Raw genomic sequence first — 288,358 nt, forward strand, 5'->3', positions numbered from 1 at the left:
TGAAAAACGCAGTTGTTCCACGTAAAAACGCAGGAGTGGCTGGAGAAACGGGGGAGTGGCTGGCCGAACGCAGGGCGTGTTTGTGACGTCAAATCAGGAACTAAACGGACTGAGGTGATCACAATCTAGGAGTAGGTCTGGAGCTACTCAGAAACTGCAAAGAATTATTTAGTAGCAGATTTGCTAATCTTTCGTTCGCTATTCTGCTAAGCTAAAATACACTTCCAGGGGGCGGCGGCCTAGCGTGTGCAATGCTGCTAAAAGCAGCTAGCGGGCGAACAACTCGGAATGAGAGCCTATGTATGATGCATCTGCCTAATTTCCAGGGAGTGCCCATTACTCAATTGTTATGAGGGAAGTGCCGTATGGCAGAAATTCCCGCAGTGACAAGGTGAAGACATATGGCTTTTAGATACTAGTGTTTTGTTTAAAAAAAAAAAAAGAGTGAACATTGGTCATGTACAGTAAGTAATATTCGTTATACATAATGATAGTTGCTACATGCTGAATGTATATAACATCATTGCCACATTGCAGGTAAACGTTACATTTATTGTAATTAATTGTTTCTGCCTATAAATCTACACATTTGTCAGACTGTAAAGTGTCTGTAATGCATAACATCCAAATACACACATTGCTACTGTTTCTGCTACATTGTGTCTGTTCTGTTATTAGGATACAACTCTTACCCTTTCCGGGTATGGCTCCTCACTCTTTTATTAAAACCAGCCGCAGGACAACAAGATGTATACTATTGAAAGAGGAGTACACCACTGTGCAGACTCCATGTTGCTGCTTCTCCAGGGAAGCATCATTCCTTGAAACAAGATGGCCACTGAGAGTACTACTGAGCATGTGCGGGAGCCATCTTGAGACTGTGGGGGAGATGTACTAAGCAGTGTAAAGAGTGGAGAAGTGACCAGGGGAGAAGTTACCCATGGCAATCAATCAGCATTGAAGTAACATTTATAATTTGCATAATGTATAATTATACAGAGCAGCTGATTGGTTGCCATGGGCAACTTCTCCACTGGCTCACTTTTCCACTCTTTTCACTACTTAGTACATCTCCCCTGTGAGAAGTGCGATTACCTTAACCCCAGTGAGAAGTGCGATTACCTGCTGTTTTAACCGCTGTTCCAGCATTCTGCAATGCTATCCAATACCTACAAGCACTCACCGGCTGGTGAGCTGTATGACACCCTGCTCCATTTACCAGTGTGTATAACAGTGAGTACAGCTGTACTTGTTTTATCCTCAGTAAAACCACTTCACTGGTTAAGTGACTGGGCTGTTTATACTGTAGTTGTAAGGCATCTGCTGGTGTGTACAGAAACTCTGCTACATCCTCATGCCTGTACACACATATTTCCAACATACACTGTACTACTCAACACAGCCCTCCACCAGGTAATTCTCTGAACATAATGGGGTATATGCAATAGCGGGCGAATTGGCAAAAAAGGCGAATTCCGGGCCGTTTTCGCCTCCAAAAATCAATTCGCCTATGCAGTGCAGTCATTTTTCGCAAAAAAACGGCCCGTCAAAATTCGCCTTTTCTCAATTCGCCTTTTTCCGAATTCGCCTTTTCTGCAATGGTACAGATGCTGCAATTCGCCTCCAGCATATTCAATTCAAGTTTGGAAATTCGCCTGCAGTGCTTTTAGACAGCAAATTCGCGATTTTCACTCCGCCACACTTTGGAGGGTGAAAACAATTAAAAAAAATTTAAACATGGTTTTTTTTGTGTTTTTTTTTTTGGGAATAGCAGATCTATTTATATTAGAAGGGATTTGGTTTTTTTTTTTTTTTTTTTTGGGGGAGGCACAAATATTATTTTTATATTTTTTAAAATATTATTTTTTTTTTTTTTTTTTTTTTATTGCTGGAACGGTAAAATCAGAAAAAAAAATGGCGTGGGGTCCCCCCTCCAAAGCATAACCAGCCTCGGGCTCATTGAGCTGGTCCTGGTTCTAAAAATGCGGGGAAAAAATTGACAGGGGATCCCCCGTATTTTTAAAACCAGCACCGGGCTCTGCGCCTGGTGCTGGTGCCAAAAATACGGGGGACAAAAAGAGTAGGGGTCCCCCGTATTTTTAACACCAGCATCGGGCTCCACTAGCTGGACAGATAATGCCACAGCCGGGGGTCACTTTTATGCCGTGCCCTGCGGCCGTGGCATCAAATATCCAACTAGTCACCCCTGGCCGGGGTACCCTGGGGGAGTGGGGACCCCTTCAATCAAGGGGTCCCCCCCCCCCAGCCACCCAAGGGCCAGGGGTGAAGCCCGAGGCTGTCCCCCCCCATCCAATGGGCTGCGGATGGGGGGGCTGATAGCCTTTGTGTTAAAAAAAAAAGATATTGTTTTTTCCATTAGTACTACAAGTCCCAGCAAGCCTCCCCTGCAAGCTGGTACTTGGAGAACCACATGTACCAGCATGCGGGAGAAAAACGGGCCCGCTGGTACCTGTAGTTCTAATGGAAATAAAAAACCCAAATAAAAACAGGACACAGACACCGTCGACAGTAAAACTTTATTACACACTGCCGACACACACATACTTACCTATGTTCACACGCCGACATCGGTCCTCTTCTCCCTGTAGAATCCACGGATACCTGAAAAGCAAAGTTCAATATACTCACCTTAACCAGGGTCCAGAGATAAATCCACGTACTTGGCAAAAAAATAAAACGCATTTACCCGCACCAAAAACGGACTGAAAGGGGTCCCATGCTGACACATGGGACACCTTTCCACGAATAAGACCTGTCAGTGAAAGCTGTCACTGACAGGTCTCTAAGCCAATCAGGAAGCGCAACTTCGTTGCTCTCACCTGATTGGCTGATCGCTGTGACAGCGCATCGCACAGCTCACTCCATTATATTCAATGGTGGGAACTTAGCGGCTAGCGGTGAGGTCACCCGCCGGTCAGCGGCTGACCGGCGGGTGACCCCACCGCTAGCCGCTAAGTTCCCACCATTGAAAGTAATGGAGCGGCTTTGCGAGGCGCTGTCAGAGTACAGACGGCGTCCAGCCAATCAGGTGAGCGCCACGGCAGTAGCGCTTCCTGATTGGCTGAAGGGACATCAGTGACAGGAGTCACGTGATGTCCCGGCATTCGGGGAAAGGATTCTAATGTGAAAACATTGGACCCCTTTCATTAGTCCGGTGGAGCGGGTGTTCGGTTTGTTTTTTTACAAAGTACGTGGATTTACCTCTGGACCTCTGGACGCTGGAAGGTGAGTATAATTTTTTGACAGGTACCCTCGGATCGTCGGAGATCGTTGCAGTCGGCGTGTCAACACAGGTAAGTATGTGTGTGTCGGTGTATGAAATAAAGTTTTACTATCAAGGTGTGTGTGTCCTGTTTTTATTTGGGTATTTTTTCCCCAGTAGTACTACAGGTACCAGCGGGCCCGTTTTTCTCCCGCATGCTGGTACTTGTGGTTCTCCAAGTACCAGCTTGCGGGGGAGGCTTGCTGGGACTTGTAGTACTAATGGAAAAAACAATATCTTTTTTTTTATCACAAAGGCTATCAGCCCCCCCATCCGCAGCCCATTGGATGGGGGGGGGACAGCCTCGGGCTTCACCCTTGGCCCTTGGGTGGCTGGGGGGGGGGGACCCCTTGATTGAAGGGGTCCCCACTCCCCCAGGGTACCCCGGCCAGGGGTGACTAGTTGGATATTTGATGCCACGGCCGCAGGGCACGGCATAAAAGTGACCCCCGGCTGTGGCATTATCTGTCCAGCTAGTGGAGCCCGATGCTGGTGTTAAAAATACGGGGGACCCCTACTCGTTTTGTCCCCCGTATTTTTGGCACCAGCATCAGGCGCAGAGCCCGGTGCTGGTTTTAAAAATACGGGGGATCCCTGCCCGATTTTTCCCCTGCATTTTTAGAACCAGGACCAGCTCGATGAGCCCGAGGCTGGTTATGCTTTGGAGGGGGGACCCCACGCCATTTTTTTTTCGGGTTTTTCCCCGTTTTTTCCCGTTTTTAAAAATCGCGGCAAAATCCGCCAAATCGGCCGATTTTCGCCCGCGACTCTGGCGAATCCGTTTTTCATTGCATATGGTGAATTCCGGAAGCCACCTTCCGGAATTCACCTGGCGAATTTGGTCGAATTGAAAAAACGGCGATAATTGCCGCGATTTCGCCCGCTATTGCATATACCCCATTGACTCCAAAGAAAAACACCTGAGCTTCAGCGTTTATTCAACAGTACTTCAGTTGTAAGTGAAATGTGAAATTATATATTGTGAAGTAACACCTACAATAATTCATATAAACCATCAGAATTTTGGAGGATACTTTCAAATATTTATGTTTACATATTGCAAAGTAATTTAAGAACAAAAATTAAATTGTTGAATGATTCAACACACATTTCATCATGCACCATATGCAGTATTTTTAAACCAAACCAAAGGTTAATGTACTTAAAAAGTAATTTGCATTTGTGAATAAATTAAATGTATTTTAAGTTTTTTCCACACCTGTTTCCCTTTTTCTATCTAGGCATGCCTCTATGTGGCCTGAGCACTGGGGAATGCTTAAGCTCACTGATTACAAATGTGGGGCTAGGCTCTGGGGCCATGGGGACCATTCAGCTGAGCAGGATCCTATGGTGCTGTGCCAACCCATTCTCTCTAAATAGTAGTAATACGCCTACTGGTCCTCAATCTCCTGGAGGCTTGTACTGGTGTTTTCTGAGAAAGACTGCAGTCAATTATTTTCTGCGGATGAACCGAGGGGGTCATTCCGAGTTGTTCACTCGCTAGCAGTTTTTAGCAGCCGCGCAAACGCTATGCTGCCTCCCACTGGGAGTGTATTTTAGCTTAGCAGAAGTGCGAACGAAAGGATCGCAGAGCGACTACAAAATAATTTTGTGCAGTTTCACAGTAGCTTCAATCCTACTCAGCGCTTGCGATCACTTCAGGCTATTCAGTTCCTGTTTTGACGTCACGAACACGCCCTGCGTTCGCCCAGCCATGCCTGCAGTTTTCCTGGCACGCCTGCGTTTTTTCGAGCACTCCCTGAAAACGGTCAGTTGACCCTCTTCCTGTCAATCACTCTGCGGCCAGCAGTGCGACTGAAAAGCTTTGCTAGACCTTGTGTGAAACCACATTGTTCGTTGTAATAGTACAACGTGCATGTGCATTGCGCCGCATACGCATGCGCAGAAGTGCCAATTTTTTGCCTGATCGCTGCGCAGCTAACGAAAGCAGCTAGCGATCAACTCGCATATTTCCAACTTCAAAACATACCAAACTACCTTGTTTCCATGCTACAGCCCAGTCTGGATGGAAACTCTCAGCCACAGGAACTTTTGGGAACCCTTTTTTTGCTTTGTAAGGTATCCCACAATGACACGAGTTGTGACAATGATATCTCTAGACGTGGCTCACAACATATTTCCGGTAGTAGATCTTTTTGTAATAATGACAAGATAGCAAACATGATTCAATTGATCCAATTTCTACTTAGCGACACCTAGCACTAATCTAACATAGACCATCTGTCTGTTAGATTGGCCAACTTCTCCCGTATCAATCGCCACATGAAACACAAGCTTTAAAACTCTAAGAGAGACATGTAAATGTCACCTTGTTGGCCTTCAAGAAACATGTAAAACAAACATACACAGTCCCACTTCTAAGAGAATTTACAGCTGATTCTCTCACTGCTGTTCATAACTAGTCATGATCAGCACAGAACTCACTGGAGCCTGGGTGCCGTGGAAGTGACATAGAGTTATTTAAAAAACAGAACACATGGTATGCCTAAAAATTATTACACTTCCCGTTATCTCACACAATAAGTATTAATTCTCCATTTCTGCTACCCCTTTAATGTTGTTTGAAAAGCTGCTAACTTCTAATTAGAAGCCCCCAGTTCTCCCTACAAAACTACAGTTATACCTTATGTCATTTCCAGTTATCATTACGCAAAAAGTAACATGTAGTACAGATGTGTAGCCTTGCTTATTTTATTTACGGTACTTGGAACGCAAACAGGAAGTCCTTTGTCCGTGGTGGAACCATGCGCCGTTATTGAGGCTTTTACCACGTTCCACCGCGGACTAAGGACTTTCTGTTTGCAATCCAAATACCTAAAATAACGGGTCGGAATTTCTGGTAATCTGGAACGGTGCAGTGTGATGTACAGGGACGCGCTGTAACCTTGGTAACCAATGACACACTCATCAGGAGGTTCCTTAAAGGCCAGCAAAGCACCAGGGGTCTGGAGTAAACACATAAAAAGGCATGGAAACCGGAACCAATAGGGACTGGATATAACAGCAGGACAACCTATTGATGAACATTTGCATATCCAGGAATCTGTCCTACAGAGTTGATAAAACCAATTGTAATGGATTAGCTTTTTCTACGTTTTTTATTAATATTATTGGAATTATAGTAATTGCAGTAAGTATATCTTATATGTTTATATAGGATATACTTTGGGTATGAATTATATGTTGGTCTAATGTCAATAGCAGTAGGTTGATTTCTATTGGAAGTCTTATTACATGACCATAATTTTGGGGTATAAATATCTGATGTGGTTTGTGAGACTGTACACACTGGGGAAGGAAGCATATTCTGAAACGCGTTGGTAATTTGGGGAATTAAAGACCCCCAGGTTTGAATCCAACTAAATTTTATACCATTGATGGAGTTGCCTTTTTAAAATCTGTTTGCACCCATTTGAATATTATTTATCTCATTGCAATTGGAGTGGAGAAGGATGTACCTTAGTCCTCATGGTATTGTTAGGATCTCCTGCTCTGTGCTGCCACGTCGCCATGGCAACCGGGAGGCAAGTGTTAGCGTAGTAACCTGAGCGCAGCTGATACTCCGGTCCGGGTTTTTACTGTGTAGTGGTTACAGGCTCTGTGCGCGGCAGGGAATCCGGGACTGGTTTTGTGCTCACAGTCTGTGAGGTCTGAGTGGGGCGTGGACAGCACCTGCTATATAAACCATCCTCTCAGGCTAGGCAAATGCTGCTGAATCTTTGTTTGTTAGTCAGTTCCAGAGAGTTAGCTAGTACTGTGTGACTTTGTATTTACTTGTTGCTTACTGCGAATAGGCCTTGGGATTCGGTACTTCATTCTGCCAATCCGGACCTAGCAGTAAGACTGGAGTCAGTTGTTTGACCTGCTGGGGTTCTTTTGCTATTCTGTGAACCCAGCAGGTTTGCGGCTGTACTCTCAGACCTGCTTGCTTAATCCTCCCTCACGGTGCAGGGCATCCAGGTGTCAGTTTAGTGGCAGTAAGCTGAACCTGTGCCCTGCAAGTGGGGGTTAGGATTGTGGATACTCTCCTTGTGTCTATATTTCTATCTCTGACCAAGGAGTTTATTCCCACACCCGTTGATAACCCTTTGGGGTTTTTTCTGTTGCTCTTAGCAACATCATTTCAGGTGCTCCACATGTTAAATCACTACACATCGCTTCATTGTCCACTCTATTCCATCTGAGTATTCCTGACACTAGGGAGACACCCAATTCCTGAGCCTTTGGGCTTCTCATTTCACTTTGTGTTTATTAGTTATTCCATCACCTCCTGTGTATGTTATGTTATACTGTCTGTGAGTTCGTTTGCTTCGCTTCCCTCTCTGTTCATACACCGGTATACTCCTGTTAGCACTGGTGTGCGTAACATATTTAGCAGCCCTACTCCTGTTGAAATTTTGCGGGAATATGGAGCATACCCCTCAAAATACTTTGCAACAGGTGGTCGATCAGGTGCAGGTCCTGACTCGACAATTTAATGAGATGTCCATTAAAATGAACACCCCGCAGGCCGCTAGCGGAGCTCCCGCAGCAGCAGCGGCAAGTTCAGGGGTTAAGGAGCCGAAAGTAAATCTCCCGGATCGTTTTTCTGGAGATCACTCGCAGTTCTTTTGTTTCAAGGAGAGCTGTAAGCTATATTTCAGGCTTAGGCCCCAGTCTTCTGGGTCGGAGATTCAGCGGGTGGGCATGGTGATTTCCTTGCTACAAGGAGACCCACAGGTCTGGGCATATGGGTTACAGCCTGACTGTCCGTCGCTTAAAAGTGTTGATGCTTTTTTTACGGCACTGGGCATTTTGTATGATGACCCTGACAAGATGGCTTCAGCCGAGGCTCAGATTACGGTTCTTAAGCAAGGGCGACGGCCAGCTGAGGTTTATAGTATGGAGTTTCGGAGGTTGGCTCATGATACCCAGTGGAATGACCCAGCCCTGAGAAACCAGTACCGAAGGAGCCTTTCTGACCAGATAAAGGACCAACTGGTACAATATCCCTCGCCTGATAGCTTAGATCAGCTCATGCAGTTATCCATCCGGGTGGATAGACGGCTGAGAGAGCGTAGGCTTGAAAGGGAGACCGCAGTTTCCTTTTTTCCCAAGGGAACCTCAGACTCTGAGGAATATTCCGAGGAGCCTATGCAGATTGGGGCTACCCGCCTCTCCTCGCGTGAGAAGACGCGGAGGAGACAGCAGGGTTTGTGTTTGTACTGTGGGAATAAAGGTCATGTTGTAGTATCATGCCCAGAAAAACCGGAAAACTTCAGGGCCTGAGGGTGATGGGAAATATCCTGTCAGGCCAGAAGTCAGAATTTCCTAAAAAGACTTTTCTCATTCCGGTGACTTTGGAGATCTTCGGTCAAACTGTCAAGACTGAGGCCTTTGTTGACAGTGGGGCTGATGGGGTTTTCATGGACCGTCAATTCGCCCTGGAACACTCTGTTCCCTCAGTACCTTTGGCATCAGAGATTGAGATCTGTGGATTAAACGGGGAACCATTGTCCCAGGGTAAAATTACCTCCTGCACCAGCCAAATTCCTTTGTTTATTGGAGCCACACACTCTGAAAAATTGTCTTTTTATGTGACTGTCTGTTCTTTTGCCCCATTGGTTTTGGGGTTACCCTGGTTAAGGGCCCATAACCCTCAATTTGACTGGGTCTCTGGGGAGATTCTTAGTTGGGGTAGTGATTGTTTCAGGAGTTGCTTGAGCCTTCCAGTCAGGCTCTCGCAGCTAAGTTTGCCAGGATTGCCAGGATGTTATGCAGATTTTGCGGATGTGTTCTCCAAAAAAGTTGCGGAGGTACTACCTCCCCATCGCCCCTATGACTGTGCCATTGATTTGTTGCCGGATGCTAAGCTTCCCAAGAGCAGGTTGTACTCCCTGTCACGTCCTGAGACTCAGGCTATGGCAGAGTACATTCAGGAGAACTTGGCTAAGGGATTTATCAGACCCTCACAGTCCCCAGTTGGGTCGGGGTTCTTTTTCGTGGGTAAAAAGGACGGTTCGTTGCGACCCTGCATCGACTTCAGGGAATTGAACCGTATCACGATTAAAAACTCGTACCCACTGCCTCTCATTTCGGTTTTGTTTGACCAGCTTCGTACTGCCACCATTTTTTCTAAGATTGACCTACGCGGTGCTTACAATCTAATCCGAATAAGAGAGGGGGATGAATGGAAGACTGCCTTTAATACCCACTCAGGGCATTATGAATATTTGGTGATGCCTTTTGGGCTCTCTAATGCCCCGGCAGTCTTCCAGGAATTCATGAACGATGTGCTCAGGGAATATTTGGATAGATTTTTAGTTGTTTATCTAGATGACATCCTAATCTTCTCTCATTCCCTGGAGGAACATCGGAAGCATGTACGCTTAGTCCTCCAGAAACTCAGAGACCACCAGCTTGGGGCGAAGCTGGAGAAGTGCGAGTTTGAAGTCCAGCAAATCGCATTTCTAGGGTATATTATCTCCTCAGAAGGTTTCCAAATGGAGGGTTCTAAGGTGCAGGCAGTCCTGGATTGGGTGCAGCCCACTAGTTTGAAGGCGCTTCAGCGTTTTCTGGGCTTTGCAAATTTTTATAGACGGTTTATCGCTGGATTTTCGTCTATAGTGGCCCCCTTGGTGGCACTCACTAAGAAAGGGGCGGATGTTGCTCACTGGTCTTGTGAGGCCAAAGCGGCCTTTGCCCGTCTCAAAAGGGCATTTGTCTCGGCCAAGGTGCAGCGACACCCAGATCCAGAGCGTCCTTTTGTGGTAGAAGTGGATGCCTCTGAGATAGGTATTGGGGCAGTGCTCTCTCAGATGGGGGTGTCTGATAATCGCCTTCATCCCTGTGCTTACTTTTCCCGTAAATTTTCGTCTGCCGAGATGAATTATGATGTGGGTAACCGGGAATTGTTGGCTATAAAGGATGCACTCGGGGAGTGGAGACACTGGCTTGAGGGGGCTAAGTTTGTGGTCTCAATTCTCACCGACCATAAGAATTTGGCATATTTAGAGTCAGCGAAGCGGCTCAATGCCAGGCAGGCACGATGGGCTTTGTTTTTTGCTCGCTTTAATTTTTTGATAACATATCGCCCTGGGTCAAAAAACATCAAGGCTGATGCGCTCTCGCGGAGTTTTGCTCCAGTTCAAGAGACCACCGAGGAGCCATTGCCCATTGTGTCCCCATCATGTATTAAAGTGGGCATTACCCAGGACCTCTTGTCATTAGTCCTTAGAGCACAGGAGCAGGCTCCTCCAGACCTTCCGGTAGGTCTCTTGTTTGTGCCTCCTAGGTTAAGACAGCGAGTGTTCCTGGAATTCCATGCCAAGAGGTCGGCAGGGCATCCGGGTATTGCCAGAACTCGGGAGTTGCTGTCTAGGGCGGTGTGGTGGCCCTCGGTGGCTAGGGATGTGGATCAGTGGGTTCGGGCATGTGACGTTTGTGCCCAAAATAAAACTCCTAGAGGGGTTCCTGTCGGCCCATTACATCCACTCTCTATTCCATCTAAGCCATGGACCCACATTTCCATGATTTTGTGGTGGACTTGCCCAAATCCTCGGGGATGACAGCCATTTGGGTTGTCGTTGACAGGTTTTCGAAGATGGCGCATTTCGTTCCACTGGTTGGGTTGCCATCGGCCAGACACCTGTCTGAGTTATTTATGCAGCATGTTGTGCGCCTCCACGGGTTGCCACTTGATGTGGTCTCTGACCGTGGATCCCAGTTTGTGGCCAAATTCTGGAGGGCATTTTGTTCTGATCTCCAGATTTCTGTGAGCTTGTCGTCAGGCTACCATCCACAGTCTAATGGGCAGACTGAGAGGGTGAACCAGTCCTTGGAGCAGTTCCTCAGGTGTTATGTCTCCAAGTGTTATACTGACTGGGTTGCTCATCTGTCCATGGCGGAGTTTGCCTATAACAACGCGGCTCACTCTGCTACAGGGATCTCTCCCTTCCTTTGTGTGTATGGGCATCATCCTAAGGCCAATTCTTTTGACCCCCTGGATTCCACGTCTGATGGTTCCTCTGTTGTTTCGGTCCTTAGGGGTATTTGGAGGAAAGTGAAGAAAGCCCTTGTGTTTGTGTCATTAGTGACCAAAAGGGTTTTTGATAAGCGGAGAAGACCCTGCAGCTTCAAATTAGGAGACTTCGTCTGGTTGTCCACCAAGAATTTGAAGTTGAGCCAGCCATCTCATAAGTTTGGCCCCCGGTTCATCGGCCCTTATAAGATCACCAGGGTTATCAATCCGGTGGCATTTCAGTTAGATCTGCCCCATTCATTGGGTATCAATAAAACATTTCATTGTTCCCTTTTAAAACTGGCGGTTAGTAATCCTTCTTCCAGTGGAAGACCTTCTCCTCTTCTGATACGGGGTCAGAGGGAGTTTGTGGTTGAAAGGGTTCTTGACTCCAAGATGGTTCGGGGTTGGCTGTCATTTTTGGTGCACTGGAAGGGGTATGGCCCGGAGGAGCGGTCGTGGGTGCGCAGTTGTGATCTTCATGCCCCCAGACTGATACGCTCTTTCTTCTCGCAGTTCCCCGATAAACCCGGTGGTATGGGTTCTTTGACCCCTCGTCAGAGGGGGGGTACTGTTAGGATCTCCTGCTCTGTGCTGCCACGTCGCCATGGCAACCGGGAGGCAAGTGTTAGCGAAGTAACCTGAGCGCAGCTGATACTCCGGTCCGGGTTTTTACTGTGTAGTGGTTACAGGCTCTGTGCACGGCAGGGAATCCGGCGCTGGTTTTGTGCTCAGTCTGTGAGGTCTGAGTGGGGCGTGGACAGCATCTGCTATATAAACCATCCTCTCAGGCTAGGCAAATGCTGCTGAATCTTTGTTTTTAGTCAGTTCCAGAGAGTTAGCTAGTACTGTGTGACTTTGTATTTACTTGTTGCTTACTGCGAATAGGCCTTGGGATTTGGTACTTCATTCTGCCAATCCGGACCTAGCAGTAAGACTGGAGTCAGTTGTTTGACCTGCTGGGGTTCTTTTGCTATTCTGTGAACCCAGCAGGTTTGCGGCTGTACTCTCAGACCTGCTTGCTTAATCCTCCCTCACGGTGCAGGGCATCCAGGTGTCAGTATAGTGGCAGTAAGCTGAACCTGTGCCCTGCAAGTGGGGGTTAGGATTGTGGATACTCTCCTTGTGTCTATATTTCTATCTCTGACCAAGGAGTTTATTCCCACACCCATTGGTAACCCTTTGGGGTTTTTTCTGTTGCTCTTAGCAACATCATTTCAGGTGCTCCACATGTTAAATCACTACACATCACTTCATTGTCCACTCTATTCCATCTGAGTATTCCTGACACTAGGGAGACACCCAATTCCTGAGCCTTTGGGCTTCTCCGTTCACTTTGTGTTTATTAGTTATTCCATCACCTCCTGTGTATGTTATGTTATACTGTCTGTGAGTTCGTTTGCTTCGCTTCCCTCTCTGTTCATACACCGGTATACTCCTGTTAGCACTGGTGTGCGTAACAGGTATATAGTGGAACAAACCATAATCAGACTCTGGGGAGTTGGATATATTTTTAATGTGACTGTTTTAATTGTTTTTATTCGTTTGGACTGCTTGTACAAATAAATATATTTTTTTGGAATTAATGTGTGGAGACTCTTAGAATACTTGCCACTACTCTGAGGGATTCATACTAGAGAAATATTTTGAGGAACGTAGCAGTTGAAATCTTGGTGAGTGTCACTCCTATAGGAATACAGAGGTCCATAGTGGGAAAACACTAAAAAGATACCTTTATTTGAATGCAGCTCACTAAATCTTGGGTGAGTCCAAAGTGTTCTCCATACACAAAGAGAAAAAATTGTGTGGATGTGAATGAATAACAGAACATTTCTTGTCATTTTTTTAAATTTCATAAGAACTTTAGGACAACAATGTGGATGCACCTAGAATGACAAAAAAATAGTTCTGTCTGAGACTAACAGCACTTGTGGACCACTCTTATGTGTATTATATGTGATTTTCAAGATTTGGTGCACTTGTGAGTTGGGACTGAGCTACAGTTAGAGGGCGCAAGTTACCTTTTTTGTGTCTTATTTTCCCACAGCCTTTGCATGGGGAAGCGTATTTAAATAGTATTGTGGTGGTACTTGCACAACGATATTTCCAGGATGGCATTGACAATTTAAAACAATTGTTTAAATATATTTTTATATGTAAATACTTTTTTTGAGATTTTTTAATTATTTTAAACATCTTTTATAGAAAAACGTATTTGCATTTTTTTATTGAAAAGTAAAACTGAGAGCCCAAAGTGGCTAATGCATGCACATCTGCAAAGCATTACATTAACTCTTACTGCCCTGGTGCAGTGTTGACATTGTAGCTATTAATTTTTTTTAAAAAGCAACAGACAAGAAAAGAGGGGGTGATTCAGGGCTAATCGTAGATGTGCTAAGATTAGCACATCTACGAGCAGATTATCTGACATGCGTGGGGACGCCCAGGACAGGGCTATTCCACCCCGCGTGTCAGGCATAACCCTAACCCCCCCCCCCCCCCCACACACACACACACACACACACACACACAGGTGCGAAAGCATTGCACAACAGTGATACTTTCAAATCCACCGAGTAGCTCCCTGCCTGCGCAGCCTAGCTATGCTGGCAGGCGGCTACCTGCCATGTTTTGGGTTGCAGTGGCTGCATGCAGGGCGGGCGCCACCATTAGGCAGCTATAGGCAGCTGCCTATGGGCGTCGGCAACTGGAGGGCGGCACCGCACATGGCAGATGAAAGCATTATTTATTATTCATTTAGCTGTGCTCACTGCTGCTGCTCCTCCTCTTCCTTATTAAAGAAGGAGCAGGGATGCCGCGGTCACCCAACAATCAGCCGACCCGACACTAACAGCGCGAGTGGCAGCGTACGTGCTGGTGATAAGCCGGCTCTTGCTCTGTTACTCCCCAAGTCGTCCGCCCGCAATGGCACCCAACATATTCCCCCTGCACCACAACAGCACCCTCGTGTAGACGCCCCCCCGCGATCACCCCCCCACACACACACTCACTATCCTTAATGATCACCCCTCCCCTATCTGAGTGGGCCACCCACCACCGATCTGATCCGCGGTACAGTCAGAGCTTCTGGCTCCCCAGAGTCCCCACTAACCATGCGATGGGCTGCAGCTGCCAGTGCTGAGCAACAGACCTGCTGTACAATAGTAAGTTAAGCTTCTTGCAGCCTGTGACTGGCTGGGTGCGCAAGTGGCAGGGAAGGAGGTGGGATCCCTGTCAGTGTCTTGAGTTATGTGTTCAAACTTCAGAGGAGAGTCATAGAGGATAGTGCAGGCTCTCTCCAGTTGTGTGCATGTGTCTTCACAGCCTGTCATTGCTGTCAGCAAAAGTAAGACAGGCTCAGGCTGTATTATTATTATTATTTTTTCTATTACCAATTTGGAATTTGCGCTCTGGGTTATTATGTATATATGCATATGTGTGTGTATACACTGTGTGTATATATATATATATATATATATATATATATATATTCAGCATGAAGCCTGGCACTCCCCAAGCATAACTATTAGCTGCAGCCGGTGCCTTCATAGAAATGTGGATATATATTGCAAAGATGCGGCACTCCAGGCTTAAATAATTTACCACCAACAAGTTCTTACTTATCCAGCTGGATAAGTAAGAACTTGTTGGTGGTAAATTATTTAAGCCTGGAGTGCCGCATCTTTGCAATATATATATATATATATATATATATTTATATTATATCTAGATCTTTCTATCTAGCTATATATATATATATGTATGTGTGTCTATCTATCTATCTATCTATGGATATATATATCTATCTATCTATCTATCTGAAAGAGTAGTAGAATCATCTTCGCCTCCTGCACCTGTGTCTATGGGCCTAATTCAGACCTGATCGCTCCTCTGCGAATCTGCAGAGGTTTGCGATCGGATAGTCGCTGCCCAGAGTGACAATCAGCCCCATGCAAGTCTCCGTACGCCATGCAAAAAGCTTTGCAAACGCCAGTCAGCTGCAAATCCGTTCGCAACTCACTCACCATCAAATGATTTTTCCGGTCTGTGCAGTGTGTACAGCCGAGGACTCACTCCTACAGTGCGATACAAACAGGCTGATCGTGACCGGAGCTGACGTCACACACCCTCCCTGAAAACGCTTGGGAACACCTGCGTTTTTTCTGACACTCCCACAGGATGGTCAGTTGCCACCCACAAACGCCAGCTTCCTGTCAATCAGACATGCGTGCGCTCTACGTCCCATACCCATACGCAGTTGTTCAATAATTGTACGCTGTGCGATTTTGCACAACAGTGCTCGGGTCTGAATTAGGCCCCATATACCTGCAGAGCTGCTTGTTCCCCTCCTCCGTCGGGACCAGTGATTAGTAGATGGCGCTGTGCTATTGGCACTGGGGGCTGAGACGTCATGACATCTCATCCCCCAAGAAGGAGACAACGTGCTGGACTTGGGATACTGGAGCTGGATTCTGAATCTGCCTGCTGGGACCCGTAAGCCAGCGGGTGAGGGGGAGAAAATCATTAAATATATTTTATAGTGTGGGGGTGAGAGCTTCATTTAAATTGCTGTATAAAGAGAGGGGGGAAATATTTAAAGGGTGGGGGAGATTATTGAATCTGTACATCACAGTGGGGCCAATTCAATTGATTTTCCCCACAGCTAACACCAGGGGGCGCAAAACAGAGTAATTAAATTGTTGCTCCATTTAGACGCCCAGGAGCCGCAGCACTAAAAAAATTCCTCGCAGCCTCCTGAGGTGCGAGAAAAAATGTTTGGAAACTCAGCACTTTGGGTGTACAAACGTTGAGTTTGGACGCCCAAATCAGGGAGTTTAGACGGGTTTAGCTGTTCTAGGCGACTAAACCTGGTCTGTTTGGGTGCGACACATGAATTGTGACAATTGTTTGGGCGTCTAAAAAGTCCAATTTAAATGGGATTTTTAGACGACCAAAACAATTGAATCGGCCCCTAAGAGTCTGCACACTATATTTTGTGAGATTAATTATTGCAAGAGAGATAAGTGTTCATGAGACCCAAGCAGTAGTAACCAGTGGCCAACTAATCTTTCTCATCGCCCTGTTATATATTTAGGATCACTAATGGCCTATAGGGCATTTCCTCTCCTGTCACAATCCAGGGATGTTTATAGATTGCGCCTTACTCAGAATTATGTCCATTTTCATATATTCAGCATTGTGGGGCATTCACTTACATGCTGTCAATATTGTATGTTGGGCACAGTGATGCTCTCCGTTTTGTCTGGTGTTTACTTAACTGCTTCTCGTATTGTCTGACGGTCACTAAAATGCTCTCCGAATTGTCTGGCGGTCACTACAATGTTCATATTGTCTAGCTGTCACTAAAATGATCTCCGTATTGTCTGGGGGTAACTAAAATGCTCTGCGTATTGTTTGACGGTCACTAAAATGCTCTCCGTATTGTCTGGCGGTCATTAAAATGCTCTTGGTACTACATGGTGGTCTTGTAGACAGTGTAATTGTTATTTATGTACTTTTTATAGTGTTATTGTTTTTATATTTATGTTGTTCTTAAATCCAAAAATTAATATAATATTTAAAGAAGTCAGTTATGTATGTGAGTGGCTGGGCAGAGGGTATTGGGGGGAGCAGGGGCGGTATTGGGTAGCTCTGCCTAGGGTGTCTTGAAACCTTGCACCGGCCCTGGACCCATGTAACTGTTTGCTCTTGGTTACATGCATGTTCTATGTGTGCAGCTGGTGTGTTCTATGTATGTTCTGTTTGGGAACTATGTTACTGTGTCTCTTGGCTTACATGCATGCATACTGAGAGACACAAGTAGCGGTAGGCTGAGAGATGAAGGGGGGAGGGGGTGCAGCTGAGGATGCAGGGGGGAGATGATGGTGTGGCTGAGAGATGTAGGGGGGAGATGATGGTGTGGCTTAGAGATGCGGGAGAGATGGTGTGGTAGAGAGACGCAGGGGAGAGATGGTGTGGTAGAGAGACGCAGGGGAGAGATGGTGTGGTAGAGAGATGCAGGGAAGAGATGGTGTGGTAGAGAGATGCCGGGGATAGATGGTGTGGTAGAGAGACACAGGGGAGAGATGGTGTGGTAGAGAGACACAGGGGAGAGATGATGTGGTAGAGAGACGCAGTGGGGAGATGGTGTGGTAGAGAGACGCAGGGGAGAGATGATGTGGTAGAGAGACGCAGGGGAGAGATGGTGTGGCTATTAATAAGTATAAGGGGTAAGCTATGTGGGTTTTATTATAGTGTAATGGGTTAATGCTGTATGGTTGGATTAATATTTTTTATTAAGGTTAGGAACTCTTACGTTAGATTACATAGAGCAGATTGAGCGTTATGGAAAATAAATGTAATTAATAATGTGGGGGTATGGTGGGTATGAGGGAGTTAATGATTATTATTGGCTAATTATGTTGAATGAGGTTGTTGCTGAAAAAGTTAAAGAATTTTTAGGAAGGTTAGTTAATGATGAGGTAAGATTTTCAATGATCACAAAAATGCTCTCCGTACTGTCTGGCGGTCATAAAAATGCTCTCCGTACTGTCTGACGGTCATAAAAAATGCTCTCCGTACTGTCTGACGGTCATAAAAATGCTCTCCGTACTGTCTAGCGGTCATAAAAATGCTCTTCGTACTGTCTAGCAGTCATAAAAATGCTCTCCGTACTGTCTGACGGTCATGAAAATGCTCTCCATATTGTCTGGCTGTCACAAAAATGCTCGCCCGTATTGCCTGGTGGTCAAAATAATGCTCTTAGTATTGTGGTACAGACGCTTAAATGCTGTTAATATTGTATGGCTGTCACAGTAAGGTCTTATTATCTGATGGTCACTAAAATTCTCTTCATATTGCCTGGTGGTCCCAAAAATGATCTCCTTATTGTGCCGTGGTAACAAAAATGCTCTTAGTATTGAGGGCAGCCACTAAAAGGCAGTCAGTGTTTTATGGCGGTAAAATAAATGTTCTCCGTAATGTCTCGTGTTCACTTAAATTGACTCCTTATTGTCTGGCATTAACTTATATGCTCTTTGTGTTGTCTGGTGGTTACTAAAATGCTCTTAGCATTACAGTACATGGTGGTCCTGCATTGTAATACATATTATAGTATTATTATATTTTTATGTTGTTCATAAATCTAAAAATTAATATAATAATATTTTAAGTAGTCAATTATGTATGTGAGTGACTGGGCGGGGGAGAGGGGGGTATTTTTGGGGGGAGCAGGGGCGGTATTTTGTAGCTTTGCCTAGGGTGTCTAGAAACCTAGCACCGGCCCTGGCTGCATGTGACGTCACCAGCCACCGCAGCTCGCCCCAGCAACGGTCCGGACACGCCTGTGTTGATTGGACCATGCCTAGACAACACACGTTCTAACGCCGTTGGCACACCTCTTCCAGCCCCGCGAACGCCTCTGCCTGCCAATCAGAGGCAGTCGCACCAGTGAAATGCTTTTGTGTACTCCCCAAAGGGCTTCAGAGTACGATTACTGCCGTTGCAGCGATCGCCTCTGACTTAGGCCCAGAGTTCATTTTCTAATTTACTGAAGTGGCTAGATATGTGGGATGAACACTTAAATAAATATGGCAATAACAGGGAACAATTTGGGATTATTTTTTTTAATTTAAACTTTTCTAGCACTCGAGAAAAGGCAGACAATACAGTTTTCACCCTGAAATACATTCACAAAAAAACTTTTTAGTTGTTATACAGATGGAGCCACGCTAATCGTGGCTCCATCTGTGCCTGGGCATGCCCGTCTGGTTCTTGCCTACCACTGCGTCCAGGGTGTGCGCACGTCCGTGACGTGCTTGTGCCCCATTCACTTGAATGGGAGCATCTCAGTGCGCTCCTAGCGTGACTAGGCGGACGGATCGCCTTGTCACGCCGGGAGCGCTCATCTGCGACGGAGCCGCCTCAGATGAGAGCAGCTCCATCTGTAGCTACACTATAAAATGGTTAAAGGTAGGCACCATCTATGCCCTCCATAGAGATAGCCACACCCACAGCACAGGCCATACCCTCTGCATAGACTACACCCCCACAGCACCGATCACACCCCCACATTAGTCACTCTTCTGCAGCACTTATCACACACCCTGCAGCCGCACTCAATAGGTCCTTCATAAATTTCAGCTTCAGGCCCAGGTGGACATTAAACTGCATATGGAGGTCTGCATATGGGCACACACAAGCTTTAGTTTTGTACTTGGCCCAATAAAACTAAAGTGATGTGGGATTCTCATACTCTGATTAATCAGGGTATAGTCACTCTGATAAGAATGACAGTCACTGAACCTGTCATTCATTACAGTGGGTACGTGGAGCAGTCTAGAATCTGTTGACGATCTTTTTTTTCTAGTGGATTGCAATCCAGAACTTTCTCCCCAACGGTACTAATAAAATAATAAAGTGGAGAAGGACGGCTGTGTCTTTAGGTATATTTTCACAGTGTGAGTGGGATTTTCTGTCTATAGGAGGTCATTCCGAGTTGTTCGCTCGGTAAAAATCTTCGCATCGCAGCGATTTTCCGCTTAATGCGCATGCGCAATGTCCGCAGTGCGACTGCGCCAAGTAAATTTTCTATGCAGTTAGGAATTTTACTCACGGCTTTTTCATCGTTCTGGCGATCGTAATGTGATTGACAGGAAATGGGTGTTACTGGGCGGAAACAGGCCGTTTTATGGGCGTGTGGGAAAAACGCTACCGTTTCCTGAAAAAACGCAGGAGTGGCCGGAGAAACGGGGGAGTGTCTGGGCGAACGCTGGGTGTGTTTGTGACGTCAAACCAGGAACGACAAGCACTGAAATGATCGCAGATGCCGAGTAAGGTTGAAGTTACTCAGAAACTGCTACGAGGTGTGTAATCGCAATATTGCGATTACTTCGTTCGCAATTTTAAGATGCTAAGATTCACTCCCAGTAGGCGGCGGCTTAGCATGAGCAAATCTGCTAAAATCCGCTTGCGAGCGAACAACTCGGAATGACCTCCATAATTTTTATCTGGTGAACCTCAGGTCACAGTGTGCCTGAATGCTAGGGCATTCTGGCACTTGTGGTTATTCAAGTGTCAGTAAGCCAGTATACTGGAGCTTGTTGTACTACCAACTCCAGCATGCCCAACACTGTAATGGTAGTCTGAATATCATACTTGCCTACTTTTGAAAAAGCATTTCAGGGAGATTGTGAAAGTAACGTCTGTCAGAGCTAATGTATACTTCTACATGTCATAAAAATGACTAATGAGTCAAAGTTAGTAAGATCTACTATTTGAAGAAAAGACACTGATATTTTATCAGGATTTGTTTGTGTATTGTGTTTTGCAAGAGGTTCCATATACTGTAAGTGGCCATGAGAAACCTTTTTTAAAATGCATGTAGCCATAGGGATCATTGTGCCTTATAACTAGAGATGAGTGGGTTCAGATTTATTTGGTTCTTTGCGCCAGAATTATCGCCATTTCTTATTTTCTGGATTTTTCTTATTGGCTAACCAAAACACGTGACGTTTGATAGCCAATAAGTAGATTCGGGTAGATCCAAGTAAAACCAAGTAAAACCGAGTAAAACCGAACCCGCTCAACTCTACTTATAACCAATGCAGGGAAATGGCACTGCTAAGCCCATTTGAATGTATGTATCTCTGATTTCTCTTTTTCCCCTAAGAATGTAACAGCTGCATAATGGGGGTAAGGCAGTGGTTCTGAAACTGTGTGCTATGGCTCCTTGGGGTGCCACAGGACATTTGCAGGGATGCCCTGAGTTGGAGGTCCAGGACCAATGCAAACTATTTATTGTCAATAGCAAATCTTGTTCCTCACCACACCATTGAACCTAAGGATGACATATAAACATAATTTACTTAATGTCATTTTTTTTCTAAATTTCTCCATAAGAAACTTTTGGCCTAGGGGTGCTGTGAAAAAATTCTGATACTCAGTGGCACCGTGATTCAAAGAAGTTTGGGAACCACTAGGGTAAGGTACAATCAGGGAGATAGATGGACTATTTAGGGGGACAGGGAGATTGCTGCTATTTCAGGGAGTCTCCTGCAGAATATAGGAGGGTAAGCAACTATGCTGAATATGCTGGTTCACCAAATTCTAATATTATTTGTAGCTCTTTTTTATCAACATTAAAACAACACTCACAATCTATTGGTGTTGGAAACAGCCCTAAATACAATGTAGACACTACAGTAGTTCTATCTAAGACATTTTCTACATTACAACTATTTGTAATTGGATTCATAGATTTCTTCTCTGTGTACTGTAATTATTTGTACACAAGTACAGTATATTATGATGAATACACTAGCCAGGACTCAGTGTTCCTTCCAGGTATTTCACAGTAGTTTCTTCGTATGAGGAATGTGGGCTTTGCAAATAGCATGGAACAGCTGAGTATTTACTTTGCATAAAACAAAATCTTTTCTGAGAGGTTAAATATGGATCACATCACATTGTCTCTAGGAGAGATTTATTATTTCATTGTGTTCAACAGAACTAGCCACAGTGAAAGGGACATTTTCTGAAATTATTTATATTTCCTCCAAGTGTGGTGTTTATACATTGTGGGTCTTCTGTAGAGGTATATGCATTCGCTACCTAAACATAAGGAAATTGTGCATTTACATGCCTATGCCCTGTGAGAAGCATCTCAAGATGCTTTACTACTGCACATCACTACAGTATCATTTGTGCCAGGCAGTGGTGCCAAGAGGGGGGAGGAGCTGGTACTAATTACATGGGTCTGGGCTTCTCGGATGCATCCCCTGCCCCCCTTACATGTTACATGTCAGCAGCCGCAGCCTCAGCCTCTCTCTCCAGCCCAGCACATGCCTGGACCAACTGGGTTGCAGTTGGTCCAGGGAGGCTGCAGCCGCTAAGCAGGTCCAGCAACAGAAGTCTTGGGGCCCCATACAATGATATCTCTGGGGGACCCCTACACCCTCAACTCCCCCCCCCCCTCGATATGTACTATATATATAAATATATGTTTGTGTTGGAAATTAATTATCTTTTAATTAATTTGTGGGCGGCTCGAAGTGCATGCAGCCAGACCCGGCCCTAACCAATTTGATGCTCTATTTATTTATTATTTATTTATTAACAGTTTCTTATATAGCGCAGCAAATTCCGTTGCGCTTTACAATTTGAAATAACAATAACAAACTGGGTGATAACAGTCATATAGGTAGGAAGGCCCTGCTCACAAGCTTACAATCTATAGGGAAATAGCACCTTTCCTTGTGTACATATGCCTATCTATTGCATAGAATGAGAAGACATGTGAGGATATGTGTGGACTGTACAGAGTGGATGCAATTTGATAGGAAGGTTTATGAAAGTTATGTGGGCGGTTCTGGAATTGGATACGCTTGCCTAAAGAGGTGAGTTTTCAGGGAACGCTTGAAGGTTTGAAGACTAGAGGAGAGTCTTATTGTGCGTGGTAGGGCATTCTACAGAGTGGGTGCAGCCCGATGAAAGTCCTGAAGTCGTGAGTGGGAGCGAGTAATGAGTGTGGATGAGAGACGCAGGTCTTGTGAAGAGCGAAGAGGTCGGGTTGGGAGATATTTTGTGATAAGCGAAGTGATGTACGTTGGTATAGTTTGGTTAATGGCCTTGTGTGTGAGTAAAAGTATTTTATATTGAATGCGGTAGAGAACAGGTAACCAATGGAGGGACTGACAGAGTGGATCTGCAGACGATGAACGTCTAGCGAGGAAGATAAGCCTCGCCGCTGCATTCAGAATGGATTGTAGTGGTGAGAGCCTCGTTTTGGGAAGACCAGTTAGGAGACTATTGCAATAATCAATGCGGGAGATAATGAGAGCGTGGATTAGAGTTTTAGCAGTGTCTTGTGTAAGGTATGGTCGTATTTTGGATATGTTTTTTAGATGCATGTAACATGATCTTGAGACAGATTGAATGTGGGGAACAAAGGACCGATCAGAGTCAAGGATGACACCTAGGCAGCGAGCTTGTGAAGTAGGATAGATAGTCAAGTTTTCAACAGTGATAGAGATATCAGGTTGGTACCTACTATTGGCCGGTGGAAATATAATTAACTCTATCTTTGAAATATTCAGTTTGAGGTGGCGAGATGTCATCCAGGATGAAATGGCAGAAAGGCATTCAGTGACACGGTCCAGTACAGATAGGGACAAATCAGGGGAGGATAGGTAGATTTGAGTATCATCTGCGTACAGATGATACTGAAAACCAAAAGAGCTGATTAGTTTACCAAGAGATGAGGTATAGATAGAGAAAAGCAGAGGACCCAAGACTGAGCCTTGCGGTACTCCAACTGAAAGAGGTAGCGAAGAGAAGGTAGATTCAGAGAAGCGAACACTGAAGGAGCGATTAGATAGGTACGATAGGAACCAAGAAAGGGCTGTGTCTTTAAGACCTAGGGATTGTAGTGTCTGTATGAGGAGAGAGTGGTCTACAGTGTCAAATGCAGCAGATAGATCTAGAAGAATAAGTAGTGAGTAGTGGCCTTTAGACTTCGTAGTGACCAAATCATTAACCACTTTAGTCAGTGCTGTCTCTGTGGAATGTTGGGAACGGAAGCCTGACTGAAGTGGGTCCAACAAAGTGTATGAGTTAAGAAAGTGTGTGAGTTGAGTGTAGGCAAGTCTCTCAAGTAGCTTAGAGAGACAATGGAGCTTAGAGATAGGGCGGTAGTTTGAGAGAGCATTAGGGTCAGAATTTTGTTTTTTTTAAATGGGAGTAATCACTGCATGCTTGAAGAGTGAAGGAAAAATACCAGTAGAGAGAGAGAGATTACAGATGTTAGTTAAGGTAGGGATGAGCACCAGAGACAGAGCGTTACTTATTTGTGAGGGTAAAGGATCAAGAGGAGAGGTAGTAGAGAAGCAGGATGAGAAAAGTGATGATACTTCATCTTCATTTGTGGGATCAAATGAAGAAAGAGTGCCAGAGGGTTCAGGTAAAGAATGGAGCAGGTCACTGGCTGCCAAAGTGCATACCATTTCATCTCAGATCTTATCAATCTTCTCCTTTAAGTAGGAAGCAAGATCCTGTGCCTTGATAGTGGCTGGTGGGGTAGGTGCGGGAGGATTCAGAAGTGATTTAAATGTATTAAAGAGTCGTTTGGGGTTAGAGGCTTGAGCAGAGATAAGAGTTTGGAAATATGTTTGTTTGGCAGTGTCCAGGGCATTTTTATAAGAATGGTAGACAGTCATACATGTGAGGAAGTCACTTGAAATACGAGATTTACGCCACTGACGTTCAAGTTTTCGTGTGAGTTTTTGTAGTTGTCTTGTTAATTTGGAGTGCCATGGTTGACATCTAGGCCTACGTGAAGTGTGATGGGTAGCTGGAGCCACTTCATCAAGGGCTAGTTAAGGAGTCTCATTAAGGTGTGATACAGCCATCTCAGGAGAGGTGAATGCAGAAATAGGTGAAAGCAGTTGTTGGAGTGAAGTGGAAAGTTCTTGAAGATTAATTGTGTTAATATTTCTGCGGGTTTGAGGAAGATTGGAGGACTTCAGCAACACAGGGTTTGAGTTAACAGAGGAGAGCATGCAGGTGATAAGGTTGTGATCTGAGAGGGGGAAAGGAGTGTTAGTGAGTTCAGAGATGGAGCATAGTCTGGTGAATACTAGATCAAGGCAGTGGCCCGCCTGATGAGTAGAGGAGTCAGTCCATTGGGAGAGGCCAAGAGAGGAGGTTAGAGAGAATAGTTTGGAGGCGTGTGCAGCATATTTTGGACAATCAATAGCAATATTGAAATCACCCATGATAATGGTGGAGATGTCAGAGGATAGGAAGTGAGGGAGCCAGGCAGAAAAATCTTCCAAAAATTGTTTTGGATGCCCCGGTGGGCGGTAGATAGCTGCAACACACAGAGAGAAAGGAGAGTAAACCCTAATGGAATGTACTTCAAATTATGTAAATGTGAGTGATGGAACCTGTGGTAGAACAGTGTATGCAAAAGATTGGGAAAGTAAAAGTCCAACTCCTCCTCCTTTATGGTTATCGGGTCTGGAGGTGTGTGTAAAGTGGAGACCACCATGTGCCAGTGCTGCAGGGGAGGCTGTGTCAGATTGTGTGAGCCAGGTTTCTGTTATAGCCAGCAGATTGATGTTGTTGGATATGAAGAGGTCATGGATGGATGTAAATTTGTTACAAACAGAGCATGCATTCCATAAGGCACATTTTAGTGATCTGGAGGGTGATGGAAGACATGTGATGTTTATGAGGTTAGCTGGATTTCTATGTTGCTGTGAATCAGGTGAATGTGAGCGATGCAAGTGGCTGGGTCCTGGATTTGGTGAAATGTCACCAGCTATCAGAAGCAGAAGAGAGGGATAAATGTGGGTGTCAGAGGTTTTTGAAAGTTTTTATTATGGTGAGAGGTTGTAGATGTTATTGTCAATGAGTATAGGGAAGTAAAAAGCTCATGAGTGCTAATAAGAGGGGAGTGTAGGATTGAGGGGGCAAAATGTACAGAGGGCTGAGTTGCTGGGAGACTGAATGATGCAATGGTCTTTATGAATACTCCATGAAGAGCAATACAGAAAATCAATTTGTGGAACATAGTTAGTTTGAGATTAAACCAGTGTTATCTAGGCTGAGAGTGTAAGGTTTCACTTGTTCAAGTTAAAAGTTCAGGTGCCTATTTACTGGTGTTGTAACGCTGTATGTTAGCTGTGCATGATAGAGCAAAGTGAGAAACAGGTATGTACAATCACGTGTAAATCACAATGTAAATGGTTATATACAAAATTGGTTGCATTTTGTTCTTAGAGGTCATGAGGATTGTAGTTGGTAAAATATAATCATACGCTGAAATGCACAGATGATTGGGAATGAAAGGAAGGGAGGATGTTTTTCTGTTTTGTCGGTGGGATATTTCCGTCTGTTTTCGTCCTGGTAAGTCCTGGGTAAGTCTATATTGTAATATTTTCTTAACCCTTTTAAACAGCCCTTCTAATAAAGCCCTGTTCAGCCAGCTGTTGTTCAGCCAAGCATCTTTCCTTATGAATGGTATCCATGTGTGTCTAGTAATTGCAATCAAGGCCTAACATCCCACCCCCGTTTACAGAGCATGCCATAAAACTCAACTAAAACAAACACTAAGATAGCAGTTACCAACTATTTCAAAGCTGCAATAAAGTTTCATCCTAGAATACAATATAGCTTATAATATACAAATTGACAATGTAGATTACCTAGCATAATAACAATATCACTGCTGCATGTATATTCTGAGCAGATCCAAAATGCAAATGAGCGTAGATTACCTAGTATAATAACAATATCACTGCTGCATGTATATTCTGAGCAGATCCAACATGCAAATGAGCGTAGATTACCTAGTATAATAACAATATCACTGCTGCATGTATATTCTGAGCAGATCCAAAAATGCTCTAGGCAAGATTTTGGCTGGTGCCCGCTAGCACCGCCACTAGTTCCACCTCTGACCCAGCACCCCTCTCCCAGCACAGCATCCATCACCCAGCAGCACAGATCAACATCCAGAAACACCCATCACCCCTCACCCATAGCAATCCTCATTTTATTGCCCTGCTCTAGCAAGAGCATGGGTGCCCCACCCTCAAGAGAGAGAGGGCGTGGCACAGATGTGCACCCCAAAAAGGATGTGTTCTTGCTGCGAAGGGGCATGGCCGTACAATAGCATTGTCAATTAAAATTATGCTACACAATAGTGCACCCTTGTTCACCTTATATCACACGATAGTGTCTCTTATTGACATGCCATCACACAGTAGTGTCACTTATTCACATTACACCATACCGTATTGCTCATCATTCACATTACACCACACTGTGCTGTGCAGTTGAAGGGGGGGGAGAGAGAGAGAAAGAAGGGGGAAGGAGAGAGAAAGAAAGAAAGAAAGGTGGGGGAGAGAGATGTGTGTGTGTGAGAGAGAGAGAGAGAGAGAGAGAGAGACAAAGAAAGAAAAAGATGGGAGGGAAGGAGTGTGGTAAGAGAGAGGGAGAGTGGGTTGAGAGAGAAGGGGAGAGAAAGAGAGAAAGAAAAAGAGGTCACAGAGGGAGAGAAAAAAAGAGAGCAGGGGGGAGAGAGAGAGATAAAGAGAAAGAAAAGTGAGAGACAGGGAAGGAGGGTTGAGAGAAAGAAAGAGGGGGAGAAAGAAAAAAAGAAAGAGAGGTGTGAGAGAGGGATGAGAGAATAAGAGAGAGGCTAAGAAAGCTACGTGAGAGAAAGGGAAAGCGAGAGAAAGACAGGGAAAGAGAGAGAGAGAGGTTGTGTGTGAGAGATAGTGGGGGAGAGAGAAGCAGAGAGGTGGGAGGGAGTGAAAAAAGTGTGAGAGGGGTGAGGAGGATGGTTGAGACAGGCACCAGTGTACCTTTTAATTCCCCCCCCCCCCCTCCCGCCTGTACAAGAGGAACTGTGCCCTTTGCTACGTCCCCCTACCCCAGTACATGCATCACTGTCTCCCTACACCACTCCTTCAGTATAGGCAGCAGCAGTGACGTGCGGTGAGGTCAGGGCCTGGGGAGGCACTGCAGCTAAACTCGCCCCCCCCCCCCCCCAAAAAAAAAAAAAAAAAAAGTGCAGTCCCCCCACACTACTAAAACCAGCACCAGGCAGAACCAGCCAGGGGGGATAATGCCATAGCAGGGGAGACACTCAGTGTGGGGTCCCCCTGCCATGCCATTAAACACCCCCCAAACCAGTCAGCCCAGGGCTGGAATTCCTCGGAAAGTGGGGTCCCCAAAAAATCAAAATGGGGTCCCCCCTCCTGAGCAACAACCAGCACTGGGCTGATAGCCCAGTGCTATGCCCCGCACCCCTGGTGGCGGTGGGTGCGGGGTTCATTGTATGTTCTGTTCTTTACAGGTGGCCTACAGATCCCAGCAAGCCTGCCCCAGCATGCTGTCACTTGGAGAACCACAAGTGCCAGCATGCCCGAACATATAGGGCCCGCTGGCACCTGTAGTCCACCTGCAAAGAATAGTAATATTGTTCTTTACAGGTGGCCTACAGGTCCCAGCAAGCCTGCCCCAGCATGCTGGCACTTGGAGAACCACAAGTGCCAGCATGCCCGGACATAAAGGGCCCGCTGGCACCTGTAGTCCACCTGTAAAGAAAATATTTAAAAAAAAAACACAACACATTCTTTAAAAAATCCTTTATTAAACTGGGTCTTCACCTGGGGGCAGCGGCCTTTAAGCTCTTTTGCATGGCCGCCGCCTTCCCAGGGCTTCCGGCGTCTTCACCTGGGAGGGCGCCACCTCCCCAGGGCTTCTGTGGTCTTCCTCCGGCGTCTTCACCTGGTCGGCGGCGGCTGCTAAGCTCTTTTGCATAGCCGCCGCCCATCCAGGACTTCCACGACGTCTTCACCTGGGAGGCGGCGGCCTTTAAGCTCTTTTGCATGGCCGCCGCCTTCCCAGGACTTCCAGCATCTTCACCTGGTGGGCGGCGGCTGCTAAGCTCTTTTGCATAGCCGCCGCCCATCCAGGACTTCCACGGCGTCTTCAGGAGCTCTTCTCCGCTCCTCCTCCGCCGTCGGACTGACAGCCGCTGCCTCGCGCTGACTTATATAAGTCAGCGGGAGGGGGCGGGGCGATGACGCGGCGAGCCATGATTGGCTCGCGGCGGCCATCTTGAATTTCAAAAATGACGCTGAGGCGCCATTTTTGAAATGGGTACCGCTTCCGCTGCCAAAACTCTGCTACTGCCGCCCGCCTCTCCGCATCCCGTACCTCCGCATCCCGTACCTCCGCCGCCCGGCCCGCCGCTTCCCGTACCTCCGCCGCCGCACCTCCGCAGGTAACGATGCCGCCCCATACAGTGATTGACAGCGGATCCAGTGACGGATCCGCTGGCCAATCACTGTGGCCTCACTCACAGGGACGTGCTTTCATAGGTTGGTGCCGCTTTCCCATGTTATTTCAATGGGCTTTTCCAGCCCATTGCTAGGGCCCGCCTGTGCCCGCCCCCCGCTCCCCATACTTTTCCTAATCACTACGGGAGGCACCACGATCGGTGCCTCCCAAAGTGATTTTAATATATATAATGATAGGTAAAATAATAAAGAAGATACTTATGTGTCATAAGTATCTTCTTTGTATTATTTTACTCATTAATGACAGGGGAGGCACTGCCTCCCCTGCCTCCCCTGACTGCACGTCCCTGGGCAGCAGAGCAGACCAGGTTTGGAACCAGTTTTGAAGTTTGAGGAATACCATACATCCTCTTAGTGTATCAGCCAGCCATCAATCTATATAGAAGGGTGTGTGAGAGTGTGCAGGCAGAACTGCGTACCTCCATCAGCAGCGGGTCTCACCGTAATCAGTGTCAGAATCAGCAGCAGACCAGGTCCTCCCCTTCCAGTGTTCGCGCCCGGGCCGGCCACCAAAGCGTGACATTGAGCCCCGGCAACAGCATCATCATATGCGAGGAGGTGCGGAGGGGGAGAAAGCATAAGGGGAGGAGCTGGACCAGCCACAGCATACTGTAATGAGTCAATTTGACTTATCAGTACTGCTGACAATGCCACTTGCCTGCCGCTTCATCACACCGCACCTCCGCCACATATCTCCACTGGATCCAGCAGGGCCTGGCAGCTGTGTTTCTGCCCTGCATGCTGCATGGATCACACAGCATTCTTACACGGTGCCTAAACATTTTTGTGTGCCCCTGCTGCTCGGGGCACCATACGGGTGTCCCCTTTGACCCCCCCCCCCCCTGTCGCCGGTCCTGCTGCTAAGTGCAGCAGTGTCCTCTGGCTGGAAGGGTGGGTGAGCGATCACACTGATTGTGCCCCCTCCCAGGATCTGACCCTGGCTGAAGGACACATGATGCTCCCCATACTTTTCCTAATCACTACGGGAGGCACCACGATCGGTGCCTCCCAAAGTGATTTTAATATATATAATGATAGGTAAAATAATAAAGAAGATACTTATGTGTCATAAGTATCTTCTTTGTATTATTTTACTCATTAATGACAGGGGAGGCACTGCCTCCCCTGCCTCCCCTGACTGCACGTCCCTGGGCAGCAGAGCAGACCAGGTTTGGAACCAGTTTTGAAGTTTGAGGAATACCATACATCCTCTTAGTGTATCAGCCAGCCATCAATCTATATAGAAGGGTGTGTGAGAGTGTGCAGGCAGAACTGCGTACCTCCATCAGCAGCGGGTCTCACCGTAATCAGTGTCAGAATCAGCAGCAGACCAGGTCCTCCCCTTCCAGTGTTCGCGCCCGGGCCGGCCACCAAAGCGTGACATTGAGCCCCGGCAACAGCATCATCATATGCGAGGAGGTGCGGAGGGGGAGAAAGCATAAGGGGAGGAGCTGGACCAGCCACAGCATACTGTAATGAGTCAATTTGACTTATCAGTACTGCTGACAATGCCACTTGCCTGCCGCTTCATCACACCGCACCTCCGCCACATATCTCCACTGGATCCAGCAGGGCCTGGCAGCTGTGTTTCTGCCCTGCATGCTGCATGGATCACACAGCATTCTTACACGGTGCCTAAACATTTTTGTGTGCCCCTGCTGCTCGAGGCACCATACGGGTGTCCCCTTTGACCCCCCCCCCCTGTCGCCGGTCCTGCCGCTAAGTGCAGCAGTGTCCTCTGGCTGGAAGGGTGGGTGAGCGATCACACTGATTGTGCCCCCTCCCAGGATCTGACCCTGGCTGAAGGACACATGATGCTCCCCACTGCAGATCGGTGTCGTCTCACGGTGCATAAGTGTTTCCAAACCTCCGTGATTAGTTCACATTCACACCCCCTTTCATTACTGGTGGCCAGGAATCCTTTCTACAGTCCTGGTGCCAGGTGTGCACCTGTAATAACAAGCCTATGTACGCACCTCATAGACAAAGTATAGATATGTGGCTTGTCAGAGCAGTAAAAGCAAAACTTACAAGTACACAGTACAGTATATGCACACAATATGGTAATGTAATGATGTGCCATATACACAAAAGAGAATAGTGTATTGAAATTGTTGCTAAAGTCCAAGTGGTTCTTATCTGCTGTCAAATTCTATGTAATTCTATGCAATAACAAAAGTTGCATTTTCCACATAAAACATAACTAAGGGCCTAATTCATTAAGGATTGCAATTGCAAAACTGCTCACAACATACCACCTCCTCCTTGCATTTGTGATGTGATCACATATCAGATGAGCATCGCGACCATCGGTTGCAATATTCATCTATGACGGCAGGCTTAGTAAGCTTCAGCCTCATCTTCAACCTTTCAACCTCATCTTTATGAATTTTCAAAATCAATTAAAATCGATTCTTTTTTATTTTCTAAAATCCTTAAAAAATCCCTCATTTACGAAAAATTGATTTTGCATTCATCCAACTTTACTTCAGCGCCTTTGCTAGTTGAATTGCAGTGATCATAATTCTTAGTATTGAGCATATAATCCCAAAAAAATGAATGTTCATCTCATTCTAAAAAAATTAATCATAAGAATGCAGGTAAAATATACTTTTCATTAGAGATGAGCGGGTTCGGATTTACTCGGTTCTTAATGCCAGAACTATAGCAAGTTCTTCTTTTCTGTTTTTTTCTTATTGGCTAACCAAAACACGTGACGTCCGTAAGCCAATAAGGAGGTTCGGGTAAATCCGAGTAAATCCGAGTAAAACCGAACCCGCTCATCTCTACTTTTCATATGTACATAATGACATTACTATTGCAGTGCTCACATTACATGATTACATAGAGAATACGGAGATAAGAGAGATCTGCTCACTAGAGCATACAATTTAGGAGGAAGGGTGGAAACAAAGAGGTAGAGTGTAGTAGATTGGGTGATTAGGAGAAAGGGTAGTAGGCCTGTCCTGTAAGAGGAAATCATATTTGCTTCTCTGAAGGGGTTGGGCTGTGATGTCGGTATTCGGGGTGTGGTCTGCGCTCCCTTCAATAAATATATAGTGTTGTATAGTGACGTATGGAACTATCGTTCTAAAGATACCTTTATGTGCGGATTCCTGTACACTGACATGTGAGTTGGGTATGCTTTGATTTGGAAATTAACAATACCTTTATGTGCACATTTGCAACCTTTTCTAAGTGAGTTCTTCAGTACGCTATCCAATCAGTTCATTTTCTTGGTGGCGATATCCTATCCAATTGAGTCTTTTCAGAAAGAAAGAAAATACACCAGGGTTCTTTTTCTAGACACTGTTTTTGAGAACTTTATTTTACTTTATAACAGTACTACACATTGCATCTTTGTATGTCTTTTTTTCCCTACATGTAACTCTGCTTATGGTGGATCGGTGTGAAATACCTCCAATCAAAATCCCGACGGTCGAAATCCCGACAGTAATTGACAGATGGTCAAAATCCCGACAAGGTCAAAATCCCGACATGGACAAAATCACAACATTTAAAATACCGACAAGGTCAAAATACCGACATGTAAAATGCCGACAGGTCAAAATACCGACATGTGGTTTTCATTGTTTTGTGTATGTCGACATAGGTCGAGATGGACACCATATAAGTGTACCGCGTCCCCTCGCATTGCACGCTGTGCTCGCCATGCTTCAGGCACGGGGCCTCGCTGCGCTCGGCACACTATTATATTCCCCCCTCCAGGTCCACTGGGATGGTAAAGTATGAAAAAGTTGGTTTCAATTAAAAAAATCATGAAAAAGTATGTCGGCATTTTGACCTGTGGGCATTTTACATGTTGGTATTTTGACCTTGTCAGTATTTTGTCCATGTCGGGATTTTGACCGTCGGGATTTTGATTGGGGGTAAATTGACTGCATCCCGCTTATGGACATTGGACTTTTGTGTGGGAACTTTACGCTTGGAGCATATTCTTTAGAAGAGAAGAGCATATGATGTATTCACCTTTTTATTAGTTAAGATTTATCTTCTGTGTCGCCTTTGATCTGCCCTCTATTGTTATATATTGTTGTTTTCTCTTTTATCTGTTTGGGCAGGTAATTAAGTGGGAAGGGTGGGCTGACTCTTTTTGTGCCAAAAGTTGCAATGTTTTGACTTATTCCATTATTTTAAAGGGGATACTTTGTAAAAAATACTGTCTAAGCTTCTATTTGACAACTGTAACTTTTGTATCTTTTAAAATGATATAACGATAGGAATAATAAACCTTGTATCTATAAGGATAAATTTTCATGTAATGTTAGCCATATGTGTAGTAATTTTAGACGTCTGTGGTTTTTCTGATTTGTTTATGTTTAGATTCTATGAAGTATACTGTATGTTTTATTTGAAAAGGCGTTTTTCAATTGTTTTGACTGTTAACATGCTCAAACCCCCCCTTCTAAGATAAACTTCACAGTATTATATTACTGTACCTAGGGTTCGGAAATGGTCTCCCATTTTCTACTTGCTAGTCCCAACCTGCTTAGTTTCCAAATTCGGGATGGGGTTGGGTGTCCATTGGGTGGTATGACAGTAATATTTTGTGAGTTTGCTGATAATGGGGGGAGGGCGGTCATAATAATAAACCTAAGGTCTGTCAGTGTCCGGGGTCTTACCTGGACGCCGGGGCCGTGGGGTCTGTTGTGCGGGCGGCTGGTGGGCAGCGGCGGAGGAGGGCTGCTGCGGCGGGTCCGCTCACGGTGGCAGGATGCTGCTGCAATGGATCTCACTGAATGCAGTTGCTGGGAGGCCAGGGACAAGGGAGTGTCTAAGCACTAGCAAGAATGTCCGCCTTACAGGGAGCCGCCATGTTGGTGACCAATTCTGAGCAATGGTGCAGGCTTCCTGTTGTATCCAGCCAATCCAGGGAGATCTCTCCTTATAAAAAGAGGCTGGTTTATAACAGGGGCGCCAGTGCTTCATATTACAGTACCACCAAGGTGAAGGTGTAGGTGCTATAGCTCTGTGCTCCCAGTATTCCTTACGTGTCCTGGTTACTCCCTGACTCTGCTCTGCCGTCATTTATTTGTTTCCGCAGCCCTGCCATTTCTAACCTACTGCCGCTTGTGAGAGCGCTCCTGGGAACCCCGACCCAGTAAAGGTCTCAGGTCACGGACAGTCCCCGTGCTCTTCAGCCTCGTCTTTCAAACCACAGTCCACAAGTCCGCAGTTCAGCCTCGTCTTTCAAACCACAGTCAAGTCCACAGTTCAGTCTCGTATTTCAAACCACAGTCCACAAGTACGCAGTTCAGCCTCGTCTTTCAAGCCACAGTTCACCAGTCCGCAGTTCTTTATCCTCAGCCTCGTCATTCTAACCACAGTCCACAAGTTCGCAGTTCAGCCTCGTCTTTCAAGCCACAGTTCACCAGTCCGCAGTTCTTTATCCTCAGCCTCGTCATTCGAGCCACAGTCCACAAGTCTGCAGTTCAGCCTCGTCTTTCAGAGCCACAACCTACTAGTCCGCAGTTCTTTGTCTTCAGTCTTGTTATCTGTTAAACTACTACTACCCGCCTCCTAGTCCTGCCTACATTCTCCATTGCTCTCGTGTCTCATGAGAAGGAACTATATCCAGCCCCCTCCCTCATCTTCCTCATCCGCAGGCAATCACTTCCTCGGGCAAATCTCAGTTGCCGGATCCTCAAACTCAGCCAAGCGTGACAGTAAGCACTGGCCAAATGGATCCGACGGGTGATCAGGATTCAGGAGATGATTCCACGGCGGATATATTGTCACGCTTGAGTAAGCAGGAGGCCACCCAATCTCAAATCGTGCGGTTCATGCAGGATATGTCCAATCGCCTCTCTCTGTGTAGCCATGGCGGCACCCCAAGTTTCTACCGCCGCTCCCACAATAGCGCCTCCTGCTTCAATTTCTCCTGTGCCAGTTCCACTTCCTCACTTGCATTTGCCATAACCAGTAAATTCTATGGAAATCCGAAACAATGTCGCGGATTTCTCAACCAGTGCGATAATCAGTTTGAGTTGCAGTCAGCTAATTTCCCATCAGCACGAACCAAGATAGCCTACATAAGTTCTTTTCTTACTGGGCAAGCGTTGGAATGGGCTTCACTGTTGTGGGAGAGAGTGGATCCTACCCGAGTTTGTAGCCACGTTTCGCAAAATCGTCGATGAGCCAGGCAGGACATCGGACGCTTCATTGGAGATCCTGAGCCTGCATCAGGGCACGCGTACTGTCAGTCAGTACGTGATCCAATTCTGCACCCTCTCCTCAGAACTAAACTGGAATGAAGAAGCCCTCATTGCAGCTTTCTGGAACGGTCTCTCCAATAAGATCAAGGATGACCTGGTGACTCAGGACGTACTAGACAAGTTGGATAAGCTAATTTCCTTGTGTAATAAATCAGATCTGAGGTACAGAGAATGCTGTCTGGAGATAGTGCGGTCGGATCGTTCCAAGCCTCGAGTCATCCCGCCACCTCGACCGCCATCTCCAACTACAGAGGAACCTAAGCAAATCAATCGTTCCCATCTCTCCAATGAAGAGTGCCAGAGACAGCGACAAAGGAACTTATGCATGTATTGCGGCGCTTCCGATCATTTTGTTAAATCCTGCAAGCAACGTCCGGGAAACGCCCGCTCCTAGCTTATGCCGGAGAGGTTAAGTTAGGAGAGTCCCCAGAATTACTTACCAAGAAAGAGTCTGTTTTGTTAACTCACCTGGACCTTCCTTCTTCCTTCTTTCTCATCCCTGCACTACTTGACTCCGGAGCCGCTGAAAGCTTCATTACATCAGCTACGGTTAAATGATCTGGAATACAAACGGTCCATTTGGATCGTACTATTTCTGTTACTGCGGTGGATGGTAGTCATATTCCTGAGGGGATTATTTCCTTTCGTAATGTACCCCTCAAACTGAAGGTCGGAGCTCTTCATTCGGAAAACATCTCTTTCCTTGTAATTCCTAAAGTCTCTCATGAACTGTTCCTAGGAATCCTGTGGTTGCTAAGACACAATCATCGCATAGATTGGCAAACTATGGATGTGCTCTCATGGGGGAAAAGTTGTTTCCAGAGTTGTCTGTCCATGGTGAAACCCCTCTGTTCCTCCAGTCACTCCAGCCTTCCTATGGAATACCAGGCCTTCCGGGATGTCTTCAGTAAACACCTTGCCTCCGCATCGAACTTGGGACTGCCGCATTGATCTGGTACCAGGCAAAACTTCACCCCGGGGTCGAACTTACCCCCTCTCACTCCCTGAGACACAAGCAATGTCTGAGTATATCCGGGAGAATTTGGATAAGGGTTTCATCTGGACTTCCACCTCTCCGGCTGGGGCAGGTTTCTTTTTCGTCAAGAAGAAGGATGGGGGTCTGCGGCCCTGTATTGACTATAGAGGTCTCAATGAGATAACATGTCCTGGTTACTCCCTGGCTCTGCTCTGCCGTCATTTATTTTTTGCCGCAGCCCTGCCGTTTCTAACCTACCGCCGCTTGTGAGAGCGCTCCTGGGAACCCCGACCCCAAAAGGAAGCTGTTTAGCTCAAAGTCGATGTTTAGACCCTTTGGGGTCAGAGTTTGCAGGTTATATATCCATTTTGTCTCTTCCTTTGACATTATTCTAATATAGTCTCCTCATCTTCAGGGGATTTTTACTTTTTTTATCGCCAAGAAATTAAAAAGTCTCAGATCGTGTTTGTGCGTTGTTTGGAAATGATCTGAGATGCTATGAGTTTCCACTTCTTTCTCAATATTTCTTAGGTTTTCATTAATTCTTGTTTTTAGACTTCTTACAGTCCGTCCTATGTATTGAAGACCGCATGGGCAGGATAGCAGGTAAATAACACCTTTAGTGTCACAGGTAATTTTCTCTTTTATTTTGTAAGTCTTCTTAGTTGAATTGGATGTGAAGTTGGTCACTGGTTTCGTGCTTCTTAGTTTATTTATCTTGCAAGCTTTACATCTCTTGCAGTAATAAAATCCAGAGGTAGTGTCATCCAACCACGTTTTACTTTATTTGGAGGTTGTCGGTAAGAAGCTGGAGACTAATTAATTCCTAATGTTCGCCATTTTCCTATAAATTATCTTGGGATGTTCTTTTATATATTCTTTTATTTCTTTATCTCGCCTAAGGATTGGCCAGTTCTTCCTGATGATTTTTTCAGAAATTCGATGTTGACTGTTGTAGTTGTTAATCAGGGTTACTTCTTAGTTTTCTTCTATTTCTTTTTCTTTGTACTTCAGGAGGTCTTCCCTTTTTATTTATTTTGTTGACTCTAGAGCCTTTTCGACTGTGTTTTTACTGTAGTCTCTATCAAGGAATTTCTCTTTTAATGTTGTTTGTTCCTCAAAGGTTATGTTTTTTGAACAATTCCTTTTAAATCTTTTGAACTGACCTCCTGGGATTCCCTTTAGCCAGTTACCATGATGGTTGCTTAATGCTGGTATAAAGTTGTTGCAATCTATGGGTTTTATGCACTGTATGTCTTGGTGTGTAGTTCCCCATTATCAATATAACTCGCAAGGTCCAGGAAATTACTCTCTTCCTTATTTTGAGTTTCTGTAAATTCAAGGTTCAAGCTGTTAGTGTTGATGTAGTTTGTAAATTCTGTTAGTTTGTTTGATGTTCCATTCCAGATGACTATAATATCATCGCTATATCGTCTTCATACCACTATGTACTCTAGTTGAGGGTTGTTTTTCCAGATGAAGTTCTCTTCCCACTGTGTCATAAACAGGTTCGCGCAGCTAGGGGCAAATTTAGTACCCATAGCTGTTCCACAAACCTGTCTATAGTGGATAATGGGGGTAATTCAAACCTGATCGCTGCTGTGCATTTTTGTACAGCAGGCTATCAGGCACAAACTGCGCATGCATATGCACCACAATGTACAGATGCGTTGCATGGTTACAAAGCGGATAACCGCTCAGCAATGGGTTTGTGCAATGGATCCATTTGCACGGACGATCACAAGGAGATTGACAGGAAGAAGGCATTTGTGGGTGTCAACTGACCATTTTCAATGTCTGGAAAAATGCAGATGTGTCCATGCGTTAGCAGGGAGGGTTCCTGACATAATTTCCTGTCCTGGGCAGGCTGATGTGATCGCAGCGGCTGAGTAAGTCCTGGCTGCGCAGAGACTGCACAAAATCTGTTTGTACAGCTCTGCTAGACATGCGTTCACACACTGGCACAGCTAAAATACCCTCCCGCTGTAGGCGGCAACTATTTGATCGCAGCAGTGCAAAAATCGCTTGCTAGCGATCAGGTCTGAATTAGGCCCATTATTATACCGGAAAATATTGTGGCTCAAGATGAATTGTATGCCCTTTACCACAAAACTAATTTGTTCATCTGGCAAATCTGATTGTCTCTCTAGGACCTGTGTTATGGCTTTGCATCCTTCATGATGATCTATGCACATGTACAGTGCCTTGACGTCATATGTTACTAACCTGTAATTATCATTCCATTCCATCTCATCCAAGTGTTTTAGGATTTGGGTGGTATCCTTTAAATAACTTTTTTGCTGTGACACTATTGGTTGTAAGGTTTTGTCTATGTATTCTGATAAGTGGGTGGTTAGTGAACCAATACCAGACACTATAGGTCTTCCTGGAGGGTTTTCGATAGCCTTATGGATTTTGGGTAGAAAATAGAACACAGGTGTCCCTGTATTTGTTTGTTGTAAGAACATTTTTTACTTTTTATTGAGAATCCCCTTTGAGGCTCCTTCTTTCGTTAAAAGATTATATTTTTTCTTATAAGTTTCAATCGGATTGGACAGGAGTTTTTCGTATGTTCCTTCATCGGCCAGGAGTCTGAGTGCTTCTTGGTGGTATTTATCCTTATCTAGAATTACAATTCCTCCTCCTTTGTCCGCCGGTTTGACTACTATTTTCTTATTTTCTTTGAGCTCCTTCTGACCTTTCCTTTCATCGCTTATAAGGTTGAGTATCCCTTTATTTTTGGATGCATTGAAATTGAGGTTTTCAATGTCTAATTCTACTGATTTCTGAAATGCTTCAAGAAACGGTCCTTTGATATGTTTGGGGTATAATAGTGATTTGTCCTTTAGATTAGTGTGTTTGTAGTCATCTGAAGTTGGTTCGCTAGTGATTTCTTCCCCTGTTGTCTTTCGGATGCTTTAAAATAAACTTTAGCTGCAAACTTTCAAACAATCCATTTTAATTCCAAGTTGTGAGGCAACAAAACATGAAAAAAGCAAAGGGGGTGAATACTTTAGCAAGGCACTGTAAATGTCTAATGACTTTTCTTCTTCTTTGTGGATTTTTCTGCACTTCTTTTTCTTGGTTTCTGTTTTTGTTTTTCCTCCTCTGGTTCCTCTCCTGATGATTCTGTGTCCAGGCATTTTCTTTTTGATAGACCTGTCTGTGTTTGTGTGTCCGGTAGAAATTCTTCCTCCTGTATTAATTCTATAAAAGTATTCAGATTGTTTTCTGGATCATCTTTATCTTCACTACGTTTTGTATCGGTCTCCTGTCGTGAGAGACTGTCCATAATTTCCGAAGATTTTTGCTCCTCCTGTCTTATTGCTTCAGTCATCCCTTTTCTGTAATTTTCTCTTATTTTGTCATAGTTTGGCTCTTCTGTCTAGCTAAACTGTGTCTTATTGTATGGTTGATAGATTCTTCCTTCTGCTGTATTCCTTGGTTTCTGTTTGATCAGTGGTGGTCTGTTGTTGCCAGCTGTGTTTCTATAGTGTTCATAATGTCTTTGTGGATTGTTCCACTGATGTTCATATTTTGATGTTCTTAAGCTTTTTGTTTGTGAGGTTTGATTGTGGTTGTACAAAAAAAGTTAGAAAAGTTACAGTTGCCAAATAGAAGCTTAGACAGTATTTTTACAAAGTATCCCGTTTAAAATAATCTCTAGCTTTCCTCAATACTCGTACTCCACTTTACTCATTTTATTTTCTCAGTTTTTCTCTTCTGCAAACACTATATTCTTATTGCATCTTATGACATCTCATTATAGATAACAAGAAGACTAATTACATACACCATAAATATCTATATATACCTTATTTTACTAATTTCATTTTTCAGTAATCTCTTTTATAAGCATTATATTCTACTTCATATTAAAAGCGAAAACTCCAACAGAATTTTTTTTATTCTGATGTCTTAAACCAAAGAGAACACTTAAATAAAACGTCATGATTGATAAAAGACAAGAAATACGTGATTGACAGCTACAATAACGAATCAGAGCACCAACAAGCCAAAACCAATCAAAATAAATGGAGCACTATATGAAGATACTAGGACACACATCACAGAATAGTCCCTGATGAAACACGGCATTGCAAAGATGAGTGAAACGCATTGGTCCTCACCGCCCTCCCCCCCACCCACCGCCTCAGACCTGGAAACTGTGATCCTCTGGAAGATGCCGGCATATGCTTCATGGAGGTCCGAAAACACAGGCGCCTGTGTAACACCGTCGCTTCTGCACTACCATACTACACTGTATCCAGCTTACGATACTACCACACATAGCCGCAGCACTACTTTAACTATGAACTGAGACTTTGCATTCTTCTTAGATGATGGTTATACCATACAATGGACTCCGGACATATTAAAAACTGTATACATTAATGAACACTTGTTCCTAGAGAGGATTTGATCCTCCACTTTTACCTTTTTTACTTTTATAACTGTGATGTCGGTACTGACATCATTAGGGATAGATTCAATGGTTGCTGGGCTTCCGACATCAAATACTGGGTTCTATTCATGAAGCAGTGAAAAGTGTGGCTAAGTTGCCAATGACAACTGCTACCTATAATGTTATAGAATGCACTTTATAAATGTTACCTCAACACTGATTGGTTGCCATGGGCACCTTCTCCACTGGCTCACTTTTCCACTCTTTTCACTGCTTCATGATTAGACCCCCAAGTGATACAATACGCAGTAGTATGCAAAGCTTCACGCATGCATACATTACCTGAGCTGTAGACACCACTTTCAGGTGTCTGCGGCTGTACAAATGCAGCCAGCCATTAGATGGGCATCAGAATGCTGCATCAATGGCTGGTAACCATCAAATACCCGCAATTCAATGGGAAAAGTACTTCCATAGAATTGGGAACATCGATGGTTGCTAACCATTAGCTTGTGATGTCCATCACTGTCACGTTTTCTTTGTGCGCTCCGGAATGCTTTGTGATCATTCTGGAGGCAGAGCACCAAAGACTTTACTAGACTTTTTATATTATTTACCTGCATACTACTTATCAGCAGGAAATGCTTCATCACACTTTTGTGCTTTCTGATGTAGTGATCAGAGCTTAATAGTCACTTAGAGCAAACAATTACAAGTAATTGAGTAGAAAAACTGGTACTACTGTAGGGTTACTATCACCTGATACATTTCATGCACCCTGTTATTGGTAATTATTACCTGCAGAGATAGGAGTTCGGCAATTTGCCAACATTCCAGCAGGTGCCGTCAATCTGTTACATCTGTACTTCCTCAATCATTATGCCAGCTTCTCAACTGGTGGCTCTTGCACACTTGTACTTCAGTAACTTGGTTCTTGATTAATTGCCTATTTATTCCTAGCCGTATATATTTCCTGCCCCGGTCTGAACTGTTCTACCTGTATGTACATCTTGATACAAAATTACTGTTATTTTATTGTTGCCTTTGTGACCCCTTGCATGTGTTCTGTGATCCACTATATTTATTATACTTTTTGCATATCCACAATGATGTTTTGCAAATTTCTTGTCTTACTATAGGACCTAATTCAGTTGCAGTTTTGCAAATGATGGGTGTTGCCCAGAACAGAGCAAGGCTGTTCAGCATGCTAATTGCCACACAGCGATGCCATCGCAATGCGGTTGTGATTGCATAGCAGACCCGAAAAAATAAGGGTAGTCCCCTGCATGCGCAGTCTGGCTACAAATGCAGTCAGACCGCCGTCATCTTACCTGTCGCATCGCCAGTATATGAGGTCACGTGGCTGCCCCGAAAATGGTCCAGACTTGCCCATATTTTTCGCTGCCATGATGCCAGAATGCTGTGTTGCTGACCCCAACAACCCAGCCAATGCTTCTGCCTGTCAATCAGCCAGGGGTGTTCTCATCACTGCTATGCGATCCCATTGCAGGGCCAGCGCACATGCAGAATGTGTCCTGACACTGGTCCGAAAAATGTCAAAATGCAATCGCATCGCTGATGCGATCACTACTGAATAAGACACCTAATAACTAGTTCCACTACCCAACGGAGAAAAGGATTCTTCGCAGTAAGAGCAGTAAGGATTTGGAATTCTGTGCCAGAGAAGGTAGTAATGGTGGACTCAATCAATAAGTTTAAAAATGGATTAGATAAATTACTAGTGGAAAAAAATATCCAGGGATACAGCATTTAATTAATATTTAAAAAAAAAAAATGTAATGTATAGTAGGTTGAACTCGATGGACATGTCTTTTTTCAACCTCAACAACTATGTAACTATGTAACTACATTTCCTGATGGCTTCTTTCACGGAAACATGACTACGAGAAGATTCTGAAATAGTTTCTAATGCCTTTGTCTTATACGAAGCAAGCAATGAATTATTAAACATTATTTCCATAACTATGATGAAATGAAGAAAATGTAGCCTCCTTAAATACAAATAAACCACTTGTGTAAACAGATGTTATTTGAAACTAATAAAATAATTATTTACTGTCTTAGGACCAATTTAAAAATGGTATTATATTGACACTTAGAACAGTATTGTTGGAAATCCATATTCCAAACTCATTTTTTTTATGTGCAGAGGACTGAATATGTTGTATTGACTAGTGTGATTCATTCTACAATTATTCTTTTAAGTAGAATAAAATGACATTTACTGTATGCTGCCATTTGGGTTTCACAGCAATTAAAATAGATTTAACATTCTTTTTTCAGTCATTTAATGCTACACACTGCAAATGTTCTAAAGAAAATGGCTGTATCATACAAGGGCTTGTGAAAGAATTGTGTAGGATTTAATTTTGCACGCATTTTGTCATCTGACAAGAACATTTAAAATGAATTTAGAGGTTTTATTTAATACATCTTTATTTCAGTATTAAATTATCTATTGAATTTATTCTTTCATAATTATATAGCGATCTCGAACATTTCATTCAACTTCGTCTGCACTGAGCAAGCAATTTGCCTATTTTTTAAATATAACAGATGTAGTTTTTTTTTATTCTGCATTTTCATACAGAACCTTTAGAAATGTGTATTACCAAGATTTGGAAGTGCAGGGCTTAACACTCAGAACAATGGTAAAAAAGCATATTGTGCCCTCTTGTGGTCTGTGGTTGAAGGCAAATTATACAGGGTGAGAAAATTAACTTTGGTTTGGCACTGACAGACTGATTGACTGCAGCTACACTTGGAATACAGATCAGTCTGAATCTGCATGGTGGAATTTCTGTATTACTGGGAAATACATATGATGTATACTAGCTGCTAAACATAGGCTATAATTATCAGATTAGATTAATCACAATTTTAATTGAGACTGCATAATTAATTACATTAGACATTGTTCCCATAATCATCTTCTCTGTTGCAACTGTATTTAGGCACTTGAGATATGGCTCAAACACAGAAATTATATCAACACAATGGAGAGCATGTCTAAAAACAATTGTATAGAACAATACTGTTCAAAAAAACGGTTAGCATAAAAGAAATGGGCAGGAATGTCCTCTAGTACTGTGTGGAGTTTGTATATTCTCCCCAAGCTTGCGTGGGTTTCCTCTGGGTGCTCCGGTTTCCTCCCACAATCTAAAAATATACTGGTAGGTTAACTGGCTCCCAACAAAGTAAACCCTAGCGTGAATGTGTGTGCGTGTGTACCTGTGGTAGGGAACATAGATTGTAAACTGCACTGGGGCAGGGACTGATAAGAATGGCCAATTATTCTCTGTAAAGTGCTGTGGAATATGTGTGCGCTATGTAAATCACTGGTCATAAATAATAAATAAATAAATATAGTACTTTAAAAAAAAAAAAGACTGTTTGAACTTCATCTATCTATATAAATAAAAGGCAAATACCACTGACTCATCACAAAATCAAGAAATACATTGGGAATATACCCCTGGTGTCCCCCAGCACACTGAGCTGTACGTGTACCAAGACATGAAAGACTATATAATAGAAATCCAGAGGTCTTAGTTACATACAGTTTGCAAACGTATGATAAGCCACCAGGCCCCGACAAGGCTCCTCTGATGCTGGTGGTTCCTAACTCTAGGTCTGGGCCTTGGGTACAGAACCCCACACGTGGGTCGTAAAGTATGAAAAAGTTCAAAAACTAAAATAAAAAATTTAAAAATTCATGTTGACCTTTTCCCATGTCGACCTAGTACATGTCGGCCTATTGACCATGTCAACCTATTGGCCATGTCGACTTAATGCATGTGGACCAATGGTGGTCGACCTAATGACTGTCGACCTAAGTGCTGTCGTCCTAATGACCGTATCCCGGTGGGACATGTCATAAGGGGCCCTTATATCAGAAATTACTGTAAATAGACGAACTCCCTATTCTGCCGATGACTGGCTTAGGTGATCGGCTAAATCCAACATGTTGAACAATCTACTCAAAAATGATCTGAATCGGTAAGTCAGAGATTTTTTACATGTATTATTTTGCCGAACCTCCGAAAAACTGCTGATCATTAGAGTCTGCTAATCGGTAGATTGAATCGTCATCAAGGAATCAGGAGTTCACCTGATAGATGTATGGGTTACATTACAGGAAGCTGATTTTTGTTTCCTGGGCACCGCTATGTGGAGTCTACAAAAGAGGACTCAACATAAGAGATATCCAAAAGGTAAGTTATGGTATGGGGGGAGGGGAGTATATTTTGTTAGGCAAAATTAAGAATAAGGATATTAATTATTTAATGAGGTTAATTGGTATTAAGGTTTATTATTTTCATGAGACTGAGGGATGTAATTAGGAGTTTAATGCTGTCTACATTATATGGCAGTTACTTATGCTGTTTGTAGCATATGCCAGTCGCTAATGCTGTGCGTAGTATATGGAAGTCGGTAATGCTGTCTATATTATATGATGTCCATTAATGGTCTATGTGGTATATGATGGTCACTAATGCTGTATGCAGTGTAGGGCAGTCACTAATGTTGACTGTATGATGTGGTAGTCAATAATGTTGTTTGTAGTATATGGTGGTCACCAATGCTGTGTGTAGTATATGGTGGTCACTAATGCTGTCTGTATTATAATGCAGTACCTAATGCTGTTTGTAGGATATAGTGGTCACCAGTGGCAACTCCAGAGGTGAGGCTGCTGTGCAGTCCAAAATTCAAATAGGGGAGCCACACCGACAGCCAGTGAGACCGGCCAGTGATGTTTGCCAACGTTTGGAGTGGCAGTTGATTATTATTATTATTATCCTTTATTTATATGGCGCCACAAGGGTTCTGCAGCGCCCAATTACAGAGTACATAATCAAACAGGAAAACAGATAACAGTATAGGACAAGTACAGGGTAAATACACATAGTTACATCAGCAGATGACAATGGAATAAGTATCAGGTGGCAGAAGACTGCTGGATGTGGTACAGTTGAAGATTATTAAAGTAAGGCAAAGGATGAGCACATGAGGGAAGAGGGCCCTTCGCGTGAGAGCTTACAATCTAAAGGGGAGGGGTAGACAGACAGGGGTGACACAGATGGGGTACATAGAGAATGTGGAACAGAGGGTTAGGATGAGATTTGTCTGGGTTTGGTGAAGAAGTGGGTCTTGAGAGCCCGTTTGAGGTTTTGTAGAGAGGTGGAGAGTCTGAGGGGGAGAGGTAGGGAATTCCAGAGAAGCGGTGCGGCACGTGAAAAATCTTGGAGGTAGGAGTGGGAGGAAGTAATCCGTAGGCAGGAGAGTCGTCGTGCATTAGCAGAGCGAAGAGGACGGGTGGGAGTGTAAAGGGGCATAAGATCAGAGATGTAGATGGGAGAGGAGTGGGTGAGGGCTCTGTAAGCGAGTGTGAGAAGCTTGAAATGGATCCTGAAAGGGAAGGGGAGCCAGTTAAGGTCTAGTAGGAGAGGAGATGTAGACGTAGTGCGTTTGGTGAGGAAAATGAGCCGGCCAGCAGCATTGAGGATAGATTGGAGTGAAGAGAGGTGTTTGTCAGGAATGCCAGTCAGGAGGAGATTACAGTAGTCCAGTCTGGAGATGACCAGTGAGTGGATAAGAGTCTTAGTAGCATCCTGGGTCAGAAAGGGTCTGATCCTGGAAATATTTTTTAGATGAAAACGGCAAGTTTGTGAGAGGTGCTGAATGTGTGGTTTGAAGGAGAGGGAGGAGTCAAGGATTACTCCATGACAGCGCACTTGGGGGCTAGAGGAGATAGTAGTGCCATCAATAGATAATGAGATTGTAGGAGGTGAGGTTATGCGGGAGGGAGGGAAGATGATCAGCTCGGTCTTTGACATGTTAAGTTTAAGAAAGCGCTGGGACATCGAGGAAGAGGTAGCAGAGAGACAGTTGGGGATACGAGTGAGGAGAGCAGGGGAGAGGTCTGGAGAGGAAAGATAGATTTGGGTGTCATCAGCATAGAGATGATATTGGAAACCAAAAGAACTAATGAGCTTACCTAGTGAGGATTTATAGAGAGAGAAGAGGACCAAGGGCAGAAACTTGGGGTACACCTACAGTTAGTGGAAGTGAGGGGGAGGTGGAGTCATGAGAGGAGACAGAGAATGAACGGTCAGAGAGGTAGGAAAACAACCAAGAGAGGGCAGTGTCACGCAGACCAATGGAGTGAAGGATTTGCAGTAGGAGAGTATGGTCCACAGTGTCAAAAGCAGCAGAGAGATCAAGTAGAATAAGTATAGAGTAGTGTCCCTTAGATTTAGCAGCATTGAGGTCATTGCATACTTTTGTAAGGGCAGTTTCAGTGGAGTGGAGAGGACGGAAGCCAGACTGGAATGGGTCAAGTAGTGAGTGTGAGGAAGGAAAGGAAATAAGGCGGTTGTAGTCAATATACGCTCAAGGAGTTTGGAGTCAAAAGAGAGGAGAGAGATGGGTCGGTAGTTGGAGAGAGTGTTTGGATCAAGGGTAGGTTTTTTAAGAATAGGAGAGATGACTGCATGCTTGAAGGCAGAGGGGACAGTGCCTGATGAGAGGGAGAGATTGAGAAGGTGGGAAAGATGGGAACAAGCTGAAAGGGAGAGGTAGCGGAGGAGGCTGGAGGGGATAGGGTCAAGTGGGGAGGTGCTGAGGGGACAGGAACGAATGAGGGCCATGACTTCCTCTCCAGATGCATGGTAGAAAGATGTCAGAGTTGGTAAGAGGGATGGGGAGGGGTGGTAAGGGATGGGAGAAAGCTGGTTACTGATGGTCTGGTGTGATGTGGTGTCCTTACGTATGGAGTCAATTTTGGATGTGAAGTAAGTGGCAAAGTCAAGAGCAGAGAGTGAGGAAGGGAGACGAGGTGGAGGTGGGCAGAGGAGTGAGTTGAGAGTGGCAAAGAGGCGCCGGGGGTTGGAAGACTGGGAGGAGATGAGGTTCTTGAAGTATGACTGTTTAGCAAGAGAAAGGGCAGCGCTGAAGGATGAGAGCATAAGTTTGAAATGGAGGAAGTCTGCCTTAGAGCGTGATTTCCTCCAGTGACGCTCAGCAGTTCGTGAGCACGTTTGCAGATATCTGGTGCATTTGGTGTGCCAGGGTTGAGGTGTGAGGGTGAATAGTGGTTGGTGGAGCAACCGAGTCAAGAGCAGAAGTGAGGGATGCATTGTATATGGAAGTGGCTTGTTCAGGGCATGAGAGAGAGAGAATAGGAGAGAGAAGTGAGTCAAACAGGGAGGAAAGGAATGTGGTGTCAATAGCCTCAATGTTACGCTTAGTGATGGTAGCCTTGGAAGGTAGAGATCGGGAAGTCGAGAGAGATAGGTTAAAGGAAAGCAGGTGGTGGTCAGAGAGGGGAAATGGGGAATTGGAAAAATCAGAAATATCACAGCGATGAGTGAAGACCAGATCCAGTGAGCTCCCATTCACATGGGAGGGTGAGGAGGTCCACTGGGAGAGACCAAGTGAAGAGGTGAGGTTAAGGAGTTTAGAGGCAGGGGATTGTGTGGGGATGTCAATAGGGATGTTGAAATCACCTAGGATAATGGAGGGGATGTCAGAGGAGAGGAAGTGAGCAAGCCAAGTTGACGATGAATTTGGAAGCAGCGCCAGGGGGGGCGGTAAATGACAGCTACTCTAAGATGGACTGGTTGGAAGAAGCGTATAGTATGGACCTCAAATGTAGAGAATGTAAGGGATGGTTCTGGTGGTATGAGTTGGTAGGAGTAACTAGAAGGTAAAAGGACCCCAACACCACCCCCATGGCGACTCCCAGGTCGTGGTGTGTGTGTGAATGCGAGGCCCCCAGCAGAGAGAGCAGCAGGAGAGGTAGTGTCAGAGGGCGTAATCCAAGTTTCAGTAATGGGTAGTAGGTGTAGGGAGTTGGAAATGAAAAGGTCATGAGTGGGAACCAGTTTGTTACAAACAGATCTGGCATTCCAGAGGGCACAGGATAGGGGGTATGAGTTTGTGGGAGAGATGTGAATGATATTATCTGGGTTGCTGTAGCGATGAGGAGAGATTAACTTTGAGGGCAGGGATGATGAGAGAGTAGTGATGGTGTGGGTGTCTGAGCTAGGAGGGGAAACTGCAGGAGGTGGGCTGGGAGGGAGGTCAGTGTGATGTGGATGGGGGTGTGGGGAGGTGACATGGAAGGGAGGGATGGAGCAGGGTTGAGTTGTGGGGTAGCAGGACCATGGGGTAGACGTGAGTGAAAGTGGGGTTACAGCAAAGGAGGGGAAAGAATACAGAGAGATGGAGGGGAGACAGAGGAGAGGAGGGAGCAGGAGGTGTAGGAGACTAGGGGGGAAGGATAAAGACACATGATTAGGTAGACACTGAGTGATGTGGGGAGTATAAGAAAGCCCTGGCATAGTGTTTAGTAGGTAAATAGATTGAGGGAAAGTGGAAGTAGGAGTGGAGGCTGTAAGGGATTCAGAGCCGAAGAATTGCAGAAATGCAGATGAGAAAAGCAGTGTCGGCTCAATGGGTGTAGATTTAGTATGAAATGAATCAGAAGTGTAGATAAAGTTGGTGTTGAAATGTATTTGGACCGTAAGAAATGAAAAGAATTGTGAGGTTTAAGAAGCAATGGTAATTCTGTATGATGTTTTAAGTGTTTGAAGGTAAGTTTGCATTGGTGCAGCTGTGCATTAAAACCAAAATTACAATAATACAGATACAAGCATTTGTTGGTGAAATGGATGGTTTATGAAATGTCCAAGTAAGGTAGTTCTGTGCTATTTAATCAGATGCAACAATCAGGAGGTGAGTGATCTGAAGAGTGAGTGACTCACATTTGTTATTAGTTCCTCTGTTTTCTTTGTTGTGTTAGATTGGTGTGCTTCTGTATTCCTTCTTTTTCACTTCGATTGAACGCTGATGGAACGTTGCTGTTATGTGTCAATTTTATCACGCTTTGATAAAAAATGCACGCTTCGAAAATAAATGCACAGCCAAACGGCTTTGCACAGCCTACACCATTGAACTTAAGTAGAGGACTACTACAAGTGAAACCAATAATTGAAATCTGTAGCCACACCCCACCCCCTCAAATGCCAGCCAATAAATTACCTTAAAAAAACAACCAGGCATTCCACAAACATTAAACTGGGTCTCTATATCATTCAGAGCTAAAAAAAAAAAATACTTCAGAATCACATACTATGCAATAAAGTTTCAATTTGCATTACCTAGCAGAGTTAGCTTTGCATATACAGATATAGTGCAGCAAAATATGTTGGTGGTTGTAGTCAATTCTAGTTACCTAGCAGTGTTAGCTTTGCATATACAGATATAGTGCAGCAAGATATGTTGGTGGTTGTAGTCAATTCTAGTTACCTGTAGGTGACAAGAAGAGAAGAAACGTCAATTCACAATCGATATCAGCTGAAGAAAAATTAACGCTGATGGAAAGCTGCTGTTATGTGTCAATTTTATCACGCTTTGATAAAAATGTGGCTCCCCTATTTGAATTTTGGACTGCTCTGAAGCCACCACTGGTGGTCAATAATGCTGTCTGTAGTATATGGCAGTTACTGATGATGTCTGTATTATATGGTGGTCATATAAATAGGGGTTGACTAATATACACTCATATGATTATGGGGACGAGGGTTGCAGGCACTGTGATGAGTCCTTTACCCCTGTCAATATATACAAACACTAATAAGCAATTCCTCAGGCAAGATATTCAGCACACTGTAGTAGTGCCTGTTCAACCCTGCATAGTAACCTTGAAAGAGAACAGAGATAAATGCATACAATTTGTTGAGATTGACCTTAAATGAGAAATCATGTTGTCACCCAATTGCATTTCTAACAGCTCAAATTCTCAATTAATCAGGTATGAAGTTAATACGCAAAAGTAATTTAAACTCTGTAAAATATACTGATCCTAGCACAGAGATAAAAATGTCTAGAACAGTGTTGTAGATTTATTAGAAAAATCTCAGACTGTATGAATAATGATGTCACCTTGTTACAATAAAAAAAAGAAAAAGTGAAGGTGAAAAAATAGGTGTGGTTATGAAATTACATAAAGAGCACTTCTGCTGTCACAGCAAGAATATGGGAATTCAGACCTTAATATCAGAGACTTCGTTGGGAGTACTGTATGATCAGAGCTGGATGAGGAGATAAGGGATAACTGTAGACTATGTGGAAGGAAATGTTAACCTACTTCTGACCTGAAAATGGGTGCTGTCAGTGTTGGCGGCTCCTTCAGAGCAGAAGATGCGCATTTCGCCTGTACAGGCTTAGGGGGTCATTCTGACCCGTTCGCACGCAGCGGTTCTTCGCTGCAGTGCGAGCGGGTTGGGACTGCAGCTGCGCGGCACCCGCAATACGACACCGCCAGTGCAGAAAGTGATCGTAGCGGCGAATGCAAGAAGAATGACAGGCGGTAGGCGTTTCGGGGCGTCAACTGACCATTTTCAAGGAGTGGTGAGGCGAACGCAGGCGGATCAAGGCGTTTGGAGGGCGGATGTATGACGTCAATCCTGGGACCTTCGTCGCTGGATCCGTCGCACAGGGTAAGTAGGTCTGACCCTGGTCTTGTTTTGCATGAAACTTTTTTAGCATAGCAGGGCTGCGCAAGCAATCACAGCCCTGCTATGCTAAAATACACTCCCCCATAGGCGGCGTCTAGTTGATCGCACGAGCAGCAAAAAGTTGCTACGTGCGATCAACTCAGAATGACCACCTAGATCACGTCTCCTTCTTGTAACGTTTAGAGTAAATAAGCTCTTATTGAAACAAAAATGTTGTAACACTTCTGTGTGTTTACTTATTTAAACAATACTAGTACAATAGCGTCTTAGTACATTGGCATCTTAGGGACCAATGGGGGAAAAGTAAGTTTCCTAATTTTACCAGGGCAACCTCTTCATGTTTTATGGGACCACCATCAAAGGTCCCATACCAGTTCTGACCATGCTGGTGTTGGTTCCCACTATAACAAGGGCATTATTGCACATGTTGCACCATTGTTTTATTGGAAACCAGACAAAGCTGGCTACTGACTGAAGGAAAGCATTTGGGTTCAAACCATGCCCTTAAATGATCTGATCTAACCCCTTTTTTGAGAGGCATGGCCATATTAAGATGTGCAAATGCAGAATGTTGGGAATTGTGTACGATGTTGGAGGTGGATAACGTGATTGAACCCTGTTTTCCAAAACCGACCACAGGGGCTCTATGATATTATGGTCCGGTGACTGGGGGGAGGGGGAAGGGGTGCAGGGAAGATGATGCACCTTGTCTGCATGCTCTTTAAACCGTTATTGGATGACCACAGGTATGAAATGGTGCCTGATCATCTTGGTACCAGGGGTCACCCACCGAAAACAATGTCGGCACCATGGGACCTGGTTGGACAAAATGTCCACATAGTCCTTGGCAGTGACTGAACCATGCATGGTGATAATGGAGCTGGCAGAATACCATGATATGGCTGCCCAAATCATCACCGACCCTTCACCATTCTTCACTATTGGCACCAGACAGTCCTGATCATACACTTGGCTCTGTGTTCTCCACATGTAAACTCAACCTGAGGTTGGAACATGGTAAAGGATGATTCATCCAACCAATTGCTCAGCAATTGATGATTTATAAATGTTACACCACTCTCTCCGCTTCTTGGCATTTCCCTCCTCACTGTTCTTGTAGACATGGGATGTGGAACACAGACAGGGGCGTATGTTCATCCCAGTCGCCTAGAGGCAAGTTAGAGTTTGGTGCCCCCCCCCCTTTAAAAAAAATGAAAACAAATATGGTGTGTGTGTGTGTGTGTGTGTGTGTGTGTGTGTGTGTGTGTGTGTGTCTGTTAGTGTGTGTATAAACATACACAAGTTACATAATTATATAGATAGCGCTCTCAGCCAGTCTACAGGGACCAGAGCCTGCAGTGAATTGGCAGGGCTCCAGCTATGCTGAAATTCAGCCATATGCATGCAGAATCATCGGTCACCGGCGGGTCTCATCTCACAGTCCAGCAGCAGTGGCGGGTGCAGCATCACTTGCTGCAGTGCGGAACAGTACCAGACAGGAGCTGTCCTGTCCCCTATTGCAGGTGAAAACAGGGCTTCTGGAACAGAGCTGATAACCAGCAGCAGCAGTGGGTGCACCACAGAGCTCCATTGGAAGAGCAGCAATCACACTTGGATCCCACTGTGAACCACACAGGTGCTGCTGTACATGCAGGTGCCCCTTCTCATTGCCTCCGAGAGTTCCACCCCTGGCTGATGATGTTTTTCCGGAAACTGTATATGCCGTTATTACCTTTGATACAGCTGTACTCATCTCCAGGCTGGTATTGGGAAAATCAGGGGGACACAGAGCGTGACACCCCCCAATTTTTCCATTACCAACACTAGGCTTGACTAGCCAGGGCTAGTGGAACCATATAAGGGAGACCCACAGTATGGGACACCACCATCATTCTCCTAGCCTTAGGCTAATTGGTACAGGGCTGGTTTTCCCTGGGGAAGAGGACCACCAAAAATAAACGTATGAGAGCCCATTCTCCACAATCCATTCAATAGCACTATGGCTCTTATATGTACCTCTGGTGGTGGTGGGTATGGAGGTTAATATTGCTATTTCAAGATGAACTGCTTGCCAAAACAAGGGTGCCAGGGCATAATGGCACTTGGACAACTACAAGTGCCAGCATGTCTGGACATCAAGGGCCCACTGCTACCTGTGTTCTGCCTGTAGCAAAAAATATTAGAATAAAGACAGGCCTTAAACACTGTAGAAAAAATATTTTACCAAACAAGCACTGCTCCACACATCCCTCATTTACTAATTTATTATACACTAAATCCAACCATGTAGCATCTTGGGAACTGACAAAAAAAAGAAAAAAAACTTTTATGGATGTCGCTACTTGTCCCTTTTGGGACACCGCTGCTACTGAGAGGTCACTTGTGGACACTCTCTGTAACAATGAATAGGGTCGCACTGATTGGTCAGACTGCACCAGTTCCCACACTGGCCATTTTTTTCCCTGTTTTAAATATTATTTTTCTTTTAAATATTTAAACAGCTGGACACAGCGAGATAGCTGCATTAGCCCTCCGGCCTTTCTATTGTTTTGCAAGTTATTCTGGTGCAAATCCAGTAAGTTTAGATAGAACTAGCAGACTATTACAGCCAGTGACTTGTATGTTTCACTTAAGAAACATCGGGAGGGCAGGCTGTGATGCACCGAAAACAGTAGAGTTTGCCTGTACAGTACTCGCATTCTTTTACATACAATAACGTCAATCTCATCTGAAACTCACCTGAAAATCACCACTTTCCCAAAATTGGAGCCTGTTACATTCTCCCCTCGGAGTCTGATTTTGGGTTGCAAGCAATATCAATGCTCACATAGTTGAGCATATATTTGCAACTGCACATGTGTGAGACATTCTTAAAACCCCTGCAATGCATGCGTACATAGGTGCTGTTGCAATCTGGGCAGATGGTATTAGAAAGGTGGCAGAAAAGTGATGGGCGTTCCTAGTGGTGACTGGGAGGTGGTTAGTAGTCCACGCAAAAATGGTAATTTCACTGGATGTATTATAAATGTGTCACAGGTATGTCAAGTGTCAACGCAAGTTTTTGCATTCCAGATTCACAGCCATAAGCATAGGAGGCAAAAGAGACAAAGTGCACCTTCCATAGGTGCAAGTTTCGATGATGCGACTGATAGTGACATACAAAGGAGCACCAATCGATATTATAGCATGCATGGGCGCTAAATGTGGGCATCTCAGTCCTTGCACATTTGGCTGCATGGATGTACACAAGAGAAGGACTGTGTATGCCATTTGCATAAAGTCGCAGATGCTACGTTCACTTTTATGTGCGACTCAGAATTAGTATACGTATGTTGTCATATTTCCACTTGTATATAAAAATACAAAATAAACATTTAATTGCATCTTCTCAATATAACTTAGCATATGTAAAAAAAATAAAAGAGCAAACGAAAGCATAACACTAGTCAGTCTGAGAACAAATAGCAGGCATAGAGTAAACAGGCTTGGACATAGGGGGTAATTTTGAGTTGATCGCAGCAGCAAGTTTGTTAGTAATTGGGCAAAACCATGGTGGTCATTCCGAGTTGTTCGCTCGGTAATTTTCTTCGCATCGCAGCGATTTTCCGCTAATTGCGCATGCGCAATGTTCGCACTGCGACTGCGCCAAGTAAATTTGCTATGAAGTTTGGTATATTACTCACGGCATTACGAGGTTTTTTCTTCGTTCTGGTGATCGTAATGTGATTGACAGGAAGTGGGTGTTTCTGGGCGGAAACTGGCCGTTTTATGGGAGTGTGTGAAAAAACGCGGGAGTGGCTGGAGAAACGGAGGAGTGTCTGGGCGAACGCTGGGTGTGTTTGTGACGTCAAACCAGGAATGACAAGCACTGAACTGATCGCACTGGAAGAGTAAGTCTCGAGCTACTCAGAAACTGCACAGAGAAGTCTTTTCGCAATATTGCGAATCTTTCGTTCGCAATTTTACTAAGCTAAGATTCACTCCCAGTAGGCGGCGGCTTAGCGTGTGCAATGCTGCTAAAAGCAGCTTGCAAACGAACAACTCGGAATGAGGGCCCATGTGCACTGCAGGTGTGGCAGATATAACATTTGCAGAGAGAGTTTGATTTGGGTGGGTTATTTTGTTTCTGTGCAGGGTAAATACTGGATGCTTTATTTTTACACTGCAATTTAGATTTCAGTTTGAATACACCCTACCCAAATCTAACTCTCTCTGCACATGCTATATCTGTCCCTCCTGCAGTGCACATGGGCCCTCATTCCGAGTTGATCGGTCGCAAGGCGAATTTAGCAGAGTTACACACGCTAAGCCGCCGCCTACTGGGAGTGAATCTTAGCTTCTTAAAATTGCGACCGATGTATTCGCAATATTGCGATTACTAACTACTTAGCAGTTTCAGAGTAGCTCCAGACTTACTCTGCCTGTGCGATCAGTTCAGTGCTTGTCGTTCCTGGTTGACGTCACAAACACACCCAGCGTTCGCCCAGGCACTCCCACCGTTTCTCCGGCCACTCCTGCGTTTTTTCCGGAAACGGTAGCGTTTTCAGCCACACGCCCCTGAAACGCCGTGTTTCCGCCCAGTAACACCCATTTCCTGTCAATCACATTACGATCGCCGGAGCGAAGAAAAAGCCGTGAGTAAAAATACTTTCTTCATAGTAAAGTTACTTGGCGCAGTCGCAGTGCGAACTTTGCGCATGCGTACTAAGCGGATTTTCACTGCGATGTGATGAAAAAGAACGAGCGAACAACTCAGAATGAGGGCCCTGGTTTTGCCCAACTGCTAACAAAATTGCTGCTGCGATCAACTCAGAATTAGGCCATAAAGCACACTGTCATCCTATAAAATGTGAACAAGTAACCTACTGGATGTTTATTGGTTGTAAATATGTTGTCAATATGCAAACACATCCAAAGGAGATTGGAGACCTCATATAAAATAAAGTAAATGGAATAGCAACAGGAATATAAAGTTGTTAATTGCTTTGATATTACTGGCTTACGCAAACAGCATGAAACTCTGCTGGTTCAGTATGTTATATCTTTACATGAATAGTGATGAATATAAGTTTGCACAGAATAGCAATATACTGTACATTTGAATAACCTTACACCAGTTTAGTGCAAAATCCATTATGTAATTTATATGATTCATGACTGGTATTGATGTCTTACCGATCGTAGATCACCAATGAATTTTCTTTACCTTAGATTTTGCTCAGAAGTTAATTCAACATTTTATTTTATTAAAATAAATATGTTCTCCATACTGCTCATGCCAATTTCAGTTTATCAAATGTAATAAATGTACCAGGCACATCTTTTATGTTCCCAAAATACCCAAAAGGGATGTTTGGATAGCTACAAACAGTATAATAACAGTAACAATCTTTATTGACTGACAGACAAGACTGGTGTGGGTAGCAATGCTCTTGACCACAATTTCTGAAGTAAGAGAGGGGAGAACTTTTACACCTCCTATAGACTGGAGCTGTCAAAGGCAGATGACACATTTAGGGGTCCTTACATCAAACCTGTGCCATTTGCTGTCAGCTCTGATCAAAGGCATAAGCAGGCTTGCAGCAAGGAGTGTGTGACCCCCCCCCCCCACCACCACCACCACCACCACCACCTGGGACATACAAAACAGTGCCCCTTTTGTCATTGTGTGGTAAAAAAAAAATATGAAAGAAAAAGAGTAAATAATACTTTATTTTTATAAAACCTCCACTGATTAAAAAAAATGATAAGTATCCAGCAGAACAGCTACTGTGGCAAACACTGGAGCCACACAGCCTCTGCAAACTCTATCACTACACTCCCTAAAGCAACCCCACAAATGACATCATAGCCCCCGGCCTCCTAATCACCTAACACACACACATTTGAGAATTCATCAAGCACCCCCCATCTGAGGAGTTCTTGCACTGACCATATCCTATTTGCATTGTTCTGTCTGACCTAAGTATACGCTTTATGTGACAAGCGTCTAAAGTTCAGGACAGAGTCTGACAGAGCTGGACGGATGTCAATCCCACAATGATAGAAAGAGGAGTCACCAGGAGGAAAGATGTGCGGCTGGCACTTTTCGTGTTTTGGTTTTGGTTCTAATTCCACTTTCGTGTTTTGGTTTTGGCTTGGTTTTGCCAAAACCACCCTTTCATGTTTTGGTTTTGGTTTTGGATCTGGATGATTTTGGGGGGGGAAATAAAAACAGCTAAAATCTGGGAGTAATTTTGCTCCTACGGTATTATTATCCTCAATAACATTCATTTCCACTCATTTCCAGTTTATTCTGAACACCTCACACTTCACAATATTGTTTTTAGGCCTAAAAGTTGCACCGAGGTAGCTGTATGACTAAGCTAAGCGACACAAGTGTGCGGCACAAACACCTGGCCCATCTAGGAGTGGAACTGCAGTTGCAGACAAGATGGCACTATTCAAAAACTAGTCCCCAAACAGCACATGATGCAAAGAAGAAAAAGAGGTGCGCCGAGGCTGCTGTATGACTAAGCCAGGCAACACAAGTGTGCGGCACAAACACCTGGCCCATCTAGGAGTGGCACTGCAGTGTCAGACAGGATGGCACTTTTTAAAAACTAGGCCCCAAACAGCACATCATGCAAAGATGTAGAAGAGGTGCAATGAGGTAGCTGTATGACTAAGCCAAGCGACACAAACAATTCCCACTAGAATTATACATCCAAATCACTGGAATTATACGTCCAAATCACTGGAATTAAATGGCAAAATCACTGTAATTAAATAGCAAAATCACTGTAATTATACATCCAAATCACTGGAATTAAATGGCAGTACCACTGGACATATATACGGAAGTGTCAGACAGGATGGCACTTTAAAAAAATAGTCCCAAAAAAGCACATCATGCCAAGAAGTAAAAGAGGGCAATGAGGTAGCTGTATGACTAAGCTAAGCGACACAAGAGTGCGGCACAAACACCTGGCCCATCTAGGGTTGGCACTGCAGTCCCACTGCACTAATGGTGGATACCGGACGCACGTCTAACACCAGCATAGTTGTTATAGCCTCAGTAATCGGCTTTGCAACAGGGTATATATATATATATATATATACACAAATGATCCTCGGCACTCCGTCATGAAAAGTTGGTGCAGCCTGCCCGGTGCCCTCCACAGCCAAACAGCAAAATAGAAATGTAATTGGCGGCACTCCTGGGACTAATTCCAGTGAATAAACGAGACCACCCCGTCTATTCCAGCTTAACGTTTCGGTCTTTATTGACCGTCTTCAGAAGCAACAATAATCAAGATACAAAACATCTTACCTTAAATAACTGTACAAATCACCACATGTGCAAACGCTCACGGAGCCCCGTGTAGCTACATCCGGTTACGTCATCAACCGCGGACCACAAAGTCCCGTCTCTGGCGCATACCGGCATACGTGCTCCCATCACCATGGAAACTTCAACATAAACAGAATCGGCAGCCCATTAATAAATGACATACATAGTCATCGTAATAAACATTGTCCAGTGATAATCTGAACATAACAATATTAATCAAAGTCATATATACATAAAGAGCCTACTTATCAAAAGACTTAACACGTTTAGTGAAACTTGCTACTTATAGAAAACATGAAAGGGACAATGTTTCATTCAGCCCATATGGAGACACTGTCTTAAGGCGGTGTATCCATCGAGCTTCTAATTGCAAGAGCTGTTTAGCCCTGTCACCTCCACGTTTAGTAAATGGTACTTGTTCTAAGATCCTGTACCTTAATGTGGATAAATTATGCCCACATTGCTTGAAATGTTTTGCAACGGGTTGATCTATCAGCTTCCCTTCCAATGATTGTTTTATTGCACTCCTATGTTGTGTCATCCGTTCCTTAAATTGGCAAGTTGTCTTGCCAATATACAATAAGTCACAAGGACAACGTATACAATATACTACAAAACGGCTGCTACAGGTTAAAACTTGTTTAATCATAATCTTCTGGCCTGTATGTGGATGCATAAAATGATCACCCACTTCCAGGTATACACATGTAGCGCAACCCGTGCATTTATAATTACCGGGTTTGCGTACAAGAAAAGAGCTAGAACTGTTATTCATTGGTTGTAGGTTAGCAATGTCTGTAGGTACCACTTTATCTCTGATATTTCTCCCTCGTTTATAACAAGGCAACAGAGAACTAGAGGAAAGTGATGGCAAACTAGTATCCGTTGTAATGACAGGCCAAACTCTTTTGGCCGTAGCCATTATCCGTTTGCTTGCTGGTGAATATTTTGATACATAAACCATTGCATCAACTTTTTTATTTACTGTATCAATTCGGTTACTTATCACCTTTGGTTGTTTCAAAGCACGTTGTTTAGCATCTTGTAATAATCTATTAGAATATCCCCTTTCCAAGAATTTCTTAATCATCTCATCCATTTGTCTCATCTCATCATCTACATCACTGCAGATGCGATGCACCCGCAATAGTTGTGAATATGGTAAACCACTTTTTAGGGGGTTGGGGTGATAACTAGATGCATGCAACAAACTATTTACATCTGTGGGTTTGTTATAAATTGAGGTGGTAAGTTTACCTTCAGACAAATTGATTCTCACATCCAAAAAGTGTATGGTATCAGGTTGGATATCAAAAGTAAATTTAATATCTTTATCCAAAGCATTAGCCTGATCCATCATCAAAATGAATTCTTCACGTGTGCCAGTCCAGAGGATAAACACGTCATCTATATAGCGCGTGTAAAGCGCCATACGTGACCTGTTACTCTCATTGGCAAAAAATAGGTTCTGCTCCACACCAAACATAAAAGCATTTGCATATGCCGGTGCAGAGCAAGAACCCATGGCACAACCCTGTGCTTGAAGGAAAAATTCATCATTAAAAAGAAAATAATTTCTATGCAAAGTGAGAAAAATCAACTTCAGAAAGAATTCTAACTCTGGACCTGTATAGTGGTGATTATCCTCAATGAGAGTTTTTACAGCTTCGATACCTCGATGGTGTGGAATGCTGGTGTAGAGGCTGTTGACGTCAGCCGTACATAACCAACATTGTCCATTCACCTCCCCAATCTCATTTAGTTTTTCCAAAAATGAAGTCGTATCTTTAAGGTACGTACTTTGTTGTTGTATTATCGGCTGCAAATAATAATCAACATACTGTGCAACTTTTGTGTACAGGGAATCACGGGCTGAGATTATAGGTCTACCCGGGGGGTTCAAACGATTTTTATGCAGCTTCGGGATGGTATAGAAAATCGGAACCCGAGGACTTTCAACTAATAATGCTGTCATGGTTGCCTTTGAGATAATCCCCTCCTGTACTGCCTTTCCCAACACTTCTGTTAATTCTTTTACATATTTGGGAGTAGGGTCCAATGGTAATCTAGCATATACCGTGGTGTCATTTAACTGCCTATAAGCCTCTAGTTTATAATCTGCTAAATCCTGAATAACAATTCCGCCCCCCTTATCGGCAGGGCGGATTGTTATATCAGTATAACCCGATAGATCATTAAGGGCTTTGAACTCTTGTTTAGACAAGTTAGGTTTAATTTTAATAGAACTACCACAGTCATCTATACATTTAGACACAGTCCTTGTATAGGATCTAATAGCCGGATTCATCGAATGGGGATCAAACGTCGATTTAGTTTTCACAGGACAGTCTCTGCCAGGAACATAGTCCTTCTCCTTATCTGCAAAAAATTCCTTTAACCTGAGTTGTCTATTAAATCGACTGAGATCAACTTTACTTTCAAACATATCATGTTTATTTGTGGGCACAAAATTAAGGCCTCTAGATAATACTAGAGATGAGCGCCTGAAATTTTTCGGGTTTTGTGTTTTGGTTTTGGGTTCGGTTCCGCGGCCGTGTTTTGGGTTCGAACGCGTTTTGGCAAAACCTCACCGAATTATTTTTGTCGGATTCGGGTGTGTTTTGGATTCGGGTGTTTTTTTCCAAAAACACTAAAAAACAGCTTAAATCATAGAATTTGGGGGTCATTTTGATCCCAAAGTATTATTAACCTCAAAAACCATAATTTACACTCATTTTCAGTCTATTCTGAATACCTCACACCTCACAATATTATTTTTAGTCCTAAAATTTGCACCGAGGTCGCTGTGTGAGTAAGATAAGCGACCCTAGTGGCCGACACAAACACCGGGCCCATCTAGGAGTGGCACTGCAGTGTCACGCAGGATGTCCCTTCCAAAAAACCCTCCCCAAACAGCACATGACGCAAAGAAAAAAAGAGGCGCAATGAGGTAGCTGTGTGAGTAAGATTAGCGACCCTAGTGGCCGACACAAACACCGGGCCCATCTAGGAGTGGCACTGCAGTGTCACGCAGGATGGCCCTTCCAAAAAACCCTCCCCAAACAGCACATGACGCAAAGAAAAAAAGAGGCGCAATGAGGTAGCTGACTGTGTGAGTAAGATTAGCGACCCTAGTGGCCGACACAAACACCGGGCACATCTAGGAGTGGCACTGCAGTGTCACGCAGGATGTCCCTTCCAAAAAACCCTCCCCAAACAGCACATGACGCAAAGAAAAAAAGAGGCGCAATGAGGTAGCTGTGTGAGTAAGATTAGCGACCCTAGTGGCCGACACAAACACCGGGCACATCTAGGAGTGGCACTGCAGTGTCACGCAGGATGTCCCTTCCAAAAAACCCTCCCCAAACAGCACATGACGCAAAGAAAAAAAGAGGCGCAATGAGGTAGCTGTGTGAGTAAGATTAGCGACCCTAGTGGCCGACACAAACACCGGGCCCATCTAGGAGTGGCACTGCAGTGTCACGCAGGATGTCCCTTCCAAAAAACCCTCCCCAATCAGCACATGATGCAAAGAAAAAGAAAAGAAAAAAGAGGTGCAAGATGGAATTATCCTTGGGCCCTCCCACCCACCCTTATGTTGTATAAACAAAACAGGACATGCACACTTTAACCAACCCATCATTTCAGTGACAGGGTCTGCCACACGACTGTGACTGATATGACGGGTTGGTTTGGACCCCCCCCAAAAAAGAAGCAATTAATCTCTCCTTGCACAAACTGGCTCTACAGAGGCAAGATGTCCACCTCATCTTCACCCTCCGATATATCACCGTGTACATCCCCCTCCTCACAGATTATCAATTCGTCCCCACTGGAATCCACCATCTCAGCTCCCTGTGTACTTTGTGGAGGCAATTGCTGCTGGTCAATGTCTCCGCGGAGGAATTGATTATAATTCATTTTAATGAACATCATCTTCTCCACATTTTCTGGATGTAACCTCGTACGCCGATTGCTGACAAGGTGAGCGGCGGCACTAAACACTCTTTCGGAGTACACACTTGTGGGAGGGCAACTTAGGTAGAATAAAGCCAGTTTGTGCAAGGGCCTCCAAATTGCCTCTTTTTCCTGCCAGTATAAGTACGGACTGTGTGACGTGCCTACTTGGATGCGGTCACTCATATAATCCTCCACCATTCTATCAATGTTGAGAGAATCATATGCAGTGACAGTAGACGACATGTCCGTAATCGTTGTCAGGTCCTTCAGTCCGGACCAGATGTCAGCATCAGCAGTCGCTCCAGACTGCCCTGCATCACCGCCAGCGGGTGGGCTCGGAATTCTGAGCCTTTTCCTCGCACCCCCAGTTGCGGGAGAATGTGAAGGAGGAGATGTTGACAGGTCGCGTTCCGCTTGACTTGACAATTTTGTCACCAGCAGGTCTTTCAACCCCAGCAGACCTGTGTCTGCCGGAAAGAGAGATCCAAGGTAGGCTTTAAATCTAGGATCGAGCACGGTGGCCAAAATGTAGTGCTCTGATTTCAACAGATTGACCACCCGTGAATCCTTGTTAAGCGAATTAAGGGCTGCATCCACAAGTCCCACATGCCTAGCGGAATCGCTCCGTGTTAGCTCCTTCTTCAATGCCTCCAGCTTCTTCTGCAAAAGCCTGATGAGGGGAATGACCTGACTCAGGCTGGCAGTGTCTGAACTGACTTCACGTGTGGCAAGTTCAAAGGGCATCAGAACCTTGCACAACGTTGAAATCATTCTCCACTGCACTTGAGACAGGTGCATTCCATCTCCTATATCGTGCTCAATTGTATAGGCTTGAATGGCCTTTTGCTGCTCCTCCAACCTCTGAAGCATATAGAGGGTTGAATTCCACCTCGTTACCACTTCTTGCTTCAGATGATGGCAGGGCAGGTTCAGTAGTTTTTGGTGGTGCTCCAGTCTTCTGTACGTGGTGCCTGTACGCCGAAAGTGTCCCGCAATTTTTCTGGCCACCGACAGCATCTCTTGCACGCCCCTGTCGTTTTTTAAAAAATTCTGCACCACCAAATTCAAGGTATGTGCAAAACATGGGACGTGCTGGAATTTGCCCATATTTAATGCACACACAATATTGCTGGCGTTGTCCGATGCCACAAATCCACAGGAGAGTCCAATTGGGGTAAGCCATTCCGCGATGATCTTCCTCAGTTGCCGTAAGAGGTTTTCAGCTGTGTGCGTATTCTGGAAAGCGGTGATACAAAGCGTAGCCTGCCTAGGAAAGAGTTGGCGTTTGCGAGATGCTGCTACTGGTGCCGCCGCTGCTGTTCTTGCGGCGGGAGTCCATACATCTACCCAGTGGGCTGTCACAGTCATATAGTCCTGACCCTGCCCTGCTCCACTTGTCCACATGTCCGTGGTTAAGTGGACATTGGGTACAACTGCATTTTTTAGGACACTGGTGAGTCTTTTTCTGACGTCCGTGTACATTCTCGGTATCGCCTGCCTAGAGAAGTGGAACCTAGATGGTATTTGGTAACGGGGGCACACTGCCTCAATAAATTGTCTAGTTCCCTGTGAACTAACGGCGGATACCGGACGCACGTCTAACACCAACATAGTTGTCAAGGACTCAGTTATCCGCTTTGCAGTAGGATGACTGCTGTGATATTTCATCTTCCTCGCAAAGGACTGTTGAACAGTCAATTGCTTACTGGAAGTAGTACAAGTGGGCTTACGACTTCCCCTCTGGGATGACCATCGACTCCCAGCGGCAACAACAGCAGCGCCAGCAGCAGTAGGCGTTACACGCAAGGATGCATCGGAGGAATCCCAGGCAGGAGAGGACTCGTCAGACTTGCCAGTGACATGGCCTGCAGGACTATTGGCATTCCTGGGGAAGGAGGAAATTGACACTGAGGGAGTTGGTGGGGTGGTTTGCGTGAGCTTGGTTACAAGAGGAAGGGATTTACTGGTCAGTGGACTGCTTCCGCTGTCACCCAAAGTTTTTGAACTTGTCACTGACTTATTATGAATGCGCTGCAGGTGACGTATAAGGGAGGATGTTCCGAGGTGGTTAACGTCCTTACCCCTACTTATTACAGCTTGACAAAGGGAACACACGGCTTGACACCTGTTGTCCGCATTTCTGGTGAAATACCTCCACACCGAAGAGCTGATTTTTTTGGTATTTTCACCTGGCATGTCAACGGCCATATTCCTCCCACGGACAACAGGTGTCTCCCCGGGTGCCTGACTTAAACAAACCACCTCACCATCAGAATCCTCCTGGTCAATTTCCTCCCCAGCGCCAGCAACACCCATATCCTCCTCATCCTGGTGTACTTCAACACTGACATCTTCAATCTGACTATCAGGAACTGGACTGCGGGTGCTCCTTCCAGCACTTGCAGGGGGCATGCAAATAGTGGAAGGCGCATGCTCTTCACGTCCAGTGTTGGGAAGGTCAGGCATCGCAAACGACACAATTGGACTCTCCTTGTGGATTTGGGATTTCAAAGAACGCACAGTTCTTTGCGGTGCTTTTGCCAGCTTGAGTCTTTTCAGTTTTCTAGCGAGAGGCTGAGTGCTTCCATCCTCATGTGAAGCTGAACCACTAGCCATGAACATAGGCCAGGGCCTCAGCCGTTCCTTGCCACTCCGTGTGGTAAATGGCATATTGGCAAGTTTACGCTTCTCCTCCGACAATTTTATTTTAGGTTTTGGAGTCCTTTTTTTTCTGATATTTGGTGTTTTGGATTTGACATGCTCTGTACTATGACATTGGGCATCGGCCTTGGCAGACGACGTTGCTGGCATTTCATCGTCTCGGCCATGACTAGTGGCAGCAGCTTCAGCACGAGGTGGAAGTGGATCTTGATCTTTCCCTGATTTTGGAACCTCAACTTTTTTGTTCTCCATATTTTATAGGCAGAACTAAAAGGCACCTCAGGTAAACAATGGAGATGGATGGATTGGATACTAGTATACAATTATGGACGGACTGCCACGGTTAGGTGGTATAAAAAAACCACGGTTAGGTGGTATATAATACAATTATGGATGGACGGACTGCCTGCCGAGTGCCGACACAGAGGTAGCCACAGCCGTGAACTACCGCACTGTACACTGGTTGATAAAGAGATAGTAGTATACTCGTAACAACTAGTATGACGACGGTATAAAGAATGAAAAAAAAACCACGGTTAGGTGGTATATATTATAATACAATTATGGTTGGACGGACTGCCTGCCGAGTGCCGACACAGAGGTAGCCACAGCCGTGAACTACCGCACTGTACACTGGTTGATAAAGAGATAGTAGTATACTCGTAACAACTAGTATGACGACGGTATAAAGAATGAAAAAAAAAACACGGTTAGGTGGTATATATTATAATACAATTATGGATGGACGGACTGCCTGCCGAGTGCCGACACAGAGGTAGCCACAGCCGTGAACTACCGCACTGTACACTGGTTGATAAAGAGATAGTAGTATACTCGTAACAACTAGTATGACGACGGTATAAAGAATGAAAAAAAAACCACGGTTAGGTGGTATATATTATAATACAATTATGGTTGGACGGACTGCCTGCCGAGTGCCGACACAGAGGTAGCCACAGCCGTGAACTACCGCACTGTACACTGGTTGATAAAGAGATAGTAGTATACTCGTAACAACTAGTATGACGACGGTATAAAGAATGAAAAAAAAACCACGGTTAGGTGGTATATAATACAATTATGGTTGGACGGACTGCCTGCCGAGTGCCGACACAGAGGTAGCCACAGCCGTGAACTACCGCACTGTACACTGGTTGATAAAGAGATAGTAGTATACTCGTAACAACTAGTATGACGACGGTATAAAGAATGAAAAAAAAACCACGGTTAGGTGGTATATATTATAATACAATTATGGTTGGACGGACTGCCTGCCGAGTGCCGACACAGAGGTAGCCACAGCCGTGAACTACCGCACTGTACACTGGTTGATAAAGAGATAGTAGTATACTCGTAACAACTAGTATGACGACGGTATAAAGAATGAAAAAAAAACCACGGTTAGGTGGTATATATTATAATACAATTATGGATGGACGGACTGCCTGCCGAGTGCCGACACAGAGGTAGCCACAGCCGTGAACTACCGCACTGTACACTGGTTGATAAAGAGATAGTAGTATACTCGTAACAACTAGTATGACGACGGTATAAAGAATGAAAAAAAAACCACGGTTAGGTGGTATATATTATAATACAATTATGGTTGGACGGACTGCCTGCCGAGTGCCGACACAGAGGTAGCCACAGCCGTGAACTACCGCACTGTACACTGGTTGATAAAGAGATAGTAGTATACTCGTAACAACTAGTATGACGACGGTATAAAGAATGAAAAAAAAACCACGGTTAGGTGGTATATAATACAATTATGGTTGGACGGACTGCCTGCCGAGTGCCGACACAGAGGTAGCCACAGCCGTGAACTACCGCACTGTACACTGGTTGATAAAGAGATAGTAGTATACTCGTAACAACTAGTATGACGACGGTATAAAGAATGAAAAAAAAACCACGGTTAAGTGGTATATATTATAATACAATTATGGTTGGACGGACTGCCTGCCGAGTGCCGACACAGAGGTAGCCACAGCCGTGAACTACCGCACTGTACACTGGTTGATAAAGAGATAGTAGTATACTCGTAACAACTAGTATGACGACGGTATAAAGAATGAAAAAAAAACCACGGTTAGGTGGTATATATTATAATACAATTATGGATGGACGGACTGCCTGCCGAGTGCCGACACAGAGGTAGCCACAGCCGTGAACTACCGCACTGTACACTGGTTGATAAAGAGATAGTAGTATACTCGTAACAACTAGTATGACGACGGTATAAAGAATGAAAAAAAAACCACGGTTAGGTGGTATATATTATAATACAATTATGGTTGGACGGACTGCCTGCCGAGTGCCGACACAGAGGTAGCCACAGCCGTGAACTACCGCACTGTACACTGGTTGATAAAGAGATAGTAGTATACTCGTAACAACTAGTATGACGACGGTATAAAGAATGAAAAAAAAAACCACGGTTAGGTGGTATATATTATAATACAATTATGGTTGGACGGACTGCCTGCCGAGTGCCGACACAGAGGTAGCCACAGCCGTGAACTACCGCACTGTACACTGGTTGATAAAGAGATAGTAGTATACTCGTAACAACTAGTATGACGACGGTATAAAGAATGAAAAAAAAACCACGGTTAGGTGGTATATATTATAATACAATTATGGATGGACGGACTGCCTGCCGAGTGCCGACACAGAGGTAGCCACAGCCGTGAACTACCGCACTGTACACTGGTTGATAAAGAGATAGTAGTATACTCGTAACAACTAGTATGACGACGGTATAAAGAATGAAAAAAAAACCACGGTTAGGTGGTATATATTATAATACAATTATGGTTGGACGGACTGCCTGCCGAGTGCCGACACAGAGGTAGCCACAGCCGTGAACTACCGCACTGTACACTGGTTGATAAAGAGATAGTAGTATACTCGTAACAACTAGTATGACGACGGTATAAAGAATGAAAAAAAAACCACGGTTAGGTGGTATATAATACAATTATGGTTGGACGGACTGCCTGCCGAGTGCCGACACAGAGGTAGCCACAGCCGTGAACTACCGCACTGTACACTGGTTGATAAAGAGATAGTAGTATACTCGTAACAACTAGTATGACGACGGTATAAAGAATGAAAAAAAAACCGCGGTTAGGTGGTATATATTATAATACAATTATGGTTGGACGGACTGCCTGCCGAGTGCCGACACAGAGGTAGCCACAGCCGTGAACTACCGCACTGTACACTGGTTGATAAAGAGATAGTAGTATACTCGTAACAACTAGTATGACGACGGTATAAAGAATGAAAAAAAAACCACGGTTAGGTGGTATATATTATAATACAATTATGGATGGACGGACTGCCTGCCGAGTGCCGACACAGAGGTAGCCACAGCCGTGAACTACCGCACTGTACACTGGTTGATAAAGAGATAGTAGTATACTCGTAACAACTAGTATGACGACGGTATAAAGAATGAAAAAAAAACCACGGTTAGGTGGTATATATTATAATACAATTATGGTTGGACGGACTGCCTGCCGAGTGCCGACACAGAGGTAGCCACAGCCGTGAACTACCGCACTGTACACTGGTTGATAAAGAGATAGTAGTATACTCGTAACAACTAGTATGACGACGGTATAAAGAATGAAAAAAAAACCACGGTTAGGTGGTATATAATACAATTATGGTTGGACGGACTGCCTGCCGAGTGCCGACACAGAGGTAGCCACAGCCGTGAACTACCGCACTGTACACTGGTTGATAAAGAGATAGTAGTATACTCGTAACAACTAGTATGACGACGGTATAAAGAATGAAAAAAAAACCACGGTTAGGTGGTATATATTATAATACAATTATGGTTGGACGGACTGCCTGCCGAGTGCCGACACAGAGGTAGCCACAGCCGTGAACTACCGCACTGTACACTGGTTGATAAAGAGATAGTAGTATACTCGTAACAACTAGTATGACGACGGTATAAAGAATGAAAAAAAAACCACGGTTAGGTGGTATATATTATAATACAATTATGGATGGACGGACTGCCTGCCGAGTGCCGACACAGAGGTAGCCACAGCCGTGAACTACCGCACTGTACACTGGTTGATAAAGAGATAGTAGTATACTCGTAACAACTAGTATGACGACGGTATAAAGAATGAAAAAAAAACCACGGTTAGGTGGTATATAATACAATTATGGTTGGACGGACTGCCTGCCGAGTGCCGACACAGAGGTAGCCACAGCCGTGAACTACCGCACTGTACACTGGTTGATAAAGAGATAGTAGTATACTCGTAACAACTAGTATGACGACGGTATAAAGAATGAAAAAAAAACCACGGTTAGGTGGTATATATTATAATACAATTATGGATGGACGGACTGCCTGCCGAGTGCCGACACAGAGGTAGCCACAGCCGTGAACTACCGCACTGTACTGTGTCTGCTGCTAATATAGACTGGTTGATAAAGAGATAGTATACAATACTACTAATATACTGGTGGTCAGGCACTGGTCACCACTAGTCACACTGGCAGTGGCACTCCTGCAGCAAAAGTGTGCACTGTTTAATTTTAATATAATATTATTTATCATGTACTCCTGGCTCCTGCTATAACAACCTGCAGTGCTCCCCAGTCTCCCCCACAATTATAAGCTTTATATACAATACATTGATGTGCAGCACACTGGGCTGAGCAGTGCACACAGACTGAGTCACTGTGTGACTGTGTATCGTTTTTTTCAGGCAGAGAACGGATATATTAAATAAAACAAACAACTGCACTGTCTCTGGTGGTCACTGGTCACTGTGGTCGTCAGTCACTAAACTCTGTCTGCACTCTCTTCTAATCTACAGTATCACAGCAATCTCTCTCTCTCTCTCTCTTCTAAATCTAATCTAAATTGTCCAGTGATAATATTGTTATGTTCAGATTATCACTGGACAATGTTTATTACGATGACTATGTATGTCATTTATTAATGGGCTGCCGGTTCTGTTTATGTTGAAGTTTCCATGGTGATGGGAGCACGTATGCCGGTATGCGCCAGAGACGGGACTTTGTGGTCCGCGGTTGATGACGTAACCGGATGTAGCTACACGGGGCTCCGTGAGCGTTTGCACATGTGGTGATTTGTACAGTTATTTAAGGTAAGATGTTTTGTATCTTGATTATTGTTGCTTCTGAAGACGGTCAATAAAGACCGAAACGTTAAGCTGGAATAGACGGGGTGGTCTCGTTTATTCACTGGAATTAGTCCCAGGAGTGCCGCCAATTACATTTCTATTTTGCTGTTTGGCTGTGGAGGGCACCGGGCAGGCTGCACCAACTTTTCATGACGGAGTGCCGAGGATCATTTGTGTAGATATTACAATTGGCTTCCATGCCTATATTGCACTAAGGCACCTGTTTCTTATTGTGGACATATTGCCATTGTTAATTGCAACAAACACGAGAACTGGTGATTCACTTTCTCCTGTTTGTCTATCTCACGTTGGAAAATGGATACAGTACGAGAGGAGGTGGCAGGCTTTCGGCAGGTGACGTTGCCGCAAGGTGATTTTTTGTCATTATCTGATGTAGATGTGGAGAGAATCCTGTTCAAGGACAAGATGTCTTCAACACATACAAAAGATACATTAGAGCAACAGTTTACTGCACTTTTGAGACTGAAGAACCGTGAAACTGACTTTTATCTTCATGGAGTGTCACTTTCAGATTACTATCGGGATAAAATGCTTCCACGTGGGTTTAGAATTAAGAACACTCCTACTATAGGGCGACATAACCCTGATTTCTGCAGAAAATGGGCTGCAGTGCTTAACAAAGCATCCTTTGACTTGATCTTGCTGGTAGTAGAGGAGGCGGCACGAGAATTGGAAGTGGTCCGCAAAAAGATCAAAGACCTTGAAATGGCATGTCTCAATGATTTATCCACTGATACCAGTTGTGATTGGTTGAGCGAAATTAACCACACAAGTAGAAAAATATAAATCAGATCTCATCAGATTCAAAACCAAAAAATATGTGACAGTATCTAAGGACTATGTGGAGAATAGGGTATATCTTTGGGCCAACAACTCTACTTTCAAACAGAAGAATTTTAGATCCAAGACCTTTAATAGAAACAGACGGTTTCCGCTGGAAGCGGACTCTAGCAGTGGGGCTTCAAATAGTGAGGCGGAACAACCTTCTACTTCCAAGACCTCTAAAGCCTCTAAACTCCCTTTAGGTGTGAAAACGAGAGCCCAGCTCGAGGGCCCCGAAGTAAAAGAACCCGACGCGGCAAGCAATGCCAAAGGCAAAGGAGGCAAGAGTTCAAAAAGCAAGAAGTAGTGTATAACCTATCACCTAGAGAAATCTCAACGGTGGAGATTAGTGTATTATCTAGAGGCCTTAATTTTGTGCCCACAAATAAACATGATATGTTTGAAAGTAAAGTTGATCTCAGTCGATTTAATAGACAACTCAGGTTAAAGGAATTTTTTGCAGATAAGGAGAAGGACTATGTTCCTGGCAGAGACTGTCCTGTGAAAACTAAATCGACGTTTGATCCCCATTCGATGAATCCGGCTATTAGATCCTATACAAGGACTGTGTCTAAATGTATAGATGACTGTGGTAGTTCTATTAAAATTAAACCTAACTTGTCTAAACAAGAGTTCAAAGCCCTTAATGATCTATCGGGTTATACTGATATAACAATCCGCCCTGCCGATAAGGGGGGCGGAATTGTTATTCAGGATTTAGCAGATTATAAACTAGAGGCTTATAGGCAGTTAAATGACACCACGGTATATGCTAGATTACCATTGGACCCTACTCCCAAATATGTAAAAGAATTAACAGAAGTGTTGGGAAAGGCAGTAAAGGAGGGGATTATCTCAAAGGCAACCATGACAGCATTATTAGTTGACAGTCCTCGGGTTCCGATTTTCTATACCATCCCGAAGCTGCATAAAAATCGTTTGAACCCTCCGGGTAGACCTATAATCTCAGCCCGTGATTCCCTGTACACAAAAGTTGCACAGTATGTTGATTATTATTTGCAGCCGATAATACAACAACAAAGTACGTACCTTAAAGATACGACTTCATTTTTGGAAAAACGAAATGAGATTGGGGAGGTGAATGGACAATGTTGGTTATGTACGGCTGACGTCAACAGCCTCTACACCAGCATTCCACACCATCGAGGTATCGAAGCTGTAAAAACTCTCATTGAGGATAATCACCACTATACAGGTCCAGAGTTAGAATTCTTTCTGAAGTTGATTTTTCTCACTTTGCATAGAAATTATTTTCTTTTTAATGATGAATTTTTCCTTCAAGCACAGGGTTGTGCCATGGGTTCTTGCTCCGCACCGGCATATGCAAATGCTTTTATGTTTGGTGTGGAGCAGAACCTATTTTTTGCCAATGAGAGTAACAGGTCACGTATGGCGCTTTACACGCGCTATATAGATGACGTGTTTATCCTCTGGACTGGCACACGTGAAGAATTCATTTTGATGATGGATCAGGCTAATGCTTTGGATAAAGATATTAAATTTACTTTTGATATCCAACCTGATACCATACACTTTTTGGATGTGAGAATCAATTTGTCTGAAGGTAAACTTACCACCTCAATTTATAACAAACCCACAGATGTAAATAGTTTGTTGCATGCATCTAGTTATCACCCCAACCCCCTAAAAAGTGGTTTACCATATTCACAACTATTGCGGGTGCATCGCATCTGCAGTGATGTAGATGATGAGATGAGACAAATGGATGAGATGATTAAGAAATTCTTGGAAAGGGGATATTCTAATAGATTATTACAAGATGCTAAACAAAGTGCTTTGAAACAACCAAAGGTGATAAGTAACCGAATTGATACAGTAAATAAAAAAGTTGATGCAATGGTTTGTGTATCAAAATATTCACCAGCAAGCAAACGGATAATGGCTACGGCCAAAAGAGTTTGGCCTGTCATTACAACGGATACTAGTTTGCCATCACTTTCCTCTAGTTCTCTGTTGCCTTGTTATAAACGAGGGAGAAATATCAGAGATAAAGTGGTACGTACAGACATTGCTAACCTACAACCAATGAATAACAGTTCTAGCTCTTTTCTTGTACGCAAACCCGGTAATTATAAATGCACGGGTTGCGCTACATGTGTATACCTGGAAGTGGGTGATCATTTTATGCATCCACATACAGGCCAGAAGATTATGATTAAACAAGTTTTAACCTGTAGCAGCCGTTTTGTAGTATATTGTATACGTTGTCCTTGTGACTTATTGTATATTGGCAAGACAACTTGCCAATTTAAGGAACGGATGACACAACATAGGAGTGCAATAAAACAATCATTGGAAGGGAAGCTAATAGATCAACCCGTTGCAAAACATTTCAAGCAATGTGGGCATAATTTATCCACATTAAGGTACAGGATCTTAGAACAAGTACCATTTACTAAACGTGGAGGTGACAGGGCTAAACAGCTCTTGCAATTAGAAGCTCGATGGATACACCGCCTTAAGACAGTGTCTCCATATGGGCTGAATGAAACATTGTCCCTTTCATGTTTTCTATAAGTAGCAAGTTTCACTAAACGTGTTAAGTCTTTTGATAAGTAGGCTCTTTATGTATATATGACTTTGATTAATATTGTTATGTTCAGATTATCACTGGACAATGTTTATTACGATGACTATGTATGTCATTTATTAATGGGCTGCCGATTCTGTTTATGTTGAAGTTTCCATGGTGATGGGAGCACGTATGCCGGTATGCGCCAGAGACGGGACTTTGTGGTCCGCGGTTGATGACGTAACCGGATGTAGCTACACGGGGCTCCGTGAGCGTTTGCACATGTGGTGATTTGTACAGTTATTTAAGGTAAGATGTTTTGTATCTTGATTATTGTTGCTTCTGAAGACGGTCAATAAAGACCGAAACGTTAAGCTGGAATAGACGGGGTGGTCTCGTTTATTCACTGGAATTAGTCCCAGGAGTGCCGCCAATTACATTTCTATATATATATATATATATATATATATATATATACGGCAGTATCACTGGACTGGATTTAAACGCCAGTACCACTGAAATTATACGGCAGGATCACTGGATTTATATGGCAAGATCACTGGATTTATACGGCAAGATCACTGTAATTATACGCCAGTACCACTGTAATTATACGGCAGGATTACTGGAATTATACGGCAGGATCACTGGAATTAAATGGCAAAATCACTGGAATTATATATCCAAATCACTGGAATTAAATGGCAAAATCACTGGAATTATACATCAAAATCACTGGAATTATACAGCCAAATCACTGGAATTATATGTCCAAAAAACTGAAATTAAATTGCAAAATCACTGGAATCATGCTGCAAAAATCACTGTAATAAATAATAATACTGCAAAATCACTGGAATTGAATGGCAAAATCACTGGAATTATATGTCCAAATCACTGGAATTAGATGGAAAAATCTCGGTATTGCCTGCCTAGTGAAGTGGAATCTAGATGGGATTTGGTACCGGGGACACAATACCTCCATCAATTGTCTAAATCCCACTGCATTAATGGCGGATACCGGACGCACGTCTAACACCAACATAAGTGTCAAGGCCTCAGTTATGAGAACTTCCATCGTCATGTGAAGCTGAACCACTAGTCATGAACATTTGCCAGGGCCTCAACCGTTCCTTGCCACTCCGTGTCATAAATGGCATATTGGCAAGTTTACGTTTCTTCTCAGACCATTTAAATTTCGTTTTTTGGGTCTTTAGACTGTACTTTGGCTTTTTGGATTTTACATGCCCTCTACTATCAAATTGGGAATCGGCCTTGGCAAACGACGATGGCATTTCATCGTCTATGTCATGGCTAGTGGCAGCAGCTTCAGCACTAGGAGGAAGTGATTCTTGATCTTTCCCTATTTTAGCCTCCAAATTTTTGTTCTCTATTATTTTTCTGGAGATATATAACACAATATGCGGCACAGGAATGACTGATGGCTGATGCACAAGACACTACCACTGGTCTGATGCAGGACAACACAGCAATACTGAAAGGGACTTGTTGTTGTTGTTGTTGTTTATTATTATTATTATTATTATTATTATTATACGGCAGCAGTGGACATATAGCAGCAGCGAATACCACTGTGACTGCCTGGTCACTGGAATGACTGATGGCCAGGACACTCCACTGGTCTGATGCAGAACAACACAGCAAAACTGTAAGGAACTTGTTGTTGTTGTTATTATTATTATTATTATTATTATTATTATTATTATACGGCAGCAGTGGACATATAGCAGCAGCGTATACCACTGTGACTGCCTGGTCACTGGAATGACACTACCACTGGTCTGATGCAGCACAACACAGCAACATTGTGAGGGACTTCAATACAAAATAAACAGAGTAAACACTTAGAAAGTATCCTTATTCCAATATCCTCATTGAACTTCCACTTTGATGGAAACCGGTTTCACCATGAGAAAATTAAACAATGGTGTATATAGTGAAGTTCGTTTAATACAATTAAAATTAACAAATACAAAACCATGAAAAGTATTCCACCAAAAATAGCATGGGTAGCATGTAAGGCGGGTAATTACCGGATGAACATGGAACTGTGGCCAAACAGTTCCTGTCAGCTTGTGATCTGATGAAAAGATCTCCAAAACCTCTTGTCACCACCTCTAATTCACACCGATCACTGGTAGCTCTCCCCGTGTTCCCTGCTGCCACAGAGCTCACCAACGCATTTCCACCCCGATCTGGGGTCTTTGTCAAGGTATCCAGGCGAATACTGATCATTTACTTCCAGTGATATTTAAATGTCCATCCACCAATCGCTGGCCGAAATGCACAGCTGGACCCTATACATCGTTAATCCTAATTGTCCCATGGTCCCCTGCTTTGCATTTGGTTTCTCGGCAACATCCGTGGTGTGTATCTAGGTCCCCATAGTAACCCGCTAATGCGTCAGTAGCCGTCCATTACGTCACTTCCGGTATTTGTAGATCTGTGTGCACGAATTTCACAATCTTGTTTATATAGATCTGGGCTCATATTCCACATATTAATACACGTATGTCTGCTTAAATAGAATTAATTTCTCTGTTTGAATCACTTTCAATGGAATTTCGGAGTCTAGCTCCTGGGTGCCGTTGCGTCACTTCCGGTGACGTCATATGTAAACAAAAACAAAAGCATTGACTGTTATATATGGTTAAGACTAGATTAAGACTAGAGATGAGCGGGTTCGGTTCCTCGGGATCCGAACCCCCCGAACTTTACCCATTTTACACCGTTCTGAGGCAGCCTTGGATCTTCCCGCCTTGCTCGGTTAACCAGAACGCGCCCGAACGTCATCATCCCGCTGTCGGATTCTCGCGAGATTCGTATTCTATATAAGGAGCCGCGTGTCACCACCATTTTCACTTGTACTTTGGAGATTGAACGGAGAGGACGTGGCAGCATTCTCTCCCTGAAAAGCTCTGTAATCTGTGCTCAGTGTGCTGAAAATATCTGTGCTCAGTGTGCTGCAAATAATCTGTGCTGAAATATAAGAAAAGAAACACCCAAAGGTGTTTCTACTCCCTGGCGCTTGATGCGAGGTTCACCACAGCAGCTATATATGAACAGGGGATGGTCAGACCCCGAGTGATACAAACAATGGGGAAAGATATTAGCGCTTAATGGTCACAAATACAAAGGTGTGTCACATTCAAATCACAATTTATTGTAAAGGTAAAGGTAAAATGCAATGCATAATGGTGGTTAATACCACATAAAAACACTTAAATAAAAGAAATTGTGTAGCTCCCAATACTGGTTTAGCCTGTTGGAAATTGTTAGCAAGCATGGACCTGTTCCTATGATAGTCCCCTTAAATGGAAAAGTTCAATATCCTATTCGTGGATTAAATAATTACCACCAACGTATCTCGAGGCAATTAGGCGACTCTGAGGTCACACATCAAAGATACCACACATTTTCTCCAACTGCTACAAGGTTTTGTATGGAAAGAGACATATGCCTTTATGACCCTAGACGTACAAAGTCTATATACTAACATTCCACATGACTTGGGTCGTAATGCTATAGCAACCAGACTACATGCAGATGGTGACCTCACAGCGAGACACGGGACCTTTTTGTTGGATGCTATTTCCTTTATTCTACAACACAATTATTTTCTTTTCATGGACACTTATTATTTACAGGTGATGGGAACGGCCATGGGGACCAGATTTGCGCCTAGTTACGCCAACCTGTACATGGGTGTGTTCGAGGACATCCATGTGTGGGGTGGGGACTTTGGCGCGAGTCTGGTCCTCTATGGCCGTTATATAGACGATCTTTTTATAATTTGAATAATGCTACAGGGTCCTGTGTGCAAATGCACTTGGTAAATAGATGATGTGTTTGTAGCCTTTGAAATTGAATGTAGAGCAAACCCACTGGTAATGTAGACTTGATGCTGTGAAGGCCGTCAGTCATCAGCGGGATGTTGTTATATGAGAAAACCTCACACCGGAGGACGTCATCCGTTTAGCTGGCGGCAGCGGTGAGCGGCAATACACCCGCAATTGGCCGGCGCTGTCTCAGCCTTACAGCGGGAGTCTGTGGGTGTCCAGCTCCCGGAGATGGTGTCCAGAGAACAGCTGTACAGTGATGATCGTGGTGATCGGACCTCACTGCGGAGGTTTAGCTGAGATGGACTGGATGACTGGGCTGTCTCCTAGCAACCGGAGACTTCCTCAAGATCGTCTTGAGGAAGTCTCCGGTTGCTAGGAGATGAAACGCGTTGACGCCCCCTTCCACTATTGAGTTTGTTTGAATGAACAGCACAGCAGCACGGACCAGCTCTCTGTAATTTACCACTCCCGCACTCCGTTGCTCATCCACAGCCCAGCCATCCAGTCCATCTCAGCTAAACCTCCGCAGTGAGGTCCGATCACCACGATCATCACTGTACAGCTGTTCTCTGGATACCATCTCCGGGAGCTGGACACCCACAGACTCCCGCTGTAAGGCTGAGACAGCGCCGGCCAATTGCGGGTGTATTGCCGCTCACCGCTGCCGCCAGCTAAACGGATGAGTCCTCCGGTGTGAGGTTTTCTCATATAACAACATCCCGCTGATGACTGACGGCCTTCACAGCATCAAGTCTACATTACCAGTGGGTTTGCTCTACATTCAATTTCAAAGGCTACAAACACATCATCTATTTACCAAGTGCATTTGCACACAGGACCCTGTAGCAATATTCAGGAACCAGCACGGTGGTAACTATTACAGCTTGTATGCCTTAATTAATTTCACAATCAATGTGGAGCTTTATTATTCAACGTTACACTGGGACGCCAGTGTTTTAATCCTTTATTATTGATTTTAGAGAGAGCTTTTGTCCAAAATTTAACCTAGTACAATTTATGCTGTCTCAACCAGCACATTCCTGAGACAGTAATTACTATTCTCTATTGTGCATGTAAGAAGTTGCAACTTTTGTTTCTTTTAACTTGCTTCATATGTATCAATCGCTTCTTTAAGCTGTGTGTCGTTTTCATATATTATTTTGATATAAAGATACTCATTTTAAAGTGAGTTGCATTGAGTCAATTATTCTCCCTGCTAGACTGCACCTAATTAAACTAATTAATTAATTAATTGATTTCTGGAGCGCAGAGGATTCTCCTTTTTTCATAGTTGTACAGTAGGCCATTGCTGTATCTTGCAGCTCTGTGTCACTGCAAAGTATCCATCCATTCCATTTTCTTCCATTGATTTGGACCAATAATACAGGTTGAGTATCCCTTATCCAAATATTCCGAAATACGAAATATTCCGAAATACGGACTTTTTTGAGTGAGAGTGAGATAGTGAAACCTTTGTTAACTGATGGCTCAATGTGCACACACTTTGTTTAATACACAAAGTTATTAAAAAATATTGTATTATAAGACCTTCAGGCTGTGTGTACAAGGTGCATATGAAACATAAATTAATTGTGTGAATGTACACACACTTTGTTTAATGCACAAAGTTATAAAAAATATTGGCTAAAATGACCTTCAGGCTGTGTGAATAAGGTGTATATGAAACATAAATGCATTCTGTGCTTAGATTTAGGTCCCACCACCATGATATCTCATTATGGTAGGCAATTATTCCAAAATACAGAAAAATCCGATATCCAAAATACCTCTGGTCCCAAGCATTTTGGATAAGGGATACTCAACCTGTACCATTGATTAGAACGAATAATTCCAGTGATTTTGTCATTTTCTTCCAGTGATTTGGACCAATAATACCATTGATTAGAACGAATAATTCCAGTGATTTTGTCATTTTCTTCCAGTTATTTGGACCAATAATACCATTGATTAGAAGTTAGAACGAATAATTCCAGTGATTTTGTCATTTTCTTCCAGTGATTTGGACCAATAATACCATTGATTAGAAGTTAGAACAAATAATTCCAGTGATTTTGTCATTTTCTTCCAGTGATTTGGACCAATAATACCATTGATTATAAGTTAGAACAAATAATTCCAGTGATTTTGTCATTTTCTTCCAGTGATTTGGACCAATACCTGTAATACCATTGATTAGAACGAACAATTCCGGTGATTTTGTCATTTTCTTCCAGTGATTTGGACCAATAATACCATTGATTAGAACGAATAATTCCTGTGATATTGAGGTGTTTGTGTCACTGAGCTTAGCCGTCCAGCGACCACAGTGCACCTCTTTTTCTCTTTTCTTTGCATCATGTGCTGTTTGGGGCCAGTTTTTTTAAGTGCCATCCTGTCTGACACTTCCGTATATGTCCAGTGTTACTGCCATTTGATATAATTCCCAAAATTACTGCCACTTAATTCCAGTGATTTTGTCATTTTCTTCCAGTGATTTGGACCAATAATACCATTGATTAGAATTAATAATTCCTGTGATATTGAGGTGTTTGTGTCGCTTAGCTTAGCTGTCCAGCGACCACAGTGCACCTCTTTTTCTCTTTTCTTTGCATCATGTGCTGTTTGGGGCCAATTTTTTTAAGTGCCATCCTGTCTGACACTGCAGTGCCACTCCTAGATAAGCCAGGTGTTTGTGCCGCCCTCTTGGGTCGCTTTGCTTAGTCATCCAGCGACCTCAGTGCAAATTTTAGGACTAAAAATAGTATTGTGAGGTGTGAGCTGTTCAGAATAGACTGGAAATGAGTGGAAATTGTGGTTATTGAGGTTAATAATACTATAGGATCAAACTTACCCCCAAATTCTATGATTTTAGCTTTTTTTGAGGAGGTTTTGAAAAAAAACACCCGAATACAAAACACACCCGAATCCGACAAAAAATTTTCAGGGAGGTTTTGCCAAAATGCGTCCGAATCCAAAACACGGCCGCGGAACCGAATCCAAAACCAAAACACAAAACCCGAAAAATGTCCGGTGCACATCTCTAATTAAGACCTTCAAAAGGTGGATCAAGCAATATAATAACATTAAATACATAAATAATGGTAAGATCTTGTTTAAGAAGAACGTTTTTATAAAAACCATTTAACTTCAAAATCGGCATTTAATCCCCCTGGTTTCAATGTCCCTAGGTCAAAAATCATTTTCATTTCTGCCTAAGCTAATTGACTAGATAAGTCTTTTGTTCTCCAGTGACCTTTAATGGGTCTTAGTCCACAAAATTGTTTTATGGCCGTGGGATTACAATGGTGTTGAGTTCTGAAATGTTCAGAGAGAGCATGGGTGGTGAGACCCTTTTTGATGTTCCTAAGGTGCTCACTAATCCGTACTTTTACTGGCCTTGATGTCCTTCCTATGTACCATAATCCACATGAGCATTCAATTCCATATATCACGTTTGAACTATTGCACGTAATAAAGTCTGTAATTTTCACCTCAACATTATTAACCTCAACAGTTGTAATTTTGCTTTTCCCTGTTTGTACGCCTCTGCAGCCCAAACACAGCCTACATCTAAAAAAGCACTTTGATTTAATCGTCCCCGTCGCCTGGATACCTTGACAAAGACCCCAGATCGAGGTGGAAACACGTCGGTGAGCTCTGTGGCAGCAGGGAACGCGGGGAGAGCTACCGGTGATCGGTGTGACTTAGAGGTGCTGACAAGACGTTTTGGAGTTTTTTTCATCAGATCACATGCTGACAGGAACTGTTTGGCCACAGTTCCGTGTTCATCCGCTAATTACCCGCCTTACATGCTACCCGAGGCTTTTGTTGGAATAATTTTCATGGTTTTGTATTTGTTAATTTTAATTGTATTAAATGAACTTCACTATATACACCTGGTCTGATGCAGCACAACACAGCAACACTGTAAGGGACTTGTTGTTATTATTATTATTATTATACGGCAGCAGTGGACATACTGTATAGCAGCAGCGTATACCACCGTGACTGCCTGGTCACTGGAATGACTGATGGCCAGGACACTACCTTTGGTCTGATGCAGCACAACACAGCAACACTGTAAGGGACTTATTATACAGCAGCACTGGACATACAGTATGGCAGCAGAGGACACCACCACTGCGGATGGTCACTGGACTGACTGATGCACAGGACACTAGCACTGGTCTGATGCAGGACAACACCGATAATTATACAGCAGCACCGGGCATATGGCAGCAGATGACACCACCACTGTGAATGGTCACTGGACTGACTGATGCCCAGGACACTACCACTGGTCTGATGCAGGACAACACAGCAACACTGTAAGGGACTTATTATACAGCAGCACTGGACAAATGGCAGCAGAGGGCACTACCACTGTGACTGATGCAGCACAACACACCACCGCTGAACTGATGCAGCACAACACAGCACTGGACAGCACTGGACATATGGCAGCAGAGGACAGAAGCACTGTGAATGGACAGATTCAGCACAAGACACGGACACTGAGGACACTGTGAGAATCCTCTCTCTACACTCTCCAATGCCAGAGTGAAAATGGCGGGGACGCGCGGCTCCTTATATGGAATCCAAACCCTGCGAGAACCCAACAGCGGGATGATGATGTTTTGCCTCGTTCTGGTTTCCGAATCAGGCGGGAAAACCCGAGCCTGGCTCGGAACCGGACTCGAATGGTGAAGTTCGGTACGGTTCGGTTCTCTGAGAACCGAACCCGCTCTTCCCTATAAACAACATAAAACTATATTAAGTTTACACAGGGCACTCCAAGACAAGTCCCCTGCGAACTTCCCAAGTCCTGGCAGCCCAATGAATATGTGAAATAAAAACCGAAAAAAGAAGACAGAACAATTTGTTTCCAGGTGTCCCATTGAGTCAAATAGTAAATTTGATAGCTAAACTACTTGCTCATAGGCCTGAATAAGCAGGGGCCTGGTGCCGTAGTCCCATCAGCCCCATTATTTATCTAGACCTGTTTCTCCGCGCTGTTGCAAACTCCCAGGGAGGAGGCCGCTTAGTTTTCAATCCAAGATGGCTGATGTATAACGGCTCTGTTCAGATGCAGAAGTTTCACACCAGCTATCTTGGATTGAAAAGGGTGCCTCTTTTGTGGGAACTGGCAATAGCGGAGCGGACTTGCTTTTGGTTCATCACACGCCCTGTCAACCACTCCAGGCACGCCCATAGCTCTGATTTTTGTCTCCTTGAATAGAATCTTATGCCACTAAACCAGGGGTAGCCAACCCTGGCCCTCGAGGGCCACATTGTAAGAGATCAACAGGTGGAGCCAATCACTTCAATTGTGATTCTGTGAGGAGACCTGGAAAACGTTAACGGTTGGTAGCTCTCGAGGACCAGGGTTGGCTACCCCTGCACTAAACCATGACACGTTGTAATTTCTGCCACAACTGCAGTATCAAACAGTTTATTAAGATGAGTGATTTTAAAAGGAGGTGTTGGTTGTCCATGGCAGCAAAATCTGGGTAGGAGTTTAGTGCAGAAACTCTGGCACGGCTAAAACGCAAGTTGAGTCACAACTGTTGTAAAGTTAATCACTATCTCAGCAAGGTCACATATCAAACCAATTCATCTCCATTGTGTGCTGGGCATCCGTTCCATCAGGTAATGACATGAGCCAGTGTCAAATGCTTAGTGTAATGTCAACTGCAGAAGCGAACTGCTATGTATTTTTTTATTAATGGCCCATCTACTGTGTCGCAGGGAAGGTCAGGTTTTCAGGGAGCCGCTATATGGGCAGAGATACGCATGAAGTGTCTACTGTATATGTGAACATTTAAATCATCCTGCATTTATTTTTCCCTCCTCTGGAGGTTATATGCTTAACATTTAGATCATTAAGTGATTTATTTATTTACTGCCTGCATCACTGCAGAGATATGGGAACACATTATCCTTTGCTGGCTGTTATCTGTATATAACTGTAGGCTACCCTATATTTAACTATGATTGACATTAGGAGACTCTCCATCACAAGTCAATAGCACAGTGAGCAGACTTGGTGGCTCCTTACTGACGTTTTGCTTTGCTGACAGTCTGGAGTCAACCAATATGCCAACAGAGTAATGACAGCATTTGTTCCATTTGCTCCATTTGTTGTTGAAACAATACTTACATTACATATATATATATATATATATATATATATATATGTATGTATGTACATATGTACAGTATATATATATATATATATATATATAAAACTGTAAGTGTTATGTCTGCACATAGTAATTTTTTGAGACATATGCTTCTAGGGAATGATTATGAACCATGGAGACAAAAAGAAAAACCAAATGTCAGAGTTTTTGTCTATCTGTTCGTCTGTCTGCTCATTCTGGCATCTCAATATATATGGGAAAATAGGGGAAAGGGATGTCTCCTGCACCAGCCAAAGTTTATAATGTTATTAGATAACGTGATCCCCAAATTATATTAATGCATACAGAATTCTGCTAGTATCCATAGGGGGTGCAGCCATAGACAATAAGAGTAGAGAACGACAAAGGACAGAAAAAGGATTGTCTCTTCGTTGGCGCACTTAGAAAGAGGAAAACTTATGTATTTTATTAAAATATAACTTTTACTCTTATTTGATAAAAAATTGCCTAGCAATTGAGAAACATATTGGTGAAAAAATAAATTGTACTCTATAAGTGATTGAATATATGTGCTCAAAAAATTAAAAACTGATTCACTGTGCTCTAATGATTGCTTCACTTAATTTATTTTTCTCAGTAAATATCACTGGAATTATACTTATTCTGCTTTAATATTATTATTATTATTATTCTTGGTACTTGTTATGCATTAAATATGAATCGAGACCGCATATATTGCGCAATTATGAAAGGGTAAGTAACCATAGTACAATACAGACCTCAGAGGTAAATACTAAATTCAAATACTCCTGGGACAAAATCAGTCCCTTTGTATGTGTCCAAATATCATAGTATAAACTATTGATTCCATAGGATAGGATTATCTGCAGGCAGAGACGTGTCACTAGTTCTTTTAAAAGGACTCAATTGACAGAAGACCCTGGTATATACACTGTTAATTAATCCTCCATATATAGCAAGATCATGTCTATTATATGTGTCTAGGCGCGGCATGCATCATGACTCCATTGACACTAATCTTTTAATAATGGATGATTTCAAGCTGTTATATACCAATTAGATCAGGTCTATTGTACACATAGCCCTTTATAATAATTAAATGTCAAATAGAAATATTGATGAGTTAGGGCTGATATAATGAGTATTCGCGGCTGCTTGCCGCACTCGCTTCACCTTCAATGGTTTGTGATGTTAATACATACTTTGTGCGGTTAAAAGCTTCTCAGGCTTTATTCATTTATTACCACACACAATCATATGCCTGCTGTGTCCTACCAGAGTGTTCTGTTATACTTAGTGCCAGCGATTGTCTCCCCTAGTGGTCTGCTTATATTGATATTATTATACGTTACTAAACCCGCGTTATTTACAAATCTATAATACACCAGTCCGCTAGATGCTAAAAGGACTTATGTATAGGTGCACATTCCATTCCTTATCCCCTCAGATCAATGTCTTTATTATATTTCATGCTGTTTCTAATAGATATCATTAGTGGGCATTGACATACTTCCACAATTATGATAATAATATATATAATGTGGGTACCGCCCGTTAACCCAGGTGTATCTGTTCTGTATTGAGAAATCCCTTACCACCTATGGCTGTACTGAGATTGCACACATTAATCAGAATAGGTGGATATATTCACAACGTCTCACAGTCCTAATATTGCTGTGTGACGATAATCAGTAACATAATAGGAAATCTATATGCATCATATACTATTGAAAAACATCATGTATTTCTGTGTATTACTTAATACATACACTCTCAATATGACAGTATAATTATATACCGCCCGGGGTTTGATGGTCCTTCACTTATTAGTTTAAATGAGCGTGTATGTTTCCAGCGTGTGTCTCACGGTTTAGGTATTGCTGCGAGACGGTTGACAGTAACTTAATAAAGATACTCCATGCACTATATAGTTTTATTTCTCTACATGTCAATTGATTCATTCACTATCGATGCAACAGAGTTTCTACTTTAAAGCATGTCAGTCTTTACTGGCTGCAGTTGATATAAGCCGCCCAGAATGCAATGGTCCCTATGTATTCTCTGTATCGACAACTGTTCGTATACAATTTAAATTCTGATACATTTGACCATTGTAGATTCCTACATAACAGTAACCTGACAGTAACAGTGATCTATAACATATTTTCTTGATATATAGGCATATTAGGCACAGTGATCAGTGAGCGGGCTTAGCGGCCCCATTCTGGCATCTCACAAATCTACTGTATGAATTTGGATTGTGTTTTCACTAGTGTATAGCTTAGTGACCTAGAAAGAAACTGATGTATGTATAATATTGATGTGACATCAAGAAAAGGAGCAATTAAGGACAAACCAGACAATTGACAAATGTGTGCAGTGTGCAGTCAATTCAAGTCTAAAATTACTATATCTGTGGTATTTTTTAACCCACTTAGCGCAGCTGAACTTCCAGTGCACACCCTTGCGCTGAAAGTTGGTGCTCCAATCATGCTTCTGCAGAACTTGGCCCCTCTAAGTTATGCAACGGAACCCGACATAAAGTGAGTGCTCTGCAAACAAACCTAATTGAGGCAGAGATTCTAACAGGTGAGACTATGTTTATACCACATATACCGCTTATCAGCAACAATTTGCTATTTCAATTAAAGAGATTGCAGTTTCCTGTAAGTGTCTGCTTTACTATGACGATCAACAAGTCATAGAGGCAAACACTCAGGGCTGCAGTTTTAAATCTCAGGACCAGCTGCTTTTCTCATGGACAGCTTTACGTGGCTTGCTCACAAGTTAGTAACTCCAAGCATCTATTTGTGTTAATCCTGAAACAAAAATTGCAAATATTGTTTACAAAGAAATTTAGTGATCAATGTGTACAATATAAAATATACATAACAATATTAGATGGCACTACTGTGTTTGTAAAAGTACTTCTGCTGAGCAATAACAGACATCCACACATGTGAAGCTGTGGGCAAATGCTAATTAAGCAAAATGACTCCTCTATATATTACATGAGGTCAACCTGACTGATCTGATGATCAATAGGAGTATATTCTAGCACAGATTATAGTTAATTAATTGATTAGAATACTACTATAAAGGAGCTTATAAAGAGCACAAAGCAGTCAGCTTTGAATAGAACGTTAAGCTGGGTACACACTGGGGGTTGTTCAGATGAGGTTGGAGTTGATTTACATGCAACAATGTACCGATTATAGTATTGTATTTATTGTATTTAAATTGCCCTCTTTCTCCAATAGGATCCAAGAGGTTTAACAGATATAATGAACATAGTACAGTGCAGAAACAATGAAGTACAGAAAAGCTTTTCGTAAAATTCAGAGAGCATGGATATACTAAAGGGACATTAAGGAAATGCTTGAGTAAATAGGACACTCTTGAGACTGTTTTTGAACTATTCTAGAGTGGGGGGGGGGCCTCTGAAACGGTGCAGAGAAGCAATATCAATAGAGTTGGAGCCACATGGCTAAAAGCTCGACCCCCAGATTAATTATGAATGGGGCTGGTCGGTTAACAGCCCATCAGCTGCGTTTTGAACCAGCTGTTAGTGGTGCAATTCTTTTGCTGGGAGACCAAGGTAGAGGCATTGCAGTAGTCTAATCAAGATGAATAAAATGTATGTATGACTTTTGGGAGCCCTTCAGTTGGAATTAAGTGTTTGATTCTGGCTATGTTCCTCAGATGAAAGAATGAGTATTTGATTGTGGCTGATATCTGATGTTTAAGTGTCAAGCCACAATCCAGGACAACACCAAGATTCTGCACATGATCAGTGTTTTGCAACTGTAAGTCTAGTGGCTGGCTATGTTTCAGTCTTGTCCTTTGATGTTGAAGTCCTATCATAAGAACCCCTATTTTATCAGGATTCAGTCGCAGCCAACTGGCACTCACCAACTGGCACTCACGAACTCCTGGAGCTCAGCTAGACAGCCATTTAGGGTTATTGGGTTCTCAGTACCTGTGCAAAGTACAGGGACAGTTGTGTATCATCTGCATAGCAGTGGTAGACCAGGTCATGATATCTGATTATTTAACCCAGTGGTAGCATGTATACTGCAAAAAGCATGGGGGATAGTATAGAACCTTGTGAAACACCACATATCAGTAGCACAGATGAAGAGGAGTATATTGCAGATGAAACTCTGTGACCTGCCGGTGAGAAATGGTTTGGTCGGGATTAATGGTGTTCTCAATGATGAGAAATACAGGCAGGCACTTATCCATCATGCAGTGCCATCAGGGGGGCGTCTGATGAGCTCCAGTTGTATTCTGCAGCAGGACTACGACCCCAAATACTGTATACATCCAATGTCATCATTAAGAATTATCTTCAGCATAAAGAAGAACAAGGAGTTCTGGAAGTGATGATATGGCCCTCACAGAGCCCTGATCTTAACATCATAGAGTATGTCTGAAATTGCATGAAGAGACAGAAGGATTTGAGCAAGCCTACATCCACAGTAGATCTGTGGTTAGTTCCAACATGTTTTGAACAATCTCCCTGCAGAGTTCCTTAAAACACTGTGTGTAAGTGTATCCAAAAGAATTGATGCTGTTTTGAAGGCAAAGGGTGGTCACACCAGATATTGATTTGATCTAGATTTTTCTTCTGTTCATTCACTGAATTTTTGTTAATTTGTAAAACTAAACTATTAACACTTCTATTTTTATAAGCAGTCTTACCTTGCAGCATTTTGTGCCACACCTGCCTAAAACTTTTGCACAGTATTATGTTGTGAACAATTATCTTCATGCTGTGTATATAAGGTGCATATGAAACAAATGAATTTCATATACAGTATGCACACAAACTTTGTTTCATGCACAAAAGAACTAAAAATATAGTAAACACTTACTTTCAGGCTCTGTGCACAAAGTGTATATGAAGCATAAATGCCTTCTATGTTTAGATTTGGGTCCCACCCCCAAGTTATCTCATTATGGTATGCAAATATTACAAAATATGGAAAATCTGATATCCAAAATACTTCTGATCCCAAGCACTTTGGATATGAGAGACTCAACCTGTACATTATCTATCCAGTCAGTCATGTGACACCAATCAAAGCACAGAAGCTTGAAGCCATTGGCATTTCTATATTGGGTGCAATGTGTGCATTGCACATGGGCCCCTGGGTCTAGGGGGGGCCCACACCACACACACTGCACCCATATTCTAATGCTTACCTTTCCAGAGTCCCGCATCAGGCGCTGCAGCTGATGTGAAAATCACACCTGTAATGGCCGCCGCACATGCGCAGTAGTTAAATTGGTCTACAAAACATGGCAGGTGCCATGTTTCCGGGGGATCTGCGCATGCACACTAGACTCCGGCACAATGCTGGTGACTACTGCGCCTTACAGAGGAAGGGGCCCACCAGGAGCAAAGAAAACGCAGAAGCCATGATAAGGAGAGAAGATAGGATAAAGACAGGATTGGCAAAGAGCTGGATACTATATCGCAATGGGGATAAGGTAAGTCTTCATGAATAACAACTTCATAAACAACAAAACAAGGTAATAGCATGCGATGTTCACTGATACAGTAACATCAAAACAGACCCCTTAGCAACTGAATTAGTAAACTGCAGCAGCGCATGTGACTGCTAATAATAGCCACTAGGGATTATTAAGTGGATCCAATGTAGCAAATGGGATCTGGTCAGGATCCCGATGGTTGGGATCACAGCAGTCGAAATACTAACTCCAGAATTCCAACACTGCTTGGAATGCCGAAACAGTGACTGCCAGACCGCTAGAGAGTTAGGTTTAGGCTGCGGGGAGGGGGGTTCGATTTAGGCACCCCCGGTGAGGGTAAGGCTTCCAGAAGGGGGGGTTAAGTTTAGGCTGTGGGGATAGAGATTGTAACCATCGGACGCTATGCTTGGTATTCTGACAGCCTGCATCCCAAACACCAGCACATCAGCCTCAGCCCTAGCGGGTAAATATCTAATCCTTTTATCTAGACTTCTGCATCAGATAACATGTTGTGTTTTAACCATTAATACCTTACTTTTATACATTACTCCTTTTATATTATATATAGTCTTTATCTCGAGTTGGCCTCATACCATATTGTTGAGTTATTGTTTATGAATCTTGGGATATTGCGTGTCTCTGATAGAGTATGAACAACCAGTGCAGTGTCTCTGCATGGAACCTAACTTTAAAAGTGGTGTGTACACACCTAAAGACTAGGTGAAGTCAGAAGTTTGTGGGACACTTCAGCGCTTCTCGATTGATATATCAACTCAATTATGTAAATGTTTTGGGGGTATTCAATTAGCTGCAGTAATTTACCACAGCTAATTGGTTTGCCAAGGGCTATTCAGTTAGCACCGATACCTCGGCACTTATCAGCAATTATGGTTTGGGTGTCTCAAGCACGTAAAGCATAATCCCCAATAAGCAGCTCTCAGAGCCGGTGATAACACATGGATGCAGATACTTATCCTGGATCCCATGTGTTATCGCACAAAAATTGGTCATTTTTTCCTAAGTAAAAAGGGGCTTTAATTAAGTAGACTGATCAGTCTACCATCTGACCATCAATCAAAAATGGCGCCTTCTTTTGGGGAGAAAAATTATCGGGGATAATTGAATACCGGCCATTGCCTCTATAACTACAAAAAGAGGACGGTATATATATATAGACAAACAGGTAAATATTTTTGAAAAATTTTTGTGCACAAAGGCTAAGTAGACTGGACTGTGTCATATTATGATGGGTGGATCCTGTTATATTGTGACCAGCCCAGCCTGCCCTAGGGTGCTGCCCCAGAGATTAAAGCCTTCCCCATGCTTGGATGAATTTGCAGGCTAGGAATTTTATTAATTAATTTATTTAAACATTTATTTCAGTAAAACACAACTCATTAAATTGATAATGATGAATTGTATCTTGATTATGCTGCTGCAGTATGATATGCAGAATTATTCATTCGCGTGCATTTGGTGTTTATTTCCAGTTACATGAATTATAAGATATTCTTTGGGCTTTGAGCACAATATTTCCAACTGTAAATGAGCCTAAATGAACTCTTACATATATACACTGCTCAAAAAAATAAAGGGAACACTAAAATAACACATCCTAGATCTGAGTGAATTAAATATTCTTATTAAATACTTTGTTCTTTACATAGTTGAATGTGCTGACAACAAAATCACACAAAAATTATCAATGGAAATCAAATTTATTAACCCATGGAGGTCTGGATTTGGAGTCACACTCAAAATTAAAGTGGAAAAACACACTACAGGCTGATCCAACTTTGATGTAATGGCCTTAAAACAAGTCAAAATGAGGCTCAGTAGTGTGTGGCCTCCACGTGCCTGTATAACCTCCCTACAAAGCCTGGGCATGCTCCTGATGAGTCTCCTGAGGGATCTCCTCCCAGACCTGGACTAAAGCATCCGCCAACTCCTGGACAGTCTGTGGTGCAACGTGGCATTGGTGGATGGAGCGAGACATGATGTCCCAGATGTGCTCAATTGGATTCAGGTCTGGGGAACGGGCGGGCCAGTCCATAGCATCAATGCCTTCGTCTTGCAGGAACTGCTGACACACTCCAGCCACATGAGGTCTAGCATTGTCTTGCATTAGGAGGAACCCAGGGCCAACCGCACCAGCATATGGTCTCACAAGGGGTCTGAGGATCTCATCTCGGTACCTAATGGCAGTCAGGCTACCTCTGGCGAGCACATGGAGGGCTGTGCGGCCCCCCAAAGAAATGCTACCCCACACCATTACTGACCCACTGCCAAACCGGTCATGCTGGAGGATGTTGCAGGCAGCAGAACGTTCTCCTTGGCGTCTCCAGACTGTCACGTTTGTCACATGTGCTCAGTGAGAACCTGCTTTCATCTGTGAAGAGCACAGGGTGCCAGTGGCGAATTTGCCAATCTTGGTGTTCTCTGGCAAATGCCAAACGTCCTGCACGGTGTTGGGCTGTAAGCACAACCCTCACCTGTGGATGTCGGGCCCTCGTACCACCCTCATGGAGTCTATTTCTGATCGTTTAAGTAGACACATGCACATTTGTGGCTTGCTGGAGGTCATTTTACAGGGTTGTGGCAGTGCTCCTCCTGTTCCTCCTTGCACAAAAGCGGAGGTAGCGGTCCTGCTGCTGGGTTGTTGCCCTCCTACGGCCTCCTCCACGTCTCCTGATGTACTGGCCTGTCTCCTGGTAGCGCCTCCATGCTCTGGACACTACGCTGGCAGACACAGCAAACCTTCTTGCCACAGCTCGCATTGATGTGACATCCTGGATGAGCTGCACTACCTGAGCCACTTGTGTGGGTTGTAGACTCCGTCTCATGCTACCACTAGAATGAAAGCACCGCCAGCTTTCAAAAGTGACCAAAACATCAGCCAGAAAGCATAGGAGCTGAGAAGTGGTCTGTGGTTACCACCTGCAGAACAACTCCTTTATTGGGGGTGTCTTGCTGATTGCCTATAATTCCTACCTGTTGTCTATTCCATTTGCACAACAGCATGTGAAATTGATTGTCAATCAATGTTGCTTCCTAAGTGGACAGTTTGATTTCACAGAAGTGTGATTGACTTGGAGTTACATTGTGTTGTTTAAGTGTTCCCTTTATTTTTTTGAGCAGTGTATTTATGCCAGTGGCGTAACTACTGCCCCCGCAGCCCTCGCGGTGGCTTGGGGGCGAGGGGCTGCGGGGGCGCCACTGACAGAACAGATTGACATGCGGACGAGCGTCCGCATGTCAATCTGCGGTCTCCTCTCCCTCCTTCCCTCCGCTGCTGCCTACTGTGTACGGAGGGGCACGGAGCGCACATCGCGCGCCTCTCCTGTGTCCCTCCTGGCTCTCCCCCGGCCTGTCTAATAAAGGAAGTGCCGTTCGTGAGCTCTGATTGGCTCACGAACCGGCACTTCCTTTATTAGACCGGCCGGGGGAGAGCCAGAAGGGACATTGGAGAGGCGCGCTATGCGCTCCGTGTCCCTCCAACACAAAGGAGGGGGAGGGGAAGCAGGCACTGGGGGGGCATATACCTGGCACTGGGGGCATATACCTGGCACTGGGGGGGCATATACCTGGCACTGGGGGGGGAGCAGGCACTGTGGGGGAATATCTGGCACTGGGGGGGCATATACCTGGCACTGGGGGCATATACCTGGCACTGGGGGGGCATATACCTGGCACTGGGGGCATATACCTGGCACTGGGGGGGAAGCAGGCACTGTGGGGGAATATCTGGCACTGGGTGGGGCATATACCTGGCACTGGGGGCATATACATGGGACTGTGGGGGAATATCTGGCACGGGGCATATACCTGGCACTGGGGGGGAATATCTGGCACTGGGGGGACATATACCTGGCACTGGGGGGGCATATACCTGGCACTGGGGGCATATACCTGGCACTGGGGGGGAATATCTGGCACTGGGGGCATATACCTGGCACTGGGGGGGACTATCTGGCACTGGGGGGGAAGCAGGCACTGGGGGGGAATATCTGACACTGGGGGGGGGCATATACCTGGCACTGGGGGCATATACCTGGCACTGTGGGGGAAGATCTGGCACTGGGGTCATATTACTGGCACTGGGGGGAATATCTGGCACTGGGGGCATATACCTGGCACTGTGGGGGAAGATCTGGCACTGGGGGCATATACCTGGCACTGTGGGGGAAGATCTGGCACTGTGGGGGAAGATATGGCACTGGGGGCATATACCTGGCACTGTGGGGGAATATCTGGCACTGGGGGCATATACCTGGCACTGTGGGGGAATATTTGGCATGGGGGGGAGCAGGCACTGAGGGGGAATATCTGGCACTGGGGGGGGGGGGCATATACCTGGCACTGTGGGGGAAGATCTGGCACTGGGGGCATATACCTGGCACTGTGGGGGAATATCTGGCACTGGGAGCATATGTGGCACTGGGAGCACGGCCCTAGCAACAAGCACTACCCCCTAGCAACGAGATTGACACCCAGTGCATGAAACCCCTGGCAAAGAGCATGACACCCTGAGCATGAAAACCCCTGGCACCGTGCATGGAACCAAGAGCATGAAACCCCTGGCAACGAGCAGGTAATTTAAAAGTAATTGGAAGCCTTACTGTAGAACTTAATGTGTAATGGGCATTACGGTGTGGTAAACTATATCACGGGCATTATGTGGTATAATGTCTCAGGGTCACTGCAGTGTTTGGCATAATGTATCATGGACATTGCGGTGTGTGTCATAATGTGTCAGGCATTACGGTGTGTTGTATACTATATCACGGGCATTGTGGCATGTGGTATAATGTCTCAGGATCATTGTGGTGTGTGTCATACTGTGTCACAGACATTGTATGTGCTATAATGTATCGGGCATTGCAGTGTGTAGCATAATGTAACAGGCATTGCGATTCCTGTCATAATGTGTCACAGGCATTACGGTGTGTGGCATAATGTATCATGGACATTGCGGTGTGTGTCATAATGTGTCAGGCATTACGGTGTGTTGTATACTATATCACGGGCATTGTGGTATGTGGTATAATGTCTCAGGATTATTGTAGTGTGTGTCATAATGTGTCACAGACATTGTATGTGCTATAATGTATCAGGGGCATTGCAGTGTGTAGCATAATGTATAACGGGCATTGCGATTCCTGTCATAATGTGTCACAGGCATTACGGTGTGTGGCATAATGTATCATGGACATTGCGGTGTGTGTCATAATGTGTCAGGCATTACGGTGTGTTGTATACTATATCACGGGCATTGTGGTATGTGGTATAATGTCTCAGGATTATTGTGGTGTGTGTCATAATGTGTCACAGACATTGTATGTGCTATAATGTATCAGGGGCATTGCAGTGTGTAGCATAATGTATAACGGGCATTGCGATTCCTGTCATAATGTGTCACAGGCATTACGGTGTGTGGCATAATGTATCATGGACATTGCGGTGTGTGTCATAATGTGTCAGGCATTACGGTGTGTTGTATACTATATCACGGGCATTGTGGTATGTGGTATAATGTCTCAGGATTATTGTGGTGTGTGTCATAATGTGTCACAGACATTGTATGTGCTATAATGTATCAGGGGCATTGCAGTGTGTAGCATAATGTATAACGGGCATTGCGATTCCTGTCATAATGTGTCACAGGCATTACGGTGTGTGGCATAATGTATCATGGACATTGCGGTGTGTGTCATAATGTGTCAGGCATTACGGTGTGTTGTATACTATATCACGGGCATTGTGGTGTGTGGTATAATGTCTCAGGATTATTGTGGTGTGTGTCATAATGTGTCACAGACATTGTATGTGCTATAATGTATCAGGGGCATTGCAGTGTGTAGCATAATGTAAAACGGGCATTGCGATTCCTGTCATAATGTGTCACAGGCATTACGGTGTGTGGCATAATGTATCATGGACATTGCGGTGTGTGTCATAATGTGTCAGGCATTACGGTGTGTTGTATACTATATCACGGGCATTGTGGTATGTGGTATAATGTCTCAGGATTATTGTGGTGTGTGTCATAATGTGTCACAGACATTGTATGTGCTATAATGTATCAGGGGCATTGCAGTGTGTAGCATAATGTATAACGGGCATTGCGATTCCTGTCATAATGTGTCACAGGCATTACGGTGTGTGGCATAATGTATCATGGACATTGCGGTGTGTGTCATAATGTGTCAGGCATTACGGTGTGTTGTATACTATATCACGGGCATTGTGGTATGTGGTATAATGTCTCAGGATTATTGTGGTGTGTGTCATAATGTGTCACAAACATTGTATGTGCTATAATGTATCAGGGGCATTGCAGTGTGTAGCATAATGTATAACGGGCATTGCGATTCCTGTCATAATGTGTCACAGGCATTACGGTGTGTGGCATAATGTGTCGGGGGCATTACAGTGTGTGCATATTGTGTCATGTGCATTATTGTGTGTGGAATAATGTCTAAGGGCCATTGCAGTATGTGGCATAATGTATACTGGGCATTACTATAAGGAGGAAAAATGACAAATAATGTAAGGGGCATGAATCAGGATTATTTTTCTTTCCTGTGGTGGCTAACGTCTGGGCGTGCAGGTTGCAAAACTGGGGTATAAGGTAGTCTTTTCCTGCAATGCCACGCCCCTTTACGGGAAGCCATGCCCATGTTAACGAAGCCACCCCCCCCTTTTTGACGGCATATTTGTCCCTTTACTAGTGCCAATTATGGTGGGTATGGGGGGGGGGGGGGGGGGGCGCCGAAGGATTTTTTGGCTTGGGGGAGAAAAATTTCTAGTTACGCCACTGATTTATGCTGTATATGTTATATTATTTGCACTGCAGCACTTACAAGTATAACTTCTTGCATTTTCAGCCTTACTGTACTTATCCTTTAATAATGAAATTACGTATTTTTAGTGTAACTACACACGGTTTTATATATATATAGTTTCATATCACGAAACACTGTTAATCAGAACAGTCAGTGACATTTTCTCCTGAGACATCACAGTAATTGAAAATAATGTGCACAATACCAAGAGGGATTTATATCTCCCACAGCTAACAATATTTTTCAATCTTAACTCAAAGCTCAATATTTCGGGTGAAGCTCCAAAAAAAATGCTTTCATGTGAGATTGTTCACACAAACTGTGATAGCAGAGCTCTTCTGATATCACAGATTTGCCGTTCTGCTGGTTTGCCTTAGGGGAGCATTTGAAACATCTATTTTGTCACCAAATACTATCTATTTAATCGAAAGTCTGGCGCTGAAAAAATCTTATCACCATCTATTAGTGTTTAGCCTACTGGCATTTTCAGGGAAAAGTAATTTTTTTTTCAAGTCAAAATTAGAAAATGAAAAAGCAGTATTTTAGCAGAAAAATAAGACTGATACAAAAAATTTTTTTCTTATGTATCGCTGGCCACAGTAGGCTGATTTGGAGGCATCAAAGGCACTCACTAAAAAAAACTCAATAGTGAGCATACGCAAAGTGGCAAGTATTGCGATTTGAATGCGTGGAACATACATGCCAGTAATAAATCCAGTATACAGTACATCTGGAAAGTATTCACAGTGCTTCACTTTTTCCACATTTTGTTATGTTACAGCCTTATTCCAAGATGGAATAAATTATTTTTTCCCCTCTACACACAATACCCCATAATGACGTGAAAAAAGTTTTATTTAGATTTTTGCAAATTTTATTAAAAATAAAAAACTAAGAAATCACATGTATATAAGTATTCACAGCCTTTGCTCAATACTTTGTTAATGCACCTTTGCCAGCAATTACAGCCTCAAGTTTTTTTGAATATGATGCCACAAGCTTGCACACCTATCTTTGGGCAGTTTAGCTCATTCCTCTTTGCAGCACCTCTCAAGCTCCATCAAGTTGCATGGGAAGCGTCGGTGCACAGCAATTTTCAGATCTCTCCAGAGATGTTCAAGCGAATTCAAGTCTGGGCTCTGGCAGGGCCACTCAGGGACATTCACAGAGTTGTCTTGAAGCCACTCCTTTGATATCTTGGCTGTGTGCTTAGGGTCATTGTCCTGCTGAAAGATGAACCGTCACCCCAGTCTAAGGCCAAGAGCGCTCTGCAGCAGGTTTTCATACAGGACGTCTCTGTACATTGCTGCATTCATCTTACCCTCTATTCCGACTACTCTTCCAGTTCCTGCCACTGAAAAACATCCCCACAGTGATGCAGCCACCACCATGCTTTCACTGTAGGTATGGTATTGGCCTGGTGATGAGTGGTGCCTGGTTTCCTCCAAACAAGATGCCTGGCATTCACGCCAAAGAGTTCAATTTTTGCTTCATCAGACCAGAGAATTTTGTTTCTCATGGTCTGAGAGTCATTCAGATGCATTATGGCAAACTCCAGGTAGGCTGCCATGTGCTTTTTTACTAAGGAGTGGCTTCTGTCTGGCCACTCTACTGGTTGTCTTTCTGGAAAGTACTCCTCTTTCCACAGAGGAATGGTGTAGCTCTGACAGCGTGACCATTGGGTTTTTGATCACCTCCCTGACTAAGGCCCTTCTCCCCCGATCGCTGAGTTTAGACGGCCAGCCAGCTCTAGGAAGTGTCCTGGTGATTCCGAACTTCTTCCATTTACGGATGATGGAGGCCACTGTGCTCAATGGGACCTTCAAAGCAGCATATATTTTTCTGTACCCTTCCCTAGATTTGTGCCTCAAGACAATCCTTTTGTGCCTCAAGACAATCCTGTCTCGGAGGTCTACAGACAATTCATTTGACTTCATGCTTGGTTTGTGCTCAGATATGCACTGTCAAGTGTGGAACATTATATAGACAGGTGTGTGCCTTTCCAAATCATGTCTAATCAACTGAATTTACCACAGGTGGTAACTTAAGCTATAGGAACATCTCAAGGATGATCAGTGGAAACAGGATGCACCTGAGCTCAATTTTGAGCTTCATGGCAAAGGCTGTGAATACTGATGTACATGTGATTTCTTAGTTTTTTTATTTTTAATATATTTGCAAAAATTTCAAAAAAACTTTTTTCACGTTGTCATTATGGGGTGTTGTGTGTAGAATTTAGAGGGGAAATTTTTTTTTTATTCCATTATGGAATAAGGCTTTAACATAACAAAATGTTCCAGTAGCATCATAGAGTGTTCAAAGAGGCGTGTCTCAAGTTGAGTATGAATGTTGTAAAGGTATTAACGACAGAAAGGGTCAGGGTAGGAAACAGCGGCGGTCAGGAGATGTTGGGCTTTAAAAAGGGTGGAAGCTGCAAATGAGTAATTAAAACAGATAATTGACAAGTGCCACCAACAGCGCCCCCCTACCCCACAGCGCTATGTGCGGTGCCCTCTCCGCACATATTTAGTTACGGTCCTGTTCGTACATACCAAGATTTACTTGAGATCAGAGCTTAAAAAGCCAAAAAAAGATTGCTGTTGAATGTGCCGTTCAAATAAACTACCATAAGGAATTTAGAATCATGTATATTCTAACTGTGTCAGTTACCCAGATTGGTCAGTATATTATAATAGTAATTTAAACAGAACACACAGCATTCCCATTGATATGTGTGTAAAATTGAATGCTATCATACAATATAAGTAACATAGTCAATTGGATGCATACAGATTTTAGTCTGTGCTGCAATAATCAATCTCTAATGATATATATAAAAGCATGCATTATGTCTATCTTAAAAACTTAATTCTGCATACTGTATACCCCCAGTGAAATAAACAGTGTTAATCCTATAAGACGAGAGAGCAACACTAACAATAAAGATCCATACACACTAGTCGATTTTGAGCTCAAAGTAGCTGACTTTTGGCATTTTGAGCTACTTTGAGCTCAAACTCGGCCAGTGTGTATGGCCGGGCGATAAGCGGTGAGCACTGATGCGCGCTCCCGCATCATCGCTGGCCGCCGCCATCCGTCGGGCTGTTTTAGCCGAGTCTTCTACTGTGGAAAGTGGTTCACCCTCCATGAACATCACTGGGCTCAGTGTGTATGGACCTTTTGTCCTTGATGTAATAGCAGTTGTGCTGGTTACATTCTTTCAGATTACTGAAAGTTGTATAGTCTGTTTTTCCTGAATATATTTGGAAATCATTAAAGGGAAAAACATGGAAAAGTATCATTTAAAACAGACATAGAATGGAATAAATAGATAAAATCTGTACATTGAAACAACAAATAAGTATATTAAACAAATAGATCAATAAATTCAGAGACATAGATCTGGAAATGGCTCTGTAGTTTTAGTCACATCTTTATTTTCCATTTCACTCTCACCTTGAGCACATAAATAATTTTTAATACAATCAGCATTATATAAAATAAAATGTTTTAATAATATTAATAAAAGTTATATTTAAATTTTCTAACAAATAGCATTATTGTGCACCAAAAATTGAATTTGTCCTTCCAACCTGTTTTGGAAACTTTGTGTGGTTATTGCAAGGTAAGCTGTTGTGTGTGCTTTAATGAACTAAGAAAACTATTGCACATTTGGGGTAGGTCAGTAGTGCCTGCAGTTGGTAGATACTGCCAGAGCTGTCGATGATGTTAGCCGCTGATAAAGAGTGTAATCATTAGTCAGCAACCACCTCTCCTCTAGTCTTATCAGGTCAGATGTGTAGAACCATCCCAAAGCCATGCATGCAGTGGTGTAGCTACAGTGGGGCAAGCAGGGCATGTGCCCTAGCAGGGCCAGGAGAGAGGGGTGCCTCCAGCTAGGGCATCATACACGCACCCTCACCACTGATCATCCCCCCCTTCATCCCTCACTGATCACTTACTGTAACATAGCCCCAGCCCCACCCAATTGCTGTTCCTGTGGACAGCAGAGGTTGGAGGAGCTGCGGGCGGGGGCCAGGACCTGGCCGTGCTGGTCATGTTCGGCTGAGTGAGATGCGGTGGTATGGGATTTGTAGTTTATTTTTAAACTGCTCAGACTCTGGAGCAGTAAAAAAAAAACTACAGATCCTGTGATGCATTTCGCCCTCTAAAGATGTCCACCGCTCGAGCAGGACAGCATGGGAATTGGGCGATTGAACATTTGTGCGTGTGCGATGGTGTGCTGAGAGACTCAGGGGGGAAATGTTGGTGTGTGGACAGACACAGGCGGGAGATGATGGTGTGGCTGAGAGACGATGGAGGGGGGAGATGATGGTGTGCTGAGATACAATGTAGGGGGGAGATTATGGTGTGCTGAGAGACAAAGCAGTGAGGAAATGGTGTGCTGAGAGACACGGGGGAGATGATGGTTTGCTGAGAGAGATATACAGGGGAGATGATGGTGTGCTGAAAGACGATGAAGGGAAGAGATAATGTTGTGGCTGAGATACAATGCACGGGAGAGATGATGGTGTGCTGAGGGATGACACAAGGAGGAGATGATGGTGTGGCTGAGATTCAATGTAGGGGGGAGATAATGGTGTGGCTGAGATACAACGCAGGGGGGAGATAATGGTGTGCTGAGAGATGAGGCAGTGAGGAAATGATGGCGTGCAGAGAGACGCAATGAGAAGATAATGGTGTGGCTGAGAGATTTAGGGAGGAGATGGTATGGCTGAGAGGCAACGCAAGGGGGAGATGGTGTGCCTGAGAGATGCAAGGGGTAGATGATGTGGCTAAGAGATGCAGGTGGGAGATGATGGTGTGCTGAGAGACGACACAGGGGTCAGGAAGTGACACGGGAACAAATCTAGTTGAACTACTGTTATATGATGATGACCTTGTTAATATTCCTACACAAACAGGCATATTCCAGACGATGTGATATCCTACATGAATAGTGAATACCAACTGAAGACGCTGTTTCCAGGGAGGGTACATTTCTTCAGAGGTTTCCCATTGTGAGAAACCATCATGTAGGTAAGGTGCATATGGAATGGAAAGGAATGTTCCAAGAGTGACCAAAAACTGGTGGCGTGTCATATTTTGAATGATATATATTTTCATGTTTTCATGCGATTTTATCTAACAGTATAATATTTACTCTTGATTTGATCTTGAAAATAGTGGCATTAAAATTGCTGAAACATTAACTTCAAAGATGACACCTTAGCCAGCAGTGATCTACACACATGGCTGGAGGAAGATCAGGAGCTGTTGGTTCTAGTGCAGACTCAGCTGCCCTGGAGCCTGTAGGAGAAGTTGGTGCTGTGCTGTCAAATCACAGTGATCGGGACACAGCTGAGGATAAGCTGCTGCTGCCTTGATCCTCTCTGCACTCTGGTGGTCATTCCGAGTTGTTCGCTCGTTATTTTTTTGTCGCAACGGAGCGATTAGTCGCTAATGCGCATGCGCAATGTCTGCAGTGCGACTGCGCCAAGTAAATTTGCTATGCAGTTAGGTATTTTGCTCACGGCATTACAAGGTTTTTTCTTCGTTCTGGTGATCGTAATGTGATTGACAGGAAGTGGGTGTTTCTGGGCAGAAACTGGCCGTTTTATGGATGTGTGCGAAAAAACGCTACCGTTTCTGGGAAAAACGCGGGAGTGGCTGGAGAAACGGAGGAGTGTCTGGCCGAACGCTGGGTGTGTTTGTGACGTCAAACCAGGAACGAAACTGACTGAACTGATCGCAGTTGCCGAGTAAGTGTGGAGCTACTCAGAAACTGCTAAGAAGTGTCTATTCGCAATTCTGCTAATCTTTCGTTCACAATTTTAAATAAGCTAAGATTCACTCCCAGTAGGCGGCGGCTTAGCGTGTGCAAAGCTGCTAAAAGCAGCTTGCGAGCGAACAACTCGGAATGAGGGCCTCTGTTATTATTAGAAATCAAATTATGCTTTGCAGTTTATCTCTTTATTTCTGATTCAGTTAGCAACACTTTTCAGCATATTATAATATTGTTTTATGTTGTGTTTGAAAACATAATTATTAAGTTGTGTTTTAGAAAAACATTTCAGAAATTGTGTTTAACAATGCGATCTGGAAAACAACAAAAAACACTCAAATAGCTGTGTCTTCTTAATTGTGTAATCTTCTGAAGTCATTTAATGCAGAGTAACTACATGTACCACTGGAATGAGAAATATAAATATGAAGATTTTAGTTAATGACCAAATAATTTTGCACGACACGCATTACGGAAAATATAAAAATGATTATATGGCAGACGTACACAATATATCTGTACCCAAAAGATCACCAGTAATTTATGATTTTAACCACTTACCTGACAATTTTTTTGCCAAAAAACACTCAGAAATTTTTTTTGTGTGTGTGAATGAATTAGGTGAAGAACATGTATTTAAAGTAAACTTACCCAAAATGATTTTATTTAAAAAGATATATCTTTTTTTATATATATATATTTGTTTTTTTCAAACATCGGAATATCGGTCATAAAAATCAGAATATCAGGAACATTGGGAACATCGCGACTATCCTTTTAGCAGCCCGGGCAGCCCCCAGGTACACAGGGCGTGGGGCTGGGGGGGGGGGGGGGGGAAGGGGGTCATTTACACTTCCCCAGTGGCCATTCTGTACCTATGAGAGTGGCAGCAGTGGGAAGTTTCTCTTCCCTGCAGCTGCACATGCGGTCCATCTGATTGGTCGCATCCTGTGTGACCAGATCAGATAAGGTACTTGCTGGTGTGGTCGCATCTGATGCAACCATGTCAGGCAAGTGGTAAATTCTAGGAAGCTTAGGTATATTGATGGTTTCAAGTAAGATATATTTCCTAAGCTGCATCTTCCCATCATGTTTTAGCCTGAAATGAAAACCTCAATGATACTTAAAGCAAGACAGCTTGTCTTGCTTTGAATATTATAGCTGTTTTAAGTTTCAGGCTTAAACACTGATGCGCGTTGAGGAGAAGCCGGTGGCCGATGATGCAGGCGGGGCCGAGCTAATTGCATCAGTAGGTGCCGCCCACCCACTGGGAAAAGTCTGCGATTGGGTAAAATTTGCATAGGGGCAGAGCTAAAATGACTAGATTAACATATAATTGCATCATTAGGCCCCGCCCCCTCTGCTGGGTCCACGATTTTGCCGTATTATTCTCCCCATTCTGCCCACTTCATTAAGAAGTGGGCAGAATGCGGGAGGGTTGCCCACTCTTCCGGGCTGCGGGGGACTACCCGAGAAATTGGGTGTCTCCCACAGAATCCGGGAGAGCAGGTAGGATGCTCTTAGGGAATTTGTCCCGAGAAGTGATTCACAAATGGGAGCCTGTGAACATGTTCATAAATTATAATTATGCACATTTATCCTCCCAATGCAGCTATTTTTTTAACCATAGCAAACAATCAGATTCTGTCTATTATTTTCTAGGCTGCAATAGAGAAATGATAGCTAGAATATCTGATTGGTTGCTATGGGCAATAGCACCTCTTTTCATTTGTAGAAGCTTTAGTAAATCTACCCTCTAGTATACACTCTGCAAGGAATGTCCTAGTCTGATGATATTTTTTATATGAGGAAGAGAAATGTAACACCTTTGCAGAATCCACCGTTTTCATTTATAAAACCTATTCAGTATACAAAGCATAGAACTGAACAGCGTGTCATTGCTCTTTGGGAAATATCACTGGTCATGAAAGGCATAACAATATATAAATAGCTGTTACGATCCTGATGCTCAGGACAGGGGAGATCTTATGTAGTGAGTCCTGAGCACCAAGACGGAATGCTGGGATTGGGAAATGGGAAGGAAATAGCCCCTAGCACCCTACCTCCGTTGTCTTACCCGTGTTATCAATTCACGCCTGAACAACTATGGTTTCTTGGGCCCATGGCAGCCACGTTTGAAGGGCGGATTAGGTCTGCCCAACTCCGATGCCCCCTCAGGTCTTAAAGAGAGACAAGGCGTGAACTGAGACAGGGTAATAACAAGGGGACCTCTAACAAACAACCACGCTAGGGGCTATAAACTACCTAAAAACTAAACGTATGTGCGGCACGCCGCCAAAGGAAAAATAACTACAAAGAAACCACTGTCCACTCCCCTACACGGCACCGCCGAGTTCCGGGGAGGACAGTGAAAGCGGAAACCTCCGCAAATGCACCAATTCACAGTAAAGTAAACACTAAGCGGCATAGGCCGCAACACGCGGCAGAAGCCGCTACTCACGAAACCGGGCGAGAACCCCAGATGACAAACAGGTTCGCAAGGACTAGAAGGATTCCCAGGACCGGCTTCGGACCTCCAAAGTACCAAAGGGCAGGGAGCAAGATCCACCAAACACGGCTGACAGGAACAGAGTTCTGCAAGGCAGGAACAGCATACAAGAAGCTATCACCGGCGGGGCTGCAGTGTGCTGGCTCACATAAAAGGCCCTGCTGGCCAATAACAGGAGGGCCAGCAGGACCAGCCCCCAGACCCTAATTACTAGTTGCCGTGCAGCTGCCCTGCTGCACGAGCAACCTAATTAACTATTCTTAGCAACGGGGAACGCGGTCCACCTGTGGCGTCCCCGTTGCTATGCACCCGGCGGCCCTGCACGCACGGCGTCCTGCGTTGCCAGGAACCCGGCGGCTATCGTGCGCACGGCGTCCTGGCGTTGCTAGGCGCCGTGCGGGGGACAGGGAAGGAGAGAGGCGCGGCGGCCGTGACCGCTGCTCAGTCAGGGCACGGCCGAAGACCGCCGCGCCTAACAATAGCGAGGTAAATAAAAGACTAAATAAACCACGGTCATTGTATTATTGAATAATACAGTATTTTGTGGTGTCTTATTTAAATAAATATTTAAAACTAGTGTATGCTCTTCTATGAAACTATATAACTCCATCTTTATAATGGCAACTAAACCCACTGATGATAAATGGTGTTATAAAGAGGACAGTATACAGATGTGTCCACATACACCTATCCGCACATTGTGTTGGGTATGGCAGAATAGAGCTACACTGTCTAGGTAGACAATCAATAGGTCAACCAGATACTATGGTTGACACGCATTAGGTCAACAGGTACAAAGGGTCAACAGATGAAAGGTCAACAGTGGTTAAGGTTGACGGGTACAAAAGGTCAACATGAAAATGGTTGACATAAAATGGTACACACTATTTTTATTGTATATTTTACGTACTGGGACCACCATCAGTATATCAGTAGACTCTTATGGGCTCACTTTGCTCATCATGCTTTGGGCAAGGTTACTATTCCCAATCAAAGTTCACGTGGATAGTAAATCAAGCAAATGTTTGAAAATGTGAAAACCAAAAAAAACTAGTGATGAGCAGGTTCGGTTCCTTGGGATCCGAACCCCCGAACTTCACCCATTTTACACAGTTCCGAGGCAGCCTCGGATCTTCCTGCCTTGTTCGGTTAACCCGAGCGCGCCCGAACGTCATCATCCCGCTGTCGGATTCTCGCGATATTCGTATTCTATATAAGTAGCCGCGCGTCGCCGCCATTTTCACTCGTGCATTGGAGATGGTAGCGAGAGGACGTGCAGCGTGCTGCAAATATCTGTGCTCAGTGTGCTGCAAATATCTGTGCTCAGTGTGCTTGCAAATATCTGTGCTCAGTGTGCTGAAAATATCTACGTTCTCTGCCTGAAAAACGCTCCATATCTGTGCTGCATTGTAGTATATAGTAGGAGGAGGAGGACAGTGCAGAATTTTGCTGACCACCAGTATTATATAGCAGTACGGTACAGTAGTCCACTGCTCTACCTACCTCAGTGTCATCAAGTATACTATCCATCCATACCTGTGCTGCATTTTAGTTGTGCGCAGTATATATAGTAGGAGGACAGTGCAGAATTTTGCTGACCACCAGTATATATATATAGCAGTATGGTACAGTAGTCCACTGCTCTACCTACCTCTGTGTCGTCAAGTGTACTATCCATCCATACCTGTGCTGCATTTTAGTTGTGCGCAGTATATATAGTAGGAGGACACTGCAGAATTTTGCTGTGATCACCAGTATATATATAGCAGTATGGTACAGTAGTCCACTGCTCTACCTCTGTGTCATCAAGTATACTATCCATCCATACCTGTGCTGCATTTTAGTTGTGCACAGTATAAATAGTAGGAGGACAGTGCAGAATTTTGCTGTGACCACCAGTGTATATATATAGCAGTACGGTACAGTAGTCCACTGCTCTACCTCTGTGTTGTCATGTATACTATCCATCCATACCTGTGCTGCATTTTAGTTGTGCGCAGTATATATAGTAGGAGGACACTGCAGAATTTTGCTGTGATCACCAGTATATATATAGCAGTATGGTACAGTAGTCCACTGCTCTACCTCTGTGTCATCAAGTATACTATCCATCCATACCTGTGCTGCATTTTAGTTGTGCGCAGTATAAATAGTAGGAGGACAGTGCAGAATTTTGCTGTGACCACCAGTATACAGTATATATAGCAGTACGGTACAGTAGTCCACTGCTCTACCTCTGTGTCATCAAGTATACTATCCATCCATACCTGTGCTGCATTTTAGTTGTGCGCAGTATAAATAGTAGGAGGACAGTGCAGAAATTTTGCTGTGACCACCAGTATACAGTATATATAGCAGTACGGTACAGTAGTCCACTGCTCTACCTCTGTGTCATCAAGTATACTATCCATCCATACCTGTGCTGCATTTTAGTTGTGCGCAGTATATATAGTAGGAGGACACTGCAGAATTTTGCTGTGATCACCAGTATATATATAGCAGTATGGTACAGTAGTCCACTGCTCTACCTCTGTGTCATCAAGTATACTATCCATCCATACCTGTGCTGCATTTTAGTTGTGCGCAGTATATATAGTAGGAGGACACTGCAGAATTTTGCTGTGATCACCAGTATATATATAGCAGTATGGTACAGTAGTCCACTGCTCTACCTCTGTGTCATCAAGTATACTATCCATCCATACCTGTGCTGCATTTTAGTTGTGCGCAGTATAAATAGTAGGAGGACAGTGCAGAATTTTGCTGTGACCACCAGTATACAGTATATATAGCAGTACGGTACAGTAGTCCACTGCTCTACCTCTGTGTCATCAAGTATACTATCCATCCATACCTGTGCTGCATTTTAGTTGTGCGCAGTATAAATAGTAGGAGGACAGTGCAGAAATTTTGCTGTGACCACCAGTATACAGTATATATAGCAGTACGGTACAGTAGTCCACTGCTCTACCTCTGTGTCATCAAGTATACTATCCATCCATACCTGTGCTGCATTTTAGTTGTGCGCAGTATAAATAGTAGGAGGACAGTGCAGAAATTTTGCTGTGACCACCAGTATACAGTATATATAGCAGTACGGTACAGTAGTCCACTGCTCTACCTCTGTGTCATCAAGTATACTATCCATCCATACCTGTGCTGCATTTTAGTTGTGCGCAGTATATATAGTAGGAGGACAGTGCAGAATTTTGCTGTGACCACCAGTATATATATAGCAGTACGGTACAGTAGTAAACTGCTCTACCTCTGTGTCGTCAAGTATACTATCCATCCATACCTGTGCTGCATTTTAGTTGTGCGCAGTATAAATAGTAGGAGGACAGTGCAGAATTTTGCTGTGACCACCAGTATATATATATAGCAGTACGGTACAGTAGTCCACTGCTCTACCTACCTCTGTGTCGTCAAGTATACTATCCATCCATACCTGTGCTGCATTTTAGTTGTGCGCAGTATAAATAGTAGGAGGACAGTGCAGAATTTTGCTGTGACCACCAGTATATATATATAGCAGTACGGTACAGTAGTCCACTGCTCTACCTACCTCTGTGTCGTCAAGTATACTATCCATCCATACCTGTGCTGCATTTTAGTTGTGCGCAGTATATATAGTAGGATGACAGTGCAGAATTTTGCTGTGACCACCAGTATATATATATAGCAGTACGGTACAGTAGTCCACTGCTGTACCTCTGTGTCATCAAGTATACTATCCATCCATACCTGTGCTGCATTTCAGTTGTGCGCAGTATATATAGTAGGAGGACAGTGCAGAATTTTGTTGACCACCAGTATATATAGCAGTATGGTACAGTAGTCCACTGCTCTACCTCTGTGTCGTCAAGTATACTATCCATCCATACCTGTGCTGCATTTTAGTTGTGCACAGTATATATAGTAGGAGGACAGTGCAGAATTTTGCTGACCACCAGTATATATAGCAGTACGGTACAGTAGTCCACTGCTCTACCTCTGTGTCATCAAGTATACTATACATCCATACCTGTGCTGCATTTTAGTTGTGCGCAGTATATATAGTAGGAGAACAGTGCAGAAATTTTGCTGTGACCACCAGTATACAGTATATATAGCAGTACGGTACAGTAGTCCACTGCTCTACCTCTGTGTCGTCAAGTATACTATCCATCCATACCTGTGCTGCATTTTAGTTGTGCGCAGTATATATAGTAGGAGGACAGTGTAGAATTTTGTTGACCACCAGTATATATATAGCAGTACGGTACAGTAGTCCACTGCTCTACCTACCTCTGTGTCATCAAGTATACTATCCATCCATACCTGTGCTGCATTTTAGTTGTGCGCAGTATATATAGTAGGAGGACACTGCAGAATTTTGCTGTGACCACCAGTATATATATAGCAGTACGGTACAGTAGTAAACTGCTCTACCTCTGTGTCGTCAAGTATACTATCCATCCATACCTGTGCTGCATTTTAGTTGTGCGCAGTATAAATAGTAGGAGGACAGTGCAGAATTTTGCTGTGACCACCAGTATATATATATAGCAGTACGGTACAGTAGTCCACTGCTCTACCTACCTCTGTGTCGTCAAGTATACTATCCATCCATACCTGTGCTGCATTTTAGTTGTGCGCAGTATAAATAGTAGGAGGACAGTGCAGAATTTTGCTGTGACCACCAGTATATATATATAGCAGTACGGTACAGTAGTCCACTGCTCTACCTACCTCTGTGTCGTCAAGTATACTATCCATCCATACCTGTGCTGCATTTTAGTTGTGCGCAGTATAAATAGTAGGAGGACAGTGCAGAATTTTGCTGTGACCACCAGTATATATATATAGCAGTACGGTACAGTAGTCCACTGCTCTACCTACCTCTGTGTCGTCAAGTATACTATCCATCCATACCTGTGCTGCATTTTAGTTGTGCGCAGTATATATAGTAGGATGACAGTGCAGAATTTTGCTGTGACCACCAGTATATATATATAGCAGTACGGTACAGTAGTCCACTGCTGTACCTCTGTGTCATCAAGTATACTATCCATCCATACCTGTGCTGCATTTCAGTTGTGCGCAGTATATATAGTAGGAGGACAGTGCAGAATTTTGTTGACCACCAGTATATATAGCAGTATGGTACAGTAGTCCACTGCTCTACCTCTGTGTCGTCAAGTATACTATCCATCCATACCTGTGCTGCATTTTAGTTGTGCACAGTATATATAGTAGGAGGACAGTGCAGAATTTTGCTGACCACCAGTATATATAGCAGTACGGTACAGTAGTCCACTGCTCTACCTCTGTGTCATCAAGTATACTATACATCCATACCTGTGCTGCATTTTAGTTGTGCGCAGTATATATAGTAGGAGAACAGTGCAGAAATTTTGCTGTGACCACCAGTATACAGTATATATAGCAGTACGGTACAGTAGTCCACTGCTCTACCTCTGTGTCGTCAAGTATACTATCCATCCATACCTGTGCTGCATTTTAGTTGTGCGCAGTATATATAGTAGGAGGACAGTGTAGAATTTTGTTGACCAACAGTATATATATAGCAGTACGGTACAGTAGTCCACTGCTCTACCTACCTCTGTGTCATCAAGTATACTATCCATCCATACCTGTGCTGCATTTTAGTTGTGCGCAGTATATATAGTAGGAGGACAGTGCAGAATTTTGCTGTGACCACCAGTATATATATAGCAGTACGGTACAGTAGTAAACTGCTCTACCTCTGTGTCGTCAAGTATACTATCCATCCATACCTGTGCTGCATTTTAGTTGTGCGCAGTATAAATAGTAGGAGGACAGTGCAGAATTTTGCTGTGACCACCAGTATATATATATAGCAGTACGGTACAGTAGTCCACTGCTCTACCTACCTCTGTGTCGTCAAGTATACTATCCATCCATACCTGTGCTGCATTTTAGTTGTGCGCAGTATAAATAGTAGGAGGACAGTGCAGAATTTTGCTGTGACCACCAGTATATATATATAGCAGTACGGTACAGTAGTCCACTGCTCTACCTACCTCTGTGTCGTCAAGTATACTATCCATCCATACCTGTGCTGCATTTTAGTTGTGCGCAGTATATATAGTAGGATGACAGTGCAGAATTTTGCTGTGACCACCAGTATATATATATAGCAGTACGGTACAGTAGTCCACTGCTGTACCTCTGTGTCATCAAGTATACTATACATCCATACCTGTGCTGCATTTTAGTTGTGCGCAGTATATATAGTAGGAGAACAGTGCAGAATTTTGCTGTGACCACCAGTATACAGTATATATAGCAGTACGGTACAGTAGTCCACTGCTCTACCTCTCTGTCGTCAAGTATACTATCCATCCATACCTGTGCTGCATTTTAGTTGTGCGCAGTATATATAGTAGGAGGACAGTGTAGAATTTTGTTGACCACCAGTATATATATAGCAGTACGGTACAGTAGTCCACTGCTCTACCTACCTCTGTGTCATCAAGTATACTATCCATCCATACCTGTGCTGCATTTTAGTTGTGCGCAGTATATATAGTAGGAGGACAGTGCAGAATTTTGCTGTGACCACCAGTATATATATAGCAGTACGGTACAGTAGTAAACTGCTCTACCTCTGTGTCGTCAAGTATACTATCCATCCATACCTGTGCTGCATTTTAGTTGTGCGCAGTATAAATAGTAGGAGGACAGTGCAGAATTTTGCTGTGACCACCAGTATATATATATAGCAGTACGGTACAGCAGTCCACTGCTCTACCTACCTCTGTGTCGTCAAGTATACTATCCATCCATACCTGTGCTGCATTTTAGTTGTGCGCAGTATAAATAGTAGGAGGACAGTGCAGAATTTTGCTGTGACCACCAGTATATATATATAGCAGTACGGTACAGTAGTCCACTGCTCTACCTACCTCTGTGTCGTCAAGTATACTATCCATCCATACCTGTGCTGCATTTTAGTTGTGCGCAGTATAAATAGAAGGAGGACAGTGCAGAATTTTGCTGTGACCACCAGTATATATATATAGCAGTACGGTACAGTAGTCCACTGCTCTACCTACCTCTGTGTCGTCAAGTATACTATCCATCCATACCTGTGCTGCATTTTAGTTGTGCGCAGTATATATAGTAGGATGACAGTGCAGAATTTTGCTGTGACCACCAGTATATATATATAGCAGTACGGTACAGTAGTCCACTGCTGTACCTCTGTGTCATCAAGTATACTATCCATCCATACCTGTGCTGCATTTCAGTTGTGCACAGTATATATAGTAGGAGGACAGTGCAGAATTTTGTTGACCACCAGTATATATAGCAGTATGGTACAGTAGTCCACTGCTCTACCTCTGTGTCGTCAAGTATACTATCCATCCATACCTGTGCTGCATTTTAGTTGTGCACAGTATATATAGTAGGAGGACAGTGCAGAATTTTGCTGACCACCAGTATATATAGCAGTACGGTACAGTAGTCCACTGCTCTACCTCTGTGTCATCAAGTATACTATACATCCATACCTGTGCTGCATTTTAGTTGTGCGCAGTATATATAGTAGGAGAACAGTGCAGAAATTTTGCTGTGACCACCAGTATACAGTATATATAGCAGTACGGTACAGTAGTCCACTGCTCTACCTCTGTGTCGTCAAGTATACTATCCATCCATACCTGTGCTGCATTTTAGTTGTGCGCAGTATATATAGTAGGAGGACAGTGTAGAATTTTGTTGACCACCAGTATATATATAGCAGTACGGTACAGTAGTCCACTGCTCTACCTACCTCTGTGTCATCAAGTATACTATCCATCCATACCTGTGCTGCATTTTAGTTGTGCGCAGTATATATAGTAGGAGGACAGTGCAGAATTTTGCTGTGACCACCAGTATATATATAGCAGTACGGTACAGTAGTAAACTGCTCTACCTCTGTGTCGTCAAGTATACTATCCATCCATACCTGTGCTGCATTTTAGTTGTGCGCAGTATAAATAGTAGGAGGACAGTGCAGAATTTTGCTGTGACCACCAGTATATATATATATAGCAGTACGGTACAGTAGTCCACTGCTCTACCTACCTCTGTGTCGTCAAGTATACTATCCATCCATACCTGTGCTGCATTTTAGTTGTGCGCAGTATAAATAGTAGGAGGACAGTGCAGAATTTTGCTGTGACCACCAGTATATATATATAGCAGTACGGTACAGTAGTCCACTGCTCTACCTACCTCTGTGTCGTCAAGTATACTATCCATCCATACCTGTGCTGCATTTTAGTTGTGCGCAGTATATATAGTAGGATGACAGTGCAGAATTTTGCTGTGACCACCAGTATATATATATAGCAGTACGGTACAGTAGTCCACTGCTGTACCTCTGTGTCATCAAGTATACTATCCATCCATACCTGTGCTGCATTTCAGTTGTGCGCAGTATATATAGTAGGAGGACAGTGCAGAATTTTGTTGACCACCAGTATATATAGCAGTATGGTACAGTAGTCCACTGCTCTACCTCTGTGTCGTCAAGTATACTATCCATCCATACCTGTGCTGCATTTTAGTTGTGCACAGTATATATAGTAGGAGGACAGTGCAGAATTTTGCTGACCACCAGTATATATAGCAGTACGGTACAGTAGTCCACTGCTCTACCTCTGTGTCATCAAGTATACTATACATCCATACCTGTGCTGCATTTTAGTTGTGCGCAGTATATATAGTAGGAGGACAGTGTAGAATTTTGTTGACCACCAGTATATATATAGCAGTATGGTACAGTAGTCCACTGCTCTACCTCTGTGTCATCAAGTATACTATCCATCCATACCTGTGCTGCATTTTAGTTGTGCGCAGTATAAATAGTAGGAGGACAGTGCAGAATTTTGCTGTGACCACCAGTGTATATATATAGCAGTACGGTACAGTAGTCCACTGCTCTACCTCTGTGTTGTCATGTATACTATCCATCCATACCTGTGCTGCATTTTAGTTCTGCGCAGTATATATAGTAGGAGGACACTGCAGAATTTTGCTGTGATCACCAGTATATATATAGCAGTATGGTACAGTAGTCCACTGCTCTACCTCTGTGTCATCAAGTATACTATCCATCCATACCTGTGCTGCATTTTAGTTGTGCGCAGTATAAATAGTAGGAGGACAGTGCAGAATTTTGCTGTGACCACCAGTGTAAATATATAGCAGTACGGTACAGTAGTAAACTGCTCTACCTCTGTGTCGTCAAGTATACTATCCATCCATACCTGTGCTGCATTTTAGTTGTGCGCAGTATAAATAGTAGGAGGACAGTGCAGAATTTTGCTGTGACCACCAGTATATATATATAGCAGTACGGTACAGTAGTCCACTGCTCTACCTACCTCTGTGTCGTCAAGTATACTATCCATACATACCTGTGCTGCATTTTAGTTGTGCGCAGTATAAATAGTAGGAGGACAGTGCAGAATTTTGCTGTGACCACCAGTATATATATATATATATATATATATATATATAGCAGTACGGTACAGTAGTCCACTGCTCTACCTACCTCTGTGTCGTCAAGTATACTATCCATCCATACCTGTGCTGCATTTTAGTTGTGCGCAGTATATATAGTAGGATGACAGTGCAGAATTTTGCTGTGACCACCTGTATATATATATAGCAGTACGGTACAGTAGTCCACTGCTGTACCTCTGTGTCATCAAGTATACTATCCATCCATACCTGTGCTGCATTTCAGTTGTGCGCAGTATATATAGTAGGAGGACAGTGCAGAATTTTGTTGACCACCAGTATATATAGCAGTATGGTACAGTAGTCCACTGCTCTACCTCTGTGTCGTCAAGTATACTATCCATCCATACCTGTGCTGCATTTTAGTTGTGCACAGTATATATAGTAGGAGGACAGTGCAGAATTTTGCTGACCACCAGTATATATAGCAGTACGGTACAGTAGTCCACTGCTCTACCTCTGTGTCATCAAGTATACTATACATCCATACCTGTGCTGCATTTTAGTTGTGCGCAGTATATATAGTAGGAGAACAGTGCAGAATTTTGCTGTGACCACCAGTATACAGTATATATAGCAGTACGGTACTGTAGTCCATTGCTCTACCTCTGTGTCGTCAAGTATACTATCCATCCATACCTGTGCTGCATTTTAGTTGTGCGCAGTATATATAGTAGGAGGACAGTGTAGAATTTTGTTGACCACCAGTATATATATAGCAGTACGGTACAGTAGTCCACTGCTCTACCTACCTCTGTGTCATCAAGTATACTATCCATCCATACCTGTGCTGCATTTTAGTTGTGCGCAGTATATATAGTAGGAGGACAGTGCAGAATTTTGCTGTGACCACCAGTATATATATAGCAGTACGGTACAGTAGTAAACTGCTCTACCTCTGTGTCGTCAAGTATACTATCCATCCATACCTGTGCTGCATTTTAGTTGTGCGCAGTATAAATAGTAGGAGGACAGTGCAGAATTTTGCTGTGACCACCAGTATATATATATAGCAGTACGGTACAGTAGTCCACTGCTCTACCTACCTCTGTGTCGTCAAGTATACTATCCATCCATACCTGTGCTGCATTTTAGTTGTGCGCAGTATAAATAGTAGGAGGACAGTGCAGAATTTTGCTGTGACCACCAGTATATATATATAGCAGTACGGTACAGTAGTCCACTGCTCTACCTACCTCTGTGTCGTCAAGTATACTATCCATCCATACCTGTGCTGCATTTTAGTTGTGCGCAGTATAAATAGTAGGAGGACAGTGCAGAATTTTGTTGACCACCAGTATATATAGCAGTATGGTACAGTAGTCCACTGCTCTACCTCTGTGTCGTCAAGTATACTATCCATCCATACCTGTGCTGCATTTCAGTTGTGCACAGTATATATAGTAGGAGGACAGTGCAGAATTTTGTTGACCACCAGTATATATAGCAGTATGGTACAGTAGTCCACTGCTCTACCTCTGTGTCGTCAAGTATACTATCCATCCATACCTGTGCTGCATTTTAGTTGTGCACAGTATATATAGTAGGAGGACAGTGCAGAATTTTGCTGACCACCAGTATATATAGCAGTACGGTACAGTAGTCCACTGCTCTACCTCTGTGTCATCAAGTATACTATACATCCATACCTGTGCTGCATTTTAGTTGTGCGCAGTATATATAGTAGGAGAACAGTGCAGAATTTTGCTGTGACCACCAGTATACAGTATATATAGCAGTACGGTACAGTAGTCCACTGCTCTACCTCTGTGTCGTCAAGTATACTATCCATCCATACCTGTGCTGCATTTTAGTTGTGCGCAGTATATATAGTAGGAGGACAGTGTAGAATTTTGTTGACCACCAGTATATATATAGCAGTACGGTACAGTAGTCCACTACTCTACCTACCTCTGTGTCATCAAGTATACTATACATCCATACCTGTGCTGCATTTTAGTTGTGCGCAGTATATATAGTAGGAGGACAGTGCAGAATTTTGCTGTGACCACCAGTATATATATAGCAGTACGGTACAGTAGTAAACTGCTCTACCTCTGTGTCGTCAAGTATACTATCCATCCATACCTGTGCTGCATTTTAGTTGTGCGCAGTATAAATAGTAGGAGGACAGTGCAGAATTTTGCTGTGACCACCAGTATATATATATAGCAGTACGGTACAGTAGTCCACTGCTCTACCTACCTCTGTGTCGTCAAGTATACTATCCATCCATACCTGTGCTGCATTTTAGTTGTGCGCAGTATAAATAGTAGGAGGACAGTGCAGAATTTTGCTGTGACCACCAGTATATATATATATAGCAGTACGGTACAGTAGTCCACTGCTCTACCTACCTCTGTGTCGTCAAGTATACTATCCATCCATACCTGTGCTGCATTTTAGTTGTGCGCAGTATATATAGTAGGATGACAGTGCAGAATTTTGCTGTGACCACCAGTATATATATATAGCAGTACGGTACAGTAGTCCACTGCTGTACCTCTGTGTCATCAAGTATACTATCCATACATACCTGTGCTGCATTTCAGTTGTGCGCAGTATATATAGTAGGAGGACAGTGCAGAATTTTGTTGACCACCAGTATATATAGCAGTATGGTACAGTAGTCCACTGCTCTACCTCTGTGTCGTCAAGTATACTATCCATCCATACCTGTGCTGCATTTTAGTTGTGCACAGTATATATAGTAGGAGGACAGTGCAGAATTTTGCTGACCACCAGTATATATAGCAGTACGGTACAGTAGTCCACTGCTCTACCTCTGTGTCATCAAGTATACTATACATCCATACCTGTGCTGCATTTTAGTTGTGCGCAGTATATATAGTAGGAGAACAGTGCAGAATTTTGCTGTGACCACCAGTATACAGTATATATAGCAGTACGGTACAGTAGTCCACTGCTCTACCTCTGTGTCGTCAAGTATACTATCCATCCATACCTGTGCTGCATTTTAGTTGTGCGCAGTATATATAGTAGGAGGACAGTGTAGAATTTTGTTGACCACCAGTATATATAGCAGCACGGTACAGTAGTCCACTGCTCTACCTCTGTGTCATCAAGTATACTATCCATCCATACCTGTGCTGCATTTTAGTTGTGTGCAGTATATAGTAGGAGGACAGTGCAGAATTTTGCTGACCACCAGTATATATATAGCAGTACGGTACAGTAGGCCATTGCTATTGATATATATTACTGGCATATAATTCCACACATTAAAATATGGAGAACAAAAATGTGGAGGTTAAAATAGGGAAAGATCAAGATCCACTTCCACCTCGTGCTGAAGCTGCTGCCACTAGTCATGGCCGAGATGATGAAATGTCACCAACGTCGTCTGCCAAGGCCGATGCCCAATGTCATAGTAGAGAGCATGTAAAATACAAAAAACAAAAGTTCAGTAAAATGACCCAAAAATCAAAATTAAAAGCATCTGATGAGAAGCGTAAACTTGCCGATATGCCATTTACGACACGGAGTGGCAAGGAACGGATGAGGCCCTGTCCTATGTTCATGGATAGTGGTTCAGCTTCACATGAGGATGGAAGCACTCATCCTGCCGCTAGAAAAATGAAAAGACTTAAGCTGGCAAAAGCACAGCAAAGAACTGTACGTTCTTCTAAATCACAAATCCCCAAGGAGAGTCCAATTGTGTCGGTTGCGGTGCCTGACCTTCCCAACACTGGACGGGAAGAGGTGGTGCCTTCCACCATTTGCACGCCCCTGCAAGTGCTGGAAGGAGCACCCGCAGTCCAGTTCCTGATAGTCAAATTGAAGATGTCACTGTTGAAGTACACCAGGATGAGGATATGGGTGTTACTGGTGCTGAGGAGGAAATTGACAAGGAGGATTCTGATGGTGAGGTGGTTTGTTTAAGTCAGGCACCCGGAGAGACACCTGTTGTCCGTGGGACGAATATGGCCATTGACATGCCTGGTCAAATTACAAAAAAAAATCACCTCTTCGGTGTGGAATTATTTTAACAGAAATGCGGACAACAGGTGTCAAGCCGTGTGTTGCCTTTGTCAAGCTGTAATAAGTAGGGGTAAGGACGTTAACCACCTAGGAACATCCACCCTTATACGTCACCTGGAGCGCATTCATCAGAAGTCATTGACAAGTTCAAAAACTTTGGGTGACAGCGGAAGCAGTCCACTGACAACTAAATCCCTTCCTCTTGTAACCAAGCTCCTGCAAACCACACCACCAACTCCCTCAGTGTCAATTTAATCCTTATACAGGAAAGCCAATAGTCCTGCAGGCCATGTCACTGGCAAGTCTGACGAGTCCTCTCCTGCCTGGGATTCCTCCGATGCATCCTTGAGTGTAACGCCTACTGCTGCTGGTGCTGCTGTTGTTGCTGCTGGGAGTCGATCGTCATCCCAGAGGGGAAGTCGGGAGACCACTTGTACTACTTCCAGTAAGCAATTGACTGTCCAACAGTCCTTTGCGAGGAAGATGAATTATCACAACAGTCATCCTGCTGCAAAGCAGATAACTCAGGCTTTGGCAGCCTGGGTGGTGTTAAAGGTGTGTCCGTTATCCACCGTTAATTCACAGGGAATTAGACAATTTATTGAGTTAGTGTGTCCTCGGTACCAAATACCATCTAGGTTCCACTTCTCTAGGCAGGCGATACCGAGAATGTACACAGACCTCAGAAAAAGACTCACCAGTGTCCTAAAAACTGCAGTTGTACACAATGTCCACTTAACCACGGACATGTGGACAAGTGGAGCAGGGCAGACTCAGGACTATATGACTGTGACAGCCCACTGGGTAGATGTATTGCCTCCCGCAGCAAGAACAGCAGCGGCGGCACCATTAGCAGCATCTCGCAAACGCCAAATCGTTCCTAGTCAGGCTACGCTTTGTATCACCGCTTTCCATAAGAGGCACACAGCTGACAACCTCTTACAGAAACTGAGGAACATCATCGCAGAATGGCTTACCCCAATTGGACTCTCCTGGGAATTTGTGACATCGGACAATGCCACCAATATTGTGCGTGCATTACATGTGGGCAAATTCCAGCACGTCCCATGTTTTGCACATACATTGAATTTGGTGGTGCAGAATTATTTAAAAAACGACAGGGGCGTGCAAGAGATGGGGTTCAGTATGGTATGCCAGCGGTCAGGCTTCCGGCGACCAGCATACTGGCGCCGGGAGCCTGACTGCCGGCTTACCGACAGTGTGGCGAGTGCAAATGAGCCCATTGCGGGCTCGCTGCGCTCGCCATGCTATGGGTACGGTGGCGCGCTTACACGCGCCACGCTATTTTATACTCCCTCCATGGGGGACGTGGACCCCCACGAGGGAGAATAAGTGTCAGTATGCCGGCTGTCGGGATTCCGGCGCCGGTATACTGTGCGCCGGGATCCCCTCAGTCGACATACTGAAGACTACCCCAAGAGATTCTGTCGGTGGCCCGAAGAATTGTGGGCCACTTTCGGCATTCAGCCACCACGTGACGAAGACTGGAGCACCAGCAAACACTCCTGAACCTGCCCCGCCATCATCTGAAGCAAGAGGTGTTAACGAGGTGGAATTCAACCCTCTATATGCTTCAGAGGATGGAGGAGCAGCAAAAGGCCATTCAAGCCTATACAGCTGCCTACGATATAGGCAAAGGAGGGGGAATGCACCTGACTCAAGCGCAGTGCAGAATGATTTCAACGTTGTGCAAGGTTCTGCAACCCTTTGAACTTGCCACACGTGAAGTCAGTTCAGACACTGCCAGCCTCAGTCAGGTCATTCCCCTCTTCAGGCTTTTGCAGAAGATGCTGGAGAGATTGATGGAGGAGCTAAAACGGAGCGATTCCGCTAGGCATGTGGGACTTGTGGATGGAGCCCTTCATTCGCTTAACCAGGATTCACGGGTGGTCAATCTGTTGAAATCAGAGCACTACATTTTGGCCACCGTGCCCGATCCTAGGTTTAAAGCCTACGTTGTATCTCTCTTTCCGGCAGACACAAGTCTGCAGAGGTGCAAAGACCTGCTGGTGAGAAAATTGTCAAGTCAAGCGGAACATGACCCGTCAACAGCTCCACCTTCACATTCTCCCGCAACTGGGGCTGCAAGGAAAAGGCTAAGAATTCCGAGCCCACCCGCTGGCGGTGATGCAGGGCAGTCTGGAGCGAGTGCTGACATCTGGTCCGGACTGAAGGACCTGCCAACGATTACTGACATGTCGTCTACTGTCACTGCATATGATTCTGTCACCATTGAAAGAATGGTGGAGGATTATATGAGTGACCGCATCCAAGTAGGCACGTCAGACAGTCCGTACGTATACTGGCAGGAAAAAGAGGCAATTTGGAGGCCCTTGCACAAACTGGCTTTATTTTACCTAAGTTGCCCCTCCTCCAGTGTGTACTCCGAAAGAGTGTTTATTGCAGGCGCTCACCTTGTCAGCAATCAGCATACAAGGTTACTTCCAGAAAATGTGGAGAAGATGATGTTCATCAAAATGAATTATAATCAATTCCTCCGTGGAGACATTCACCAGCAATTGCCTCCAGAAAGTACACAGGGACCTGAGATGGAGGATTCCAGTGGGGACGAATTGATGCTCTGTGAGGAGGGGGATGTACACAGTGAAAGGGGTGAAGAATTGGATGATGAGGAGGAGGTGGACATCTTGCCTCTGTAGAGCCAGTTTGTGCAAGGAGATATTGATTGCTTCTTTTTTGGTGGGGGCCCAAACCAACCAGTCATTTCAGTCACAGTCGTGTGGCAGACCCCGTCGATGAAATGATGGGTTTGTTAAAGTGTGCATGTCCTGTTTATACAACATAAGGGTGGGTGGGAGGGCCCAAGGACAATTCCATCTTGCACCTCTTTTTTCTTTAATTTATCTTTGCATCATGTGCTGTTTGGGGACTATTTTTTGAAGTGCCATCCTGTCTGACACTGCAGTGCCACTCCTAGATGGGCCAGGTGTTTGTGTCGGCCACTTGGGTCGCTTAGCTTAGTCACACAGCTACCTCATTGCACCTCTTTTTCTTTTTGCATCATGTGCTGTTTGGGGACTATTTTTTTTTATCTGCCATCCTGTCTGACACTGCAGTGCCACTCCTAGATGGGCCGGGGGGTCATTCCGAGTTGTTCGCTCGTTATTTTTTTTCCGCAACGGAGCGATTAGTCACTAATGCGCATGCGCAATGTCCGCAGTAAAGTAAATTTGCTATGCAGTTAGGTATTTTACTCACGGCATTACAAGGTTTTTTCTTCGTTCTGGTGATCATAATGTGATTGACAGGAAGTGGGTGTTTCTGGGCGGAAACTGGCCGTTTTATGGGTGTGTGCGAAAAAACGCTACAGTTTCTGGGAAAAACGCGGGAATGGCTGGAGAAACGGAGGAGTGTCTGGGCGAACGCTGGGTGTGTTTGTGACGTCAAACCAGGAACGAAACTGACTGACTGATCGCAGTGGCAGAGTAAGTCTGGAGCTACTCAGAAACTGCTAAGAAGTGTCTATTCGCAATTCTGCTAATCTATCGTTCGCAATTTTACTATGCTAAGATTCACTCCCAGTAGGCGGCGGCTTAGCGTGTGCAATGCTGCTAAAAGCAGCTTGCGAGCGAACAACTCGGAATGACCCCCCAGGTGTTTGTGTCGGCCACTTGGGTCGCTTAGCTAAGTCATCCAAAATAATATTGTGAGGTGTTCAGAATAGACTGGAAATGAGTGGAAATTATGGTTATTGAGGTTAATAATACTATGGGATCAAAATGACCCCCAAATTCTCTGATTTAAGCTGTTTTTGAGGGGGTTTTGTAAAAAAAAACACCCGAATCCAAAACACACCCGAATCCGACAAAAAAATTTCAGGGAGGTTTTGCCAAAACGCGTCCGAATCCAAAACACGGCCGCGGAACCGAATCCAAAACCAAAACACAAAACCTGAAAAATTTCCGGTGCACATCACTAAAAAAAACACATATCAACCATTTGTCGACCATTTCATCCTTTTGTACCTGTTGACCTTAAGCACTGACAACGTTTATCTGTCAATCTTTTGTCAACCTTTTGTTCCTGTTGACCGAATGTATGTCGACCATATGGGATTGACCTATTGACTGTCTACTTAGACAGTGTAGATCTATTATCCAGATGCCTATTGTGCCATATACAGATGTGTCTCCATACAGCTATCTCAGTACGCCATATGGCACAAGACGACATGCACAACTGAGTCGCTTCGAGAGGTGTAGCATATTTTTCTACATGTAGCGTCTTATTTGCATCACAGACACAGCAAAACACCACTCAAAGTTTACTACAGATGCACGGGAATTTGTTTTATTCATGTACAAAGTTACAGATGAAGCACAATGAAACTTGGTGTAAGAAAAACCCACAGCTGCTGCATCATAGCACTTCATACACTGATTCAGACTCATTCACACACAGATGTACAAATGTCGCATATCAAATTGATTGTTGAAGTCTAGAAAAGTAGTTTTTTCACTTCCGCTTGTTTTATTTGTCTGAGTAAAATTTATATTTTGACAGAAAAAGACCAAGGTAAAAAGGCGGAGGACTGAGGACTGATATTAGATGGGATCAGTAGGATTTACCGACGATCGTGATGCCGGCCATCAGTATACTGACAACAGCATCCCAATCGTCAGTATGCCGTCAGCGGGGTGAGCACAAAGAGTCCCCTTGCGGGCTTGTTGCTCTTGCCATGCTGCAGGCAGAGTTTTATTCCCACTCTATGGGTGTCACGGACACACATGAGTGAGGTTAGCCCCAGTTAGCTGGGATTCCAGCTGTCGGCATTGTCAGGGGTCAGGATCCTGGAATCGGTATCCTGACCACCGGGATAGCGACTGCCGGCAACTCAACTGCATACCATATGAGTGAGCCACACTATGCATTGTGCCATGTAGAGCTGTGCACCAAATACACTATCCCTAAGTGCCCAGGACCCTATAAGCCAGCGCAGTAATTTCAGGAAATAGTAAGAAAATTGCGTCGTGTCTTGCATCATATGACGCTAAAAGAATAGGTGCATGAGGACACATCCCAGAGGCGCATATATGAAGGGGGTGTTACTGAGTACCCACAAAAAACTGTGATAGGCCAAAGTTTCTTTTATTTTTTTGAGTTGGAGACACCACTGTCTCCTTCTCTACAGTGACTGCCGCAGCTACACTTGGAGCTGCTGCACATACACTGCAGCTCCTCAGACAAAGAGCACATTTCTAGAAACCCTTTTTAAATCCTGATTTGCCCCTTCATCTGTATACTGGAATTAGTCAATGTTAATACAGGTTGAGTATCCCTTATCCAAAATGCTTGGGACCAGAGGTATTTTGGATATGGGATTTTTCCGTATTTTGGAATAATTGCATACCATAATGAGATATCATGGTGATGGGACCCAAGTCTAAGCACATAATGTATTTATGTTTCATATACACCTTATACACACAGCCTGAAGGTAATTTTAGCCAATATTTTTTATAACTTTGTGCATTAAACAAAGTGTGTCTACATTCACACAATTCATTTATGTTTCATATACACATTATACACACAGCCTAAAGGTCATTTAATACAATATTTTTAATAACTTTGTGTATTAAACAAAGGTTGTGTACATTGAGCCAACAGAAAACAAAGGTTTCACTATCTCACTCTCACTCAAAAAAGTCCGTATTTCAGAATATTCCGTATTTCGGAATATTTGGATATGGGATACTCAACCTGTATACTTGTGCATTAAAACTCTTACTTATAGGGTAGTAAACTGTTGGTGTATAGAGGCAGCATTGTATTGTCATGTTTACATACAGTGGGCAAGCACCCACCTGTACCTACCTTCATAATACAAATCAAAAGGTAGATTTACTAAAACTTCTTGAAATGGAAAGTGGAGTTGTTTCCCTTAGCAAGCAGTTTGTAGTTATGAATGGATTAGATAAATGATAGCTATACTAGTATTAGGGATGGGACATTGAAGCCTTAAAATTGATGTGATAGATGTATTTACACCCACCCATCCTCAAATCACGTCTCAGTCGCAAAGTCTGTGGAGCACCATTGGGGCATATCACAGACCTTTTCACAAAATATCCATCCTATTTGCATTACCTTATACCAAGGAATGAGGACACATTTGTACCACTGAGATTTCCACTGGCACATGACTGCTGATAGTGGGAAGACATGTTTCTAACCTGTTAATAATTTTTAATCTTCTTCCTCAAACCCATGAAATAATTTTCTGACAAAGGAGGCAGTGGAACATGTAATTGATATATATATATTATGTTGTTCTGAAGCACACGCTGTAACCTGATGAAGGGACCCGCTGTGGCCCGAAATGCCGCATTGTTCATATGCGTGAGCTCTGTTTTACTGCCTGCATGTCTTGTATCTATGGAGATTGCCACCCTGGATATGCATGTATGCAGATTTCACATTGACGGACATTAAATATTGCTGTTGAATCCAAGCCCTGGAGTGCCGTGTCCGTTTGGAACTTTTCTTGGTTCCGAGTTTTGCCATATATATATATATATATATATATATATATATCTGTGGTTCCCAAACGCGAAATGAGGTCCTCAAGGCACCCTTAACAGTCTAGTTTGAAAGCTTTAACTGGTTGTGCACAGATGGCATAATCAAAGTGACTGAGGTATTAAGTCATCTGTGCTCAAGCATGTACAGTATATCCTAAAAAAGCTGAACTGTTAAGGTACCTTGAGGACAGAGTTTGGGAACTACTGATATATACCATCTATCTTGATGTTAGAATACTCTTTTCCAGGGCTAGTTTTGGGCTGGAACGCATCGGAGCGCCGTTCCTGAAGGTCTCTTCTAAAATGACGTTATCATGAATGGCATTCCGGGATGTCTGCTACCTGGCCTGCCCTTCTGTCGCCGCTGTCACCACCGCTTCCCGTGTCTAAGGGGAGGAGAGAGCAGCATGCGTGTCTCCTGCCCCTTCACTGTGTCCCTGAATCCAGCAACCATTTAAAATGTGGCTGGGCTGTCAGCCAATAAGAGCTCGCAGGCTAGCAGCCAAACAGGTGCCATCCCGCAAGCTCTGATTGGCTGACAGCCCAGCCACATTTTAAATAGCCAAGAGAGACAGTGACACAGTGAGGGGGCAGGAGAGACACGTGATGCGCTTTGCTCCCCTCAGATACAGGAAGCGGTGGCAGGAAGAGCGGCAGAGGTGACAGGAGGGGTGAGTGGGGGGCATTGTGTATTTGGCACTGTTGGGGGGCATTGTGTAACACGGCATTGCTGGGAGACATTGTGTATCTGGCACTGCTGGGGGGCATTGTGTATCTGGCACTGCTCGGGGCATTGTGTGCCTGGCACTGCTGGGGGGGCATTGTGTATCTAGCACTGCTGAGGGGCATTGTGTGTCTAGCACTGCTGAGGGCATTGTTTATCTGGCTTTGCTGAGGGCATTATGTGTATACATGCCACTGCTGAGGGCATTATGTGTATACGTGGCACTGCCGAGGGCATTATGTGTTAAAAAAAGTTTATTAACCAACTAATGCCCCACCTCTTTGGTAGCTACACCCACATCATAGCCCACTTCTGTCCCGCCCACAGTTCCTGAACCTATTTTCCTACAAAAATAGCACTGCTCTTTTGTAATAGCAAATTTTGATGACCTATTAGAATTAGCCATTATGCAGTTATACCACGTACTGTATGCACAGCTGAGGCAGTTGGCTGCCTCAGTAGACAATGTAATATGAGGGAGAGCAGGGGAGAGGGGATGAATAGTAATCTGTACATTTTACTGGGTATCAGCACTATTGTCTATCTTACTGGACTTTACCAAAAACCGAGTTTTATGGTAAGAACTTACCTTTGTTAAAACTCTTTCTGCGAGGTACACTGGGCTCCACAAGGAAAGCCATAGGGGGGGGGGGGGTGTAGAGTAGGATCTTGATCCGAGGCACCAACAGGCTGAAAAGCTTTGACTGTTCCCAGAATGCATAGCGCCGCCTCCTCTATAACCCCGCCTCCCTGCACAGGAGCTCAGTTTTTAGTTAACCAGCCCAATGCAGCAGCAGGAAAAGAGACGACAACGGTTAGTAGCCACATACACCACACTCTCACGACAGGAGAAGTGTCAGCAGTTAATGCCATACCAACCCAAAGAAGCTAAGTGCGTCAGGGTGGGCGCCTTGTGGAGCCCAGTGTACCTCGCAGAAAGAGTTTTAACAAAGGTAAGTTGCGGGGTACACTGGCCTCCACAAGGAAAGACATAGGGGATGTCCTAAAGCAGTTCCTTATGGGAGGGGACGCAGTGTAGTGGGCACAAGAACCTGGCGTCCAAAGGAAGCATCCTGGGAAGCGGGAGTGTCGAAGGCATAGAACCTTATGAACGTGTTCACTGAGAACCACGTAGCCACCTTGCACAATTGTTCAAGGGTCGCACCATGGCGGGTCGCCCAAGAAGGTCCAACATACCGAGTAGAATGGGCCGTAATGTGAGCAGGAGCTGATAGACCAGCCCTCACATAAGCATGTGCAATCACCATTCTAATCCATCTGGCCAAAGTTTGCTTGTGAGCAGGCCAGCCCCGTTTGTGAAATCCAAACAGCACAAAGAGAAAATCAGATTTCCTAATAGAAGCAGTTCTCTTCACATAGATACGGAGAGCCCGTACCACATCCAAAGACCGCTCTTTGGGAGACAGATCAGGAGAAACAAGTGCCGGAACCACGATCTCCTGGTTAAGGTGGAACAAAGAAACCACCTTAGGTAAATATCCGGGACGAGTCCTAAGAACCACCCGGTCACGGTGAAATATCAGATATGGGGAACTACAAGACAAGGCACCCAAATCTGACACTCTTCTAGCTGAAGCAATAGCCAGCAAAAACACCACCTTAAGGGAAAGCCACTTAAGATCAGCTGAACCAAGAGGTTCAAACGGAGACTCTTGTAACGCCTCCAAAACCACCGACAAGTCCCAAGGAGCCACAGGCGGAACATAAGGAGGTTGGATACGCATCACACCCTGAGTGAAGGTATGCACATCAGGTAAGGTCACAATCTTTCTCTGAAACCACACCGACAAGGCAGATATTTGAACCTTGAGGGAGGCCAGACGCAGGCCTAAGTCCAGGCCCTGCTGAAGAAAGGCCAACAACTTGGCTGTACAATACTTGGAAGCATCATAATTGTTAGATGCGCACCAAACAAAGTAAGAATGCCAGACCCTATAGTAAATCCGAGCAGAAGCTGGTTTCCGGGCCCGCAACATAGTTTGAATGACCACCTCAGAAAACCCTTTAGCCCTTAAGACGGAAGCTTCAAGAGCCACGCCGTCAAAGACAGCCGGGCTAGGTCATGGTAGACACAGGAGGTCTGGGCATTGTGGAAGTAGAATTGGACGCTCTGACGATAGGCCTTGCAGGTCTGAGAACCAGTGCCGTCTGGGTCACGCTGGAGCTATGAGAAGCAGAATTCCTCTTTCTTGCTTGAACTTCCGAATTACCCTGGGCAGGAGTGACACCGGAGGGAACATGTACAGCAGCTGAAACCTCCACGGCACCGCCAGCGCATCCACGAATGCTGCTTGAGGATCCCTTGTCCTTGCTCCGAAGACCGGAACCTTGTTATTGTGTCGAGACGCCATCAGATCTACGTCTGGAAGGCCCCACTTTTCCACTAGGAGTTGAAACACTTCTGGATGGAGGCCCCACTCGCCGGCATGTACGTCCTGACGACTGAGAAAGTCCACTTCCCAATTCAGGACTCCCGGAATGAATATTGTCGATACGGCCGGTAGATGGCGTTCCGCCCAATGTAGAATCTGTGAGACTTCCTTCATTGCCAAACGGCTTCGAGTGCCGCCTTGATGATTTATGTAAACCACTGTGGTGGCGTTGTCCGATTGTACTTGAACAGAACGGTTCTGAATTAAATGCTGGGCCAGGTTCAACGCATTGAAGACCGCCCGCAATTCCAGAATGTTGATCGGGAGGAGGGATTCCTCCTTGATCCACCGACTCTGAAGTGAGTGTTGCTCCAACACCGCACCCCAACCTCTTAGACTGGCATCTGTCGTCAACAGGACCCAGTCGGATATCCATAAGGGACGGCCCCTGCACAATTGTCGGTCCTTGAGCCACCAGAGCAGCGACAGACGGACCTATGAAGTCAATGAGATCATGTGAGACCTGATCCGGTGAGGCAGGCCGTCCCACTTGGCTAGAATCAGCTGCTGGAGGGGGCGGGAATGGAATTGAGCATACTCCACCATGTCGAATGCTGACACCATGAGGCCCAGAACCTGCATGGCCGAATGTATCGACACTTGCGGATGAGAAAGGAAGCAACGAATCCTGTCCTGAAGCTTCAGGACTTTCTCCTGAGACAAGAACAACCTCTGGTTGGGAGTGTCCAATAGCGCTCCCAGGTGCATCATGCTCTGAGCAGGGACCAGGGAGGATTTCTTCCAGTTAATGAGCCACCCGTGGGCTTGTAGAAACCGGACAGTCATATCCAGATGACATAGGAGAAGTTCTGGGGAATTTGCCAGGATTAACAAGTCGTCCAGATACGGCAGTATCCTGACCCCTTGACGGCGGAGTACCACCGTCATCACAGTCATGACTTTGGTGAAGACTCGCAGAGCCATAGTTAAACCAAAAGGTAACGCCCAAAACTGGTAATGGAGGTTGCCAATAGCAAACCTCAGGTATTGCTGATGTGACGCTGCTATAGGAATATGCAGGTAAGCATCCAGGGAGACCATGTAGTCCCCAGGTTCCAAGGCCAGAACTATAGAGCGAAGGGTTTCCATATGGAACTTGGAAACCTTCACAAACCTGTTCAATGCTTTGAGGTTGAGAATGGGCCGGGAGGATCAATTCGGTTTCGGGACTAGAAACAGCGGAGAATAGTACCCCTGTCCTCTGCGCAAGAGGCACCTGTACTACGACTCCTGTATCCAGGAGGGTCTGTACCACCGAATGTAGAGTGTTTGCCTTTGTCTGGGCCAACGGGACGTCTGTCCATCAAAATCGATGAGGGGGTCGGTTCTTGAAGGCTATGGCGTAACCTCGAGTGACGACTTCCCGTACCTAGGCATCTGAAGTGGTCTTCAACCATTCCTGGGTATACCCTAGAAGCCGGCCCCCTAACCTGGGATCCCCCAGGGGGAGGCCGCCCCGTCATGCGGCAGGCTTATCGGTCTTGGAAGCTGGCTGACGGGCCGCCCAGGCTCTTTTGGGCTTCAGTTTACCAGGTTTGGAAGTGCGGGCCTGCTTGTTGTACGCCTGACCTTTTGCTTTACCTGAAGGACGAAAGGGGCGAAAGGAAGTACCTTTAGCCTTCGACACAGAAGAAGCGGTACTTGGCAGACAGGCAGTTTTGGCAGTAACCAAGTCAGCCACTATCCTATTTAAGTCCTCCCCAAACAGAATATCTCCCTTGAAAGGGAGTACCTCCAGGGTTTTTCTAGCGTCCAGATCCGCAGACCAGGATCTCAGCCACAATATCCGGCGAGCCAGGACTGATGTAGTAGAGGCCTTGGCTGCTAAGATACTGGCATCAGAAGCCGCCTCTTTAATATAGCGAGAAGCTGTGACAATATATGACAAGCATTGTCTAGCATGGTCAGAAGAGATTTCAGCTTCTAACTCCAAGGCCCATGCTTCAATAGCCTCTGCAGCCCATGTTGCTGCAATAGTGGGCCTTTGTGCAGCACCCGTGAGGGTGTAAATCACTTCAGACAACCCTCCACACGTTTATCCGGAGGCTCTTTTAGAGACGTGACGGTAGTGACAGGTAGAGCTGAGGAAACCACCATCCTAGCCACATGTGAGTCTACTGGAGGAGGCGTTTCCCAATTTTTAGACAGCTCTGGCGTGAGGGGATAGCGAGCCAGCATCTTCTTTTGAGGCATGAACTTCTTACCCGGGTTTCCCCAGGGTTCCTGACGTATATCCACTAGGTGGTCAGAGTGAGGTAAAACTTGTTTAACCACCTTTTGACGCTTGAACCTATCTGGTTTCTTAGGAGGGACGGATGGCTCGGGATCATCCGTAATCTGTAAAATGAATTTAATAGGCTCCAAAAGATCAGGAACATCCACATGTGAACTACCCTCCCCATCAGCAGTATCTGAGTCAGAATCTGTGGGGTCAGTGTAAGTGCCATCTTCATCAGACGAGGTGTCAGTGACAGCAGTGGATTGTGAGGAGATAAGAGCTCGCTTAGAGGACCCCTTGGACTTAGGCGAGCGAGGGTCAGACTTTTTAGTAGTCAGGGACTGGTTCAACTTCTTCAATTGAGCAGATAAATCGTCCGCCCATGGCGGATTAGCTGCAGGGACCACATACGGTTGTACCGGCATAGGGGGTCCCATAGGGGATGTTAGTTTATTAACTAGCGTATATAGAAGCGTGGAAAAAGCGGCCCACGGTGGGACATTATGTACCTCCGTTGCCACAGTCCCACTGGGGGGCAAGGAGCCCCCAGAACCAGAGCCCACAGCTGCTATATTCTCCCCACATGGATCTGTGGCTTCAGCAACACCGGCAGTGTGTTCAGCCCCAGAACCGTTAACTTCAGAAGCAGACATAATATAACTGGCAGTATCAGGTAACACAGTACAATTGGCAGCAGCCCAATACCTCTTACCCAAACCCCTGCGCAGTATAGTCAGCACAAGCAGAGATATAGGACAGATAAAATCACAGAGAAAAATACGTATCAGAGTATATCTTGTGAATATCCTATATTATTATAAAACCTGACGCACCAAGCCCCCTCAGGTTATAGAATATAGGGATAGCAAGTTGAGTGAGAGACACAAATGGAAACTACTCAGCAAGCTAATACACACACATAGGGTGAGATTCAAATGATATATCACGCCCAATTTCCTTTCTAAAATGATCTCCGTTATCGCGCATATTGCGCCCATAGTAATCAGGTTTAGCTGTGTAAAGGGTTGGGTGCCTCGCTTCTCCGGGGATAGCAAGCTGAAATAATGATACAACGTCCCTGAGGGCAGAAACAGAACGGGTGTGTAAAGGGGTGAAAAGAATTGAATCCCGCCCATATAGTCACAGTTAGACAATGCAGAGGTAATTACTAACAATAATACTGCACTGGACCAGCTTATATAGCTATGTAGTCAATAGATATAACACTGCACAGTAAGAACTGGATGTATATCACAGGGTAATTGTACTAGAAACTAGAGATGTGCACCGGAAATTTTTCGGGTTTTGGTTTTGGGTTCGGTTCCGTGTCCGTGTTTTGGGTTCGAACGCGTTTTGGCAAAACCTCACCAAATTTTTTTTGTCGGATTCGGGTGGTTTTTTCAAAAAACCCTAAAAAACAGCTTAAATCATAGAATTTGGGGGTCATTTTGATCCCAAAGTATTATTAACCTCAATAACCATAATTTCCACTCATTTTCAGTCTATTCTGAACACCTCACACCTCACAATATTATTTTTAGTCCTAAAATTTGCACCGAGGTCGCTGGATGACTAAGCTCAGCGACCCAAGTGGCCGACACAAACACCTGGCCCATCTAGGAGTGGCACTGCAGTGTCACGCAGGATGGCCCTTCCAAAAAATACTCCCCAAACAGCACATGACGCAAAGAAAAAAAGAGGCGCAATGAGGTAGCTGTGTGACTAAGATAAGTGACCCTAGTGGCCGACACAAACACCTGGCCCATCTAGGAGTGGCACTGCAGTATCACGCAGGATGGCCCTTCTAAAAAATACTCCCCAAACAGCACATGACGCAAAGAAGAAAAAAAAGAGGCGCAATGAGGTAGCTGTGTGACTAAGATAAGCGACCCTAGTGGCCGACACAAACACCTGGCCCATCTAGGAGTGGCACTGCAGTGTCACGCAGGATTGCCCTTCCAAAAAACACTCCCCAAACAGCACATGACGCAAAGAAAAATGAAAGAAAAAAGAGGTGCAAGATGGAATTGTCCTTGGGCCCTCCCACCCACCCTTATGTTGTATAAACAGGACATGCACACTTTAACCAACCCATCATTTCAGTGACAGGGTCTGCCACACGACTGTGACTGAAATGACGGGTTGGTTTGGACCCCCACCAAAAAAGAAGCAATTAATCTCTCCTTGCACAAACTGGCTCTACAGAGGCAAGATGTCCACCTCATCATCATCCTCCGATTCATCACCGTGTACATCCCCCTCCTCACAGATTATCAATTCGTCCCCACTGGAATCCACCATCACAGCTCCCTGTGTACTTTGTGGAGGCAATTGCTGCTGGTGAATGTCTCCATGGAGGAATTGATTATAATTCATTTTAATGAACATCATCTTCTCCACATTTTCTGGAAGTAACCTCGTACGCCGATTGCTGACAAGGTGAGCGGCGGCACTAAACACTCTTTCGGAGTACACACTTGTGGGAGGGCAACTTAGGTAGAATAAAGCCAGTTTGTGCAAGGGCCTCCAAATTGCCTCTTTTTCCTGCCAGTATATGTACGGACTGTCTGACGTGCCTACTTGGATGCGGTCACTCATATAATCCTCCACCATTCTTTCAATGGTGAGAGAATCATATGCAGTGACAGTAGACGACATGTCCGTAATTGTTGGCAGGTCCTTCAGTCCGGACCAGATGTCAGCATCAGCAGTCGCTCCAGACTGCCCTGCATCACCGCCAGCGGGTGGGCTCGGAATTCTGAGCCTTTTCCTCACACCCCCAGTTGCGGGAGAATGTGAAGGAGGAGATGTTGACAGGTCGCGTTCCGCTTGACTTAACAATTTTCTCACCAGCAGTTCTTTGAACCCCTGCAGACTTGTGTCTGCCGGAAAGAGAGATCCAAGGTAGGTTTTAAATCTAGAATCGAGCACGGTGGCCAAAATGTAGTGCTCTGATTTCAACAGATTGACCACCAGTGAAGTCCCACATGCCTAGCGGAATCGCTCAGTGTTAGCTCCTCCTTCAATGTCTCCAGCTTCTTCTGCAAAAGCCTGATGAGGGGAATGACCTGACTCAGGCTGGCAGTGTCTGAACTGACTTCACGTGTGGCAAGTTCAAGAGGTTGCAGAACCTTGCACAATGTTGAAATCATTCTCCACTGCGCCTGAGACAGGTGCATTCCACCTCCTATATCGTGGTCAGTTGTATAGGCTTGAATGGCCTTTTGTTGCTCCTCCAACCTCTGAAGCATATAGAGGGTTGAATTCCACCTCGTTACCACTTCTTGCTTCAGATGATGGCAGGGCAGGTTCAGGCGTTTTTGGTGTTGCTCCAGTCTTCTGTACGTGGTGCCTGTACGCCGAAAGTGTCCCGCAATTCTTCTGGCCACCGACAGCATCTCTTGCACGCCCCTGTCGTTTTTTAAATAATTCTGCACCACCAAATTCAAGGTATGTGCAAAACATGGGACGTGCTGGAATTTGCCCAGATTTAATGCACACACAATATTGCTGGCGTTGTCCGATGCCACAAATCCACAGGAGAGTCCAATTGGGGTAAGCCATTCTGCGATGATCTTCCTCAGTTGCCGTAAGAGGTTTTCAGCTGTGTGCGTATTCTGGAAAGCGGTGATACAAAGCGTAGCCTGCCTAGGAAAGAGTTGGCGTTTGCGAGATGCTGCTACTGGTGCCGCCGCTGCTGTTCTTGCGGCGGGAGTCAATACATCTACCCAGTGGGCTGTCACAGTCATATAGTCCTGAGTCTGCCCTGTTCCACTTGTCCACATGTCCGTGGTTAAGTGGACATTGGGTACAACTGCATTTTTTAGGACACTGGTGAGTCTTTTTCTGAGGTCTGTGTACATTTTCGGTATCGCCTGCCTAGAGAAATGGAACCTAGATGGTATTTGGTACCGGGGACACAGTACCTCAAACAAGTCTATAGTTGGCTCTGCAGTAATGATGGATACCGGAACCACGTTTCTCACCGCCCAGGATGCCAAGGCCTCAGTTATCCGCTTTGCGGCAGGATGACTGCTGTGATATTTCATCTTCCTCGCAAAGGACTGTTGGACAGTCAATTGCTTGGTGGAAGTAGTAAAAGTCGTCTTATGACTTCCCCTCTGGGATGACCATCGACTCCCAGCAGCAACAACAGCAGCACCAGCAGCAGTAGGCGTTACACGCAAGGATGCATCGGAGGAATCCCAGGCAGGAGAGGACTCGTCAGAATTGCCAGTGACATGGCCTGCAGGACTATTGGCATTCCTGGGGAAGGAGGAAATTGACACTGAGGGAGTTGGTGGGGTGGTTTGCGTGAGCTTGGTTACAAGAGGAAGGGATTTACTGGTCAGTGGACTGCTTCCGCTGTCGCCCAAAGTTTTTGAACTTGTCACTGACTTATGATGAATGCGCTGCAGGTGACGTATAAGGGAGGATGTTCCGAGGTTAACGTCCTTACCCCTACTTATTACAGCTTGACAAAGGCAACACACGGCTTGACACCTGTTGTCCGCATTTCTGTTGAAATACTTCCACACCGAAGAGCTGATTTTTTTTGTATTTTCACCAGGCATGTCAATGGCCATATTCCTCCCACAGACAACAGGTGTCTCCCCGGGTGCCTGACTTAAACAAACCACCTCACCATCAGAATCCTCCTTGTCAATTTCCTCCCCAGCGCCAGCAACACCCATATCCTCCTCATCCTGGTGTACTTCAACACTGACATCTTCAATCTGACTATCAGGAACTGGACTGCGGGTGCTCCTTCCAGCACTTGCAGGGGGCGTGCAAATGGTGGAAGGCGCATGCTCTTCACGTCCAGTGTTGGGAAGGTCAGGCATCGCAACCGACACAATTGGACTCTCCTTGTGGATTTGTGATTTCGAAGAACGCACAGTTCTTTGCTGTGCTTTTGCCAGCTTAAGTCTTTTCATTTTTCTAGCGAGAGGCTGAGTGCTTCCATCCTCATGTGAAGCTGAACCACTAGCCATGAACATAGGCCAGGGCCTCAGCCGTTCCTTGCCACTCCGTGTGGTAAATGGCATATTGGCAAGTTTACGCTTCTCCGACGACGATTTTATTTTAGATTTTTGAGTCCTTTTTTTACTGATATTTTGTGTTTTGGATTTTACATGCTCTGTACTATGACATTGGGCATCGGCCTTGGCAGACGACGTTGATGGAATTTCATCGTCTCGGCCATGACTAGTGGCAGCAGCTTCAGCACGAGGTGGAAGTGGATCTTGATCTTTCCCTATTTTTGGAACCTCAACATTTTTGTTCTCCATATTTTAGTAGGCACAACTAAAAGGCACCTCAGGTAAACAATGGAGATGGATGGATACTAGTATACTTATGGATGACGAGTGACTGACGACACAGAGGTAGCTACAGCCGTGGACTACCGTACTGCGTCTGCTAGTATAGAGATGATAATGATATAAAAAATATATATATATATATATCACTACTGCAGGTATATATAATATAATGACGGACCTGCTGGACACTGTCAGCAGACTCCTAAACTACTAGTATGAAGAAGATAGAAAAAAAAAAACCACCACAGGTAGGTATACAATTATGGACGAGCACTGACGACACAGAGGTAGCTACAGCTGTGGACTACCGTACTGCGTCTGCTAGTATAGAGATGATAATGATATAAAAAATATATATATATCACTACTGCAGGTATATATAATATAATGACGGACCTGCTGGACACTGTCAGCAGACTCCTAAACTACTAGTATGAAGAAGATAGAAAAAAAAACCCCACCACAGGTAGGTATACAATTATGGACGAGCACTGACGACACAGAGGTAGCTACAGCCGTGGACTACCGTACTGCGTCTGCTAGTATAGAGATGATAATGATATAAAAAATATATATATATCACTACTGCAGGTATATATAATATAATGACGGACCTGCTGGACACTGTCAGCAGACTCCTAAACTACTAGTATGAAGAAGATAGAAAAAAAAAACCCACCACAGGTAGGTATACAATTATGGACGAGCACTGACGACACAGAGGTAGCTACAGCCGCGGACTACCGTACTGCGTCTGCTAGTATAGAGATGATAATGATATAAAAAATATATATATATCACTACTGCAGGTATATATAATATAATGACGGACCTGCTGGACACTGTCAGCAGACTCCTAAACTACTAGTATGAAGAAGATAGAAAAAAAAAACCCACCACAGGTAGGTATACAATTATGGACGAGCACTGACGACACAGAGGTAGCTACAGCCATGGACTACCGTACTGCGTCTGCTAGTATAGAGATGATAATAATATAAAAAAAATATATATATCACTACTGCAGGTATATATAATATAATGACGGACCTGCTGGACACTGTCAGCAGACTCCTAAACCACTAGTATGAAGAAGATAGAAAAAAAAAAACCCCACCACAGGTAGGTATACAATTATGGACGAGCACTGACGACACAGAGGTAGCCACAGCCGTGGACTACCGTACTGCGTCTGCTAATATAGAGATGATAAAGATGATAGAGATGAACAAAAAAAATATAACACTACTGCAGGTAAATATTTATATAATATAATGAATGACGGACCTGCTGGACACTGTCAGCAGAATGCGTTTATAGAATTAAAAAAAAAACACCACAGGAGTGTTTAACTTTTTCAGGCAGACAATATACTGGTGGTCACTGGTCAGTCACACTGGCAGCAAAAGTGTGCACTGTACTCCTGCTATAACTGCACCCCAGTCTCCCCCACAATTCAGCTTTGTGAGCAGTGAGCACTCAGCACAGTCAGATATACATAGATGATATTATCATGCAGCACACTGAGGCTGAGCACAGATATGGTATGTGACTGTGTATCGTTTTTTTTCAGGCAGAGAACGGATTATATTAAATAATAAATAAAACTGGTGGTGGTCACTAGTAACTATCAGCAAAACTCTGCACTCTCTGAGTACTCCTAATGCTCCCCAAAATTACTAAGTTAGTAGTAAATCAACTCAAGTGTCTCTATCTATTCTAACGGAGAGGACGCCAGCCACGTCCTCTCCCTATCAATCTCAATGCACGTGTGAAAATGGCGGCGACGCGCGGCTCCTTATATAGAATCCGAGTCTCGCGATAGAATACGAGCCTCGCGAGAATCCGACAGCGGGATGATGACGTTCGGGCGCGCTCGGGTTAACCGAGCAAGGCGGGAAGATCCGAGTCTGCCTCGGACCCGTGTAAAAAGGCTGAAGTTCGGGGGGGTTCGGATTCCGAGGAACCGAACCCGCTCATCTCTACTAGAAACCCTTGACTAAATGCACTCTTTCTTAACTAACACTGTCTAAGTGACAGGTAGAATACTTAAGTGTCATGTAAAATCACAGCGCTGTAACCAGGCGGCTTTACACAGGAGGATTTGCCCAAGCAGTCCCAGGAACAGTGTAGCTGAGAGAAATGGCGCCCAAACACTGAGAGGGAGTGAGGGAGAGACAGATATGCAGCTCCAGGGCGGGAACATTTGCGGGAAATGGCGCCCTGGTGCTGGGGGAGGGGCTCCAGGTCTAAGCCTTATCCCCCTGCTGGCAAAACCACCGGGTACTGCGGGCTACTAGTAAACTGGTTTTAAGGGAAAAGCTGACCTGCACCCATGCCCTGGTGAACTAGTGGGATCGCCTGTACTGCCACAGTGTCCACCGCCAGCGCTCGCGGCCCGCCTCCCACTGACCACGCTGGATCGCGATAAAGTACGGGTCCCGCAAGCGGGACCCACTCACCACCTCCCGAAGCACGGCCACGCGATCTCGGAGAGCCCCCGTCGTATGTGCCTGACCATAGAAGAAAACCGGAGCCTCCTGCTGTAGTTACACGGCAACCAGGGCTCGGGAGTGTACAGCGCCGCTGGGGAGAGATGGAGCTGCAGTAGTGAATGTCACTAGACATGTACACACTGCTGTAGCCCTTGAAGTCTTCACTTTTCTTCTCAAAAAGCTCTTCTTAGGGCTGCCCAGAGCAGCCCCTCTGTTATGTGCCTGCTATCTGCGGCACCAACTACAAAACTGAGCTCCTGTGCAGGGAGGCGGGGTTATAGAGGAGGTGGCGCTATGCATTCTGGGAACAGTCACAGCTTTTCAGCCTGTTGGTGCCTCGGATCAAGATCCTACTCTACAACCCCCCCCCCCCCTTCCTATGTCTTTCCTTGTGGAGCCCAGTGTACCCCGCAGCAGAAATGTAGACTATTACTATTGATGGTGCTTTACCACCGCCATGTTGTATATTTGAGACATTGTCACTATTGGCATTTTAGCTCTTTCTAGGCATTATCAATGGCATATTTCATCTTACTGACATAGTTATTGGTATATTTGCTAATTTCAGACATCGTCGCCTACTTATTATATGTTAAGGTAGATCCGCTCACCAGCAATAATTTACCATTGCTGATGCAAATTTAAAAAGAAAGGTTTGGAATAGGCGAAAGCTGGCTAGGCTTGAGGATGTATAAGAATCCTATTTTTTTTTTTTTTTTTGATGATTGACTGAGTGTGACAGCCTTTGTTACTAGCAGGGCTGGCGCCACCATTAGGCAGCTTTAGGCAGCTGCCTATGAGTGCTGACTACTGCCGGGCGGCACTGTACGCTGCAGATGAAAGCTCAGCTGAGTTCCTCCTCTTCTTTAAGATAACTGGAGCAGGGATGCTGCAGCCGCCCAACTCTGTAGCACTGTCTGCTCCTTTTTCTGCAATCATGATCGAACCTGGCATATTTTCTCCCCCCCACACCAGACAGCACGGTTGGTTCTATATCGGAGGGGCTGAAGGGACCTTGTGACGTATTGAGGGGAGGAGCTACGTCACCAGGGGGAGGAGCTACGGGCGAACAGGGTACCCGAAAAGTACCCTCGCGGGCTCGCTTCGCTCGCCACGCTTCGGGCACGGTGGCTCGCTCCGCTCCGCTTCGCTCACCACCTAATTACTAAAGGTAATAGTTGGTGGCGTGGATAATAGAGGAACTATCCCGCTGGCGTAGCTCCTCCCCCTTGTGGCATAACTCCTCCCCCTTGCGGAAAAGGTCCCTTAGCCCACTTGATTCTAGCCTCTACCCAGACAGCACCCTCCTTAATTCACATTCCCGCCCCCCGCGACTGCATCCCGCATGTAACCCAGCCCCAGCTACCGTGATTGGATTCTGCTTGAAGTTGTGACCCACCTCCCGCTCCCGCGTTTACAATCTGCATGTGACCCCAGGCTTCCCCCCCACCCCCCGCAATTACATTCTACTTATTACACCCCCCTTCCGCGATTGCCTCCGCATGTTACCCAATACCTGCCCCCGCCACCCTCCGCACATGATTTGCTACTCACCCCCGCCACCCTCCGCACATGACCTGCTATCATCCAAACTCCGCACATGACCTGCTTCTCGGCCCCGCCACCCTCCGCACATGTCCTACTACTCACCCCCGCAACCCTCCGCACATGACATGCTATCTGCCCCCGCCACCCTCCGTACATGACCTGTTTCTCGGCCCCGCCACCCTCTGCACATGACCTGCTACTCACCCCCGCCACCCTCCGCACATGACCTGCTATCTGCCCCCGCCACCCTCCACACATGACCTGCTTCTCGGCCCCGCCACCCCCGCACATGACCTTCAAAGGTTGCTGCCAGTGTGAGCTCAATGGCTCTACACAAAACTGATGCATCTTCCTGGGCTTTCAGCGGTGACAAGCACAGTAACCAGTGCGGGCGCTCACCCCTGGCTGGCCAGAATCTCTCCTCCCCTCTTCCTCTTTTGAAGAAAAATATGAACAGACTGCCAGGTAAAAATCAAAATATGGAAAAAGGGCTCCTCAGTGGGTGCTGCTTGGGGATATATGTTAGCAGTGACAGTGAAATCTACAAATTCTCTCTCTGATACTGCACTAATTGACACTTGCCATTCTGAAGAGTGTGGTGGCAGAGACAGACTGGTAACTATAGAGGGTGCAGAAAAGCAATCCCACTGCCCCCTTTAAAAAAAATTAATACATTTATTTTATAGTGCTGCCCTGCGCCAGGTTTGCGGGCCTGCCAGTTTAATGCCTGGGAGGGAGGGAGGCGTGTGGGAGATAGAGTGCAATGTGTGACCAGAGTCACGGCTTGTTTGAGGGAACCAGGAAACATAGCTGCAGTACAGTCCATGCCTCACACTTCCGTTGACGGTGAGCCCCCTTCTTCTCTACCATCTACCTGCTGGTCAATGCCCCCCCACGTCTGTCTATCCATTTATGCCCCCATATGGTGCTCTGTTCGTCTATGCCCCCCCTCCATCTGTCTTTATATGCTCGCCCCACATCCATTTATGCCCCCATATTGTGATTTGTCTGTCCGTCTATACCCCCCGTCCGTCTGTCCATCTATTCATTTATGCCCCTGTACAGTGCTCTGTCCATCTATGCCCGTCCATCTATGCCCCACGTACTGTGCTGTAGTTAAGCAGTGTCTGTCTCGCTCGCTCCTTCTCCATCTCTCTCCTCTCCCTAACATGCTCTCTCTTGCTCCTCTCTCTCTCTTTTTACTCTCTCTTTTCCTGACTCTCTCTCTCTCTCTCTCTCTCTCTCTCACTCTCTCTCTCTCTGACACTGTCTTTCTCTCTTCCTGAAACTCACTCGCTCTCTCTTTCTTTCTCTCTCCCTGACACTGTCTTTCTCTCACTGACACTCTCTTTCTCTCTCCCCCCTCTCTTTCCTTGACACTGGGGTATATTTACTAAGATTCGTAATTTCCGAAAATAGGTCAAAGTTCAATCACGAATGACATCGACAGTGTAAAACTGCAACTTTTTGAATTGATTACGATGGATTTACTAAGCTGTCGTATTCATATTTTTCTTTGCTTCCGATGTCGATGTCATTCGTTTTTTTTTACCTATTTTTACGGCAGTGATTATCAAAACACTGCCGTTTTTTTTTACAATCAATCTCGGCCGGATCTGTGTGATCCGTGCTGGGGTTCTTATTTTTTTTTTTTTTAATTAAACAATGTAAAATCACAAAAAAAAATGCGTGGGGTCCCCCCTCCTAAGCATAACCAGCCTCGGGCTCTTTGAGCCGATCCTGGTTGCAGAAATATGGGGAAAAAATTGACAGGGGTTCCCCCATATTTAAGCAACCAGCATCGGGCTCTGCGCCTGGTCCTGGTTCCAAAAATACGGGGGACAAAAAGAGTAGGGGTCCCCCGTATTTTTAAAACCAGCACCGGGCTCCACTAGCTGGACAGATAATGCCACAGCCGGGGGTCACTTTTATACAGTGCCCTGCGGCCGTGGCATCAAAAATCCAACTAGTCACCCCTGGCCGGGGTACCCTGGGGGAGTGGGGACCCCTTCAATCAAGGGGTCCCCCCCCCAACCACCCAAGGGCCAGGGGTGAAGCCCGAGGCTGTCCCCCCCCATCCAATGGGCTGCGGATGGGGAGGCTGATAGCCATTTGTGATAATGAAAAGATATTGTTTTTAGTAGCAGTACTACAAGTCCCAGCAAGCCTCCCCCGCATGCTGGTACTTGGAGAACCACAAGTACCAGCATGCGGCGGAAAAACGGGCCCGCTGGTACCTGTAGTACTACCACTAAAAAAATACCCAAAAAACACAAGACACACACACCGTGAAAGTATAATTTTATTACATACATACACACATACATACATACTTACCTTATGTTCTCACGCAGGTCGGTCCTCTTCTCCAGTAGAATCCAAGGGCTACCTGTTGAAGAAATTCTACTCACCAGATCCATGGGTCCAGGCTCCTCGGCAAATCCAGGGTTAATCCACGTACTTGAATAAATAAAAAAAAACGGTGTCCCGACCACGAACTGAAAGGGGACCCATGTTTGCACATGGGTCACCTTCCCACGAATGCCAGAAACCCACTTTGACTTCTGTCTAAGTGGGTTTCTTCCGCCAATCAGGGAGTGCCACGTTGTAGCACTCTCCTGATCAGCTGTGTGCTGCTGTCCTCACTGACAGGCAGCACGCGGCAGTGTTACAATGTAGCGCCTATGCGCTACATTGTAACCAATGATGGGAACTTTCTGCCCTGCGGTTGACCTAAAGTGACGTCACCGCTGAGCAGAAAGTTCCCAGCATTGGTTACAATGGAGCGCATAGGCGCTACATTGTAACACTGCCGTGTGCCGCCTGTCAGTGAGGACAGCAGCACACAGCTGATCAGGAGAGTGCTACAACGTGGCACTCCCTGATTGGCTGAAGAAACCCACTTAGACAGAAGTCAAAGTGGGTTTCTGGCATTCGTGGGAAGGTGACCCATGTGCAAACATGGGTCCCCTTTCAGTTCGTGGTCGGGACACCGTTTTTTTTTATTTATTCAAGTACGTGGATTAACCCTGGATTTGCCGAGGAGCCTGGACCCATGGATCTGGTGAGTAGAATTTCTTCAACAGGTAGCCCTTGGATTCTACTGGAGAAGAGGACCGACCTGCGTGAGAACATAAGGTAAGTATGTATGTATGTGTGTATGTATGTAATAAAATTATACTTTCACGGTGTGTGTGTCTTGTGTTTTTTTGGGTATTTATTTAGTGGTAGTACTATAGGTACCAGCGGGCCCGTTTTTCCGCCGCATGCTGGTACTTGTGGTTCTCCAAGTACCAGCATGCGGGGGAGGCTTGCTGGGACTTGTAGTACTGCTACTAAAAACAATATCTTTTCATTATCACAAATGGCTATCAGCCTCCCCATCCGCAGCCCATTGGATGGGGGGGGACAGCCTCGGGCTTCACCCCTGGCCCTTGGGTGGCTGGGGGGACGGGACCCCTTGATTGAAGGGGTCCCCACTCCCCCAGGGTACCCCGGCCAGGGGTGACTAGTTGGATTTTTTATGCCACGGCCGCAGGGCACTGTATAAAAGTGACCCCCGGCTGTGGCATTATCTGTCCAGCTAGTGGAGCGGTGCTGGTTTTAAAAATACGGGGGACCCCTACTCTTTTTGTCCCCCGTATTTTTGGAACCAGGACCAGGCGCAGAGCCCGATGCTGGTTGCTTAAATATGGGGGAACCCCTGTCATTTTTTTCCCCATATTTCTGCAACCAGGATCGGCTCAAAGAGCCCGAGGCTGGTTATGCTTAGGAGGGGGGACCCCACGCAATTTTTTTGGCAAAAATAAGCACTTTCCCACCCCTTCCCACTGATATACATGCACGGATCTCATGGATCCCTGCATGCATCTCAAATCACGGAAAAAAAAAGCAGGTCTGTTTTTTTTTAGGACTTTTTTACGAGTTGTAATTTTTCACGGCAGTGTTTTGTGTTTTTTTGCTTTGCACTTCTTAGTAAATGACCGAGATTCATATCTAAACAGGCGTAATTTGACCGATGGTGTATTCATTCGTAATTTTTTACCTGAACTAGCAAAAAATTACGAATGCCCTCATCACTGCCGTGATTAGTGTTTAGTAAATGACCGAGATTAACCGAGATGACACTTTGAAGAAAAAACGGCATCTCGGTCAAAATCGGGAGCTTAGTAAATATACCCCACTGTCTCTCTATTGTTATCTCTCTCATTGATACCCTCTCTCTCCCTCCCTCTTTCTCTCCCTGAAACTCACTCACTCTCTTTTGCTCCCCTCTTTCTCTATACCTCTCTCCATGGCGCACTCTCTCTCACTCCTGCTCACACCCCTCCCTTACCATTGCTCCTCCCTTTCTCTCTCTGACACCCTCTCTCTCCCCTCTTGGACCCTTTTTTCTCTTTCTCCCTGATACCATCTCTCTCTCCCCTTTCTCGTTGCCTCTTTTTTTCATGAAACCCTCTTTCTCACTCCTCTCTCTCCTTCTACTCTTGACATCCTCCTTGTCTCTCTCACTCCCCTCTCTCTCCTTTTCCCCCAAAGTAATGCCAATGGTGAGGGAAGGGGGGGGGGGGGGCTTTCAAGATTTTGCTATGGGGCCCACAAAGTTCCATTTATGCCTCTGGAACTGCACCATCTGACGTTGTGAGGTTCATTTTTATGTATATGGCTCCTGACTTTTGAATATCACGGAGCATTTGATAAAACACTTTTTACCTAGGCAATACTGGTTCATGTATACTGTGATTTGTATCCTTTAAGTTGCATAATAAATGTGTTGCTCTGAGTTGCGAAGTAGGGAGATCCTGATACACCGGCATGTACTCAGAGCATACCTCTGCATACACCTGCATGTTTACCCTCTTGTAGATTGACCCCTGACTTTTGATATGTGTTCAATTATTTATGTATTACAACAATTTTTTTTGACATATAGGAGAACTGGGTTGGATATTTAGTATCTATTTTGTCTCTTAAATTCTAGCGCCTATAGCGCACAATAGGGTTGATGTATGAAGCAGAGATATGGGGGGGAAGTGGTGTCAGCGCATGTTATGTGCGCTGATACTGTTTCTGCCCCATATATTAATGCGGGTGTGGTTCATCAAATCGACAGTGTCTAGGTCGACAATGTTTAGGTCGACCACTATAGGTCGACAGTCACTAGGTCGACATGGATGGAAGGTCGACAGGGTTTCTAGGTCGACATGTGCTAGGTCGACAGGTCTAAAGGTCGACATGAGGATTTTTTTTTTTTTTTGGTGTCGTTTTCTTCGTAGAGTGACCGGGATCCCAAATTAGTGCACCGCGTCCCCTCGCATGGCTCGCTTCGCTCGCCATGCTTCGGGCATGGTGCCTTCGCTCCGCTACCGCTTCGCTCGGCACACTTTACCGTTCCAATCGTAGTCCACGTGGATCGTTAAGTATGAAAAAATTCAAAAAAAGAAAAAAAAAATTGAAAAACTCATGTCGACCTTTAGACCTGTCGACCTAGCACATGTCGACCTAGAAACACTGTCGACCTTCCATCCATGTCGACCTAGTGACTGTCGACCTATAGTGGTCGACCTAAACATTGTCGACCTAGACACTGTCGATCTTCAGACCGGATCCCATTAATGCGGTAGTGTGTGCAATACATGGTGACGGGTGTTATGTGCCCCTGTGATTATCTGCCAATATGCAGTGCAATGTAACACCTGCAGCTATAGATTGACAGCTGCAGATGTTGCTGCCGCATTGACAGCCACTGTAATGGCTGACCAGGAGCGCAGGGCCAGCATCAGGCCATTAAAGACAGCGGATTGTGATGTGATGCCCTCTCAGTGAACATGATCCACTTTGTGAAGTTTTGTTGGATCTGTTGATTTGTAACTGATCTTTTTGTTAGTTTATATTGCTCAGCTTGGGCTTTCATTTGCAAGCTAGTTTTGTGGTTTACATTCTGGTATGAGTGTTAAACCTTAAATTGGGTTGTGCTTTGTCAGTCATCTAGGATATATTGTCTGTATTGGTCATCATGTTGTGACCTGTCTTCTACACTGTCTTACATGGTGTCAGGGAGACAGTACAGCATTGCTTTTTAGTGGCTGATTGTCTCCATTGTTTACTTGACCACTCTTGTCATTATTGTATGTACAGTAACCCAGGACATATGTTAGTTGCCACTATCTCTGCAGTGCCCGTTATTGGGGGTGGGGTGGGGGGGGGGGGGGAGGGAATCTGCAAGGTGTAAGTGTGTCAGTAGGGACGGTACAATTGGTCCCCTAGGGTTTTGTTTCTTTACTTCTCCTAAGGCTAGAACTGAGTTTGCACTTTCTCCTGGCCACCTGTCTCTCAGGTTAATTAATAATTGAATAAAAGCTGTGACCTTTTTGCCGTTTTTGTGTCCGTATCTCACTTATAAAAAGTCATGGTTAATTTGGTTGAGTTTATTAGAAGGTTTTAAAGGGGTAATTAGGAATAAACCAATGTTGCTCTAATGTTTCTGGAGGACTGGGCAGCTTAGGGAAAGCTTACAATTTCTACATGTCCCAGTTATCCCATACTGCCACAGACTGAATATTGTTTCTTGTGCTCCTGATATTACAAAGAGTGATTTGTAACGTTTTTGGGGGCTGAGTCTAGGGGCCTAATTCAGAGTTGATCGCAGCAGCAAATTTGTTAGCAGTTGGGCAAAACCATGTGCACTGCAGGTGTGGCAGATATAACACGTGCAGAGAGAGTTAGATTTAGGTGGATTATTTTGTTTCTGTGCAGGGTAAATACTGGCTGCTTTATTTTTACACTGCAATTTAGATTTCCGTTTGAACACACCCCTCCCAAATCTAACTCTCTCTGCACATATTATATCTGCCCCCCCCCCTGCAGTACACATGGTTTTGCCCAACTGCTAACAAATTTGCTGGTGCGATCAACTCGGAATTAGGCCCTGAGTTGGGAACAAAGCAAAGGAGGGTAAGTAACTGCAGCCTGGAAATAGCATGTTGCTAGGTGAAGATGATTTAAGAGGTGCAGAGAGATTTAATCTGGGTACATCCTATGTGGTCTGTCGTATGATACAGCAGCGGATTGGCATGCCGGGACGCCGGACCGGATTCCGTTTGGCCGGTCCGGTCGTCCCCTCATTGGTTGCCCGTCAACCCCCATGCAGGCTGCCAGCCGCGAGCTCCGATCGCGGCAGCGTAAACAGAAAGCTAAGCACTTTCAAAATGGCTGCACCCGGAGCGGCTGCGCCGCTCCTTCCCGTAATACTAGTTTGCAGGCATTGCTGATCAGTGAGGCTGAGGTGAGCGGTGGCCGTAGCAGCAGCATTGCTGTGAAGTCTGTATGATCACGGCTCCACGGCCCGGTCCTGTACATTTCCAGACACAGTTCTCCGTCCTCCCAGCTTGCATGATTGATGGCTGTGCCAACCTATCAGCAGCTAGGAGCAACCAGTAGATGGAAGAGGACCAACCCCAATGTTATTAGTGACCTGACCATGCGGAGAATGTTGCACTTGTCTGGGAGCCTGCGATTTGCACCAGCTTACAGGTGTAATATTGTCAGTGTGTCCTGCCAGTGTGTGTATGGGCAGCAAAGGGTTAATGTGACCTGGCTGGGGGTTGCTGGCGTATTACTCCCCTCCCTCCTCATACCCAACCTCTGTGGCACAGAGGTTGGGTATGAGATACCGGCATTCAGTATACCGACGCCGGCATCCTGACAACTGGAATCTGGTTGAGCTTGCCCTGTTTTCCCCTCTCCCCCACCCCCTAACCCTCCCTTCCCACCGCCTAAGCCTAACCTCCCACGGTTTACCTCCAGTGCCATCATCCGCAGCGACAGCAAAGAGGAGGCGGCGTCTCCTGTCTGGCTGGGACAACTCTAAGGGCAGACGAGCCACATCCTGCCACAACCAATGTGGACGTCTAACAAGGCAGCCACTGTCATATAGGACCAGGACATGCTTCATGTTGGTGAGTAGCCCGTCTCTCTATCCTGCTTCCTGAATGTCTCTACCTGGGCCAGGTATTGCCCCTGGTCAGGGACCCTCTGCATGGGTGCTGCTTTAGGGGGGCATGGTGTGGGTGGACGGGTTTCTGGCTGTATGGCATGGATGGGCACCACCAGCGGCGGATTTGCACACCGGGACGCCGGACCAGAATCCATTTAGCTGGTCCGGACGTCCCCTTCGTGGCCGCCATCATCCCCCATGCTATATATACGTGTATATTAATATATATACAATCATATATTAGGCAGTTTGTTAGAGGCGGCACTCCCCAGACTTATACATACAAATAAAGACACTACACTACCACCAGCACAGTACTGACGTTTCGAAGTTTAATCGAATAAACTCTGAAACGTTAGTACTGTGCTGGTGGTAGTGCAGTGTCTTTATTTGTATGTATAAGTCCGGTGAGTGCCGCCTCTAACAAATTGCCTGTCTAACTTCTTTAGGATGGCATCGGGGCCATTGTAACGTCTATGTGTATAACGTGCTCTACCTGGTGCAATGTGTATAATGTGCTCTACCTGGTGCAGTGTGTATAACATGCTCTACCTGGCGCATAGTGTATAACGTGCTCTACCTGTTGCAATGTGTATAACATGCTTTACCTGGTGCAATGTGAATAATGTGCTCTACCTGGTACAATGTGTATAATGTGCTTTACCTGGTGCAATGTGTATAATGTGCTCTGCCTGGCGCAAAGTGTATAATGTGCTTTACCTGGTACAATGTGTATAATGTGCTTTACCTGGTGCAATGTGTATAATGTGCTCTGCCTGGCGCAAAGTGTATAATGTGCTTTACCTGGTCCAATGTGTATAATGTGCTCTGCCTGGTGCAAAGTGTAGAATGTGCTCTATCTAGTGCAATATATATAACATGCTCTACCTGGCGCAGTGTGTATAGGAGGTTCTACCTGGTGCAATGTGTAAAAGCAACACTACTGTGTGGTGTAATGTGAATTGGCACTATTATGTGGCCACGCCCCTTTCTCATGAAGCCACGCCCCTAAAATTTTGCTCTACGGTGTGCACTTTCCACACCTGCTTGCCATCAGGCCTTCTGAGCATTAATCCCGCCCACTTGACAGACTTAACCCCTCAACAGACTGCCACCCCTATTAGGGCTGCTTCCATAAATTACCCGGGCTGGTTTTCGATCCCAATCCCCCCTGGTATGATATATAGATCCAATACAGATCAGAACAATGGCCCTCATTCAGAGTTGATCGCTCGCTAGCTGCTTTTAGCAGCAGTGCAAACGCTAGGCCGCCGCCCTCTGGGAGTTTATCTTAGCTTAGCAGAAGTGCGAACAAAAGGATAGCAGAACTGCTACAAAAAAAGACTGTGCAGTTTCTGAGCAGCTCGAAACTTACTCCTTCCTTGCGATCACTTCAGTCTGTTTAGTTCCTGCTTTGACGTCACAAACACGCCCTGCGTTCGGCTAGCCACTCCCCAGTTTCCCCAGGCACGCCTGCGTTTTCACCTGACACGCCTGCGTTTTTTAGCACACTCCCGGAAAACAGTCAGTTACCACCCAGAAACACCCACTTCCTGTCAATCACTCACGATCAACAGAGCGACGAAAAAGAGTCGCTAGACCATGTGTAAAACTGCATAGTTTTGTGTGAAAGTACGTCGCACGTGCACCCTGCGGCCCGTACGCATTCGCAGTTTTGCCGTTTTTTTACCTGATCGCTGCGCTGCGAAAATCGGCAGCGAGCGATCAACTCGGAATGAGGGCCAATATCTCGTAGACATCACATAGTGTGTACACCTAATCCATCATTCCTTGCTGTCATTCATTGAATTGTCTTATGCAGCATATGACGATACATCAAGTGGGATGTACTGTTACATCGCATCGTGCTGTCGCTGGGTCACACTGTCATATAAGATGTCCAGCATTTGTGGGCTACATGCAAAAGCAGCCAGTCTTTAACCACTTGCCTGGCATGGTCGCATCAGATGCGACCATGCCTGCAAGTGCTCTATCTGACCTGGACGCACAGGATGCGACCAGTCAGATAGAGAGTGTTAGCAGCGACAGGGAAGGGAAACTTCCCTCCACTGCTGCTGTCAGAGGGACCGGAAGGTCCCTCTGCCTCCCTGCACTCTCCCCTACTGATTGCCGTGCTGCCGATCACTGCTGATCGGTCAACACGGCAAGATCCCCCCCTCCAGCTGCTGCAGACAATGGCAGCCGCTGGGGAGTGTAAATTAACCCTCCCAAGCCACCACCAGACCCCCCCCCCTTCCCCTGACCACCCCTGTATACCTGGAGGCTGTCCCGGCTTTCACAATGAAAGCCACAATGGTCGCGATGTTCCCAATATTCTGATGGTCACGATGTTCCCGAACAATGTTTCGATGTTTGAAAAATATATATATATATTTTTTATCAAAAAAAATATATTTTTTCTTTTTTTAACTAAAATCATATGGGATAGGGTTAAATTCATGTTCTTCACCTAATTCACTCGTTAAAAAAAAAAACCCCATTTCGGAGCGGTTTTTGGCTGAATAAATCGTCCGTTAAGTGGTTAAACCACACGCAATTAAATTGTATTTGATCCCCTTGCATGGTAAAATAGTTTGTCCAGGTGCAAAGTTTCTTGCTTTTGTTTGTTTTACTCCCAACTAATAATCAGACCATCTATTCTGAAGGGATCACTCACTCTGAAATTATGCGGGATGGTGTTAGCAATACTGCTGTGTTTGTGCTATCAATCCATTCCAGATACAGTACTTTATAAAACAACTATACAGCAGTGTTATAAGTACAGCAGCTTCACATGCCAAGATGAGGAGCTCCCACACTTATTTAGGGAAAGGGTTAATCTCAGTATCCTTCAGCTGTTGTTTTTGTAGTGCCAAGAGGAGTTGTTTGGCGTGACTGCAGAAAAGATGTATGATGACTTATCTATACATGCTATTGCACTGTCCCTGAACCAGAGCTGTTAATGCAAACTAAGAGGGAAATCCAATTTGCCCACATTCATTTTTCATGCAGTAAAAGTTGGACTTTACCGCAATTTTTTGGGGACTATCTAATTAGAGCCTATTTTAACTGCTTGAAAAATGACCCATTCTTGGACAAAAACACATAGGATCCGGGATCCTATGTGCAAAGACAGGTCATTTATCTGGGATTTTTTTTTCTCCTGCCCCTGGCGGGTGAAAAAAAATCCCTGATAATATCGCCTATCGGGTACAATTGAATAGCCTCTGGGGAATCAATTAGCCACTGTCATTTTTCTCTGGCTGGGTCCACAGGATTATCCACAGGATAACATTGGGATATTGTCGAGCGACAGCGAAAATGGCACCAACACGGTCACGAGCTTTCTGGCCTCCCAGGATGCATTGGGGCCTCCACTATATAGTCCCGCCCACTGACTCAGTCAGATCAGTTTTTTGCTTGGTGCGGCAGGAAGCCGCATGGTCACAGGGCTGCTGTGAAAGCAGCCTTAAGATTTCATGAATTTATTTTTATAGACTTACTGTTTTGGGGGGAGACGGTGAGTCTATGGACTTCCTCTTACTAGAGGGGTCAGGACACAGCTACACTGATTTGGTGGAGACTACAAACAGTGTGTTGATGCGCCGAACATCTCGAGTGTTACAGTGTAGAGTCCGCGATCCTGGGAGTTTAAGTCAACAGGGGGTTTCAGACGCTCTCCTGGCCGTCCGTCCTCCAAGTTCATGGCCAGTTCCCGCGTGTCTCTCGTTTCATGAACTGAATGACCTCACTTCCGGCTCAGACGCTACCACGAGGGTACTCGGTCGCAGCTTAGACGCTGCGGTTGTGTACACTGGATATAAACCCGCCCAGACCGAGTCGCAGGCCTTTAGCGTCTGCATACACGTGGAGTCGCTCAGCGTCCGTGTCCGTTGGTGAGCATCCGTGTCCGTTATCAGTTACCAAGAGCGGCAGTGTACACCAGTAGCGTCTGAATCCACTCAGCGTCTTACGAGCGTCTTTGCTTGGATATGGAAGTGTGGTGAGTCTCCCAGTATCCCGCTCTCTGGAGGCAGGGTATACAGTACTAAAAATTCCTTCTACTTTTTAGTATGCATTGTTAATTTTTAGTACCTATTGCATATGAGACCTGTATATTACTGTGTTTTCTGCATGTTATGTTGAAAAAAGAACCAGTTAAACAGAAGTACAATTTTCCTACTTATGTATAAGTTATTATGGAGGTTGTATTCTCATATGACAATGTCTAATGCTTTAACATGTGACTGACTGCTAGTATGCTTGCTGACTTTTCTGTGTAATGTCAGTCCTGTTCTGACCCTCAAATCAGGTGCACTGTGGTCAGATTGATTTCACCTCTATATACTGATTATAGGGTGTTTTTCAGTCACAAAATTGTGTAGTCAATATCAGATAAAATGTCTGTGAGCGGCAAAAGTGATGAGGATAATTTGTCAAGCAATCCCATAGCCCTAACATGCTTATCTTGTAAGTCAGGGGTAATTGATATGAATCAATTGGTCACTTATGAGGGTTTGTGTGCAAACTGTTTCGCTTTTCAGCGAAGTAAAAAACAGGAGTTAGTTCAACCTCCAGTAGAGCCACCATGGAATATGTTCGCAAAGACTCTGTCTTCAATAGCGGACAGGTTAGCTCCGGTAGCACCACCTCAAGGATTAGGTTACACTATGAACCCATACATGCAGCTCCCTTCCTATGGTTTGGTTCCAGTAGCTTCTACAAGCAACCAATGGGCAGGTAAGACTAAGACAGATACGTCTGTATGGCAGACTACACAAGATGATACATCGGATGATGAAACAATAGATTCAACTCCGTATGATGATCAGTCGCAGAGCTTTAGTTCAGAAGATGTAGCTGAACTTATTAATGCAGTGAAGGCTGTGCTTTCTCTGGAAGAGCCAGCCAAGACAGCGTTAAAAGCAAAAGCACCTGTATTCAAACGAACAAAATCAGTGAAAGCTGAATTTCCAGCGTCAGATGAGTTGACGGAAATGATGGATGAGTCTTGGGCAGCGCCCAGTAAAAAGTATAAGATTCCTAAGAGATGGGATTCTTATTATCCATTTCCTGCTGTGGATTGTTCGAAGAGAGAAGTTCCTCCAAAAGTAGATGCACATGTTCTGCGACTAGTGCATAAATCTGCTTTGCCACTATCATCTACCTCATTGAATGATGTCACAGACAGAAGGGTAGAGAGCCTATTGAAAAATATTTTTTCTCTTGTAGAAGCAGTGGTAAGACCTGCTATGGCTTCGGCCTGGGTAGCAAAGGCAATGGGCGAATGGATAGAGGAACTAGAGAATGACATCCCCTCTCCTACTAGGGAGCAAGAGGATCGTCTTTGCTGTTTAAGACAATCTGCCCAGTATTTAGAAGAAGCAGCAATTGATGTAGGTACTGTTGCTTCTAAAGCTTCAGCCTTGACAGTAGTCGCTCGCAGAGCAGTTTGGCTACGGACCTGGAAGGCGGATGCGGAGTCCAAGAAAGAATTGGAAGCATTGCCTTTCGTGGGTAATATATTATTTGGAAAACCTTTATCGGATATCCTAGAATCAGAGGCTGAATCGAAAAAGGTCAGATTTCCGGCTACCTATAACCCTAAGTCCAAGGGTTTAAAATTTCGCTCATTTCGCTGGCAAAGCAAAGCGAAAGCTAAAGAGGAGCCTAAACAACCCCAGTTTAAATCCAGGGGTAGGAAGCAGTGGGCTAACAAAAAGCCAGCTTCCAAACCTGAACGGAAACCCTCAGCCTGAAGAGATGGGCCTCCGCCTGGAGGATTCCAGGGTTGGGGGCCGACTCCTGCAATTTGCACACATGTGGCAACAGTCAACAGCAGATGCCTGGGTGCAGAAGATAGTATCTCAGGGGTATGGGTTCCCATTCAGGAGGCAGCCTCCTCAAAGATTTTTTTGCACCAGCCCGTCTCGTATAGAGTCGAAGGCCAATGCCCTGCAAGAAGCAGTCCAAAAATTACTGCAGTCAGGTGTGATTGTCCCAGTACCTCCATCACAAAAGGGACAGGGGTATTACTCCAATCTGTTTCTAATCCAGAAACCAAATGGGTCATATCAACCAATTCTAAATCTGAAGATGTTGAACAACTACATATGGATCCCGAAGTTCCACATGGAGACGTTACGCTCCATAATGTTGGCTATGGAACCGGGAGACTATATGGTATCTCTGGATGTACGGGATGCTTACCTACATGTGCCTATAGCACTATCACATCAGTGTTACCTCAGGTTTGCCATCCTCAAGGAACACTTCCAGTTCCAAGCTCTGCCCTTCGGGCTAGCTACAGCTCCCAGGGTGTTTACCAAGATCATGGTGGATATGGCAGCTTGTCTGCGCAAACAAGGGATAAGAATATTCCCATACCTAGACGACCTATTAATCTTAGCACAGTCGCAAGATTTACTGTTGAGCCATCTCCAACAGACGATAGTTTGTTTACAGAGACACGGGTGGCTCATAAATTGGGAGAAGTCATCCCTGAATCCGTCACAGCGGATGGTTCATTTGGGAGCCATACTGGATTCAGACCTATAGAGAGTTCTCTTACCAGAGAAAAAAATAGTCAAGGTGCAGGTCATGGCTCAGGAAGCGTTGCAAGCCCAGACAATGTCAGTCCATGCAGCAATGCGACTGTTGGGTCTGATGGTATCAACCTTCGACATGGTGGAATATGCGCAATTCCACTCCAGACCGTTGCAGCATCTCATTTTGACCAAATGGAACGGAAATCATCAAACGATAAAGAAGCAGATGATAAAGATTCCAGTAAATGTAAAAAGGTCTCTAGCATGGTGGCTACAGACAGACCATTTAAACAAGGGGAGACCCTTTTGGATAAAAGAGTGGCAAGTCCTGACAACAGATGCCAGCCTGCAAGGCTGGGGGCGGTACTCGGAAGCCTATGGTTCCAGGGAAAATGGACCGCAAGGGAAAGTCGCCTGCCGATAAATCTGTTAGAAATAAGAGCCATTTACTTGGCTCTGGTTCACGCAAAGGACAATCTACAAGGAAGACCAGTCCAGATCCACTCAGACAATGCGACGGCAGTAGCATACCTCAATCATCAAGGAGGAACTCACAGCAAGAGTCTAATGGAGGAAGTAACCACCATTCTAAAATGGGCAGAACTCCATCTCCCAGCATTGTCAGCAGTATTTGTCCCGGGTGTACTAAATTGGGAAGCAGATTTTCTCAGTCGGCACACCATTCAGGAAACCGAATGGGCACTACACCCAGAACTGTTTCAGACACTGGTGAACAGATGGGGTCTACCGGAGATAGACCTTATGGTGTCTCGTCTAAACAACAAAGTTCCGAGGTACGGATCAAGAACAATGGACCCCGGAGCGGTCTTGGTAGACGCACTGTCAGTGGAATGGAGGTTTCAGCTGGCATATCTGTTCCCTCCAATAGCTCTGTTACCCAGAGTAGTGAGAAAGATAAAACAGGCAAAAGGAGCAATCATTCTAATAGCTCCAGCTTGGCCAAGAAGGCATTGGTACACAGATCTGTTGAGAATGTCCGTGGAAGCACCGATACTGCTCCCTCAACGTCCGGATCTGTTAATGCAGGGTCCTTGTTGTCACAGTCATCTGGATCGCCTGTCTTTGACGGCGTGGCTGTTGAAACCTCTATCTTAGAGGCTAAAGGATTTTTAAAGCAAGTAATCCAAACCATGCTTAGAGCAAGAAAGCCTTCTTCTGCCCGTGTATATCATAGAATATGGCAAGCCTATATTCATTGGTGTTCTGGAAAAAATTACAATCCGAGATCTTTTAAAGTAGCTAGAATTTTGGATTTCCTGCAGGCAGTATTGGATAAAGGGTTGAAAGTTGCTTCCTTGAGGGTGCAAGTCTCAGCGTTGACTGTATGGTTTCAGCAGAAGATTGCTTACCTACAGGATGTACGTACGTTTTTCCAAGGAGTAGTACATATTCAGCCTCCATTTGTTCCTCCTGTAACTCCATGGGATTTGAATTTAGTTCTTAAATTTCTCCAGGGTCCTTTGTTTGAACCACTTGAGAGAACAGATCTTAAGTGGTTAACGGTTAAAGTTCTTTTTTTACTGGCAATGGCGTCAGCCAGAAGAGTGTCAGATTTAGGAGCATTATCATGTAAGTCTCCTTTCCTAAGTTTTTTTTCCAGACAGAGCAGTTCTCAGAACGAGATCTAGTTATCTTCCAAAGGTGGTATCAAAATTTCACCTGAATGAAGAGATTATAGTCCCAGCTTTTCAGGTATCGGGACTATCTGCGGGAGAAGCGTCGCTGGACGTGGTCTGGGCTTTAAAAATCTACATAGATCGTACTAGTGCCATCAGGAAAACAGATTCCCTCTTCATCCTCTACGGATTCCATAGAAGAGGATGGCCTGCTAGTAAACAGACGCTGGCGAGATGGCTCCGAATGGTAATATCAGAAGCTTATTCTCATGCAGATCTCCCTATTCCGGCTAATGTCTCTGCACACTCTACACGTAAGGTAGGTCCTTCTTGGGCAGCACAACAGGGTGCATCAGCAGAACAGATATGTAGGGCAGCCACATGGTCTTCCATAAACACATTCATCAGACATTATGCCATGGATACTTTTGCCTCTCATGACGCAGACTTCGGGCGAAAGATCCTCCTGTGCAATCAGGAGCGTCCCCACCACTAAAATGGCTTTGGGAATCCCAATGTTATCCTGTGGATAATCCTGTGGACCCAGCCAGAGAAATGAACGTTATGGTAAGAACTTACCGTTGATAACGTGATTTCTCTTATGTCCACAGGTATCCACAGGGATCCCACCCTGACGCATCTGATTTGAGGATCTAGACAATCACTAAAACCTCTTCCTTCTTGTATGGAAGGGTGTGCATGTGTGTTCTTATCGCCTGTACAGATCTCTACCTAATGTTCCTGCCTAAAATCGCTGTGGAAAGAACTGATCTGACTGAGTCAGTGGGCGGGACTATATAGTGGAGGCCCCAATGCATCCTGGGAGGCCAGAAAGCTCGTGACCGTGTTGGTGCCATTTTCGCTGTCGCTCGACAATATCCCAATGTTATCCTGTGGATACCTGTGGACATAAGAGAAATCACGTTATCAACGGTAAGTTCTTACCATAACGTTCATATCGCACCTAATTGAATTCCCCCTGAACCTTACAGGTGTATTCATCTTTTCCATAAATCATAGTAACATAAATTTAAAAGTTAACTTAACTGAAGACAAATGTATCTTGGTCACATAAGCAGTCCATTCACATGTAACACTTAAAGTGGTTACCTTTTACAGGAGGCATACATCTCTGACTGCAGCACTTGAGACTTTCTGAACAATCTCGGTCAGTAGAGCACTCAAGATTAGAATTTGAGTCATTGACAGCGGGGCATATTCCTGGTTTTCCTGAATGATTAAAGAGGGAAAAAATCTGGTCAATTTGCTGTGTATTCATATAATAGACATTTCAGGTATGTAGTCAGAGGAATGGGAGTTGGAAGAAAATATTAAACGTTAATGGTGTAGATTTGAATAATGAAGACTATTAATAATCTAATTGAAACTAAGGATTACACTGGATATCTGCAACATGGATAAGCTTTAATCAAGTACTATCTTTGCTATGTGCATTTGTCGGCAATAGTGGACACGTTCTGCTATGTACTTCCTCATTGGGTGCCTCTGTTTTTATATTTACACACAGACTGAAACCCAACAAGAACAGGGGAACGGAAGGCCTACATATTCCAACTTTATCAGGCAGTGATACATGGAATAGCTTTTTTTTATTTGCATTTTACTAAGGAATTTAGTGACTGTTGGATTAGATACTACTTATGCACTACACATAGAATTGAGTTTCACTCTCATTTCATATATTTGTTTTAAACTTGTCAGTATCAATCTAAGGGGCATATTTAACCTGATCCTTCAGAATTAACCATTATGTAACGCTGCTTATTGCAGTGATACATAGTGAGGCACAGTAGTACAACTCACTGACCCGTACTTTAGATTTGACTGATACCCAGAACAGAGGTGAGGAGCCTAGCATGCAGGTGGTTTTCCCCAGACAACCCTGCAAGGATGTTTGGACTTCGCTACACCGGACACACAGGTCGCGGCCATCTGTATGGGTTCCCAAGTATACTGCGCACTGATTGATGGATAGCTCTAGCCATCCACCAACCAGCATGCTGACAGACAATCACTTTGGAGGCAGGTAGAGAATTCTGACTAACTGCTCTGATTGTGTGTAATTCACAATCGGACCGTTCTCTATTAGCCTCCGAAGTAGACCCAAAGACACCAACTTTGGGGCAAATGTCCATCCTCCTACTCCCCCGCTGGGCCCAGCTAGCATCTGCTTGAAGGCCGCTACAATCATGGGGTCTTAGGCAGATTCCCAGTATGACTATATGTTAAGATACGCTATTTCCAGGCACATTCTACCTAAACTTCAATATGTCTGTTTAGGCATTAAACCTACTGTACAACCAGCAGACCTGGGGTTTTTTTTTTTAGTAAATTGAACTCTACGATCTCTATTTATGCATGGGTCTCATTCAGAGGCGGATTAGGCAGGGAAGATTCCCGGTGGGCCGACACACCCGTGGGGCCTGTTTTGTTTGAGGACATGTGGTCCTTTTTATAGACATAATTAATAAGATGCAAAATAAATTGCATATATGAAAATGACTTTGCCACTTAGCCTGTGATTGCAGATGATCTAGTGTATGCTCTGTCTGCCTGCTTGGCTGACATATAAGATTGAGTGAATAGTGATTGGGATACGGTTGGTGTAATAAGCAAGAAAATATATCTTTCTAAAGAATGATATAGTTTCCTAAATTCTGAAGGTGTATCATATAATGTGCTCATAACATTTAATTGTATTTCTTTTTAACTTCCCTCTTGATGCCGGACATGCCCACTATCTGGAAAGTCTTGTGGGGAGGGCGCTGCTGCCATGGCCCATGGCTAGACCTTACACCTCTGGTGCTGCCCATGTGGGGCCACTAGTACAAATTTTTCCAGGGCCGCTTTTTGTTCCCAATCCGCCCCTGGTCTCATTTATGTCTTGGATAGAACACAGTCCAATTATTTTTTTAGAATCTGTCAAATGCATGTTGTAATTTTAATTGAACAACATGGGTTTAATCTAAATTTTTTACAAAAGCAATGTTTCCAGCTGCAGAAGACTGTTGGTCAGCTCAGCATTCAGAAGGCCCAGCTAATTAAAGGTATAAAATGGCCTGGTCTGTAGCAGTTGGGGAGTCAGGAGGCGTTATACGGGTGTTATGGTGGAGTCAGTTTCTAAATGGAAATGATTAAACCTCATGATGGAGAATGTGCCTAATATGCTAAAGACGGTAGTATGATGATGATGTTTTTGATAAAGCAAATAAACATTTGAGCAATAGCATAAAGGTAGTTATTGATCAAAAACAGCCAAATCTCCTTCTATGTGATATTTCCAAGAAAAGCTATTAGATTTTTCAGGTGTATTAGTTATAGAGCATACCTTCATTTTGATTAGAAGTAATCTTTAACTCTCAGTACTTAGTGTATCATCATTCCAAGTTTTAATGAATCCAAATGAGCATGAAAAAATGGAATGGGTTCCTACACAGATGACTCAGTTTTTTCTTCCACAATTTTGGGACCTTTAAAACATTTCTTAGCATTGGTGCTGCAGTGTAATATAAAAAATAAGTACTGAGGAGACATAGGGACATACGGAAGAGGAACCCAAGAAGTTATAAATATAGGGTGCCATCAAGGAGAAACAACCCTGTTATCTCCGATGGGCATTTGGATCATTGTGAATATATTTATTTATTTATCTATCTGTAATTGTCCATCTACTAGATAAATAATATCACTCATCTACAGAAAATAATATTGTTAGATCATTCTCACTGTGCTGAGGATAGGCGAGCTATGGCTCTTCAGAGAACATTTCTCTGACGTCCTAGTGGATGCTGGGAACTCCGTAAGGACCATGGGGAATAGCGGCTCCGCAGGAGACTGGGCATAACTAAAGAAAGCTTTAGGACTACCTGGTGTGCACTGGCTCCTCCCTCTATGACCCTCCTCCAGACCTCAGTTAGAATCTTGTGCCCGGCTGAGCTGGATGCACACTAGGGGCTCTCCTGAGCTCCTAGAAAAGAAAGTATATTTTAGGTTTTTTATTTTCAGTGAGATCTGCTGGCAGCAGACTCACTGCTACGAGGGACTAAGGGGAGAAGAAGCGAACCTACCTGCTTGCAGCTAGCTTGGGCTTCCTAGGCTACTGGACACCATTAGCTCCAGAGGGATCGAACACAGGGCCCGACCTCGATCGTCCGGTCCCAGAGCCGCGCCGCCGTCCCCCTTACAGAGCCAGAAGCATGAAGATGGTCCTGAAAATCGGCGGCAGAAGACTTCGGTCTTCAACAAGGTAGCGCACAGCACTGCAGCTGTGCGCCATTGCTCCTCATGCACACCTCACACTCCGGTCACTGATGGGTGCAGGGCGCTGGGGGGGGGGGGCGCCCTGAGCAGCAATATTAACACCTTGGCTGGCAAAATAATCACAATATATAGTCCCAGAGGCTATATATGTGAAAAATACCCCTGCCAGGATCCATAAAAAAGCGGGAGAAAGTCCGCCAAAAAAGGGGCGGGGCTATCTCCCTCAGCACACTGGCGCCATTTTCTCTTCACAGTGCAGCTGGAAGACAGCTCCCCAGGTTCTCCCTGTAGTTTTCAAGCTCAAAGGGTTAAAAAGAGAGGGGGGGCACTAAATTTAGGCGCAAATCTGTGTATTATAGCAGCTATAAGGGAAAAATCACTGTGGGTAGTGTGAATCCCTGCATTATATAGCGCTCTGGTGTGTGCTGGCATACTCTCTCTCTGTCTCCCCAAAGGACTTTGTGGGGTCCTGTCCTCAGTCAGAGCATTCCCTGTGTGTGTGCGGTGTGTCGGTACGGCTGTGTCGACATGGTTGATGAGGAGGCTTATGTGGAGGCGGAGCAGATGCCGATAAATGTGATGTCGCCCCCTGTGGGGCCGACACCAGAGTGGATGGATAGGTGGAAGGTATTAACCGACAGTGTCAACTCCTTACATAAAAGGCTGGATGACGTAACAGCTGTGGGACAGCCGGCTTCTCAGCCCGCGCCTGCCCAGGCGTCTCAAAGGCCATCAGGGGCTCAAAAACGCCCGCTACCTCAGATGGCAGACACAGATGTCGACACGGAGTCTGACTCCAGTGTCGACGAGGTTGAGACATATACATAATCCACTAGGAACATCCATTGCATGATCTCGGCAATGAAAAATGTGTTACACATTTCTGACATTAACCCAGGTACCACAAAAAAGGGGTTTTATGTTTGGGGAGAAAAAGCAGACAGTGTTTTGTTCCCCCATCAGATGAGTGAATGAAGTGTGTGAAGAAGCGTGGGTTCCCCCGATAAGAAACTGGTAATTTCTAAAAAGTTACTGATGGCGTACCCTTTCCCGCCAGAGGATAGGTCACGTTGGGAGATATCCCCTAGGGTGGATAAGGCGCTCACACGTTTGTCAAAAAAGGTGGCACTGCCGTCTTAGAATACGGCCACTTTGAAGGAGCCTGCTGATAAAAAGCAGGAGGCTATCCTGAAGTCTGTATATACACACTCAGGTACTATACTGAGACCTGCAATTGCCTCAGCATGGATAGTGCTGCTGCAGCGTGGTCTATTACCCTGTCAGGACAGGGATACTATTTGCTAACCATAGAGCATATTAAAGATGTCGTCTTATATATGAGGGATGCACAGAGGGATATTTGCCGGCTGGCATCCAGAATTAATGCAATGTCCATTCTGCCAGGAGGGTATTAGGGACCCGGCAGTGGACAGGCGATGTTGACTTTAGAAGGCACATGAAGATTCTGCCTTATAAGGGTGAGGAATTGTTTGGGGATGGTCTCTGGGACCTCGTATCCACAGCAACAGCTGGGAAGGAAAAAATTTACCTCAAGTTTCCTCACAGCCTAAGAAAGCACCGTATTATAAGATACAGTCCTTTCGGCTTCAGAAAAGCAAGCGGGTTAAAGGCGCTTCCTTTCTGCACAGAAACAAGGGAAGAGGGAAAAAGCTGCACCAGACAGCTAGTTCCCAGGATCAAAAATCTTTCCCCGCTTCCTCTGAGTCCACCGCATGACGCTGGGGCTCCACAGGTGGAGCCAGGTGCGGTGGGGGCGCGTCTCGGGAACTTCAGCGACCAGTGGGCTCGCTCACAGGTGGATCCCTGGGTTCTGCAAGTAGTATCACAGGGATACAAGCTGGAGTTTCGGGGCGACTCCCCCTCGCCGTTACCTAAAATCAGCCTTGCCTGCTGCCCTCGAGGAGAGGTAGTACTGGCGGCAATTCACAAGCTGCACTTCCAGCAGGTGATAATCACGGTACCCCTCCTTCAACAAGGCCGGGGTCACTATTCCACAATGTTTGTGGTACCGAAACCAGACGGTTCGGGGAGACCCATTCTAAAATTGAAATCCTTGAACACTTATATACGAAGGTTCAAGTTCAAAATGGAATCGCTCAGGGCGGTTATTGCAAGCCTGGACGAAGGGGATTACATGGTATCACTGGACATCAAGGATGCTTACCTGCATGTCCCCATTTACCCTCCTCACCAGGAGTACCTCAAAATGGTGGTACAGGACTGTCATTACCAATTCCAGACGTTGCCATTGGTCTGTCCCCGGCACCGAGGGTATTTACCAAGGTAATGGCCGAAATGATGTTCCTCCTTCGAAAAAAGGGAGTTATAATTATCCCGTACTTGGACGATCTCCTTATAAAGGCGAGGTCCAGGGAGCAGTTGTTCGTCGGAGTAGCTCTATCTCTGGAAGTGCTACAACAGCACGGCTGGATTCTGAATAGTCCAAAGTCGCAGCTGGTTCCTACGACGCGTCTACTGTTCCTGGGTATGGTTCTGGACACAGAACAGGAAAAAGGGTTTCTCCCGGAGGAGAAGGCCAAGGAGTTGTCATCTCTAGTCAGAGACCTCCTAATACAAATACAGGTGTCGGTGCATCAATGCACGCGAGTCCTGGGAAAGATGGTAGCTTCTTACGAAGAAATTCCATTCGGTATGTTCCATGCAAGGATCTTCCAGTGGGATCTGTTGGACAAGTGGTCCGGGTCGCATCTTCAGATGCATCGGCTGATAACCCTGTCTCCAAGGGCCAGGGTGTCGCTGTTGTGGTGGCTGCAGAGTGCTCATCTTCTAGAGGGCCGCAGTTTCGGCATACAGGACTGGGTCCTGGTGACCACAGATGCCAGCCTTCAAGGCTGGGGGGGCAGTCACACAGGGAAGAAACTTCCAAGGACTATGGTCAAGTCAGGAGACTTCCCTACACATAAATATTCTGGGACTAAGGGCCATTCACAATGCCCTAAGTCAGGCTAGACCCCTGCTTCAACACCAGACGGTGCTGATCCAGTCAGACAACATCACGGCGGTCGCCCATGTAAACCAGCAGGGCGGCACAAGAAGCAGGATGGTGATGGCAGAAGCCACAAGGATTTTCCGATGGGCGGAAAATCATGTGTTAGCACTGTCAGCAGTGTTCATTCCCGGAGTGGACAACTGGGAAGCAGACTTTCTCAGCAGGCACGACCTCCACCCGGGAGAGTGGGGACTTCATCCAGAAGTCTTCAAAATGATTGTACACCGGTGGGAAAGGCCACAGGTGGACATGATGGCGTCCCGCCTCAACAAAAAGCTAAAAAGATATTGCGCCAGGTCAAGGGACCCTCAGGCGATAGCTGTGGACGCTCTGGTAACACCGTGGGTGTACCAGTCGGTGTATGTGTTCCTTCCTTTGCCTCTCATACCCAAGGTATTGAGAATACTAAGAAGGAGAGGAGTAAGAACTATATTCGTGGTTCCGGATTGGCCAAGAAGAGCTTGGTACCCAGAACTTCAAGAAATGATCTCAGAGGACCCATGGCCTCTGCCGCTCAGACAGGACCTGCTGCAGCAGGGGCCCTGCCTGTTCCAAGACTTACTACGGCTGTGTTTGACGGCATAGCGGTTGAACACCGGATCCTAAAGGAAAAAGGCATTCCGGAGGAAGTCATTCCTACGCTGATTAAGGCTAGGAAAGATGTGATCGCAAAATATTATCACCGCATATGGCAAAAATATGTTGCTTGGTGTGAGGCCAGGAAGGCCCCAACGGAGGAATTTCAACTGGGTCGATTTCTGCACTTCCTACGGTCAGGAGTGACTACGGGCCTAAAATTGGGTTATGTTAAGGTCCAGATTTCGGCTCTGTACATTTTCTTCCAAAAAGAACTGGCTTCACTGCCTGAAGTTCAGACTTTTGTTAAGGGAGTGCTGCATATTCAGCCCCCGTTTGTGCCTCTAGTGGCACCGTGGGATCTCAACGTGGTGTTGGATTTCCTGAAGTCGCATTGGGTTGAGCCACTTAAATCCGTAGAGCTAAAATACCTCACGTGGAAAGTGGTCATGCTGTTTGCCTTGGCGTCGGCCAGGTGTGTATCAGAATTGGCGGTTTTGTCATGCAAAAGCCCTTATCTGATTTTCATATGGATAGGGCGGAATTGAGGACTCGTTCCCAATTCCTTCCTAAGGTGGTATCAGCTTTTCATGTGAACCAACCTATTGTGGTGCCTGCGGCTACGTGGGACTTAGTTAGTCCAAGTTACTGGACGTAGTCAGGGCCCGGAAAATATAAGTTTCCAGGACGGCTGGAGTCAGGAAAACTGACTCGCTATTTATCCTGTATGCACCCAACAAGCTGGGTGCTCCTGCTTCTAAGCAGACTATTGCTTGCTGGATCTGTAGCACGATTCAACTTGCACATTCTGCGGCTGGACTGCCGCACCCTAAATCTGTAAAAGCGCATTCCACGAGGAAAGTGGGCTCTTCTTGGGCGGCTGCCCGAGGGGTCTCGGCTTTACAACTTTGCCGAGCTGTTACTTGGTCGGGTTCAAACATTTTTGCAAAAGTATACAAGTTTGATACCCTGGCTGAGGAGGACCTTGAGTTTGCTCATTCGGTGCTGCAGAGTCATCCGCACTCTCTCGCCCGTTTGGGAGCTTTGGTATAATCCCCATGGTCCTTACAGAGTTCCCAGCATCCACTAGGACAGGGGTGTCAAACACAAGGCCCGCGGGCCAAATCCGGCCCGCCAGACCTCGTCTGATGGCCCGCGGTGCCGCCGCCAGCCTTGCAGCCTCCCCTTTTTTTTTTTCAATGAATTTACTCCGTGCCTGCACGGAGTAAATTCATTTTAAAAATGGCTCAAGTTAAAAAAAAAAATTTACTTACCTTCCGGGACCTGGCCCGACTTCTTCCTGCCCCGCACTGCTCCCTGGGTGTCGGACGTGACGTCATCACGTGACGTCCGCCCGACATCTCCAGGGATCAGAGGAGCGCGCGGACGCCGCGGAGAGGAGCAAGAAGAAAGAAGTAAAAGAAAGAAAGAAGTAAAAGGTAAGTAAAGTAAATGGAGGGGGCAGATGGCTGGGCACTATAAAAGGGGGCAGATGGCTGGGCACTATAAAAGGGGGCAGATGGCTGGGCACTATAAAAGGGGGCACATGGCCTTGTGTTTTCCATATGTTTAATAAACAGTGTTTGGCAATATTTGTATGTTTAAAAAAAAATTAATGTTTGTTACCAAAAACATTTTTCAATACATTGTACAATAATTGTACATTTGAATATCTACTTGTCATTATTCTGACTATGTTTCTGCTTTCAGAGCTAGTTATTACTTACATTATTACAAAAAACAGTAATAATTGAATGCAGTGACATTAATTTATGATAATAAAGAGTGGACACATAGACCTACAGATACAACCGGCCCTTTGATGGGGACCAAACTGCTGATGCGGCCCCCGATGAATTTGAGTTTGACACCCCTGCACTAGGACGTCAGAGAAAATAAGATTTTACTCACCGGTAAATCTATTTCTCGTAGTCCGTAGTGGATGCTGGGCGCCCGTCCCAAGTGCGGATTGTCTGCAATACTTGTATATAGTTATTGCCTAACTAAAGGGTTATTGTTATGAGCCATCTGTTAGTGAGGCTCAGATATATTTCAAACTGTTAACTGGGTATAATATCACGAGTTATACGGTGTGATTGGTGTGGCTGGTATGAGTCTTACCCGGGATTCCAAATCCTTTCCTTATTGTGTCAGCTCTTCCGGGCACAGTATCCTAACTGAGGTCTGGAGGAAGGTCATAGAGGGAGGAGCCAGTGCACACCAGGAAGTCCTAAAGCTTTCTTTAGTTGTGCCCAGTCTCCTGCGGAGCCGCTATTCCCCATGGTCCTTACGGAGTTCCCAGCATCCACTACGGACTACGAGAAATAGATTTTCTCTAACGTCCTAAGTGGATGCTGGGGACTCCATAAGGACCATGGGGAATAGCGACTCCGCAGGAGACTGGGCACATCTAAAGAAAGCTTTAGGACTATCTGGTGTGCACTGGCTCCTCCCCCCATGACCCTCCTCCAAGCCTCAGTTAGATCTATGTGCCCGAACGAGAAGGGTGCACACTAGGGGCTCTCCTGAGCTTCTTAGTGAAAGTTTTAGTTTAGGTTTTTTATTTTCAGTGAGACCTGCTGGCAACAGGCTCACTGCATCGAGGGACTAAGGGGAGAAGAAGCGAACTCACCTGCGTGCAGAGTGGATTGGGCTTCTTAGGCTACTGGACATTAGCTCGAGAGGGACGATCACAGGCCCAGCTTGGATGGGTCCCAGAGCCGCGCCGCCGGCCCGCTTACAGAGCCAGAAGGCAGAAGAGGTCCGGAAAATCGGCGGCAGAAGACGTCCTGTCTTCAACAAGGTAGCGCACAGCACTGCAGCTGTGTGCCATTGCTCTCAGCACACTTCACACTCCGGTCACTGAGGGTGCAGGGCGCTGGGGGGGGGGGCGCCCTGAGACGCAATAAAAACACCTTGGATGGCAAAAAAATGCATCACATATAGCTCCTGGGCTATATGGATGCATTTAACCCCTGCCAGAATACATAGAAAAACGGGAGATAAGGCCGCCGTTAAGGGGGCGGAGCCTATCTCCTCAGCACACTGGCGCCATTTTCCCTCACAGCTCCGTTGGAGGGAAGCTCCCTGGCTCTCCCCTGCAGTCACTACACTACAGAAAGGGTTAAAAAAGAGAGGGGGGCACTAATTAGGCGCAGTATTAACTATACAGCAGCTATAAGGGGAAAAACACTTATATAAGGTTATCCCTGTATATATATAGCGCTCTGGTGTGTGCTGGCAAACTCTCCCTCTGTCTCCCCAAAGGGCTAGTGGGGTCCTGTCCTCTATCAGAGCATTCCCTGTGTGTGTGCTGTATGTCGGTACTTTTGTGTCGACATGTATGAGGAGAAAAATGATGTGGAGACGGAGCAGATTGCCTGTAATAGTGATGTCACTTCCTAGGGGGTCGACACCTGAGTGGATGAACTGTTGGAAATTACGTGACAGTGTCAGCTCTGTATAAAAGACAGTGGTTGACATGAGACAGCCGGCTACTCAGCTTGTGCCTGTCCAGACGTCTCATAGGCCGTCAGGGGCTCTAAAGCGCCCGTTACCTCAGATGGCAGATATAGACGCCGACACAGATACTGACTCCAGTGTCGACGGTGAAGAGACAAATGTGACTTCCAGTAGGGCCACACGTTACATGATTGAGGCAATGAAAAATGTTTTACACATTTCTGATAATACGAGTACCACCAAAAAGGGGTATTATGTTCGGTGAGGAAAAACTACCTGTAGTTTTCCTGAATCTGAGAAATTAAATGAGGTGTGTGATGATGCGTGGGTTTCCCCCGATAACAACTGATAATTTCTAAAATGTTATTGGCATTATATCCTTTCCCGCCAGAGGTTAGGGTGCGTTGGGAAACACCCCCTAGGGTGGATAAAGCGCTCACACGCTTGTAAGGGCTCTACCCTCTCCTGAGATGGCCGCCCTTAAGGATCCTGCTGATAGAAAGCAGGAGGGTATCCTAAAATGTATTTACACACATACTGGTGTTATACTGCGACCAGCAATCGCCTCAGCCTGGATGTGCAGTGCTGGGTTGGCGTGGTCGGATTCCCTGACTGAAAATATTGATACCCTAGATAGGGACAGTATATTTTTGCCTATAGAGCATTTAAAAGATGCATTTCTATATATGCGTGATGCACAGCGGAATATTTGCCGACTGGCATCAAGTCTAAGTGCGTTGTCCATTTCTACCAGTAGAGGGTTATGGACACGTCAGTGGTCAGGTGATGCGTATTCCAAACGGCACTTGGAAGTATTGCCTTATTAAGGGGAGGAGTTATTTGGGGTCGGTCTTTCAGACCTGGTGGCCACGGCAACAGCTGGGAAATCCACGTTTGTACCCCAGGTCGCCTCTCAACATGAGAAGACGCCGTATTATCAGGCGCAGTCTTTTCGTGGACAAGCGGGCAAAAGGTTCCTCATTTCTGCCCCGTGACAGAGGGAGAGGAAAAAGGCTGCAGAAATCAGCCAGTTCCCAGGAACAGAAACCCTCTCCCGCCTCTGCCAAGCCCTCAGTATACGCTGGGGCTTTACAAGCAGAATCAGGCACGGTGGGGGGCCCGTCTCAATGAATTTCAGCGCGCAGTGGGCTCACTTGCAAGTAGACCCCTGGATCCTTCAGGTGATATCTCAGGGGTACAAATTAGAATTCGAGACGTCTCCCCCTCGCCGTTTCCTAAAGTCGGCTTTACCGATGTCTCCTTCTGACAGGGAGACAGTTTTGGAAGCCATTCACAAGCTGTATTCCCAGCAGGTGATAATCAAGATACCCCTCCTGCAACAGGGAACGGGGTATTATTCCACACTGTTGTGGTACCGAAGCCGGACGGCTCGGTGAGACCGATTCTAAATCTAAAATCTTTGAACACTTACATACAGAGGTTCAAATTCAAGATTGAGTCACTCAGAGCAGTGATTGCGAACCTGGAAGAAGGGGACTACATGATGTCTCGGGACATCAGGGATGCTTACCTTCATGTCAAAATTTACCCTTCTCACCAAGGGTACCTCAGGTTTATGGTACAGAACTGTCACTATCAGTTCAGACGCTGCCGTATGGATGGTCCACGGCACCCCGGGTCTTTACCAAGGTAATGGCCGAAATGATGATATTCCTTCGAAGGAAGGGAATTTTAGTTATCCCTTACTTGGACAATTCCCTGATAAGGGTAAGATCCAGGGAACAGTTGGAGGTCGGTGTAGCACTATCTCAGGTAGTGTTGCGGCAGCACGATTGGATTCTCAATATTCCAAAATCGCAGCTGGTTCCGACGACTTGTCTTCTGTTCCTAGGGATGATCCTGGACACAGTCCAGAAAAAGGTGTTTCTCCCGGAGGAGAAAGCCAGGGAGTAATCCGAGCTAGTCAGGAACCTCCTAAAACCGAGCCAAGTCTCAGTGCATCAATGCACAAGGGTTCTGGGTAAAATGGTGGCTTCCTACGAAGCAATCCCATTCGGCAGATTCCACGCAAGAACTTTCCAGTGGGACCTGCTGGACAAATGGTCCGGGTCGCATCTTCAGATGCATCAGCGGATAACCCTGTCACCAAGGACAAGGGTGTCCCTCCTGTGGTGGTTGCAGAGTGCTCATCTTCTAGAGGGCCGCAAATTCGGCATTCAGGACTGGGTCCTGGTGACCACGGATGCCAGCCTGCGAGGCTGGGGAGCAGTCACACAGGGAAGGAATATCCAGGGCTTATGGTCAAGCCTGGAGACATCACTTCACAAAAATATCCTGAAGCTAAGGGACATTTACAATGCTCTAAGCTTAGCAAGACCTCTGCTTCAAGGTCAGCCGGTGTTGATCCAGTCGGACAACATCACGGCAGTCACCCACGTAAACAGACAGGGTGGCACAAGAAGCAGGACGGCAATGGCAGAAGCTGCAAGGATTCTTCGCTGGGCGGAAAATCATGTGATAGCACTGTCGGCAGTATTCATTGCGGGAGTGGACAACTGGGAAGCAGACTTCCTCAGCACGACCTCCACCCGGGAGAGTGGGGACTTCACCCAGAAGTCTTCCACATGATTATAAACCGTTGGGAAAAACTCGACAGGTATTACGCCAGGTCCAGGGACCCTCAGGCAATAGCTGTAGACGCTCTGGTAACACCGTGGGTGTACCAGTCAGGGTATGTGTTCCCTCCTCTGCCTCTCATACCCAAGGTACTGAGATTGATAAGATGGAGAGGAGTAAGCACTATATTCGTGGCTCCGGATTGGCCAAGAAGGACTTGGTAACCGGAACTTCAAGAGATGCTCACGGAGGATCCGTGGCCTCTACCTCTAAGAAGGGACCTGCTCCAGCAAGGACCCTGTCTGTTCCAAGACTTACCGAGGCTGCGTTTGACGGCATGGCGGTTGAACGCCGGATCCTGAAGGAAAAAAGGCATTCCGGATGAAGTCATCCCTATCCTGATCAAAGCCAGGAAGGATGTAACCGCAAAAACATTATCACCGCAATTGGCGAAAATATGTTGCGTGGTGCGAGGCCAGTAAGGCCCGACGGAGGAAATTCAACTGGGTCGATTCCTACATTTCCTGCAAACAGGAGTGTCTATGGGCCTGAAATTGGGGTCCATTAAGGTTCAAATTTCGGCCCTGTCAATTTTCTTCTAAAAAGAACTAGCTTCAGTCCCTGAAGTTCAGACGTTTGTAAAAGGGGTACTGCATATACAGCCTCCTTTTTGTGCCTCCAGTGGCACTTTGGGATCTCACTGTAGTTTTGGGTTCCAAAAGTCACATTGGTTTGAACCACTTAAATCTGTGGAGTTAAAATATCTCACATGGAAAGTGGTCATGCTGTTGGCCCTGGCCTGGGCCAGGCGCGTGTCAGAATTGGCGGCTTTATCCTGAAAAAGCCCTTATCTGATTTTCCATTCGGACAGGGCGGAATTGAGGACTCGTCCTCAGTTTCTCCCTAAGGTGGTTTCAGCGTTTCACCTGAACCAACCTATTTGTGGTGCCTGCGGCTACTAGGGACTTGGAGGACTCCAAGTTGCTAGACGTTGTCAGGGCCCTGAAAATATATGTTTCCAGGACGGCTGGAGTCAGGAAATCTGACTCGCTGTTTATCCTGTATGCACCCAACAAGCTGGGTGCTCCTGCTTCTAAGCAGACTATTGCTCGTTGGATTTGTAGTACAATTCAGCTTGCACATTCTGTGGCAGGCCTGCCACAGCCAAAAATCTGTAAATGCCCACTCCACAAGGAAGGTGGGCTCATCTTGGGCGGCTGAGGAGGACCTGGAGTTCTCTCATTTGGTGCTGCAGAGTCATCCGCACTCTCCCGCCCGTTTGGGAGCTTTGGTATAATCCCCATGGTCCTTACGGAGTCCCCAGCATCCACTTAGGACGTTAGAGAAAATAAGAATTTACTTACCGATAATTCTATTTCTCATAGTCCGTAGTGGATGCTGGGCGCCCATCCCAAGTGCGGATTGTCTGCAATACTGGTACATAGTTATTGTTACCAAAAAATCGGGTTATTGCTGTAGTGAGCCATCTTTTCTAGAGGCTCCTCTGTTATCATGCTGTTAACTGGGTTCAGATCACAAGTTGTACGGTGTGATTGGTGTGGCTGGTATGAGTCTTACCCGGGATTCAAAATCCTTCCTTATTGTGTACGCTCGTCCGGGCACAGTATCCTAACTGAGGCTTGGAGGAGGGTCATGGGGGGAGGAGCCAGTGCACACCAGATAGTCCTAAAGCTTTCTTTAGATGTGCCCAGTCTCCTGCGGAGCCGCTATTCCCCATGGTCCTTACGGAGTCCCCAGCATCCACTACGGACTATGAGAAATAGAATTATCGGTAAGTAAATTCTTATTTACCGGTGAGTAAAATCTTATTTTAACAAGCCCCTGGAAGCACTAAACTCTACAGAGCAGTAATGCAACACACCCATATTGATCCAGATAAGTATCTAATGTTCTGACCTACAATACTACTACCACAGACCATAACTGGCATTTATGTGACAGATTCCCTCTTTATCTCTATAACATACAGCAGAGTACTTTATACTGCCCTCCAAAAAGGTACAGAGGCTCTTATTCCTATAAAACTAATCCAGCTACATAATATAATGGTAGCATTTTTTCTTCATACATAAGAAGGATTTGTAAATGGAATTACTCAATAGAGTCATAAATGGGTAAATTCTTGTAAACAGAAATAGTGCCTTGTTTGCAAAGCTTAACATTATGTATACAACATGGTCACACAAAATACACTATGGAGACAAAAGTGATTAGACACCCCTTCCCATGCAAGCAAAATGGTATGCTCCTGCAGCAGACACGTGTTCGTGAAGGTATAAAATAGATAGAGGGCACTGATTAGATCATTTGCTAATGAAATGGCTTGCCAGAAGGAGCTCACAGAGTTTCAAAAGGGGATCATCGTAGACTGCACAATGTTATGTTTCCAGGGCGATGCTGGACTGGTATACAGAAAATTCGGTAACCCGGATTGATTGGCCAGCTGAGAGTCCAGATCTTAACCCCACTGAGAACCTCTGGGATGAAATGGAGCAACGGGTGCATTCTAAAACGAGTCATCCTTCTTCAATGTCGCAGTTGGTCACTGTACTTAAAGCAGAATGGCAAAACATACTGTCTGCTATTGTCCAGGAACTTGTGGACAGTTTGCCAAGAAGGGTGTCTGCAGTAATTACTGCATGTGGTGGACCTACAAAGTATTGCCGTCAATAAAATCAAGTTGATCTATTTGCTGTCAGTGTCCAATCACTTTGTCTACATAGTGTATCTAGCAGGAACAGCCATGTGGGACTTATATGTTTTATTAAGGAGTTTTCTTCCAGTATAATGCCAGTCTACTGATGAACAGGTACATGATGCTAGATGATGATACTCACCCCTTGATGCAGGGAGGCAGTCTCGTGAAGAACCTCGCTCACAACACTTCGCCTTACCCTCACAATCAAAGTCACTCTTGCACTTTGGCTCTTGTACTTCACCAGCTGTCACTGGGAGGTCATTGTATGGACAGAATCCTGCCCGTTCTAGTGGAACATCCATAACAAATGAAAACAATAGTTACATTGACACTACTTAATATTAACTCTACCAGACTATTCCTTGTAAGTGTTAAGATATTGAGAATTTCTTGCAACATCTCTGAACCTATGACTGAGAAAATGTATAATGTACCCCGGCTCCATGGTGGTGTTTATGTTTTTGAGCCTTGTGAGCCAGTGGTTACCTTGCTCTTGTGACGTTATAAGGTAGGGACACACACACAGAGCTTTCTCTGGAATCCCCCAAATATATAGTATTCTCAGGAAATCGGTCCCCAATATCATGGGGTTTGGGAAATGCATTTTAAAAATAATACAAACTTTAGGAGCAAGGGAATACATGCTCCTAAAGGTTGTATTATTTTTAAAATGCATTTCCCAAACCCCATCATACAGACCTTGGCAGGTGTGGCACTCCAGACCATAATAACACACAGTACAAGCATCTTATAAACAGCTGTCGAGGTGTGTGTATATATATATATATATATATATATATATATATACACACACCTCGACAGGTGTGTATATATATATATATACACACTGCTCAAAAAAATAAAGGGAACACTAAAATAACACATCCTAGATCTGGATGAATGCAATATTCTTACTGAATACTTTGTTCTTTACATAGTTGAATGTGCTGACAACAACATCACACAAAAATTATCAATGGAAATCAAATTTAATAACCCATGGATGTCTGGATTGGGAGTCACACTCAAAATTAAAGTGGAAAAACACACTACAGGCTGATCCAACTTTGATGTAATGTCCTTAAAACAAGTCAAAATGAGGCTCAGTAGTGTGTGTGGCCTCCACGTGCCTGTATGACCTCCCTACAACGCCTGGGCATGCTTCTGATGAGGTGGCGGATGATCTCCAGAGGGATCTCCTCCCAGTCCTGGACTAAAGCATCCGCCAACTCCTGGACAGTCTGTGGTGCAACGTGGCATTGGTGGATGGAGCGAGACATGATGTCCCAGATGTGCTCAATTCAATTCAGGTCTGGGGAACGGGCGGGCCAGTCCATAGCATCAATGTCTTCATCTTGCAGGAACTGCTGACACACTCCAGCCACATGAGGTCTAGCATTGTCTTGCATTAGGAGGAACCCAGGGCAAACCGCACCAGCATATGGTCTCACAAGGGGTCTGAGGATCTCATCTCGGTACCTAATGGCAGTCAGGCTACCTCTGGCGAGCACATGGATGGCTGTGCAGCCTCCCAAAGAAATGCCACCCCACACCATTACTGACCCACTGCCAAACCGGTCATGCTGGAGGATGTTGCAGGCAGCAGAACGTTCTCCTTGGCATCTCCAGACTCTGTCACGTCTGTCACATGTGCTCAGTGAGAACCTGCTTTCATCTGTGAAGAGCACAGGGCGCCAGTGGCGAATTTGCCAATCTTGGTGTTCTCTGGCAAATGCCAAACGTCCTGCACGGTGTTGGGCTGTAAGCACAACCCCCACCTGTGGACGTCGGGCCCTCATACCACCCTCATGGAGTCTGTTTCTGATCATTTGAGTAGACACATGCACATTTGTGGCTTGCTGGAGGTCATTTTGCAGGGCTCTGGCAGTGCTCCTCCTGTTCCTCCTTGCACAAAGGCAGAGGTAGCGGTCCTGCTGCTGGGTTGTTGCCCTCCTACGGCCTCCTCCACGTCTCCTGATGTACTGGCCTGTCTCCTGGTAGCGCCTCCATGCTCTGGATACTACACTGACAGACACAGCAAACCTTCTTGCCACAGCTCGCATTGATGTGCCATCCTGGATGAGCTGCACTACCTGAGCCACTTGTGTGGGTTGTAGACTCCGTCTCATGCTACCACTAGAGTGAAAGCACCGCCAGCTATCAAAAGTGACCAAAACATCAGCCAGAAAGCATAGGAGCTGAGAAGTGGTCTGTGGTCACCACCTGCAGAACAACTCCTTTATTGGGGGTGTCTTGCTAATTGCCTATAATTCCCACCTGTTGTCTATTCCATTTGCACAACAGCATGTGAAATTGATTGTCAATCAGTGTTGCTTCCTAAGTGGATAGTTTGATTTCACAGAAGTGTGATTGACTTGGAGTTACATTGTGTTGTTTAAGTGTTCCCTTTATTTTTTTTGAGCAGTGTGTGTATATATATACATACATACATACAATCTCTTCCAGGATCGGCACTCACCCCTCCAAAAGAATTTCAGTGCCGGGTGCCCTCATTAAGCAGGATACATACAAACAAGTGGTTGCGGCACTCACAGCTATATCAAATAAGAGACGACACACTCTGAGAATCAACAGAGCATGTGTTGTCTCTTATTTGATATATCTGTGAGTGCCGCATACCACTTGTTTGTATATATATATATATATATATATATATATATAGTATAAAATATATATATATATATATATATATACACTGTATAATGTACTGTTTAACTAACTTACTGCAGTTCTGCGCCGTCTCCTTACTTGCTTCTATACAGTCAGTGAATGCCTGTTAGAACTCTGATTAGTGGAGAGCTCCAGTCATCCACCAATCACCATTCGGACAGACATTCACTGTCTGTCTGCAGGCTTTGAGGCATGTAGAGAGTGCTGCACTCTAATTGGTGGATAGCTCCAGCCAGCATGCTGACAATCACTTGGGAGGCAGGCAGAGAATGCTGCCTGACTGCTCTGATTGTGTGTAATTCACAATCGTACCGGCCATGCAGCATTCTCTACCTGCCATCCAAGAAGGCCTGAAGACACCAGCTTTGGGGGCAAATGTCCAACCTCCCCCTCCCCTGCTGGGTCCAGCCAACACCTACTTAAGGGGATATCCAATCAGCCCCGGTAATATACCAGGGCTAATTGTCCTGCCGGGGCTATCCTATTAGCCCCAATAAGCCGGCACGAGCGGCAGCTTATCGTAGTTACCTGATTCTGCACCGGGTGCCAGCTCCTGACAGCTCCCTGTGCAGTACTGCAGTTCCGGCTCCCTCTGGTCACATGAACACTCCCCATGTGACCAGGGGCGGGGAAAATGGGGGATTCGGGTTGTGGCGCTGCCCCGGCTTCAGTGGCGCACGCAGGGGGGGTTTCCGAGTACCTGGAAACACACCCTGATGAGCCAACATTTTTATTTTTGAGACAGAGACAGGAGTGTCTCCGTCTCAGTAAAAGCCACGATTGCGTACCCGACCACGACAGCGGAGCTGTAGCAGTAGAGAGCTATATAGCTCTCTGCATGGAGAATGTCCTGGGGGAGCTGCTGGCTGCGCATACTCAGCCATAGCAGCTCTCTCCGTCCACACAGTGCCACCCGTCTGCTCCCGCATCCCGGCCCCTGATGGTACAGTACTGTATATGCAATATGTAGTGTACTGTACACAGTATGTCAAGTTTGTGTGTATGTATCTATGTTTGTGTGTGTGCTTGTGTATGTATGTTTGTATGTATGAACTGTGTGTGTGTCTGTATGAATGTGTGTGCTATGCTGTATGTATGTATGTATATATATATATATATATACACACACATACTGCATATACACACACAGTATGTATATCTTTATATTATATATATCTATATATATATCTATATATTTTTATATATATATATATATATATATATATAATTATTATTTTTTGTTTGATTTTGCTTGTGGGTAGTCCGGCACAGTAAAAAATAGGCAGCGGCACTCAGGGACTTCCGTAGTGAAAAAGCTGTATTGAACAAGTCACAAAAACAAACCGACATTGTTTACCTTGAAAAAGGGGCCACGAGCCTTGAAACGTCAGTTTGTTTCTGTGACTTGTTCAGTACAGCTTTTTCACTATGGAAGTCCCTGAGTGCCGCTGCCTATTCTCGACTATATATATATGTATATATAATATATATATGTGTGTGTGTGTGTGTGTGTGTGTGTGTGTGTGTGTGTGTGTGTGTGTGTATATATATATATATATATATATATATACACAGTACTCGCACATATACACACATACATATGGAAACCCCGCTGACTTGATCCTGTGTTTGCCCCTGGGCTTCCCATCCCTGCAGTCCCTGCCTGCAGCTGCTGCTTTGGGCAAGGGACACTGCAGGTTGCCGTGATCATTGGGGATTTTGTTTGGCCCCCCGGAAACAGCCCCATTTTCATGTGAAAAAGGGGTTGTTTCTACCGAAAACACTCAGGTTTCACTGAACCTGTGTGTTTTCGGGAGATCAGTCTGAAAAACGACCCAATGTTAAATCACCATTAATTGGATATCCCTCTTAAAGGCCCCTACAATCATGGGGCCCTAGGCAGATGGCCAGTATGACTATATGTTAAGATGGCCCTGTTTCCATGCTGATCCCAACTAAACTTTAGGTACTAAACCTACTGAACAACCAAAAGACTTTTTTTTTTTTTTTTTTTTTTTTTAGTTTATTGGGCTCTGTGAGCTCTGTTTATGCATGGGTCTCACTTGTGTCTTGGTTAGAACACAGTGCAATTATTTTTCACAGATCTGGCAAATGCATGTTGTATTTTTACAAACAAAAAGTAAGAAATCACTTCTGCGCTCATCAAACGGAAAAGCAATGGTGAAGTGTAGCAAAGTCAGTTTGTAATCAACAGTCTATAGTGAAGAGTCTGTTCCCTTTCTCAGTTCTTTGTCATGGAAGTAATACAGGGTGCAAGATGACTTGATGCGTACCGTACTCACGTTATAACGTGATATGTCCCTCGCATAACGGTATCTTTGGTACTCTGTTCCTTTCTTTCCTCCTACTTCTCCGGATGAGACACTCGATTAGTTCTTCACACTATAATCAAGCCAAATATAGTTTTAAACAGGCACAAACTATAGCGTACAGATCGTTAAAACTTTAAAAGTCCTTTTAACGATCTGTACGCTATAGTTTGTGCCTGTTTAAAATAGTGATGAGCGGGTTCAGTTTCTCGGAAACCGAACCCCCCCCGAACTTCAGCCTTTTTACAAGGGTCCGAGGCATACTCTGATTCTCCCGTATGCCTCGGTTAACCCGAGCGTGCCCGAACATCATCATCCCGCTGTCGGATTCTCGCGAGATTCGGATTCTATATAAGCAGCCGCGCGTCGCCGCCATTTTCACTCGTGCATTGGAAATGTTAGGGAGAGGACGTGGCTGGCGTCCTCTCCGTGTATTGTTGATGCAAATATTTGTGCTTGCTTTACTTATTGCTTAATTGTGGGGACTGGGGAGCAGCTGTATATTAATATAGGAGGAGTACAGTGCAGAGTTTTGCTGATCAGTGACCACCAGTTTTATCCGTTCTCTGCATGAAAAAAACGCTCCATATCTGTGCTCAGTGTGCTGCATATATCTGTGCTCACACTGCTTAATTGTGGGGACTGGGGAGCAGCTGTATTATATAGCAGGAGTACAGTGCAGAGTTTTGCTGACAGTGACCACCAGTATACGTTGTCTGCCTGAAAAACACTCCATATCTGTGCTGCATTGTAGACAGTATATAGTAGGAGTACAGTGCATAATTTTGCTGACCACCAGTATATAATATATAGGAGTACGGTACAGAAGGCCACTGCTGTACCTACCTCTGTGTCGTCAAGTATACTATCCATCCATACCTGTGGTGCATTTCAGTTTTGCACAGTTTGCTGACCACCAGTATATAATATATAGCATTACGGTACAGTAGGCCACTGCTGTACGTACCTCTGTGTCGTCAAGTATACTATCCATCCATACCTGTGGTGCATTTCAGTTTTACACAGTTTGCTGACCACCAGTATATAATATATAGCATTACGGTACAGTAGGCCACTGCTGTACGTACCTCTGTGTCGTCAAGTATACTATCCATCCATACCTGTGGTGCATTTCAGTTTTACACAGTTTGCTGACCACCAGTATATAATATATAGCAGTACGGTACGGAAGGCCACTGCTGTACCTACCTCTGTGTTATCAAGTATACTATCCATCTAGATTCTATACCTGTGGTGCATTTCAGTTGTGCAGTTTGCTGACACAGTGACCACCAGTATATATAGCAGTACGGTACGGAAGGCCACTGCTGTACCTACCTCTGTGTCGTCAAGTATACTATCCATCTAGATTCTATACCTGTGGTGCATTTTAGTTTTGCAGTTTGCTGACAGTGACCACCAGTATATATAGCAGTACGGTACGGTAGGCCACTGCTGTACCTACCTCTGTGTCGTCAAGTATACTATCCATCTAGATTCTATACCTGTGGTGCATTTCAGTTGTGCAGTTTGCTGACACAGTGACCACCAGTATATATAGCAGTACAGTACGGAAGGCCACTGCTGTACCTACCTCTGTGTCGTCAAGTATACTATCCATCTACATTCTATACCTGTGGTGCATTTTAGTTTTGCAGTTTGCTGACACAGTGACCACCAGTATATATAGCAGTACGGTACGGAAGGCCACTGCTGTACCTACCTCTGTGTCGTCAAGTATGCTATCCATTTACATTCTATACCTGTGGTGCATTTCAGTTGTGCGCAGTATATATAGAAGTAGGCCATTGCTATTGATACTGACATATAATTCCACACATTAAAAAATGGAGAACAAAAATGTGGAGGTTAAAATAGGGAAAGATCAAGATCCACTTCCACCTCGTGCTGAAGCTGCTGCCACTAGTCATGGCCGAGACGATGAAATGCCATCAACGTCGTCTGCCAAGGCCGATGCCCAATGTCATAGTAGAGAGCATGTAAAATCCAAAAAACAAAAGTTCAGTAAAATGACCCAAAAATCAAAATTGAAAGCGTCTGATGAGAAGCGTAAACTTGCCAATATGCCATTTACGACACGGAGTGGCAGGTTCAGATTCACACAAGGATGGAAGCACTCATCCTCTCGCTAGAAAAATGAAAAGACTTAAGCTGGCAAAAGCACAGCAAAGAACTGTGCGTTCTTCTAAATCACAATCCCCAAGGAGAGTCCAATTGTGTCGGTTGCGATGCCTGACCTTCCCAACACTGGACGGGAAGAGCTTGCGCCTTCCACCATTTGCACTCCCCCTGCAAGTGCTGGAAGGAGCACCCGCAGTCCAGTTCCTGATAGTCAAATTGAAGATGTCACTGTTGAAGTACACCAGGATGAGGATATGGGTGTTGCTGGCGCTGGGGAGGAAATTGACAAGGAGGATTCTGATGGTGAGGTGGTTTGTTTAAGTCAGGCACTTGGGAAGACACCTGTTGTCCATGGGACGAATATGGCCATTGACATGCCTGGTCAAAATACAAAAAAAATCAGCTCTTCGTTGTGGAATTATTTCAACACAAATGCGGACAACAGGTGTCAAGCCGTGTGTTGCCTTTGTCAAGCTGTAATAAGTAGGGGTAAGGACGTTAACCACCTCGGAACATCCTCCCTTATACGTCACCTGCAGCGCATTCATCATAAGTCAGTGACAAGTTCAATAACTTTGGATGACAGCGGAAGCAGTCCACTGACCACTAAATCCCTTCCTCTTGTTGTAAGCAAGCTCCTGCAAACCACACCACCAACTCCCTCAGTGTCAATTTCCACCTTACACAGGAAAGCCAATAGTCCTGCAGGCCATGTCACTGACAAGTCTGACGAGTCCTCTCCTGCCTGGGATTCCTCTGATGCATCCTTGAGTGTAACGCCTACTGCTGCTGGCGCTGCTGTTGTTGCTGCTGGGAGTCGATCGTCATCCCAGAGGGGAAGTCGGAAGACCACTTGTACTACTTCCAGTAAGCAACTGACTGCCAACAGTCCTTTGCGAGGAAGATGAAATATCACAGCAGTCATCCTGCTGCAAAGCGGATAACTCAGGCCTTGGCAGCCTGGGCGGTGAGAAACGTGGTTCCGGTATCCACCGTTAATTCAGAGGCTACTAGAGACTTGATTGAGGTACTGTGTCCCCGGTACCAAATACCATCTAGGTTCCATTTCTCTAGGCAGGCAATACCAAAAATGTTCACAGACGTCAGAAAAAGAGTCACCAGTGTCCTAAAAAATGCAGTTGTACCCAATGTCCACTTAACCACGGACATGTGGACAAGTGGAGCAGGGCAGACTCAGGACTATATGACTGTGACAGCCCACTGGGTAGATGTATTGCCTCCCGCAGCAAGAACAGCAGCGGCGGCACCAGTAGCAGCATCTCGCAAATGCCAACTCGTTCCTAGGCAGGCTACGCTTTGTATCACCGCTTTCCATAAGAGGCACACAGCTGACAACCTCTTACGGAAACTGAGGAACATCATCGCAGAATGGCTTACCCCAATTGGACTCTCATGGGGATTTGTGACATCGGACAACGCCACCAATATTGTGCGTGCATTATATCTGGGCAAATTCCAGCACGTCCCATGTTTTGCACATACATTGAATTTGGTGGTGCAGAATTATTTAAAAAATGACAGGGGCGTGCAAGAGATGCTGTCGGTGGCCAGAAGAATTGCGGGCCACTTTCGGCATCCAGCCACCGCGTGCCGCAGACTGGAGCACCACCAAACATTCCTGAACCTGCCCTGCCGTCATCTGAAGCAAGAGGTGGTAACGAGGTGGAATTCAACCCTCTATATGCTTCAAAGGATGGAGGAGCAGCAAAAGGCCATTCAAGCCTATACATCTGCCCACAATATAGGCAAAGGAGGGGGAATGCACCTGACTCAAGCGCAGTGGAGAATGATTTCAGCGTTGTGCAAGGTACTGCATCCCTTTGAACTTGCCACACGTGAAGTCAGTTCAGACACTGCCAGCCTGAGTCAGGTCATTCCCCTCGTCAGGCTTTTGCAGAAGAAGCTGGAGACATTGAAGGAGGAGCTAAAACAGAGCGATTCCGCTAGGCATGTGGGACTTGTGGATGGAGCCCTTAATTCGCTTATCCAGGATTCACGGGTGGTCAATCTGTTGAAATCAGAGCACTACATTTTGGCCACCGTGCTCGATCCTAGATTTAAAACCTACGTTGTATCTCTTTCCGGCAGACACAAGTCTGCAGAGGTTCAAAGACCTGCTGGTGAGAAAATTGTCAAGTCAAGCGGAACGTGACCCGTCAACATCTCCTCCTTCACATTCTCCCGCAACTGGGGGTGCGAGGAAAAGGCTAAGAATTCCGAGCCCACCCGCTGGCGGTGATGCAGGGCAGTCTGGAGCGAGTGCTGACATCTGGTCCGGACTGAAGGACCTGCCAACGATTACTGACATGTCGTCTACTGTCACTGCATATGATTCTCTCACCATTGAAAGAATGGTGGAGGATTATATGAGTGACCGCATCCAAGTAAGCACGTCAGACAGTCCGTACGTATACAGGCAGGAAAAAGAGGCAATTTGGAGGCCCTTGCACAAACTGGCTTTATTCTACCTAAGTTGCCCTCCCTCCAATGTGTACTCCGAAAGAGTGTTTAGTGCAGCCGCTCACCTTGTCAGCAATCGGCGTACAAGGTTACTTCCAGAAAATGTGGAGAAGATGATGTTCATCAAAATGAATTATAATCAATTCCTCCGTGGAGACATTCACCAGCAGCAATTGCCTCCAGAAAGTACACAGGGACCTGAGATGGTGGATTGCAGTGGGGACGAATTAATAATCTGTGAGGAGGGGGATGTACACAGTGAAAGGGGTGAGGAATCGGAGGATGATGATGAGGTGGACATCTTGCCTCTGTAGAGCCAGTTTGTGCAAGGAGAGATTGATTGCTTCTTTTTTTGGTGGGGGCCCAAACCAACCAGTGATTTCAGTCACAGTCGTGTGGCAGGCCCTGTCGCTGAAATGATGGGTTCGTTAAAGTGTGCATGTCCTGTTTATACAACATAAGGGTGGGTGGGAGGGCCCTAGGACAATTCCATCTTGCACCTCTTTTTTCTTTCATTTTTCTTTGCATCATGTGCTGTTTGGGGACAATTCTTTTGAAGTGCCATCCTGCCTGACACTGCAGTGCCACTCCTAGATGGGCCAGGTGTTTGTGTCGGCCACTTGTGTCGCTTAGCTTAGTCACACAGCGACCTTGGTGCGCCTCTTTTTTTCTTTGCATCATGTGCTGTTTGGGGACTATTTTTTTGAAGTGCCATCCTGCCTGACACTGCAGTGCCACTCCTAGATGGGCCAGGTGTTTGTGTCGGCCACTTGTGTCGCTTAGCTTAGTCACACAGGGACCTTGGTGCGCCTCTTTTTTTCTTTGCATCATGTGCTGTTTGGGGACAATTTTTTTGAAGTGCCATCCTGCCTGACACTGCAGTGCCACTCCTAGATGGGCCAGGTGTTTGTGTCGGCCACTTGTGTCGCTTAGCTTAGTCACACAGGGACCTTGGTGCGCCTCTTTTTTTCTTTGCATCATGTGCTGTTTGGGGACAATTTTTTTGAAGTGCCATCCTGCCTGACACTGCAGTGCCACTCCTAGATGGGCCAGGTGTTTGTGTCGGCCACTTGTGTCGCTTAGCTTAGCCATCCAGCGACCTCGGTGCAAATTTTAGGACTAAAAATAATATTGTGAGGTGTGAGGTGTTCAGAATAGACTGAAAATGAGTGTAAATTATGGTTATTGAGGTTAATAATACTATGGGATCAAAATGACCTCCAAATTCTATGCTTTAAGCTGTTTTTTAGGGTTTTTTTGTAAAAAAAAAACCAAATCGAAAACACACCCGAATCCGACAAAAAAATTTCAGAGAGGTTTTGCCAAAACACGTCCGAATCCAAAACACGGCCACGGAACCGAATCCAAAACCAAAACACAAAACCCGAAAAATGTCCGGTGCACATCACTAGTTTAAAACTATATTTGGCTATACATAAGGCTTTATGGATTTTAATAGTATACTTGATTTTTGCAATCTGTAACCAACCACACCCCCATCACATGACTTCCTGTTGTGGGGTATAAATATCTGTTCTGGTGCCCTCACTATACACCTTGAAAAATACTTTTTTGTGAAAACGTGTTGGTGTGAGGGCCAGGACCACTAGGAATTGACTAGGACGGTATCCCTAGAGGTGAGAAAAATTCGGACTTTGACATCTTTCACTCATCTTTATATACCCTCGATTGTCATTACCATGGGTCCTGTGCCAGCTTTTTTATGTTGTTTTTATATGTTTTATTAATAAATCCTTGTTGTGTGATACTATTCCACCTATCCATTTTTTGATACTCTGTCTTTTTCCCACACGCATACCACCATTCGTGGAGAGGAGTGGAATTCCAGACTGAGAAGTATCAGGACCACTCCAAAGATACCTTTATGTACAGGTCTCTGCACTGCTAAGTGTGAGTTGGGTACGCCCACTATTTTTATCATCTGTCTCACTTTTGTGTGGGTGACTACGAGTGACAATATCGGGATTAAGGTTTATGAACCACCAGTAGAAGAAAAGATACCTTTATGTGTTTCCATCCCGTTTGCATGGATGTGAGTATGGTACGCACCCCCTCATTAAAAGAATAAGTACATAGGAGTTACGCTCTCTAGAAGTGGTTACCCATTATTACGAACTTACTACACTATAAGTGGTTTTCCTGTCCCATTTCTCCATCCTCGAGGATAAGAACTAATCGAGTGTCTCATTCGGAGAAGTAGGAGGAAAGAAAGGAACGGAGTACCAAAGATACCTTTATGCGAGGGACATATCACGTTATAACGTGAGTATGGTACGCATCAAGTCATCTTGCACCCTGTATTACTTCCATGACAAAGAACTGAGAAAGGGAACAGACTCTTCACTAAAGACTGTTGATTACAAACTGACTTTTGCTACACTTCACCATTGCTTTTCCGTTTGATGAGCGCAGAAGTGATTTCTTACTTTTTATTTGTATTCCATGCCCCAGGGTGGTTGAGTGACCACCTGTAGACATCTCTATTGCAGCTCTCCGAGGCGCAGCAGTCCTCTATTACCATTGTTTTAGATATTGTATTTTTAGTTGAAGAACATAGGTTTAAGCTAAATTGTTTACAAAAGTAATGTTTCCAGCTGCAGATGACAGTTTGTCAGCTCAGTAGTCAGAGCACCGAGTCTAATTAATAATAGAATTGGTCTGTAGATGTGGGGGAGTCAGGAGGCATTGGGGGTCATTCCGAGTTGATCGCTAGCTGCCGTTGTTCGCAGCGCAGCTATCAGGCTAAAAAACGTAATTTCTGCGCATGCGTATGCACCGCAATGCGCACTCGCGTCCTACGGGTACAAAGCCCGTTGTTGTTTTGCACAGGTTCTAGCGAAGTTATCAGTCGCACTGACAGCCACAAGAAGATTGACAGGAAGATGGCGTTTCTGGGTGTGAACTGACCGTTTTCAGGGAGTGTTTGCAAAAATGCAGGCATGTCTGAAAAAATGCAGGCGTGGCTGGGCGTTCGCTGGGCAGGTGTATGACGTCAAATCCAGACACAAATAGGCTGAAGTGATCGCAAGCGCTGAGTAGGTTCAGAGCTACTCTGAAACTGCACAAACTGTTTTTGCAGAGCTCGCCTGCACATGCGTTCGCACTTCTGCTAAGCTAAAATACACTCCCCAGTGGGCGGCGGCATAACGTTTGCATGGCTGCTAAAACTAGCTAGCGAGCGATCAACTCGGAATGACCCCATTATACGGTGTTATGGTGAAGTCGCTTTATAAATGGAGATTATTAAACCTCATGAGAATGTGCCTGATATGCTAAAGATGGTAGTATGATGATTATGTTTTTGGTAATGCAATTACACATTGGCGCAAGGGGCAGTTCAAGTTTGGTTTAAAATGAGAGGCCTGCACAGTAATCTGACCCTAGCTTTAAAATTCCTCCAAAAGTAACATGTTGTCCCTTTATTTTATGTACTATAAGGCTTTATGGTTATCATTTTGATTGGGGCTGAGGGGACCATCTTGCACCGAGAAGACATGTAGGCAGTACCTGCATATACACAGTGATGTCCACATCCTGTATCACAGCATTTCATGTGTACTGAGCATTCACTGTCATTTACACATTTATTATCACAGGAAGCTGTAGAATTCAGTGATACTTCTGGCTTTGGGCAGAGGCCTTGCTTGGCTACAAAAAAAGCAAACAAAAAAACAACACATATTAGATTAGGATTTGAGATATTCAGAAGCCCACCTGTAGAATATAGCTTCTTAGTAATGTCTACATGTGGACGAGTATAGGACAAATTAAATAAACAGTGTTACTTTTAGCATGCCAGGTATACAAGGGGCATAACTACATTGGGTGCAGCAAGGTTTGTTACATAGGGGGACATTTACTAAGCAGTGATAAGAGCGAAGAAGTGAGCCAGTGGAGAAGTTGCCCATGGCAACCATTCAGCACTGAAGTAACATCTATAATTTGCATACTATAAAATGATACAGAGGTGCTGATTGGTTGATGGGGCAACTTCTCCACTGGCTCACTTCTCCGTTCTTATCACTGCTTAGTAAATATCCCCCTAAGGGTCCTGGAAAGCATCCATGGTCCTCATCCCCTGCACTCAGCCTGAAGGCGGAGTGCTGGGGATGACCCTCCTACCACCATTCCCTGAGATCTCCTACCATGACCCTCCTACAAGCATTCCCTGAGGTCTCCTACCATGACCCACCTACCAGCATTGACCCTCTTACCAGCATTCCCTGAGGTCTTTTACTATGATCCTTCAACCAGCATTCCGTGAGGTCGCGTTTGGGTCAATCAGTGAGGACATAGATAGACAGAGGAGCCAACTCCTTCTATCACAGGCTGTCAGTCAGGGGAATGGGAAATAGGATCCCGCCATTGTAAACTAAGGCAGTACTGAGAAGCATTACCTTATGTTATGTTTTTAACAGAAAAAAATAACAGTAAAATAACAATATTACTAGTGATGAGCGGGTTTGGATCCTCGGGATCCGACCCGCCCGAACTTCACCTTTTTTTTACATGGGTCCGAGCGACTCGGATCCTCCCACCTTGCTCGGTTAACCCGAGCGCGCTCGAACGTCATCATCCCGCTGTCGGATTCTCGCGAGATTCGGATTCTATATAAGGAGCCGCACGTCGCCGCCATTTTCACACGTGCATTGAGATTGATAGGGAGAGGACGTGGCTGGCGTCCTCTCCGTTATATTAGAAAAGAACAGAGTAAACTGAGTGACTTAGTTATGTAGGGAGGATTGGGGACGGGGAGCAGCTGTTAGGGAGTACAGTGCAGGGTTTACCACCAGTGAGTTAGTTTAATCCTTTGTTTCTCTTCCTTAAAAAAAACGCTCCACCATATCTGTGCTCAGAGTGCTACACTGCTGCATTATATATCTGTGCTGAGTGCACTGCTCACACTGCCTAATTGTGGGGACTGGGGAGCAGTTATAGCAGGAGTACAGTGAACAGTTTTGCTGACAGTGACCACCAGTCCAGTATACGTTTGTCTGCCTGAAAAACACTCCTGTGGTGTTTTATTTTTTTCTTCATACTAGTTTAGCAGTCTGCTGACCGTGTCCACCAGGTCCGTTATATACAGTATATTATATATATAAGCAGTACGGTAGGCCACGGCTGTACCTACCTCTGTGTCGTCAGTGCACTCGTCGTCCATAAGTAATATAATACTATACTTACTATCCATCCATCTACATTATTGTATACCTACCTGTGGTGGGTTTTTTTTTCTTCATACTAGTTTAGCAGTCTGCTGACAGTGTCCACCAGGTCCGTTATATACAGTATATTATATATATAAGCAGTACGGTAGGCCACGGCTGTACCTACCTCTGTGTCGTCAGTGCACTCGTCGTCCATAAGTAATATAATACTATACTTACTATCCATCCATCTACATTATTGTATACCTACCTGTGGTGTTTTTTTTTTTCTTCATACTAGTTTAGCAGTCTGCTGACAGTGTCCACCAGGTCCGTTATATACAGTATATTATATATATAAGCAGTACGGTAGGCCACGGCTGTACCTACCTCTGTGTCGTCAGTGCACTCGTCGTCCATAAGTAATATAATACTATACTTACTATCCATCCATCTACATTATTGTATACCTACCTGTGGTGGGTTTTTTTTTCTTCATACTAGTTTAGCAGTCTGCTGACAGTGTCCACCAGGTCCGTTATATACAGTATATTATATATATAAGCAGTATGGTAGGCCACGGCTGTACCTACCTCTGTGTCGTCAGTGCACTCGTCGTCCATAAGTAATATAATACTATACTTACTATCCATCCATCTACATTATTGTATACCTACCTGTGGTGGTTTGTTTTTTCTTCATACTAGTTTAGCAGTCTGCTGACAGTGTCCACCAGGTCCGTTATATACAGTATATTAAATATATAAGCAGTACGGTAGGCCACGGCTGTACCTACCTCTGTGTCGTCAGTGCACTCATCGTCCATAAGTAATATAATACTATACTTACTATCCATCCATCTACATTGTATTGTATACCTACCTGTGGTGGTTTTTTTTTTCTTCATACTAGTTTAGCAGTCTGCTGACAGTGTCCACCAGGTCCGTTATATACAGTATATTATATATATAAGCAGTACGGTAGGCCACGGCTGTACCTACCTCTGTGTCGTCAGTGCACTCGTCGTCCATAAGTAATACAATACTATACTTACTATCCATCCATCTACATTGTATTGTATACCTACCTGTGGTGGTTTTTTTTTCTTCATACTAGTTTAGCAGTCTGCTGACAGTGTCCACCAGGTCCGTTATATACAGTATATTATATATATAAGCAGTACAGTAGGCCACGGCTGTACCTACCTCTGTGTCGTCAGTGCACTCGTCATCCATAAGTAATATAATACTATACTTACTATCCATCCATCTACATTATTGTATACCTACCTGTGGTGTTTTTTTTTTTCTTCATACTAGTTTAGCAGTCTGCTGACAGTGTCCACCAGGTCCGTTATATACAGTATATTATATATATAAGCAGTACGGTAGGCCACGGCTGTACCTACCTCTGTGTCGTCAGTGCACTCGTCGTCCATAAGTAATATAATACTATACTTACTATCCATCCATCTACATTATTGTATACCTACCTGTGGTGGTTTTTTTTTTCTTCATACTAGTTTAGAGGTCTGCTGACAGTGTCCACCAGGTCCGTTATATACAGTATATTATATATATAAGCAGTACGGTAGGCCACGGCTGTACCTACCTCTGTGTCATCAGTGCACTCGCGTCCATAAGTAATATAATACTATACTTACTATCCATCCATCTACATTATTGTATACCTACCTGTGGTGGGTTTTTTTTTCTTCATACTAGTTTAGCAGTCTGCTGACAGTGTCCACCAGGTCCGTTATATACAGTATATTATATATATAAGCAGTACAGTAGGCCACGGCTGTACCTACCTCTGTGTCGTCAGTGCACTCGTCGTCCATAAGTAATATAATACTATACTTACTATCCATCCATCTACATTATTGTATACCTACCTGTGGTGGGTTTTTTTTTCTTCATACTAGTTTAGCAGTCTGCTGACAGTGTCCACCAGGTCCGTTATATACAGTATATTATATATATAAGCAGTACGGTAGGCCACGGCTGTACCTACCTCTGTGTTGTCAGTGCACTCGTCGTCCATAAGTAATATAATACTATACTTACTATCCATCCATCTACATTATTGTATACCTACCTGTGGTGGTTTTTTTTTTCTTCATACTAGTTTAGCAGTCTGCTGACAGTGTCCACCAGGTCCGTTATATACAGTATATTATATATATAAGCAGTACGGTAGGCCACGGCTGTACCTACCTCTGTGTTGTCAGTGCACTCGTCGTCCATAAGTAATATAATACTATACTTACTATCCATCCATCTACATTATTGTATACCTACCTGTGGTGGGTTTTTTTTTCTTCATACTAGTTTAGCAGTCTGCTGACAGTGTCCACCAGGTCCGTTATATACAGTATATTATATATATAAGCAGTACGGTAGGCCACGGCTGTACCTACCTCTGTGTCGTCAGTGCACTCGTCGTCCATAAGTAATACAATACTATACTTACTATCCATCCATCTACATTGTATTGTATACCTACCTGTGGTGGTTTTTTTTTCTTCATACTATTTTAGCAGTCTGCTGACAGTGTCCACCAGGTCCGTTATATACAGTATATTATATATATAAGCAGTACGGTAGGCCACGGCTGTACCTACCTCTGTGTCGTCAGTGCACTCGTCATCCATAAGTAATATAATACTATACTTACTATCCATCCATCTACATTATTGTATACCTACCTGTGGTGTTTTTTTTTTCTTCATACTAGTTTAGCAGTCTGCTGACAGTGTCCACCAGGTCCGTTATATACAGTATATTATATATATAAGCAGTACGGTAGGCCACGGCTGTACCTACCTCTGTGTCGTCAGTGCACTCGTCGTCCATAAGTAATATAATACTATACTTACTATCCATCCATCTACATTAATGTATACCTACCTGTGGTGGTTTTTTTTTTCTTCATACTAGTTTAGCAGTCTGCTGACAGTGTCCACCAGGTCCGTTATATACAGTATATTATATATATAAGCAGTACGGTAGGCCACGGCTGTACCTACCTCTGTGTCGTCAGTGCACTCGTCGTCCATAAGTAATATAATACTATACTTACTATCCATCCATCTACATTATTGTATACCTAACGGTGGTGGGTTTTTTTTTCTTCATACTAGTTTAGCAGTCTGCTGACAGTGTCCACCAGGTCCGTTATATACAGTATATTATATATATATAAGCAGTACGGTAGGCCACGGCTGTACCTACCTCTGTGTCGTCAGTGCACTCGTCGTCCATAAGTAATTTAATACTATACTATCCATCCATCTACATTGTATACCTGTGGTGGCTTTTAGTTGTGCGCATTAAAATATGGAGAACAAAAATGTGGAGGTTAAAAAAATAGGGAAAGATCAAGATCCACTTCCACCTCGTGCTGAAGCTGCTGCCACTAGTCATGGCCGAGACGATGAAATGCCATCAACGTAGTCTGCCAAGGCCGATGCCCAATGTCATAGTGCAGAGTATGTAAAATCCAAAACACAAAAGATCAGTAAAAAAATGACCCAAAAATCAAAATTAAAAGCGTCTGAGGAGAAGCGTAAACTTGCCAATATGCCATTTACGACACGGAGTGGCAAGGAACGGCTGAGGCCCTGGCCTATGTTCATGGCTAGTGGTTCAGCTTCACATGAGGATGAAAGCACTCATCCTCTCGCTAGAAAAAAGAAAAGACTTGCGGCAAAAGCACAGCAAAGAACTGTGCGATCTTCGAAATCCCAAATCCCAAAGGAGAGTCCAATTGTGTCGGTTGCGATGCCTGACCTTCCCAACACTGGACGGGAAGAGCTTGCGCCTTCCACCATTTGCACGCCCCCTGCAAGTGCTGGAAGGAGCACCCGCAGTCCAGTTCCTGATAGTCAAATTTAAGATGTCACTGTTGAAGTACACCAGGATGAGGATATGGGTGTTGCTGGCGCTGGGGAGGAAATTGACAAGGAGGATTCTGATGGTGAGGTGGTTTGTTTAAGTCAGGCACCCGGGGAGACACCTGTTGTCCGTGGGAGTAATATGGCCATTGACATGCCTGGTCAAAATACAAAAAAAATCAGCTCTTCAGTGTGGAATTATTTCAACAGAAATGAGGACAACTGGTGTCAAGCCATGTGTTGCCTTTGTCAAGCTGTAATAAGTAGGGGTAAGGACGTTAACCACCTCGGAACATCCTCCCTTATACGTCACCTGCAGCGCATTCATAATAAGTCAGTGACAAGTTCAAAAACTTTGGGCGACAGCGGAAGCAGTCCACTGACCAGTTAATCCCTTCCTCTTGTAACCAAGCTCGCGCAAACCACACCACCAACTCCCTCAGTGTCAATTTCCTCCTTACCCAGGAAAGCCAAAAGTCCTGCAGGCCATGTCACTGGCAAGTCTGACGAGTCCTCTCCTGCCTGGGATTCCTCCGATGCATCCTTGAGTGTAACGCCTACTGCTGCTGGCGCTGCTGTTGTTGCTGCTGGGAGTCGATCGTCATCCCAGAGGGGAAGTCGGAAGACCACTTGTACTACTTCCAGTAAGCAATTGACTGTCCAACAGTCCTTTGCGAGGAAGATAAAATATCACAGCAGTCATCCTGTTGCAAAGCGGTAACTGAGGCCTTGACAACTATGTTGGTATTAGACGTGCGTCCAGTATCCGCCGTTAGTTCACAGGGAACTAGACAATTGCTTGAGGTAGTGTGCCCCCGTTACCAAATACCATCTAGGTTCCACTTCTCTAGGCAGGCGATACCAAGAATGTACACGGACGTCAGAAAAAGACTCACCAGTGTCCTAAAAAATGCAGTTGTACCCAATGTCCACTTAACCACGGACATGTGGACAAGTGGAGCAGGGCAGACTCAGGACTACATGACTGTGACAGCCCACTGGGTAGATGTATTGCCTCCCGCTACAAGAACAGCAGCGGCGGCACCAGTAGCAGCATCTCGCAAACGCCAACTCGTTCCTAGGCAGGCTACGCTTTGTATCACAGCTTTCCAGAATACGCACACAGCTGAAAACCTCTTACGGCAACTGAGGAAGATCATCGCAGAATGGCTTACCCCAATTGGACTCTCCTGGGGATTTGTGGCATCGGACAACGCCAGCAATATTGTGCGTGCTTTACATCTGGGCAAATTCCAGCACGTCCCATGTTTTGCACATACCTTGAATTTGGTGGTGCAGAATTATTTAAAAAACGACAGGGGCGTGCAAGAGATGCTGTCGGTGGCCAGAAGAATTGCGGGCCACTTTCGGCGTACAGGCACCGCGTACAGAAGACTGGAGCACCACCAAAAACACCTGAACCTGCCCTGCCATCATCTGAAGCAAGAGGTGGTAACGAGGTGGAATTCAACCCTCTATATGCTTCAGAGGATGGAGGAGCAGCAAAAGGCCATTCAAGCCTATACATCTGGCCACGATATAGGCAAAGGAGGTGGAATGCACCTGTCTCAAGCGCAGTGGAGAATGATTTCAACGTTGTGCAAGGTTCTGCAACCTTTTGAACTTGCCACACGTGAAGTCAGTTCAGACACTGCCAGCCTGAGTCCGGTCATTCCCCTCATCAGGCTTTTGCAGAAGAAGCTGGAGGCATTGAAGGAGAAGCTAAAACAGAGCGATTCCGCTAGGCATGTGGGACTTGTGGATGGAGCCCTTCATTCGCTTAACCAGGATTCACGGGTGGTCAATCTGTTGAAATCAGAGCACTACATTTTGGCCACCGTGCTCGATCCTAGATTTAAAGCCTACGTTGGATCTCTCTTTCCGGCAGACACAAGTCTGCAGAACATAGAAAAAGATATAACCAAGCGCTCAGTCACTCCAAACCCACGTGCTGCCAGCAAATTAAGGCTACTCAACCTTAAAAATCATAAGAAAAAGATAAAAAAATATAGTCCATACAATGATGTGGAACGGCTTGGGGCTGCAGTTAGCGGTGAGCGTATCCACTGGCGGTGGTATGGATGAAAGTACCGTGAGTCTTTTTACGCGTTTCTCCGCCTCCCTCCGGGTTCAGCGGCTTCATCAGATGAAGCCGCTGAACCCGGAGGGAGGCGGAGAAACGCGTAAAAAGACTCACGGTACTTTCGTCCATACCACCGCCAGTGGATACGCTCACCGCTAACTGCAGCCCCAAGCCGTTCCACATCATTGTATGGACTATATTCTCCAGAGATGACTGCATTCTAAGGTTCACCGCTAACTGCAGCCCCAAGCCGTTCCACATCATTGTATGGACTATATTCTCCAGAGATGACTGCATTCTAAGGTTACCAGCACCAGCAGCCGGGAGGAGTCCTGTGGACATAATAAACGGGAGAGTGCTGTGAGAATAATCACGTTGTCTGGCCAGACGATTTAAACAAGTCTATCCTGTCAGACTTATTCTTATGGTCCTCTGAATGTCAAACGGATCATTATAATACTCTGTGTTTTAGAAACATCCAATCACGGATATCTGGGACACTAATCAGCTGCAGAATCAAAGTGTTCTATGTCACGTTGATATAATGACATAATATCTTTAAACACTGAATGGACTTCCAGTGATATAATGGACTGATTAATTCAATGTGTCTAAGCAGAGTGTGAAGCTATTCAGGAGTAGTGTGATTAATAGCTACAAAAGAAAGTATTCAGAGTGCCACATTGATACATTTTGTAGCAATTTAGTGATATCAATTTCTAACTGAGCCTCTATATATTTCTGTGTCTATTTAGACAATTATTTCAGGTGAAAGTGATTCACTGTGGTTATATTAATTAAATTTCAGTGTATTTTCATGTGAGATTTTTATAGGCTGTGTCATGTGCTTTGTTTCTTTTTTAATATATATAAAAGAAGTTTAATTACACCGACCGGTGGTTTTGGATTTTTGAATGTAAATTTTAGAATATAATAATAATTTTGGCAAATAATAATAAATAAGAATAAAAATCTTTTGCCCAACCTATGTGCGCTGCAATATTTTTTTATCTTTTTCTTACAAGTCTGCAGAGGTTCAAAGACCTGCTGGTGAGAAAATTGTCAAGTCAAGCGGAACGCGACCCATCAACATCTCCTTCACATTCTCCGGCAACTGGGGGTGTGAGGAAAAGGCTACGAATTCCGAGCCCACCCGCTGGCGGTGATGCAGGGCAGTCTGGAGCGACTGCTGATGCTGACATCTGGTCCGGACTGAAGGACCTGCCAACGATTACTGACATGTCGTCTACTGTCACTGCATATGATTCTCTCACCATTGAAAGAATGGTGGAGGATTATATGAGTGACCGCATCCAAGTAGGCACGTCAGACAGTCCGTACATATACTGGCAGGAAAAAGAGGCAATTTGGAGGCCCTTGCACAAACTGGCTTTATTCTACCTAAGTTGCCCTCCCTCCAGTGTGTACTCCGAAAGAGTGTTTAGTGCCGCCGCTCCCCTTGTCAGCAATCGGCGTACGAGGTTACTTCCAGAAAATGTGGAGAAGATGATGTTCATTAAAATGAATTATAATCAATTCCTCCATGGAGACATTCACCAGCAGCAATTGCCTCCAGAAAGTACACGGGGACCTGAGATGGTGGATTCCAGTGGGGACGAATTAATAATCTGTGAGGAGGGGGATGTACACAGTGAAAGGGGTGATGAATCGGAGGATGATGATGAGGTGGACATCTTGCCTCCGTAGAGCCAGTTTGTGCAAGGAGAGATTGATTGCTTCTTTTTTAGTGGGGGCCCAAACCAACCAGTCATTTCAGTCACAGTCGTGTGGCAGACCCTGTCGCTGAAATTATGGGTTCGTTAAAGTGTGCATGTCCTGTTTTTACAACATAAGGGTGGGTGGGAGGGCCCAAGGACAATTCCATCTTGCACCTCTTTTTTCTTTCATTTTTCTTTGTGTCATGTGCTGTTTGGGGAGTATTTTTTAAGTGCCATCCTGTCTGACACTGCAGTGCCACTCCTAGATGGGCCAGGTGTTTGTGTCGGCCACTATGGTCGCTTAGCTTTGTCGTCGCACAGCTACCTCATTGCGCCTCTTTTTTTCTTTGCGTCATGTGCTGTTTGGGGAGTATTTTTTGGAAGGGCCATCCTGCGTGACACTGCAGTGCCACTCCTAGATGGGCCAGGTGTTTGTGTCGGCCACTTGGGTCGCTTAGCTTAGTCACACAACGACTTTGGTGCTGCTCTTTTTTTCTTTGCATCATGTGCTGTTTGGGGACTATTTTTTTAAGTGCCATCCTGTCTGACACTGCAGTGCCACTCCTAGATGGGCCAGGTGTTTGTGTCGGCCACTAGGGTCGCTTAGCTTAGTCATCACACAGCTACCTCATTGCACCTCTTTTTTTCTTTGCGTCATGTGCTGTTTGGGGAAGTATTTTTTGGAAGGGCCATCCTGCGTGACACTGCAGTGCCACTCCTAGATGGGCCAGGTGTTTGTGTCGGCCACTAGGGTCGCTTAGCTTAGTCGTCACACAGCTACCTCATTGCACCTCTTTTTTTCTTTGCGTCATGTGCTGTTTGGGGAGTATTTTTTGGAAGGGCCATCCTGCGTGACACTGCAGTGCCACTCCTAGATGGGCCAGGTGTTTGTGTCGGCCACTAGGGTCGCTTAGCTTAGTAGTCACACAGCTACCTCATTGCGCCTCTTTTTTTCTTTGCGTCATGTGCTGTTTGGGGAGTATTTTTTGGAAGGGCCATCCTGCGTGACACTGCAGTGCCACTCCTAGATGGGCCAGGTGTTTGTGTCGGCCACTAGGGTCGCTTAGCTTAGTCGTCACACAGCTACCTCATTGCACCTCTTTTTTTCTTTGCGTCATGTGCTGTTTGGGGAGTATTTTTTGGAAGGGCCATCCTGCGTGACACTGCAGTGCTACTCCTAGATGGGCCAGGTGTTTGTGTCGGCCACTTGGGTCGCTTAGCTTAGTCACACAACGACTTTGGTGCTGCTCTTTTTTTCTTTGCATCATGTGCTGTTTGGGGACTATTTTTTTAAGTGCCATCCTGTCTGACACTGCAGTGCCACTCCTAGATGGGCCAGGTGTTTGTGTCGGCCACTAGGGTCGCTTAGCTTAGTCGTCACACAGCTACCTCATTGCGCCTCTTTTTTTCTTTGCATCATGTGCTGTTTGGGGACTATTTTTTTGAAGCGCCATCCTGCCTGACACTGCAGTGCCACTCCTAGATGGGCCAGGTGTTTGTGTCGGCCACTTGTGTCGCTTAGCTTAGCCATCCAGCGACCTCGGTGCAAATTTTAGGACTAAAAATAATATTGTGAGGTGTTCAGAATAGACTGAAAATTAGTGGAAATTATGGTTATTGAGGTTAATAATACTATGGGATCAAAATGACCCCCAAATTCTATGATTTAAGCTGTTTTTAAGGGTTTTTTGAAAAAAACACCTGAATCCAAAACACACCCGAATCCGACAAAAAAAATTCGGTGAGGTTTTGCCAAAACGCGTTCGAACCCAAAACACGGCCACGGAACCGAACCCAAAACCAAAACACAAAACCCGAAAAATTTCAGGTGCACATCACTAAATATTACCCAATGCCCAGAACAATCACCCTTCTAGACTTTCACTGCCATGACACCAGTTCATTCTTTTGCTACAAGAGGTGGGTGTCCAGCAATGGTGTTGTAACTGTCTATTTTCATTTTACTCTTTTTATACTGTCAGCACTATCTTACACTAAGCTACCAGAGAAAAATTCAAACACCTTCTTTTGCCTTTTAAAAATTACATTTTACTTGTGCAAGTGGTAAGTGGAATTTTATGCTAGTCTTACAATTATTGTCTATATATACAGTACAAATACCAATCAAGACAGATTAAAAATACAAAATAAAGATACAAAATAATTAAAATCGATGTCTAGAAAAGTGCTTAGTGCAAAAACAAAAATGAAATGATAGAGGCCCGTCATGGCAGAAATTATATTTGGACTATTTGTCCTAAGAAGGGGTGTGGGGGTGCAGTACTGTGTGTTAGCTCTTTCTATGATACTGTGCAAGTTACATCAGAGTTGCCTGTAAGTGAAGTGTGAGTTTCATAGCAGGTATGCCAAACTATTAATACAATGCAAGAATTCTTGAAAATTGTATATTTTCTCATGAAAACATCTAATAAAGAAACCCTTAAATAACCATCTACAATATAAATCTGTGCACATACAGTGAGTGCATTCCTGTAGTGGTAGTGATTCAATATATAGCATGGTGATTGTTATGAATTAATAAAAACTAAAAATATATTTTTCATTTTATTGTTCTACAATCCAGTTTCTGTTGATTGATCAGCCCCCCATAGAGTGCACATACAATAAATCTGTGAATACAACTAATTACAACTAATTATTTCTCAGTAGCACCATGAGCCTAAAATAAACATTCCAGTAAAATGACTGTAAGTATTCTAAAAACCTCTTTTGAGCAGGCTATAGTGTGTTTTTTTTTATATAGCATTGTTTCTGTCCCTGTATAGATAGTGCTTTATACTCTAATCAATTGTGGTAGAATATGGCTCTTGATAAGACATGATTGGGACGGGAGCCAGTCAGCATGTCGGTGTTTGGGATGCCGGCAGTCACAATACTGACACTGGAATCCCGACACTGGTGAAAAGAACAACGCTGGGATCCCGACATTGATCACAATGCCGGCACCAGATTCCAGACTGCTGGCATCCAGATTGTAAGTATGCCAGGAAGGTTAGGTTTAGGTTTCATGGTAGTGGCGGAGGGGTGGGGCGGGGGTAAGGTTAGGCTGCGGAGAGGAAGGTCTAGGGTTAGGCACCATCGGGGATGGGCAGGGGGGTTAGGGTCAGGCTGAGTTGAGGGGGGATTAGATAGGGAGGGTTAGACTACTTACCTACCCGGTGTTGGGATTATGCGCTTTAGGATGCTGCTGCCGGTATTCTGACTGCTGGCATCCCAAGCGCTGGGATCACGATACCATCCCATTGGGAGCTATGTGTCATCATACCTTTTCACAGCTTCATGCAGATAAAGTAGATATCCTGCTTCTCAAGCACTGCCCATCACAAACTCCTGTATTTGGCTGCTGTGTCTAGAGACAGCCCCTGTCCTCCTAGTGTGGCAGTAAGGCCGGACAGCTTTAGCTGCCTGACCTGTGCAGACACAGGTGTCATTTTGACAAAAAAATATTAGTGCCCAAAACACCCACAAGTTACTTGCCCCCCACAAATTATAATAGTGGCCTAAGGCTCATGCACTCAGACATTAAATTCAGTCATACTTAAAACCTGCTAGACACTCTTTACCACTGATATCCCTCAATAAATAATACGTATAAGTGAATGGAATTGTACACACATTTTCATTTTTGTAAGTTTCCAAAAAGGGAAAAAGGGGAGACTTGGACTGCTCACCCTATTTTTAAACATAATAAGAGGTATTACCTTGCTGAGGCTTCTAGTACCATACAGGAAAAAGAGAAATTAAAGTGCACACTCATAGCACTAAGACTACTTATAGCCAAAATAATTTTGACTATAAGTATCATGGCGTATAAGTGAAGTTCTTAGCACAAATTTGGCCATCCAGGTCTACCTTTAAATAGAGACCATTCTTATAGGTTTCTACATTGCTGACTACATATTAGAATGGGTTCTATTTAAAGGTAAAAACATGATAAATGTATATAATGTGTTAGTATTAGGAATGTTAGAGACGCATCTTATGAAGTTCACCTGGACGTGGTGGATGGGCCCACATTTGTGGCCAAATTTGTGCTATGAACTTATACTTCATGTTAACTGCAAGAGTTTATCAACATTATTTTGACTATCAGTTAGCACTTAAAGGGTGCACCTGCATTTATTTTATTTTTTTTAAAGTTTCCAAACAGCACATATGGGAAAATTTTAATGTCATGCACTTTACAGACATCGCAAATCTGTATTAAATATCAGAGCCTAACTATGTTTTGAGACTGCTAAATGGATAACCACATTGTGGAATTTTTTAGTTATATTATGGTTTCATCTTTTTTTATTTTATTGGTCAATTGTTTGTTATATTAATTAAAAAAATGTGAGACTCACTGACAAAGCTCCTTCCTTGCTTCTTTTGTGGTTTAGAGTGACCCCACTGTAGCAGCTGCAATTTTTTTCACTACAGATTGAGTCTCCCATATCTGAAATGATTGGGACAAGAAGTATTTGGGATTTTCCATATTTTGGAATATTTGCATATTATAATGAGATATCTTTGGGATAGGACCCAAGTCTAAACACTAAATATTTTTAATAATTTTGTGCATCTAGCAAAGTTTGTTTACTGTACTTTGAACCATCAGAAAGCAAAGATGTCACTTGCTCAGTCGGCATTCAAAACATTTTGGATTTTGGAATATTTTGGATATCGGATTTTTGGATATGGGAAACGCAACCTCTACTTATATTGATCAAGGGCCAATTGTGAGATGCAAGAAGGTGTGACCCATGCTGTGTGGATGTAGACAAAGTCATGTGGGCATGTACGCCCCTACATTACCACTCATAATTTCTGCCTAAATGCGTAATTGTAGAAACATTGCATCTTTTTGTGAGGAAAATAGAAATACAATTTTAATACTAAAGACTTATGACCACCCATGTGGCCATCTGCTTAGCCGGCCATCATCATGATGCCATGATTATGGGCCTATTTTTATGCTGAGGCCTATAGCTGTAGTCTCATCTGCCCCATTGTTAATTTGGCCCTGTCTAGCACCTGATTTATGTGTTGTTTAAGATAACACTGTATGCCAGTGGTTTCCAAACTTTTTTGAATCACAGCGCCCTAGAATATCAGATTTTTTTTCACGGCACCCCTAGGCCAAAAATTTCTTATTGAAAAAATTAAAAAGAAATATTACTTTAAGTAGATCGCGTTTATATGTCATCCTTAGGGTCAGTTGTGTGGTGAGGGAGAAAATTTGCTTCTGTTTGGCCACATATTTTATGACTGGCAGCCACCAGCACTGGTTTAGCCTATTATATTGACCATGAATAATTTGAATTGGTCCTGGACCACCAACGCAGGGCACCCCTGCAAGTGTCCCGAGGCACCCCAGGGAGCCACGGCACACAGTTTGGGAACCTCTGCTGTATGCCATAATTGTGTCAATAACTTCAGCAATAACTAAATAACAGCACCGAAAGCCATGGGTAAGCAAATGCAATGGGTTCAGGGTTTGCTGGCCTTCCTTGACCCAGGGTCCTGTATCCAGTACCCATAGAGATACACCACTGATGCAACCATTCATCTGTATACAGATTACTTGCAGTGTATACATATAGGAAGAGATTACTAGCGTTATTTCACATAATCTATTTTTTATTTTTTTTATTATGAAACCAGATGTGGTCAGTGTCAGATTGGGGCATGAAGGGCTCTTCGGGGGAATGCAGTGGTAGGGGCCCATGTTTTGGGATATGGCTTGGCTTACCTTTAGAGAGTGCATGGTCTGGGTCCCTTGATAAATATATATAGTACAAATACTGCTTGTGCATATATGATAATGTACAAGAATAATAACAGCAATGTACTGTAGAGAATAAACCATAGTCCTGTGCAGTATAAGGCAACATATGTATAATTTCAGTACACAGCCTGGAACCTGATCCCAAGAGGGGGAGGTGGGGCCCACTGGGGGGTTTCTACTGTGCACCTGTGGGCCAGTCCAACCCTAAATGTGGTGGTTAATATAAAAGTACTCATTTCAAGTATACCTTATTTATATGTAGTAGGAGTGTCACGTATGACTTGTCGTCTAGGTGATAATTGCACATTCGCCTTTCACGACTCTCTATATATATATGGTTGTATAATTACTGTCTGGTTAGTAAATCTGCAGAATCTATTGTGATGCTAAGGTGCTTCACAGTCACCTGCAGCATTCATAATTCACAATATAAATGAGTTCCGTGGCACTGCTCATTATGTACATACTACACTATACCACAGGGAAGCTTTCAGAACACACTTTCAATGCTCTCTTAAGGTGAGGTAAATTACAAGGTGTCACTGTGCAATGTATTTCATCAAGATAATATATTTGTAGAACACATACTCAACTACTGTACATCAAATACCCTCCAACCCCAGCAGGGCGCCGCCTCATTGAACAACCTAAACAGAAATGAGATAACTATTCCAGTACTATGGTATTTAAAACGTAAATTATATAATTTTGTTTCTTTAACAATAAACACAATAACAGGTCTGAGGTTTGTAGCGGATGACACACTTATTTATATCTACATTGTCTAGTATTGCTCAAGTTGCAAAAATGTAAATACTAGTAGGAAGTCTCTAACAGTTCCGTCATTATTGCATCTCTTTATGGTTTCATAGCTTGTATTTAGCTGCTTCATATATCTCTGTCATGAAAATCAGATATGTAACATGCAATTCTACAATACTTTGCACAAAGCATATAATGTAAAGTGGAGCATTATTCTTCCAAATACTTAAACATTATCAAATAGAATATGCATTTATTCTAGCGACAACATTTTATAATGGCTCTACATGCATACAGTATATATAGATAACCAGAGGAACCATCTTAGTAGATTGCCCAAGTAGTATCTAAAGGAGGATACAAAATAAAATCCAATAAAGACAGAGGCATCAATATCTAAATTTATAATATGAAACACTTGCATGTTGTGTTACAGACAGTACTTACTTTTTCCAGTTTTGCTGGGCACACAGTAAATTTCCATCCAAAGGAACAAGAAAGTGACTAGAATAAGTATGGTATAAGCCCTCATTTTGCTACAGAATACCAGCTCTGTGTCACAGCTGATGCTAGATGGATATAATCTAGTCACGTCTTTGGGAAAACAGGTCATTAGTACTAAAAACACCTCCTATTTTTGTAGCATTATATTATACACCAGCCCGAGTTAGGCATCACGCCCACTAGGACTAACATCATCACTAAGTAATTGCATGCCTTTATAATAATTACATCTACTGTGCTTGTCTTATTAAGCGAACAGGAAAGATTAGATTTAGTAAGCTACTTGTAAAACCACTTGTCATAACCATTAATTTGGCTACAATACATCTCTAAGCAAGTTTTACTTGTAGTCTAGTTAAGTAGGGAAAATTTCTGTATGTGAGCAAACGTTAGAACACGAAACCTGTCATAACATATTGCCTGCAATTATCTTGACATCTCCATGATTTATCTTACCTTCCTGTTACCAAATATGACTAAAGATTCTGTATGTAGACAGTCCATGTGCTAGCGGTCAGATTGCTCACATCCTACAACTAATCTGAGGCAGTTCTGGATTGCTGACATTCAGGTGCGGACTGGCCAATGTGCCCACAGGTTCGATTTACGGTGGCCAATGTGCATGTGGGGCCTGTTTTGTTTGTTGTCATGTGAGTGGTGATGTGGCAGCCATGGTTACACAGTATACCTCTAGTTCTGCCCATGCAAGGCTACTTCAACAAATTTTTCCAGGGCTACTTTTAGTTCCCAATCCAGCCCCTGCTCAACTTTGAAAGAAAGTGCAGTGAAATATGCTAGCGCTACATAAATGTTAATAAATAAATTAATATATAGATGTTACAGCCAAGATGATCCTCATTGCGGCCACCCGGGCCCCCTTTCAGCTAGGGCCCGGGACTGGAGTCTCCACCGTCCACCCTTGATGGCGGGCCTGCCTCTCAGTGTCACTGGGCCTTTCAAATAGCAGTTGAAGTTTGAAGCAAATTGCAATACCAAAAGCTATTTTATAAATTTTATTTTGTTTACCCTGTGGGGGCCAATTTGTTTTATTGTTTTCTTTGGGGTCCAATGTGTGTCTTCTCCTGTGGGGGCTAATGTGTTTTATTTTCTCTAACATCCTAGTGGATGCTGGGGACTCCGTAAGGACCATGGGGAATAGATGGGCTCCGCAGGAGACATGGGCACTTTAAGAAATAATTTAGATTCTGGTGTGCTCTGGCTCCTCCCTCTATGTCCCTCCTCCAGACCTCAGTTTGAGACTGTGCCCGGACGAGCTGGGTGCTGTTCAGTGAGCTCTCCTGAGCTTGCTGTGAGAAAGTATTTTGTTAGGTTTTTTATTTTCAGGGAGCTCTGCTGGCAACAGACTCCCTGCATCGTGGGACAGAGGGGAGAGAAACAGCCCTACTCTCTGAAGCTAGGTCCTGCTTCTTAGGCTACTGGACACCATTAGCTCCAGAGGGATCGTACACAGGATCTCACCCTCGTCGTCCGATCCCAGAGCCGCGCCGCCGCCCCCCTCGCAGAGCCGGAAGACAGAAGCCGGGTGAGTATGAGAAGCAAGAAGACTTCGAAATCGGCGGCAGAAGACTCCGTTCTTCACTGAGGTAACGCACAGCACTGCAGCTGTGCGCCATTGCTCCCACACACCTCACATACTCCGGTCACTGTAAGGGTGAAGGGCGCAGGGGGGGGCGCCCTGGGCAGCATATGGACCTCGTTTGGCAAAAGTACACATATATACAGTTGGGCACTGTATATATGTATGAGCCCTCGTCAAGAAAATGTATATTTAAGCGGGACAGAAGCCCGCCATCGAGGGGGCGGGGCTTCTTCCTCAGCACTCACCTGCGCCATTTTTTCTCCACAACTCCGCTGAGAGGAAGCTCCCCAGGCTCTCCCCTGCAGATACACGGTAGAAGAGGGTAAAAAGAGAGGGGGGGCACATAATTAGGCGCAAAAATCTATATAAACAGCAGCTACTGGGTTAACATTAAGTTACTGTGTTATTCCTGGGTTTATAGCGCTGGGGTGTGTGCTGGCATACTCTCTCTCTGTCTCTCCAAAGGGCCTTGTGGGGGAATTGTCTTCAGATGAGCATTCCCTGAGTGTGTGGTATGTCGGTACGTGTGTGTCGACATGTCTGAGGTAAAAGGCTCCCCTAAGGAGGAGATGGAGCAAATGTGAGTGTGAGTGGTGTCTCCGTCGACAACGCCGACACCTGTTTGGATATGTGAAATTAAGTGCTAAGGTAAATTTATTGCACAAAAGATTAGAGAACAGACAGGGAATCTACCCATGTCTGTCCCCATGTCGCAGAGACCTTCAGAGTCTCTCAATGCTCACTATCCAAAATAATAGACACTGATATCGACACGGAGTCTGACTCCAGTGTCGACTACGATAATGCAAAGTTACAGCCAAAATGGCAGGAAAGTATTCAATATATGATTATTGTAATAAAAAATGTTTTGCATATCACTGATGACTCATCTGGCCCTGACACAAGGGTACACATGTTTAAGGGGAAGAAAGCTGAGGTAAATTTCCCTCCTCTCATGAAGAAAAAGAGCAGGAATCTCCAGACAAGAGACTGCAGTTTCCCACAAAGAATTCTCAGGGAGTATCCTTTCCCTATTAGGGCCAGGATACGATGGGAATCTTCCCCTAGGGTGTCACGTTTGCCCAAAAGGTAGCGCTGACTTAACAGCTATCTTCAGGGATACTGCAGATAGCGTGCAGTAAAAGTACTTTGAAGTCCATTTACACACATTCTGGTACACTACTCAGACCGGCGATTGTGTCGGCATGGGTTTATAGCGCTGTAGCAGCGTGGACAGATACCTTATCAGCAGAGATTGAGACCCTAGTATGTATATATATATATGTATATATATATATATATATATATATATATATACATATATATATAAAAGATGCTGTCTTAGATATATATATATATATATATATATATATATATAAAACATGCCCAAAGAGACATTAGTCTACTGGGTTCTAGAGTCAACGCTATGTCGATTTCTGCTTGACGTGTCCTGTGGAACTTGCAATGGACAGGTGATGCCGACTTAAGAGGCATATGGAAGGTTTACCTTACAAGGCTGAGGATTGTGTGGAGAAGGGATCTCGGACCTGGTCTCCACAGCTATAGCTGGTAATTCTGATCTTTTGCCTTATATTCCAGCACAGCCTAGGAAAGCACGACATTATCAAATGCAGTCCTTTCGATCACAAAGAAACAAGAAAGTCCGAGGTGCGTCCTTTCTTGCCAAAGGCAGGGGCAGAGGAATGAAGCTGCACAACACAGCTAGTTCCCAGGAACAGAAGTCCTCCCCGGCCTCTACAAAATCCACCGCATGTCGCTGGGGCTCCACAGGCGGAGCTAGGCCCGGTGGGGGCACGTCTTCGAAATTTCAGCCACAAGTGGGTTCACTCCCTGTTGGATCCCTGGGCAATAGATATTGTGTCTCAGGGATACAAGCTGGACTTTGAGGAGATGCCCCCTCACCGACGGCCCTGTCGGCTTCCCCCCACGAGAGGGAAATAGTGTTAACTGCAATTCACAAATTGTATCTTCAACAGGTGGTGGTCAAGGTTCCCCTCCTTCAACAAGGAGGGGGTTATTATTCGACCATGCTGTAGTCCCGAAACCGGACGGTTCGGTCCGACCCATATTGAATTTAAAATCCCTGAACATATACCTGAAAAGGTTCAAGTTCAAGATGGAATCGCTGAGAGCGGTCGTCGCAAGCCTGGAAGGGGGGGATTTTATGGTGTCTCTGGACATAAAGGATGCATACCTTCATGTCCCCATTTATCCACCTCATCAGGCGTACCTCAGATTTGTGGTACAGGATTGTCATTACCAATTTCAGACGTTGCCGTTTGGTCTCTCCACAGCACTGAGAATATTTACCAAGGTAATGGCGGAAATGATGGTACTCCTGCGGAAGCAAGGGTCGCTATTATCCCATACTTGGACGATCTCCTCATAAAAGCGGGATCAAGAGAGCAGTTGCGGATCAGCGTAGCACTTTCTCTGGAAGTGTAACGGCAACACGGGTGGATTCTAAATATTCCAAAGTCGCAGTTGGTTCCTACGGCACTTCTGCCCTTCCTAGGCGTGATTCTAGACACAGACCAGAAAAGGGTTTATCTCCCGATAGAGAGAGCTCAGGAGCTCATGACACTGGTCAGGAACCTATTAAAACCAAAACAGGTGTCAGTGCATCACTGCACTCGAGTCCTGGGAAGGATGGTGGCATCATACGAGGCCATTCCCTTCGGCAGGTTCCATGCGAGGACCTTTCAATGGGACTTACTGGACAAGTGGTCCGGATCACATCTTCAGATGCATCGGTTAATCACCCTATCCCCCAGGGCCAGGGTGTCTCTCCTGTTGTGGCTGCAGAGTGCTCACCTTCTCGAGGGCCGCAGATTCGGCATTCAGGACTGGGTCCTGGTGACCACGGATGCAAGCCTCCGAGGGTGGGGAGCAGTCACACAGGGAAGAAATTTCCAAGGTCTGCGGTCAAGTCAGGAGACTTGCCTTCACATCAACATCCTGGAACTAAGGGCCGTATACAACGCCCTACGTCAAGCGGAGACCCTGCTTTGAGACCAACTGGTTCTGATTCAGTCGGACACCATCACCGCAGTGGCTCATGTAAACCGACAAGGCGGCACAAGGAGCAGCGTAGCGATGGCGGAAGCCACCAGAATTCTTCGCTGGGCAGAAAATCACGTAAGCGCACTGTCAGCAGTGTTCATCCCGGGAGTGGACAACTGGGAAGCAGACTTCCTCAGCAGACACGACCTCCACCCGGGAGAGTGGGGACTTCATCAGGAAGTCTCGCACAGACTGCAAGTCGGTGGGTTCTGCCACAGGTGGACACGATGGCATCCCGCCTCAACAAAAAACTACAGAGGTATTGCGCCAGGTCAAGATACCCTCAGGCGATAGCTGTAGTCGCCCTGGTGACACCGTGGGTGTTCCAGTCGGTCTATGTATTTCCTCCTCTTCCTCTCATACCCAAGGTGCTGAGAATAATAAGAAAAAGAGGAGTGAGAACGATACTCATTGTTCCAGATTGGCCACGAAGGACTTGGTATCCAGATCTGCAAGAAATGCTCACAGAGGACCCGTGACCTCTTCCTCTAAGACAGGACTTGTTGCAACAGGGGCCCTGTCTGTTCCAAGACTTACCGCGGCTGCGTTTGATGGCATGGCGGTTGAACGCTGGATCCTAGCGGAGAAAGGCATTCCAGAGGAGGTCATTCCTACGCTGATAAAGGCTAGGAAGGACGTGACAGCTCAACATTATCACCGTATATGGTGAAAATATGTTGCTTGGTGTGAGGCCAGGAATGCCCCTACGGAGGAATTCCAGCTGGGCCGTTTCCTTCACTTCCTACAGTCAGGAGTGAATTTGGGCCTAAAATTTGGGTCCATTAAGGTCCAGATTTCGGCCCTATCCATTTTCTTTCAAAAGGAGTTGACTTCTCTACCTGAAGTTCAGACGTTTGTAAAGGGAGTGCTGCATATTCAGCCCCCTTTTGTGCCTCCAGTGGCACCTTGGGATCTTAACGTGGTGTTGAGTTTCCTGAAATCCCACTGGTTTGAACCACTCAAAACGGTGGAGTTGAAATATCTCACGTGGAAGGTGGTCATGCTATTAGCCTTGGCTTCGGCTAGGCGTGTGTCAGAGTTGGCGGCTTTGTCACATAAAAGCCCCTATCTGGTTTTCCATGCGGATAGAGCAGAATTGCGGACCCGTCCACAATTTCTGTCGAAAGTGGTTTCATCCTTTCATATAAACCAACCTATTGTGGTGCCTGTGGCTACTACGGACTTGGAGGATTCTGAGTTGCTTGATGTAGTCAGGGCTTTGAAGGTTTATGTAGCAAGCACGGCTAGGGTCAGGAAAACAGAGTTTTTGTTTATCCTGTATGCTTCCAACAAGCTTGGTGCTCCTGCTTCAAAGCAGACTATTGCTCGCTGGATCTGTAACACGATTCAGCAGGCTCATTCGGCGGCTGGATTGCCGCGGCCAAAATCAGTTAAGGCCCATTCCACTAGGAAGGTGGGCTCTTCTTGGGCGGCTGCCCGAGGGGTCTCGGCATTACAACTTTGCCGAGCGGCTACTTGGTCAGGTTCAAACACTTTTGCAAAGTTCTACAAGTTTGATACCCTGGCCGAGGAGGACCTTGTGTTTGCTCAATCGGTGCTGCAGAGTCATCCGCACTCTCCCGCCCGTTTGGGAGCTTTGGTATAATCCCCATGGTCCTTATGGAGTACCCAGCATCCACTAGGACGTTAGAGAAAATAAGATTTTACTTACCGGTAAATCTATTTCTCATAGTCCGTAGTGGATGCTGGGCGCCCGTCCCAAGTGCGGACTTCTTCTGCAATGCTTGTATATAGTTATTGCTTAAATAAGGGTTATGTTATGGTTGCATCAGGGTTGACCTGTTGCTCTGTTGTTGTTCATACTGTTGACTGGGCATGTTTATCTCAAGTTATACGGTGTGATTGGTGTGGCTGGTATGAATCTTGCCCTGGATTACCAAAATCCTTTCCTTGTACTGTCAGCTCTTCCGGGCACAGTTTCTCTAACTGAGGTCTGGAGGAGGGACATAGAGGGAGGAGCCAAAGCACACCACAATCTAAATTATTTCTTAAAGTGCCCATGTCTCCTGCGGAGCCCGTCTATTCCCCATGGTCCTTACGGAGTCCCCAGCATCCACTACAGACTACGAGAAATAGATTTACCAGTAAGTTAAATCTTATTTTTTTTCTTGTTCAATGTTTTTAATATGCGCTTTCATCTGAGTTGCACCGCACATGCATGCACTGCAGTGGTGTTCATACAGAGTTGCAGTACAGAGGCAGACACATGCACCAAGAAATGTATTAGAAATAAGCTGGGCATTCCTGTATGGGTACAGGGGGTTAGCTAATCAGACCCAGATGTAACTTAGTGTGGGTGTGTTGCTGAAAATGGTTGCATATAGAGATGCTGATTTGCTCACATTGGAGGCCCTACTCAGATGGATGAGATGCACCTAGCATAGGACTGGTGAAAGTTTCAATGGTGTGAACGATGGTGGCATCTAGAGCTGCACAAAGCATGATTGCAGCATCTGTCGACACTAATTGTGGATGCCTCAGTCCTTGCATATTTGAATGCATTGATGTACACCAGAGAAGGGCATTGTACAGTATTAACCTAAAGTCACAGGTGCAACTGCATCCAATCAGAATCAGACCCTATGAGGATGAATCCTGCCCCCTCAACAGACCCGACCCCACAAAGACCCCCACCCCAATTAGGATTCTTCCATAAATTTCCCGGTCTGGTTTTCCATCCCAATCTGCCTCTGCTGACACTTATTCTTCTAGAAAGTGTTATTTAGTTACAGGGTTATTTAGTTATATTTAGTTTATTCTGCATCAATATGCTATAAATGTGGATCAGTCTTCCCAGTCTGCATCTGCCCACTAAAACTACTGTATATCACTGCCTTATATATAAATACACATTGGAATTGGGATCTCTCCCTCCCAGGCCATTCTGAGAGCACTGAAGACCATACATATTATGACTGGGTATATTACTATTACTATTATCCATTACCACCTTGTCATACTCAAAGACTATAATTGTGTCATTATCAGAGTAACAGATTGTCTCAGTGAAGAAATATTGTGTAAGTTGTTCAGCAGCATCACCTTATATATCAACTGCATCTATTTTATTATCTCCATACGGGTCGATGTATCAATACACCCTATGATGACTTCTTCGTCCATATATAATTATTTATTTTATAAATGGTTGTTTTTTATTATTATTATTATTATTGTTTTCTGTGTAATCATGTATTATTAAAAGCTTTAAATACCCTAAATATTTATCTTCTCCCGATCAAAATTGAACATTGGAAAACCATCAATGTTTTCTCATAGGAACACTTAAAATGAGAGATTAATGAACAGTTGGTTTGAAAATCCATCAGAAATCGACAAACAAATCTACCAAATTGTAGGTGCCATTGTAACTCTTGCAACTCTGTAGCCAATGCCAGGAAGTCTGCATCAGAAGATGCAGACCCTGGCCTCAGCACTCCAGAAAACAGAGATACTGCCTGTTTTGTTCATACGTTTGTAAATCCAGTCATCAGGACACAGAGACATGTGAGTTCACTGCTGTGCTGCTTTATTCCCTCACCAACTCCAGGCACACTGCACACTGGACCACCCACTTCCCAGCATCCCCCTGGTCCTAGGGACCATCACTGAAGATTCAGGCTTACACATGTTGGTAAGGGAGTGTCTACAAATATTAAGCATTCTAATACACTAACATCACATCCTCTTTTCTTTAAAGATAAGCCCTGTACGCTTCAATGCAACAATGAACAACGTCATATTAAGAACATCATGTAACACGTTTCAATGAGTCTCTCAGGTCTGCGTATTTCCCTTTTGGGTCTTTCATACACAGTCTGTGTTTCATCGACCATGTTGGACCTTTCTAGAATCGTGGTTTGTTCACCATTATCAGGATCATCATACATGTCAGATGAAGGGTATTCTTCAGTCATGTTGTCTTCATTATGGTTAGGTTGAGATCTTAAATCCACCTGATTTCTTCTTACTTCTGTTCCATGCTCTGTACGTATAGTATAAGATCTTGGTGCTACTTGTGCTTGCACAATACCTTTCTGCACCCAAATACCTTTCTCGTGATCTCTGAGATGGACTTGGTCACCCGATTTTAGATCAGATAAGCGTTTTGTTCATCTGTCATGGAACAGTTTCTGTTGCGCCTGTTGATGTTCCTTACTCAGTCTGACCAACGCTGAGTTATGTGTATTAAGCAGTTCATCATGTATTGGGAGATTTGCTCTAATCCTCCTTCCCATCAGCATTTGTGCAGGAGAAAGTCCATTCTGTAAAGGTGTACTGCGGTAGATTAAAAGACTTTTGTAGAAATCTTCTTTACCTTCTTGAGCTTTTTTCATGAGACCACATCCACTCTTTATCTTTGTCCAACAACCATCTAAGAGAGGCTGTTCGTTCAGAGAGTTGAGAAATAAACTTTCCTAAGTAAGCAATCATTCCTAGGAATCTTCTGACGTCGTCTTTGTTGTTAGGACGTTCCATGTTCACTATGGCTGATATTTTCCTTGGGTCTGGTTTTACACCTTGATCCGAGACCACGTCGCCCATAAAGGTAAGTGTATTAACGCCAAATTCACATTTGTCCCTGTTTAGCTTTAGATTCACTTTCTTGACAAGTTCCATTACTTGTCTCAATCTAGAATCATGTTCTTACTTTGTAGATCCCCAGACAATAATGTCATCCATCATTGTTTCAACACCTGGAATATGTTCAAAAATCATGTGTATCTTTTTGTGATATACTTCTGGAGCAGACAATATTCCATATGGTAGTCGAAGAAATCTGTATCGACCTTCTGGTGTATTAAATGTACAAAGCTTTGAGCTGGCCTCATCTAGCTTCATTTGCCAGAATCCTGAAGATGCGTCCAATTTACTGAACCATTTTGCTCCCGCAAATTGCAACATGATTTCATCTCTGGTTGGTAGTTTGAAATGTTCTCATTTAATAGCTTTGTTTAAATCTCTGGGGTCTAGACATATTCTGAGTTGTCCATTTTTCTTTTCAACAATTACAAAGGAGCTTACCCATTCAGTAGGCTCATCAACTTTCTGTATCACACCCAAGGCTTCCATGCGATTTAACTCTTGTTTCAGTTTTTCTCTCAGCGCAAACAGCACTTTTCTACAGGGGTGTATCACTGAAGAAACTTGTGTGTCTATATTTATTTTATGCTCTCCAGGCAAACAACCTAGACCTTCAAACAAGTCTCTGTATTCTGTAAACATCGATTTGCAGTCATCTTCTACTTGTGATGTCACCATAAAAACTTTCTTTAGCAAGCTTAGTTTCTCACAGGAACTTAATCCAAGAATCGGTTGCACATTTTTATCCACAATCAGTAGAGATGTTTTAAACTGTTGTCCCTTAGATTTCGGTGTCACTAAGCATGTACCTTTCACAGGAATTTCCTCCCCAGTGTACCCTGTAACTTTCACTTTGGCTGGGTGAATTTTAGGTTTTACTCTAAAAGTCTTATAGTCTTGAAATTATAATAAATTCACCTGCGCACCAGTATCAAGCTTAAAGGGAATGACAATCTCGTTCACAGTTAAAGGGACAATCCATTCTTTCTTATCTGCACTGCAAAGTTCAATGCAATCCACAAAGAATTCATCTGTTTGTTTAACAGCATGCACTTTGGTTGTTTTACTTTTCATTTTACAGCATTTGGCAAAGTGTTTAAGTCTACCACATTTCATGCAGGTTTTACCATAAGCAGGGCACATTTTAGGATTGTGAGCATTTCCACATCTACTACACATTTCCTTATTAGACTGTGGCTTAGACTGCTTCATTCTTGAGAATGGAGGTTTGCATGGCTCGGTTTTCTGCACTACATGCACATCAGCTTCCTTGTGTAACTTTTTGGCTTGAAATCTAGTTATTTCTGCAGATCTACACATAGTCACTGCCTTTTCTAGTGTTAGGTCTTGCTCTCTCAGCAATCTCTCTCTGAGTCCATTATCAGGTATTCCACAGACAATACGAACTCTAATCAGTGAATCCTTTAATACACCAAACTCAAAGGTTTTACTGAGTGATTGCAGCTCTGTCACATACTGATCAAATCCATCTACAGACTTCTGATCACATGTGAAACACTTATATCTTTCATATGTCACATTTTTCCTTGGCACAAAGTAAACTTCAAACTTTTGCATTATAGAAGATAGCACCATATTCTGCCCCTCAGCAAACTGAAAACTATTATAAATGTCCAGCACATCCTCTCCTATCACATGGAGGAAAATGGATGCCTTTGTTTTGTCAGCCTCTGAATCAGCTCCACATGCAGTAAGATATATATTAAACATTTGCTTAAATCTTTTCCAGTTTTCAGACAAGTTACCAGACATCAGCATGCCGGTTGGAGGAGCTAGTTTATCCATGGTTACTCACTGTTTGAAGATAGGAGCACATGGCAGGTTTTGCAGACACTGGGTATCACAGCCACAGACTTCTGCAAGATTCTTTCACACTCTGAGAGCACTAGCAGTCCAAGTTAAACTTCTTCTGACACCATGTTTTGTTCATACGTTTGTAAATCCAGTCATCAGGACACAGAGACATGTGAGTTCACTGCTGTGCTGCTTTATTCCCTCACCAACTCCAGGCACACTGCACACTGGACCACCCACTTCCCAGCATCCCCCTGGTCTTAGGGACCATCACTGAAGATTCAGGCTTACACATGTTAGTAAGGGAGTGTCTACAAATATTAAGCATTCTAATACACTAACATCACACTGCCCAGCTCCACCTGTTCCATAACAACAAATGGCCACAGACTGTCAATCAGGTCCAGGCTCGGGAGGGCATTGTTGCAACAATTCAGGACCCGTTCATAGGCAAACGCAGGGGGGGGTCTTTTTACCTGGAAACCCCCTCTCTAGTCCACACCATGGGGATAATTCAGACCTGATCGTAGCAGCAAATTTGTTAGCAGTTGGGCAAACCATGTGCATTGCAGGGGGGGCAGATATAGCATGTGCAGAGAGAGTTAGATTTGGGTGGGGTGTGTTCAAACTGAAATCTAAATTGCAGTGTAAAAATAAAGCAGGCAGTATTTACTCTGCACAGAAACAAAATAACTCATCCAAATCTAACTCTCTCTGGAAATGTTATATCTGCCCCACCTGCAGTGCACATGGGCCCTTATTCTGAGTTGATCGCTCGCTAGCTACTTTTAGCAGCCATGCAAACACATAGTCGCCGCCCATGGGGCCTAATTCTGAGTTGATCGCAGCAGCAAATTTGTTAGCAGTTGGGCAAAACCATGTTCACTGCGGGGGGGGTATATATAACATGTGCAGAGAGAGTTAGATTTGGGTGGGGTGTATTCAAACTGAAATCTAAATTGCAGTGTAAAAATAAAGTAGCCAGTATTTACCCTGCACAGAAACAAAATAACCCACCCACATCTAACTCTCTGCAAATGTTATATCTGCCCCCCCCCCCCCCTGCAGTGCACATGGTTTTGCCCAATTGCTAATAAACTTGCTGCTGCGATCAACTCAGAATTACCCCATGGAGTAGTGTATTTTCGCTTTGCATGTGCAGCCGAGCTCTGCAAAAACATTTTGTGCAGTTTCAGAGTAGGTCTGAACTTACTCAGCCCTTGTGATCACGTTAGCCTGTTCGTGTCCGGAATTGGCGTCAGACACCCGCCCTCCAAACGCTTGGACACGCCTGCGTTTTTCCAGAACTCCCAGAAAACAGTCAGTTGACACCCACAAATGCCTTCTTCCTGTCAATCTCCTTGCGATCTGCTGTGCAAATGGAATGTTCGCTTAATCCATTGCCCAGCACCGATCCTCTATGTACCTGTACGATGCGCCGGCGCATTGCAGTGCATACGCATGCACAGTTTTGCCGCTTTTTTACCTGATCGCTGCGCTGCGAAAATCGTCAGCGAGCGATCAACTCGGAATGACCCTCATGGTTTTGCCCAACTGCTAACAAATGTGCTGCTGAGATCAGGTCTGAATTACCCCCCATGACCGCTATAGCAATTGTATATACAGGTTGAGTATCCCATATCCAAATATTCCGAAATACGGAATATTCCGAAATACGGACTTTTTTGGGTGAGAGTGAGATAGTGAAACCTTTGTTTTTTGAGGACTCAATGTACACAAACTTTGTTTAATACACTAAGTTATTAAAAATATTGTATTAAATGACCTTCAGGCTGTGTGTAAAAGGTGTATATGAAACATAAATGAATTGTATGAATGTAGACACACTTTGTTTAATGCACAAAGTTATAAAAAATATTGGGTAAAATTACCTTCAGGCTGTGTGTATAAGGTGTATATGTAACATAAATGCATTCTGTGATTAGATTTAGGTCCCATCGCCATGATATCTCATTATGGTATGCAATTATTCCAAAATACGGAAAAATCCGATATCCAAAATACCTCTGGTCCCAAGCATTTTGGATAAGGGATACTCAACCTGTAATACAATTTTCCTAGAGCTGCATGTTTTAAACATCTTCTCAGTATTGCAAATACATAATTAGCAACACTGGTGGATCTTTTCAAATGTGTCTGCCAGTAATTAATGCACATGTGCACCAACTAGGAGATCTGTAAATCATGCAGAGTTAGGGCTGTAACACACTGGCCGGTTTCTCCCGGATGGCAAAAAGCCGGACAAACTTTGTCCGGCTTTTTGCCATCCGGGAGAAACCGGCAGAGTCTCGCACACAGGACGGCTTTCAGCCGTGTGTAATGCTGTGCGCATGCGCAGCATCAGACACGGCTTGAGAAAAAACCGTTGTGTGTGAAAGCTCCCCTTCACACACACGGTTCACTGGCTGCAAAGACGGCCCGGTGGTGAGACCCGGCTGCAACACGGCAGCCGGGCCGGGGCCGTGCAGTGTGAAGGGACCCTAGCCCTCACACTGTTAACTACAATGCCGGCACGGGAAAAAGCCGTCCGGCTTTTTCCCGGCCGGCAAAAACCGGGTAGTGTGTTTTAGCCCTTAGGGGTGTTCTGCTAAAGAATATCTATAGGCTTAATTATTAATACTGTAATGTGTAGATACAGTATACAGTGCATCCAGAAAGTATTCACAGCGCTTCACTTTTTCCACATTTTGTTATGTTACAGCCTTATTTCAAAATGGAATAAATTAATTTATGCTGTTCATATTATAATGCACCTGCTGAAGTAATGGTATAGTACCAATTGACAACTCTGATTCTTACCACTCCCCATATTTAATGTTAATATGTTAAATGCTATAGCCCTGGATACTTTTTCCAGTTAGAAATTGGTCCAATCCGTTTTCAAATGCATTTACAGAGTCTGCCATTATTACCTTTTCCGGCAGGGAGTTCCATTATGGAATAAGGCTGTAATATAACAAAATGTGGAAAAAGTGAAGCGTTGTGAATACTTTCCGGATGCACTGTATGTCCAGGGCAGTTTCTAGGTTATTCTGCCACTCCCCCAGACTTGGTCCAATGCTCTGGATCAGTGCCCACGGCCAGTGCTTAAAGTGGTCCTAGAGAGGTGGTGGAACTCACCCCCCCCCCCATCCCCCCGGCGCCCATGCAATAAAAGTATTGGGCATGGTCTCAAAACAAAAGGGGCGTAGTCACACAATAGTAATCATGCTCACAGTAGTAGCACCCCTAATACACATAATGCCCACAATAGTAACACCCCGTAATACACAATGCCCACAGCAGTAGCGGCAATTTTACAATGACCACAGTAGTAGTGCTCCTTATGCATTGTCCATTGTACTGGTAGTGCCCCTTATATAGAGCCCATAGTAGTGGTGCCCCTTATGCAATGCCCCCAGTAGTAGTGCCCCTTATGTCCCCAGGAGTGATGCCCTTACGAAGTGCCCCCTTTACAATACCCCTATTAGTAATGCCCGTGTAGTATTGCCCCCAGTAGTAATGTTGCCTGTAGTAATGCCCCCAGTCATTTAGCTCCCTGTAATTTAGCCCCAGTAGTTATGCCCCCAGTAGTTTAGCCCCAGTAGTAATGCCCCTGCAGTTATGACCCCAGTAGTTTACCACCACTTTAGTTTAGCCTCCCAGTGGTAATGCCCCCAGTGGTAATGCCCCCTGTAGTTTAGCCCCTGCAGTTATGCCCCCAGTAGTTTAGCCCCCCCAGTAGTAATGCCCCCAGTAGTTTAGCCCCATGTAGTTTGCCCCAAGTAGGAATGCCCCCAGTAGCTTAGCCCCTGTAGTTATTCCCCCCTGTAGTAATGCGCCCCTGTAGTTATGCCCCCAGTAGTAATGCACCCCTGTAGTTTGCCCCCAGTAGTTTGCACCCAGTAGTTAGCCCTCTGTAGCTTGCCCCAAGTAGTAATGCCCCCAGTAGTAATGTACCCTTGTAATTTAGCCCCGCTGTAGTAATGCCCCTGTAGAATGCCCCTGTAGTTATGCCCCCAGTAGTAATGTGCCCCTGTAGTTATGCCCCCAGTAGTAATGCGCCCTTATAGTTATGCCCCCCAGTAGTAATGCACCCCTGTAGTTTGCCCCCAGTAGCTTGCCCCCAGTAGTTAGCCCCCAGTAGTTAGCCCCATGTAGCTTGCCCCAAGTAGTAATGCCCTCTGTAGTTTGCCCCCCCTGTAGTAATGCCCCTTGTAGTTTAGCCCCCCTGTACTTTAGTCCCCAAATAGTAATGCCCCCAGTAGCTTAACCCCTGTAGTTTGCCCCCAGTAGTTTACCCCTTGTAGCTTGCCACCAGTAGACGTGCCTTTAAAAAAAAAAAAAAAACACCATACTTACCAAGCCCCGCTCCCACGTACAACTGCTGTGATCCTCCTGGCGTCCGGCTCCCTGCACTATGAGAGAGACATCATGACGTCTCTCTCATAGCTCACACTAGAGCCGGGAGCCGGAAGCAGGAGCTCAGTAGTGATCTCCTGCCACCAGGCTTCCACTGTGCGGGGAGAGCTGGGCGCCGCTGGTAACAGCGGGCGCCCGGCATCTCCCTGCGACGCCGGCACACATCGGGTGAGGTGAGCCGGAGGAGGCAGAACTGCGTTCCGTCTCCAAGTGGAGCTGACAGAACGCAGTTTCGCCCCGTTACGGCTCACTTTAACCCCTGCCCACGACTGATATAAAGCATTCAGCTCAGGCAGGATGTCCCTACTGCCACATCTATTGGCTTACTGTGATCGCTGGCCCTATATAGGCCGGAATTATGACATACAGTACATTGTACTTTGTATGATGCATGGTATACAGTAGCTGCGTCATGTTAATTATGCCCTCTTCATGGACTGGCCACATGCACTCTTACATTAAGCAGTTGGAACTCCCCATCTAGAAATCCTGCGTTTGTCACTGTGCCCTATCATCGGAGATGTACGCAAACCATTGCGATTGAGTGCATCTCTGAACATGGCCCTATGGCAATTCAAGGCAATGCCATGCTGGGCACTTTCCTGAGGTATACAAACCACCACCTGACTAAAGAAACCCAGGAGGCAGAATTAGAGGAACCGCAGCAGTCAGTTTATTTATATGCACTACTATTGCTAATCAAGCTGTGACCGGCCATATAAAAACAAATGTTACGTGTAACTTTAGAAACTGGTCATTTCATTATTTATCATGTAGTATTAACTTAAAAATCCTATTTATATACTCCACTGAAACATGATACTTCAGAAAAAATATTTTTAAATATGAAAAATAATATCTAGCTATAAAATGTCAGTCACGCTAAGAGAAAGGGAATGTTCAATTAATGACTGATAAGGTAGAAGGTGCCAGTGCAGTTCCAGGAGAAACAGAGTCACACTATAAGAGAAAGGTGTCAGGAACACACAAAGTGGTTTCGAGGACACAGGAAGGAAGAATGTTTATTTTTTTCAGGGATACTGTGAGAAATACATTGAGAATTTTCATGAATTAATTAGATCAAAATGTATTCAAAAGCATGTAGTTATCAATAATCTTGGATAACAAAAAGCACTGAAAAAACTAATTTACATTTGCAATCCCTTAAATAACACCCTCTCAGCAGGAAGCTGAGAGGCTGCAGATTTATATACAAATGAAGAAAACTGCTATTGTCAGGAAGATACATTATATAACTTCAAAGTTTAGAAATTAAAAATACAATTTTTATGTTTATTTTGTATCTTTAGAAAAAAAAAATATCTTCCAAGCTATTCATGTATTCTTCATTAATTTGAAAATTCTACTTTTAGAAACTAAAGTTGTCAAAATCGCATCTTCTCCACATATTTAGCAGAGTTGTGCGCTTTACCCCCTGTATTTTGGTTTTGAAAATTGATTAATTGATTTAAGTGATAAAAACAGCTAAGATTATGTCATTTAACCCTGTTATTGTTCCTACAGTATTATTTACTTCAATACCATTGTCGGAAATCATTGGCTGTTAACGTTGCTCTTCGACCTTTGTCAGGAATCCATGGCTATTACCATTGTTTGTCAAGAGTTCTTGGCTATTCATATTGCATGTATTAGAGCAATAATCAATAAAATAGGATTTTAATTACCTACTGGTAAATCCTTTTCTCGTAGTCCGTAGAGGATGCTGGGGTCCACATTAGTACCATGGGGTATAGACGGGTCCACTAGGAGCCATTGGCACTTTAAGAATTTGAGAGTGTGGGTCGGCTCCTCCCACTGTGCCCCTCCTACCAGACTCAGTCTAGAAACTGTGCCCGAGGAGATGGACATCTTCGAGAGATTTACACAGATAGTGGCGAGATTCACACAAGCTCACACACAAGGCAAACCAAGCTAACTAGCTTGAAACATCAGCAACGGCTGAACAATATTACTTAACAAGTAACAAAACAGTACTTAACCAAGAACTAAGCAGTACTGAACTAAGTAACCACTGCAGGATCACGAAGCACTGGGCGGGCGCCCAGCATCCTCTATGAACTACGAGAAAAGGATTTACCGGTAGGTAATTAAAATCCTATTTTCTATTACGTCCTAGAGGATGCTGGGGTCCACATTAGTACCATTGGGATGTACCAAAGCTCCCAGAACGGGAGGGAGAGCGCGGAGGCTCCTGCAGAACTGATTGACCAAACTTAAGGACCTCAGAGGCCAAAGTATCGAACTTGTAGAACTTTGCAAACGTGTTCGACCCAGACCAAGTAGCAGCTCGTCAAAGCTGTAAAGCCGAGACACCCCGGGCAGCCACCCAGAAAGAACCCACCTTACGAGTAGAGTGGGCCTTTACAGACGTAGGACATGGCAATCCTGCCGTAGAATACGCATGCTGGATAGTGAACCTGATCCAGCGAGAGATTGTCTGCTTAGAAGCAGGACACCCAAGTTTCTTGGGATCATACAGGACAAACAGAGAGTCCGATTCTCTGTGACGAGCAGTCGTCTTCACATAGATTTTCAGAGCCCTTACAACATAAAGGACTTTGGTGAAACCGAGGAGTCAGTAGCAACTGGCACCACGATAGGTTGGTTGATATGAAATGCCGACACAACCTTTGGAAGGAACTGCGGACGTGTACGGAGCTCAGCTGTATCTTCATGGAAGATCAAATATGGGCTTTTACATGACAAAGCCCCCAACTCCGACACACGTCTAGCAGAAGCCAAGGCTAACAAAGTAACCGCCTTCCATGTGAGAAACTTGACCTCAACCTCCTGTAGAGGCTCAAACCAGTCCGACTGGAGAAACTGCAACACCACGTTAAGATCCCAGGGCGCCGTAGGTGACACAAAGGGTGGCTGGATGTGCAGAACTCTCTTCAAAAAGGTCTGAACCTCAGAGAGGGCAGCCAACTGTTTCTGGAAGAAAATGGATAGGGACGAAATCTGGACCTTTACGGAACCTAATCTCAGGCCCATATCCACACCTGCTTGGAGGAAGAGGAGAAATCGTCCAAGTTTAAACTCCACCGGAGGAAACTTCTTGGATTCACACCAAGACACATACTTTTTCCAAATGCGATGTTAATGTTTTGATGTTACTCCTTTCCTAGCCTGTATCAGGGTAGGAATAACCTTGTTCGGAATGCCCTTCCGAGCTAATATCTGGCATTCAACCTCCATGCCATCAAACGTAGCCGCGGTAAGTCTTGATAAGTGAATGTCCGCTGCTGTAGCAGGTCCTCCCGAAGAGGAAGAGGTCTCGGCACTTCTAGCAGTAGATCCAGAAGATCCACGTACCAAGCCCTTCTTGGCCAGTCCGTAGCAATGAGGATCGCCTGAACTCTTGTTCTCCTTATGAGTTTTAGATTCCTTGGAATGAGTGGAAGTGGAGGAAACATGTACACCAACTGTAATACCCACGGAGTCACTAGGGCATCCACCGCCATGGCTTGCGGGTCCCTTGACCTGGAACAATACCGCCGAAGCTTCTTATTGAGACGAGAGGCCATCATGTCTATTTGAGGTACACCCCAAAGATTTGTCACCTCCGTAAACACCCCTGAATGGAGGCCCCACTCTCCTGGATGGAGATCGTGTCTGCTGAGGAAGTCTGCATCCCAGTTGTCTCCTCCCGGAATGAATATTGCCGACAGCACCAACGCGTGTTTTTTTCACCCAGAGGATGATTCATGTTACCTCTGACATTGCAGCTCTGCTCTTCATTCCGCCCTGTCGGTTTATGTAAGCCACTGTCGTTACATTGTCCGACTGCACTTGAATGGCCCAATTTCTCAGAAGATGGCCCGCTTGGAGAAGCCCGTTGTAGACGGCTCTTAATTCCAGAATGTTTATCAGTAGCTTGGCTTCCAAACTTGACCACCTTCCTTGGAAGGTTTCCCCTTGAGTGACTGCACCCCAGCCCCGTAGACTTGCATCTGTGGTTATAAGGATCCAGTCCTGAATCCCGAACCTGTGGCCCTCCAGAAGGTGAGGTAATTGCAGCCACCAGAGGAGTGAGATCCTGACCTTTGGTGACAGACGTATTCTCTGGTGCATGTGTAGATGAGATCCCGACCATTTGTCCAGGAGATCCAGTTGGAAGGACCGAGCATGAAATCTCCCGTACTGCAGAGCCTCGTAAGAGGACACCATCTTCCCCAGAAGGCGAATGCACTGATGAACCGACACCCGGGCTGGCTTCAGGACATCCCGGACCATTGTTTGTATCACCAACGCTTTTTCCTCTGGAAGAAACACTCTCTGCACTTACATGTCGAGGATCATTCCCAGAAATGACAACCTCCTGGTTGGTACCAAATGTGATTTTGGAAGATTCAAGATCCAACCATGTTCCTTGAGATGCTGGGTCATGAGAGCTATGGACTGTAACAGATTCTCCTTGGATGATGACTTTATCAGCAGATCATCCAGATATGGAGTTATGTTCACCCCCTGTCTGTGGAGGAGAACCATTTTTTCCACCATCACCTTGGTGAATACCCTCGGTGCTGTGAAGAGGCCGAATGACAGGGCCTGGAATCGAAAATGACAGTCCAACAGTGCGAATCGGAGATAAGCTTGATGCGGCGGCCAAATCGGATTGTGGAGGTACGCATCCTTGATATCCAGGGATACCAGGAATTCCCCCTCCTCCAGACCTGATATCACCACCCTTAGAGACTCCATTTTGAACTTGAACTCCCTCAGAAAGGAGTTTAGTGATTTTAAGTTCAGAATGGGCCTGACCGAACCATCCAGTTTTGGTACCACGAAAAGGTTAGAATAGTTTGTTTTGCATCTGGGAAGGAACTGGTACAATGGAGCTGGTACAATGGTTGGTGGAGTTGCCTCCACCAACTTCTGGATGGCTCCCTGTAGCGTAGCCCTGTCTGCCGGCAAAGCTGGCAAGCCTGATTTGAAGAACCGATGAGGAGAGAGATCCTGAAATTCCATCCGGTACCCCTGGGGCACAATATCTTGTACCAAGGGATCCAGGCCGGACGACACCCAGACGTGACTGAAATGTCTGAGTCTCGCCCCCACCAGCCCTACCTCCAGGCCGCACGGTCCACCGTCATGCTGAGGACGTTGGCGTACTTCTGTTCCTGGGAACCCGCTTGGATTTTGGTCGGCCTCCTCTAAAGAAGGTGTTGGACGGTTTGACCTTTCTTGTTTTAGTAATCCGAAAGGACTGTGATGCAGCTGAAGAAAACGGATTCTTCGTAGCAGGTGCAGCTGAGGGGAGAAAAGGTGACTTACCCACTGTAGCCGCGGAGATCCACGCGTCCAACGCTTCCCCAAAGAGAGCCTGACCTGTGTAGGGTAGGGTCTCCACACCTCTTCTGGATTCTGCGTCGGCAGACCACTGGCGTAGCCACAGTCCTCAACGCGCTGAGACCGACATGGAACCCAGTCATTGAACCCAGCCATTGAACCCAGGTCTTTCATGGATTCCACCATAAATCCTGCAGAATCCTGAATGTTACGTAAAAACAATTCAACGTCACTTTTATCCATTGTATCCAAATCCTCAAGTAACGTGCCTGACCACTTCACTATAGCTTTTGAAAATCCATGCACAGGCAAAAGTAGGACGTAGTATCGCCCCTGAAGCCGTGTATATGGATTTGAGCGTAGTATCAATTTTGCGATCAGCCGGCTCCTTTAAGGCGGTAGATCCTGGGACAGGTAAAACCACCTTTTTCGAGAGTCTGGATACAGACGTGTCCTCCTCAAGGAAGAGGAAAGCAACCAGAACCCTTCTAGTGATCTGGAATTTTTTTCACCTGGTTTTCCCACGCTTTTTCAAAAATAGCATTTAATTATTTGGCTGCAAGGAAGGTTAGCGAGGCTTTCTTATTGTCAGTGAAGTAAGCCTCCTCAACCTGCTCATGTGTTGAATCAGCAATATTCAACGCATCCCTGATAGCCTCTATCATCAACTGCACCCCTTTTGCAAGAGATGCGGCCCTCCGCAGCACATCCCCATCACTGTCTGCCGTGTCAGAATCGGTATCCATGTCATCTTACATAATCTGGGCATGAGCACGTTTGTGCGACCAACAGAGGGGGGCCCTGAGGTAACAGAACCGGACCAAACTGCCATAGAGTTCTGTGCAACCCTAGTAGAAATCTGAGTTATCATAGATTTGATAGAGGATAACCATTCAGGCTCCCTTGCTGGTATCTGTGCTAAAACAGTGCAATCCTGATTATATGGAATGAGATCATCCTGAGAGGACATATCCTTTGCAGCATATGACACAGAGTCCTTGGACATAGCTAAATGGAGACCCCAAACACTCCACACGCACACAGGGGAGGCTAGACAGAGTTTCCCCCCCAAGAATGGAAGAGAGACACAGAGATTGCAGCCAACCCACACACAGCACTTTCAATGGTATAGGGAGACCCCAACCAGCGCTGATTGTGCACCTTAATAGGTTACACAGTCTTTACACAGCCCCCCCCCCCCCTTCTACAACCCCCTGGTACCGTAAGAGATAGCTGGAGTTGCTCTGGAGGGACTGCTCTTCACTGACATCGTTTCTGCAGGCAGGAAAATGACACTGAACGCTGCTGGGTCCACTCTGATGAGAAGCTCCGCCCCCTTAATGGCACTGTCTTCCTGCTCTTCTGGAGATTATACTGGCCTGAGGAATTGTGCTGGCAGCGATCCTGGGACCCTGACAGGCTGAGAGGTCAGTGTAGGGTGTAGACGCTGACTCAGAGCACCCCTTACAGCGCCGAACTATGTACCGCAGAGCCCCGGAGCGCAGTTAGTACTGCGCTCCATACCCTGTTGCTGCCATCTTCACACTGGTTCCCCGCTTGCTAGGGGGGCCGGTGAATGACTCGCCACTGATCTTCTGGCTCTGTAAGGGGGTGGCAGCATGCTGCCGGGGTGTGCGATCCCCTGTGGTGGGGAACGTTCAATCCCCTCAGGAGCTCAGTGTCCTGTCAGTGGGACAGTGGCTCAGACCCCGCAGGGCGGACACTACTCCCCCTTAGTCCCTTGAAGCAGTAAAATAATAAACTCTAAAAATAAACTTATACTAAAGAAGCTCTGTAGAGCTCCGCTAGCTGTGACCGGCTCCTCCAGACACATTTTCTAAACTGAGTCTGGTAGGAGGGGCATAGAGGGAGGAGCCAGCCCACACTCTCAAACTCCTAAAATGCCAATGGCTCCTAGTGGACCCGTCTATGGGGGTCATTCCGAGTTGTTCGCTCATTGCCGATTTTCGTTATACTGCGATTAGTCGCTAACTGCGCATGCGCATGGTATGCTGAGCGCATGCGCTTAGTTATTTTACTATAAACTTAGCTGTTTTGCTGTAGCGTCTGCGGCGCTTTTCAGTCACACTGGTGTTCGGTAAATGATTGACAGGAAAGGGGTGTTTCTGGGCGGCAACTTAGCGTTTTCCCGGCGTTGGCTAAAAAACGCAGGCGTGTCAGGGAAAAACGCGGGAGTGTCTTGAGAAACGGGGGAGTGGCTGGCCGAACGTAGGGCGTGTTTGTGACGTCAAACCAGGAACGAAATGGACTGAGCTGATCGCAGTGTAGGAGTAAGTCTCAAGCTACTCAGAAACTGCTAAGAATTTTCTATTCACAATTCTGCTAATCTTTCGTTTGCAATTCTGCTATGCTAAGATACACTCCCAGAGGGCGGCGGCCTAGCGTGTGCAATGCTGCTAAAATCAGCTAGCGAGCGAACAACTTGGAATGACCCCCCCATACCCCATGGCACTAATGTGACCCCAGCATCCTCTAGGACAGTGTTTTTCAACCACTGTGCCGTGGCACACTAGTGTGCCCTGAGCAGTCTCCAGGTGTGCCACCATAGAAGCACAGCAAGGCCCGTCAGTGTTTTGCCGCTACTGAGGCCCTGGAACGATCAATACTGGTGGGTTTAGTGGTTGCAAAGCCAGTTCTAATTTTGGGCAAGGGCAGTGTTGGGCTCTTCTGGCTTTCTCAGATGTGGCTCAGGCGTTACCTATGGAGAAGCTGCGACATGATATCCTCGGAAACGCAACTGCACCATGCATCACCAGTATATTTGATTGTGCCTTGGCAATATTTAAATCTTGTTCAGTGTGCCGCGAGTTGTAAAAGGTTGAAAATCTCTGCTCTAGGACGTAAGAGACCTACCCCCAATGCCCCCCTCCACCAAAAAATATTGTGGGGGAAAAATGGTGATGGAATTGTCACCCACCCTTATGTTGGATATATAAAAAGGACATGCACAGTTTAACAAACCAAGCACTTAAATGACAGGGAATGCAACTATTGTGGCAGAAGTGCTTTGTTTGGTAGGGCCCAGCAAAAAAAATTTTTGGAAGGACTACCCCCAATCATTAATGAGAAGGCAGATAAGGGTCTTGTTGGTGGAGACTGCATGTGCTGGTCCAAACTGCTGGTAGCTGATACTGGACTGATTGTTGTTATTTTACAAATTATTATACTTTTGTTAAATAAGTTGCATGAATTCAATGCACATGACTTAACAGGGAGGACATGCATAGATGGTTAACATCCCAACCTCTACTAACATTGGCCTCACCAATGGTACAGAGACCCTCACAAATATTGTCAGGCTTTTGGTAAAAATAATTACACACCCAAGAGGTGATGTTTTTAGTCTTATGCCAAGGCATGACAATAGCTATCTTTTAATTACAAACAAGAACTTCTGCCACTGGAAGCTGACTTACACAAATATCACCCTCATCCTTTTGCACTTCCACAGTAGCAGACTCAATTTCTATTATGTCACCATCTTTACTGCTCATCCCCACATTTGTAGAGGGTGCAGAAATTGTGGAAGGAGGCTTCTCTACAAGTACAATGCCAGAAATGTCAGACTTACACGTACATGGACACCCCTAGACAAATCCCTCAGGGATAGTTTGTTCTGCAGCCTTAGTGTCCTTTTTGGGCACTGATTTGTCTGTTTTAAAGGTGACCTCTTAGTTTTAACATTGTGAAATATTTAGATTTCAGGTGCCCTTTCTTAAACTTTCTGCCCCCTTAACCACCTTTAGTAGATGTTGAAGTACTATCATGACTGGTAGCAGACACACCACTACTGGGTTGGTGCTCCTGCACTTCTATTGACTGATCCATATGGACTCACAGCACTATTAGTAATGGTGGCACCTACGGAACATTATTTTTTAAGTACAGTGCCTGAACAATTACACACGTTTTTGTTTTTAACACTGCAGTAAGTAATGTTGTCACCTGTAATGTACGTTATTTTGTATGTTTTGGCTGAACCCGTCCTGAACAGACTTTTTTATAATTATTCTTTTCCTAACATTGACATAATCACAGTGCTGCAGCCCACAGCCCTTCATTAATGACACTGACACAGTAGCCCACATCCCTTCACTGATGACACTGATTCTGATATAGTGCTGCAGCTGACAGCCCTAATTCACTGATGATGATGCCATGGACACAATATCCCACAGTAGTGATATGTGGTGAGCTGGGGAGGCACTGATTTACACACACACACACACACACACACACACACACACACACACACACACATATATATGAACTACTGTAGAGGGTTCATGTGGACATTAAACAAAGGTGTAACAGTATACTGTATATTGCTGGAAATTTGGTGAGTTTTGATCAGAAATGTGTGGAATAGGGGACTAATTCTCTAAGGATTGCAATTGCAAAGCTGTTTGAAGCAGCTTTGTAATTGCAATCCTTAGCAATGGTGCTAATACTTCCTTAATTTGCAATGCGGTCGCATCTGAGATGACCATCGTGGCTATCCATCACAATGGTCATCTGCAACGTTCAGCAGAGGCGTTCACATTCCTGCAATGAGATCGCAGGGCGCTTTCTGCACATGCGCATCAGCAATCCTTACTGAATCACCTCCTAGGTAGCCAGGTGAGGCAGTTCCTCACATGTCATAGAACAGTATAGTCCAAAATGTTGACTATAAAAATGATTAGAATAATACAAACATATATAATATATAATATCTCTTGTATTTTTCGTATCATTTATATAGTCAAAACTCTGGAGTATGCTGGAGTATGATGGAGAGGCTGCCTTACCTGACAGCACATCACTGTCCCACAACCCTTATACTGCAGTGCACAGCAGGCTCGGGTTACGTCTGGTGGAGGCCCAGGGCAATGAAAGTGTGGGGGCCCTAACTATTGAAATTTCTGCAGAAATACAACCCCCCCTTCCACACCCAAACTCACACACTACACACACAGTACACAGTACCTGGTTGTCACGGATCAGCGCTGGAGCAGCAGACAGCTCACAGTCACTGTCATACTACCCTGCGAGACTGGCACGGAGGAGCTCCTCGGTGGCTGCTGTTAATAAACAGGAGCAAGAGACTTCTCCGATTAAAAATGCCATTATGCCATTGACAGCCTTTAATCTCAGTAGCTCTTGATCACTTGCCTGGCATGGTTGCATCAGATGCGACCATACCAGCAGGTGTTTTATCTGATCTGGTCGCACAGGATGCGACCAGTCAGATAGAGAGTGTTAGCAGCGGCAGGGAAGGGAACTTCCCTCTCGCTGCTGCTCTCAGAGGGACCAGAAGATTCCTCTGCCTCCCTGCACTCTCCCCTAAGTGTTGCCGTACTGCTGATCACAGCTAATCAGTCTGCACGGCCACCCAGGGGCTGCAGACAATGGCAGCCACCGGGAAAGCCGTCATGAGTGTGAAAATTAACATTGCGCTGGTCGTGATGCTACCAATGTACCGATGTTACCACTCTTCCCAACCGATGTGCCGATGTTTGAGAAAAGTGTAAAAAATAATAATACATTTTTTTTGTACTAAAATCAGTTTGGATAAGGTTAAATTCATGTTCTTCACCTAATTCACTCACAAAAAAAATTAAACAATTTCTGTGCGGATTTTGGGGAAAAAAATCGTCAATTAAGTGGTTAATCACACTGCAGCATGCCTCACATCCTCCTCCTGTTATTATTATTATTATTATTACTAGCTGAATACCCGTGCTTCGCTACGGAAGTTAAAGAATAATGTCACTCTTTGTCAGGCCGCACCTCTGGGCTTCCCCGGATTAATGCTGTTAAAATGTTGGTGCTGAGGAGAATAATCCGCCTCCCTCTCTGCCCTGTCCCGCCTCTGATGCTGCCCTGCTCAGTGCTGTAAATGCTGGGATGACAAGCCAAGCTCCGCCCACTGTATGTTAAATATGTTAGGTTTGCAGGCTGACTCTATGTCAAAGGGCCCTAGGTCTCCTTGCTTAGCTTTGACACAAAAGTACGCCTCTGCCCCTACCCATGTGTGCATCTGCCCTTACCCATAGGTGCCTCTGCTCCTACCCGTATGCCTATGCCCCTACCCGTGTGTGCCTTTACCCTTACCTGTGGGTGCCTCTGCCTCTACACTGTGTGCCTCTGCCTCTACCTGTGTGTGCCTCTATCCTCACCTGTGGGTGCCTCTGCCCCTACCTACGTGTGCCTCTGCCCCTACCTGTGGGTGCCTCTGCCTCTACCTGTGTGTGCCTCTATCCTCACCTGTGGGTGCCTCTGCCCCTACCTACGTGTGCTTCTTCCCCTACTTGTGTGTGCCTCTACCCGTGGGTGGCTCTGCCCTTACACGTGGGTGCCTCTGTGTAACTTGCTCCAGGCATTCCAAAGTTATGCTGAAAACTATGGACTTTTACATGTCACCCCCTTTCTACCCCCACCCCTTGGGGTGCTAGGGGTGTCTTACCCCCACAGTATTTGTTCCCAGAGTGTAAAGTGCCCTACACACTTAAAGATTATCTGTCCAATCTTTCTGGTTGGAACAAAAATCTGGTATTGGATGGGAGCAAATGACAATTGACAATAGCTCTCAAACACTGGACAACAGACAAAAATGGACTTTCAAACAAAATGGTTAAGCTTGTTTCGTTAAAACAATTGCTCCCAGACATTGCCAGATTTTCTTTCCAATCAGACAGACTGGACAGATAATATTTAAGTGTGTAGGGCCATTAAGTCATATGTGTACCAAGTTTGGTGTAAATTGCTCCAGGCATTCCAGAGTTATGCTGAAAACTATGGATTTTTACATGTCACCCCTCCCCCTCCCACAATTAGGGGTGCTAGGGGTGTCTTACTCCCACAGTATTTTTTGCCAGATTGTAAGTGATATGTGTACCAAGTTTGGTGTAAATTGCTCCAGGCCTTCCACTCTGCACATCTCTACTATATCTGCTAAACAACTGAAAATACTAATAATACAATACTAGGAAAAGTAGAATGAGATAATAATGGATTTCTAGTCCATGGATAGGAACCAAGAAATATACTGTAAGTTACGTTACGGCTCCACAGAAGAGGATTCCAGTCCATTATACAGTATATCCGATGTTACCTTTGGAATACTGTATGGTATGTAATGAACAGCAAATTATACTCCACTGTCAGCAAGTGAAAACATGTATGAAGTGATGTAAATACTACAGCTATTATTATGCTGTCATAAAAACACCCTCTGCTTCATGATAACTTGTAATTAAATCAGGGCTGTGTTACAGTCAGATTTGTGAGATGGAAATAACAAGAGAATTCAGAATATTGGCCCTCATTCCGAGTTGATCGGTCGCAAGGCGAATTTAGCAGAGTTACACACGCTAAGCCGCCGCCTACTGGGAGTGAATCTTAGCTTCTTAAAATTGCGACCGATGTATTCGCAATATTGCGATTACTAACTACTTAGCAGTTTCTGAGTAGCTCCAGACTTACTCTGCCTGTGCGATCATTTCAGTGCTTGTCGTTCCTGGTTGACGTCACAAACACACCCAGCGTTCGCCCAGGCACTCCCACCGTTTCTCCGGCCACTCCTGCGTTTTTTCCGGAAACGGTAGCGTTTTCAGCCACATGCCCCTGAAACGCCGTGTTTCCGCCCAGTAACACCCATTTCCTGTCAATCACATTACGATCGCCGGAGCGAAGAAAAAGCCGTGAGTAAAAATACTTTCTTCATAGTAAAGTTACTTGGCGCAGTCGCAGTGCGAACTTTGCGCATGCGTACTAAGCGGATTTTCACTGCGATGCGATGAAAAAGAACGAGCGAACAACTCGGAATGAGGGCCCTTGTAATAATCTGAGGTAATTAATCATTCTGACCATTGCTTGTAGATCCCCATACATACATATACTTTTTATCTAAAATCTGAATTTATACTTTTTCTTTGTTTGACTATTATTAATACTATGGGGTATATTTACTAAAATGCGGGTTTATAGAAGTTTAGATGTTGCCCTTAACATCCAATCAGATTTTGTTACCTTCTAGAATTTAACTACTTTTTCTGGCTTAGTTGCATGTAATGTGACTGGAGCCAGAAGTATGTTACCTGGCCAGGTCGCATCACATGCCGACATCCCCGCCAGAATCATGCCCCAGAATGCCGTGTGGCCGTCTTTCTGGAGCGAATGCTCTGGGGAAGCACAGAGCGGGGAGGGGAATTTAGGGCCTTATTCAGGTTGGATAGCAAAGGTTGTGAATCGCAATCTGGCAGATTATCGAACGACTGCGCATTGTGCGTTAGCATCCATGAATAGGGATTAATCACATTTTGATTGACAGGAAGCCAGCATCTAGGGGAGGAAACATGGAGTTTTGTGGGTGTGTCTGTAAAACCGCAGGCGTGACAAGGCATTTTTAGGGTGGGTCAATGACATCAGCGATGACTACTTCCAGCATCTTGCGTGTGCTGAATTGTGGACGACCTTGCCTGGCGCAGATGGAAAAACTACTCGATGTTCCGGTATTTGCATACGGTTTTGCGATCAGACAACACATTGCGATGCCTTCACAATTACGGCAATGGCCATTTTTTCTGTATTTGTGGGCAGCAACTATTTGATCGCAGCAACTGCTTTTTAGCAGAAACTGAATTCCATGCTGAATAGGGTCCAGAGTTCCACTGCCAGCACACTTTGACTGATTTCTGCGTGTACATAGATCAGCATGGGGAATGCTCATCAGTTAGTTAAGCAATTATTCATAAATTGAGATGCTCTGAAAAAATGGACAGATACATTGCTATATGGTACACATTTGTACGTAAAAATGGTTCATGTTTTCTTTGTAAAGGGCGTGGGAATTTACTGACAAATAAAAGTGATGATCTAGATATACTATCGTGCAGTTTGTAAAGGCAAAACCAGTCTGGCTTAGCATTTATTTCCATTTCCTCTCTAAATCCATCAGTTAAATTTGCTGATAATTGTTGGTTTTGAGAAACCACGCAACAGTATATCTAGCCTTTTGTACTTTGACAAACCGCACAAGAGGCCTGATTTAAGTCTGGACGCAATAGGAAAAAGTCCGCAAAGTAACGATGGGCAGTACTTGCCACATGCGCCAAACCCATACTGCTGCTTCTAAGTAAGCAGCAGCAATGACAAATTTACCCACATCTGAATCAGGTCCAGTGGTAAATCTATTCTGGTAACTTTGTAAATCCTTGTTTTTTTTATCACAACTCTTTATTAGAATTGGAGATTCAAACATAGAGGATCCGAGGCAATTCGAGCTACAGCTTGGATCTCACTGCCTGCCCCTGATCCCAAATCAAGGCAAAACCTCGGGTTACAGCCCCATTGAATTCAATGGGCTGACTGCTAATTGGCTGAGAGAGCCCTCTGTCATGGCTCTCAGCCAATTAGTGCTAGCCCATAGAGTTCAATGGGCACAGTGTTAAAGATAACGGCTGCTGCCAACACCCCACCACCACCACTGCCGACACCAATGGCACCATTGCACAGAAGACACCGCCGGCACCCCCGCATTGCCAACACCCCAGCATAGAGAACACTGATGGCACCTCCTCACCAAGGACACTGCCGGCATCCTCACACTGATGACACCACTGACATCATCCACCTCACAGACACCACTGGGGGCGTATACATTTGTCCCACCTGCTGTCACAGTAAGTGCACTATTGGTGTATCCAACCCACACAGTATCCGACCTGCACTGTATTGAACCCACACTGTATCCAACTCCCACTGTATTCGACCCACACTGTCTGTAACCTACCTGCACTATGGCCCTCATTCCGAGTTGTTCGCTCGCAAGCTGCTTTTAGCAGCTTTACACACGCTAAGCCGCCGCCTACTGGGAGTGAATCTTAGCTTCTTAAAATTGCAAACGAAAGATTCTCAAAATTGCGACCACACACCTCTTAGCAGTTTCTGAGTAGCTTCAACCTTACTCGGCATCTGCGATCAGTTCAGTGCTTGTCGTTCCTGGTTTGACGTCATAAACACACCCAGCGTTCGCCCAGACACTCCTCCGTTTCTCCAGCCACTCCAGCGTTTTTCCCAGAAACGGTAGCGTTTTTTCACACACACCCATAAAACGGCCAGTTTCCGCCCAGAAACACCCACTTCCTGTCAATCACATTACGATCACCAGAACGAAGAAAAAACCGTGCGTAAAATTCCTAACTGCATAGCAAATTTACTTGGCGCAGTCGCAGTGCGAACATTAGGCATGCGCACTAAGCGGAAAATCGCTGCGATGCGAAGAAATTTACCGAGCGAACAACTCGGAATGACCCCCTATATCCGATCCGCAGGGTATCAAACCTGCACTGTATCCAACCCACACTGTATCTGACCTGCACTGCATCCAACCCACACTGTCTGTAATCTGCACTGTATACGACCTGCACTGTCTGTAACCTGCACTGTATCCGACCCACAGGTACAGAACACTATTAATATGGTTGGGGAGATTTTGGGAAACTGCCTAACAAAAAGGCTGATTGATTGGGCTTTACATGGGCACACAGTGTCAGTCATCAGTAGAGATGAGCGCCGGAAATTTTTCGGGTTTTGTGTTTTGGTTTTGGGTTCGGTTCCGCGGCCGTGTTTTGGGTTCGACCGCGTTTTGGCAAAACCTCACCGAATTTTTTTTGTCGGATTCGGGTGTGTTTTGGATTCGGGTGTTTTTTTCAAAAAACACTAAAAAACAGCTTAAATCATAGAATTTGGGGGTTATTTTGATCCCAAAGTATTATTAACCTCAAAAACCATAATTTACACTCATTTTCAGTCTATTCTGAATACCTCACACCTCACAATATTATTTTTAGTCCTAAAATTTGCACCTAGGTCGCTGGATGACTAAGCTAAGCGACCCTAGTGGCCGACACAAACACCGGGCCCATCTAGGAGTGTCACTGCAGTGTCACGCAGGATGTCCCTTCCAAAAAACCCTCCCCAAACAGCACATGACGCAAAGAAAAAAAGAGGCGCAATGAGGTAGCTGTGTGAGTAAGATAAGCGACCCTAGTGGCCGACACAAACACCGGGCCCATCTAGGAGTGTCACTGCAGTGTCACGCAGGATGTCCCTTCCAAAAAACCCTCCCCAAACAGCACATGACGCAAAGAAAAAAAGAGGCGCAATGAGGTAGCTGTGTGAGTAAGATAAGCGACCCTAGTGGCCGACACAAACACCGGGCCCATCTAGGAGTGTCACTGCAGTGTCACGCAGGATGTCCCTTCCAAAAAACCCTCCCCAAACAGCACATGACGCAAAGAAAAAAAGAGGCGCAATGAGGTAGCTGTGTGAGTAAGATAAGCGACCCTAGTGGCCGACACAAACACCGGGCCCATCTAGGAGTGTCACTGCAGTGTCACGCAGGATGTCCCTTCCAAAAAACCCTCCCCAAACAGCACATGACGCAAAGAAAAAAAGAGGCGCAATGAGGTAGCTGTGTGAGTAAGATAAGCGACCCTAGTGGCCGACACAAACACCGGGCCCATCTAGGAGTGTCACTGCAGTGTCACGCAGGATGTCCCTTCCAAAAAACCCTCCCCAAACAGCACATGACGCAAAGAAAAAAAGAGGCGCAATGAGGTAGCTGTGTGAGTAAGATAAGCGACCCTAGTGGCCGACACAAACACCGGGCCCATCTAGGAGTGGCACTGCAGTGTCACGCAGGATGTCCCTTCCAAAAAACCCTCCCCAAACAGCACATGACGCAAAGAAAAATTAAAGAAAAAAGAGGTGCAAGATGGAATTGTCCTTGGGCCCTCCCACCCACCCTTATGTTGTATAAACAGGACATGCACACTTTAATCAACCCATCATTTCAGTGACAGGGTCTGCCACACGACTGTGACTGAAATGATGGGTTGGTTTGGACCCCCACCAAAAAAGAAGCAATTAATCTCTCCTTGCACAAACTGGCTCTACAGAGGCAAGATGTCCACCTCATCATCATCCTCCGATATATCACCGTGTACATCCCCCTCCTCACAGATTATCAATTCGTCCCCACTGGAATCCACCATCTCAGCTCCCTGTGTACTTTGTGGAGGCAATTGCTGCTGGTCAATGTCTCCACGGAGGAATTGATTATAATTCATTTTAATGAACATCATCTTCTCCACATTTTCTGGATGTAACCTCGTACGCCGATTGCTGACAAGGTGAGCGGCGGCACTAAACACTCTTTCGGAGTACACACTTGTGGGAGGGCAACTTAGGTAGAATAAAGCCAGTTTGTGCAAGGGCCTCCAAATTGCCTCTTTTTCCTGCCAGTATAAGTACGGACTGTGTGACGTGCCTACTTGGATGCGGTCACTCATATAATCCTCCACCATTCTTTCAATGGTGAGAGAATCATATGCAGTGACAGTAGACAACATGTCCGTAGTCGTTGTCAGGTCCTTCAGTCCGGACCAGATGTCAGCATCAGCAGTCGCTCCAGACTGCCCTGCATCACCGCCAGCGGGTGGGCTCGGAATTCTGAGCCTTTTCCTCGCACCCCCAGTTGCGGGAGAATGTGAAGGAGGAGATGTTGACAGGTCGCGTTCCGCTTGACTTGACAATTTTCTCACCAGCAGGTCTTTCAACCCCAGCAGACTTGTGTCTGCCGGAAAGAGAGATCCAAGGTAGGCTTTAAATCTAGGATCGAGCACGGTGGCCAAAATGTAGTGCTCTGATTTCAACAGATTGACCACCCGTGAATCCTTGTTAAGCGAATTAAGGGCTCCATCCACAAGTCCCACATGCCTAGCGGAATCGCTCCGTGTTAGCTCCTCCTTCAATGTCTCCAGCTTCTTCTGCAAAAGCCTGATGAGGGGAATGACCTGACTCAGGCTGGCAGTGTCTGAACTGACTTCACGTGTGGCAAGTTCAATGGGCATCAGAACCTTGCACAACGTTGAAATCATTCTCCACTGCGCTTGAGACAGGTGCATTCCACCTCCTATATCGTGCTCAATTGTATAGGCTTGAATGGCCTTTTGCTGCTCCTCCAACCTCTGAAGCATATAGAGGGTTGAATTCCACCTCGTTACCACTTCTTGCTTCAGATGATGGCAGGGCAGGTTCAGTAGTTTTTGGTGGTGCTCCAGTCTTCTGTACGTGGTGCCTGTACGCCGAAAGTGTCCCGCAATTCTTCTGGCCACCGACAGCATCTCTTGCACGCCCCTGTCGTTTTTTAAAAAATTCTGCACCACCAAATTCAAGGTATGTGCAAAACATGGGACGTGCTGGAATTTGCCCATATTTAATGCACACACAATATTGCTGGCGTTGTCCGATGCCACAAATCCACAGGAGAGTCCAATTGGGGTAAGCCATTCCGCGATGATCTTCCTCAGTTGCCGTAAGAGGTTTTCAGCTGTGTGCGTATTCTGGAAAGCGGTGATACAAAGCGTAGCCTGCCTAGGAAAGAGTTGGCGTTTGCGAGATGCTGCTACTGGTGCCGCCGCTGCTGTTCTTGCGGCGGGAGTCCATACATCTACCCAGTGGGCTGTCACAGTCATATAGTCCTGACCCTGCCCTGCTCCACTTGTCCACATGTCCGTGGTTAAGTGGACATTGGGTACAGCTGCATTTTTTAGGACACTGGTGAGTCTTTTTCTGAGGTCTGTGTACATTTTCGGTATCGCCTGCCTAGAGAAGTGGAACCTAGATGGTATTTGGTAACGGGGGCACACTACCTCAAGAAATTGTGTAGTTCCCTGTGAACTAACGGCGGATACTGGACGCACGTCTAACACCAACATAGTTGTCAAGGCCTCAGTTATCCGCTTTGCAGCAGGATGACTGCTGTGATATTTCATCTTCCTCGCAAAGGACTGTTGGACAGTCAATTGCTTACTGGAAGTAGTACAAGTGGTCTTCCGACTTCCCCTCTGGGATGACCATCGACTCCCAGCAGCAACAACAGCAGCGCCAGCAGCAGTAGGCGTTACACGCAAGGATGCATCGGAGGAATCCCAGGCAGGAGAGGAATCGGAGGAATTGCCAGTGACATGGCCTGCAGGACTATTGGCATTCCTGGGGAAGGAGGAAATTGACACTGAGGGAGTTGGTGGGGTGGTTTGCGTGAGCTTGGTTACAAGAGGAAGGGATTTACTGGTCAGTGGACTGCTTCCGCTGTCACCCAAAGTTTTTGAACTTGTCACTGACTTATTATGAATGCGCTGCAGGTGACGTATAAGGGAGGATGTTCCGAGGTGGTTAACGTCCTTACCCCTACTTATTACAGCTTGACAAAGGCAACACACGGCTTGACACCTGTTGTCCGCTTTTCTGTTGAAATACCTCCACACTGAAGAGCTGATTTTTTTGGTATTTTCACCAGGCATGTCAACGGCCATATTCCTCCCACGGACAACAGGTGTCTCCCCGGGTGCCTGACTTAAACAAACCACCTCACCATCAGAATCCTCCTGGTCAATTTCCTCCCCAGCGCCAGCAACACCCATATCCTCCTCATCCTGGTGTACTTCAACACTGACATCTTCAATCTGACTATCAGGAACTGGACTGCGGGTGCTCCTTCCAGCACTTGCAGGGGGCGTGCAAATGGTGGAAGGCGCATGCTCTTCACGTCCAGTGTTGGGAAGGTCAGGCATCGCAACCGACACAATTGGACTCTCCTTGTGGATTTGGGATTTCGAAGAACGCACAGTTCTTTGCGGTGCTTTTGCCAGCTTGAGTCTTTTCAGTTTTCTAGCGAGAGGCTGAGTGCTTCCATCCTCATGTGAAGCTGAACCACTAGCCATGAACATAGGCCAGGGCCTCAGCCGTTCCTTGCCACTCCGTGTGGTAAATGGCATATTGGCAAGTTTACGCTTCTCCTCCGACAATTTTATTTTAGGTTTTGGAGTCCTTTTTTTACTGATATTTGGTGTTTTGGATTTGACATGCTCTGTACTATGACATTGGGCATTGGCCTTGGCAGACGACGTTGCTGGCATTTCATCGTCTCGGCCATGACTAGTGGCAGCAGCTTCAGCACGAGGTGGAAGTGGATCTTGATCTTTCCCTAATTTTGGAACCTCAACATTTTTGTTCTCCATATTTTAATAGGCACAACTAAAAGGCACCTCAGGTAAACAATGGAGATGGATGGATACTAGTATACTTATGGATGGACTGCCGAGTGCTGACACAGAGGTAGCTACAGCCGTGGACTACCGTACTGTGTCTGCTGCTAATATAGACTGGATGATTGATAATGAGATGAAATCAATATATATATGTATGTATATATAATATCACTAGTACTGCAGCCGGACAGGTAGATAATATATTTATTAGGTAATGATGACTGATGACGGACCTGCTGGACACTGTCAGCTCAGCAACACCGCAGACTGCTACAGTAAGCTACTATACTCTATAGTAGTATGTACAAAGAAGAAAGAAAAAAAAAAACCACGGGTAGGTGGTATACAATTATGGATGGACTGCCGAGTGCCGACACAGAGGTAGCTACAGCCGTGGACTAACGTACTGTGTCTGCTGCTAATATAGACTGGATGATTGATAATGAGATGAAATCAATATATATATGTATGTATATATAATATCACTAGTACTGCAGCCGGACAGGTAGATAATATATTTATTAGGTAATGATGACTGATGACGGACCTGCTGGACACTGTCAGCTCAGCAGCACCGCAGACTGCTACAGTAAGCTACTATACTCTATAGTAGTATGTACAAAGAAGAAAGAAAAAAAAAAAACACGGGTAGGTGGTATACAATTATGGATGGACTGCCGAGTGCCGACACAGAGGTAGCTACAGCCGTGGACTAACGTACTGTGTCTGCTGCTAATATAGAGTCTAGACTGGATGATAAATTATTGATAATGAGATGAAATCAATATAATATCACTAGTACTGCAGCCGGACAGGTACTATATATATTTATTATGTAATGACTGATGACGGACCTGCTGGACACTGTCAGGTCAGCACAGCACCGCAGACTGCTACAGTAAGCTACTATAGTAGTATGTATAAAGAAGAATGAAAAAAAAAAAAAAAACACGGGTAGGTGGTATACAATATTATATATATATATATATATATATATATATATATATTATATACAATTATATATATATATATATATATATATATATATATTAAACTGGTGGTGATTGATTATTAAACTGGTGGTCACTTCAGGTCACGTTGCAACTTGCAACTAGTACTCCGAGGCCTAAGCAGACAATCACAAAATATATTATTATACTGGTGGTCAGTGTGGTCACAACAATGGCAGTGTGGCACTGACTCTGGCAGCAAAAGTGTGCACTGTACGTTATATGTACTCCTGAGTCCTGCTCTCAGACTCTAACTGCTCCCCACTGTCAGTGTCTCCCCCACAAGTCAGATAATACACTTACAGTCACACTATCTAATCTATAAATATCACTTCAGCAAGTAGTAAGTATAGTAGTATACAGTATAGTAGTACTCCTCCTAATAATGCTCCCCAAAATACTGTGTCTCTCTCTTCTCTAAACGGAGAGGACGCCAGCCACGTCCTCTCCCTATGACTCTCAATGCACGTGTGAAAATGGCGGCGACGCGCGGATCCTTATATAGAATCCGAGTCTCGCGATAGAATCCGAGCCTCGCGAGAATCCGACAGCGTGATGATGACGTTCGGGCGCGCTCGGGTTAGCCGAGCAAGGCGGGAAGATCCGAGCCTGCTCGGACCCGTGTAAAAAACCTGAAGTTCGGGCGGGTTCGGATTCAGAGGAACCGAACCCGCTCATCTCTAGTCATCAGTGGCCCAGGGCCCCCAAGAGGGAAGTAGAGATTGATCAGCGAGAATAGACATGATCTGGGTGCATGTGCACTTGTGTAGTGGGTCTGCTGTTGCTATTTTACACATGGTTTAGGGTTTTACTATGGATTTCTTTGCTGTTTGTTAACTACTACTATAGAGAAATCTAAAAGTGGTTACTCCCAGCTCTTACTCTTAAACAAAAAAAATTGTATTATTAGTTAATAAAATATAATTTATTGAAATAAAATAGGTACAGGTATCATTTGTATAATTAGTAAAAGTGTCTAAATTTAAATAAAGTTCTAATACCGGTAAACAATTAACATAGACACATAAAAAGAACAGTTGAAAGTCCAAATATTGGTGTGTGGTAGAAACGCTTGTGCGTTTTACTCTACCATCAGAAACTTATGATGTCTTTACTTGGTATTGTAGTTTTACAAGGAAATCAGTGTAACCTGAATTGTGTATGGAGAGTGCAAATGCAACTCCTGGGGGTAAATTTACTAAGGTGGGAGATTTTTAGAACTGGTGATGTTGCCCATAGCAACCAATCAGATTATATCTATTATCAGCTAGAAGCAGCTAAATAAATGGTAAGTAGAATCTGATTGGTTGCCATGGGCAACATCAACAGTTCTAAAAATCTCCCACCTTAGTAAATTTACCCCCTGGTGTGAGAGTTCGGAGTACTGGTTTTCCATCAAGGTACTCACTTGCTTTAAAGTCCTACTTGAAAGTATTTTCCGCCACACTACTGTCAGAGGTGCAAGTGTTTAGCGCAGCCCTCGCAATCCACCTAGTATCCAGTACTTTAGAGAAATCATATGCAGCACACGATTCTTATGCCGGGTACACACTAGAATGATGGGGATTCATTCTGATGTCGGAACGAATCTCCGTCAGCCCTAGATCATGTGTATACACTGGGGCGATGCTAATGAAGGTGGGAACAAACATTTTCCGTCCTTCATTAACATTCTACAGGATGATAGCGACAACGCTTGGTTTTCACATGCAGCACATCCAACCAAGCAACATTGCTAGTGTCCGCGGGAGCACGCAATCCTCCGTACACACTGAGCGATGTAGGCAATATGTTGTTGCGAAACGACATCTTGTGTCGATAACGCTCTAGTGTGTACCCGGCTTCAGTGATTTTCTGTGTTTAATTGTGTTCTATTGAAAGGACTTGCAAGCTGGTTTGCTTGGTTATTGCTAATACATTACTAATTTGCAAAACATTTTTAAACAGAAATAACTACTGTGTGTTTGTGCCGCTGCTCTGTTGCTTAGTTTAGCCATCCAGCCTTTGGCCTATGGGCCTAATTCAGAGTTGATGGCAGCAGCAAATTTGTTAGCAGTTGGGCAAAACCATGTGCACTGCAGAGGGGGGGGGGGCAGATATAACGTGCAGAGAGAGTTAGATGTGGTTCGGGTGTGTTCAAACTAAAATCTAAATTGCAGTGTAAAAATAAAGCAGCCAGTATTTACCCCGCACAGAAACAAAATAACCCACCCAAATCTAACTCTCTCTGCAAATGTTTTATCTGCCTCCCCTGCAGTGCACATGGGGGGTCATTCAGACACGTTCGCACGCAGCGGTTCTTTGCTGCAGTGCAAACAGGTCGGGACTGCGGCTGCACGGTGCCCGCAATGCGCAAGCGCGTCGTTGCCCGGCAACGGTCATCACCGGGCAGCGACTTTGCCAGTTCAGAAAGTGATCACAGCGGTGATCGCATGAAGACTGACAGGTGGGAGGAGTTCAGGGGCGGCAACTGACCATTTTCAAGGCGTGGTGAGGCGACCTTCATTGCTGGATCCATCGTGCAGGGTAAGTAAGTCTTACCCTAGTCTTGTTTTGCAGGAAACTTTTTTAGCATAGCAGCCCTGCTATGCTAAAATTCACTCCCCCATAAACGGCGTCAAGTTTATCGCACGAGCAGCAAAAATTTTTTTACATGCGATCAACTCGGAATGATGGACATGGTTTTGCCCAACTGCTAACAAATTTGCTGCTGCAATCAACTCTGAATTAGGCCCATTGGGGGTAATTCCAAGTTGATCGCAGCAGGAAATTTTTTAGCAGTTGGGCTAAACCATGTGCACTGTAGGGTAGGCAGATATAACATGTGCAGAGAGAGTTAGATTTGGGTGGGTTATAGTGTTTCTGTGCAGGGTAAATACTGGCTGCTTTATTGTTACACTGCAATTTAGATTGCAGATTGAACACACCACACCCAAATCTAACTCTCTCTGCACATGTTATATCTGCCTCCCCTGCAGTGCACATGGTTTTGCCCAATTGCTAAAAATTTTCCTGCTGCGATCAACTTGGAATTACCCCCATTGTGAGCTGTGAGGTGGTCAAAATTGACTGGAAATTACTGGAAATTAATGTTTTTGAGGTTCATAATGCTGTAGGAGCAAAAAAAAAAAAAAAGGTACAAATTATGTGATTTTAGAAGTTTAGAATTTTTTGGAAAAAAATACAGATCTAAAAGCAAAACAAAAACACGTGAGGGTGGTTTTGGCAAAACAAATCTAGATCCAAAACTCAAAGGAGATAGAGATCTGATGGTGTAGGAGCTTCCGCAGTATAGCAAATATATTGATTCACGCTTTTTTTGCATTGATTAAAATATTTACTGTTAATCACAAAATGGGTTCATGTTTCCTTAAAAATATTGGACAGATATATTCAGACTTTATACCTCGAATATCTTGTTCTAAAGCATGACGTGTTCAAGGACAAGGCAACGCCAGATGTATTCAAGGCTAATTGGAAAGAAGTTTATGTCCGAAAGACTGATAAACGAAGCACTAACCATTTTTCTAGAATGTTCTAATTGTTAATTATAATCTTGTATGACAATTGATGTATTACTGTTTTTGAGACATACATGGTGTATTCTGATTGGCTAAATATATTGGCACACATGAATCCTTTGTCCTCCAGCTATAAAATAAACCTTATATGGCCCCTAAGCCAGGTCAACTATGAACTGCTTAGGTTACACAATGATCCTGTGTCACCTTTTCATTCACTGATCTCCAACCGGTTGCAAAAGAAACAGAATTCTGACTGATGACTGCAGAGAGTTTATAGACCAGACCTGAATAGGTTAACATACCCTAACATTTGGGGGCATCGTCCTGCGATATTCCAACATCTCCTCCACTGGCAATAAATCCTCTGATCTTTCAGGAACCGCTGATAACAAAAACCGGTAAGTGAGATTTAATGTGTAGATTTCTACCTGCTCACTTGAACTCAGCGTTTCTTGAAATCTGCGAAAGTCCAGTCGGGAAGGTCAGAGAATATCTTAAAGAGCCCAGTGTCAGTCAGAAGAAATTTTTTTAAGGTACCATACATTTATGTTATATTGTTGAATTGTGGGTAAATATCTTCAGCTAATTTGTCACAAGTGTACAGGGGGAATTAATCAAATATCCAGAAAAATGTTAAATTTTTTAAAAAGGTGGCGTATGGCCAAGGTGTATTCTAATGCTGATAAACAGTTTGAATTGATAAATAACCAAAGAGGTATATGCAAATCTTGTACCTGTGTTGTTGTGTTAAGAAAATACAAAGGGTCCGTAGCACCGAGATTGGTGGCAATTACAAGCACTGAAGTCTCATTTGGTTATGTGGAAAATTATGATGAATTTTATTGTACAAAAGGTTGTCATTTTAAAAAGGGAATTGTTGGAACAATACATTGAGAATGATTGATCTAACATCATAACCTATTGGCCTAGGAACCACATAATCCCAGGTCTAAGACCCATGTGCCCGTGCAGCCTCAAACAGCTGCCGTGCACACAGATAACAGATATAGCATTTACTGTCATCCTTGTTTTTGTATCCTTGCACTGTTGTATGTACTCTGCCAATATGCTTTTGAAAAGGTGGGGGGGAGTCGGGTGTCTGCTGAATAATGAAACCAGTGTCAGTAACTAGATTCTGCTGCACACATTGTACTGTATATATTGTATGTCCCTATGCAAGACAGTTAAAGGGTAGGATTGGGTCTGTAATAAAGAACAGCTACTGTCTGAAAGAGACACAAGGTGAACGTATTCCAAGAATAGTGGGGAGTTTACCAAGAACACAAGGTACAAGCAGGAGTCTATATAGGCAGAGGGATAGACCCTTGGAGTGACTTAACAATAAATATTAGGGACGCATCTCAGTGATCCAGAAGAAATAATCTATTATGCAGGTCTCACTTGGGGAGCAGTACTAACAGATTTTCCACCAACACAGGGAGGAAGGGACAACACTACAACCCATGTCATTTGTCCACAGACGGATTTAAGGAGCTTTTTAGGTACAAGGATAGAAGAGATTCTTCACAGTCAGCGTCTCACAAGGAGATTTTAATTCCCTCATAAGGGGTTGCTAAAATACCACAACAGAATGGGTTCAAACCCGTGGATATTGTTAGTAACAGGGAGGGTAGGAAAGCTCTAAACGGAGACTTTAACTCCCTCATAAGGGGTTGCTAAAATACCACATCAGGATGGGTTCAAACCCGTGGATATTGTTAGTAACAGGGAGGGTAGGAAAGCTCTAAAAGGAGATTTTAAGTCCCTCAAAAGGGGTTGCTAAAATACCACAACAGAATGGGTTCAAACCCGTGGATATTGTTAGTAACAGGGAGGGGAGGAAAGCTCTAAAAGGAGATTTTAAGTCCCTCAAAAGGAGTTACTAAAATACCACATCAGGAGGGGTTCCGCGCACGTTCACCCAGGCATGGGAGCGCGGTCTGTAAAGATGTCAGGGCCCGACAAACCCGTGGATATTGTTAGTAACAGGGAGGGGAGGAAAGCTTTGAAAGGAATAAGTAAAATTTTCAAAAGAGCAGGTTTTCCGTCAGAAGGGACACTAGACTTAGAGAAATGGGAAAAATTTGCCTCCTGTAACAAGAGTTGGATTATTAAGCATAATAGTAGAGATCAAGCATCCATCTGGATCACTGCAGCACAATAATTAGGAGCAGAGAATAGAAGAAGAGATGAGGAAAATAATTTCCCCATTGTACCAGAGTACTCAATAGCACCACAACCAGCGTTAAACTCACTGCCTGTAATTTCAGCAACAACACCTGCACACTATACCCCACCCCTATACCCAGACATGCATGCACACCAAGGTACCCATAGTATGAACAGAATGAAATCATCTGCAAGCTCACTAACAGTAAAATTGAAAAAAAGATGAGCCAGGAAAAGAGTGACGAATAATCAGCCCTATCTTGGAAGGATCTGTGGTTGAAAATCCGAATGATTTACCTGAGCTATGTGTACAGAGTATGCCCCAGTGTCCTGATACTTTATCACAAGAAACCCCAACAAGATCAAACCAAAGAAACTGGGCAGCTAAAGTTCCCCTCATGTTTAAACGAGTGGTAGACACCTGGAATCAAGCTATGAGTCCAGTAAACAATTGTCCACAATCAGGAACTATAGGCGAAAGGGTGCAAATCAGGTGAAGAGGAGAAGCAAGGGGTCAAGACACAGCCTCTACAGCTTTTCATGCCCAGGTGCATAATGTACAGAATAAACTGACATTTTCCAGAAAGATTGTGTCCGGTATGTCAGTTTTGCGTTCCAGAAGGATATGAACATTGCCCAAATTGTGGAAACTGGATTTCACCCCATGAACCACCATGCCAAGATATCTATGCGACTAGAAATACTGAAAGACGGTCATCATTGCCTGTTTCTCTGTATCCAGCACAAGTACAGAGAATACGCAACCCAGATAATGCAGCCAGGACGAACGAACCATACATCGTACAGAGCCAACACCACAAACCATGGTATGGCAATGACCTCGCAAATATAGTTGCAGAGTTCCCAGATCCTAGAAAAAACCCAACAGCATTTTATGCCTATATGGAAAGAATTCAAACCATATGGACACCGGCATGGGTCGACTACCACCAGTTGTGTGAGGCTATACTAGGACCAGCAACTGCCCAAATAGTAAGCACCATGTTAAAAGCAGATGCAGTAGATGATTGCCCAGCCATAACGGATGTTCCGACAGAGAAAAATAGAACAACGTTTGAAAGTGGAAAGATGTACATGACAAGACTTAAGAGATGGTGTCATGCACAGACACTCAGAGCACCAACAGCCCCAGATTTGAAACAGGAAAAGACTGAGTCCATCAGAACTTACTATGATAAAGTCACTATACGACACACAAGATGATAGAATATGAAGGTGTGCAACTCCTGTGTCGGCAACAGTGTACTCAGTCACCACTGGCAGTTCGATAAAAGTGACTTTACCCACAGGAGACCCAAGGGTTTCAAGAGCTGTTTTTATGCACAACCAGATTCCTCTACGTTTACTTACAGATCAAGCCATTGCAATGACTGGATTGGGAGGTTATGCCCTACCCTTGCAAGAAAGCAAAGATGTAACCTGAAATAAAAGCTGCTATACAAGACTATCTCTCACAGGAAAAGTAAGACAAAGAGGAACAACAACTCCCAGCATAAACATCATTATGTTAAACACCAGCCTGGGTGGACTTGGACTAAGAAGATGACATGCCAGCAGCAGTGAGAAAGAATATGCAAGTAAAGAAAGGACAAAGTATGAAGAATAATGAATGAATCATAAAGAGAGGTGATTGGAAAAAGAAAAGTTGAGAAACAATATGAAGGCCGCATGAAAGTTTGGAGACTAAAGGAAGTCTGCTTTAAGAAGGACAAAGAAAGACATCTGACAAGTGGTCAGTACTACCTGGCAAGATTACAGAGATAATGCCATGATTTAAAGCAACAGAAGCTCCGGGGTTTAAAGCAAATAATAAGGAACAAGACAGAAAAAGTTCCAGAAGACAAATGAATGATGCTTCTTCTGCCAATATGAAGTACAAGCTTCTTCAGGTACTCCCCAGTGAACATAATGTCTCCAGAAGAAACAGCAGAAGGTGTGATTACAGTCACCTTGCCCACTGGAGAAATACGTTTGTGCCTAATGAATACTGGAGCCAGCACACGCAGAAGACAGCAGAGGGAGATACCACAAGAACTGATGATATCAGAAATTCTTAAAAGGATAGGAGATGAAAGAAATACAGTCACCAATACCAGCCCAGTTCTTGACCTTGGAGTACATGTCCAGTGACTTTGCTGAAGCACAATGTACTAAAGCTTATCCAAGGAGAATACAGTACACACCAGCAGAAGTTTAACTTTCCAGCAACTTCAAAGGAAAGAACAAAAAGCCATTTAGAAGCAAGTTAAAACAGAAGTTCAGTATTGGCTCATTCCCGCAGTACCAGTTGTAGAAGAAAGGAAGCAATACTACTGGACCAGGATAGCCATGTGGAGGGGCTATATCACCAAGTGATTTATCCACAAAACACACAGCTAAATACAGGATGTGAATGAACTGCTGATTGCCACCACCACTACTAAAAGAAGCATCAAGAAGGGGCAGTGTCCTTAGTGAAGTTTCTGGAAGACCAAGACTGCAGAGCCTCAGAAGGAGAAATTGCAGCTAGTCAAGCAAGAGTTAATCTTCCTAGGACACTCAAGGTACCAGACATCTAACAAAAGTGAGAAGGAAAAGATTCGGACTGCAAGCTAAGATGCCATCTAGTGTCAAGCAAGTCAGATGATCATTCCTGGGCCTAGTAGGACACTACAGAACACGGATACCTCTAGCACCAGTCTACATGCAAGCATTGTATGACAACACTGAAAGGGAGGAGGGTCCGCATCCTACATACAGCAACAGATGAATTAGGCTATTGAACAGTTGGAAACAGCAGTTGCCTCATCTCAAGCCCTAGAACTACCTGACTATTAAAGAAGGAGGCCATACATAAAAGTCCTTATGCAAAATCATGGACTGAGGTGAAGACCAGTGGCCTACAACTCAAGCAAGCAAGCTTGACAGTGGTAATCAAAGAGCACCTACCGGCATCAGAGCAGTGATAGCAGCAACAGTCCTAGAAGAGTATAAGAGCACAGACACAGTGATGAATCAGAAGTCCTAGAAGAGGACAAGAGCACAGGCATAGTGCTGAATCATGAACTTATCATCCAGGGTCCACATGCAGGTACAGAGAAGCTTCAACAAGCAAGAACCAAACACCTGTCAGTGGCAAGGCTGACCATGTATGAAGTAGCACTGCCAAAGTGCGACAAGTAACCATCAGACGATGTATTACCCTCAACTCAGCAACCCTTTTCTAGCATTAATCAATAAAGGTGTTAAATCTCAAGATTCAAAAGGAGGGAAAAACAGATTATCTACTGATGAATGGGAAAGCCAGAAGTTTCTAACATTCACTCACGAAGGTAAACAATATTGTTGGACACAATTACCCCAAGGGGGAGCAACCAGTCCATCAGATTTCTCAGAGGCAATGGCATTAATCCTGCAGAAATGGAGACCGTACTTTACAGACACCCAGTTAGTTCAATATGTCAATGATCTGCTTATTGCTGCACAGACAGAAGAGAAGTGAAAAAAAGGAAAAACAGCATCACTGCTCATCTTTTTGGCAGAAGAAGATTGCAGAGTGTCAAAAGCCAAACTACAGCTAGTACAGAAAAGAGTTATCTTTTTAGGACACTGCATATCCCAAGGAACAAGGCATCTTACTGATGAAAGAACAAACGCAATAACTCAAGCAAAAACCCCAAGAACATTAAAAGAAATCAGAGCTTTCCTGGGCCTTATTGGTTATTGCAGAGAATGGATACCCTCAGCTTCATTACTGATGCAACATCTATATGAATTAACAAAAAAGGAGGCGTCAGCAGAAAACATGGACACCATTGAAGAAGCAGTAAGAAAACTAAAGCAAGCCATAATAACAGCCCCAGCATTGGGATTGCCTGATTACAAAAAGCCTTTTAACCTATTCTGCCATGAAAACAGAGGGCATTCTTTAGGGGTGCTCACCCAGAAATACGGACCAAAACAAAGACCAGTGGCATACTGTTCAGCCCAGCTGGATCCGATTATCAGAGGAGCACCATCCTGTGTCCTAGCAGTGGCAGCAGCAGCAATACTGAGGGAAAAGGTGACAGACATTGTGCTTGATCACCCACTGTGTATACAAGTACCGCACGCTGTAACAGAAATACTAAGTCAAGAAAAAAGCAAGCATCTTTCTGCAGCCAGACTTGCCAAATATGAAGTAGCACTATTAAGCGCCTCCCATGTCACCATCACAAGATGCACTGTACTAAACCCAGCTACACTCCTTTCCATCAACGATTCAAAAGAGGGGAGGAGAGGGGGAAATTGTAATGATGGTAAATCGTCAGATGAGGAGGAAAATGCTGCTACAGACGCAGAAAATACAACACAAACATTTCCACATGATTGCCTAGCCCTCATGGAATTAGAGACTTTACCTCTTCCTAATGTCCAAGATACACAATCCAGACATGAACCTGTTCGTCGATGGATCAAGATATTATGATAATGGATCCCCAAGGACAAGATATGCAGTAACAACTGAAACTGAAGTCATAGACTCTGGACCATTGCTACCAAGAATGACAGCACAAGAAGCAGAACTCATAGCAATGACCAGAGCCTGCATACATGCTGAAAACATGACAGCTAATATCTAGTCCCAGGATTACGCTGTTATTTGGAAAAGTAGGGACTTCAAAGGTGAAAATGGAAAACCTATCAAACATGCCAGTTTGATTATGGAACTCTTCAGAGCATTGGAACTACCTAAAAGGATTGGCATAATCAAGGTACAAGCACATACTAAGAGCCAAACCATGGAAGCTAAAGGAAATGCATTTGCAGATGCAGAAGCCAAGAGAATTGCCTTACAATCAAAAGAACCTGAGCAAGTTTTAGTAGCTTGAGATGTGAAGCAAATGCCCACTGAAGAGGAGTTGATCAAAATTCAACAACAAACATCACAAGGAGAAAAGGAGAAATGGAGACGATTGGGGGCAGAAGAAGATGAACATGGACTTTGGAAGTCAAGAGAATTAAAGTACTGTCTACCAGCAGCTCTATTTCCACCTATGTTACAAGTATCTCATGGACAAGTACATCATTCAAAGGAAGCCATGGTGAATAGAGTAAAAGAGCATTGGATAGCTCCAGGCTTCAATAAAGCTGCAACACACTTTGTAGCAGGATGCTGGATCTGTGGAATCAGCAATCCAGGACAAAGAACCAAGACACCTCTAGGAACTATACCCAAAGCCTCTTACCCATTTCAAAGACTACAAATCAACTATATACAGTTGCCGCGAAGCGGTCCATATGAATATGTACTAGTAACAACGGACATGTTTAGTCACTGGGCCGAAGCCTGGCCAGTAAGCAAAGCCACAGCAAAAACCACTGCAAAGAAACTGATAGCAGAAGTAGTATGTAGATTTGGGATACCTGAGGTTATAGAATCAGATAGAGGTACACATTTAACAGGAGAAGTCATGCAGCATATAATGAAAGATTTGGGGGTACAGCAGGCCTTCCACGTGCCTTACCGCCCCCAGGCGAGTGGGAGGGGGGACATCTGAACTTTGACCTTAAGCTAAAACTACAGAAAATGACAGAAACCAAAAGAACTTGGCCAGAATGCCTACCTATAGTCTTGTTTAATATTAAGACCACACCCATGAGACCTAGTAAACTGACTCCATATGAAATATTGTTTGGGTCAGCTCTAAGAACAGGTTGTTATTATCCACAACAATTACAACATAATCATGGTGTTTTTTACAGGTTATGTACAGGAGGTCTGTAAAACATTGACTAACCTCCATTGCCGAGTGTTTTCTTCCATTCCAGACCCAGAAGGATCAGCTACGCATAAGCTAAATCCAGGAGATTGGGTCTATTTAAAGAGACATGTGAGAAAGACCTTTGAACCAAGATATGATGGTCCATATCAAGTGCTGCTAACCATGTCTACCTTAAATTAAGGTGAAAGGTCGTGATACCTGATTACATGCATCCCACTCGAAGAAGTTGACAGTGACTCTCCAGCCAGAAGAATGAAGTTGCTTATCCTTTGGTTGTTGTTAGGGGTAATCCCCAAGGTTTGGACTATAAGTCCAGGGGACTGGTTTACTGAAAGGGAATAGTTCAGGCCTAGGTAGTGTAGTGTAGGTAGAATAGGGAGAAAAAAAGTGTAATCAAAAAGAGGGGAAATGATGGTGTAGGAGTTTCCGCAGTATAGCAAATATATTGATTCACGCTTTTTTTGCTTTGATTAAAATATTTACTGTTAATCACAAAATGGGTTCATGTTTCCTTAAAATTATTGGACAGATATATTCAGACTTTATACCTCGAATATCTTGTTCTAAAGCATGACGTGTTCAAGGACAAGGCAACGCCAGATGTATTCAAGGCTAATTGGAAAGAAGTTTATGTCTGAAAGACTGATAAACGAAGCACTAACCATTTTTCTAGAATGTTCTAATTGTTAATTATAATCTTGTATGACAATTGATGTATTACTGTTTTTGAGACATACATGGTGTATTCTGATTGGCTAAATATATTGGCACACATGAATCCTTTGTCCTCCAGCTATAAAATAAACCTTATATGGCCCCTAAGCCAGGTCAACTATGAACTCCTTAGGTTACACAATGATCCTGTGTCACCTTTTCATTCACTGATCTCCAACCGGTTGCAAAAGAAACAGAATTCTGACTGATGACTGCAGAGAGTTTATAGACCAGACCTGAATAGGTTAACATACCCTAACAGATCCAAAACCAATACACCAGGGAAAGGGCACATCTCTAATTAAAATATGTATTAAACAAACAAAAAGATTTTGACTTTTAATTTAACAACACGAGTTCTTTTAAGAAAGTTAAACTAAAGGGAGTTGCACTGGGTGTCAGAGGTAGTAACTGTCTTCAGTTTTAAATGATTATTTGGCACAAAAGTAATAAAAATGAAAAAAAAAACTAATGCATAAAGTCTTAAATAACATGCTTCGATTTAAGAATACTTTACTGTTGCAAATAAAAAATAAGGACTAAACTCAACACAATGACAATGACATAGCTTATAATCAGAGCAAAAGCAGCTCCTGTGGTTTCAGGCTACAACACTATCCAACCCTGTGTACATAGGGACTTATTCAGCATGGATCGCATCAGCGATGAGATTACATACAAAACTATTAATGCCCAGTGTGCATGCACAGCAGCGGTACTGTGCGTGCGCACACAGTGAGATGTGATTGCATCTCGCTTATGTGAATGTGTCTGCCTGATTGACAGGCATAGGTGTTTGTGGAATGGTACAGAGCAGTGATGCAGCGTTGCAGGGACAGTGATGTGGCAACGAAAATGGGGATGGGTTTGGGATGGCCGATGTGACACGGAAAATGGTGGCACTGCGGAGGCAGGGGGCTTCCACAAATCAGCGATGCGATCACAATTACATTGTGATTGCATTGTTGCCGTTTATTTGCATGCTGAGCGGCCTTGTCCTGAGCTGGGAGGCCCCCAACATGCGATCGCAGCCAGTTGTAGTTTAACTTACCCTGAATTAAGCAATTTCAGCACTTGTGTGCATACACATATGCCGGTGCGTGCATGAGTAAGGTCTTATACTGCGTTCTCTTCAGAACACAGTCTAAGTCCTGTTGGGGGGGCGGTGATGGGGCATCGACACCACATTTTGTGGGTGTCAACACACCAACACACCATTTGGGTCCAGTCCAGACAACTCAGGTGTGTCCATACTATTTGCGGGGCGTGCCGCGGTGGTTTCACGATGTAACGCGCAGCCGCTGCTACCCTGTGCTGGGCGGCCCCCCACATGTTAGTGTAATGTGTTTTAGTTGTGCTAATAGTCGCACAACTACATCTCATGCTGAATTATGCCCTAACGGTGCGTCAGCAACCACAAAACTCATCATCAGCGTCCTGTCACTGCCCATCGTCAAACTACTTTCTCAAGAGAATGCATCTTAAGACCTTGCACATGCGCACACTGCAGGTGGGGCAGATTAAACATGTGCAGAGAGATTTAGATTTGGGTGGGTTATGTTGTTTCTGTGCCGGGTAAATACTGGCTGCTTTATTTTTACACTGCAATTAAGATTTCAGTTTGGACACAACCCATCCAAATCTAACTCGCTCTGCACATGTTACATCTGCCCCACCTGCAGTGCAGTATGGTTTTGCCCAATTGCTAACTTTTTTGTTTTGATAACAACTCTGGATAATACTACTTAATTTTTTGCAATTTTTATTTATTTGCAAATGCAAAAGGATATATTTTAAATGTCAAATGCTTTACTTGCTGAGCAATTCTTCATTTAATGTTCTGTGCCAAGTTTAGACACAGACAGTATGTTGCTGTTTACACCAAACATGATTGAATAATAATAATAATAATAATAATAATAATGCACATTACACCCACACAAATTATCTTATGTTTCAAAAGGTAACGCCTGTACTTAGCCTGGACTTAAACTAGATATGAGCGCCGGAAATTTTTCGGGTTTTGTGTTTTGGTTTTGGGTTCGGTTCCGCGGCCGTGTTTTGGGTTCGACCGCGTTTTGGCAAAACCTAACCGAATTTTTTTTGTCGGATTCGGGTGTGTTTTGGATTCGGGTGTTTTTTTTCAAAAAACACTAAAAAACAGCTTAAATCATAGAATTTGGGGGTCATTTTGATCCCAAAGTATTATTAACCTCAAAAACCATAATTTACACTCATTTTCAGTCTATTCTGAATACCTCACACCTCACAATATTATTTTTAGTCCTAAAATTTGCACCTAGGTCGCTGGATGACTAAGCTAAGCGACCCTAGTGGCCGACACAAACACCGGGCCCATCTAGGAGTGTCACTGCAGTGTCACGCAGGATGTCCCTTCCAAAAAACCCTCCCCAAACAGCACATGACGCAAAGAAAAAAAGAGGCGCAATGAGGGAGCTGTGTGAGTAAGATAAGCGACCCTAGTGGCCGACACAAACACCGGGCCCATCTAGGAGTGGCACTGCAGTGTCACGCAGGATGTCCCTTCCAAAAAACCCTCCCCAAACAGCACATGACGCAAAGAAAAAAAGAGGCGCAATGAGGTAGCTGTGTGAGTAAGATAAGCGACCCTAGTGGCCGACACAAACACCAGGCCCATCTAGGAGTGGCACTGCAGTGTCACGCAGGATGTCCCTTCCAAAAAACCCTCCCCAAACAGCACATGACGCAAAGAAAAATTAAAGAAAAAAGAGGTGCAAGATGGAATTGTCCTTGGGCCCTCCCACCCACCCTTATGTTGTATAAACAGGACATGCACACTTTAACCAACCCATCATTTCAGTGACAGGGTCTGCCACACGACTGTGACTGAAATGACGGGTTGGTTTGGACCCCCACCAAAAAAGAAGCAATTAATCTCTCCTTGCACAAACTGGCTCTACAGAGGCAAGATGTCCACCTCATCATCATCCTCCGATATATCACCGTGTACATCCCCCTCCTCACAGATTATCAATTCGTCCCCACTGGAATCCACCATCTCAGCTCCCTGTGTACTTTGTGGAGGCAATTGCTGCTGGTCAATGTCTCCACGGAGGAATTGATTATAATTCATTTTAATGAACATCATCTTCTCCACATTTTCTGGATGTAACCTCGTACGCCGATTGCTGACAAGGTGAGCGGCGGCACTAAACACTCTTTCGGAGTACACACTTGTGGGAGGGCAACTTAGGTAGAATAAAGCCAGTTTGTGCAAGGGCCTCCAAATTGCCTCTTTTTCCTGCCAGTATAAGTACGGACTGTGTGACGTGCCTACTTGGATGCGGTCACTCATATAATCCTCCACCATTCTTTCAATGGTGAGAGAATCATATGCAGTGACAGTAGACGACATGTCCGTAATCGTTGTCAGGTCCTTCAGTCCGGACCAGATGTCAGCATCAGCAGTCGCTCCAGACTGCCCTGCATCACCGCCAGCGGGTGGGCTCGGAATTCTGAGCCTTTTCCTCGCACCCCCAGTTGCGGGAGAATGTGAAGGAGGAGATGTTGACAGGTCGCGTTCCGCTTGACTTGACAATTTTCTCACCAGCAGGTCTTTCAACCCCAGCAGACTTGTGTCTGCCGGAAAGAGAGATCCAAGGTAGGCTTTAAATCTAGGATCGAGCACGGTGGCCAAAATGTAGTGCTCTGATTTCAACAGATTGACCACCCGTGAATCCTTGTTAAGCGAATTAAGGGCTCCATCCACAAGTCCCACATGCCTAGCGGAATCGCTCCGTGTTAGCTCCTCCTTCAATGTCTCCAGCTTCTTCTGCAAAAGCCTGATGAGGGGAATGACCTGACTCAGGCTGGCAGTGTCTGAACTGACTTCACGTGTGGCAAGTTCAAAGGGCATCAGAACCTTGCACAACGTTGAAATCATTCTCCACTGCACTTGAGACAGGTGCATTCCACCTCCTATATCGTGCTCAATTGTATAGGCTTGAATGGCCTTTTGCTGCTCCTCCAACCTCTGAAGCATATAGAGGGTTGAATTCCACCTCGTTACCACTTCTTGCTTCAGATGATGGCAGGGCAGGTTCAGTAGTTTTTGGTGGTGCTCCAGTCTTCTGTACGTGGTGCCTGTACGCCGAAAGTGTCCCGCAATTCTTCTGGCCACCGACAGCATCTCTTGCACGCGCCTGTCGTTTTTTAAAAAATTCTGCACCACCAAATTCAAGGTATGTGCAAAACATGGGACGTGCTGGAATTTGCCCATATTTAATGCACACACAATATTGCTGGCGTTGTCCGATGCCACAAATCCACAGGAGAGTCCAATTGGGGTAAGCCATTCCGCGATGATCTTCCTCAGTTGCCGTAAGAGGTTTTCAGCTGTGTGCGTATTCTGGAAAGCGGTGATACAAAGCGTAGCCTGCCTAGGAAAGAGTTGGCGTTTGCGAGATGCTGCTACTGGTGCCGCCGCTGCTGTTCTTGCGGCGGGAGTCCATACATCTACCCAGTGGGCTGTCACAGTCATATAGTCCTGACCCTGCCCAGCTCCACTTGTCCACATGTCCGTGGTTAAGTGGACATTGGGTACAACTGCATTTTTTAGGACACTGGTGAGTCTTTTTCTGACGTCCGTGTACATTCTCGGTATCGCCTGCCTAGAGAAGTGGAACCTAGATGGTATTTGGTAACGGGGGCACACTGCCTCAATAAATTGTCTAGTTCCCTGTGAACTAACGGCGGATACCGGACGCACGTCTAACACCAACATAGTTGTCAATGCCTCAGTTATCCGCTTTGCAGCAGGATGACTGCTGTGATATTTCATCTTCCTCGCAAAGGACTGTTGGACAGTCAATTGCTTACTGGAAGTAGTACAAGTGGGCTTACGACTTCCCCTCTGGGATGACCATCGACTCCCAGCAGCAACAACAGCAGCGCCAGCAGCAGTAGGCGTTACACGCAAGGATGCATCGGAGGAATCCCAGGCAAGAGAGGACTCGTCAGAATTGCCAGTGACATGGCCTGCAGGACTATTGGCATTCCTGGGGAAGGAGGAAATTGACACTGAGGGAGTTGGTGGGGTGGTTTGCGTGAGCTTGGTTACAAGAGGAAGGGATTTACTGGTCAGTGGACTGCTTCCGCTGTCGCCCAAAGTTTTTGAACTTGTCACTGACTTATTATGAATGCGCTGCAGGTGACGTATAAGGGAGGATGTTCCGAGGTGGTTAACGTCCTTACCCCTACTTATTACAGCTTGACAAAGGCAACACACGGCTTGACACCTGTTGTCCGCTTTTCTGTTGAAATACCTCCACACTGAAGAGCTGATTGTTTTGGTATTTTCACCAGGCATGTCAACGGCCATATTCCTCCCACGGACAACAGGTGTCTCCCCGGGTGCCTGACTTAAACAAACCACCTCACCATCAGAATCCTCCTGGTCAATTTCCTCCCCAGCGCCAGCAACACCCATATCCTCCTCATCCTGGTGTACTTCAACACTGACATCTTCAATCTGACTATCAGGAACTGGACTGCGGGTGCTCCTTCCAGCACTTGCAGGGGGCGTGCAAATGGTGGAAGGCGCATGCTCTTCACGTCCAGTGTTGGGAAGGTCAGGCATCGCAACCGACACAATTGGACTCTCCTTGTGGATTTGGGATTTCGAAGAACGCACAGTTCTTTGCGGTGCTTTTGCCAGCTTGAGTCTTTTCAGTTTTCTAGCGAGAGGCTGAGTGCTTCCATCCTCATGTGAAGCTGAACCACTAGCCATGAACATAGGCCAGGGCCTCAGCCGTTCCTTGCCACTCCGTGTGGTAAATGGCATATTGGCAAGTTTACGCTTCTCCTCCGACAATTTTATTTTAGGTTTTGGAGTCCTTTTTTTACTGATATTTGGTGTTTTGGATTTGACATGCTCTGTACTATGACATTGGGCATCGGCCTTGGCAGACGACGTTGCTGGCATTTCATCGTCTCGGCCATGACTAGTGGCAGCAGCTTCAGCACGAGGTGGAAGTGGATCTTGATCTTTCCCTAATTTTGGAACCTCAACATTTTTGTTCTCCATATTTTAATAGGCACAACTAAAAGGCACCTCAGGTAAACAATGGAGATGGATGGATACTAGTATACAATTATGGATGGACTGCCGAGTGCCGACACAGAGGTAGCTACAACCGTGGACTACCGTACTGTACTGTGTCTGCTGCTAATATAGACTGGATGATAATGAGATGTAGTATGTATAAAGAAGAAAGAAAAAAAAAACCACGGGTAGGTGGTATACAATTATGGATGGACTGCCGAGTGCCGACACAGAGGTAGCTACAGCCGTGGACTACCGTACTGTACTGTGTCTGCTGCTAATATAGACTGGATGATAATGAGATGTAGTATGTATAAAGAAGAAAGAAAAAAAAACCACGGGTAGGTGGTATACAATTATGGATGGACTGCCGAGTGCCGACACAGAGGTAGCTACAGCCGTGAACTACCGTACTGTGTCTGCTGCTAATATAGACTGGTTGATAATGAGATGTAGTATGTATAAAGAAGAAAGAAAAAAAAAAACCACGGGTAGGTGGTATACAATTATGGATGGACTGCCGAGTGCCGACACAGAGGTAGCTACAGCCGTGGACTACCGTACTGTATTGTGTCTGCTGCTAATATAGACTGGATGATAATGAGATGTAGTATGTATAAAGAAGAAAGAAAAAAAAACCACGGGTAGGTGGTATACAATTATGGATGGACTGCCGAGTGCCGACACAGAGGTAGCTACAGCCGTGGACTACCGTACTGTACTGTGTCTGCTGCTAATATAGACTGGATGATAATGAGATGTAGTATGTATAAAGAAGAAAGAAAAAAAAAACACGGGTAGGTGGTATACAATTATGGATGGACTGCCGAGTGCCGACACAGAGGTAGCTACAGCCGTGAACTACCGTACTGTGTCTGCTGCTAGTATAGACTGGATGATAAATAATGATATAAAAAATATATATACAGGTTGAGTATCCCTTATCCAAAATTCAAAATCACACATTTTTGGTTCCCCTACTGAGACAATGACACATATACATATATATTAAATTATATATCTATATAACGTATCTATCTATACACATAATATATAATACATATGTCATTATCTCAGTAGGGGACCCAAAAATGTGGGATTTTGAATTTTGGATAAGGGATACTCAACCTGTATATCACTACTGCAGCCGGACAGGTATATATTATATAATGAGGGACCTGCTGGACACTGTCTGTCAGCAGAATTAGTTTTTTAATTTTTATAGAATAAAAAAACACCACACAAGTCACACGACGAGTGTACTTTTTCAGGCAGACAATCACAATATACTATACTGGTGGTCAGTGTGGTCAGGTCACTGGTCACAGTGGTCAGTGGTCAGTCACACTGGCAGTGGCACTCTGGCAGCAAAAGTGTGCACTGTTTAATATGTACTCCTGGCTCCTGCTATAACCTATAACTGCTCCCCAGTCTCCCCCACAATTAAGCTGTGTGAGCACAGTCAGATATTATACATAGATGATGCAGCACACTGGGCTGAGCACAGATATGGTATGTGAGTGTGACTGAGTCACTGTGTATCGTTTTTTTCAAGCAGAGAACAAGAACAGAACGGATTATTAAATAATAATAAATTATAAAACTGCACTGGTGGGTCAGGTCACTGGTCATCAGTCACTAGTATAACTCCTCCTAAGCTCCAGTAAGTAAATGAAGTGTCTCACTCTCACTCTCCTATCTATTTTAATTTCTAAACGGAGAGGACGCCAGCCACGTCCTCTCCCTATCAATCTCAATGCACGTGTGAAAATGGCCGCGACGCGCGGCTTCTTATATAGAATCCGAGTCTCGCGATAGAATCCGAGCCTCGCGAGAATCCGACAGCGTGATGATGACGTTCGGGCGCGCTCGGGTTAACCGAGCAAGGCGGGAAGATCCGAGTCGCTCGGACCCGTGTAAAAAAACATGAAGTTCGGGCGGGTTCGGATTCAGAGAAACCGAACCCGCTCATCTCTAACTTAAACTGGACAAAAACTGAAAGAAAAGTCAAACACATGAGGAAAAACACCATAAAACTACATCATACTTGCCTACTCTCCCGGCCACCCGGAAAAGTCTGCAAGTCTCCCGGCCACACCCATAAGAATAACGCTCATTGAGTTCTCGCAGTGGGGGTGCCGATGACACAATTCACGTCATCGTGACCCCGCCCCCTGCTCCACTATGCCTCCCTGTGCCACACCCCCTGCTAAGCCGACTTGGCTGTCTCCTCCTGGAGGAGGCAACCAGAATGTCGGAAACTATGAACTACATCAACCCGTGGACTGCTTCACAACTACAAATGTATGTTAATTTCTAACATCCTCCAATCCTCACTGTCTATGTATACTATACAACCAATTTCTGTAGGGGATACGGTCATTAGGTCGACCACTATTGGTTGACATGCATTAGGTCGACATGGTCACTAGGTCTACATGTACTAGTTCGACATGGAAAAAGGTCGACATTAATGTTTCACTTTTTTTTTTACTTTTTCATACTTTACGATCCATGTGGACTACGATTGGGAATAATAACCTGTGCCGAGCGCAGCAAAGCGAGACATGAGAGGGGACACGGTGCACTAATTGGGGTTCCCCGTCACTTTACGACGAAAACGACACCAAAAAAAGTAAAAAACTCATGTCGACCTTTTTCCATGTCGACCTAGTGACCATATCGACCTAATGCGTGTCGACTAATAGTGGTCGACCTAATGACTGTCGACCCAAGTGTGGGCAACCTAATGACCCATACCCTTTCTGTAGACAGCACTAGAAATGTAATGTTTTGCTTGACAATGTAAATACCTGGGATACAAATTTTGGTCTGAAAGCCATAGTTAATTAAGGTACATTTGCCTTACTGTTAACCTGTGTACAGTAACCACAGTTATATTAGAGATGAGCGGGTTCGGTTCTCAGAGAACTGAACCCTACCAGACTTTGCGTTCCGAGTTCGGTTCCGAGCCAGGCTCGGGTTTTCCCGGCTGACTCGGAAACCCGAACGCGGCAAAACGCCATCCTGCTGTCGGATTCTCGCGGGATTTGGATTCCATATAAGGAGCCACGAGTCGCGCCCATTTTCACTCCATTCTCGGAGAGTGTATTGAGAGGACATGTCCTCAGTGTTCAGTGTCTGTGTGGGGGCGGGAAAGTGGAGTGGCGAGTCTTGTGCTGTGTGGTGCTGTCCAGTGTATTGTGCTGCATCAGTCCAGCCAGTCACAGTGTTGGTGTCCTCTGCTGCCATATATCCAGTGTTACTGTATAAAGTGGTGCTGTGTTGTGCTGTCCAGTCCAGTGTAGTCAGCGTATTGTGCTGCATCAATCCAGCCAGTCACAGTGTTGGTGTCCTCTGCTGCCATTTATCCAGTGTAGCTGTATAAAGTGGTGCTGTGTTGTGTTGTGTTGTGTTGTGTTGTCCAGTCCAGTGTAGTCAGTGTATTGTGCTACATCAGTCCCGCCAGTCACAGTGTTGGTGTCCTCTGCTGCCATATATCCAGTGTAGCTGTATAAAGTGGTGCTGTGTTGTGCTGTCCAGTCCAGTGTAGTCAGTGTATTGTGCTGCATCAGTCCAGCCAGTCACAGTGTTGGTGTCCTCTACTGCCATATATCCAGTGTAGCTGTATAAAGTGGTGCTGTGCTGTGTTGTGCTGTCCATCCAGTGTAGTCAGTGTATTGTGCTGCATCAGTCCAGCCAGTATCAGTGTTGGTGTCCTCTGCTGCCATATATCCAGTGTAGTTGTATAAAGTGGTGTTGTGTTGTGCTGCATCAGACCAGTGGTAGTGTCCTGTCCATCAGTCATTCCAGTGACTATATACGCTGCTGCTATATGTCCACTGCTACAGTATTATAATAATTATAACAACAACCACAAGTCCCTTACAGTGTTGTTGTGTTGTGCTGCATCAGACCAGTGGTAGTTTCCTGTCCATCAGTCATTCCAGTGACAAGACAGTCACAGTGGTATACGCTGCTGCTTTATGTGCACTGCTACAGTATTATAATCATTATAACAACAACCACAAGTCCCTTACAGTGTTGCTGTGTTGTGCTGCATCAGACCAGTGGTAGTGTCCTGTCCATCAGTCATTCCAGTGACGAGGCAGTCACAGTGGTATACGCTGCTGCTATATGGCCACTGCTACAGTATTATAATAATTATAACAACCACAAGTCTCTTACATTTTTGTTGTGTTGTGTTGCATCAGACCAGTGGTAGTGTCCTGCCCATCAGTCATTCCAGTCATTCCTGTGCCGCTTATTGTCTTATATAACTCCAGAAAAATAATGGAGAACAAAAATTTGGAGGCTAAAATAGGGAAAGATCAAGAACCACTTCCTCCTAGTGCTAAAGCTTCTGCCTCTAGCCATGACAATGACGATGAAATGCCATCAATGTCGTCTGCCGAGGCCGATGCCCAATGTGATAGAAGAGGGCATGTAAAATCCATAAAGCCAAAGTTCAGTAAAAAGACCCAAAAAAATAAATTTAAATGGTCTGAGGAGAAACGTAAACTTGCCAATATGCCATTTACGACACGGCTAGTGGTTCAGCTTCACATGACGATGGAAGCCCTCATCCTTCCGCTAGAAAAATTAAAAGAGTTAAGCTGGAAAGAGCACAGAAAAGAACTGTGCGTTCTGCGATGGTATCACAAATTCCCAAGGAGAGTCCAAGTGTGTCGGCGGTTGCGATGCCTGACCTTCCCAACACTGGACGGAAAGAGGTGGCTACTTCCTCCATTTGCACGCCCCCTGCAAGTGCTGGAAGGAGCACCCACAGTCCAGTTCCTGATATTGAAATTGAAGATGTCACTGTTGAAGTACACCAAGATGAGGATATGGGTGTTACTGGCGCTGAGAAGGAAGTTGACGATGAGGATTCTGATGGTGATGTGGTTTAAGTCAGGCACCGGGGGAGACACCTGTTGTCCATGGGATGAAGAAGCCCATTGTGATGCCTGGGCAAACTACCAAAAAAGCCACCTCTTCGGTGTGGAATTATTTCTCCACAAATCCGGAGAACAGGTGTCAAGCCATCTGTTGCCTCTGTCAATCTGTAATAAGTCAACTGCTGCGCATTCATCAGAAGTCAGTGTCAAGTTGTGAAACTTTGGGTAAGAGCGTAAGCAGTCCACTGACATCTAAATCCCTTCTTCCTCCTGTACCCAAGCTCCTGCAAGTAACACCACCAACTCCCTCAACGTCAACTTCCTCCTCAGTCAGGAACGTCAGTAGTCCTGCAGGCCATGTCACTGTCAAGACTGAGGAGTCATAGAAACATAATCATAGAATTTGACGGCAGATAATAACCACTTGGCCCATCTAGTCTGCCCCTTTTTTTTATCCTTTAGGCAATGTCAACCCTTTTTGAACCTTAATTCTTTGTAAGGATAATCATATGCCTATCCCAAGCATGTTTAAATTGCTCTACAGTATTAGCCTCTACAACCTCTGATAGGAGGCTATTCCACTTATCCCCTACCCTTTCTGTGAAGTAATTTTTCCTTACATTTCCCCTGAACCTCCCCCCCTCCAGTCTGAGTGTATGTCCTCGAGTTCTAATACTTCTCTTCCTTTGAAGAAAAGTATTAGAACTCGAGTCCTCTCCTAACCGGGATTCCTCTGTAGGATCCTTGAGTGGTACCTCTGCTGTTGCTGCCGCTGCTGTCATTGCTGCTGGGAGTCGATTGTCATCCCAGAGGGGAAGTCGGAAGACCATTTGTGCTACTTCCATTAAGCAATTTACTGTCCAACAGTCCTTTGTGAGGAAGATGAAATATGACAACAGTCATCCTTTTGCAAAGCGGATAACTGAGACCTTGACAGCTATGTTGGTGTTAGACGTGTGTCCGGTATCCACCATTAGTTCACTGGGAGTTAGAGAATTTTTTGAGGTACTGTGTCCCCGGTATCAAATCCCATCTAGGTTCCACTTCTCAAGGCAGGCGATACTGAGAATGTACACAGACGTCAGAAAGAGTCACCAGTGTCCAACAAAATGTGGTTGTATCCAGTGTCCACTTAACCACGGAGATGTGGAAAAGTGGAACAGGGCAGACTAAGGACTATATGACTGTAACAGCCCACTGGGTAGATTTATGGCCTCCCGCAGCAACAACAGCAGCAACACCAGCAGCAGCATCTCGCAAATGACAACTCGTTCCTATGCAGGCTAAGCTATGTATCACCGCTTTCCGTAAGAGGCACACAGCTGACAACCTCTTACGGAAACTGAGGAACATCATTGCAGATTTGCTTACCCCAATTGGACTCTCCTGGGGATTTGTGATATCGGACAACGCCACCAATATTGTGCGTGCATTACATCTGGGCAAATTCCAGCACGTCCCATGTTTTGCACATACAATTAATTTGGTGGTGCAGAATTTTTTGAAAAATGACAGGGATGTGCAGGAGATGCTGTCGGTGGCCACTTTCGGCATTCAGTCACCGCATGCCGAAGACTGGAGCGCCAGCAAACACACCTGAACCTGCCCTGCCATCAACTGAAGCAAGAGGTGGTAACGAGGTGGAATTCAACACTCTATATGCTTCAGAGGATGGAGGAGCAGCAAAAGGCCATTCAAACCTATACATCCACCTATGATATAGGCAAAGGAGGGGTAATGCACTTGACTCAAGCGCAGTGGAGAATGATTTCCATCTTCTGCAAGGTTCTCCAAACCTTCGCACTTGCCACACGTGAAGTCAGTTCAGACACTGTCAGCTTGAGTCAGGTCATTCCCCTCATCAGGCTTTTGCAGAAGCAGCTAGAGAAATTGAAGGAGGAGCTAAGACGGAGTGATTCCGCAAAGTATGTGGGACTTGTGGATGGAGCCCTTCATTCGCTTTGCCAGGATTCAAGGGTGGTCAATGTGTTGAAATCAGAGCACTACATTTTGGTCACCGTGCTCGATCCTAGGTTTAAAGCCTACGTTGTATCTCTCTTTCCAGCAGACACAAGTGTGCAGAGGTGCAAACACCTGCTGGTTAGTAAATTGTCAACTAAAGTGGTTCATGACCCATCAACAGCTCGTCCTTCAATTTCTCCTGACACTGGGGCTGCAAGGAAAAGGATATGATTTCCTAGCCCACCCGTTGGCGGTGATGTAGGGCAGGCAGGAGAGAAAGCTGACATCTGGGCCGGACTGAAGGACCTGCCAAGGATTATTGACATGTCTACTGTCACTGCATATGATTCTGTCACCATTGAAAGAATGGTGGAGGATTATATGAGTGACAGCATCCAAGTAAGCATGTCAGACAGTCCATATGTACACTGGCAGGAAACAGAGGCAATTTGAATGCCCTTTCACAAACTGGCTTTATTTTACCTATGTTTCCCCCCCCTTCAGCGTGTACTCCGAAACAGTGTTTAGAGCAGCCGGTAACCTTGTCAGAGATCGGCATAGGAGGTTACTTCCACTAAATGTGGAGAAGATGATGTTCATCAAAATGAATTATAAATTCCTCCGGGAAGACCTTTATCAGCAATTGCCTCCAGAAAGTACACAGGGACCTGTGATGGTGGATTCCAGTGGGGACGAATTAATACTCAGTGAGGAGAATGTACACAGTGAAAGGGGTGAGGATTCGGAGGATGAGGTCGACATCTTGCCTCTGTAGAGCCAGTTTGTACAAGGAGAGATTGATTGCTTCTTTTTTGGTGGGGGCCCAAACAAACCAGTCATTTCAGTCACAGTCGTGTGGCAGACCCTGTTGCTGAAATGATTGGTTTGTTATAGTGTGCATGTCCTGTTTATACAACATAAGGGTGGGTGGTTTTCTTCTTTGCATCATGTGCTGTTTGGGGACCAGTTTTTTTTAAGTGCCATCCTGTCTGCCACTGCGGTGCCACTCCTAGATGGGCCAGGTGTTTGTGCCGCACACTTGTGTCGCTTAGCTTAGTCATACAGCTACCTCATTGCACCTATTTTTCTTCTTTGCATCATGTGCTGTTTGGGGCCTATTTTTTAAATCTGCCATCCTGTTTGCCACTGCAGTGCCAGTCCTAGATGGGCCAGGTGTTTGTGCCGCACACTTGTGTCGCTTAGCTTGGCCATCCAGCTACCTAATTGCACCTCTTTTTCTTCTTTGCACCATGTGCTGTTTGGGGACTAGTTTTTGAATAGTGCCATCTTGTCTGCAACTGCTGTACCACTCTTAGATGGTGGAGGAATAGAGAATTAGATGCACACTCTTAGCACTAAGAACACTGATAGTAATAATAATTAAAATAAACCCTCTCAATTAACATGGAGTATAACGGAATTTCTTAGCACACATTGGCGCAAATATGCGGGCCCATGTACCACGGCCAGGTGACTTTATCATATGGGTCCCTAACATCCCTAATACTATCACATTCTAAAAATTTATTCAGGACTTACCTCTAAATAGGGCCTTATCAATGTGTGATCTGAAATGTAGGAACCCAGCTGATTAAAACACATGAGGGTGAATGGGAGGAGTGCCAATACCAGAGGAAGAAAGCCTTGCCTTCCAGTGTACAATATATACACAAACATGGTGGAAAAAGGGGGGGACCTGGACTGCACATCCTATTACTAAAGATATCAAGCGGTGCTATCATGCTGAGGCTTCTAATACTATGCTGGAGGAATAGGAATGCAGATGCACACTCTTAGCACTAAGAACACTGATAGTAAAAATAATTTAAATAAACCCTCACAATTAACATGGAGTATAATTGAAGATCTTAGCACACATTTGCGCAAATATGCGGGCCCATGTACCGCGGCCAGGTGACTTCATCACATGGGTCACTAACATTCTTAGTACTATTACATAATAAAAATGTATTCAGGACTCACCTCTAAATAGGGCCTTATCAATGTGTGATCTGAAATGCAGGAACCCAGCTAATTAAAACACCTGAGGGTGAATGGGAGTAGTGCCAATACCAGAGGAAGAAAGCCTTGCCTTCCAGTGTACAATATATATACAAATATAGTGGAAAAAGGGGGGGACCTGGACTGCACATCCTATTACTAAAGATATCAAGAGGTGCTATCATGCACCCAAAAATACATTTTTAGAATGTGATAGGAATGTAAGGGACCCATGTGATGAAGTCACCTGGCCGTGGTACATGGGCCCGCATATTTGCGCAAATGTGTGCTAAGAACTTCAATTATACTCCATGTTAATTGTGAGGGTTTAATTAAATTATTTTTACTATCAGTGTTCTTAGTGCTAAGAGTGTGCATCTTCATCTCTATTGCTCCAGCATAGTATTAGAACCCTCAGCATGATAGCACATCTTGATATCTATCTTTAGTAATAGGATGTGCAGTCCAGCCCCCCCTCCCCCTTTTTCCACTCCCAGATGGGCCAGGTGTTTGTGCCGCACACTTGTGTCGCTTAGCTTAGTCATACAGCCACCTTGGTGCAACTTTTAGGCCTAAAAACAATATTGTGAGGTGTTCAGAATAGACTGGAAATGAGTGGAAGTTAATTTTATTGAGGTTAATAATACCGTAGGAGCAAAATTACCCCCAAATTCTGTGATTTTAGCTGTTTTTATGCTTTTTTCAAAAATCATCCAGATCCAAAACCAAAACACGAAATGGTGGTTTTGGCAAAACCTAGCCAAAACCAAAACACGAAAGTGGAATTAGAACCAAAACCAAAACACGAAAAGTGCCCGCCGCACATCTCTAGTTTATATACTTGCAAATCATGTCTGAAATACAGTACCTTGGTATTACTATCTCCTGCATTTCTGAAATTCTACTGTCCGTCTCTTTCTTCCACCATTCCTATTTTCAACTTACTACCCCTATTTAGCTCATCTACACTATGGGCCTAATTCAGACCTGATCGTAGCAGCAAATTTATTAGCAGATGGGCAAAACCATGGACCTAATTCAGAGTTGATCGCATCAGCAAATTTGTTAGCAGGGATCGGTATGAAATCCCGCCAATCATAATCCCGACGGTCTATATACCGACACCCATTGACCGATGGTCGAAATCCCGACAAGGTCTAAATACCGACACGGACTAAATACCGACATGTAAAATACCGACAAGGTCTAAATACCGACATGTGAAATGCCGACAGGTCGAAATACCGACATGCATTTTTTGATGTTTTTTGTGTGTATGTCGACATAAATCAACATGGACACCATATAAAGTGTACCGCGTCCCCTCGCATGGCTCGCTACGCTCGCCATGCTTCGGGCACGGTGCCTCGCTGCGCTCGGCACACTATTATATTCCCCCTCCAGGTCCACTGGGACGGTAAAGTATGAATAAGTCGGTTGTAATGAAAAAAATCATGAAAAACTTGTGTCGGTATTTCGACCTGTCGGCATTTTTCATGTCGGTATTTAGACCTTGTCGGTATTTTACATGTCGGTATTTAGTCCGTGTCGGTATTTAGACCTTGTCGGGATTTCGACCATCGGTCAATGGGTGTCGGTATATAGTCCGTCGGGATTATGATTGGAGGTAAAGCGACTGCATCCCTGTTAGCAGTTGGGCAAAATCATGTGCACTGCAAGGGGGGGCAGATATAACATGTGCAGAGAGAGTTAGATTTGGGTATGGTGTGTTCAAACTGAAATCTAAATTGCACTGTAAAAATAAAGTATTTACCCTGCACAGAAACAACATAACCCACCCAAATCTAACTCTTTCTGCACGTTATTCCTGCAGTGCACATGGTTTTGCCCATCTGCTAACAAATTTTCTGCTATGATCAGGTCTGAATTAGGCCCTATGTCCAGGCTGATAACATAGGGCCTAATTTTGCTGCCCCCCCCCCCCCCCCCCAAGATTCCTTATCTACCTAATACTGTATTTCCCCCACCACCACCAGTACCACCCTTATCCTTCTCTCCTAGTCTCCTACATCTCATCCTCCCTCTTCTGTCTTCCATCATCCCTCTGCTTTACTTCCCCTCATCTGCTGTTACCCCACCGTCATTCACTTCTGCCCCATCGCGGGCACTCTACCCCACCATTCAACCGTGCTCTCTCCCTTCTCTCCCTGTCCCCTCACCTCTCCTCCACCAGTATCATACTGCTCTCACTCCGTGCCCAACTCCAGCAGTTTCCCTTCCCAGCCCAGGACCCAGCTCCATCACTACACCGTCTATATCTCTTCCTTCCAAATTTATCTAAACACATTGCTACAGCAACCCTAATAATCTCATTCACATCATCTCCCCAGCCTCTCTCCTGTGCCCTCTGGAATGCCAGATCTATCTGTAACTAACTGGTCCCAACCCATGAGCTTTTCTTCTCCCAATTTCCTGCATCTCCTAGCGATCACTAAAACCTGGATTACCCCCTCTGACAGTTTCTCCTTCTTCTGTTTCTGCTGGAAGACTCACATTCTCACATACCCCCCCAACCTGGCAGTCACCATGGTGGTGGTGTTCGTTTACCCTCTAGTTACCCATACCAGCTCATACCTCCAGAACCGTCCCTCACATTCTCTACATTTGAGGTCCATGCTATACGCCTCTACCAACCTGCTAATCTTCGAGTTGCTGTCATTTACCGTCCCCCTGGCATTTTCTCCAAATTCCTTGACAACTTTGCTTCCTCACTTCCTCTCTTCTGACATTCCCTTCATTATCCTAGCTGATTTCAACATCCCTATCGATATCCCCACAAAATCCCCTGCCTCTAAACTCCTTAACCTCACCTCTTCACTTGGTCTCTCCCAGAGGACCTCCTCACTCTCCCATCTAAGTGGGAGTTCACTGGATCTGGTTTTCACTCACCATTGTGATATTTCTGTTTTCTCCAATGCCCCATTTCCCCTCTCAGACTACCACCTGCTCTCTTTGAACGTCTCTCTCTCTGCCTTCACATCTCTACCTCCTAAGGCTACCATCATTAAATGTAACATTGAGGCTATTGACACCACTTCGCTATCATCCCTGCTCAATTCACTTCTCTCTCCTATGCTGTCTCTCACATATATTCAGCAAACCACATGCTTATACAATGCCGTCCTTACTGCTGCTCTTGACTTTGTCACTCCACCGACCACAATTCACACTCGCAGATTAAAACCTCAACCCTGACACACCAAAAGCACCAGAGATTTTCAAAAATGCTCACGTAATGCCAAGCGACAGTGGAGGAAAACACGCTTTATGGCAGACTTCCTCCATTTCAAACTTACCCTCTCATCCTTCAGTGCTGCCCTTTACCTTGCTAAATAGTTATACTTTAAAACAAATCTCATCTCTACCCAGTCTTCCAACCCCCAGGGCCTCTTTGTCATGGTCAACTCCCTACTCTGCCCACCCCCACCTCATCTCCCCTCCTCACTGTCTGCTCTTGACTTATTTCACATCCAAGATCGATTGCATACATCAGGACATCACATCCCACCAGATCATAAGCAACCAGCCACCTACTAATCCTTACCACCCCTTCCCATCCCTCTTACCAACTGTGACATCTTTCTACTCTGTATCTAGTGTGGAAGTCATGGCCCTCATCTGTTCCTATCCCCCACCTCTCCACTTGACCCTATCCCCTCCTGCCTTCTCCGCTACCTCTCTCCTTCTGCCTGTTCCCATCTTGCCAACCTTTTCAATCTCTCCCTCTTATCAGGCACTATCCCCTCTGCCTTCAAGCATGCACTTGTCTCCCCCTATTCTTAAAAAACCTACCCTTGATCCAAACACCCTCTAAAACTAGCGACCTATCTCTCTCCTCCCTTTTGCCTCCAAACTACTTGAGCATATTGTCTACAAATTGTCTTACTGCCTTTGTTTCCTCTCATTCACTGCTTGACCCTTTCCATTCTGGCTTCCATTCTCTTCACACCACTGAAACTGCTCCTGTCTACAATGACCTCCACGTGCTGCCAAATCTAAGGGCCACTACTCTCTGCTTATTCTTCTTGACCTCTCTGCTGCTTTTGACACTGAACTACCCTCTCCTTCTGCAAAACCTTCACTCCCTTAGTCTGCATGATATTCTCTTGGCTTTCCTCCTACCTCTCTGACCATTCCTTTTCTGTCTCCTCTCAAGACTCCACCTCCCCCGCACTTCCACTAACTGTAGGTGCCCCCCAAGGTTCTTTTCTTGGTCCTCTCCTTTTCTCTCTCTATACATCCTCTTTGGGTGAACTCATTAGCTGTTTTAATTTCTAATATAATCTCTATGCTGATGATACTCAAACCTTTCCTCTCCTGACCTCTCCTCACTCATATCTCCAACTACCTGTCTGCTATCTCTTCTTGGATGTGCCAGCGCTTTCTTAAACTTAACAAGTCTAAGACTGAGCTAATCATCTTCCCACCCTCCCGCACAACCTCACCTCCCACAATTTCATTATCTATTGATGGGCACTTCTGTTTCCTCTAGCCCCCAAGTGCTCTGTCTTGGAGCAATCCTTGACTCCTCCAAACCACATATTCAGCACCCCTCACAATTCTGCCACTTTCATCTAAAAAATATTTCCAGGATCAGACCCTTTCTCACCCAGGATGCTACTAAGACCATTATCCACTTACTGGTGATTTCCAGACTGGACTACTGTAATCTCCTCCTGACTGGCATCCCTGACAAATGCCTCTCTCCATTCCAATCTATCCTCAATGCCATGTTGCAGGAGACCCGCACATGTGCAGTAGACTCTGGCACACAGCAAAAGTCTACTTGCAATCATAGGAGCGGACAATAGCAGTCACGGAATTAATTCATAAGTTCATGTTTATTATGATCCGATAAGACATGTAAAGGAAATGCTTCCAATAGTGTGACACAGATTTTAATAAATTAAAAAACAATAAAAATGTAAACAGTGGGTTTAAAATGGCCTCTCACCAAAACTAGTGTGTGTGTACAATCTCACAGGCATCCCCAGATTGGTGGTCAGTACCAAAGAGAGTATCCAGATGATCCCCACGTCCTTCTCACCAACGCGTTTCGAAACCAGGCAGGTTTCTTGTTCAAGGCATGAGGAGCTTGTGACAGGTATATATACCCCTGACAATCATCATCTGGAAATCCCTATTTCCAGACATAGATTTGCGGGCAAATACTAAACTGAAATAATCCCTTAATAATACACAGTCCATTCTCCACATATTAGTGCGATCCACTTTATTCCCGTAGTTGAGATCCGGCCCATTTCCAAACTTGCAATGCCTTCATTAAGCTGAGCGCAATCCTCCTGAAACCAGAAGTGCCGGCTCCAGGATGCGTTCCACAGACCGGAAGCGATCTCCCCGGTGATTTCATATCCTGGGATGTACTTCCATTACTCGCTCCAAACGTTGCAAGGCTGATAAGTGAATGCGGAAGTGTCCTCTATTTTACTAGTAAATTTATCAATTCTTAATGCCATAGTGGCCATTTTGTTGTAGTTCACAATAACCATCCACAAATATACATACAAATATGAGATCTAAAACATATATTAAGCATATATCAGATACAGCAATCCCTAAATCAATCAATCCAAATGCATACATTTATAAAATAGTTAGTTTGTTCTCATTAAGAATAAAAGTTCATATAGAAAACTTCTATTAACATTTCCTCATCAAAGAAACCATTGTGGGCAGTACGGATGGTGTAATGGTTAGCATTACTGCCTCACAGCACTAAGGTCATGGGTTCAATTCCCACCATGGCCCTAACTGTGCGGAGTTTGTATATTCTCCCCGTACTTGCGTGGGTTTCCTCCGGGCACTCCGGTTTCCTCCCACAATCCAAAAATATACTGGTAGGTTAATTGGCTCCCAACAAAAATTAACCCTAGCGTGAATGTGTGTGCATGTGGTAGAGAATATAGATTGATTGTAAGCTCCACTCGGACAGGGACTGATGTGAATGGGCACATTTTCTCTGTAAAGCGCTGCGGAATATGTGTGCGCTATATAAATAACTGGTAATAAATAAATAATAAATAAATTTGGTTTCAAAATCTTTATTTAATCCACCAGGTATAAGTGTACTAAAATTAAAAATAATTTGCATTTCATTTCTTGCCAATTTAAAGGTATTATTATTACTCCTGATGTCTTTCTCAATTTTTTCAAGCCAAAAAAATTCTTTATGTGTTTGGTATCACATCAGTGAACATTTCTAAAGTGCGTAGACAGAGTGTGGGTTCTAACCCCTTGCGGATTTTGATTTCCAGTAGAAAGTAAGATTGCAACTGGTAATTTATGCATGCCCACAAAATGCCATCTGAACGGCCATGACATGCCTGCATTTGGCCGACCACTCCCCATTACCACCCTCAAACGCTGTCTACCTGTCACTCAATTTGCAACTAACTCCTTGGTACAACCACAATATCAATTCACTTACTGCAGCTCTGACGCACGCACAGTAAGAAAACATTGGATGATTTGCTTACAATAGCAGCATTGCAATTGCATCTGAATCAAGCCTCTTTATGGACTGGAAACGAAAACCTAGGCGCTGGATTTTAGAAAACCAATTATTTAGCAATACAATATATGTGCATAAGTAATTCTTCCCGTCTCCGCTGCTCCCGTTTGCTGTTGTAAACAAACCTCTGCAGGTTTGTATAAATACAGAAATAGAAAGAGAAAAACAACTGCGCTTGGGATTAGCTGAGTATGGAACAATATAGGTATAAAGATATAAATTATATAAAAACCACTGTGTGTCAAAGAATCAATAAACTAATCGTTGAATGCATAAAAATAGGATTTTAATACCTACCAGTAAATCCTTTTCTCTTAGTCCGTAGAGGATGCTGCGGATGCTTCAAGCACCATGGGGTATAGACGGGATCCGCAGGAGACATGGGCACTTTAAGACTTTAAAAGGGGTGTGAACTGGATCCTCCCTCTATGCCCCTCCTCCAGACTCCAGTAATAGGAACTGTGCCCAGGGAGACGGACATTTCGAGGAAAAGGATTTATTTAATTTTTTTAAAACTAAGGTGAGATACATACCAGCTCATACCTCAAACACGCCGTACAACATGGCATTCAACAACAACGCATGCAACGGCACGACCAACATCAGCCACAGACTGACTGTACTTAACTCAACATGAGTGTAACTGCAGATACAGCCCGCACTGGGACGGGCGCCCAGCATCCTCTACGGACTAAGAGAAAAGGATTTACCGGTAGGTATTAAAATCCTATTTTCTCATACGTCCTAGAGGATGCTGGAGATGCTTCTTGAACCATGGGGTTTATATCAAAGCTGTAGAACGGGCGGGAGAGTGCGCATGACTCTGCAGCACCGATTGACCAAACAAGAGGTCCTCCTCAGCCAGGGTATCAAACTTGTAAAACTTCGCAAATGTGTTCGAACCCGACCAAGTAGCAGCTCGGCAAAGCTGTAATGCCGAGACCCCTCGGGCAGCCGCCCAGGAAGAGCCCACCTTTCTGGTAGAATGGGCTTTCACCGATTTCGGTAAGGGCAATCCTGCTGTAGAATGAGCCTGCTGGATCGTATTACAGATCCAGCACGCAATAGTCTGCTTGGAAGCAGGAGCCCCAATCTTGTTGGGAGCCCACAGGACAAACAGAGCCTCTGTTTTCCTAATCTGCGCCGTTCTGGCGACATAGATTTTCAACCACATCGAGAGACTTTGATTCCGCCAAGGCGTCAGTAGCCACTGGCACCACAATAGGCTGGTTTACGTGAAATGATGAAACCACTCTTGGTAGAAATTGCTGACGAGTTCTCAACTCCGCTCTATCAGCATGGAAGATTAAATAGGGGCTTTTGTGAGACAAAGCCGCCAAGGCCAACAACATGACTACTTTCCAAGTAAGGAATTTTAACTCACCATTAAGTAAAGGTTCAAACCAATGAGATTGCAGGAACTGCAATACCACATTAAGATCCCACGGTGCCACAGGAGGCACAAATGGAGGTTGGATGTGCAGCACACCTTTCACGAAGGTCTGAGCTTCTGGAAGGGAGGCCAATTCCTTCTAAAAGAAAATTGATAAGGCCGAAATGTGTACTTTAATAGAGCCTAACTTTATGCCCTCATCCACACCTGCTTGCAAAAAATGGAGCAGACGCCCCAGCTGAAATTCTTCCGTAGGAGCCTTGTTGGATTCACACCAAGACACATATTTCCTCCAAATACGGTGGTAATGCTTTGCCGTTACTTCTTTTCTAGCCTGAAGAAGTGTGGGAATTACTTCACTGGGAATACCCTTTCTGGCTAGGATCTGGCGTTCAACCGCCATGCCGTCAAACGTAGCCGCGGTAAGTCTTGATACACGCACGGTCCTTGCTGTAACAGGTCCTCCCGTAGAGGAAGAGGCCAGGTATCTTCTATGAGTAACTCCTGAAGATCTGGAAACCAGGCCCTCTTTGGCCAGTCTGGAACAATGAGTATCGCCTGAACCCTTGTTCTTCTTATAATCTTTATCACCTTTGGAATGAGTGGAAGTGGAGTGAGCACATATACCGACGGAAACACCCACGGTGTCACTAGGGCGTCCACCGCTATTGCTTGAGGGTTCCTCGACCTGGAACAATATCTCTGAAGTTTCTTGTTGAGGCGGGACGCCATCATGTCTATTTGAGGAATTCCCCAACAACTTGTCACTTCTGCAAAGACCTCTTGATGAAGACCCCACTCTCCCGGATGGAGATCGTGTCTGCTGAGGAAGTCTACTTCCCAGTTGTCCACTCCTGGAATGAAGACTGCTGACAGAGTGCTTGCATGTCTCTCCGCCCAGCGAAGAACTTTTGTGGCCTCAGCCATCGCCGCACTGCTCTTTGTTCCACCCTGGCGGTTTATGTACGCCACTGCTGTTATGTTGTCTGACTGAATCAAGATGGGCAGACCGCGAAGAAGATGTTCCGCTTGCAAAATGCCGTTGTATATGGCCCTTAATTCCAAAATGTTTATGTGCAGACAAGCTTCCTGGCTTGACCATATTCCCTGAAAGTTTCTCCCCTGTGTGACTGCTCCCCCGCCTCGGAGACTTGCATCCTTGGTCACCAGGATCCAATCCTGAATCCCGAACCTGCGTCCCTCCAGAAGGTGAGAACTGTGCAGCCACCACAATAGGGAGATCCTGGTCCTGGAAGATAGGATTATTTTCCAGTGCATGTCCAGGTGAGACCCGGACCACTTGTCCAACAGGTCCCACTGAAACACCCTGGCATGGAACCTGCCATACTGAATGGCCTTGTAGGCCGCAACCATCTTCCCCAGCAACCGAGTGCATTGAAGAATTGACACTCTTACCGGTTTCAGAATCTGTTTTACCATGTTCTGTATTTCCAGAGCCTTTTCCACTGGAAAAAAAACTCGCTGTAATTCTGTATCCAAAATCATACCCAGGAACGACAGCCGTGTCGTCGGAACCAACTGTGATTTTTGGCAAGTTTAGGAGCCAACCATGTGGTTGCAGATTCGTCAGTGAGAGCGCAACGTTTTTCAGCAATTGCTCTTTGGATCTCGCCCTTATGAGGAGATCGTCCAAGTACGGGATAATTGTGATTCCCTGCTTGCACAGGAGAACCATAATTTCCGCCATAACCTTGGTGAAAATCCTCGGAGGCGTGGACAGACCAAATGGCAACGTCTGAAATTGGTAATGACAATCCTGAACAGCAAACCTCAGGTATGCCTGATGTGGAGGATATATGGGAACGTGTAAGTAGGCATCCTTTGTGTCGACCGACACCATAAAATCCCCCTCATCCAGACTGGTGATCACTGCTCGGAGAGATTCCATCTTGAATTTGAATTTTTTTAGAAAGAAGTTGAGGGATTTTAGGTTCAGAATCAGTCTGACTGAGCCATCCGGCTTCGGGACCACGAACAGACTCGAATAAAAGCCTTCCCCCTGTTGTGATGGGGGTACCATGACAATGACTTGATTTTGACACAGCTTTAGGATTGCAGCGCATACTACCTCCCTTTCTGAAAGAGAAGCTGGCAAGGCCGATTTGAAAAATCGGTGAGGGGGCAGGTCTTGAAACTCTAATTTGTACCCTTGGGTTACTATTTCTAATATCCAAGAATCCAGGTCCGAGTGAACCCAGACCTGACTGAAGAGCTTGAGACATGCCCCCACCGGTGCGGACTCCCGCACAGGAGCCCCAGCGTCATGCAGTGGATTTGGTAGAAGCCGGAGAGGACTTCTGCTCTTGGGAACTTGCCACAGCCTGTGACCTTTTTCCCTTTCCTCTTGCCGCAAGAAAGGAGGATCCCCGTCTTTTTTTCTATTTATTGGGCCGAAAGGACTGCATCTGATAGTGGGGCATTTTCTTTTGTTGTGCAGGAACGTAAGGTAAAAATGATGACTTACCAGCGGTAGCCGTAGATACCAGGTCAGTGAGGCCATCACCAAACAAGACACTACCGTTAAACGGTAGAGACGCCATAGTCTTCTTAGAGTCAGCATCAGCATTCCATTGATGAATCCACAATGCCCTCCTAGCCGAGACTGCCATGGCATTGGCCTTTGATCCCAAAAGACCAATATCCCATGCAGCTTCTTTTAAATATGCTGCAGCATCCCTGATATAACCCAGAGTCAAAAGTACGCTATCCCTGTCCAGGGTATCTATCTCAGATGACAAGTTATCTGCCCACTTTTCAATAGCGCTACTCACCCATGCCGAAGCAACGGCAGGCTTGAGTAGTGAACCTGTAGTGACATAAATAGATTTTAGTGTATTTTCATGCTTACGATCCACAGGATCCTTTAGGGCTGCCGTGTCAGGATACAGAAGCGCCACCTTTTTGGACAGACGCGATAGAGCTTTCTCTTACGTCCTAGAGGATGCTGGGGACTCCAAAAGGACCATGGGGTATAGACGGGATCCGCAGGAGCTTGGGCACACTGAAAATATTTAAAACTGGGTGTGAACTGGCTCCTCCCTCTATGCCCCTCCTCCAGACCTCAGTTAGACTTTGTGCCCAGGACTGATTGGACACTCACTAGGGGAGCTCTACTGAGTTTCTCTGGAAAATACTTTTGTTAGGTTTTTTATTTTCAGGGAGACCTGCTGGCTACAGGCTCCCTGCAGCGTGGGAGTGAGGGGACCTACTTAGCACCATTAGCTCCAGAGGGTTCGATCACTTGGTGCGCCTAGCTGCTTGTTCCCGGAGCCACGCCGTCACCCCCTCACAGAAGCCAGAAGAAAGAAGTCGGGTGAGTATGAGGAGATCAGAAGACTTCAGAACGGCAGAAGACTTCGGTAACCAGGTACAGCGCAGCGGTAACGTTGCGCTCCATGCTCCCACACACTATCACTGACGGCATTCACAGGGTGCAGGGCGCTGGAGGGGGGCGCCCTGGGCAGCAGGTTACTGGGGTTCGGGAGCCAGCAAAAGCCTTTTCGGCACCGTTTCTCAGCCCCCGCCGGCATTTTCAGTATTTTCACATCTGGCGCGCTGAAGCCCGCCAGGAAGGGAGCTTAGCGCCATCTTTTTCTCCTCCACGCGGCTGAAGGAGACGCTGGGCCCGGACCTCCATCACTCCTCACAAGTAACGGGGAGATATTTCAGGGAGGGGGGGCGCAGTGTGGTGCATTTATTACTATTATTTATAGCAGCGCTGGTCATATATATCCCTTATAGGGATATATGGGCGCTGGGGTGTGAGCTGGCATACTCCCTCTGGGTCCTCTGTCTGGGCTTCACTGTGGGCCTGTCCCCTAGCTGAGACATTCTGAGGGTGTGTCGATTAAACGTGTCGGCATGTCTGAGGCTGAATGTGATTCACCGGAGGAGGTTGTTGGGGGAGTGGTTGTGGGTCTGGATTTAGGCCTGTCGGCGCAGCCGACACCTGATTTACTCACTTTACTACGTACAATCAATACGAATGTAGCTTCTTTATCAAAGAGGTTGGATAAGTCTGAGTCACAGACGCAGGTGTGGATAAAGTCCACAGAGGAGGCTTTGTCTCAGGTACAGACCGCATCGGGCTCACAAAAGCGGCCGTTTACTCAAGTGGTAGATACTGATACCGACATGGACTCTGATTCTGAGGTCTGTTTTTCTGAGGCTGCTTTACATCCACGTTTAGTGAAGAGTATTCAGTACATGATTGTGGCTGTAAGGGATGTTTTACACATTTCTGATTAACCTGTGGTGCAGGAAACGAGGATTTGTTTGTTCAAAGGGAAAAAACCTGAGGTGAAGTTTCCCCCCTCTCATGAAATGAATACTCTTTGTGAAAAAGCTTGGGAGTCGCCGGACAAGAGATGGCAGATTCCCAAAAGGATTTACGTGGCGTATCCTTTCCCCTCTGATGACAGGGAAAAATGGGAGTCGTCTCCAAATGTTGACAAAGCTCTATCTCGTTTGTCTAAGAAGGTGGCGCTTCCGTCTCCTGACACGGCAGCTCTCAAGGATCCGGCGGATCGCAAGTTGGAGACGTCTCTAAAGTCCATTTTCGCTAATATGGGTGCATTGCTCAGGCCTGCAGTGGCGTCGGTATGGGTGAGTAGTGCTATTGCTAAATGGGCTGAGAATTTAGCTGCTGATATGGATACCCTTGATAAAGATAATGTTCTTTTGACTCTTGGTTATATCAAGGACGCTGCAGATTACCTGAAGGATGCGGCGAGGGATGTTTGTCTCTTGGGATCAAGAGCCAATGCTATGTCAATATCAGCAAGGAGGGCGTTGTGGATCCATCAATGGAATGCAGATGCCGACTCCAAGAGAGCTATGGAAGCTTTACCCTTCAAAGGTAATGTCTTGTTTGGGGACGGCTTGGCGGACCTGGTCTCTACCGCGACGGCGGGTACGTCCTCTTTTCTTCCCTATGTTCCCACACAACACAAAAAGGCACCACATCAGCAGATGCAGTTTTTTCGTCCCAACAAATACAGGCGTGGAAAAGGTTCGTCCATCCTCGCTTCTAAAGGTAAAGGAATTGGTAGGAAGTCGCCTGCCGTATCGGGCGCCCAGGACCAAAAGTCCTCCCCTGCCTCTACCAAGTCCACCGCATGACGCTGGGGCTTCCCTGGGGGAGTCCGGACCTGTGGGGGGCCGTCTTCAGTCAGGTCTGGATTCATTCAGGCCTCGATCCTTGGGTCCTAGAGATTGTATCTCAGGGATACAAACTGGAGTTTCGGGAGGTGCCCCCTCACCGGTTTTTCGTTTCGCCCTTACCAGCGTCTCTTCCGGACAGGGAGCTGGTGCTGGCAGCAATACAAAGATTGTGTCAACAGAGGGTCATCGTTCCCGTTCCCCCGTCACAACGGGGGGAGGGGTTCTACTCGAGCCTATTTGTGGTGCTGGAACCGGACGGTTCGGTCAGACCGATTCTGAATCTAAAATCCCTCAATCCATACTTGAAAGTTTTCAAGTTCAAGATGGAATCTCTTCGAGCTGTGATTTCCAGCCTAGAAGGGGGGGATTGTATGGCGTCAGTCGACATAAAGGATGCCTACTTACACGTTCCGATATTTCCTTCGCATCAGGCCTTCCTCAGGTTTGCGATACAGGATTCTCATTACCAATTTCAGACGTTGTTGTTTGGCCTTCCACGGCCCCGAGGGTTTTCACCAAGGTCATGGCAGAAATGATGGTTCTCCTTCGCAAGCAAGGGGTTACAATTGTCCCGTACTTGGACGATCTCCTGATAAAGGTGAGGTCCAAGGAAAGATTGCTAATGAGTGTGGATTTGGTGCTGTCGGTGCTACGACAGCATAGTTGGGTGCTAAATTTGCCAAAATCTCAGTTGATTCCGACCACCCGGCTGTCTTTTCTGGACACGGAGTTACAGAGAGTGTTTCTTCCACAGGACAAGGCTCTAGAACTGCAGTCGTTGGTAAGGGAACTTCTGAGGCTGAAGACTGTGTCCATCCATCAATGTACGCGGGTTCTGGGGAAGATGGTTGCGGCGTACGAAGCCATTCCGTTCGGCAGGTTTCATGCCCGGGGGTTTCAATGGGACTTGCTGAGCAAATGGTCCGGGTCTCACCTGCACATGCTCCGGAAGATAAGTCTATCTCCCAGAGCCAGAATTTCCCTCCTGTGGTGGCTACAAGGGTCTAACCTCCTAGAGGGACGCCGGTTCGGTATCCTGGACTGGGTACTTCTGACAACGGATGCAAGTCTCCGGGACTGGGGTGTAGTCACCCAAGGCAGGAACTTCCAGGGGAGATGGTCGCTCCAGGAAGCGAGTCTCCACATAAATGTTCTCGAGTTAAAAGCCATTTACAACGGCCTGCTACAGGCGAGAAGCCTTCTTCAGGGTCGATCTGTCCTGGTACAGTCAGACAACATCACAGCGGTGGCGCATATCAACCGTCAAGGCGGCACAAGGAGCAGAGAGGCAATGGCGGAGGCCACAAGAATCCTTCAATGGGCGGAACAACACGTGAGCGCTCTGGCAGCGGTTTTCCTTTCCGGGAGTAGACAACTGGGAAGCAGACTTCCTCAGCAGACATGATCTCCATCCGGGAGAGTGGGCTCTTCATCAAGAGATGTTTGCAGAAGTGACAAAGCGTTGGGTACTCCCTCTGATAGACATGATGGCGTCTCGTCTCAACAAGAAGCTCCCGAGGTATTGTTCCAGGTCAAGGGACCCCCAAGCCAGTGCGGTGGACGCCCTGGTGTCTCCATGAGTGTTCAAGTCAGTGTATGTGTTCCCTTCACTTCCTCTCGTTCCGAAGGTACTGGGGATCATTCGGCGAGCAAGGGTTCAGGCGATTCTCGTAGTTCCAGATTGGCCAAGAAGGGCCTGGTATCCGGATCTTCAGGAATTACTTGTGGAAGATCTTTGGCCGCTTCCTCTAAGAGAGGACCTGTTGTTGCAGGGTCCATGCGTGTTTCCAGACTTACCGCGGCTGCGTTTGACGGCATGGAAGTTGAGCGCCAGATCTTAGCTCGCAAAGGTATTCCCGGGGAGGTCATTCCTACTCTCCTCAAGGCTAGGAAGGAGGTTACGGCGAAGCATTATCACCGTATTTGGAAGAAGTATGTTTACTGGTGTGAGACTAAAAGGGCTCCTGCGGAAGAATTTAATTTGGGGCGTTTTCTCCACTTTTTGCAGGCTGGTGTAGATGCAGGCCTGAAGTTGGGCTCCATCAAGGTGCAGATTTCGGCATTGTCTATTTTCTTTCAAAGGGAATTGGCTGCCCTCCCAGAGGTTCAGACGTTTGTGAAAGGAGTTTTGCATATCAATCCTCCGTTTGTGCCTCCTGTGGCCCCATGGGATCTTGATGTGGTCTTACAGTTTCTCATGTCTTCCTGGTTTGAGCCTTTGCGTAAGGTTGAGTTGAAGTTTCTCACCTGGAAGGTAGTCATGCTGTTGGCGCTGGCATCTGCCAGGCGAGTGTCTGAGTTGGCGGCCTTATCTCATAAGAGCCCGTACTTGATCTTTCATTCAGATAGGGCAGAATTGAGGACTCATCAACAATTTTTACCAAAGGTGGTGTCTTCGTTTCACATTAACCAACCTATTGTGGTACCGGTGGCTATGGATGCTGTGACAGTTCCAAGGTCTCTGAATGTAGTGAGGGCTTTGAAGATCTACGTCGCCCGTACGGCTGTTGCCAGGGAAACTGAGGCGCTGTTTGTCCTGTATGCTTCCAACAAGATTGGTCATCCTGCTTCAAAACAGACTATTGCATGCTGGATTTGTAGTACGATTCAGCAGGCCCATTCTTCGGCCGGGTTACTGGTGCCGTAGTCAGTGAAAGCCCATTCTACCAGGAAAGTGGGCTCGTCTTGGGCGGCTGCCTGGGGCGTTTCGGCTTTACAGCTTTGCCGAGCGGCTACCTGGTCAGGTTCAAACACTTTTGCTAAGTTCTATAAGTTTGATACCCTGGCTGATGAGGACCTTGCGTTTGCTCAGTCGGTGCTGCAGAGTCGTCCGCACTCTCCCGCCCGGTCTGGAACTTTGGTATAAACCCCATGGTCCTCTAGGACGGAAGAGAAAATAGGATTTTGGTACTTACCGGTAAATCCTTTTCTCCTAGTCCGTAGAGGATGCTGGGCGCCCATCCCAGTGCGGACTGTTTCTTGCAGTGTTCTCTTGTCGGTTCACTTGGTTTATACACGGGTGGTGTATTTCTGGTTTCAGCTTGTTGCTGTTGTTTTTTCACTGTTATCTGGTTTACTGTTTTACACGGGTGGTGTATTTCTGGTTTCAGCTTGTTGCTGTTGTTTTTTCATTGTACTCCGGTTGTACGGTATGGTTGTGGTGTGGGCTGGTATGTTTGTAGCCCTTAGTTTACACAAAAATCCTTTCCTCGAAATGTCCGTCTCTCCTGGGCACAGTTCCTATAACGGAGGTCTGGAGGAGGGGAATAGAGGGAGGAGCCAGTTCACACCCAGTTTTAAGTCTTTTCAGTGTGCCCAAGCTCCTGCGGATCCCGTCTATATCCCATGGTTCTTTTGGAGTCCCCAGCATCCTCTACGGACTAGGAGAAAAGGATTTACCAGTAAGTATCAAAATCCAATTTTGTCCACCGTGGGGGATGACTCCCACTTTTCCCTGTCCCCAGAGGGAAACGGATATGCCACTGGAATTCTTTTGGGAACCTGTACCTTCTTATCAGGATTTTCCCAAGCCTTTTCAAAAAGAGCGTTCAGTTCACGAGAGGGAGGAAACGTTACTTCAGGTTTCTTTTCTTTAAACATATAGACCCTTGTATCAGGAACAGCAGGGTCCTCCGTGATATGTAATACTTATTTTATCGCTACAATCATGTACTGAATGCTTTTAGCCAGTTTAGGATTCAATCTGGCATCACTATAGTCGACACTGGAATCAGAGTCCATGTCGGTATCTGTATCTGCTATCTGGGTAAATGCACGTTTATGTGACCCTGAAGGGGTCTGAGTTTATGACAATGCATCCTCCATGGCAGTGGTTCTCAAACTCGGTCCTCAGGACCCCACACAATGCATGTTTTGCAGGTAACCCAGCAGGTGCACAGGTGTATTAATTACTCACTGACACATTTTAAAAGGTCCACAAGTGGAGCTAATTATTTCACTTGCGATTCTGTGAGGAGACCTGCAAAACATGTACTGTGTGGGGTCCTGAGGACCGAGTTTGAGAACCTGTGTTCCATGTCTGGTTCTTAGACTCAGATTTATCTAATCTCTTAGTCAACCGAGCCACATTTGCATTCAAAACACTCAACATATTTACCCAATCAGCCGTCGGCGCTGCCGACACGGTCACTCCCACAGCCTTTTCTGTCCCCACTCCAGCCTCCTTCTGGGAAGAGCACTCAGCCTCAGACATGTCGACAAACGCGTACCGACACCCACAACCACACTGGGGCTTATAGGAGACAGACCCACAGCAAAGCCTGTTAGAGAAACACAGAGGGAGTTCTGCCAGCTCACAACCCAGCGCCTATCCCGGTTCTGAAGCAAGTAATATACTGCCCAGACCTGTTTGCGCTTTTCATTTCAATAAAATAGCACCAAATCACTTTTGCTCCCCCCCCCCCCCCCCCACGTTTTGCACCCTGTTACTTGTACAGTAGTGTGGGAGGCCAGGCTCAGCATCTCTGCTGCTTCTGTGAAGAGAAAATGGCGCTGGTCAGAGCTGTGAGGGTTAAGCCACGCCCCCTTAATGGCACGCTTCAGTCCCACTTAATTTTACATATTTATAATGGCGGGGGTCTGTATTGAGTGCCCAGGCACTGTATACACTTGTGCCAGTCGCTATTGAGGATTTATGCCGCCCATAAAGTTTAAATAGAATAAAGTATAAAGACTAAAGGGGCTTCAATGAGCAGAGAGAATGAAGAAAAGTGTGTTGTAATATAGAGGGATGGGGATCCTGCGTGCGGCGTAATACAGAGAGATAGGGACCTGCAGATAGCGTAATATAGAGGGATAGGGACCTTCATGGGGGGATCTCTCAACTGCCCCCCCTTCACCACGGTGGGACAGCGGGACAAACCGTGAGAAATGGGACTGTCCCGCCAAAATCGTGTCTCCCTCACTCGGACCTGAGCCTGTCACAGTCCCAAGCTCCACCCCCATGCTGTACGGGTAGCTGCTGCTGATGAAGGAAGCCTGGTAAGTTTAACCACTTGACTGACGATTTATTTTGTTGAAAACCGCTCTGAAATTGGCGGGTATTTTTATGAGTGAATTAAGTGAGGAACATGACTTTAACCCTATCCCAAATGATTTTAGTTAAAAAAAAATGAAGAAAAAAAAATGTTTGTTTATTTATTTTTAAAAAAATCCCCCCATCATCGAAACATCGATCGGGGACATCATGACCATCGGAACATCGGGAACATTGCGACTATAGCATTTTGAAAGCTGAGGCAGCCTGCAGGTATGCAGGGAGGGGTCAGGGGGTGGCTTGGGAGGGTTCATTTACTCTCCCCAGCGGCTGCCATTGTCTGCAGCCGCTGGAAGGGGGGGGGGGGGGGATCCTGCAGTGATCGGCAGCACGGCAGACACAGGGGCAGAGTAGAGGGAGGCAGAGGGACCTTCCGGTCCCTCTGACAGCAGCAGCGGAGGGAAGTTTATCTTCCCTGCCGCTGCTAACACTCTCTATCTGACTAGTCGCATCCTGTGCCTCCAGGTCAGATAGAGCAGTTGCAGGCATGGTCGCTTCTGATGTCACCATGTCAGGCAAGTGGTTAATGGCTTCTTGTTTAGTGGAATCAATTAGTGTGTGTACTGTGTGTGTGTCTACAGCAGTGTTTCCCAACCTCGGTCCTCAAGGCACACTAACAGTTCTGGTTTTAGTGATATCCAGGCTTGAACACAGGTGACTTAATTAGTACCTCAGTTATTTTGATTTAACCATCTGTGCTGCAGCCTGGATATCACTAAAACCTGCACTGTTGGTGTGCCTTGAGGACCGCGGTTGGGAATGCCTGCTCTACAGTATGTGTGCATACTGTGTGCGTGTGTGTACTAGAGATGTGCACTTGAAATTTTTCGGGTTTTGTGTTTTGGTTTTGGGTTCGGTTCCGCGGCCGTGGGTTCGACCGCGTTTTGGCAAAACCTCACCGAATTTTTTTTGTCGGATTTGGGTGTGTTTTGGATTCGGGTGTTTTTTTCAAAAAACACTAAAAAACAGCTTAAATCATAGAATTTGGGGGTCATTTTGATCCCAAAGTATTATTAACCTCAAAAACCATAATTTCCACTCATTTTCAGTCTATTCTGAATACCTCACACCTCACAATATTATTTTTAGTCCTAAAATTTGCACCGAGGTCGCTGGATGACTAAGCTAAGCGACCCTAGTGGCCGACACAAACACCGGGCCCATCTAGGAGTGGCACTGCAGTGTCACGCAGGATGGCCCTTCCAAAAAACACTCCCCAAACAGCACATGACGCAAAGAAAAAAAGAGGCGCAATGAGGTAGCTGTGTGAGTAAGATAAGCGACCCTAGTGGCCGACACAAACACCGGGCCCATCTAGGAGTGGCACTGCAGTGTCACGCAGGATGGCCCTTCCAAAAAACACTACCCAAACAGCACATGACGCAAAGAAAAAAAGTGGCGCAATGAGGTAGCTGTGTGAGTAAGCTAAGCGACCCTAGTGGCCGACACAAACACCTGGCCCATCTAGGAGTGGCACTGCAGTGTCACGCAGGATGGCCCTTCCAAAAAACACTCCCCAAACAGCACATGACGCAAAGAAAAAAAGAGGCGCAATGAGGTAGCTGTGTGAGTAAGATAAGCGACCCTAGTGGCCGACACAAACACCTGGCCCATCTAGGAGTGGCACTGCAGTGTCACGCAGGATGGCCCTTCCAAAAAACACTCCCCAAACAGCACATGACGCAAAGAAAAAAAGAGGCGCAATGAGGTAGCTGTGTGAGTAAGATAAGCGACCCTAGTGGCCGACACAAACACCTGGCCCATCTAGGAGTGGCACTGCAGTGTCACGCAGGATGGCCCTTCCAAAAAACACTCCCCAAACAGCACATGATGCAAAGAAAAAAAGAGGCGCAATGAGGTAGCTGTGTGAGTAAGATAAGCGACCCTAGTGGCCGACACAAACACCGGGCCCATCTAGGAGTGGCACTGCAGTGTCACGCAGGATGGCCCTTCCAAAAAACACTCCCCAAACAGCACATGACGCAAAGAAAAAAAAGAGGCGCAATGAGGTAGCTGTGTGAGTAAGATAAGCGACCCTAGTGGCCGACACAAACACCTGGCCCATCTAGGAGTGGCACTGCAGTGTCACGCAGGATGGCCCTTCCAAAAAACACTCCCCAAACAGCACATGACGCAAAGAAAAATTAAAGAAAAAAGAGGTGCAAGATGGAATTGTCCTTGGGCCCTCCCACCCACCCTTATGTTGTATAAACAGGACATGCACACTTTAACCAACCCATCATTTCAGTGACAGGGTCTGCCACACGACTGTGACTGAAATGACGGGTTGGTTTGGACCCCCACCAAAAAAGAAGCAATTAATCTCTCCTTGCACAAACTGGCTCTACAGAGGCAAGATGTCCACCTCATCATCATCCTCCGATATATCACCGTGTACATCCCCCTCCTCACAGATTATCAATTCGTCCCCACTGGAATCCACCATCTCAGCACCCTGTGTACTTTGTGGAGGCAATTGCTGCTGGTCAATGTCTCCACGGAGGAATTGATTATAATTCATTTTAATGAACATCATCTTCTCCACATTTTCTGGAAGTAACCTCGTACGCCGATTGCTGACAAGGTGAGCGGCGGCACTAAACACTCTTTCGGAGTACACACTTGTGGGAGGGCAACTTAGGTAGAATAAAGCCAGTTTGTGCAAGGGCCTCCAAATTGCCTCTTTTTCCTGCCAGTATAAGTACGGACTGTGTGACGTGCCTACTTGGATGCGGTCACTCATATAATCCTCCACCATTCTTTCAATGGGGAGAGAATCATATGCAGTGACAGTAGACGACATGTCCGTAATCGTTGACAGGTCCTTCAGTCCGGACCAGATGTCAGCATCAGCAGTCGCTCCAGACTGCCCTGCATCACCGCCAGCGGGTGGGCTCGGAATTCTGAGCCTTTTCCTCGCACCCCCAGTTGCGGGAGAATGTGAAGGAGGAGATGTTGACAGGTCGCGTTCCGCTTGACTTGACAATTTTCTCACCAGCAGGTCTTTGAACCCCAGCAGACTTGTGTCTGCCGGAAAGAGAGATCCAAGGTAGGTTTTAAATCTAGGATCGAGCACGGTGGCCAAAATGTAGTGCTCTGATTTCAACAGATTGACCACCCGTGAATCCTTGTTAAGCGAATTAAGGGCTCCATCCACAAGTCCCACATGCCTAGCGGAATCGCTCCGTGTTAGCTCCTCCTTCAATGTCTCCAGCTTCTTCTGCAAAAGCCTGATGAGGGGAATGACCTGACTCAGGCTGGCAGTGTCTGAACTGACTTCACGTGTGGCAAGTTCAAAGGGCAGCAGAACCTTGCACAACGTTGAAATCATTCTCCACTGCGCTTGAGACAGGTGCATTCCACCTCCTATATCGTGCTGAATTGTATAGGCTTGAATGGCCTTTTGCTGCTCCTCCAACCTCTGAAGCATATATAGGGTTGAATTCCACCTCGTTACCACTTCTTGCTTCAGATGATGGCAGGGCAGGTTCAGGCGTTTTTGGTGGTGCTCCAGTCTTCTGTACGTGGTGCCTGTACGCCGAAAGTGTCCCGCAATTCTTCTGGCCACCGACAGCATCTCTTGCACGCCCCTGTCGTTTTTTAAAAAATTCTGCACCACCAAATTCAAGGTATGCGCAAAACATGGGACGTGCTGGAATTTGCCCAGATTTAATGCACACACAATATTGCTGGCGTTGTCCGATGCCACAAATCCACAGGAGAGTCCAATTGGGGTAAGCCATTCCGCGATGATCTTCCTCAGTTGCCGTAAGAGGTTTTCAGCTGTGTGCGTATTCTGGAAACCGGTGATACAAAGCGTAGCCTGCCTAGGAAAGAGTTGGCGTTTGCGAGATGCTGCTACTGGTGCCGCCGCTGCTGTTCTTGCGGCGGGAGTCCATACCCAGTGGGCTGTCACAGTCATATAGTCCTGACCCTGCCCTGCTCCACTTGTCCACATGTCCGTGGTTAAGTGGACATTGGGTACAGCTGCATTTTTTAGGACACTGGTGACTCTTTTTCTGAGGTCTGTGTACATTTTCGGTATCGCCTGCCTAGAGAAATGGAACCTAGATGGTATTTGGTACCGGGGACACAGTACCTCCAACAAGTCTCTAGTTGGCTCTGCAGTAATGATGGATACCGGAACCACGTTTCTCACCACCCAGGATGCCAAGGCCTCAGTTATCCGCTTTGCAGCAGGATGACTGCTGTGATATTTCATCTTCCTCGCAAAGGACTGTTGGACAGTCAATTGCTTGGTGGAAGTAGTAAAAGTGGT

At 45.1% G+C, this 288,358-nt stretch overlaps 1 protein-coding gene across 1 annotated transcript; it reads right to left on the reverse strand.

Moving 5' to 3' along the window:
• Positions 1-99,382: 99,382 nt before the first annotated feature.
• Positions 99,383-227,828, reverse strand: LOC135050231 (whey acidic protein-like). The gene is made up of 7 exons (XM_063956528.1): positions 227,822-227,828; positions 226,084-226,205; positions 215,845-215,878; positions 185,412-185,552; positions 172,379-172,525; positions 156,704-156,823; positions 99,383-99,498 (listed from the first exon to the last, which is right to left on the reverse strand). Exons 1-7 carry the CDS (start codon positions 227,826-227,828, stop codon positions 99,383-99,385), a joined length of 687 nt encoding a protein of 228 aa, XP_063812598.1.
• Between the last annotated feature and the right edge of the window lie 60,530 nt (positions 227,829-288,358).

Source organism: Pseudophryne corroboree, chromosome 1 (genome assembly GCF_028390025.1).
Source record: "Pseudophryne corroboree isolate aPseCor3 chromosome 1, aPseCor3.hap2, whole genome shotgun sequence".
Classification (NCBI taxonomy): domain Eukaryota; kingdom Metazoa; phylum Chordata; class Amphibia; order Anura; family Myobatrachidae; genus Pseudophryne; species Pseudophryne corroboree.

Coding starts and splice junctions, on each gene's coding strand:
- LOC135050231 (XM_063956528.1), bottom strand. Junction 215,879..226,083: donor AGGATGAGGGTGATATTTGT/GTAAGTCAGCTT, acceptor GTTATATTACAG/CCTTATTCCATAATGGAACT. Junction 185,553..215,844: donor GGAACTCCCTGCCGGAAAAG/GTAATAATGGCA, acceptor CTTTTTTTGTAG/CCAAGCAAGGCCTCTGCCCA.